The 259501-nt window shown below is 42.0% G+C and overlaps 2 protein-coding genes across 22 annotated transcripts; one reads left to right on the top strand and one right to left on the bottom strand.

The window, feature by feature from the left end:
• The first annotated feature begins 21220 nt into the window (after nt 1-21220).
• On the top strand, nt 21221-218599 carry MAP4 (microtubule associated protein 4). Of its 13 annotated transcripts, none has more exons than XM_058557408.1 (20): nt 21221-21308; nt 94275-94512; nt 116800-116868; nt 154908-155021; nt 161636-161749; nt 164281-164415; nt 164963-166198; nt 166892-167014; nt 186918-188438; nt 197782-197888; nt 198709-198924; nt 201994-202177; nt 202776-202835; nt 202957-203249; nt 204985-205098; nt 207078-207170; nt 212696-212777; nt 214605-214666; nt 216751-216940; nt 217065-218599. In XM_058557408.1, exons 2-20 carry the CDS (start codon nt 94290-94292, stop codon nt 217070-217072), a joined length of 4944 nt encoding a protein of 1647 aa, XP_058413391.1. In that variant the 5' UTR covers nt 21221-21308; nt 94275-94289; the 3' UTR covers nt 217073-218599. The 13 variants fall into 13 exon arrangements, with proteins under 13 accessions (XP_058413391.1, XP_058413386.1, XP_058413382.1 ...); XM_058557403.1 differs by having other exon boundaries at nt 214605-214717; nt 217165-218599; XM_058557399.1 differs by having other exon boundaries at nt 214605-214717.
• Nucleotides 218600-220113: 1514 nt separating this feature from the next.
• DHX30 (DExH-box helicase 30) lies at nt 220114-251472 on the bottom strand. 9 transcript variants are annotated; one of them, XM_058557285.1, is made up of 24 exons: nt 251402-251472; nt 249467-249561; nt 248678-248784; nt 247719-247773; nt 242089-242184; nt 240966-240994; nt 234850-234980; nt 233853-233963; nt 228071-228372; nt 227440-227560; nt 226541-226690; nt 224549-224701; nt 223405-224241; nt 223048-223123; nt 222858-222962; nt 222417-222592; nt 221965-222171; nt 221794-221875; nt 221524-221717; nt 221242-221401; nt 220968-221125; nt 220768-220871; nt 220544-220698; nt 220114-220440 (listed from the first exon to the last, which is right to left on the bottom strand). In XM_058557285.1, the coding sequence occupies exons 3-24, from the start codon at nt 248700-248702 to the stop codon at nt 220187-220189; spliced, it is 3681 nt and encodes a 1226-aa protein (XP_058413268.1). In that variant the 5' UTR covers nt 248703-248784; nt 249467-249561; nt 251402-251472; the 3' UTR covers nt 220114-220186. The 9 variants fall into 9 exon arrangements, with proteins under 9 accessions (XP_058413268.1, XP_058413260.1, XP_058413252.1 ...); XM_058557277.1 differs by having other exon boundaries at nt 249467-249647; nt 251402-251459; XM_058557269.1 differs by lacking the exon at nt 251402-251472 and having other exon boundaries at nt 249467-249688.
• Nucleotides 251473-259501: the final 8029 nt, after the last annotated feature.

Below are 259501 nucleotides of genomic sequence, written 5' to 3'. Positions count from 1 at the left end.
GATAACAGCTTTAGTGTCCCCCTCATGTGGCAGTTGGAAGGGCTTGGAAGTGGGGTAGGAAAAACACTTTCCCATACAGCAGCTGGGATGTTGCTGAGATATAAGGAACGGAGTCGAGTTGTTTTAAACATGAAGTCTGCCAAGCCAGGGGAGCCAAATAGCAGCAAAGAATCGGGGCTTTGGGGTAGAAGGTCAGTGTTTGGAGCCTCAGTTTGCTCTGACCGCTGTACACACAGAGAGGAGGCTACTTTTGGACCAGACAATGCCTCATCCACGGGAACATCCCAGGCCTAGTGATGCTCAGGAGGGATGAGAAGCCTCAGGACTTTCAAGAGATCTGGGTCAATCCTGTTTTTATTCTCTTCCCTGTTGGCTGTTTTGAGCAGTTTAATTTAACTGAAAGGCAAAATCCTTTAATCACCAGCTCTAAATCAAGGCATAACATTTGGGGTGATGATGAGGAGGGCGATGACAAGTGGGCGATGAGGCTGCTGGGTAGCAGGGCCTGGGGAGGGGTCTGAGTTTGATCTCAACTGGTCAGCTGTTGGCAGAAGAGGCTGGGCCTTCCACATTGATCCCTCGTCTCACATCTCTGATGGCATTGGCTGCAGACACCCTGAGGAACCGGGAGAAGAGACTTGGTAAATTATGATTTACCTTTAAAAGCAGCATTTGAAGGCACATGTCCTCAGAAGGGCTCGTACGTGAATGTTTATAGCAGCATTATTCTTAATGCCAAAAACTGGAAACGACTCAAGTGTCCATCATTGATGAGTGGATAAACCACCTGTGATGCACCCATACAATGAATACTTTTGTTGTTAGTGCCATGGAGTAGATTCTGACTCCTAGAGATCCTATGAACAGCAGAGTGGAATCCTGACCCGTCTTTTTGTGCCATTCTCTCACCTTCCGGCGCTATATCAGACAGTACTCCACTGCTACTCATTGGGTTTTCATGGCCGATTTTTCAGAATTGGATGGTCGGGTCCTTCTTCCTAGTCTGTCTTAGTCTGGAAGCCGCGCTGAAACCTGCCCACCATGGGTGACCCTGCTGGTATTTGAAATATCGTTGGCATAGCTTTCAGCGCCACAGCAACACGCAGCTGCCACACCAACTGACGAAGGGTTAATGTGGTTTCCTGACCAGGAAATGAAGCGAGGACATGGCAGTGAGAGAGGCAAATCTTAACCAGTAGACCACCAAATGAAATACTATTCAGCAGTAAAAAGGAATGAACTCCTGACACATGCTACAACATGGATGAACCTCAAAAACGTTATGCTGACTGAAAGAAGCCAGGCACAAAAGACCACATATTGTATGAGATCATGTATATGAATTTTCTATAAAAGGCAAAACTTAGAGACAGAAAGCAGACCAGGGGTTGCCTACAGCTTGGAGTGGACATGGGGATTGACCGCAGATGGGCCCGAGGGAACTTTCTGGGGTGATGGGAATGTTCTAAAACTGGATTGTGGAAATGGTTGCACAATTCTGTAAATTTACTAAAACTCATCAAACTGTACACTTAAAATGGGTGAATTTGTTGGTATGTCAATTATACATCAGTAAATACTTGAAGTCCTTTACTTTTGACAAGTCCATCCTGGAGCTCCCTGTGTGCCAGGCTGGGAGTAGAGGGCAGGGTTCCTCTACCTCCTCCTCACAAGAAGATGAGGGCTGTGCACATTTTGTCTAACACAGTAGTTCTCAAAGTGTGGCCTCTGGGCCACCTGCAGCAGCTGCTGGGGGCTTGTTAGAAGTTCAGATCTCAGGACCCGGCTCAGAACCGCTGAGTAAGATGCTCTGGTGGTGAGGCCCAGCAATCAGAGCTTGAACAATCCTCCAGGGGAGTGAGGACCTGCTCTGACAGAAAGGGGAGGGGAGAGCAGGAAGGTCATCTATGTTGAGCACCCACTGTTTGTAGCCACCTGACATGCCCTGAGTCATATCATCCTCACAGCAACAATAGTGTCAATATTATTGGCCCCATTTTGTAGATGAAGAAACTAAGGTTCAGAGAGGCTGAGAGACTTGCCAGTTAGTAAAGGGGCAGAGCTGGGATCAAACACCCAAATTTATGACTTGAATTACACCTGCTCCACTACCCCACCTACCTTGTGAATGTGAGCAACATTCACAGTGCCTGGAAGCCCAAAGAGGGGACAGGAGAATTACAGTAAATACAGCCCCCTCAGGTTCTATCTTGGAACCAAGTGTGGGTATAAAGAAATAAACAGTAAGCATAGCACTCAACATGACCCAGTATTTTCCTCAAGGCTGACGCAGCGGTCTTTGTTTAAGGTTATATTGTTTACTCCAAAGGGATGAGGGGGTGGGGGAATTTAGAGCTAGCTGCTTGGACAGAAGCCCAGGAGGTCCTAGCTCAGTTCCTTGGGAGGCTGGAAAGAGAAGGATTGGGGATACAGAGAGAGCGGAACTCAGGGATCCTGGCCAGAGAGCATGAGAGCCTCTGGGGACCCAGGAGGGTGGGTCTGCGGTTTCCAGATGCACGGATGACATAATGTCTGCCTGGCCTGCAGACATCAGTCCTGCTCAGAGTGGCCTTCCAAGCAGCAGGGCTGTAGGCCTTGCCCTGGCTTTGGCTTGCTGCTCAGAGGGTAGGCTTTGTCCTGGAGCTGCACAGGAAACTGAGGCTGACCCGCTGGGGCCTTCCTGCTTAAACCCAGCACTGCCAGAAGCTTGGCTCAATGCCGTACCCCACGTGGGGTGACTTCCTTTGGTCATTTCAACACTGGTTGCTGCTGTCCGTTTGCCTTACATGGCCCTCCTTTTCCCACCATGATCGCCATTGACTGTCAGGCTTGAGCAAACAGAGAAGCTCTTCAAGCCCAACTATTCAAATGGGCAAAGAGGCAAAGGGAATTACCCCGCGTAAGGATAGGGCAACTACCAGAATCCAGAGCCCCTGGCCATGGAGGTATTTACTAATAATATTCCCCATCGTTCGTGTAGAGTTTCATCATTTACAAAGTGCTTTCATGTGTTATCTCCCTTGACCCTCTCACTGACCCTGTGAGAAGGAGGGCCTGTGACTGCTTGATTTATACATGAGCAACTTGGGGTTTACAGAGTTTAACAAACTTACTCAAGGTCACCTGCTAATAACTGACAAAGCCAGCGCTCATGGCCAGATGCTTTGGCCCCAAATTACTTGTTCAGTGCTTCATTTGTGATGATACGAGCAACATCCCCAGTGCCCAGAGCCCGGCAAGGAGCCAGAGGAATCACATTAAGCACAGCCCCCTCAGGTTCTATCTTGGAACAAAATGTGGGTATTTTTCTTGCCCATTGGCTGACCAGGGTCCTATCCAATGACTTTCCAGTCTAAATTGGACAAGTCCCCAGCTTGAGCAAGTGACCTGGGCAAGAGCTGCTTCTGACTGCTGAGAATGGGACTGGTGACTATGTGACCTGCCTCCCAGGTCCACGGGCAGCCTGGAAACAGCCCTCTCCTTCTGCCCATTATGTTCCTCCCCATCAGTCTTTTCTGCTTTTTTGCATGTTATAGATGACAAAACCGACAACCAGTCGTGGTCAACCTACTCTCCCCTCCAACAGAGCTGCAACATGGTAACGATGTTGGTGATGATGCTTGATTCCACTTACTAATAGCATACTGGGTTCTGGTACCTTTCATACATCATTTAGAGGCCTCACGACTCATAATGAAGGACCCAAGACTAGAGCCCAGATACAAGATGACTTTGGAGTGCATAACATTATACTTCTCCCCCATGTTTTTAAGGAAGGATACTGAGCACACTCATGGGTCTCAGGTCTGGGACAGGCAGGTACAGAACCTGGCTGCTTCATGGTGCCTTGTGGGATCTCAGCCAAGTTCTCTTGGGCAGGTGCTTCCTTTCACACATAAACCATTAACCATGCTTCTGGGTAGTGTTTTTCTCACCTGGGTGCCCCAGAGAGCCAAACCGGGCTGCCGTGTCTCTCTCTGCAGGCTGGGTCCTGGATATGAGTGCCGATTGCCTGGGATTCCCCACTGATATCAGTGCTTATCTCTGGTTGGATTCTGGGGTGATGTGTGCCAGGAGAAATGCCTGGAGGTAGCTTTCACCCAACCAGCTTGAGCAGAGAGAGGAGTGGCCTGTCGTGATGCAGGAGTCAGATTACGTTCCTACCTATGGCCTCAGACTCCCTGAATTCATCTCCTCTGACTTACCTGCCCCTTATGATGGACTTTCCAGGCCAAGAAAGTGTGCTTAGGGGCCAGCCTGGTGGCGTAGTGGTTAAGTTTGCACGCTCCGCTTTGGCGGCCCGGGGTTAGCAGGTTCGGATCCCGGGCGAGGAGAGTACCTATGCACCACTCATCAAGCCATGCTGTGGCAGCATCCCACCTACAAAATAGAGGAAGACTGGCACAGATGTTAGCTCAGGACGAATCTTCCTCAAGCAAAAACAGGAAGATTGGCAATGGATGTCAGCTCAGGGCCAATCTTCCTCACAAAAAAAATTAAAAAAAAAAAGAAAAGAATCTTTAAAAAAAAAAAAGAAAGTGTGCTGACCAAAGGCCATATCCCTTCTTTGTCTAGAGAACACACACCTACTCTTGCCCAAGGGAGAGATGGAATCAGGGCCCAAGCCCTCAAGGAAGGAGAACCACAGGTCATAGCATCAAGAAGACGGGAGTGAGCCTTTTATTGGGAGAGTCTGAGACACTGATAGAAGCAGAAGAATTCAGAATGTCAATGCTGAAACTGTCAAGAAAATCTCAAGTTTTGCTCAAGGCAAGGAAGCTCATAAAACATTCATTCTTTATCTAAAGTGTTAAATACAATAGAATATTATTCAGTCTTAAAAAAGAATGCAATTCTGACACATGCCACAACATGGATGAACCTTGAAGACATTATGCTAAGTGAAATAAGCCAGTCACAAAAGGACAAATACTATATGATTCTACCTATATAAGACACCTAGAGTAGTCAAATTCATAGAGATAGAAAGTAGAACAATGGTTACCAGGGGCTTGGGGGCAGGGAGAATAGGGAGTTGGTGTTCAATGGGTATAGGGTTTCAATATGGGATGATGAAAAAGTTCTGGAGATGGATGGTGGTGCTGGTTGCACAAGAATGTGAATGTACTTAATGCAACTGAATTTTACATTAAAAATAATTAAATAATAAAATTTATGTTATATATGTTTTACCACGACTTAAAAAACGTGTTAAGAGAATTTAATGCTTGAATCCAAACTACCACTGAGGAACCTCAGGAAGATAAACTATCACTTCATCAGGTAAGTTTGGCAAGTAAAATGCTGCTCTGTACTTGTTTGAAATCCTAATTCCCACTGAGACCTCTCACTGTGATATTGTGATTTATAATAAATATATATTTGGTCTTCGTCTCATTCCTGACACAGAGCTCCTAAAACCCTTGGAATTTCCTAAGTGATAAGAGTGATAAATGTGTCTTGACATTCATAACAAAACCCCAGTCAACCACACCTGAGTTTGTTAATGAAGTGACTTTTGGACCCCCACCTAAGGTTGGGAGCTAGTTGCCAGGGAAACCAATCACGTGATTAGAGGGTTGGAACTTTCAGTCCCACCCCCTGACCTCTGGGGAGGGGGAAGGGGCTGGAGGTTGAGTCAATGGACAGTGGCCAATGACTTAATCAATCATGACTGTGTAATGAAGCCTCCATAAAAACCCAAAAGGATGGGGTTCAAAGAGCTTCTGTGTTGGTGAACATGTGGAGATGCTGGGAGAGTGGTACAATCAAAGAGGGCATGGGGCTGGCCCCGTGGCTTAGCGGTTAAGTGTGCGCACTCTGCTGCTGGCAGCCCGGGTTCGGATCCCGGGCGCACACCGACGCACCACTTCTCCAGCCATGCTGAGGCTGCGTCCCACATAGAGCAACTAGAAGGATGTGAAACTATGTTGTACAACTATCTACTGGGGCTTGGGGGAAAAATAAATAAATAAATAAAATTATTAAACAAACAAAAAAAAGAGGGCATGGAAGCTCTGAGCCCCTCCCCACATACACTGCCCTATTCATCTCTTCTATCTGGCTTTCCTGAGTTACATACTTTTGTAATAAACTAGTAATCTAAGAAGTAAAATGTTTCTCAGAGTTCTGTGAGCTGCTCTAGCAAATTAATTGAACCCAAGGAGGGGATCATTGGAACCTTTGATCTACAGCTGTCAGAAGCACAGCATAGCTGGACTTGTGATTGGCGTCTGAAGAGGGTGGGGGCAGTCTTGTAGGGCTGAGCCCTTAATCTGTGGGATCTGCCACTATCTCCAGGTAGATAGTGCAGATAGTGGCAGATTTTTAGGTTAGTTCTAGTTTTTGCCTGTTATGAATAAAGATGCTCTGAACATTTTTGTGCAAGTCTGTTTTTGGACACACGCATCTATTTCTCTTAAGTGTATGCCTAGGAGAAGAGTTGCTGGATCATAGAGGTGTTGCATGATTAATATTAGAATCTAATAGAGTTTAGTTCATATATCTTTCCTGCTCTTTCTCTCAGTGGCATGCACTCTCCTCTCTCCCTCTAGCCTCCACTGCATTTCATTTGTTTTTCTCTGTTGGCATTTAGCTTGTCTTTGTTATATTATGGTCAAGTCATTCACATGTTCATTTGCATAATGTACATTTCTTGAATGCTAACTATGCCCATGGCACTTTGTACACTAGTTTTGTGTGGAATACAGATATGAATAAGACATCCACTCCAGGGTAACTTCAAGCAGCTAATAAGGGAGGTTATAAACATAAATAATCACAATACAAGGAAGAAGATGTTAAATGGCCAAACTGAGGTTGAGATAAAGCATTATAGGGGTTCAGAGATGAGAAAGATCAGAATCAGAAAAGGCTTCATGGAGGAGATAACATTTGGGTTCATTGTTGAAGGAGAAAGGTCCATTCAAAAATGTTCAGAATGTAGTTATAAGGGGTGGGCTAGGGTGAGCTTTCTGGATGGAGGGCACAAGGTGGGCCAAAGTAGCATCTGTAAATGTTAGAATGTGTGACCCCTTAAATTCATGAAGACAGAGGCCATGCTGGTCTAGCCGGCTCACTGCCATGTCCCCAGTGTCTGGCCCGTGCTGGCACACAGAAGGTACTCAGTAATAATGTGCTGCTTTCAGCAGTGAGTGGTTCAGTTTGGCTGGAGCATAGGGAGCTTGGAGAGAGGCAGTGGGGGGAAGGATAATGTCTTAGTTATCCACTGCTGTGCAACAAATTACCTCAAAACTTAGTGGCTTAATTCAACAAGAAACATTTATTATCTCTGTTTCTGCGGATCAGCAATTTGAGAATGGCTTGGCTGTCGAGTTCTGGCTTGGAGCCTCAAGCATTGCAACCATGTGTTGGCCGGGCCTGCAGTCATCTGAAGGTTTGAGTAAGGCTGGGGGATCCCCTTCCACAGTGGCTCACTCACACACCTGGCAAACGGGTGCCGGCTTTGGTGGGGAGACCTCACTTCCTCCCCACAAGGGCTCCTCCACAGGGCTGCTTAAGTGTCCTAATGACATGGTGACTGACTTCCCCCAGAGTGAGAGATCCGAGAGAAAGGCACCAGGAGGAAGCTATAACCTTTTTACTGCTTGGCCTCCGAAATCATAGCATCGCTTCTGCCACATGCTATGCATTAGAAGCAAGTCACTAATTCTGGCCCACATGCGAGGGGAGGAGAATTAGGCTCCACCTTTAAAAGAGAAAAGTGTCAATGAGTTTTTGGACATATTTTAAATCATCACACATAACGAGGGTGGAAAGGTTTGTCTGCTCAGAACTCATGGGCTCTCAAGGCCAAGTGGAACTCCAAGGGACTCAGTCTCCCTTGGGGATCCAGCAGTGTTGCTGCAGCGTTATCTATCCAGGGGACTGTGAGTCCCAGCAGTACACAATGCAGTATAAATGAACAACCAAATGAAGACACAGTGCTGCATGCTGCAGAGGAATCAGAACTGGTTCAGACCAGGGAAAGAGGCACTCACCATCAGGTGAAGCATCTTACCTGAGGACATAAACCTCTTTCCCCCAGGAGAGCGAGGGAAGGCCTACAGTGGCATCTGAGCTGCATTCTTCCAAAACGTTTATTGAGCCCACAAGTGTGGTATATCCACAGAAGCTTAAATGTGCATGGTCTGCCTGCTCAGAGAGCATCAGAAGCATTGGAGCCAAGGCCTGGAGGGACCCTCCCTGACCACAGCAGCAGACACTGTCTCTGCCCCACACTTGGGAGACCTTTTTTGTTTTATTTTATGTTTTTGTGTGTGTGTGTGAGGAGATCAGCCCTGTGCTAACATCTGCCAATCCTCCTCATTTTTTGCTGAGGAAGACTGGCCCTAGGCTAACATCCGTGTCCATCTTCCTCCACTTTATATGGGACGCCGCCACAGCATGGACTGCCAAGCAGTGCGTCGGTGCGTGCCCAGGATCCGAAGCAGCGATCCCCGGGCCACTCCAGCGGAGCCCGCGCGCACTTAACCATTTGCACCACCAGGCCGGCCCCTGGGAGACCTTTTGATGCCACTCACTGCTGGCACACGGCTTTTCAGATGGCTACGGATTTTCCCATGAGAAAACTCTGAGCTCCTCAGGGCGGTTTAAGTGCCCTGGAGATCGTGTGTTTAAACTTCTTTTGCTCCTTTCCCCCCTTCGAAGGTCCCTCATCGTTGTTAGAGTCTTCTCTCCCTCTCTGCTCCTACTTCTCTGAACATGCTTGCCCCGCCTGTGCCTCGCCATTTCTCAGCTTCCTGACTCCGTGTCTTTGAGAGACCCTGGAAGGCCCACCGCTGCCTGTCTCTCTCTCCCCGCAACAATTGACCCCCAGGTAAAGTTTCAGGATTTGCTCAGTGAATGGATGAGTCTGCAGAATTCCTACTGTCTCTCAGGAAGCCGCAAATGCCACCTCTGGGCCTTTTCCTTCTGCTGCCCCAAACTGATGAGCAACACCCCCTGGTGTCCCCCACCCCCACCCCCCATCTTCTATGTGTGTACCAGGACCCCTGGGCAGGCTCCTCAGGGCCTGTGTGGAGTCTAGCCATGGGGATTATATATAATCTTAAAAATCAGTGCTGGGTGTATAGAACACCGTGTAACTGTTCCTTTTGATACCTTGGCTGTGAATTTCTTGGATCTGGCTGCGTGACCTTGGGCAAGTTGTGTAGCCTCTCCAAGCCTTCAGTTCCTTATCTGTCAAAGGGGGAACAGATACGACCTTCACTGTGAGAATTAAAGACGACAATGTGTGTAAAACTTTGAGCTCTTCCTAGAACTCAGTAAGAGTTGGGAAAATGGGGCATTTCTGTCCTTTCCTCCTTGCAGGGCTGGTGTGAGGACTGGAAACAAATGTCGTGGGTGCTGGACAAAGAAAGACTGTCTATTCTGGTTTCCTTTTCAGGTAATTCACTACACGTCATCTGTGAACTTTGGGAAATGGAGGGAAGGTGTGGAGGAGAGAAGCTGGGTACCTGTGGTGTGGCAGGCCCCAGTCTGTGCCTTTACACATCACTTTCTTGTTCTTTACCACAACCCAGGGAGGTGGGATTTGTTACCCTTTTCTCACATTCAGCCCTTGAGGCTCAGAGACTCCTGACCTGCCAGCGGGGCTGTTTCAAGCCTCAGCCCAGGTCAGCCAGGAGCTGGAGCTGGACACTGCAGTGACATCCTTGATTGGGGAGGAAAGAGGTAAGACAGTGGGGGTGTGATCAGAAAGACACCTGCAAGTCAAGGGGAAAATGAACATTTGAGAGAGACAAATGGTCCTAGAGGTCCTAGAACCTGGAGGCTGGTTACAAGAAGATCAGAGTAGAGAAGTCTTCAAACTGGAAGGAAGCAGAGAGGACAATCGGGTCAACACAACCAATTTACAGATGAGGAATCTGGGGCACAGAGGGAAAGTGGCAGAAGCAGGACTGGAAACCAGGTTTCCCAACTCCCAGTGTGTTCACTCTGGAGGGCCCTGAGAGTGAGTTGCATCTTTTGGGCTGTGGCTGAGGGCCAGAGGGGAGGTCAACAGACAGCCTAGAGCTTCAAAGGGAACAGGAAGTCTTTAAGAAGATCCAAGTTCCCAGAGAGCTGGGAATTAGGACAAACTGAATTATCTTCCTGATTCACTTAAAAATTTCTCGCCTCCAGGAAGGTCATGTCTTGACCATTTTTCTGTCACAAAAATTGCCCTCATCGTCAGCTTGCTAATGAAAGCAATAGAAAACTTTGACCACCAGCCCTGCTGGCTCCGCACTGCTGGCTCTCTCCGCCAGCTCCTACTCTGGCTGTCAGATGACAAAGCCTTACACACACACGCACGCACGCACGCACGCACACGCACCCACATGTCCTACTCAGTGGCTCCCCATTGTTTACTGAGTCAAAACCAGATGCCTTTGTCTGTCTTTCAAGGTCATCCCCGCCTGGGCACAGTTAGCTCATCGGCCTCCTCTCCTGCCAATCTGCCCACAAAGTCTCTCTGCTCCCCTGCAGCTTCCCCAAAGGGCCTTGCATTTTCATGCCACTCTGTTTTTTCTACAGATGGCTTTTCCCCCTTTCCTCCTCTGCCTTTAAAATCTTATCTTTCAGACCCATTTCCTAGGACTGCTCCTCTATGAGACTCTCCTTCACCTCTACCACCATCTCTTCCCACAGAAGAGAAACTTGGTTATTTCTCTACCACACCATTTATCAAAGTCTGACTTGAACTATACAGCATTGTCCCCCCACCCCCCAACATTTTATTATGAAACATTTCAAATGTAAAGCAAAGTTGAAAGAATTTTACAGTTAACACCCATTTCTCTAGCATCTTATTTCTACTGTTAACACTTTATCTTACTTGTTTTATCACATATCCATCCATCTTTCCATGCTACTGTCCATCTACTAATCCATATTCTTTTTGATACATTTCAAAATAAAATCTAGACATCAGTTCACTTCTCCCTAAATACTTCTAGATGTATACTGTTAATCAGAGTTCAATCTTTTTTACAGTTTTTTTTCTATTTTGATGTGAAATTTATATACAATGAAATACACAAATCTTAAGTGTACATTTGCTGAATTTGGACAAGCGCATACACCTGTACAATCCAACCTCTATCGACATATAGAACATTGTCATCACCCAGAAAGTTCCCTCCTGCTCTTCCCTAGCAACTTTTCCCCGCCTTTATCCCAGGCAACCACTCTTCTGACGGTTTTTCCTTTTTTGCCTGTTTTAGAATTTCATGTAAATGAAAACATATAGTATGTACTCTTTGTAAGGCTTTTTCCACTCTCATGTTTTTGAGATTCAGACATTTTATATAAAATCAGTAGTCTGTTCCTCCTTATTGCTGCATAGTATTCCATTGTATGGATGTACTATAATTTTTGTTCATCCATTCATCTATTGATGGATGTCTGAGCTGTTTCCAGTTTGGGACTATTAAGAATATAGTTGCGGGCCGGGCCCGTGGCTTAGTGGTTAAGTGCGTGCGCTCTGATGCAGGCGGCCCAGGTTCGGATCCCGGGTGGGCACAGACGCACTGCTTCTCCGGCCATGCTGAGGCCGCGTCCCACATACAGCAACTAGAAGAATGTGCAACTATGACATACAACTATCTACTGGGGCTTTGGGAGAAAAATAAATAAATAAATAAATAAAATAATATAGTTGCTGTGAACATTCTTGAACAAATCTTTGTGTGGATGTATATTTTAATTTTCTTGGGTAAATACCTAGGAGTGGAATTAAGTTTGTCTTTTTCTTCCTCTAGATTGTGAGGTTTTTTTTTGTGGTGAGGAAGATTAGCCCTGAGCTAACATATGTTGCCAATCCTCCTCTTTTTGCTGAGGAAGATTGGCCCTGAGCTAACATCCTTGCCCATCTTCCTCTACTTTATATGTGCGATGCCTGCCACAGCATGGCTTGATAAGCAGTGCATAGGTCTGTGCCCAGGATCCGAACCTGTGAACCCCAGGCCGTTGAAGCCAAGCGCGCGAACTTAACCACTACGCCACCAGGCTGGCCCCTGGATTGTGAGCTTTAAGGGCTGATTAATTTAGTCTCTAGTTCCAAGCACAGTGTCTTGGTATATTGTAGGTTCTCAGTAGACAGTTGTTAAAATGAAATATAATTCAAGCACAACATAATTTTTCCAAATTCTATATATGGGAAATGTATTTCCCATATTCTATATTCTCATTTAGTACACTATGGGCCCAGTAAGACATGAGCCTTGTTTCCTTTAATCTTCCCAATGAGCCTGTAAGGTAAGAATTATCCCATATTACAAGTTAGGAAACAGAGGCCAAGAGAAGCTAGTGAGCTGTTGGAGGTCACAAAGCAGGTGAGGGTGAGAGATAGAATTTAAACTGACACTGTTTGTGGGAAGCCCCTGCATATTTCTCCATCCTGCTTTGCTTCTCTGAGGGTTTCAGTTCCTTTGCCTGGGATGCTCGGAGTGACTGTCTCAGTTCACCCTTTGTATGCTCTCACGGACTAGGCAAGGTGGTTATCTCCTTTCCCTCTATTGCCATTAGACATGAATGATTAATTTTCTAGTGGAATTCCAGATTTCACTTACCTTGATAGAAATCAAAACTGCACCCACCCAGAAGGGAGGGATATAGTTTACAGCAAAATGCTGAGTGTCAACAGGTAAATGTGGAGGGGGAGGTGGGATGGGAAATCCACCACTGTGCAACCATCACAGTGAAGATTGGTTAAGGCAAGAATCATCAATGGATACTAAATCTAGGGAATAATTTTGATGAGGAGCAGGATATAAGCATGTCTCAAAGTATCTCTCCATAGATTGCTTATTAGTTGCAAGGGAAAAAACAGTAACAATACACTGGAGAAATCAGAAGACACCTTGACTGGATGATCAAAATTCACATCACCAGTGAGGGGCAGATGGATACTGTGTGCCTCCTGATATGATGCCCTGAGAAGGACACGCCATCACTTATGCAGCATTCCAGATTGGGATGCATAACCTGAATCTAACCATGAGAAAACATCAGACACCTCAAGTGAGATACATTCTAATAAAAAAAAAGAGGAGCTAGGGGCCAGCCCAGTGGTGCAAGCGGTTAAGTGCACGCACTCTGCTTCGGTGGCCTGGGGTTCACAGGTTCAGATCCCGGGCACGCACCAACGCACTGCTTGGTAGGCCATGCTGTGGCAGCGTCCCATATAAAGTAGAGGAAGATGGGCATGGATGTTAGCTCAGGGCCACTCTTCCTCAAGGAATAAAAGAGGAGGATTGGCATCGGATGTTAGCTCAGGGCTAGTCCTCCTCACAAGAAAAAAAAAGGAGAGCTATATTCTTCAAAAATGTTAATGTCATAAAACACACACACATACACACAGGCAACGGCTGTGAAAATGTTCCACATTAAGCGAAACTAAAGAGACATGACAGCTGAATGTGATATTTGATCCTGGACTGGATCCTGTTCTGGAGGAGAGAAAAATACTCTAAGGGACATTACTGGGTCAATTGACAAAATTGGAATACGGATGGTAGATTAGATAAAGCTCCTGAGTCAATTTAAATTATGGAGGTTGATATCTGTATTGTGGTTATAAGAAATATCTTTATTATTAGGACTACACACTGAAGTATTTAGGGGTAAAAAGTCATAATGTATGTGATCTACACTCAAGTGGCTCCAAAAATATTATTTGCGTGTGGTGTGTGTGTGTTTGCAAACATAATCAAGCAAATAGGCAAAATGTTAAAAAGAGGTGAATCTTGGTAAAGAGTATATGAGAGTGCTATGTACTATTTTTATCCTTGCAAATTTTCAATAAGTTTATAATTATTTCCAAACAAAAAGTTTAGAAAATGCTCCCCTGCGAAGTCCCTTGAATCCTAATTCAGTCAGTGTGGGCTGTTCCCATAGGAATTCCATGAACACGTGCAGCTTTCGTCCTAAATGTAAGTTAGGTTGCTCCAATCTGCCAAATGTTTGATTCCAAGATAAGTGAAGAAGTGCCAAGGAGCTAAGGCACGCATCTTTTAAAAGAATCCCTTTGTCTTTGTCTCCTTTCAAAACATCTTTCCTAGAGCAGGCTCTCACTAGAGGCTTGCTGAATCAGCCAGAGTTGCTTTCTGGCTTCTGAGTGACTGATGGTGAGCTCTCAATAGAAGGTCTGAAGTCTGAGTCCTGCCTCCCCCTCTCCTGCTGATCTGCTGCATGATGTTGGCCTCCTTATCTGTGGGGTGATGGGTTCAGACCAGAGCAGAGGTTGCAAATTGGCAACCCAAGAGCCACTGGTCCACAGATGTGTTTGGCCTACACAGTATTTTTTAAAACGTTTAATTAGTTGCCAACACTCAACAACTAGGATACTGCACATAAAAATTTGGCTCCATCTTCTCTGACCACACGGGGCCCACATTTCCAGCAACTGGAAGCAATCGGCTGGAGTTGGGGCTTGTGCCCTCCTGCTCCTCACAGTCCCCACCCCACTCTTTTATATTTTGCTTGGCCTTTGGACTGGAAAATCTCAAAGGGCCTTCCAGTTCACATCTTCTCTGACCATGTCTCATGTCTTTAGGGACTTCAGACGCTGAACAAGAGGTTGGATGGAGTGAAGAGTGAGGTGAAGAAGCAATAACAGAACCAAGATGAGAGTTGTCTCAAGTACATTGGCCTACAAAGGGCCAGATTCTGGTTCAAGATGTTGACATACCCAGTGGAGCTCCTGGTGGAACGTGATGCTTGGAGTCAGAGTTGGGAAGAAACTAGGAGGTTTTATTGGGACTGAGGGTTCAGAACGGAGGATGGAAGAATAAATCGGGGAAAGCCAGATGTCTACTGAGCCTGCCAAGTGCCTGGAACTGAGGGCATTACTGTGAGCAGTCTTGGGGTCACAGCTGAGAGCAGTTATGACTTGTAGCCAGAAGTGGATCCTGGAGAGAAAAGAGAAAGAGAAAAAAACAAAAAGTCAACGTGTAGTAGAAAGAGGACTGAGCAAGGAAGCAAAGGATGTGGTTTCTAGTTTCAGATCTACCACTTACTAATTGTGTGATCTTGGGCATATCACTCCACATCCATGAATCTGTTTCCTCAACTTCAAAATAGGGATGATGATAATACTAGCCCTGCCTTCTCAGTTATAAAAACTCTAACCCACAGTAGCAGAGAGAAAGCACTTAGCAACCAGGGAAGCACTAATCCAAAGTGAGATGAAACTCAGAAGGTGTAATTTAGTCTTAGAATGCCTGGCCTTGAAGGGCCCTTTGAGGGTCTGCAACCCTCTCATTTCACAATGATGGATTTGAGGCCCCAAGAGCAGAAATTACATATGAGACAAGTTTAGGGCAGAGGTAGGCCCAGTGCTCCCTTAGTTTTAGAGTAGAACCCCCTTTGTGCTCCCTCTAGAGGTAGGTAAGTGAAACTTACCAAACCAAGAGAGAATAAGGACCTAGCTAGGGGGACTTCGTGTTCAGGGAATGCCCCAAAGGTGTGTGTTTCATTACATCCACTCGAAACGGACAGGCCCTTGTATCTAGTCCTGAGGTCACAGGAACAAGGAAACCCTTAGTGAACCTTGAAAGAAGCAGTCTTTTTTTTTTTTATTTATTTTTTTCGCCCCAAAGCCCCAGTAGATAGTTGTATGTCATAGCTGCACATCCTTCTAGTTGCTGTATGTGGGACACAGCCTCAGCATGGCCAGAGAAGCGGTGCGTTGGTGTGCGCCCAGGATCCAAATCCGGGCCGCCAGCAGTGGAGTGTGCGCACTTAACCGCTAAGCCATGGGGCCGGCCCTGAAAAAAGCAGTCTTATTTCAGGGGAAAGGAAGTCCCACATTGCACACTACACAGCATGTACAGTGAGTGAAATCACAGAAAGCGAGTGGTGAGGAGACCATCTTGTTCTACTTCCCCTGATAGACATGAGGAACCTGAGGCCCGGAGATGGGAAATGGCTTGCCCAAGGCCACACAGCTTGTTCCTGAGAGGGCTAGGACTGTATTGGGGTTTCTCAACTTGTAGTCCAGGGCTTTTACTCCATGTACCAATTGGGAGTGCATTTTGCAGCACTATGACAGAGACTAATGGTGGCTTACTTCAATTGAGATCTATAGACTAATGATGGCTTTAAGAGACAGGGGTTATTTTTCTCACTTTACAGGAAGTCCAGAGGTGGGCAGTCAAAGATTAGTGTAGTTGCTGAAGGATGTTAAGGTCCTAGTCTCCTCCTATTTTCCTACTCCTTACCCTCAGCCCATGGCTTTTGTTCTTATTGTCTTAAGATAACTACTTCACCTCTAGGCATGGTGTCCATATTCCAGGCAGGTGAAAGAAGTGCAGCTGAGTCTGCCTCTTTCTGCTGAGGAAGATTGGTGCTGGGCTAACATCCGTGCCCATCTTCCTCTACTTTATATGTGGAACACCTGCCACAGCATGGCTTGACAAGTGGTGCATATGTCCACGCCTGGGATCCGAACCTGCAAACCCTGGGCCACCAAGATGGAGCACGTGAACTTAACCACTATGCCACCGGGCCTACCCCACTATAAAGATGAAAGAAGGGGTGGGTGCAACCAGCACCCACCTGAGAGTCAGAAAATGGGTACAAGTTTGGATTCTGTCACTTTTTTGGGCCTTCAACATCTCTCAATTACTTCATCTGAAAAACTTTGGGCTAATGACCCCAAAAGACCCTTCTGGCTCTTAAATTCTATGACCTTATCCTATTCAAATTGGAATCCATGTAATTATATTTTCCTCTCTCCATGGAATTCTAATATAAACATTGTAAATTATGATAAAAATTGGTATTTAAATTGTGTATTTTTCTGAAAAGCGTTGTTACCAAGAAATTTCAGCTAGAGATTCCTACCTTGAGAGCATCAAGATATCTCCCTATATTGTCTTCTAAAAGTTGTAAAGTTTTATAACGTTTTTCTGAAGAAGACTTACAACACTATTGTTAGGTTTATTTCTAGGTACCATATGGATTTTATTGTTTCACTGTAGTGAAGGAGTTTTTTTTTTCTATTACATTTTGTAATTGATGATTACTGCTATATAAGAAAGCTATTCCTTTATGTATGTTAACTTTGTATCCAGTAACTTTGCTGAATTCTCCTATTAATTCTAGTAATTTGTAGATCTTCTCAAATTTTCTATACAGAAAATTATAGTACCTACAAATTAGGATAGGCAGACGTAATAGCCTGAGGAAGGTCCTGAGAGAGGAAAGCTCAGGAAACAAAGAAGGCAGACTATGCTGGGCATAGTGAGAAATAAGGCAGATGATGAGGCGAGACAGAGAGAGAGCATCATCGCACAGGGTCTTGAAAGAAAGCTAATTTCCGGATTTTAATGCAATAGAAAGCCACTGAAGTAGTTTAGGTTAAAACTGGAGGGATGACTCTTTGGTAAGTTGTTGGGCTCTGCCCATGTTTGTGTCCTGGGCAACATTTTGATCAAAATTGGGATGAATAAATATAAAGCATGCTTTTCATGGATAATAAATATAGTGGATAACCCTAAAATGTCTTCTTATGAACTTGTAGAACCTCAAGAATATATCCTTAGACATGGGACTGCATGTTTGATAAGATCCTGTCCAACTCTGAGAGGCTAGGGATCTATGTTTTTCATCCTGGGCACCCTGGAACTGGAAAGAAGATTCTTTCCAATTGGAGGCGGGGGAAGAGAATGAACCTCTACTTTGAGAAACAATCTATTAGGGCAGATCCTCGTTTACACAAATAATTACCACATATGTGGTGAGTGCTGTAATAGAAGGGCATATAAGGGGTGCAGGAAGGTGTGTATGAACTGGAGGGGGTGGTGCAGAAGATTGTGAAGCTTGGATTGAAGCAGGGGCAGAGGGAGGGCTTGGAGTAGTTGTGGAAAGAGAAAAGGGACTGAACCAGAATAGCATCAGTGTTGATGATGTTTCTGAGGCAGAAGGAGCATCTGGTAGGCCTGAGCGGCGAGAAGGAAGGGAATAATTGAGAATGACTCCTGGGTGTCTAGCTTGGGATACACATAATATGGTGACTCTATTACCTTAAAGGAGGAATGAAGGATTCCAACACTTTTGAATCTTCCCAGCCATTGACTTCTAAGGAATTCAAAGACAATTCTATTCATGAAGCCTGGGACAGGCCTTGGGGTTGGATACTCCAGGCAGCAGGAAGAAGAATCAAAGTAACTTTTTAAGCCTGTATGTGTTTTCCTACAACAGTAAGTTCATGCTTAGACAAAATCTGTGGGTTTTGGTGTGAAGTAATGCCAATTGCACCAGGACAGGAAACCTATTTTATTCATCTTTGTACAAGTGCCCATCACTGTGTGGACCTTCCTGATGTGCAGGTACTCAATCAATGTCTGTTGGATGAATGAATTCAGGCTTGCAATGGTAGTTCCCCTCCTTTGGAATCTGGGTAAGTATGAGAGGAGGAAAGCTTTGGGTTTGGGCTGAAGACACCTGGCTTATTAACTGGTGTGTGACCTAGATTAGTAATTTCAGTTCTCTGCGTTTGGCCTAAAGTCCTTCCCAGGCTCCAATTCACAGTTCTATGCCTTTGCCACTTATTCTTTTACTCTTAATCCTTTCATATTTGTCTAGACTCTTAACACTCCTTTATAGTCATTATGATATTAATAGTAAACTTGGGGCCGGCCCCGTGGCTTAGTGGTTAAGTGAGCGCGCTCCACTGCTGGCGACCCGGGTTCGGATCCCGGGCTCACACCGACGCGCTGCTTCTCCGGCCATGCTGAGGCCGCATTCCACATACAGCAACTAGAAGGATGTGCAGCTATGACACACAACTATCTACTGGGGCTTTGGGGGGAAAAATAAATAAATAAAATCTTAAAAAAAAAAAATAGTAAACTTGATAAGTGCTTGCGAAGTGCTAGGCACCAATCTAAGCACTTTACATATATTAACACATCTGATCCACATAACAACCCTAAATGAGGTAGGTACCATTATTTTACATTTTACAGTTGAGGAAACAGAGGAATAGAGAGATTAAATATCTTCCACAAGTTCACATAACTTCTAAGTAGCAGTGCTCAGATTTGCACAGGGAGTCTGGGTCCAGAGTCCAAGTTTAACTACCTCAGTATGCTACCTCTAGGTCATTCTAATAGTGACCACGAGAGAAGCTGATGGTGTATTATCTTTTTTTTGGTGAGGAAGATCAGCCCTGAGCTAACATCCATGCCAATCCTCCTCTTTTTGCTGAGGAAGACCGGCCCTGAGCTAACATCTATTGCCAATCCTCCTCTTTCCCCCCCCTTTTTTTTTTTGCCTCCCCAAAGCCCCAGTAGATAGCTGTATGTCATAGTTGCACATCTTTCTAGTTCCTTATGTGGGACGCCGCCTCAGCATGGCCGGACAAGCAGTGCGGTCCGTGCGCTCCGGGGACCCGAACCTAGGCTGCCAGTAGCGGAGCATGCACTTAACTGCTAAGCCACGGGGGCCGGCCCCTCTTTTTTTTTTTTTTAATTGATGTCTTAATAGTTTATAACGTTGTGAAATTTTGGTTGTACATTTTTGTCAGTCACCATATACATGTCTCCCTTCACTCCTTGTGCACACTCCCGATCCCCTTTGCCCCTGGTAACCACAATACAGTTCTCTCTGACTGTGTGTTGGTTTATATTCCACATATGAGTGAAATCATGCAGAGTTTGTCTTTCTCTTTCTGGCTTATTTCACTTAACATAATACCCTCCAGGTCCATCCATGTTGTTGCAAATGGGACATGTATTATCTCATTTTTATAAATAAGGCAACTGAAGGTTAACTTCCCTAAGGTTACATAACTAGAAAGTAGCAGAGCTGGACTTCAAACCCCGGCTTTCAACCAAGTCCACCGTTCTTCTGGTAACCAGTCTGCTCTAGTGATTTGAGTGTACCAGTCTGCTCTAGAGGTTTGAGTGTACGCCCCAAATGCCTGGCTGCCTGAGTTAAGGCCCCACTCTGCCAGTTAACTGGCTTGCCAACATTAGGTAAGTTACTAAACTTCTCATTTGTTTCCTCATTTGTAAAATCAGAATGAGAACATTAATACCAACCATATAGGATTGTTGTGATGATTAAACGAGTTATTAGGTGTCACATACTTATAAGAATGCCTGGATCATAGTAAGCAATAAATACGTGTTATCACTTATAGTTTTGAACCAGCGCTATCCGGCAGAAATATGTGAACCAAATAGTAATTTTAAGTTTTCTACTGGACACATTATTATTATTTTTTTAATTTTATTTATTTATTTTCCCCCCAAAGCCCCAGTAGATAGTTGTATGTCATAGTTGCACATTCTTCTAGTTGCTATATGTGGGACGCGGCCTCAGCATGGCCAGAGAAGCAGTGCCTCGGTGCGCACCCTGGATCAGAACCCCAGCCGCCAGCATCCGAGCGCACGCACTTAACCGCTAAGCCACGGGGCCGGCCCTGGACACATTTTAAAAAGTAAACAGAAACATGAAATTATTTCAAATATATTTTATCTAACCAAATATATCCAAAACTGTAATCAATTATCCAACTTGTAATCAATATAAAAATTACGAATGAGCTATTTTATATATTTTTTTGTATTAAGTCTCGGAAATCCGGTGTGTATTCCACACTGACAGCACATCTCAACTTGGACCAGCCACGCCACTTGCGGCTGGTGGCCACGCACCCCTGGAGAGACCCCCGGCCGCGGCCTCGTGCCCCCACGGTACGTTCCAGCGACCAGCTGGCCCGCGCCCTAGTCCCGCCCCGCGCCCTGCCCAGGTTACATCACAGAGCCTACAGGCCCGCGGGGGGGGAAACCCGACCCCGGCCGCGTGTGCCCGGACGACCGCATCCTCCCTACTCCAAGCACCCAAGTTCTAAAAAGAAGGGACGACCATCACACAGCAGCGGGGCGGTCAGTCTGCCCGCCAGCCGCTTCGGCTAACGCCAGCGGGAGGCGAGATTCCGGAACCCCCATGCGTACTTCGCCCCCAACGGCCCTCCGCTCGCGCCTCTATCACCGCGAGGTCGAGGCGGTGGGGCCAGCGCCCATTGGTCCGCTGCAGCCCTCCGCCCGCCCCCTCGCCGCGCTTATTGGCAGGAGCAGCGGCGCCCGCGGGATAGGCGGCGGCGGCGCCCCTCCCTCGCGCCGGCCCTCAAGAGGGCGACGAGGAAGCGGCCACCTCCCTGCGCCCCGCCCCTCGGGCTTGCTTGGCTGGCTCCCGGCCCCTCCCGACTTCTCCCGGCTCCTCCCGGCTCCTCCCGGCCCTCTCCCGGCTCCCTCCGGCTCCGGCTCCGGCGCGGCGGCGGCGGCGGGTAGGTGCAGCCGCGGGCGGGGCCCAGTTGGAGGGGCGGCCTCACTTCTATCCCGGGGCTGCCCGAGCCTCGCCTCGCGCCCGCTCGGGACCCCACAGGGGCCGCCTGAGGCGGGGAAGGGCGGTGGCTGTCGGCCTGCGGGACGCGGGGTTGGCCGGGCGGGGGGCCTGCGGGCGTGGTCTTGCGAGTCTTCCAGGCGCGATCGGGGGGCCTGCGGGGCGGGGCAGGCCGAGACGTCTGGCTCTGGGGGTCGAGCGTGGTGGCGAGTGCCATGCGTTGGGCTCGGGATCGGGCTGAGCCCGGGGAGCGAGGGTCGGCTGCAGTCTGGGGCCCTGGGTGGGGCTCGGAGAAGTAGGAGAACTCAGAGGCCGTTCCATGAGGCTTTTGGGGGGTCAGTTGAGGTGGGGCTGAGGCGAGCCTTAGAGAGGGTGCCCCCTTGGGTTGTGGGAGTGGCTGGAGAACCGCGCCCCAGCCCGGGCTCTGTGCGTGCGTCGGCCGTGGCGCTGTTTGGGGACTAAACATGTGTCTGGCTGCGAGAGTGCGAAGGGGTTTCAGTATGGGTGGGGATAGGACGATAGGGAGAGGAACCAGGAGGGGCAGTTGGAAACCTTACTGAGAACAGAGATTGTGGTTTAGTACATGGACCAGGTTCTTCACTGTTGTGTTGCGTGAGCTCTTTAGTGAAATTGCCTCTTGGGGGAATGTTGGGGGTTTTGCTTCCATCCAGGAACGTGTAAATTAAATTCATTTGCTGCTTTTGGAAGGTGGCAGTGATTACGCTTAGGTTTGTGTTTTAGGATCCAGACCCAGAGTGAAAGGTACTTCTCGGGGAGGTTAGTGTTATCCAGCTTTCTCCTGGAAAGCCCCTTTTCTCCTTTCTCTCCTCTGGTCCAGTTACAGTATTGCTCCCCAGGGCCTCTCCATTCCCGTTCCCGGGCTGCTTAGCGTTGCAGTGTTCTTGCTCTGTGTTTGCCTCCCTCCCATTTCCCTGCTGCTGCGCTTTTGGCAACTGCCTCTGCTCTTTCCCAGGGATGGTTGTGGCATTGCATCAGGGGATATTTGTGCTTGTAATTTGCTCACTCAGCCCAGGAAGAGGGAGAATCGTATGCTGCAGAGATGCGAGGGGGGTGCCGTCAGCTAGGCTGGGTAGGCAGAGAAATGGGTGTGGTGAGGGAATACAGCTGCTCTAGGCCTATAGGGTAACACTGCCCAGTCATCAGCTCAAAGGGATTCAAAGAGCAGCAGCAGCTATTTTTATAAATCAGTCCTGAATCCAAGCTGAGCACATGGATTTAGAGTGAACAGTTGTCATGCTCTAACCATTACAGGCTGGGTGTTTGGTAGACAACATTAGAGTTGCTAAGCAAGAGACTCCATCCATCTGTACAGTGCAGGGGATACTTTACTTGCAGCTTTTTAACTTTTCTCAGCTTTGTAGAATGGGACGGCTCTCTTCAGGGGGTCTCTTTTATATTGATGTGGTTTGATTGTCCTTAGTACTTCTTTTCAGATGAAATGTTTTTACCTCAGTTATACTGTTGCTTTCGAATTTTGCTTAAAAATAATAAAGCTATCACTTTCTGAGTACTTGCCATCTTCTAGGCACTAGTTGTAGGTATTTATTTACGAATGAGGAAATTAAGACTGACAGGAATAAGAGGTCACGCAGTTAAGTGGCATCCACACCAAGGTCTCTCTGACACCCACACAGTAGTTCAGAAACTCAAAATTTTTGGTTCACACAAGTGTGATTCAAGTGCTTGAGAATTTATTCATGCGAAGTAAACTCACCAGAGACTGATAGACCAAATACCAGTTTATTTACATCGAAAGTATTAAGTGCCATGTACACAATAGGAATTAATTATCCACTGGCAGGGACTCCTCCTTTGTTTCTGGGCAGCCATATCAGTAATAAGAATGCAGTTGATTAAAGAATTGGAACTAAGGGCACTGGATGTTCTTAGGGGATGTTTTAATCAAGTTACAGAAGCCTGGTGAGTCTCCCTTCTTTCCCTATTTTACAAACACACATACTAATGTTTGACAGTGCTGAGGAGATTCTTAAACATTTTCCCATTCTGTCTCAGTTGTTTTTTTAAGTCATCTCTTCATATATTTGTCATCCCAGCATATATTTACCTGTGTTAAAATCCCCAAATCTACAAATAAGTTTACATTACATATAAAAAGTCATTTTCCGGGGCCGGCCCTGTGGCCTAGTGGTTAACTTCAGTGTGCTCCACTTCGGCAGCCCGGGTTTGCTTCCCTGGCAGAGACCACTTGTCAGCGGCCCCGCTGTGGTGGCAACCCACATACAAAATAGAAGAAGATTGGCACAGACGTTAGCTCAGGGCGAATCTTCTTCAACCAAAAAAAAAGAGGAAGAAGATTGACAACAGATGTTAGCTCAGGACGAATCTTCCTCAGGAAAAAAAAAAAGTCATTTTCCATTGTTTGCTGAAAGTGAAGGAATCACCTGGATTTTCTTATGTTTAGGTGGCTTAGTTTTATTTTTTTAATTTTTTTGAGGTTATGAAAACTTTTATTAATTACATAACATGGCTTTCAGGGGAGAGTAGGAGAGGTTTCTCAGGCTTGTTCAAAATGGCTTGAGAGCAGGGAAGGATACCGGCTTGTGGTTTTTTTTGTGGTTATAGGGCGGGGGTGGGAGTGAGTGTTCCATCTTGTGAAGGGGCTTGTGTGGTTTGAACCCCTCACCTACATCAAGATAGGTGGCTTAGCTTTAGTCAGAGAGATGGTTCTTCTTGATCTCAGTGTCTTGTTCTTTTTCCTCATCTTGTTTCTGAATTTGGTGATCCATCCTTTGGCTCTAAACTTTTGCTGTTGACATTTCAAATTTTTGGCATCGCTTTTCTTCTTCTTCTTCTTCTTTTTTGTGAGGAAGATTAGCCCTGAGCAAACATCCATGCCAATCCTCCTCTTTTTGCTGAGGAAGACCGGCCCTGAGCTAACATCTATTGCCAATCCTCCTCCTTTTTTTCCCTTTTTCTCCCCAAAGCCCCAGTAGATAGTTGTATGTGGTAGTTGCACATTCTGCTAGTTGCTGTATGTGGGACGCCCCCTCAGCATGGCCGGACAAGCGGTGTGTCCATGCGCGCCTGGGATCTGAACCCCAGGCAGCCAGCAGCGGAGCGCCCGCACTCAACCACTAAGCCACTGGGCCGGCCCCTTTCTTTTTTTTTTTTTAATATTAAGCATGGGTAGGCTTTATTTTTCTTTAAAAAGCAAGAAAATCTGAGAGGAACATTATGACCCAATGGAAGTCATCTTGGTGGTTATTTGATTTGGTCAGTTTGAAAAGGAAACCGAGTAAATATTACTGATTTCACTTTGTCCTTCTAAGTGGCACTTTCAGAACCAGGTTACTGTGAGGGCCAGCCCCGTGGCTTAGCGGTTAAGTGCGTGGGCTCCGCTGCTGGCACCCGGGTCCGGATCCCGGGCGTGCACCGACGCACTACTTCTCCGGCCATGCTGAGGCCGCGTCCCACATACAGCAACTAGAAGGATGTGCAGCTATGACATACAACTATCTACTGGGGCTTTGGGGGAAAAAAAAAAAAAAGGAGGAGGATTGGCAATAGATGTTGGCTCAGAGCCGGTCTTCCTCGGCAAAAAGAAGAGGATTAGCATGGATGTTAGCTCAGGGCTGATCTTCCTCACCAAAAAAAAAAAAAAAAAACCCAGGTTACTGTGGACCTATTGCTGGGAGTGAGTGGGTTGAGGACAAGTAGGCTCAAGAAAGGGGTTGAAGGAAACTGATATACATGAGGGATCATACTTATTGCCTTCTTAGAGCTTTCTAGGCTAACCTCTCAATGCAGACCTTATGGGAACTATTTTCTATGTCATTAAAATTTTAAGCTTGAAAGTCAACCCAGTTTACTTTTGTGATTCTTTTTTTTTTTTTATATTTATTTATTTATTTATTTTCCCCCCAAAGCCCCAGTAGATAGTTGTATGTCATAGTTGCACATCCTTCTAGTTGCTGTATGTGGGACTCGGCCTCAGCATGGCCAGAGAAGCGGTGCATCAGTGCGTGCCCTGGATCCGAACCGGGCTGCCAGCAGCGGAGCGCGTGCACTTAACCGCTAAACCATGGGCCCGCCCTGTGATTCTTGATAGGTTGAAAAAGTTAATCTTCTCACCACCATAAAACCCATCTTATTAGTTTGCATATATTTAAATATCTTTTAAAATTTATTTATAACTTTTCCTCATTTTCTTTCTGACTTTACAAACAAAATGAAATTTAAAAAAATCTTTTATTTTGAAATAATTTTAGATTTACAGAAGAGTTGTAAAGATAGTACAGAATTTCCATATACCCTTCATCTAGCTTTCCTCATTTTAACATGTAACCATGATACATTTATCAAAATTAAGAAATCAATATTAGTTTAATATTATTAACTAAATTACAGACTTTCCTCTGATTTCTCTAGTTTTTCCACACTGATACCCTTTTTTATTACAGGATGCAATCCAGGATTGACAACACATTGCCTTTAGATGTCGTGTTTCCTTAGTTTTCTCCAGTCTGTGACAGTTTCCTGGTCTCTCCTTGCCTTTTTCTCCTTGACACCTTTGAAGAGTAGTGGTCAGTTATTTGTAGAATGTTCCTGACTTTTGGTTTTCTGATGTTTTTCTCATTAGCCTGAGGTTATGCATTTTAGGGAAGAATACCATAGGGATGGTATGCCCTTCCCGTCACCTATCTCTTATCATGGGATACCTGATATCAACATGACTTATTACTGATGTTGACTTTGATAACTTCCTTAAGATAGTGTCTGCCTGGTTTCACTAAAGTGACAATTTTTCCTTTTCTTACTTTGTTTGTTAGAAGCTAGAAGTGAGTCACCAAGTCAAGCCCACACTCCAGGGGAATGGAATTAAGCTCCGCCTCCTGAAGGAACGAGTATCAGAGAATTTGTGAGCATATGTTAAAAATCACCCACGGTAATTAATAAGTATTTTGGGGGAGATTCTGTGAGGCCCTACAAAGATCTCATTTTTCCTTAAAGTTTCATCCACTAATTTTAGCATTCATTAGGGAAACTTGCCTGCAGCAGCAATTATTATTGTGTTATTCTAGTGGTGATTTTCTGTTTCCTTCATTCCTTCTACATTTATTATTTGGATTCTTCTGTAGGGAAGATTTGTACCTTTGCCCCTATTTATTTATTCAGTCATTTATATCAGTATGGATTCATGAATATTTATATTTTTCTTTGGGTTGTAATATAATACTATATTTTATTGCTCAAATTCTTCCAACTTTGGCCATTTGGCACCTATGTTCTTTTGACATGTGTGTTCCCCTGCTACCTTTTCCGGAGCACTTTTTAAAAATTCTGGCGCTGCAAGATGCTCCAATCTCATCTTGTATTTTCCCTATTCCAGCCCTGGAATCAGCCGTTTCTCCAAGGAGCCCTTGTTTCTTTTATTGGAGAAAAATATTTAGAAACAAAGATCTGGTTTCTAAATGAACCAGGCATACTTATTGCTACTGACTAATCCCTTCTTCTAGGCCGTCTTAGGGGACAGAGCTGGGGAATACATGTATGTATACTGACCCAGGTATCACACATATCTGTGTTTATTTCTGTATCTAGCTGTATATAAATATAAACATGAGTTTGTACTGGTCTCTCTGACTCTTAATCTAGCACCACAAAGTTCATTCTAGCATTCCCCTCCTTGCTTATTTGTAACTTCTGTCTCTGATAGTGAGAAACTTAGCTCTTGTTATTTATAATAGATTTACCTAATTGTTCAACCTTCGTATATGTGTAAAGGTAGGAAAAATGCAATTTTAAATTATTACATAAAGAAATTTTCCAAAGCATTTTGCAGTTGTTAAATTATACTCCTGTAATATTGGTATTTTAAATTACTATTTTTCAGCTCAGTTGGAGAGGTGAAGTCATGTGCCCCTGGCCAAACAGGGAGTGACTGTAGCTGGAATTGATGACCTGTTCTCACTCCCAGTGCTATGCTTGATCCTAAGCAGAGCAATCTCTTCATATCAAGTATTTTGACTAACTAACAAGTCAACCTTTATCCCTTCTTGGTGGGATTGCTCCTTTTAGTTAAAGAGGTTCCTGGTTTTTAGATTTTTTTTTTTTAACGTTTGGCAGTGTTGAGAGCAAAAATAATTCTTTTTCTGGACTTTTTCCTACTTGTAGAATCATAGAATTGGAAGAGATCTGAGAGATGACCTAGTGCAGTTTTTCACACAATGTGATTCCTCCAGCGCTCTGTGCAAGTATTCCCCAAGATAGGAACTTCACAGCTGGTGACTATCGATTCCTGGTTTGCAAATTTGTCATTTTAGAAGGATTTCCCTGATAATGATCTCAAACCTGCCTCCCTGCAGTGTTTATTCACTGGTTCTAATTTTGCTGTCTACAATTATTCCCTGTAGCTTCAGTCTCCACCTTACAAGCTATTCAATAACAGTTATTTTGTCCTGCTTAAGTTTTTTCTTTTCCAGACTAAACAGTTTTTTTCTCCCAGCCATTTCTCATGAAATGTGCTTTCTGAACCTTTTACTATGTTGGGCATCATCCTGTGGACCTGCTGCAGTTTGTCAGTTTGTCAGATATGGTCTGATCCAGATAACTGTATTAGGCCTTGGAAGTGAAATGATAAAGGAATTCAAAATGATCTCTGCCCTTGGGGAGCTTACCACTAAGTTCCCATCAATGCTGCTTTAGAATAAATCAGATTCTTTTTTCTTTCAGTATCCACTTTTCAGCATTAGTTCATACTTGTCTGGTAGTAAGCTCACCTCTAGGTCTTTTTCTCTAGAACTGCTGTTAACCCAAGTCTTGGTCCTTGGTTGGTTGCTTTTCTGAACCTATGTATTGGACTTTTTTTACACTCCTGCTTTCTTTCTGTAACTCCTAATTTCTGTCCATTGTTTCAAAGGGGACTTTTTTGTGTGTGTGTGAGGAAGATCAGCCTTGAGCTAACATCCATGGCAATCCTCCTCTTTTTGCTGAGGAAGACTGGCCCTGAGCTAACATCTGTGCCCATCTTCCTCCACTTTATATGGGACGCCACCACAGCATGGCCTGACAAGCGGTGCGTCGGTGCACGCCCTGGATCTGAACCCAGGCTGCCAGCAGCGGAGCGGGCACGCTTAACCGCTACGCCACGGGGCCGGCCCCCAAGGGGGACTTTTTGAATCCTGATTCTATTACACTGTGTGCCTTTGTTGTCCTTCCTTTGTCTATAACTTTAATATATTCTTTCTGTATTTTTACTTGAGTTGATTAAGAAGATATTCACCTATAGAGTGCCAAGATCAGATCCTAGTAGTGTGTGATTAGAGAAAAAGCTTCATGCTTTGTTTTCTCTTTCTGACTTTTATTACTTACGTATTTCCAAAAGAGATGTTGGTTCTGATTTTCTGCTGTAGTTTGCATGCAAAATTGTAATTAAAATACTTGACATCTTTCAACTCTGAAGGCACAGCTAGTTCTTTCTAATGGTAACTATTGATTATTGATTGAAGTTGGGTTATATGATTCTTTTTTATTATGACAAATTATAGGTTCTGCCTTATAAATGATTCATAGATAAAATAGTTATAGCTTCTATCTCATTAATTCGCCCCTGACTCCCCACTCCCACCCCCATGTTGAGACTACTGTGGAAAAATTTTAAGAGAAGATGTATTTTCTAAAGAAGGAAAAATGGAAGAATTTAGGGGAGACTGGGGATAGGTGGTGAGTGGGAGTGGAGGATAGACACCCTTAAAAAAAGGGTTGCTTCCTATAGTGACTCTTCTCTGAGCTCTGTTTTTGTTAAACTATCTGAAATTCTCAGTCAGGTATTCATTTGGGTTAACCCATTTTCTCTTTTAGGAATAGAAATACACTGGGAGGATTCAAGAGAGCTCTCAGTCATTTTCTTGTAGGTGGAATATATTTTTATTAAAATAATTTGTATTGGAAAGTAAGTGTTCCTTTAGGTGACAGATAAGTGATTTCTGGTTTAGGGAGGACTGGGGAGGGGGCAGGGGATAAGGCAGACTTACAGACTTATTTTCCTTAGTATCAGCTCAGGTGTCACCTTTAGAAAGCCTTTCTGACGACTTTCTACCCTAGTCTGTGTTAAGTACTCTTCTTGGGTGTTTTCACCAATATATATCTTTGGGTATATGTCTTTCCATATTTAAAGAAAAATTAAGATATAATTCACATACCATAAAATGCACCATTTTAAAGCATATAAGTCATTGTGGTTTTTGGTATATTCACAGTGTTGTATAGCCATCATCACTCTCTAATGCCAGAACATTTTCATCATCCACAAAAGAAATCCCAAACCCATTATCAGTCACTTTCCATTCCCTAGCCCCTGGCAACCAGTAATCAACTTTCTGTCTATGGATTTGTCTTTTCTGGACATACCATATAAATGGAATCATACAATTTATAGCGTTTTATATCTGGCTTTTTTCACTTAGCATAATGTTTTCAAGGTTCATCCATGTTGTAGTATGTATCAGTACTTTATTCCTTTTTATGGCTGAATAATATTCCATTGTATGGGTATACCACATTTTATTTATTCTTTCATCAGTGGGTTCTTTCTACTTTTTAACTGTTATGAATAATGCTGCTATGAACATTGGTGTACAAGTTTTTGTGTGAACATAAGTTTTTATTTCTCTTGGGTATATACCTAGGAGTGGAATTACTCATTCATATGGTAACTCTATGTTTAACCTTTTGAGGAACTGCCAGACTGTTTCCCAAAGTGACCATACCATTTTATGTTCCATTAGCAGTATATGAGAGTTCCAGTTTTTCCACATCCTCATAAACATTTGTTATTATATTTTTTGATTCCATCCTAGTGAGTGTGAAGTGATATCTCATTGTGATTGTGATTTTGATTTCCCTGATGACTAATGTGCTTATTGGCCATTTGTATATCTTCTTTGGAGGAATGTATATTCAGATTCTTTGCCCATATTTAATTAGGTTTTTATTATTGAATTATAAGAGTTCTTTATATATTCTAGATAAAAATCCCTTATCAGATATATGATTTGCAAATATTTTCTCCATTCTGTGAATCGTTTTGTCTTTTCACTTTCTCTGGAGTTTCCTTTGAGGCACAAAAGTTTCTAGTTTTTTTTTTTTTCAATTTTTACTTATTTATTTATTTATTTTCCCCCAAAGCCCCAGTAGATAGTTGTATGTCATAGCTGCACATCCTTCCAATTGCTGTATGTGGGACTCGGCCTCAGCATGGCCGGAGAAGCGGTGCGCCGGCGCGGGCCCGGGATCCGAACCCGGGCCGCCAACAGCGGAGCGCTTGCACTTAACCGCTAAGCCACGGGCCGGCCCAAGACTTTTCTTTTTCCATTGAGTTGTCTTGGCACTCGTGTTGAAAATCTATTGATCTTAGATGTATGGGTTTATTTCTGGACTCTCAATTCTATTCCGTTGACCTTCATGTCTCTCCTTATGCTAGTACCACACTGTCTTGATTATTGTGGCTTTGAGTATGTTTTGAAATTGGGAAGTGTGAGTCCTCCAACTTTATTCTTCTTTGCAAGATTGTTTTGACTATTCTGGATCCCATGCATTTCCATGTGAATTTTAGGATCAGCTTGTCAGTTTCTGTAAAAAGGCAGTTGGAATTTTGGTAAGGACTGCATTGAATTTGTAGATCAATTTGGAGAGTATTGCCATCTTAACAATGTTAAGTATTCCAGTCCATGAACATGGAATGTCTTTCAGTTTATTTATGTCTTCTTTTAAAGATTTTATTTTATTTATTTTTTCCCCCCAAAGCCCCAGTAGATAGTTGTATGTCACAGCTGCACATCCTTCTAGTTGCTGTATGTGGGACGCGGCCTCAGCATGGCCGGAGAAACAGTGCGTCGGTGCACGCCCGGGATCCGAACCCGGGCCGCCAGCAGCGGAGCGCGCGCACTTAACCTCCAAGCCACGGGCCCGGCCCCTATTTATGTCTTCTTTAGTTTCTTTCAACAATGTTTGGTAGCTTTCAATGTACAAGTCTTGCACTTCTTTGGTTAAATTTTATTCCTAAGCATTTTATACTTTTTGATGCTATTTTAAATAGAATTGTTTTCTTAATATCATTTTTGGATTGTTGATTACTAGTGCATAGAAATGCAACTGATTTTTTATATTGATCTGGTGTTCTGCAACCTTGCTAAACTTGTTTATTAGCTCTAATAGCTTGGCATATGTGTGGATTCTTTCAGATGTCCCCATTGTTTTTAAATTATGTATGCCTTTCCATTGGACTGAGATCCTCTTGAAGTCAGAGATTGTGTCTTGTATTTCATTTCTCTTTCCCTACTGCCAAATGTATATTCAATTAATGCTGGGGTAAAGATGCCATTGTACTGGAGTTTAGTGTAGCATAATGCTATAGAAAATGGAGCAGAAGGGAAGTGGAGTATTGTAAGACTATTTTTACCTATTGTAAAATGTTTCCTGAGGTCCAGGAAAGTTAATTCTTCTCACTTCTATCTCTCCTTCTCTATACCTCTTGCCCTTAGTTATTCTTTGTTTCTGAAACTCAGAATACTTTGGATCATAAACTTCGTGTGTTCGAATAGGAACCTTAATTAGATTTTATGTATTCTTTAGGGAAATGTGTTCTGTCCTCATTCACAAAATAGTTCTTTTATGAACCTAGGAGTACTTATGGTAATACGATTGGCTATGTTGGTTGTTAATTCTGTGTTCACATTTTCTTCTTTGATAAACTCAAGCTCACTTTTTTTTCTCTCTCTTTTTTACTAAATCACAGAGAGACAGGGGAAACAAAACATTTGCTGTCAAAGGGCAGGATCTGACCTGTTCTTTTGTTCTTATTCTGTCTATGTTTCATTACCAGACACAAAGAATTGCTTTTAAAAAGCATCCTATTCTTTAAAAAGAGGAAGAGTAGAGAATTCACAGTCCCCCTTTTTTTTTGTGAGGAGGACCAGCCCTGAGCTAACATCCAATGCCAATCCTCCTCTTTTTTGCTGAGGAAGACTGGCCCTGGGCTAACGTCCGTGTGCATCTTCCTCTAGTTTATATGGGACCCCGCCACAGCATGGCTTAACAAGCGGTGCGTCGGTGTGCACCCGGGATCCGAACCGGCGAACCCCAGGCCGCCACCGCAGCAGAGTGCGCGCACTTAACAGCTTGCGCCACTGGGCTGGCTCCCCACAGTTCCCTTTTAATCAGATAATATTAAAATGATTTCTTGAAGAATGAATTCTCAGCGTAATAGGTTGGCCATTCCAAAAGTGGTGGTGAATATGTGTAAATTTGGGGGTCTCTGAAAATTTCTGTTTGTTAGAAAAAAATTCAATACCATCAACACCAAGGTAACTGTAGTGGCTAGGCCAAATTAAGAACTTCTGGAAGTAGCCAAAGACTGCATGGTTCTGTGGTTGAGTAAGTCAAGAGTAATTGTGCCTTCTCTAATCCATTTTTCAGCACTAGTAGAGAAATATAGGGGTATGAGGTGTACCTGTATTATTCAGTCTATCCTATTAAGCTCTAAAATGTGATTTGATAGTGTCCATATATTACTTTGCCTGGTCATAGGGAAACTTTTTAGGTCATTACTTGAAATCTATATTTCCCAAACTTCTCTCAGTTGCATTGTCCTATCATTGTGAGTTTGATTTCATAATAGTCATTTTTGTATCCCTCATTCTTTTTTTTGTGTGTGAGGAAGATCAGCCCAGAGCTAACATCTGCCAATCCTCCTCTTTTTGCTGAGGAAGACTGGCCCTGGGCTAGCATCCGTGCCCATCTTCCTCCACTTTATATAGGACGTCGCCACAGCATGGCTTGACAAGCGGTGCGTCGGTGTGCACCCAGGATCTGAACCCTGGGCCGCCGCATCGGAGCTCGCACACTTAACCGCTACGCCACCTGGCCGGCCCCTCATTCTTTTTTTTTTTAAGTATTGCAATACATTTATTATTATTATTATTTTTAATTTTTTGTTTATTGCAGTAACATTGGTTTATAACATTGTATAAATTTCAAGTGTACATCATTATACTTCTATTTCTGCATAGATTACATCTCATTCTTTTTTTTAAGAAACTTTTTATTACGAAAAATTTCAAATGCATCACAGAGCTTGAGATTAGTATAATGAAATGAACCCCAAGTATCCAACATTTTCTTTAGTAATTACCAATCCATGGCCAATTTTGATTCATCTGTATCCACACCTACTCCCCTACCCTTTTTTACTGGATTATTTAGAAGCAGATCCAAGACATCAGCTCATATGTAAATATTTTAGAATGTATCTTAAAAGATAGTACTTATCTTTTAAATAGAATCACAGTATCACCAGAGAACCTCAAAATTTGACAAAAATATCCAATTAGTATTCAGATTTTCCTTACTATCGTAAATGTTGTTTGCAGCTGGTCAGTTCGAACAGGATTCAAACAAGGTCTTCATTTGGTGGATATGTCTCTTGTCTCCTTTAGCAAGATCTCCTTTCCTCTTTTTTTCGTTGCAGTTTGTATATATATATATTTTGTGTGTGTGTGTGTGGGAGATCAGCCCTAAGCTGACGTCCATGCCAATCCTCCTCTTTTTGCTGAGGAAGACTGGCTCTGAGCTAACATCTATTGCCAGTCCTCCTCCTTTTTTTCCCCCTTTTTCTCCCCAAAGCTGCAGTAGATAGTTATATGTTATAGTTGCACATCCTGCTAGTTGCTGTATGTGGGGCGCCGCCTCAGCATGGCTCGGCAGGTGGTGGGTTGGTGTGCGCCCGGGATCCAAACCCGGGCCACCAGTAGCGGAGCGCGCGCACTTAACTGCTAAGCCATGGGGCCGGCCCCTTGCAGTTTGTATGTTGAAAAAACTGGGTCATTTGTCCTATTGACTTTTCATATGTCCTTTTCATATGCTGAATTTTGCAGCTTGCATCTTGGTGATGGTATTAAACATGTTCTCAGTCCCCCGTGTATTTCTTGTAAACTTTTAGTTAGAGCTAAAGATTTGTTTTTTTTGGAAGGATGCCTGCCTCATTCTTGATTTCCATTCTAAAAAATCATTAAATGTCCTGGAGTTCATAAGAGAATGTTCATTTAAGCTTGTGAGTAATGAGATGTGCAACTGTTTTATAGTATTGCTGTCAAACCTATTAATAGCATTTTGGGTCTGAAGGAGACTGGGCTCTACCAGTTGTTATTCAGACTTTTGTTGGCAATGTAAACACAAAGAGCATTGCTGAACCCTCTTTTTCAGCAATTTGTGGTACTTAGATTGGGGCATAGGGCAAACAGATGAACCAGTCCAGCTCATCAGAGAATGCTGATCTGTTCAGTAGCGATCTCTAGACATACTGAAGGTCTGTAAAAAGTGATAGTGAACATGAGATTAGAAATCCTTCATATGTCTTTTTTTTTTTTTTAATTTTATTTATTTATTTTTTCCCCCAAAGCCCCAGTGGATAGTTGTATGTCACAGCTGCACATCCCTCTAGCTGCTGCACGTGGGACAAGGCCTCAGCATGGCCGGAGAAGCAGTGCGTCGGTGCACACCCAGGATCCGAACCCGGGCCGCCAGCAGCAGAGCGCACGCACTCAACCGCCAAGCCACGGGGCCGGCCCTGTCTTTTTCTAAATAATCTTTTTTTTAAAAAAAATACTTGTTCGTTGAGGAAAATGGGATATTTGGAAAATATAGAAAAGTATTGAGACAAAAATAATCATTTGAAAACTTATCTCCCAGAGATAAGCACTTTAACAATTGAGCACATCCCCTTATAATCTTTTTCTTCTATGTGTATACATTTTTTTTTAAGATTTTATTTTATTTTTTTATTATTATTATTATTATTTTTTTGTGAGGAAGATCAGCCCCGAGCCAACATCCATGCCAATCCTCCTCTTTTTGCTGAGGAAGACTGGCCCCTCAGCCAACATCTATTGCCAATCCTCCTTTTTTTTTTACCCCCCAAAGCCCAAGTAGATAGCTGCATGTCACAGTTGCACATCTTTCCAGCCACTGCACGTGGGACGCCGCCCCAGCAAGGCTGGAGAAGCAGCACCTCAGGGCGCGCCCGGGATCCGAACCCGGGCCGCCAGCAGTGGAGCGCGAGCACCCAACCGCCAAGCCACGGGGCTGGCCCTATTTTCTCCCATTCTGTAAGTTGTCTTTTTTTTTTTTTTTTTTGAGGAAGATCAGCCCTGAGCTAACATCTGCCAATCCTCCTCTTTTTGCTGAGGAAGACTGGCCATGGGCTAACATCCATGCCCATCTTCCTCCATGCCCATCTTCCTCCACTTTATGTGGGATGCCGCCACAGCGTGGTTTGCCTACCAGTGCGTCGGTGTGCACCCGGGATCCGAACCGGCAAACCCCGGGCCGCCGCAGCAGAGCTCATGCACTTAACCGCTTGTGCCACCGGGCCAGCCCCTTAGTTGGAATCACACAGTTCTTAGCCTTTTCAAATTGGCTTCTTTCACTTAGCAATATGCATTTAACATTTCTCCACATCTTTTCATGGCTTGATAGCTCATTTTTAATTTAATTTATTATGGTAAGAACACTTAACATTATATCTACCCTCAGGGCCAGCCTGGTGGTGCAATGGTTAAGTTCACGCGTTCTGCTTCAACGGCCCAGGGTTCACTGGTTCAGATCCTGGGCACGGACCTTCTCACTGCTCATCAAGCCATGCTGTGGTGGCATCCCACGTAGAAGAACTAGAAAGACCTACAACTAGGATATACAACTATGTACTGGGGGCCTTGGCGGAAAAAAATAAAAAAAGAGGAAGATTGGCAACAGATGTTAGCTAGGGCCAATCTTCCTACAAAAAACATTATATCTACCCTCTTAATAAATTTTTAAGGGTACAATGTAGTATTGTTAACTATAGGCACAGTGTTGTATAGCAGATCTCTGATAGCTCATTTCTTTTTATTGCTGAATAATATTCCACTGTATGGATGTACCACAATTTATTTATTTATTCACCTATTGAAGAATATCTTGGTTTCTTTCAAGTTTTGACAAGTATGAATAAAGTTGCTATAAACATTCATGTGCAGGTTTTTGCAAGGATGTAAGTTTTCAGCTCATTTGAGTAAATACCAAAGAGCATGGTTGCTGGATTAGATGGTAAGAGTATGTTTAATTTTGTAAGAAACTGCCAAACTTCTTCCAGATGGTTGTACCGTTTAGTATTCCCACTAGCAGTGAATGAGAGTTTCTGTTGCTCCATATCCTTTTCAGCATTTGCTGTTGTCAGTGTTTTGGATTTTGGCCATTTCAGTAGGTGTGTAATAGAATCTTGTTTTCATTTTCAGTTCTCTGATGACATATGATGTTGAGCATCTTTTCATACTCTTACTTGGCATTATATATTTTCTTTGGTGAGGTGTCTGTTCAGATTTTGCCCATTTTTAAAAATTGAGTTTTGTTTTTTTTTTTTTTTGTAAGGCAGATCAGCCCTGAGCTAACATCCATGCTAATCCTCCTCTTTTTGCTAAGGGAGACCCGCTCTGAGCTAACATCTATTGCCAATCCTCCTCCTTTTTTTTCCTCAAAGCCCCAGTAGATAGTTGTATGTCATAGTTGCACATCCTTGTAGTTGCTGTATGTGGGATGCGGCCTCAGCATGGCCGGAGAAGCGGTGTGTCGGTGCGGGCGGATCCGAACCCAGACCGCCAGTAGCGGAGCGCGCGCACTTGACTGCTAAGCCACGGGGCCGGCCCCTAGTTGTTCATTTTCTTATTGTTGAGTTTTAAGAGTTCTTTGTATATTTTGGATACCAGTCCTTTATCAGATATGTGTTTTGCAAATATTTTCTCTTTGTAGTTTGTCTTTTCATTTTCATAACAGTGTATTTTGCAAATCAGAAATTTTAATTTTAATAAAATCCAACTTACAAATTTTTCTTTTGTGTATCATGCTTTCGGTGTTCTTCCTAAGAAGTCATCACCAAACCCAAGGTCACCTACCTTTTTTCCTGTGTTATCTTTTAGGAGTTTTATAGTTTTGCATTTTACATTTAGGTATATGGTCCATTTTTCTTATGATCCATTTTTTTTAATATTCCATAGTTTTGATGAATTCTCTGGAACTTTGTTCTGTAGCAGTTCATGTCCACATATTATTCATGAGCATAAATGATAAGACTTTTTAATAGGCAAGAACGATCAGCATAATGAGTTGCCTTTTGTTATATAATGGTCCAAAGGAAATGGATCAGTAATTTATAAGTGACTGAGTTTGTGCTAGTTGAGATGTGATGCAGATACCTTTTGGTGATTGAACTATTTATTGTTTGCTGCAGAGATCTGCTTCAGACTGACAGTTCTTGAGCCTACGTTTATAAAAGCTATGTGGTGAGAATTTTCAAGGCCAGAGGTTTGAGAGAGGTGTTCAATAGTAGTTTAATTCTGAAATAATTAAGACTTAATACGTCCATAGGCTTTATGGACCATAAAGGATCCAAGTAAGCATAGCTTGCCATTATTCTAATGTTGGTATCCTGGATGGTTTTTATTATTATCAACTTAGTTCATATAGTTTTCACTGTTAACTCTACTTTTACTTGGCATTATTCAATCATGAAGTCTATTTATTGGCTATTAACTCCACTTTCACTTTCATCTAATCATGAAGGCTGCTTCAAGTAATACAGCACCCAGATTTTCATTTCAGGTGGCCATGCAGGGGAACTTAAGTCAGAAAAGACAGTTGTTTTATTTATTTTTTATTTTCTATTATTTTTCTTGTGAGGAAGATCAGCCCTGAGCTAACATCTGAAGCCAATCGTCCTCTTTTTTTTTTTTTTTTTTGCTGAGGAAGATTGGCCCATCTTACTTCACTCTACATGGGACGCCTCCACAGCATGGCTTGACAAGTGGTGCATCGGTGCACACCTGGGATCTGAACCTGCAAACCCTGGGCCACCGCAGCAGAGGGCGCACACTCAACCGCTTGCGCCACTGGGCTGGCCCCGACAGTTGTTTTATTGGTTTTAAACAAAGTGATGATACGGGTCTCTGTATTCATTTTTTTTTCTTGAAGGACAGTTTTGTCAGGTAAAAAGAACTGTGTTCATAGATGTTGGAGATGCTCACCGATTGTGACAGTTAATCTTAAAGACATTACATTCAAGACACATCCCATTCAGCCAGATCCAGTTAAAATCAGACATACTGATAAAACTTAGGCAAATAGAATAAGATTTTTGGCCTAAAAAGCATTTGGAAGTGGGTGGGAATACATAGTATTTATGTGTGCTTCTTGGTTTCTAGAGAATCTCTGCTATTTGCTAATTTTCAAATTATGTACATAGTACTTTTAAACCTGCAGACTTTCCCTTTCTTTCTTTCTTTTTTTAACAAGCCAGCAAAAAAGTGGCTAAAGTGATGAGGTAATATCTTTCTAGCTCATTGTAATCTAAGAATGAGTCACTGTTCTCTTTGTGAAAAAATTCCAGGATACTTTATTTTCTTGAAGGCAACTTTTTTGCACTTGAGTTATGAGGTGTTGTTGCTTTGTTTAAAGCCAAAGAAATGGAACTGTTAGGTTTTTAAGCAGCTTATATTTTTGAAGTGCTGATTATATTATTCAATCTAATTCAATAAATGTTTGTTGAGTGTCTAATATATTCTAGGTTTTCGCTTAGGTGTTAAGGATATAAAGATAAGTAACTCATAGTCCTGCCTTAAGAAGTCCAAATATTTAGTATATTTGTGAGTTTTTTATATAATTTTAAAATTCTGTTATTTTGATTAAAATTTTAATTTTGAGGTAATTATAGATTCACATGCAGTTGTAAGAAAACAGTACAGAGAGATCCCTTTACCTAGTTTCCCCCGTTGTAATGTTTTGCAAAACAATATTACAACCAGGGTATTGACATTGAAACAGTTAACAGTAAATGGTACAGCCACTCTGGAAAACAGTTTGGCAGTTTGCCTAAGAGTGCAATTACTGGGTCATATGTAGTTGCATGTTTAGTTGTTAAAGAAATGCCATTTATATTGATATAATATGGTGGAAGACCAGGCTTGTTCTGCAACTGATCTTCACTAGCACTGGAGTTACCTTGTTTTACTAGTCTGCAGGGATAAAAGTCCTGGCATGCCTTGCCTCCTTAGCCTCCTCTGACTCCACCCTGGAGGGGGTGTTGTGTGCCTCATTCTAGCCTGGAGAAGGTGGAAGTTGGCTCCCTACTCCACCTTTGCTGTATGGGTGGTAGTGGGCATAGTGTTTTTTGTGATGTTTGGCTGGAGGAGGGTGGTTATTGTCTAAAAGTTTTGTGTCTTGCTAGGCTGCCCCTTTCCTGGTCCTTTGGCTAAAGAGAGAACGCTTTTGTTGAGGTTTTTCTTGTCTGCACTCTTAGGTTTCTCGGTTGCCAGCCTCATCAATTCCAATTCTGAGATATATAAGGCAAAAAGAAAACCCAGGGAACTCATCACTGTATTATTCCTTGGTTCCTGAGGTCCCTAGCCATTCTACCTTCTTTTTTCCACCTTTCAGAGTCTTATGTTTGTTTTATATATAATGTCCAGGGTTTTTAGTTGTACTTTGTGGGAGGAATAGGGAAAAATAGATCTTCTCCATTTTTTTCCAGAAACAGAAGAGTTTTTACATAGTTGTTTTTAAAATAACATTTATTTTTTTCTATTTATAAGAGTATATATTTAATTTAGAAAATATAAAAAATATAAAAGAGAATAACAACACTTTGATATATATTCTTCTAGCTATTTTCTGTGAATATGTATAAATATTTTTCTTGCTAAAATAAGAACTGTTTATACTATATAAAAACTTTCCACTTAACTATATTATAAGCATCATTACTTGTCAATCAGTACTTATGTATAATACCATTTTTTGTAGTATCAATTAAGTTGTAATGTGTATGTTCAGGAGATCATCGGTGTGTGTTACTTCCCTAGGTTAAGTGCCTGAGAGAGAGTTCCTGTACAAATAAAGGATGTACTGTTTCACATGAATCTCAGTGTTTAGACATCTCTTTTTTACTAAAGAGAATCTGAAGTAAACCAGATTTACCTATTAGTTTCAGAAACTCTAGGTGTTTGGGTAGGTATTTATATTTTAAAGTTTAAAAATAAAAGTATCCACATGTCTTTACACATGCTATTTTGATTAAAATTCTTGTTCATATTTTCCGTAATATTGTAAGAGGGGTCATTATACTTTTCAGAAGAAAATCAGAGATAATAATGGCTTTCTTGTTTGTTCTTGGAGGAAATAGGAGATACTAGCAGTGTTTGTTTCAGTGAACCCTAGCATTAGTTTTTTGCTGGATTGCAAAACATAAGCCAGAATGACTTACATCTTTTTCCATAGTACAACTTTTTCTAATTGCTGTGCAGTAAACTTCCAGATGTTCAGATTTATTGGAAAGTTTAGATATCATAGATTGGGATTTTTAATATTAGCTATCCAGAGTCATGTAGCATGCCTAATTAAAAATTATTACTCTATTTTATTTTTTTCCACTTTGTATAATCTTTTTCTTAGTATGATGTGAATAGCTACAATGTAAGTCAAATCAAAACCAGTAATTATAAAATCACTTTACAAATGAGCATAGATATAGAAGTATATAATATTTGAAGTTGTTTTAGTTTCTATTTCTTAATTTTATTTATTTATTTATTTTTTCCCCCAAAGCCCCAGTAGATAGTTGTATGTCATAGCTGCACATCCTTCTAGTTGCCATATGTGGGACGCTGCCTCAGCATGGCCGGAGAAGTGGTGCATTGGTGTGCACCCGGGATCCGAACCCTGGGCCGCCAGCAGCGGAACGCGTGTACTTAACTGCTAAGCCACGGGCCGGCCCTAGTTTCTATTTCTTGAAACATGAAGGTGCATATATCATAATTTGTTTAGGGAACTGTCCTTTCAACTTAACATGGAGTCATTAATTATACATGAAATTGAATTATGTTATTGATCATATTTAAAAACTTAATAATTACATTTACTTTTTCCTTTGCAAAAGTGAAAGATAATGCTAATGAAAAAAAATTTTAATTTAGAAAGAAGGAAAAAAATTACCAAATTACTAGTTTTCATATTCTATTACAAGCAGTTAACCATTGAGAAGTGCTCAGCAGGCTCTAGTTCCTCTTTGCCAGTCTCTGCAGCTTGTGGTTTGGGATGTTCATCACTATCTGGCAGTGGACCCCAAATGTTCCCGATCATCTTTATTGGGATCACCTGGAGGGTCTTTTGAAATAGTCTGGGCTTTCTACCTTTGATTCTTATTTCATTAGATTTGAGGTGGAGTCCAGAATCTGAATTTTTTTTTTAACAGCTTTGTTGAGATATAATTCACCTACCATACAATTCACCCATTTAAAGTATACGTTTCAGTAGTTTTTAGTATTTTCAGAGTCGTGCATCCATCAACACAGTCAATTTTAGAACATTTTCATTTGACTTCCGAAAAACCCTGTCCCCCTTAGCCACCACTCCCTCAATCCCCCGACTCCCTCCACCCCCCTCCCCAACCCTAGGCAACCACTAATCTACTTTCTGCTTTCTATCTCTATAGATTTGCCTATTTTGGACATTTCGTATAAATGGAATCATACAATATGTAGTCTTTTATGACTGGCTTTTTTCATAGAGCATAGTGTTTTCAGGGTTCATCAATGTTGTCGCATGTTAACAGTACTTCATTCGTTTTTATGAACACAATATTGTATGGATATACCACATTTTGTTTATCCATTCATGTTACATTTGGGTTGTTTTCACTTTTTGGCTGTTTTGAATAATGCTTCTATGAACATTTAAGTATGTTTTTGTGCAAACGTTTGTTTTCATTTTTCTTGGGTATATACTTAGGGGTGGAATTGCTGGGTCATGTGGTAACTCTGTGTGTAACCTTTTCAGGAACTGGCATATTATTTTCCAAAAGTGGCCACATCGGGGCCGGCCCAGTGGCGCAGGTGGTTAAGTGCACGCGCTCCGCTGCAGCGGCCCGGGGTTCCCCGGTTCGGATCCCAGGTGTGCACCAACGCACCGCTTGGCAAGCCATGCTGTGGCGGTGTCCCATATAAAGTGGAGGAAGATGGGCACGTATGTTAGCCCAGGGCCAGTCTTCCTCAGCAAAAAAAAGAGGAGGATTTGCAGATGTTAGCACAGGGCTGATCTTCCTCACACACACACACACACACACACACAAAAACAAAAGTGGACATATCATTTTTCAGTCCCTTTAGCGCAGTATGTGAGGGTTCTCTACATTCTTGCCAACACTTGTTATCTGCCTTTTGATTATATCTGTCCTAGTGGGTATGAAGTGGCAGAATCTGAAATAAAAGTTTTTTTTTTCTGAAATGATTTTGATGGTCTATGTTTCTCAGTGAGGGTGGAGGTGGAGATGTGCCTTTGCCCCCTAGGGGACATTTGGCAATGTCTGGAGACATGTTTCATTCTCACAACTGGGAGGGTGCTATTGACATCTAGTTGGGTAGACGCCAGGGTTGCTACTAAATATCTTACAGAGGATAACACCTCGCTGTAAAGATTTATCTGGTCCAATATGTCGGTAGTACAGGGGTTGAGAAACTCTGGTCTGGAAGAGAATTAGACTAAATGATTTCAAGATCAAATTTTTAGCCTTCATGTTGGCACTTGGCAGTAGGATATTATCTTACATGCTAGATTTATAATTTGTATCAAATCTTTGAATTCATTGAGGCTGCACAGATGAATAGAAAAGGAAACCTAAGAGACTCCATCTAGTTTAGTATAGTATAGTATAGTATAATATAGTGTAACATAACATAACCATAACCATAAAATTTGCTCACTGAGACCAGTGAATCTCAGCCTAGAGCCTGATTTGGTATGTGTTTGTTGAATGAACAGGGTACGTGGTGGTTGTTTGAACTAAAGTGATTCTTAGCTGTTCTAATAGATGTGCCTTTATTTTTTTATAGTTCCTAAATAAAAGAGCAGATAGCTCATTAAGTGATAAAAAACTTCACATACCTTAAATTCATAATTTTGTACTTTCAGTTAAGTTTTGTACTTTCTGTACTTATATTTAAATTTTCAATGTTTTGTTTCTTGTGTGCACACTAAGACTTTTTCCTGTATGGTCGTACTTTTAATTATATTACATTGCTTTTAAAATTTGTTGTTTTTTACCCACTGTGTTCTATCCTGGATCAAACTGATAGAAAGATGCAGAATAACTTGGATTCTTGAGATGGATAAAGCATAAATTAAACCTGTTACTGAGCGAATCCAAATGTATTCTGGGATAATTTCTCGACTTTTCCCACCTATACTGATATAACCCATACTAATTCCATGATCACAAGAAGGTAAGAGTACTGATCTGACATTGTCAACCCTATTTATTCACCTCTTGTTCCTGTATAAGAGCAGTTCCGCAGCCAACTGTCTCCATCTCTTCTAAGACTGTGTTACAAATGACAACTTCTGTGCTATCCATCTTATGTTCCTTTTCTTTCCCCAATTGCCCAGTTCCCTATTTTTAAGTATCCCAGTGGGAGTGACTTGAAAATTTCTTATGCTTAAATTGAATCTATTTTATTTAAAAAATGTAATCTGTATATACTTGAACTTGCATAAAAGGAATTCATATTTAGGAAGTGATTATTATATCCCAAAAATAATTTTATTTTTTTTCTGGTGACTTGTCGTCATTTTGTACAGCAAATACAATAGACTGTAATATAGAATCATATTTTTATTTATTTATTTATTTATTTAAAAAAATTTTTTTTTAAAGATTTTATTTATTTATTTATTTTCCCCCCAAAGCCCCAGTAGATAGTTGTATGTCATAGCTGCACATCCCTCTAGTTGCTGTATGTGGGACGCGGCCCCAGCATGGCCGGAGAAGCCGTGCGTCGGTGCACGCTCGGGATCCGAACCCCGGGCCGCCAGCAGAGGAGCGTGCGCACTTAACTGCTAAGCCACGGGGCCGGCCCTATAGAATCATATTCTTCAGACTTATTGAAGTGTATATATTTTACCCCCAAGTTCCTCACGTGGCTATGATTTTGAGTGCTTGCTTTGTACTACTTCTGCCTCTGTACTTTATTCTGTGGGAAAAAAATCTTTTTCTTTTCTAATTTTTTTTCCTAACTACTGTGGCTTAGGAAACCAGATATTAGAATTGAGTTTAATGTAAGCCAGTTTCGAGGTTTTGATTCATGCAAAGGTTTTAGGATATACTTTTGCCTGATCTGAGGCAGGCTTGAACTGGGTGTTTCATATACTGTTTCATTTGGTCCTTATAATAATCTTTCTCTGTAGACATTTTTCTTATCTATAAAGTTGGGGATGACAGAGGTCAGAGAAGATAAGGACCCAGGGTCGCACAGTCAGTAAAAAGATGGATTTAAATCTAGATCTGACCATGAAGTGTGTGTTCTTTGCACAGTGCCATGCAGTCTTGCTTGGTAATTCCTTTCAGGCTTTTACTTGGTTCTTAAATACTAGAAGTTGCCAATATATATGATGCTACTTGAACTAGATGTGGTTAGAAGCATCCAAAGCAAGTGTATGAGATTGTAATACAAGGAAGGTGGTGGCTTGGTCTATTATCTTGTGGCTTTCAAGTGTTGGTATAATGGGAGAATATCAGTACATCATGATCAGGTTACAGCTTCAGAAGCAGCTGTACAACGTATTTTAGTTTCAGAGTTAATATTGTCTGCCTTTTTCTTTGTTCTTGTCTTTTTCTTTCCTCCTTCATTCTCTCTCTCTCTTTTTTTTTTTTTTGATGAGGGAGATTAGTCATGAGCTAACATCCATTGCCAATCTTCCTCTGTTTTGCTGAGGAGGGTTGGCCCTGAGCTAACATCTGTGCCCATCTTCCTCTGTTTTGCTGAGGAGGGTTGGCCCTGAGCTAACATCTGTGCCCATCTTCCTCTGTTTTGTATATGGCATGCCGCCACAGCATGGCTTGATGAGTGGTGCGTAGGTCCATGCCCGGGATCTGAACCTGTGAACCCTGGGCTGCCGATGCCAAAGCGCGTGAACTTAACCACTACACCACCAGTGTGGCCCCCTCCTTCATTCTTTTTTTCTAACTTCTGTTGTTTCCTTCCTCTCTCTTTTTGTTTTTAAGAGATAGGGAAACCAGAGATGTTTTGTTGAAGAACCAGCATTTTTTCAAATACGTGATATGTTATGTAGCTGATGATTAGCCTTCACTAGGAGTTTTCTTTTGTTAACAAGTTCAAGAGAAACCACCATTCCAAATGAAATTTTATTTTGAAAGTGAATGCAGGGGCCTGCCAGGTGGCATAGTGGTTAAGTTCATGGGTTAAGTTCGCCCATTCTGCTTTGGCGACCTGGGGTTCTCTGGTCCGGCCCCTGGGTGCAGACGTACTCATTGCTCATCAAGCCATGCTGAGGCAGCGTCCCACCTAGAAGAGCTGCAACTCTACAACTATAATGCACAACTATGTACTGGGCTCTGGGGAGAAAAAAGAGGAAGATTGGCAACAGATATTAGCGCAGGGCCAGTCTTCCTCAAAAGAAAAGAAAGTGAATGCAGTAAAAATTGGCACTGAGAAAGTAACAAAATGAACAAACATTGAAACGCCAGCCTATTTCCAAGGGATCAGGGTTAAGTGTTGTGTATTGCCATTGTGTCTGCTTGTGATAAATTCAGTTTCCTTTTTAAATATTAGCTTAATTCCTCCTTCTTGGACTGTTATTTATGTTTTCTCAGTTTGTAAAATTTATTTGATCTTTTAAAATAGTAGCTGTCTTCTGACTCATGAGGGCCAGGCCACCTCATCACTTGAATTCTTGCCTCACCCTACTGTCTTTGACACCCTGCTCTGGGCCACCCTGGCTTCCTCCCTACCCTGAAACAAGGACTCTAACTGTACTTTTCCCTACCTAATGGCTTTAGGCTGAATTGTTTGGCAAGGGGAAGAGGGTCAGATTTGATTTTTAGGAGGATAATTCTGGTGACCATATGGTGAGTTGATTGAGAGACTGTGTCAGAGAGCTCTGTTAAGAGACTGGTGCAGGGCCGGCCCCATGGCTTAGTGGTTAAGTGCGTGTGCTCCGCTACTGGCGGCCCAGGTTCGGATCCTGGGCGCGCACCAGTGCACCTCTTGTCTGGCCATGCTGAGGCAGCATCCCACATACAGCAACTAGAAGGATGTGCGACTATGACATACAACTATCTACTGGGGCTTTGGGGAGAAAAAGGGAAAAAAAGGAGGAGGATTGGCAATAGATGTTAGCTCAGGGCTGGTCTTCCTCAGCAAAAAGAGGAGGATTGGCATGGATGTTAGCTCAGGGCTGATCTTCTTCCCAAAAAAAAAAAAAAAATGTCTGGTGCAGAGTCCAGATGAGAGAGAGGGTTTGAACCAAGACACATGGGGATTGATAAGGAAAATCAAGCACTCTACAGTTCATGATGGTGATATGATTAATTATAGAGGTTATCATTTATTGAACATTTACTATGTGCTAGAAATAATAAGTACTGTCTATGGATTTTTCTTTTTATAATTTTATTTATTTATTTTTTTCTCCCAAAGCCCCAGTAGATAGTTGTATGTCATAGCTGCACATTCTTCTAGTTGCCATGTGGAACGTGGCCTCAGCATGGCCGGAGAAGCGGTGCGTCGGTGCGCGCTTGGGATCCGAACCCAGGCTGCCAGCAGCAGAGCGCGCACACTTAACTGCTAAGCCACCGGGCCGGCCCCTGTCTATGGATTTAACTCTCGTAACAACTCTGTAATGGCAGGTCTTAACATTTTTATTTTACAGATGAGGAAACTGAGTCATGGAGAGATTACATAACTTGCCCAAGTTTACCTAGCTTGACAGAGGAAAAGCCAGGATGGAAGTCAGGCAGTCTGATTCTAGAACCTGCGCTCTTGACCATTATGCTAGTTTGGTAGTTTATTTTTCTAATCATTAGAGCTGCTCCATAATGAAAGAGCTGCCCTCTAAAGTAATGTGCATTACTTGATGGTCACCAATTTTCTACATCAAGGATCCACATATACTCTCTTTAGTTAGATTAGATTACCCTGAAGGAGCTTTCTTTCTTTCTTTTAATAATTTTATTTATTTATTTATTTTTCCCCCAAAGCCCCAGTAGATAGTTGTATGTCATAGCTGCACATCCTTCTAGCTGCTCTATGTGGGACGCAGCCTCAGCATGGCTGGAGAAGCGGTGGGTCGGTGCGTGTCCGGGATCCAAACCTGGGCCGCCAGCAGCAGAGCGCACGCACTTAACCTCTAAGCCACGGGGCCAGCCCTGAAGGAGCTTTCTAAAAGTGCCAAGATTCTGTGATTTGATATACAAGGGGTCCTTGCTTTGCGTGGTTCTGATGTGGGCACAGATTTCACTTGCCATGATTTGGTTAAATGATACCTGTCTCCTGATAACACATTCCAAATTGTAAACAGTATATTAACTGTAATTGCATGAACTACAAAATTCGTTGCTAGCTCTTCTATCTACGGATTACTACGTAATAACAGGTGTGCATCAATATCAGTGTTCTCTCATCTCACTTCTTTTGAAGCCCATTTGGTGACTGGTCACTGCACATCTGTTGTTCACGTCATGCACAGACAGCAAAGCATGCAGGTGTGTTGCTTCTTTGTTTCCCAGCGATAAATCTATGTGACATTTTACAAGAATGGATAATTGAAAGAGGGAACTGGGCAACAAAGATGAAAATGCAGCAAAGAACAAAAAAGTGATAAAACTGGAAGTGAAATTCAAAGCAAATGTAAATGGCCTTCTAGAAGAAATAGCTCACTGTGGTAATGTTGTCACTACCGCCATTCAGAAGACTGGATATGCAGGCAGAGGAGCTTAGTGAAGGTGAGCTTATCTATATAAATGAGGAGAATGGTTTGGTGAAGAAGATGAAGACTTCCCAGAGGAAGTGATACTGGTAAGAAATATCACATTAAAAGAACTCTTTTTTTTTTTTTTTTTAAAGATTTTATTTATTTATCCCCCCCCAAAGCCCCAGTAGATAGCTGTATGTCATAGCTGCACATCCTTCTAGTTGCTGTATGTGGGACGCGGCCCCAGCATGGCTGGAGAAGCGGCGCGTAGGCACATGCCGGGGATCCGAACCCGGGCCGCCAGCAGCGGAGCGCATGCACTCAACCGCTAAGCCACGGGGCCGGCCCTAAAAGAACTCTTAAAGATACTTTGTGACATTGAAACAACAAAGGATAATATGCTGGAAACTGATTCAGACTTAGAAAGGAGTATGATGGTTTGCCAAGGCATAGAAAAGATGCCCATTCCATATCATAAGTTAGGCTGGCACTGTTCAAACTACTCTTGATAAGTTTTTTCAAAGAAATTATATGCTACAATTTTCAATGTTTTTAATATTCTCCAGTGTACAAAATAAATATTAGTTTTGCCATTTTTTCATTTTCTTGTACAGTTATAACTAACAGAATTTTTAATGTTTCAACAAAAATTTTTAAAGATCACAGAACAATTGTAATTTTCACCATTGATTATTATGATCATTTTGCATGGTTTCAGCCTGCGTTGTTACTTTTCCAGTCTCGCACTAATGAGCAAAACAAAGACTGCCTAAACTTCACTGTTGAAAGTTCAATTTTTCTATTGAGCTTCTAGTGGCACCCTCTGGCATTTTCTTATAGAAGTTTATATATGCATCTAACAACAAAGCATGTTTCTTTCAGTAAGCTTTACTTTTTTAAAAAAAATTGTAGTTACTGAAAAAGAAAACGTATCTGTCTTCTGATATTAACGAGAAAAGAAATATCCTTGAAGTTGGTATTAAGGTTAATCTCATAGGAAGGAAGATGTTAGTTTCATGTATATGGTGCTCTGTCCCTCTGTCTCTTTTTCTTTTTTTGGTAACCGTTTTATTCAGATATTATTCACATACCATACAATTCAACCATTTAAAGTGTAGACTTCAGTGGTTTTATTCACAGATATGTGTAACCATTACCATGGTCAATTTTAGAACATTTTCATCACTCTCGAAACTCCATACTCTTTAACCATCTCCCTGTGCTTCCCCACCCCCAACCCTTGGCAAACTAATCTTTCTATCTCTAAGATTTGCCTATTCTGGACGTTTCATATAAGTGGAATGATACAGTATGTGGTCTTTCATGATTGGCTTCTTTCACTTAGCATAATATTTTCAAGATTCATACATCTTTTTGGCTTGTGTTAGTACTTCATTCCTTTTCGTGGACACATAATATTCTATTGTATGGATATACCACATTTTGTTTATTCATTCACCTGTTGATGGACATTTGGGTTGTTTCCCCTTTTTAGCTATCACGAACAATGCTGCTATGAACACTTGTGTTCAAGTTTATGTGCGGACATATGTTCCCATTTCTCTTGGGTTTATACGTGGAATGGAATTACTGGGTCATATGTTTAACCTATTGAGGAATTGCTAGACTGTTTTCCAAAGTGGCCACATCATTTTACGTTCCCATAAGCAGTATATGAGGGTTCCAGTTTTTCCACATCCTTGCAAACACTTGTTATTATCTGTCATTTTGATTATAGTCATTCTGGTAGGTATGAAGTGGTATCTCATTGTGGTTTTGACTTTCATTTTCCTGATGATAATGTGCTTATTGGCTATTTGTGTATCATCTTGGGAGAAATGCCTGTTCAGATCATTTGCCCATTTAAAAATTAGGTTATTTTGTCTTTTTATTACTGAGTGGTAGGAGTTTTTTGTATATTTTAGGTACAAGTCCCTTATCAGATATGTGATTTGTAAATATTTTGTCCCATTCTGTGTGTTGTCTTTTCACTTTTTTGATGGTGTCCTTTAAAGCAGAATTTTCAATTTTCATGAAGTCCAGTGTGTCTACTTTTTCTTTTGTTGCTTGCACTTTTGTTGCCATATTAAAAAAACTATTGCCAAATCCAAGGTCACGAAGATTTATCCCTATGTTTTCCTCTAAGAGTTTTATAGTTTTAGCGGTTACATTAAGTCTTTCTTCCATTTTGAGTTAATTTTTGTATGTGGTGTGAGTAGGGTGTCCAACTTCCCTATTTTGCACGTAGATATCTAGTTGTCCCAGCACCATTTGTTGAAAGGACTGTTCTTTCTCTATTGAATAGTATTGGCACCTGTCTTGATAATTAGTTGACTGTAAATGTGAAGATTTATTTTTGAACTTTCTATTCTGTTCTATTGTTCTTTATATCTATGCTTATACTAGTATCGCATTGTCTTAATTGCTATGGCTTTGTGGTATGTTTTGAAATCAGGAAATGTGAGTCCTCCAACTACATTCTTCTTATTTTAAGATTGTTTTGGCTATTCTGGGTCCTTTGAATTTCCATGTGAATTTTAGAACTAGCTTGTCAGTGTCTTCAAAGAGGCCAAGTGGGATTTTGATAGGGATTGCATTGAATCTGTAGATGAGTTTGGGAAGTATTGCCATCTTAACAATGTTAAGTCTTCCCGTCCTTGAACTTGGGATGTCTTTCCATTTGTTTAGATCTTTAATTTTTTCACCAATATTTTGTATTTTTCAGAGTGTAAGTTTTACACTTCTTTCGTTAAATTTATTTATTTATTTTTTTAAAGATTTTATTTATTTATTTTTTACCCCTAAAGTCCCAGTCGATAGTTGTATGTCATAGCTGCACATCCTTCTAGTTGCTCTATGTGGGACGAGGCCTCAGCATGGCTGGAGAAGCAGTGCGTCTGTACGTGCCCAGGATCCGAACCCAGGCCGCCAGCAGCGGAGCGCGCGCACTTAACCGCTAAGCCACGGGGCCAGCCCTCGTTAAATTTATTTCTAAGTATTTTTTTTGATACTGTGGTAAGTGGAATTGTATTCTTAATTTCATTTTTGGATTGTTCATTGCAAGTGTTGAGTGCTTTTTTAATATTGACTGTTGAATTTAGAACTTGGCAGGAATCAAGCGTCTTCTTACTGGCTTGTAATTACAAGAAGAGGAGGCTTATATTGTAGGGTGCTCTTATGAAAGCTTTATTTCAGTGTTGGCTTTCAAGCAGTTTGTGGTCGGACTTGGAGCTATTAGCGATTGCCTCTGAGCTATAGGCCACTTGTAGTTAGGAGTTCCAAACTGATGACTACATATGCCACTTGTATGGTCAGTATGACTAGTTTTCAAAAGCCCTTTCAGTTATAAAGCAAATGACTTGGCAACAAAAATGCGTTTCATTCATATCATTCTTTTGTTTTCTTGGTGCGAAGAGCTGTAGTTAAGAGGAACAGTTAGGGGCAGGCTCCATGGCTTAGCAGTTGGGTGCGCCCGCTCCTCTACTGGCGGCCCGTGTTTGGATCCCAGGCGCACACCGATGCACCGCTTCTCCAGCCATGTTGAGGCCGCGTCCCACATACAGCAACTAGAAGGATGTGCAACTATGACATACAACTATCTCCTGGGGCTTTGGGGAAAAAAGAAAGGAGGAGGATTGACAATAGATGTTAGCTCAGAGCCGGTCTTCCTCAGCAAAAAGAGGAGGATTAGCACGGATGTTAGCTCAGGGCTGATCTTCCTCACAAAAAAAAAAAAAAAGAGCAACAGTGAGATTTTAGTGGTTTACCACATTGCGTTAGAGGAAGTCTATAGGATTGTTGAGCCAAACAGCTTTCAGATTAAAAACCAATCTGTTATCAAGGCAGGAACCTCTTGCAGGTGCTTTCGTTAACCTGTAGTTTAGTTTAAGAAGAGTTGAAGCTATGACTGTTGAGATTAAATCTTAAATTATGTAGGCATGTTTCTGATAAGTGTAGTTTTATCATCTATATCAGAACCATTTGGGGTACTTTGAAATGCAGATTCCTGGGCCTCTACTCAGACTTACCAAATCAGATTCTGGGCCTAGGACTCTGTAATCTGTTTTAAACCATCTTCCCAGGAGGTGTCCACATTAGAGTTGGAAAACTGCTTTTAATTGTGTATGTCCTTCTCTTAGGAGATTGATTTTACCGGAATTGGAATTTTTCAGTTGTGAATCACCGGCAGCCCTTAAAATAAAAATACATTTTACATAGTAAGGATTAGTATTGATTTATGAAACTTCTGTTTCATTTGTATGTGTATGGATGTGTGTAAGTGTATGTGTGTGAATATGGGTCATTGTCTAAAATGAATTTTTTCCCCATGAGTTGTGATCCAAAGAGAAAAATTGAAGACCTCAGAATTAGAAAAATGTGAAATGTATTTTACTTAACATTATTTTGTATCTACTATGTTCCTGGAACTGGTATAGCAGCATTCAAAGATCACTGAAAATCCTTGCTCTTGAGCTCACAGTTTATAAAGAGTAATAGGCGCATTAATAATAAAGCTTGTCAGTGGTATACTAGAAGCACATACCGTATACAGTGCTCTGGAAGTTGTGGAGGCTTTTATAAAGATGGAGATAGTTGAGGTAGGTCTTGAAAAGATGGAAAAGAAAAATGACATTTCAGTTACTAAGCATCAGAGAATTATTTTAGAATTGAAGAGGAAGAATTGATATCATTATTTCTGATTCAGTGTACTGATGTACTTACCCACTGTTACTCATGTTACTACACTAATTCTGATGTAGCTCCTCAGTGCGTGGGGATCACTCCAGTGCACGAGGATATTAAGGGAGGTTCTATAGCTCTTGTAACAGCTTTTCCTCTCCTCGGAGGCACTCTTTCTTTTCTTTCCTCAGAACTTTGTTTACTGGAGTGTGCTTGTTTCTTTTTCAGATTTTATTTCATGTTAGTGCTTGTGTTACTGTCCTCACTGAATGTTTTCGGGCCTAGTAGGAAGTCCAAGGCAGGGTGGGGAGGTTTAGTTGAGATCTGGGAAAAGCTTTATGCGTTTCAGAGGGGCAAACTCTATCTACTTTTGTCTTCAGAATACTTTTCAGTCTCTAGGCCAGTAATCTAACTTTAGTCTTTATCTCTCAGTAGGCCTTATAACCATCTTTTTGTTTTATCTTACTGGAGGACAACATTCACCTTTAGAATGTCAGACAGCTGGTCCACAAACTAGAAGAGGTTATATTAGCTTTTGTTCCTTATGTTGTCTGCTGTAGATTCCTTTGTTATATCAGCCACCTTCAGTCATTTGATTCTCACATGCATACTGATAACAAATTCAGGAAGATTCACTCTAAGTAGTGCTCTTGATCTATTTTGTGTTTCCTAGTGTTTTAGAGCAGAGATGATTACTGACCACCTAAGCAGAAGGAATTGCCTGGGCAAGGGTCTGGAGTTGCACACCCTATGTCAAAGCACTGGGCCATAGCTCCATACGTGATAGTATGCCTGCTTGGAGCCAAGCAGAGAGAAGGTACATCCATGTGCTTTAAGTACCCAGATATATAGTAAATGAATAACAATTTTTTTAAGAATTAAAAAAATAGGAGGAGTAAAGTTAATAGGCGATGAATGCTAATGCATGGCACTTTTATTTTTTTAGTACACATTGAAAGAGACTACATCTGGGGGTCAGGTCAGTAGTGGTGTTGGTGAGGGGAGCTAATTGGTTACCAGCCTTCAGGATCTAGGTTACAATTTTTAACTTAGGATACTGACTTTTCAAATGAGACTGACTTTCAGTGATGAGAGTGCCATTTTTCCCTGTTGCTTTCCTGCCCCCCGCCCCTGCCCCATCTTGGCTTATTCTAAATGGGAAGGATGCTGAATGAGCAAGGATTTACAACAAGAGAATATAGTTTGGGGCTATTTCACCTAAGCTCTAGGAGAGCCAGACAAAATTTCTCTTTCCTCCAGCAGAGAACACTCTTTAAGTGACTGGATTGTTTATGCTCCCCAGATCCTAGGAAAATTTTGCTTTTCTAATCACCCCCTCTCCCCTACATCTTTTTTTATGCTAACCGTTTCCATCTGGAACATCTAGCGTCATAGGGCAAGAGAAGTCCTTATATTTACCTGTATACTAGCCTGCTCATTTTCCCATTCCTACTACCCTCTCCCTCTCTGTGTTGGAGATATCTTTTTATCTGTTTTGGGGGCTGGGGTTTGGGGTAGGGCTTGCAGTGGAAGTGGTGGGAGAGAATGTTTATATTGCCTCTGATTTTTCAGTGTATTGAATGATCTTTTAGCTCTGCCTAGAGCTTACTATAAAAATTGCTGTGAGAGGCAGTATTGTATAGTAATTAAGAGTTGGATTCCACCACTTTACTAGCTGAGTAACCTCAGGCAGGTTATTTAACCTCTAAGTGTCTTAGTGTCCTCATTTTAAATGCAGATGATAATATACCTATACACTAGAATTGTTCAATGTATTAATTGAATTAATATATCTAAAGTGATTAGAATAGTATCTGGAATATAAGCACTTAATAAATGTTGAGGTGGTGCTGGAGAAGAATCCTTATTTTTTCATACAAATCCGACCCAAGGTAAGTTCAATATTTGGACTAGAATATGAAGTTTGCTTTTTAGTTGTCACAATAATGATTTTTTTCCTGGCATTAAAACATTCTGGAAGTCTTTCTTTTTGTTCATTTGTAGGCAGGCACCAAAGAAAGGGGAAAATTCAGTAGAATAAGTAATTTTTTAAAGTGGTCAGTGTGTAAGCTTTTTTCCCCCTATGATTTCTTCTTTTTTCCTTTTTCTTGCCCAAACAGTAAAAATAGATCTGGTTTCCTAGGTTATCACGGCTTGTAACAAAAAGCTTTTTGATAAAATTGGCTGTTGGCTCAGTGGGATGAGATCATTCCTTCCTAAGTAGTTTGCAATGTCCGAAGTATTTGTTGGAACAGAAGCCTGCTGGGTAGGCTAACCACACAATAAGCCTGACTTTGTGGTTATGTTCAGGGCAGGAATGTGGGTTTTCTGTGTGATAGAATACTACAGATACGTAGAAGAAGGTGAAAGGTACTTGGCACGACACCTATGCATTGCGGCTGGACACGTGTAGAAAGAGATTAGAATGATAAAGGGGTTCAGGACACATTTAAGGTTGAAAGCTAGTCTTAGGCCTTGAAATGTGATGAATTAATGGAAAATAGAGTAGCCTTTCTACATTTGGATTAGTGCATCTCTAATTAAAAATATTAAAGACATTTTGAAAGTAGAGAGAGGTGGATGCCTCGGAATTTTACACTTTAAAATGTTTAATTCTATGTTATGTAAATTTCACCTCCATAAAAAAAGAAAAAAATTATTAAGGACAACTAGGAGGAAAACTAATATACCTACTTTTCTGTTTGTACCAAATTAAATTGTACACTTAGGAGCTTTAACCAAGGCTTCAGCTTTCACATCATGGCTATTGATTAGTAACGTAATGCAAGAATTGATAGTTAAATAGAGGACAAAAATCTATGTCAGGCGGACATGCCATTTAAAAAAGGATAGCTGTTTGGTGCTATTTCTGATAGGTAGATGTGGCTGAACTTATCTTGTTGACCCCTGAGAAAACAAAAGTATTCTAACCTAGCATAGGAAATGGTGAGATTTGTAATACCCCTTATCTTACCCTAGCTTCCTGCTTTGGAATATAGGACTGAGAGGAAATCCTAATTCTAGTTGAGACTCAAGGATGACCTTGAACAAGTATCTTTGTTAATTCCCTTGGCCCTTTTCTTCCTTATAGAATAAGGAGATTGGATTCAAATGCCTTTTTTATTTTTTTATTTTTATTTATTTATTTTATTTTATTTATTTATTTTTTTTCCCCAAAAGCCCCAGTAGATAGTTGTATGTCATAGCTACACATCCTTCTAGTTGCTGTACATGGGACGCGGCCTCAGCATGGCCTGAGAAGCGGTGCGTCGGTGCGCGCCCGGGATCCGAACCTGGGCTGCCAGCAGCGGAGCGCGCGCACTTAACCACTAAGCCACGGGGCCGGCCCTCAAATGCCTTTTTTAAAGTTTTGTGATTCAGTTGGAAATATTAGACACAGGTTGCTAAGTTATTTTGTTTCTCTGAATGTGAGTAAGTCCTTGTTAGAGTTGGTCACTGTTGTCTGTGAGTCAACAAAGTTAAGTTGGTTTTTTAGAGTACCGGTGGTAGAACTTCAGATTTGAAGCTTTAATGGGTTTTAGTGATTAGAGACTTGGAAGTTACTTATATACAGACTTTCCTCCTTACTTATCTCTCCAGGGCTTTGTAGATTGTGTGCGAGTGCAGTTTTAGGTCATGAATCAGATTTAAGTCGAAAGTGAATACTGGTTGTTACTGGAATGTTAAAGGGGGGTGTATTATATACTATCCTTTTCTTTAGATCTGTTTCTGAATACTTGTCCTGGGGAAAATAGGGGATGTATTTGGACAATTTATATTTTTCTGTACTTCAGAAATTTCTGTAAAATAAGCCCCAGGTTCATGATTTTTGATGCTTAAATGATGTTAAATACTGAACTGGCACTAGCAATTCAGTTGCTTGATTACAGCCAGAGAGCAAACTCTCTGACCGTTTTAGAAGTACACATTCTGAGCATATTCAGAAATAAAGACAATTTTTAATTATTGCATCAATTTTGTAACGTAAATATGTCCATCTAAATATTTTTTAAATTAATTTTTAAAATTTTAGAAAATAGATTTGGATTTACAGAAAAGTTGTGAGGATGGTACAGAGAGTTCCCATATACCCCACACTCAGTTTCCCCTATTATTAACATCTTTAGTTATATACCATTAGTATGGTTTATTTGTTAAAATTAATGAACCAATTTTGATACATTATTTTTAACTAAAGTTCATCATACTTTATTGAAATTTCCTTAGTTTTTACCTAACAACCTTTTTCTATTCTAGGGTCTCATCCAGGATACCACAGTACGTTTAGTTGTCATGCTTAGGCTTCTCTTGGCTGTGACGGTTTCTCAGACTTGATTTTTGATGACCTTGACTGTTTTGAGGAGTAGTGGTCTGATATTTTGTAAAATGTCCTTCAACTGGGATTTGTCTAATCTTTTTCTTATGATTAGACTGGGGTTATGGTTTTTTGAGAGGAAGATTACAGAGGTAAAATGCCATTCTCATCACATTATATCAAGAGTACATATTGTTAACATGACTTATCACTGTTAATGTTAATCTTGATTACCTGGCTTTGGTAGTGTTTATCGAGTTTCTCTTTTTCCTTCCTTTCCATATTCTGCTCTTTGGAAGGAGGTCACTATGTGCTGCCCACACTTAAGGAATCAGGGTTTATGTTCCACCTCCTAGAAGGTGGAATATCTATATTAATTCTTTGGAATTCTTCTTCATGGTAGATTTATTTGTTCTCCCTCACTAATTTATTTATTTAGTCAATTATACATATATGTATGGATTCATGAATATTTTATATTTTTGGTTACAATCCAGTACTACTGTATTTTGTTGCTCAAGTTATTCCAGCTTTGGTCATTAGAAGCTCTTTTATGGGCCGGCCCCGTGGCTTAGCGGTTAAGTGCACGCGCTCTGCTGCTGGCAGCCTGGGTTCGGATTCCGGGCGTGCACCGACGCACCGCTTCTCCGGCCATGCTGAGGCCGCGTCCCACATACAGCAACTAGAAGGATGTGCAGCTATGACATACAACTATCTGCTGGGGTTTTGAGGGGGGAAAATAAATAAATAAATAAAAAAAGAAGCTCTTTTAGTTGCCTCCTGTGTTCCTTTGACATACTTCTGTTAATTAATTAAATTTTTTTTTTTTAAGCATTTCCTAACTTTCTGACATTAGAAGATGCTCTGTGCTCCACTTGTATATTTTCTGCCCCAGTCCTAGAATTAGTCATTTCTCCAAGGAGCCTTGGTTCTTTTATCAAAGAATGGTATTAGAAATCAAGACCTGGGCGCTAGGGGTGCTCATTGCCTACTGGAATGTCCCCTAAAGATTTTTTTTTTTTTAAGATTTTATTTATTTATTTATTTTCCCCCCAAAGCCCCAGTAGATAGTTGTATGTCATAGCTGCACATCCTTCTAGTTGCTGTATGTGGGACACGGCCTCAGCGTGGCCGGAGAGGCGGTGGGTCAGTGCGCGCCGGGATCTGAACCCCGGGCCGCCAGCAGCAGAGCGCGCGCACTTAACCACTAAGCCACGGGGCCGGCCCCTCCCTTAAAGATTTTAATTAAACTTTATCTGTGTTTGAAAGGAATGGGAGTGCCATATTTAAGGGAAAAAATTTAGGCTTGTTCCTAGTTTAGACTTCTCTCTCCCATTCTTTTCTCTTTTCTTTCTACCTCCTTTTATTACAGTGTAGAACTAAATCCTAAAATATCATATAAAATGCCATTACACTAGTGGTCTGTAGCTATAATACATAGGATTTTAAATCATTGAGATTACTACCTTAGAAAATATGAGTATGCATTCTTGCTCTTTCCTTAAAGCAAGGGTGTCAGGACGGAGCTTTTCCTGTCATTAACCAAAACTCTTGAAAAAGGAGTTAGTGGTTATTGCTTCCTAGGAAAGTAAGGCCTTTTGGATGCATGAATCATGTTCTGATTATGCTCCAAAGGAATTACCACTGGTTTCGTAGTATGTATTTTTTTTTTCTCTTTCTCTCCCATCTTTCCTGTCTAGTGACTTTGTGATTTAGTTAAACCCAGCCACTAAAACACAGCCAAAATTGTACTACCATTGGGAATTGTTTAGAGTTGATGGTGATTTCAATAGCTCTAGTGCAGGAGTCTCTTAAACTCCTACAGTATCTTGGCAGTTCAAGTGAATGAGTAAAGCTGGTTTGGAATAAGATTATGCTGCATACGCTGTGTGAGTGGGTGTCTACAGAAGGCAGTTACTTGTCAGCTTAAGTGTGTTATTGCTGAGTGAGAATGCATGCAAGTTGTCTGATCTTTTTTGTGAGGAAGACTGGCCCTGAGCTAACATCTTTTGCTGGTCTTCCTCTTTTTGCTTGAGGAAGATTGTCACTGAGCTAACATCTGTGCCAGTCTTCTTCTATTTTTTGTATGTGGGACGCCACGACAGCATGGCTTGATGATGTGTTGGTCTGCATCTGGGATCCGAACCCATGAACCCTGGGCCACCGAAGTGGAGCACGTGAACTTAACCACTACACCACTGGGCCAGTCCCTGATCTTCCTATTTTTTGAAAGAAGCTGTGAGTCTGTATTTTCATGCAAGAGTTCCTAATTTTTGAGATGTTGGCATTGTTTTTCCAAAACACTGTGTAGGCCACTGCACCCATGGCCCTGTTTGACCCAAGATGACCCCTAAACTAGTGCTTCTCTTGTATGTTCAGCAAGTACTCACCCTGGGGAGGGAACTGGGCTGGGTGGGAGTTGGAAGACCTTGGTTCTGATTGTAGCTTTGCCACTAATTAGGTGGATGCCTTTGGGCAAAGGGAAAATCTTTGAATTTTACTTTACTGAGTTGTAATGTATGGGAGTAAACTGGATAATTTAAGGTTCCCCCCAACTATTTATTATTTTATATTATTATACATAAATTTCACTTGAGCTGTAAAACAGTGATCATTTATGACTCAAGGACATAAGAAAGTTTTAACAGTCTAAGTACTTTAGTAATAGAAGAGATCATTATGTTTTCTCCAAATGTAGCTTCTTGTAGGCTACAGAGGACTTGTGCCTGCTTTCCTGGACTCTTGGCACACTTGCTGCCTTCAATTAGTATCTGGCATGTGTGTGCTATAATTGGTGATGCATTTTTATGTTTTGTTTCTTCAAGTAGATGGTCAGTTGATTCTAATGTGATGAAAGCTGTAATGATAGGTGTATTGATAGGTGAGGTCTTTTAGAGGTATGCATGATGGGTAGAAACAGTAAAGGTGAGGGGCCGGCCTGGTGGTGCAAGTGGTTGGGTGCACGCACTCCGCTGTGGCGGCCCGGGGTTTGCTGGTTCGGATCCCGGGTGCGTACCGATGCACCGCCTGGCAAGCCATGCTGTGGTGGTGTCCCATATAAAGTGGAGGAAGACGGGCATGGATGTTAGCCCAGGGCCAGTCTTCCCCAGCAAAAAAAGAGGAGGATTGGCAGATGTTAGCTCAGGGCTGATCTTCCTCACAAAAAAAAAAAAAAAAAAGGAAACAGTAAAGGTGACAATGGATAATATTTTCTTAGTTATGGAGAACATTATTTTTATAGTCTGATTTGTCGCGTTGTTTTTAGTTTAAGCTAATCAATTGGTAGCAGTTGTGTATGGGAATAATGATGTATTTGGTGTTCATTGCTTAAAATCAGCTGCATAAGATTGCAGGATGACTTATACTAATTATTCTAACAGCAAAACTGAAATCTGGAAAACTACGTTCTGGAACTTAGTCTACAGAGATAAGAAAAGACTCTTACTTCCTCTTTTGACTTTAGACTGCTTTTTATCAAGAAGATGGTTTTATAGGAAGATTAAGATTCTTGTAGAAAAATCTTCAAGACAAGGGAAATAAATTTTTTTGTATACTCTAGGAATACAAGTTAATGATAGTCACTTGACATACTTAGATCAGCTGTAGCATTTTTGTAAAAATATGTTCATTTGGTCCGTGGTGCTGTTTTTGAAATAAAGTGTCTTGATATAAAATGCTTTGGTAAGAAACATACCTCTGTCCTGAGGGCCAGTCTAAATTCCTGTTTTATATGGATTACCCAAGTTTTTAGAGAAACCTTTGTATTTGATTGGGATGTAATAGGAGCATTTATGGTCTTTCATGGAAATGGCTAACTATTTACAAGTAATTTAATCCTCTGTGAGCTTGACAAAGCAAACTTAATCCTAAATCTTTAATTAAGTAGAAGTCTAAACTGATGGAATAATAAAGAAGTAGGACTTATGTTTACACAGTAACTGCAGCAATTTTTGCCAAAATATTTTGCCAAATAGTCACTAATTCCGATCCAGTATATTAGCTGAAATTGTGTAGTTTCTTTGTAAATAACACATAGCTATAAGTACTCAGAGGAGGAGGATATGTAAAAAGCTTTTTCTCTTCAGATGTACAGGCTTTGCTCTTTAGCTCTACTGACAGTAGTTTGGGAGCCCCTAAGTCATCATACTAGTTTTTCTTCTAAAAAAGTGTGTTTATGTATATACACACCTAAAAAAAATTAGTACTGTTTTTAACACAGTGCAAGGCAGTGAGTATTAGATCAGGCCATACAAAAATGCCGGTTTTATAGTCAAAAATGATCAAATATCAACAATTTTATATGTTCCACCTAATAAATATTCAATACATTTTGTTGACCTGAACAGAGTCAAATCATAGTCAAAATGGTAGGCTTAAAAAGGACTTTGTGAAAAACTCTTTTCTTTTTACAAATAAAGTGAGGTGACTTGCCCAAGATTTCATATCGAGTTTATGGCAGAGATAAAGAGAGGCCATATGATCTGCCAATGATGAATTATTTTAAATACGATTTGAATTATTGTTAAAAGCTTGGGTTTTATTTCTTTTCCTGTAGAAATAAAGGCAAAATCAGAAGCTATGTATTTGATCACGAGCCTAATGCCCGTGATACTCTTCATAGAAATGATCACAGATAGCATTTTCACATGATATACTTAAAGTAATATTTTTAAAATACTTCTTAGAAAATAAGGATAATAGAGTAACAAATTATATAAAGTTTTATGTAATTAATTAGTCTGTTGCAGCATACAAAGTTTTTAATATTTTCAGCCATATTTTACTGATACAAGTCAGAATGTGAGAGCCAGTATCAATCATAGTATTGGGATAGATGCCTCAGAGATTTTCATGAGCATTTTTGTAGAAATTTAAGGCCCATTGTGTTTATATGAGAAACTATATTGCTGCCTTCTTGTGGTCTTGTAACAAATGTTGAGATAATAATTTTAATTCTAAATTTAGCGTGGAAATCTTTTACTGGGTAAAAGTCACTGAATAGATAGTCAGGAGACCTGGTTCCTCTACCAACTAGTATAATTTTTAGAAGTCTCTTTGTTCATCAGTTACTTTATTTGTAAGATGAGAATGTTAGATATGTAAGATCCCTGTATTAGTTAGGGTAGTTAATGCTATCTGCTTTAATATATCTAGCATTTCAATGACTGAGTACAATAAATGTTTATTTCTTGCTCACACCATAGTCTGGGTGTTTGGCCTACGGCCTTCATGTGATGCTTGAAGAATTCCAGCTCCTTCCACCTGGTATCTTGAAGTCTTCCACTGGATCCTTTGTATTCATTTAGTTGACAGCAAAGAGCACCAGCAAGGAGGATCTCATAAAATGTTTTGTGATGAAACATATTACTTCAGTTTGCATTCCACTGAATAGAACCCAATCACATGGTCTCAATTTGTAACTGCAAGGGAGGTAGGAAATGTTGTCTTTCTGAGTATGCAGGAAGAAGAAACAGGATTGAGTAAGTCTCTGCCACACTCCCATTCACTTTGTACATTCTTTGATTCTGTGGTCACCACCAAAATCTTTCCTGTTGCATGTTACTTTTTGTACCTTTGATTACTCAGAATTTATTTTCAAATTTCTTGGAAGAAGTTTAGTTTGGAAGTCTTTGTAATTTTGGTGTGTAAGTTCTTTGGTGCTTGCTATATTAGGAGAATTTTTTCCCCCCGCAGGACAGTTATATCATGTTATTTTATTTTTTATTTTTTGTGAGGAAGATTAGCCCTGAGCTAACATCCATTGCCAATCCTCCTCTTTTTGCTGAGAAAGACCGGCCCTGGGCTAACGTGCATGCCCATCTTCCTCTACTTTATATGGCACACCGCCACAGCATGGCTTGACAAGTGGTGTGTCTGTCCGTGCCTGGGATCCGAACCTGCGAACCCCTGGGCAGCCCAAGTGGAGAGCATGAACTTAACTGCTACGCAACTGAGCTGGCCGCTATATCATGTTAATTTTATATGTATTTTCATTTGTGGTTTAAACTTCTCTTTTATCTCATTATGCCTTGCTTATTTTTGAAGGATTAAAAATGCATCTACAGAAAAAATCTCCCAGTGCTTGTACAAGAGATACAGTAGAATATTGAACACAGCCAACATCACAGCCACCAAGTCATTGTCCACTCATGTTCAGTCTATCAGCCCACCAGCAGAAGAGAGAACAGACAGACCTTATACTGTCTTAAAGGTCAGCACATGCAGACTTGCAGACCAACAGAGAAGCACATTCCAGTGAGGAGGCAAAGTTCTCTTTGCCTTCTGCCCACTTAAGATTAAACTTGGAGAGTCAGCAAAAGCCTTTCAGTTGATTTCAGCTGCTGTTTTGGAGTTATCCCTATACCTCCCCTGCCTTCCCCCTCTTCCTCTTTTTTTTTTCTGTAATACATTATATATACCCTTTTGTACCCAAATACACAGCATACTTCTCGTGGATCCATCCTGTTAGTAAATCAGATGAGAATGTTCTAAGTGTTGAACACATTCTTTTCTTAAAATATATAATGAGCTCAAAATAATGCCATAGTTCAGTTTGCATTGTATTTGAATCAGTACTTTCTTATGTAGTGCTCCCTCCAGTATACTCTTCCCTGCCTTTTTTTTTTTTTTTTTCTTGTTGGCAGAAAAATATTGTTGGCCATCTGCACCACATGTCTAAGGTCATTCAGCTTTTTAAAATTACATTATTTGTTGAAAGGTTACTTTCAGACAGAGTTGTTTCTAGATCTTTACCATCATAGGGGGGATTTCTTTTCATTTCTCTTGTAGGGTAGTTGTACTATTACTTGGATACTGTGGCTTTCCTAGGATACCATGTTCATTTGTCATTTTCTTGGAGTCTGTGCTGAAAGTTCATTTTTAGAAAGGGTATCTGGAAAATAAACTTTTTGGATTTCTTGTGTGTTTACCGCTTTGGTCCTCACTTGATAGATGGGTTGGGTATAAAACTCTAGGTTCAAAATAGTTTCTCTCAGTTTTAAAGGCATTCCTCCATTGCTTTCTAGCATCCAGTGTTACTTTTAGAAATCAGAAGCCAATTTGTTTCTCATGCCTTGGTAGATACTTTTTTTTTTTTCTTAATTTATTTTTTCCCCCAAAGCCCCAGTAGATAGTTGTATGTCATAGCTGCACATCCTTCTAGTTGCTGTATGTGGGACGCGGCCTCAGCATGGCCGGAGAAGCAGTGCGTTGGTGTGTGCCCGGGATCGAACCTGGGCCGCCAGCAATGGAGCGTGGGCACTTAACCGCTAAGCCACGGGGCCGGCCCAGGTAGATACTGTTTGGGAAATTTTCTTTTTGTTTTTTTCTTTTCCCCCTCCCATACCTGTCTCCCCACTCCCTCCATCATCACTTCCTCCCCTATTCCTCCCTTCTTTTTGCTGTGATTTGTTATATGTACCTTTTTGTATGTAAAATATATATGCAAAATTTAAAGACAATAAAAAGATAAATAGCCATGGGTCTACTACCCAGCTTACGATATAAGACTTTCCTAAGCCCCTTGTTTATCCCTTCTCTATTGAAGTTCTTTCTTCCTCACAGAGAGTATCACTATCTTACATTTTGTGCCTTTCCTTGCGTTTAAGTTTAAATACAAATGTATGACTCCTTTAACACTGTTATTGAAATTCATCCATTATAATGTGTATATCTGTAGTTAATTCATTTTCAGTGCTGTATTGATTTCATTATATTAATATAAAATTTAACCCACTTTCTGTTGATGTGCATTTGTGTTGCTTCCAAATTCTTGTTATTATGAATAATGCTGCTCTGACATTCTTGTACATGGATGCAAGAGTTTATCTAAGATATATATGTAGAAATGGAAAGCCTAGGTCTAAGGATATGTACAAATTCTACCTTATAAATAATGACATACTGTTGTCTAAAATGATTGTACCAATTTATAGCAGTGTATGAGCGGTCCAGTTGCTGCTCACTTGATATTTTCTTTTTCATTTTAGCAGTTCTGGTGGGTATTTATTGGATGTCAATGTAGTTTTTTTTTTTTTTCTCTTTCCAGTTTTGCCTCATCTTTTTTTTTTTTTGATTGATGTCTTAGTAGTTTATAAAATTGTGAAATTTTGGTTGTACATTTTTGTTTGTCGATCACCATATATGTGTCTCCCTTCATCCCTTGTGCCCACCCCCTACCCCCATTGCCCCTGGTAACCACAATACAGTTTTCTTTGTCCATGTGTTGGTTTATATTCCACATATGAGTGAGATCATATGGTGTTTGTCTTTCTCTTTTTGGCTTATTTCACTTAACATAATACCTTCCAGGTCCATCCATGTTGTTGCAAATGGGACGATTTTGTCTTTTTTTATGGCTGAGTAGTATTCCATTGTGTATATATACCACATCTTCTTGATCCAATCATCAGTTGAGGGACACTTGGGTTGCTTCCACTTCTTGGCTGTAGTGAATAATGCTGCAGTGAACATAAGGGTACATAAGCCTCTTTGGATTGTTGATTTCAGGTTCGTTGGATAGATTCCCAGTAGTGGGATAGCTGGATCATAGGGTTTTTTTTTTTTTTTTTGTGTGTGGAAGACCAGCCCTGAGCTAACATGTATTGCCAATCCTCCTCCCTTTTTTCCCCCCTTTCTCCCCAAAGCCCCAGGAGATAGTTGTATGTCATAGTTGCACATCCTTCTAGTTGCTGTATGTGGGACACCGCCTCAGCATGGCTGGACAAGCAGTGAGCCGGTGCGCGCCCGGGATCTGAACCCGGGCCACCAGTAGTGGAGTGCACACACTTAACTGCTAAGCCACAGGGCCAGCCCCAAAGTGTTTCTATTTTTAATTTTTTCAGGAATCTCCGTACTGTTTTCCGTAGAGGCTGCACCAGTTTGCATTCCCACCAGCTGTGTATGAGGGTTCCTGTTTCTCCACATCCTCTCCAACATTTGTTGTTTTTTGTCTTGGTGATTATAGCCATTCTAACGGATGTGAGGTGATATCTTAGTGTTGTTTTGATTTGCATTTCCCTGATGATTAGTGATGTTGAACATCTTTTCATGTGCCTGTTGGCCATCTGTATATCTTCTTTGGAGAAGTGTCTGTTTGTTTCCTCTGCCCATTTTTTGATCGGTTTGTTTGTTTTTTTGTTGTTCAGTTGTGTGAGTTCTGTATATATTATGGAGATTAACCCCTTGTCAGATATATGTTTTGCAAATATTTTCTCCCAGCTGGTGGGTTGTCTGTTTGTCTTGATTCTGGTTTCGTTTGTCTTGTAGAAGCTCTTTAATCTGACAAAGTCCCACTTGCTTATTTTTTCTTTAGTTTCCCTAGTCTCAGTAGGTGTGGCATCCGAAAAGATTCCTTTATGACCAATGTCAAATAGTGTGTTGCCTGTGTTTTCTTCTATGAGTTTTATAGTTTCAGGTCTCACCTTCAGGTCTTTGATCCATTTTGAGTTAATTTTTGTGAATGGCGATAGCAGATGGTCCACTTTCGTTGTTTTGCATGTGGCTGTCCAGTTTTGCCAACACCATTTATTGAAGAGACTTTCCTTTCTCCATTGTATGTTCTTAGCTCCTTTGTTGAAAATTAGCTGCCCGTATATGTGTGGTTTTATTTCTGGGCTTTGAATTCTGTTCCATTGATCTGTGTGTCTGTTTTTGTACCAGTACCGTGCTGTTTTGATTACTGTTGCTTTGTAGTATGTTTTGAAGTCAGGGATTGTGATGCCTCCTGCTTTGTTCTTTTTTCTTAGGATTGCTTTAGCTATTTGGGGTCTTTTGTTGCCCCATATGAATTTTAGTATTCGTTTTTCTATTTCCATGAAGAATGTCATTGGGATTCTGATTGGGATTGCATTGAATCTGTAGATTGCTTTAGGTAATAGACATTTTAACTGTGTTTCAGTGTGGTTTTAAATTACCTTTCCCTGGGCCGGCCCCGTGGCTTAGCGGTTACGTGAGCGTGCTCCGCTGCTGGCGGCCTGGGTTCGGAACCCCGGGCGCACACTGACACATGGTTTTCCCGGCCATGCTGAGGCCACGTCCCACATACAGCAACTAGAAGGATGTGCAACTATGACATACAACTATCTACTGGGGCTTTGGGGAAAGAAAAGGAGGAAGATTGGCAATAGATGTTAGCTCAGGGCCAGTCTTCCTCGGCAAAAAGAGGAGGATTAGCATAGATGTTAGCTCAGGGCTGATCTTCCTCACAAAAAAAAAAAATTACCTTTCCCTGATGATTAATAAAAGTAAGCACTTTGTCATATGTTTATTGGCTATTTGGATAGTCTCTTATGAGAAGTGGCTATTCTCTTTTTTTATTTGTAGGAGTTCTTTATATGTCCTATATAGGAGTTCTTTGTTTTTATATTGAAGATATCTTCTTCAACCCTATGGTTTATCTTTTACTCTCTTAATGGTATGTTTGGATGGACACAAATTCTTACCTTTAATGTAGTCTCATTTATCATTTTTAGCCCTTTATGGTTAGTGATCCATGTGACCTGTTTAAGAAATCTTTGCTTACCCCATGATCATGAAAATATTTTTCATATTCTAGAAGCTTTATTATTGTTGTATCTTTCACATTTAGGTCTTCCATCTACCTGGAATTGATTTTTGTGTATAGTGTGAGGTAGAACTCAAGATACATTTTTCCCTATAATTGAATATTTTGTTGACCCAGGGCCATTTATTGAAAAGATAATTCTTCCCCTACTGCTGCAGTGTCACATTTTTCATAAATTAAGTGTCCATATGTAGTGGTTCTTTTTTGAAGCTGTTCTCTTGTGTTGGCCTCTTTCTTGGTGGTCGTGCTGGTACCACAATGTCTTCATTACTATATTTCTATATATTAGGTTGAAACATATGAAATTGTTTTTGGCAATTTTTTGTATTTGTAGATCATCAGTTTCTGGCAATTTCATGTGGTTAATCTAGTAGTGAGTTTTGATATCCAGTAGCTTAAGTTCCTCTAATTTGTTCTCTAAGATTGTCTTGGCTATTCTTGGCTCTTTGCATTTTCATATAAAATTTAGAATCAGCTTTTCAGTTGAATTTAGAAAGAAGAAACCTACTAGGATTTGCTTGGAGATGTTCGATCTGTAGATCTTTTTGGGAATAATTGACATCTTTAAAATATTGAGTCTTCCAGTACATGGTAAATGATCGTGATACAATGCTGCCATTTATTTAAGTCTTTAATTTTTCTCTCTCTCTCTTTTTTTTTTTTTTTTTTTGTGAGGAAGCTTGGTTGTGAGCTAACATCCATTGCTTGATGAGTGATGTGTAGGTCCACACCCGGGATCCAAACTTGTGAACCCTGGGTTGCCACAGTGGAGCTGGTGAACTTAACCACTATGCCACTGGGCTGGCGCCTAATGTTTCTCAAATTTTTTTGGTTTGTTTTCTATATAGTGGTCATGGACACCTTTCCTTAAAATTATTCCTAGGTGTTTTTAAAAATACGATTGTAGGTGATCTTAAAAAAATTTATATTTTTCAATTGTTTTTACTAGTGTGTGGAAATACAATTGAATTTTAAAAAGTTACCTGGAGTTCGACAACCTTGCTAAATTCATTTAATTCTAAAAGTTTATTTGGGGCTGGCCCCATGGCTTGGTGGTTAAGTGCTTGCGCTCTGCTGCTGGCGGCCCGGGTTCGGATCCCGGGCGCACACCGATGCACCACTTCTCCGGCCATGCTGAGGCCGCATCCCACATACAGCAACTAGAAGAATGTGCAGCTATGACATACAACTAACTACTGTGGCTTTGGGGGTAAAAAATAAAATAAATAAAATCTTTAAAAGTTTATTTGATTTTTTTCTCTATATAGCTATGTTTCCTGCAAATAATGGCAGTGTTATTTTTTTTCCTCTAAAATCCTTATGCTCTTAATTTTTTTTTCTTGGCTCATTGCACAATATTGGTTAGAAATGGCAATAGCAGACAATCTCATTTCTACGTGATCTTAAGAGAATGACAATAGCAGAAAGTCTCATTTCTACCTGATTTTAAGTTTGTGGTAGGGTTTTTTTTGTAGATACTCTTTGTCAGATAAAGGATGCTCCTATCCTGATTTGCTGAGAATCTTTTTTCCAGAGGCTTTTTTGATTCGATTGAGAGAAGAGCTTTTAGTTTTTTTACTTAATCTGTTGATGTGGTGAATTATATTAATAGATTCTGCTAATGTTTAATTAGCCAATTTAGTTCAAAATGTATCTTATATATTACTGGACTTTGTGTGCTAATATTTATCTTAGGATTTTTTCATCTATGTCAGGGTTTAGCAAATCGTGGCTCACAGTCAAATTCAACTTGCTGCCTATTTTTGTATAATCTATGACCTAGGAGTGGTTTCCACATTTAAAAATAATTGACAGAAAATCAAAAGAAAAATATTTCATGACAGGTGAACACATGAAATTCCAATTTCAGCATCCTTAAATACAGACACATTGCTTAATGTATCATCTGTGGAAATTTTCACACTATAATGGCAGTGTTCAGTACAGGCAGTTCTTGCTGTGCACAGTTGTTTGAGACTGTAAAAATGACCATGCTGGGTGAAGCTGCAAAGGAAAGTTAATAATCTTTAGGAAAAATTACGATTGTTCTGTGACCTTTAAAAACGTTAAAAGCTCTCTTGTCTGTTATAAATATATGGGGAAATGAAAAAAATAGGAAAATTATTATTTGGTATAGTACAAGGTAATTTTTATTTATTTATTTATTTATTTATTTATTTATTTATTTATTTAGTGAGGAAGATCAGCCCTGTGCTAACATCTGCCAATCCTCCTCTTTTTGCTGAGGAAGACTGGCCCTGGGCTAACATCCGTGCCATTTTCTTCCACTTCACATGGGACACTGCCACAGCATGGCTTGACAAGTGGTGCGTTGGTGCGCACCCGGGATCCGAACTGGCGAACCCCGGGCCGCCATAGCGGAGCCTGCGCATTTAACCGCTTGTGCCACCAGGCCGGCCCCAGTACACTGCAATTTAAAACATTAGAAACATTGAGAATTAAAATGTTTTATTCATTTGTAAAAATTTTATCAAGAGTAGTTTGAACAGTGCCAGCCTTCCTCTTTTCATCATATAACTTATGATATGGAATGGGCATCTTTTCTATGCCTTAGCAATTGTCATACTTCTTTGTAAGTTCAGATCAGTTTCCAACATTTTATCCTTTCTGCTTTCGTTTCTTTCTTTTCTTTTAAAGTGAAATTTCTTGCCAGCGTCACTTCCTCTGGGACATCTTCATCTTTCCACCAAACCATTTTCCTTTTTTACGTAGATAAACTCACTTCACTAAGTTCCGTTGGCTGCATATCCAGTCTTTTGAATGGTGGTATTGTCAGTATTCCCACTGTGAGCTATTTTTTCTGTAACTCCATTTACATTTGATTTGAAGTTCACTGCCAGTGTTATTACTTTTTGGTTCTTTGTTGGACTTTCATCTTTGTTGGCCAGTTCGCTCTTTCAATTATCCATTTTTTTAAAATGTCGCATGAGTTTATCAATGAGATGAGGAGGCAACGCAACTGTTTGTGCATGAACTGAATAACAGATGCACAGTGATCAGTCCCCACAGGCTTTGAAAGAAGTGACGTCATAGGTCACTGATCTCAGTGCACACCTGCTATTTACATAGCGATTTGTGGACTGAAGAGTTAACAGCAAATTTTGTACTTCATGCAATTACTCACAGTTAGTATACCGTGGTAACTGAAACTTGAACTGTGTTGTTGGGGGACTGGTGTTGTTTAACTAAACCGTGGTCACTGAAATTCGTGCACATTAGAACCTTGCAAAGCAAGGATTGTCTATATTTGTGACAGAGATTATATGGGCCATAAAGTTTAAATAGTTTACTGACTGGCTCTTTACAGAAAATGTTTGCTGATTCCTGATCTAAGTTTATGAGTTTATTTTTACATATAATTTCCATTATTGTATTCATCTTGTCTAGTATCAGGGGTATTTTATCAGTAATTGTATAATCAATAGCAAATACCTAAAGCACATGCAGTATTTCAGCCACTATTTTAAACATTTTATATATTAACAGATCCAGAAGTAGATAATACTCTTACCTCCAATTTACATATGAGGAAACTAAAGCAAAAAGCTTAAGAAACTTGCCCAAGGTCACATAGATACTAAGTAGTAGAACTCAAATTTGAACCTCTGACAGTCTGAAGTGAATCTGGGCCTCTAACTACGTACTACATTATGCTTATATTAGCCTCATAAAATGAGTTGAGGAGAATTCTTTTTCTGTTTTCTAGAGTTTGTGTTAAATAGAGTTGTTGCCCCTTGAATATTTGGTAGAACTCCTGTAAAACCCTTGGGTATGTATGTATGTGTGTGTGTTTGGAAGATTTTAAAATATTGTTTCAATTTCTTTAATTGATTTAGGACTATTTAGGTTTTCTATCTATTATATTTTGGATCAGTTTTTGTAACATATGTTCTTTTAGGAATTGGTCTTTTTCATCTGGTTTTCAAATTTGTTGGCGTTGTTGTTTATAATCTCTTTTTCCCCTCTGCTGCGTTATAGCATTGTTCTCTTTTTGTCTTCCTAAAATTGTTCATTTGTGCCTTCTCTTCTCTTTTGGTCAGTCTTGTCAGAGGTTTGTTAACTTTATTGGTCCTCAAAGAGGAGTTTTGCTTTGTTAATCTCTTTTTTTGTTTCTTTGTGCTTCATATTTGTTCATGATTTTCCTTTGGTTTTCTTCAAATTTATTTTTATGTAACTCTTAAGATGGATGCTTAACTAATTAATTTCATCCTTTCTTTTCTAATATAAGCACTTAATGCTGGAGACTTTTCTTAAGTTCTCTCTTTAGGCATATTCCACAAGCCCTGGTATATAATATTTTTAACATTCAATTCTAAGTGTTTTTTCATTTCTATTATGGTTTTAACTCATAGGTTATTTGTAGTGTGTTTTAAAATTTCCTAATACATTTAAAAAAATTCAGGTTTTTATTTCTAACTTATTTATGATATGTTTCATAAATGTGGATGTTACAATAGTGATTTTAAAAATTTGAGACTTGCTTTATGTCCTAGTATACACTTATTTTAAAAATAAATGTTCTGTGTGTGCTGGAGGAGACAGTATCTTCTCTAGTGTTTCTGTATTTCATTAGCTGAAACTTGCATATTGAGTTGTTCAAAGCTTGTATATACTTACTAATTTTTGTCTACATGATGTGTCGATTACTGAGAGAGGTGTATTAGTGATATCCCTCTGAAGGGGAGGAAGACTATCCTCTACCCACTCTGAGTCCTTTCTGGCTGGTCTACAAATTAAATGGACATGAGACCGAATAGCAGGAGAAAATCAAACAAAGCTTTATAACATGTACATGGGAGAGACCTAGGCAAACTGAGTATCTCAACAAATGGCAGAGGTTTTCACCTTAAATAGCATATTCAGGTAAAGACAAAGGAGGATTTTGGGGGTTGGGGGAGCCAGCTATGGGAGATTACCAGAAAGCACAGTAAACAAGAGTATGCAGATTTAAGTCCTTGCTTTCAGCACTGCTAAGAGTTTCTAGAGATAACGTCATACCCCCATCTTCCTGGTACAGAGAGGGAGATACCTTTACAAATGGAGATTTCTCTTACAAATGTAAATGTCTCTTACAAAAGATAGCTTCTGCTTTTACTTGGAATGGGCTTAGCAAGGACCCTCGCAGTCTGTTTATACCCAGAGTAGTGGAGGGGGCGAGGTCAAAGTTTCTTTCAGAGAAAATAATCAAGGTAAAGAGACATATTTTGAGGTGGCCAATTCTGATCTCCCATAGTCCCGCCTTTGAAACTAAGAAGTTTCACAGTCTTTCACAGTCCTTTTGAAACTTAAAGAAGTTTCACAGTTCAGAAGCTGAGTTGGTAGATTATTCTATCTCATTGAACACATTTCTTAGTCCTGATAGTAGATCAGTGCAGTTAGGTTCATTTTAGAAGACAATGATGCAGGTGGGCTCCCAAAGTTAGCCCTACATTGTGGAAGCAAGCAGTCTGGTATTTAATAAGAAACATTTCTATGGAAACAAAAGAAAAACAAGGTTAATGGTTAGAGCAAATTATAAACCAGTTTCTGAGCTCAGAGGATAGCCAGTCAGGAAGATTTCTAGATGTCAGTGTCAAAGCATCTTTTGCAGCTTAAAATGTCTCTGATGATGTCATCAGTTAATCTCTCTTAAGTTTATATCAAGTCCTCCAGCTTCAGTTTGCAGGGCTTCAGGAAAAAGGGCAGGTTCAGTTCTCAGTGATTCCAAAGGAAAATGACAGAAAAAAAACCCAAAAACATTAGTTTGGAGATTTGTAGCCAGATATTTCAGGAGACTAGAAGAATTCAGGATCCAGTCCAGTCAACAGATATAAAACAAAAACCTGAAAGACAATTAACAAAACTAGGATCTAATATCCACAAATGTGTACTATAGTTTTTCTCTCTAAAATCATCCTTATTCTTTGTAAAAGCCAAATTAAGACTAACTGGCTTGCAAATTAAGTCTAGTTTCAATAAATTTGGCCCAATTATTTACATAAGTACAGCAAGAATAGCATTTGGTCATACAGGCTCTTTTACATCTGCTTTGCTGGAACTTTTTATAAGGAATCTCAGATTGAACTTCAGAGGCCTCTCGAGGCCAGGAAAGCCAAGCCAAGGATTTTGTCATTAGACTTTGCCTGTAATACCTTTATTTTGTATTTTTTATTTATTTATTTTTTTTGTGAGGAAGATCAGCCCTGAGTTAACATCCATGCTAATCCTCCTCTTTTTGTTGAGGAAGACCGGCTCTGAGCTAACATCTATTGCCAATCCTCCTCTTCTTTTTTTCTGCAAAGCCCCAGAAGATAGTTGTATGTCATAGTTGCACATCCTTGTAGTTGCTGTATGTGGGACGTGGCCTCAGCATGGCTGGAGAAGCGGTGCTTCGGTGCACGCCCGGGATCCGAACCTGGGCCACTGGTAGCGGAGCGCGAGCACTTAACCACTAAGCCACGAGGCCGGCCCACCTGTAATACCTTCAGATTTGGGTGAGTTCCTCTCTTCTCCAGGTCTCCCAAAATATTGAAGTTCCTTGCACCTGCCAGATAATGACATTCCTTACTTATCCAGTAAGTGTTTTTTGGAATGCTGTACATAAGGTACCAGGCCAATATTTTCACGTGACTTTATTCCATAAAGTCCAATCTTTATCTCTCAAAACCTGTCTTGTCATGTCTGAGTTTATATGTTTTTCTCAAATATAATATTCCAGTCAAAGCTTTGGTAATATAACCAGTGTTTCCAATTGTGTCCTGTTACAAGGATAACAGTTTTTATTGAACTTACGCAAATAACTATATTACCATGAAAACAATACTCACTCACTAAGAGTTGCCAAATCCTGGAGGGATCGGGTAAGGAGAAAAAGATAAATGTTTCAATTCTGCTTACAAAAGTATAATTTACCAAATTGCTATAAGTCATAGTTAGCTTAAGAGAAAAGAGAAAAAGTTTTCCTTAAATCTGAAAACAAAATATTAAAAACTCAGCAATTACAAACAAAAGTCATAAAAATTATAATCATCCTCATCAGTTCATTCAGTCCAATGTTATTGACTCTTGATCTTAATCTTGTTAGCAGTTTTATGAAGTCAGTTTCTCCATTAGAGTTCTGTAAGAACCCAGTTCAGTTTTATGATCTGAAAGTTGGTCAGAAACCTATATTTTAGAGTAATTGCCAAAGTCCTTTCCATGAATTTTTCTGAAGATGAAACGTATTTTGGAAAAGCATCAGAGCAAAGAAATAACTGTCTGTAAACAACAGAAGACTTAGAAATGACAATTGACAAAGAAGCTTGGTTATTTTTCTGACACACAACACTTTAAGATAATAACTAGAATTATGACTGATAACCAGGACAGATCAGAATTCTAGGAATGTTAAATAATTTTTTAAAACATTTATATCAATAACATTTACCCACACAATATCATAGGTCCCTATGAAACAATGTTTAGTTATCCATTTAACCACGGTGACAGCTAAAGATTTTCAGGCAATTGCATAAAATTGAATAGCTGTACGAAAAACCTTAGCACCTGTGATTTAAAGACCTGATAAAACAATATAGGAAATTTATTTTGATAAAACACGAAATTCCTACCCTTCTGGTAAACTACTCAAAGAGAAGACCTTTTTTTTTTTTTTAAATTAATTAATTAATTTATTTTTTCCCCCAAAGCCCCAGTAGGTAGTTGTATGTTATAGCTGCACATCCTTCTAGTTGCTGTATGTGGGACGCGGCCTCAGCATGGCCGATGAAGCAGTGCGTCGGTGCCGCCCGGGATCCGAACCCCGGGCCGCCAGCAGCGGAGTGCCCGCACTTAGCCGCTAAGCCACAGGGCCAGCCAAAGAAGACCTTTTATAATCTCATTACCAAGAGCACACTAAAAGTTCAAGAAAATTATTCTTTTAGAGAGAGAAAAAAACCCAAATTCTAATTTTGTGCCAGCTTACTTTTGACATTAAAACTTATTTACTTAATTGGATTGATTTTAATCTTAGCCAACTTGACCACGTACAATTTTGAGGTGGCCAGTTCTGATCTCCCACACCCCTGTGAAGGAGGCCTCATCTATTTCTCATTACTTTCAATGTTATGTGTTTTTAAATAGTTGTGTTGTTAGGTACATCCAAGTTTAATATTTAATATTGGTAAATCTTAATGAATTAAACTTTGTGTCATTTTATTTTTACTAATGGTTTTTTGCTTAGAGTCTATTTTGCTTGATATTTATATACCTGCACCAATCTGGTATGCCTTTTTGTTATACAGTTGAACCTTCTGTAGTAAATGCTTCTGCTGCCCTGTGTAGATTCCCTTTACCAGCGACTACTCCCCACCACCCCGCTGCTGTGAGTGTTAGCTGCCAAGGGCTGCAGCAGATAGAAGCCACCTGCCCCAGAGATGCATGGGAAGTTATGCCCTTCCCCTTCACATAGTCCTTAGGCCTGATGAGGGTTACAAAAACCTGGCCCCCTTACCTCATGGTGGGACTGACTTTGTGGTGCAGTTGTGCTTCTATAGCTTCCCAGAGGGGAGTCGGAGGCTAGACTTCAGCTGAAGCCAGAGTTCTGTTTCTCCTCCCTCCTTTACAGGTTTCTCCTGAGGGCTCTCCGTCAGTAAATCACTTACATAAGATTCCCTGTCTCAGGGGCCCCTGCAGAGGCATAGTGGTTAAGTTCACATGCTCCACTTCAGTGGCCCAGGTTCACAGGTTTGGATCCTGGGTGCAGACCTACACATCGCTCATCAAGCCATGCTGTGGTGGCATCCCACATAGAAAATAGAGGAAGATTGGCACAGATGTTAGCTCAGGGCCAGTCTTCATCAAGCAAAAAGAGGAAAGTTGGCAGCAGGTGGTAGCTCAGGGCCAATCTTCCTCACCAAAAGAAAAACAAATAAATAAGAGACCATCTTAAAAAAAAAAAAAGAATCTCTGTCTCAGGCTCTACTTCTAGTAAACTGGATCTAAAACACCTACCCTCCCTGCAAGGGAGAACTTGATCTCTTTCTAGTGCTGAGTTTTACAAATCTTATTTTATATTTCATTTTAGTGAACTTAATCTTTAATGTATTAGGTAGATTGTTGATTAATTTAGTAGCTCTCAATTCTGTGTGCCCTTCAGAATCAACTCTTAAAACGTGAAATTGCTCAACTTTGTCCCTGAACAATTCTGATCCAGTGGCTTTTCACTTTTGACTCAGATCTTTACCTCTATTTCAGGTAAAATGTTAAAAGTTATGTTAATAACAACTTGAAAGATTCCTTTGACTTTTCACTTTGTTCAGTTTTCACTTAATAGTATTATTTTTACTTGTAGGCTTTTTTCCCCCTCTATTTGAAAGCACCTGTAAGGTACTTTTATGTTAAAGGTCACTAAGGTCATTCTGCAAAATGCCTGCTAAGTACTCCCATCGAGTTTATGCCTTCCTCTTTCCTCTCAGAAGAGCTGAGCTACTGTACTCCAAGGCTGATTCTGTGCTTAGGACCAACAGTGGAAGAGCCAGGAGAGTCCTTCCAGGAGGGCAAACGTCAACCCCAGCAAGAGAAGGCTGGTGTCATGATGTAGAATAGAGCACACCCAGCAGGATGAGTATGCATTTAATGAGAGCCCACCAGGTATCACTTTATTATACTAGATGCCCAGGATAAAATGTGAAAAAGATGCTGTCCTTGCCATCTAGGAACTCAGAGTACGAGGGGGACTCTGGAAGGGACACACATTGTAAATAAATAACTATAGAATTATCAACACAAATCCCATCTACTCTTAGTTCTACCTTCCATTTTCCTTCACTTTCACTGATATCTTATACAATAAAATATGGCATACTGTGGCTCTGAACTTCAGAGAGAAACTTCACTTTGCTCGATGGAGAGATTTTTCTTAAAATGGTTCTCAAAAGCTAAGAGCTGATCAAGTGTGAATATTCTTCCTTTATCCAATTTCCCCAGCACTAAGTAATCTTAAAATTACATAATATATTTATTTTATTCTTTGACAGAGACATGTGAGCTGATACTAGAGAGATTTAGCATTTTAATAATTATAAAAGTTTTAATATTTATACATCATGATAACATGATGGTGGTAGCTGATCTCTTGAACAAAAAACTGTTTGTTTTTGCCACATTACATCATGTTGTTGTGCTTTTCTAAAAGCAGAGAGCTATTTTTATTGCTCTGCCTAATAATGATAAGATGACCAGCGTGGAAAGCTGGCTTATATGGTTACTCCCTTTTGGCTTGCTTTCTGTGATTGCTCTGGCACAAGCTATGTTTGGAAGGTAGAAGAAATGAGGTGAATATTCTTAATTAGCAATGACCCTTCAACCTTGAATCTGTTTATTTTTTCTCCAGTTCTGAAGAGTTTTTGTAGTTTTGGCACCTCTGATTAATTTCAGATTAGACACGGTTTTTATTAATTTCTCTCATATCATTTTAGAACTGTTTAGCTAGCCCCATTGTTTTGTTGGTTTTTGTTGTTTTGGCCCATCTTCTGTGTAAAGTAATCCACTAAGAGGAGATATACGCATCTCTTAAACGTGGTCCTTCCCCTTTGTTTACAGGAGCTGCTGATATATACAACAGTACGGATCAGACTGTACTGTCACAATAGAAGTACAGATGATGTGTTAGTTCTGAATGGCACTGGGAGAACAGATTCTAAAAAGGAATCATAGAAAAGGTGACATATTTGATGTGGATCTTGATTTCAAGACTGACGAATGAGAAGGGAGTGAAGAGAATTTGAAATGTGGAGAGCAATATGAGCATGGGTATACAGTGATGATAATGTCAGTGGTATGCTTGTAAAATGGCAGCTGGTCCCATGTGACTAAAATATAGGAGACCCTACATGGAAAACTGCTGATGGTTGTGGTGGGTGATAGGACTGGGTCTTCGAGGTTTGTGTGGCCTTGATATCACACTGAGGAGTTTGGATTTTTTTTTAAAAAAAAGGGCATTGGAGTCCTTTTAAATCAGCTGGGATGTTTTGCTGTTCAGGACTCTTTCCAACTGCTTTCATCCTTTAAGAAGAAAAAGTAGGGCAAAACAATCGATTTTGAAGTATAGTGATGTCGTTATGTCAGATAATAGTGGAAACTATAAAATTCCAAGGTTTTGCCAATTTTGTCACACCCTTGTTTTTGTTTATGGTGTTCCATGGCTCTCCTCTTAGCCTAATCCTTAGTCTTAGCTTCATTTATAAGTGACTTGTTTTCTCTGGTTCTTTTTTTGTCATCTGTTAAAGAGGAAATTAGATCCTAGATTATTTGAACTGGTGTTTTTAAAAAATCCCTTAGAGATCTTAAGTGGTTAGAAATAATTTTTGGGTAGGTGTAAGCAAGCAGACTCTGAATGTTTTTTTTTTTTTTTTTTTTTTCTAATTTTTTGTTTATTGCAGTAACATTGGTTTATAACATTGTAAAAGTTTCAGGTGTACATCATTGTACTTCTATTTCTGCATAGATTACATCATGTTCACCACCAAAATACTAATTACAACCCATCACCACACACATGTACCGTTTTTTCTTATCTTAATTAGACTGTGGAAGAATAAGTGGGATGAATGGTAAAGTTTTAAAAAAAACTTTGTCTTTTTCAAAATGGGGCATTAATTATTAGTGAGAATTACCATAAGATTCGCTTTTTTTAAAAAATTGAGGTAAAACTGAAGATTTGCTCTTCAGAATGGTTATAGCAGGAATGTAAGTGCTGTGTCATTGTCGTCTCTTGTTTTGGCCCGCATAACCAGACTTCAGCACATCATGCTGTCTGTATCACATGGCTAACAGTGGGAGGTATCTAGTGTAGATTATTCTTCTTAGAGAAATAGATTTAAATTCACTTGGACATAAATGTGGCAGGCAGGTGCCTGTTTAGAGATCCAAAATGCATTCAATCAGAACTGAACACAAGCTGCCTGGATAGTTCCTGTAAGTAAGCTAGGCTTTCAGCCTTGTGCTGCAAGGTTTTATGTATGTGAATATGTGTGTGCATGTGTATGCAGTGTTTTTATATTTAGAGGGCTCCCTAAAACAGCAGTGGGAAAAGGAACTCGTTGTTTTTGGGATTAAATGGAAGTAAAATCTATCAGTGTGCTTTTTCATATCAGAATGTCACTGGGAGATGGCCTCAGCTATTCTAGTAATCAAGGACTCTCTCCTGTTTCTAATCCTGTGATGAACAAGACAAATGGTGGTTATGAACAGAACCCTGCCAAGCCTGGAAATTCCATCAGTTCGTAATAGTACAGCTGTTGTCCTTCAAGTGTGTAGGAGGCACCTGGGGGTGGAAAATTAATATATTCTACAGGGGATTTGGAGTTTATTGCTCAGGATAGTCAAGATGTTGCTGAGTTGTCTGTTGCCATTTGCCAGTCTGGTTCTGGGGAGGAGCAGGAGAAATTCAGGTTTGCCTCAGGGATCATATGTGCCTGTGAGCTGTGTAATATGGTAGCTGATTCCTCTAGAGGTCCTCAATAAAGATTTGGTTTTACTTTGAATGAAGTACCATTTTGACTGAAAGTATAAATCAAGGTGTTCTAGTTAAATTAAAAACAGAACACAGCCACCAGACAAATAAGGTTCAGCTTCACATGTAATAGGCCTCTGAAAGAAGTACATTAAAACAAATCTGAGGAATAAAGAACCAGTTTAGTAACTGAAAGCTTGCTTAGGCAAACAAAAAATCTCATATTGAATATGAAATCTTTATGATGCAGGCTGTACTTCTAACCATGTCAGGTTATAGATGGTCTCTGGGACTGGCTGGGATGCTGGGTTTCTTCCAAGCCTGAGGAAAAGGGCACTGCATTTTGGCCACACCACTCTAACTAGTGTCCTGGGATAGCAGCTTAGTGTCGGCTTCAGAATTCTCTGTCATTTAAATCAGTCATGCAAAAAAAGTATAGAAGAAAATATTAGCCTTAGCCTACATATCTTTACAGTTCTGTGTCTTGTCTATTACTCATCCCTCCACACCCACCCACCCACCCACCCACCCAGAAAAAACCAGGACAAAATATCAATCATGGAGAAAATTTAAGTGAGCATTATTAGCAGTCTCTTACCTTTAAAAATTCTTATTTTTTGTTTGTTTGTTGTGTGGTTTTTGTGTGTCTGTGTGAGGAAGATCAGCCCTGAGCTAACATCCATGCCAATCCTCCTCTTTTTTTGCTGAGGAAGACTGGCCCAGAGCTAACATCCCTGCTGATCTTCCTCCACTTATGTGAGACGCCACCACAGCACGGCCTGACAAGCCTTGTGTCGGTGTGCGCCCAGGATCCGAACCTGGGCCGCCCGCAGCGGAGTGCGCGCACTTAACTACTCCGCCATGGGGCCAGACCCTTTAAGAATTGTTATTAAACATTCACTTATTAAATTGGTTATTTGGAACTCAGAGTGCATTTCCCTTAGTTAAACAATGTTATAAATGATAATTTTGTTTCTTAACTAGTCCAGGTTACTAAGAAGCAAATTTCTTCCTTTCTTCTAAAACTGACAGGAGGCAGTATTTTGAAAGATGTGTCAAGCTTGCCTTTGACATTGTGTGTGCATACCTCCCTTTCTTTTACCTCCTAGGGCCTTTGGGCCCACATACCCTCTCTCTGCTTTGATACCTTATCCAGATCTGCTTTGTTCCCTGCAATGTTCCATGTTGCTAAATTATTTTTCTCCCTTTCACACTAAAACCAAAAACTCAGTCACTTTAAATGGAACTTATCCCTGGGCTTAGGAGGAAAGCTACTGGGTAAGAACTAAATTCACATTAAGGTGAAATGGTGGTCCTTGTAGGGTTGTATGTCCGCCTACAACCTTTTAAATTGTCAAATAGGATTATATATATATGTATATATTTTTTTTTGAATGAAATGAAATAATGAAAATGAATAAATGAAAATATTACAGCGGTTATGAACAGTGTCTTATGTGTTGGTGGGAATTAGGCTTCTGTTCTTCCTTTTCGTGAGTTTTCTTTCTCCACTTTAGCTCCAAAGTAGCACCTGTGGTGAGGGGATTGGGGAGTAGAGGGAGGGCAGAGGCAACAACAGGGCATTTGCAAACTAGATTGTGAATTTCTCATCAGACAAAATGAGCACAGATCCCAAGTGAGTGACTATAGATAAAACTGACCTAAAATTTTCAATAAGACTTCTGGGAGCTTAAAAAGTTGCCCATATATCTGTGTATTTAAATTAGATATGAACACTATTTAATCTGTATAGACCTAGAAAATATTTTTAGTTTGGTAATTCCAGATCTAAAGTAAACCATACAGCAGAGAAGATGCCTGTGACCTCATCGTATATTTTTATTTACTTTTTGTGAGCACATAGCTATTAATAGTAAGAGTGTAGTCAAGAGACTGAACTTCTGTTCTATGCTTCATCATCATGTCATGTCATTTTCTCTTGCCTAGATTTACTTATTTTCAAAACCCTTCTCACCAGATAGTTTCACTTCAGCCATGTAGTCTCAATGAAAGATCAGATGTCCAAAGTACTGTGCTTGAAAACTGTGTGTTCTCTTGGTGCCTGGTTAAATAATATGGGGCTTATTTTTTGGCAGAGTGGTGTCAAGTCTCCTTTGATGTTAGCCAGCACTGGGTGGAGTTTCTTAAACTCCAGTCACATTTGCTGAAGCCAGGGCACTGTGCACTGGTGAGTTTGTTTTTAGTCTCTCCCTTTGCCAAAAAGCTTTTGCCTTTTAATAAATATGAACCCAGTTATAACTGAGAGTACTTGATATACGAAATGATAGTCACACACTCACAGAGGATCTATATGAAGTTTGTTTATTTCTAACTTAAGTGATGAAACTGAGTTATAAGTACGTAGCTTATAGAGTAATCAACCTCAGGAATCATTTAACATACCATTCTCATTTTGCAGATTAGAGAACTCGGCCCTAGAAGGTGACTCACTCAAAGCCACAGTAAGATCAGATTAAACTAGTACTTCAGCGAAGTGTAGAAACTTCTGTACCCAGCTTTCTTTTCTTGGCTCCTATTAACGAATTCATTTAAAGTTAACTTTATTATCTATATGAATAGAAGAGGAGTAATATAAATAGTCAACAAGAGAGAAATTTTTTTTTGTGTGTGTGAGGAAGATCAGCCCTGTGCTAACATCTGCCAATCCTCCTCTTTTTATGCTGAGGAAGACTGGCCCTGGGCTAACATCTGTGCCCATCTTCCTCTACTTTATATGGGATGCCGCCATGGCATGGCTTGCCAAGCGGTGCGTCAGTGCACTCCCAGGATCCAAACCGGCGAACCCCCGGCTGCAGCAGTGAAGCGTGCACACTCAACCGCTTGTGCCACTGGGCTGGCCCAAGAGAGAATTTTTTAAAAGTGGATGCTTCTCTTTGTATATTTTGGAGATTAACCCCTTATCAGATGTATGGTTTGCAAATATCTTCTCCCAATTGTTAGGTTGTCTTTTCGTTTTGTTGATGGTTTCCTTTGCTGTGCAGAAGGTTTTTAGTATGGAATACTACTCAGCCATAAGAAAGGATGAAATCCAGCCATTTGTGACAACATGGATGGACATTGAGGGTATTATGCAAAGTGAAATAAGTCAGAGGGAGAAGGTCAAATACCGTATGATTTCCTTCATTAAGTAGTAGGTAATAACAACAATAAACAAACACACAGAGACAGAGATTGGATTGGTGGTTACCAGAGGGGAAGGAGGGAGGCTGGAGGGCGAAAGGGATAATTCGGCACGTGTGTGTGGTGATGGGTTGTAATTAGGATTTGGGTGGTGAACATGATGTAATCTGTGCAGAAATAGAAGTATAATGATGTACACCTGAAATTTATACAATGTTATAAACCAATGTTACTGCAATAAACAAAAAATTAAAAAAAAAAAAGTAGATGCTTCTTGGGGCCGGCCAGGTGGTGTAGCGGTTAAGTGCGAGCACTCTGCTGCTGGCAGCCCGGGTTCAGATCCTGGGCACACAGCAAGGCACCGCTTGTCAAGCCATGCGGTGTCCCATATAAAGTGGAGGAAAATGGGCACAGATGTTAGCCTGGGGCCAGTCTTCCTCAGCAAAAAGAGGAGGATTGGCATGGATGTTAGCTCAGGGCTGATCTTCCTCACACACACACAAAAAAAGTAGATACTTCTCATTCACAAGGGGACATTTTTGGATCATCTTGAATATCCAGATTTGAGAATAACACTGTGTCTATCCTTTTGTCCATAAAATAACATATCTATTTTAAGGCATAACTGAATAGTAAGTGACCTTAAATGATTCTGTAAGTGTGGGATGAAATTCATTCATGAATTTATTAAAATCAATTTTGGAAGACTTGCAGAACTAGTTTAACAAATCTGTAGAACACTTAAGGAATATATTATACTTGTATGTGTTTTAGAATAGAATAACTATAAAATTGAATAATCTTCTCTTTAATCTATTGAAAACTGGGGCTTTTTGGCAAAAAGCCAGTACTTTCACTTCTAACACAACACTAACATTCCCTTTACAGGGTCATTTTCCATAAGTAGATTTTGTGTGTGTGTGTGTGTCTGTAAATCATACTTCTATTTATATGTGATGACAAGAAAAAAATAGCTAAACTATTGAGATGCAGATGCTGGGTGGTTGGTTGGCTAGATGAGCCAACCAGAGCCAAGTGACCTTTCCACTTTCTAATTGTCTAATTTTCTGTCAATTTTACCTTCTTAGGCTGAATTTAAGCTGCTGTTCATATTCCATGAACCACATGTCATCCCAGGAAGTGGTTTTTGAGGTTGGGGTGGGATGGAGATTACAGTGGATAAAAAACTGCTCCTTGAGAATCTGCACTCAGATAAATGAGGTTTAAAATGTATTGCTGGTTTTGTCTGCATTTTCACCTGTGTCCTAAATTAGGAAAAGTTTGAGCAGATTGTGTGAAATGTCATAATTGTATATTTCTGGTAAAAATAAATCTATTGGGCTCTTATTGTATGTTGTTAAGGATCCTTCAGATGTCCTTTCAAGTTCTCTTTGACCATGAAACTGTTTAATCCTAGATATCCTTTATTGTTTTTGGTTCAAAACAGCTTTCAAAGGCTAACTGGTAATAGTAGTTATCATAGAAAAGAGAAAAGCAATTAATTTTTATGGAACCATTTGACATTAGAATTTGTCAGGCTTTAAAAAGTTCTTTAATGAGTCATTTGTCAGCATTTTCCCTGGCAAGATCTAGAGTGACAATAATACTTTATATGTGAAGTAGTCTGGGTGGTGCAAAAAATAGGACTTCCCGCCTATATTCGTGTGTTATTAATGAGTTATAGGTGTGCCACTCAGTACTGATGACTATGATAGGAACATTTAAACAACCGTTCAAATATTCATAACAGTTGAAATTATATTTGAATTCCTATTTGTATGGTTCCTTCAGGAAAGCCCCCTGACTTCTGAATTCAATAGAGGTTATTTTGGTGTGTGAGATGGCATTTGCTGCTGTATAACAGTTCTGTCATGCTACAGGATTTCTACCCCAACCCCGAATCAAGTTTACCCCCATTTGGCAGCAGAGTTGCTGGCTTTTGTCTTCAGCCCAACACTGGTAAAACTATAATTCTTGCTGACTAAGCTGAGCTTGGGGTGGGATGGGGACTGGAGCAGCTCTAGACAAGAGGACCACAGACTGTCACTCTTACCCAAAACTCAAGCAAATTTCAAGAATTAAAAGCTTCTCAATTTGTTTTCTGCAATTCATTGATTTCCAGTGCCTTGAAATGGCTGATCTTGACAATTTTGTCCAATTTTATACTTATTTTTTGTGGAGAGGATTTATCAACTTCTTCATGAGACTGTAACTGAAATCCCTCCGTGTGTGGTGTTTTGTTTTGTTTTTTTTTTTACTTAATTTGCTCTTTTCATTATTTTTCTTCTAATAGACTGAGTAAATTAGATTTAACTTTGTTATAGTTATTAGATATTGCTAAATAGAATTAATTTTAATTTTTTTCATTATTGTTTTTTATTTACGTATTTATTTTTGGCCTTAATGTTAACAGCCAAAGTGTGATTTTTTTTTCACCCCCCTGGGGTATGGCTGGGGCATCAGCATTTTTTTTTTTTAATTGATGTTTTAATAGTTTATAACATTGTGAAATTTTGGGTTGTACCTTTTTGTTTGTCCATCACCATATACATGTCTCCCTTCACTCCTAGTGCCCACCTCCTACCCCCATTGCCCCTGGTAACCACAGTACAGTTTTCTCTGTCCATGTGTTGGTTTATATTCCACATATGAGTGAGATCATACAGTGTTTGCCTTTCTCTTTCTGGCTTATTTCGCTTAACATAATACCCTCCAGGCCCATCCATGTTGTTGCAAATGGGACGATTTTGTCTTTTTTTATGGCTGAGTAGTATTCCATTGTATGTATATACCACACGTTCTTGATCCAATCATCAGTCGAGGGACACTTAGGTTGCTTCCACTTCTTGGTGATAGTGACCAATGCTGCAATGAACATAGGGGTACATAAGCCTCTTTAGATGGTTGATTTCAGGATCGTTGGATAGATTCCCAGTAATGGGATAGCTGGATCATAGGGTATTTCTATTTTTAATTCTTTGAGGAATCTCCATACCATTTTCCATCGAGGCTGCACCAGTTTGCATTCCCACCAGCTGTGTATGAGGGTTCCTGTTTCTCCACATCGTCTCCAACATTTGTTGTTTTTTGTCTTGGTGATTATAGCCATTTTAACGGACATGAGGTGATATCTTAGTGTTGTTTTGATTTGCATTTCCCTGATGATTAGTGATGTTGAACATCTTTTCATGTGCCTATTGGCCATCTGTATATCTTCTTTGGAGAAGTGTCTGTTCGTTTCCTCTGCCCATTTTTTGATCGGGTTGTTTGTTTTTTTGTTGTTCAGTTGTGTGAGTTCTTTATATATTATGGAGGTCAACCCCTTGTCAGATATATGTTTTGCAAATATTTTCTCCCAGCTGGTGGGTTGTCTGTCTTGATTCTGGTTCTGTTTGTCTTGTAGAAGCTCTTTAATCTGATAAAGTCCCACTTGCTTATTTTTTCTTTAGTTTCCCTAGTCTCAGTAGGTGTGGCATCGGAAAAGATTCCTTTATGACCAATGTCAAATAGTGTGTTGCCTATGTTTTCTTCTATGAGTTTTATAGTTTCAGGTCTCACCTTCAGGTCTTTGATCCATTTTGAGTTAATTTTTGTGAATGGCGATAGCAGATGGTCCACTTTCATTCTTTTGCATGTGGCTGTCCAGTTTTGCCAACACCATTTATTGAAGAGACTTTCCTTTCTCCATTGTATGTTCTTAGCTCCTTTGTTGAAAATTAGCTGCCCGTATATGTGTGGTTTTATTTCTGGGCTTTGAATTCTGTTCCATTGATCTGTGTGTCTGTTTTTGTACCAGTACCGTGCTGTTTTGATTACTGTTGCTTTGTAGTATGTTTTGAAGTCAGGGATTGTGATGTCTCCAGCTTTGTTCTTTTTTCTTAGGATTGCTTTAGCTATTTGGGGTCTTTTGTTGCCCCATATGAATTTTAGTATTCTTTTTTCTATTTCTGTGAAGAATGTCATTGGGATTCTGATTGGGATTGCATTGAATCTGTAGATTGCTTTAGGTAATATAGACATTTTAACTATGTTTATTCTTCCAATCCACGTGCATGGGATGTCTTTCCATTTCTTTATGTCATCATCGATTTCTTTCAATAATGTCTTGTAGTTTTCATTGTACAGGTCTTTCACCTCCTTGGTAAGATTTATTCCTGGATATTTTATTCTTTTTGATGCAATTGTAAATGGTATTATAGCCAAAGTGTGATTTTTGGTAGAATTTTATAAGACTTATTTGTTTTGGGAAATTAAAAAAGTTTATTTCCAAAAAAACACCTATAATTTAATCTATTTATTAAAAGGTATTGTAAGCTTTACAGACTCAGAAAATCGACCTTTCAAAACAAATTTTGTTTGTACATGAATACATAAATAATGTTTATATTGAGTTTTTAATAAAACTTAATTGAATTAAATGAATCAATATTTTATGGCTTCCTGTTTTTCTTACTGCATGCTTACATCCATGTAATTTGTAGTAAATTCCTAAGAATGTAGATAATCTAAGTTTCTCTTTTGAAAGATTGATTTTACAAAGCTGTGAAAACCTACGGTGCATTTAATTGTTACAGTTTTGCATTTTCCCACCATAATAGACTATTTGCACAAGACAAACTCGAATACTAAGAAAAAAAGTTTGTTGTAATGATTACTGAGACAGGAGGTTGAAGTCTCCATGTATATTTGTGGATTTGTTTTTTCTCTCCTTTTATTTCTATCATTTTTTATTGCATATGTTTTAAAGCTCTGTTGTCACGTGCATTATATATTTAGATTGTTATATCTTCTTGATCTTCTTGATGAACTGACCTCTTTATCATTATGTAATATCCCTCTTTATTCCTGGTAATATTGTTTGTTCTGAAGTCTAATTTCTCTTATATTAATATAGCCACCTCAGCTTCCTTTTGATTAGTGTTTGCTTGGCGTGTCTTTCTCTGTCCTTTCATTTTCAACCCCCTTTTTCTTTTATCTTAACGCTTTTTCAGTGTACAGTTCATTGGCATTAAGTACATTCATATTGTTGTGCAACCATCACCACCATCCATCTTCAGAACCCTTTTCATGTTGCAGAGCTGAAACTCTGTACCTATTAAACAATAACCCCTATTACCTTCTCTCCCCAACCCCTGTGAACCACCATTCTACTTGCTGTCTCTATGATTTTGACTTCTCTTAGTATCTCATATGAGTGGAATCATACAGTATTTGTCTTTTTGTTATTGGCTTATTTCACTTAGCATAATGTCCTCAAGGTTCATCCATGCTGTAGCATGTGTCACAATTTTCTTCCTTTTTAAGGCTGAATAATATTCCATTGTATGTATATACCATATTTTATTTTCCCTTCATCTGTCCATGGACACTTGGATTGCTTCTGCACTTTAGCTGTTGTGAATAATGGTGCTCTAAACATGGATATACAAATATCTCTTTGAGACCCTGCTTTCGGTCTGTATATACCTGGAAGTAGAATTACTGGATCATATGGTAGTTCTATTTTTAATTTTTGAGGAACTGCCATGCTATTTTCCATAGCAGCTGTATCATTTTCCCTTCCTACTAGCAGTACACAAGGGTTCCAATTTCTCCACATCCTCACCATTTCTTTTTTATATTTAATAAAACTTGGTTTCTTATAAACATTGTATAGGTGGGTTTTGCTTTTTTGTGTTTTTTAATCCAATCTGAACATCTCTATCTTTTTTATTTATTTATTTTTTATTTATTTATTTATTTATTTATTTATTTTTATTGATGTTTTAATGGTTTCTAACATTGTGAAATTTTGGGTTGTACATTTTTGTTTGTCCATCACCACATATATGACTCCCTTCACCCCTTGTGCCCACCCCCCACCCCCCACCCCCCACCCCCCACCCCCACTGCCCAGGTAACCACAGTCCAGTTTTCTCTGTCCATGTGTTGGTTTATATTCCACATACGAGTGAGATCATACAGTGTTTGTCTTTCTCTTTCTGGCTTATTTCACTTAACATAATACGCTCCAGCCCCATCCATGTTGTTGCAAATGGGACGATTTTGTCTTTTTTTATGGCTGAGTAATAGTCCATTGTATATATATACCACATTTTCTTAATCCAGTCGTCAGTCGAGGGACACTTAGGTTGCTTCCACTTCTTGGCTATGGTGAATAATGCTGCAATGAACATAGGGGTGCATAAGCCTCTTTGGATTGTTGATTTCAGGTTCGTTGGATAGATTCCCGGTAGTGGGATGGCTGGATCATAGGGCATCTCTATTTTTAATTCTTTGAGGAATCTCCATACCGTTTTCCATAGAGGCTGCACCAATTTGCATTCCCACCAGCTGTGTATGAGGGTTCCTGTTTCTCCACATCCTCTCCAACATTTGTTGTTTTTTGTCTTGGTGATTATAGCCATTCTAACGGGCGTGAGGTGGTATCTTAGTGTTGTTTTGATTTGCATTTCCCTGATGATTAGTGATGTTGAGCATCTTTTCATGTGCCTATTGGCCATCTGTATATCTTCCTTGGAGAAGTGTCTCTTCATTTCCTCTGCCCATTTTTTGATCGGGTTGTTTGTTTTTTTGTTGTTCAGTTGTGTGAGTTCTTTATATATTATGGAGATCAACCCCTTGTCAGTGAACATCTCTATCTTTTAACTGGTGTATTTAGACTATTTATTTTTAATATGATTATTGATATGGTTGGATTTAAATCTGTCATCTTGCTGGTTGCTTTCTATTTGCTCTGTATGTTCTTTATACTGTTTTTCTGTCTGCTTTTGGATTAATTGAATATATTTTATGATTCTATTTTATCTCAAATATTAGCTTATTATTTATATCTCTTTTTAAAATATGTAAATTTTTAATGAGAGAGTATGAGGAGGATTTTCTTGTATTTGAATTCATATGCCCTCATAATCTTGAACTTTATTAGCCTAAATGTCTTACTGATATGGCAAAATTATCAAATAAAAAACAGTGACAAATAGGGCCGGCCTGGTGGCCTAGCAGTTGGGTGCCCGTGCTCCGCTGTGGTGGCCCAGGGTTCGCAGGTTCAGATCCCAGGTGTGCACCGATGCACCACTTGTCAAGCCATGCTGTGGTGGTGTCCCGTATGAGGTAAAGGAAGATGGGCACAGATGTTAGCCGAGGGCCAGTCTTCCTCAGCAAAAAGAGGAGGATTGACATCAGATGTTAGCTCAGGGCTAATCTTCCTCACACACACACACACAAAAAAAAACAAAAAACAGTGACAAACCATGCCTGAACCTCACTGCAAGTGACCCAACTGAAATAACAAGAGATTCTTCCTTTTCTGAGTCTCTGCAATTTCAAAATACGAAGCAAAATTCTTATATTGGTTACGTCAGTATGGGATCAAGTTCAAGAAACTATTAACAAGATCATACTATTTATACCTAAAACCAAAATGCTTCACATAATTACAGAATTACTTATTATTTAGCTTGCTTGGAAATTGCACCTCATTTGAGACTAATATTGAAGCAAAGAAAATAGAGAAGGTACCACCCTGAATAATGCTATTAAGTATACACGTTTAACAACCTGTCATATGATAGACAACTTTAGTTAATAAAACTTTTGATTACAAATTACCAAATCTGTTCACTTTAGTAACTGTGTTTAGTTTCTAAACAAAATACTGAGGATAAAATATTTCAAGTGATAAATGAATAATTCAAAACAAGATATTACAGACATATTGCTTAAGTTTGTGTATGGATGGACATGTGGTGGCTATTATGACAAGAAGGTATAAAAACTTGAGCATCAGAGTTCATGCTCAAAACCCCGAGATTTAAGTACTATAATCCTTTGTTTTATTCACACAGAAGCTCTCATGTAAAAGTTGGACCATAGATATGTACTCCACATTAAATAATGCTATCAAAATGGTAAATCCAATCAAATCAAAGCCACTCTAGTCCATTTGCTTTCAACTTTACATGTGACACAGTGGGATCAGAATACCATTCTGCTGTTTGAAGTGCATTGGCTGTCCAGGGCAAAATTTTAATAGTTTATTAATTTAAAAAGAGACTTCAAAGTTTGTATAGGAATGATTCTGTATATGTTTATTGAAAGATAGTTAATGACTTTAAAAAATGGCCTTACTTGACATTTTTAAGACATAAAATGAACTTAAATTACTGGGACTGCAATGACAAAGTTTATGGCTTCCAAGCAGAAATTCAGTTTTGAAAAAGTGAAGTTCTAAATGAATCACTAGTGATATTTAGCCCTTCTTACTTCTTTAGGAGTCAGATTTTATTAAAATTAGTAGTGTAATATCTGTGTATGCTTGAATCAAACTTCATTATTTTGAAATACTAGATATTAAGAAGGATATGATTTGGAACTCATTAGCATAATCATGGGAAATTTAAACATCACCTGTGTTTTAAGAAAAGGAATCAGAGAAAAAGCTCCTTCTACCACTCTTTTGTATGATGGGACAATCTAGAATTTGAAAAGATCATCGTTTAAAAATCTTGAACAGGAATTGCGGTAGCCATTTCAAATAGGAAACCTGATATAAAAAAGTTAAGCAGAACAAGCCATGATGGCCTAGTGGTTAAAGTTTGGCGCACTCTGCTTCGGCGGCCAGGGTTTGGTTCCCAGGTGCAGAACCACACCACTCATCTGTCAGTAACTATGCTGTGGCAGCGGCTCACACAGAAGAACTTACAACTATACACAACTATGTACTGGGGCTTTAGGAGGGAAAAAAGGAAGAAAAAGGAGTAACAACAGATGTTAGCTTAGGGCATATCTTTCCCTGCAAAAAAAAAAAAAAAGTTAAGCACATGGAAGCAGGCTCAAATTTATCATTAAAATTTTTGAAAAGATTTTATTTGCAACTCCATACAAATTCAGTACTTAATGTCTCTCCAAATCTTGGTATTTTATTTTAACTTATAATTATATAATATAAAGAATATGTAGTGTAGTGAATGTTTTCACCAAGCCTGTATAGATATCAACAAACCCTTCCAGCATTCCCTGTGCTGGACAAATGTTATCTTTTTCTTTCTGGGCACTTGCCTAGAAGAAGTAGGTCTTGCTTCTGGGGTTATCCCCTCTGTACTTTTGTGTAGTAGAACTGAGTTTATAATCTATGCTAGTCTGGTTTATTATCTCAACTTGGTTTAAGCCTCTATGCTACTACTCTCATACTTTCTACAACATTGAAACATACAGCAAAGCCTTTTAGGTGTTGGACTTGGGAGTTGAGGATGGGATGGCTTCTGATTTTTCAAGGTTCTAGAAGTGTTTGCCTTGTGCATGTTTTGTAATTCTGGCGGCTTCACAGCTTGGTCCTGTGGGGGAAACTAAAAAGAAATAATGATTGAAAAGGGTCGATGACTTTCATGTTTGTAGCACAGGATAGTATAAGTGGGAGGAGGAGAGTGTGTGGGGACAGAGATGAAGATAGAATGACTGTATTCCTTGCTGTGTATTTCTTTTTCCTTAGTACATTTGTTGGTGAGAGGTGGACAGTGGAGGAGTTTGAAAGGAGAGCCTGAGCATTAAGTGGCCGTAGTTAATTTTGGCTTTTTAAAATTTGGGTTGAGGAAAGACTGTGTGTATTAGCTGAGATTCTTTGGTTGCAAGCAACAGAAATAGATTGACTAAATTAAACTAATTAAAGATTTATTGGAGGTCGTTCACTTAGATTTGAGGAGGAAGACAACCAGGGCAACTGAACAGTTGCCACTTGTGGGCCTTTCTTCCAGGATGTAGTCATGAAATGATTCTTTTCTGATCATTCTCTTCCTGTTTCTGATTGATCAAACTCTGGTCACGTGCCTAACCCTATGGGGGTGGACATTGGTGTGTACGGGGGAAGATAAGGAAGAATAAATTTCTGAACAGGCAGAAGCAGTAATCCTTACACTGTGCAACTAAGGATTGCTATTTGATTTACAATTACCCGGTCAAGAATATGGCTCATTTGTCCATTTGAGTCTTTTGGAGTCTCTATTAAATTGGGTGCTTTGAAAGTAGAGATAGTACCCTGCACACTTTTTTCTGTCCTACTGTGTTGTGTTTGTACCGGGAGCTCAATTTATTGCAGGCCCTTTGGCTCTTTTTACTACATTATTTCTGTATTTTCTTAGCTATTCATCTATAGTTTTGCCTGTAGTAGATTATACTTCTTAACTAGGTTATATTTAAAAATTGAGAGTCTGGTGTTCTTTAAAGATGGTAATATGCATGACCATAGAGAGGGGCCACTTCCCCTAGCTAAATCAGGGAACTTGTCTGTATTCTTTCGTGCCAGTAGGGCAGAGGGTTGTACTTTGGTTGATGGAGCTATCCACAAGTGATTCCTGAAGAAGCAGTACTTATCCCAACAAGATAAGGCCCATACTCACAGTCTTTGGTCAAGAAAGGTGACTTCATTTGCCTGATAGTGACGCAACCTTTATTATGGGAATATAATCTAATCTGATCTCTTTTTGTATATTCTTTTATAAATTACTCTGGGATATGATTTGGAAATGAAGATATATGAATGGTTGAAAGGGTTGTAAGACTTGAAATCAAAAAACTTGATTTGAGTCTTACTGGCTGTAAGCTTGGATAAATTGACTATTTTTTTACACTACCTTTTTCCTATTAATGAAAAGGACAAAATGGCACTTAATCTGTTTACCTCCCAGAGATGTGAGAAAAAAAGTATTTACCTTGAGTAAGACTGTCTGTTTTATTAAGCTTTCATTTTCTAATCTGTAAAATGAAGGAGCCTCTTCTAGCTCTAAAATTTTAGATTTTGATTCTTTTTTTGTTTAAAACAACTGACAAGAGTTTCTAGGAATGTTTTTCCCTTTGCAGTGCTCATCATGTGAAACTTTTTTTTCCTCTTAACCAGGTAGTTGCAGTAGTGCAGAATGGCTGACCTCAGTCTTGCAGACGCATTAACAGACCAACCTCCAGAAATTGAGGAAGAGATAAAACGAGATTTTATTGCCACCCTGGAGGCAGAGGCCTTTGATGATGTTGTGGGAGAAACTGTTGGAAAAACAGAGTATATTCCTCTCCTGGATGTTGATGAGCAGACCGGGAATTCAGAGTCAAAGAAGAAACCGTGCTCAGATACTAGCCAGGTTGAAGGTAAGTGATTAAGCCAAACTGGATATATATGTTTGGAAAGTAGATTAAGAATTATGCTTTGGGTCATAATCCTGGAAACCTTGAGGAAATGGAACTGTTTTTTAGTATAAGCTAGTAATTTTCTCTTTATCTATTATTTCTTTATTAGAAACCAAGGAGGTAAGTTAATTACCCTTTAGTTAAGTGTGTGTTCATGAAGCTGTATTTTACTTTTAACCCTAAGATTTCTTCTGTAATGTCCCAACTACTGTATAATCTGCCTCTTACTTTCCTAAATTAAACTGTCTGCCGTGTCTTTTCTCTGAAGGTAGCTTTGTGAAGTTAGATACGTAAATTCTTTGTTTTAGGTCAAGACTTAATTTAGAATGGAATCAGATGCCACTTGTTGTCTTTGGGAGTAACCCCAGGTCAGGATTAAAACATGGATTAAACCCTTTAAAAGAGGTTTGCTGCTTTTATATATTGCTAGATCAGATTTGCTAATATTTTTGGTTGAGGATTTTTGCAAGTATGTTCATGTGGGATATTGGTCTGTAGTTTTCTTGTAATGCCTTTTTCTGGTTTTAGAATTGAGGTCATGCTGACATCATAAAATGATTTGGGAAGTGTTCCCTCCTATTCTGTTTTCTAGAGTAGTTTGTGTAGAATTGATGTTTCTTCTTCTTTAATGTTTGATAGAATTTGTCAGTGAAGCCATCTGGGCTTGGAGTTTTCTTTGTCAGGTTTTTAACTAGGAATTCAGTTTCTTTAAGAACTATTCAGAACTTTAAGAACTATTCAGGTTATTTCTTCTCAAGTGAGCTTTGTATCACTTGAGTTTGTATCTTTCAAGGAATTGGTCCATTTCCTCTAATTGTCAGATTAATGGAGATAAAACTGTAATATTACCTTATTCTTTTAATATCTGTAGGATCTGTTGTCATGTCCCCTGTTTCATTCATTATACTGGTAACTTGTGTTCTCTCTTTTTTCTTGATTAGTCTGGATAGAGGTTTATCAATTATTGATCTTCTTAAAGATCCAGCTTTTGGCTTCATAATTTTTTTTCTATTGTTTTTCAATTTCTGCTCATATGTTTAATATTTCCTTCCTTCTGCTTGCTTTGAGTTGATTTGCTCTTTTTCTCGGTTCTTAAGATGGCAGCTTAGATCATTTATTTGATACATTTTTTCTTTTCTAAAATAAGCATTTTTTAAAAATAGAGATATAATGGACTTACTATATTAGTTTTAAATATACAATGGTCCGATATTTGTGTATATTGCAAAAGGATCACAATAAGTCTAGTTAACATCCATCACCACACATAGTTACAAATTTTTTTCCTTTTGATGAGAACTTTTTTTTTTTTTTTTTTTGTGAGGAGATCAGCCCTGTGCTAACATCCGCCAATCCTCCTCTTTTTTTGCTGAGGAAGACGGCCCTGGGCTAACATCTGTGCCCATCTTCCTCCACTTTATATGGGACGCCGCCACAGCATGGCTTGCCAAGCAGTGCGTCGGTGCGCGCCCGGGATCCGAACCAGTGAACCCCGGGCCGCCGCAGCGGAGCGCGCGCACTTAACCGCTTGCGCCACTGGGCCAGCCCCTGATGAGAACTTTTTTAATATGATTTTCCTATTTTTATTTTTATTTATTTATTTATTTATTTTTATTTTTGTGAGGAAGATCAGCCCTGAGCTAACACCGTGCTAATCCTCCTCTTTTTGCTGAGGAAGACCGACTCTGAGCTAACATCTATTGCCAATCCTCCTCCTTTTTTTTCCCCCAAAGCCCCAGTAGATAGTTGTATGTCATAGTTGCACATCCTTCTAGTTGCTGTATGTGGGACACGGCCTCAGGGTGACTGGAGAAGCGGTGCGTCGGTGCGCGCTCGGGATCCGAACCCGGGTCGCCAGTAGCAGAGCATGCGCGCTTAACTGCTAAGCCACGGGGCCGGCCCTGATGAGAACTTTTAAGGTCTACTCTCTTAGCAACTTTCAAATACACAATACAGTATTATTAACTGTATTCACCATGCTGTACATTACACCCCAGGACTTATTTATTTTATAACTGGATGTTTGTATCTTTCGATCACCTTCACTTATTTCCCCCATGCCTACCTCCTGCCTCTTGCAACCACCTAAAATAAGGTTTTAAAGTTATAAATTTCCCTCTAATCATGGTTTTAGATCTGTCCCATAGATTTTGATATATGTTTTTTATTTTCATTCAATTCAAAATATTTTCTACTTTCCCTTGTGAATTCCCCTTTGACCCATGGGTTATTTAGAAGTATATTAATTTCTCAATATTTGGAGATTTTCCAGATATCTTTCTGTAATTGATTTTTAGTTTAATTCTGTTGTGGTCAGAAGACATCCTTTGAAATTGTGGTTCATTTCAATTTGTCAGAGTTTGTTTTATGGTCCAGAATATGGCCTGTTTTCTATGAGCACTTCAAATAATTTGTATGATGCTGTTTTTGTTGTAGAGTCTCCCCTTATTAACGTCAGTTAAGTCTGGTTGGTTGATAGTGTTGTGTAAGTTTTCTGTAACCTTACTGACTTGATGTCTACTTGTTCTATTGATTTCTGAGAAAGAGTTGTTGAAGTCTCCATGTAATTTTGTGGATTTGTTTCTTTCTCCCTTCAGTTGTATCAGCTTTTGTTTCATATATTTTGAAGATCTGTTGTCATTTCCTTATACATTTAGATAGTTATTTTTTCTTGATGAATTGACCCTCTTATCATATGTGATGTCCCTCCATATTCCTGGTAATATTGTTTGTTCTGAAGTCTAATTTGTCTTATATTAATATGGCTACCCCAGCTACCTTTTGATTAGTGTTTGCATGGTATATCTGTCCCCATCCTTTTACTTTCAATGCATTTTTTTTTTAATATTTAATAAAAGTGGGTTTCTTATGGACAGAATATAGGTGGGTCTTCCTTTTTTATCCAATCTGAAGATCTCTGTCTTTTAATTGGTGTGTTCAGACTATTTACATTTAATGTGATTATTGATATGGTTAGATTTAAACCTGTCATTTTGCTAGTTGCTTTCTATTTCTTTGTTCTTTGTTCTTTCTTGAATAATCTGTTCTTTATTTTTCTTTTTCTGTCTGCTTGTGGATTAATTGAATTTTTTTTACGATCTTAGCATTGCTTCCATAAAACATCTAAATAGCCAAATACCTGGAAATAAAACTGATATCAAACTACTCCTAAAATGCCTGTCACCTTGGGAAACACTTTGCAGAATACTTGTTTAGAACGTATGTGCTACTTGATTTTTTTTCTTCAAAGACATTATCTTCATAATTGTTCATTATCAGCTCTATTTGGCTCTGTTTTCTAGGCTAGGGAGACAAAAGACAGAAGCTTTCCCTTAGATATAAGTAACAAAGCAATAATACTTATGTGACTGTTGTTCATTCCAAACATTGTCGTAGACATTTGAATAAACATCTACCACATTGTTGACACTTAGAGACAAATAGTTGGCAAATTTGTGGACAAGTCACTTAATTTTTCTGTACTTGGTGTGCTTACATTGTTCTACTTATAAGATTGAGAGAGTACTTTCTCCCCAACATTCCAGGAGGTTTTTGAAGCTAAGAACTTATGTCTATGGAATGTTCTAACCTAAGACTGTGGTTCTCAAAATGTGGTCCTTGGACCAGCAGTATCAGTATCACTGGGGAGCTTGTTCAAAATGCAATTCTTAGACCCACATGGAATCAGAAACTCTGGGGATGGAGCTCAGCAATCTGTATTTTAACAAGCCCTTGAAGGTGACTTGGATGCATGTCCAAGACTGAGAAATATTGATCCAGGAGAAAGGGCCTAAGTAACTCTTGGAAAGGATGATAGCTAGAGACTGCCGAATTTCTCCTTGTTAAGCTGACTACGGCCTTCTATTGTGGAACATCACGGCCAACTTAATTGACCACCAGAGGGCAATGTTGGGACAGGCCTGACTTGTGCATAAGAAGGTGCCCTTGCATTGAGACCAGACTGAATCCTCCCCGTTTTCCCAAAGCAGTCTCAATAGGGCATTCTTGCTCACAGCACACATGCCCTCTTAGCTACTTCCCTTCTCTGCCAAATTGATTTGCCAGCACTCTGAAATCTCTCATGGGAGAAAAGATTAAAAAAAACAAAGTAAATTTGAATATACTTATGTCTCAGAACATGTGATTAGTTTTTAAAAACTTGTGTTGTTTTTAATGCTATATGTGTTTAGCTGAGAAAGTTTTCATTTCATGAAATGAGTCTCTCTGGGGAAATCAGTCATCAAAAGGCGGTATAGCATCTTTTGAATTAGGACTTATCTGGTAATGTGCAGTGTTCCAATGATTAGAGTCCAACAAGTCTTATCTGCAGAGAAGTATACAAAACTTTTTCCTACTCTAAAACCTAATTGTTCTTATCTTGTAATGTTGTTTTTATTCTTCTCTCCTGGGCTTAGATTTTCAGATTGTTAGGTGTTATGTGTATGATAGAATCTCAGTCTTTGTTGTCTTGCTTTTATTTTATTTTATTCTAGTAAGTTGCTTATTTCTTAGTCTCCCAATTATTATTTAGTCTGGTAATGTCATTTAAGCTAGATTTTTGTGTAAGGCAAAAGTAAATTCGTTTCAGTGTTCTTATAAGTTTACTTTATAGTTTAGTGATCAATCTATAATTATCTATAGTTGGTTTATAGACTAATCAATCTATAGTTGATCAATCATTTACAGTTAATAACAATAAGAATAATAATAGTTAAATTACTTAACACTGTACAATTGACACAGTACTGCCTCCAATATTATTGCATTTAGTCCTCATGATAACCATGGGAGGTAGGTATTATCCCATTTTCTAGGTGAGGCTATTAAGGCTTAGAAAGCACAAGGGAGTTGTGTTTGATCACTTAGTTAATAATGACAAAACCACAGCCTGAACTCAGATCTTCTGATATTAAACCCCATGTTCTTTCTGTGAAACCATACCATCTTCATGAATACATACTTTCTGTTTGATTTAATATCTCATAGATACTGTTTTTCAAAACTAAACATTCACTTATTAAATTCAAAAGGCAGAATTATTAGACATATACATATTATGTTCAGGAAATGTGAATGAGAGTCTTCTTTCATTTGCATGAAGAACGGGAACTTGAGGACTCTGCTACTAATTCATATGAATTTGTAAAGTCTTCACTTTCCTAGACAACTATTTCACATCTTCTCTCTGTTCAAACCTCTAGCACTTGCTCTCCTATTCATATTCTTGGTTGATGACCTTTAGAACAGAGAATCAGTAAACTCAATCAGAAGAGAACATATCCATAGCTCGCCACCACATGTCCTCCTAACCTGCCTTCATCTATGCCCTTTACTCTGCTATTATTCTTTTTTGTTGTCAGTATGTATATTTTTACTTCTTTTTTTTTTTATTGATGTTTTAATGGTTTCTAACATTGTGAAATTTTGGGTTGTACATTTTTGTTTGTCCATCACCATATATATGACTCCCTTCACCCCTTGTGCCCACCCCCCACCCCCACTGCCCCTGGTAACCACAGTCCAGTTTTCTCTGTCCATGTGTTGGTTTATATTCCACATATGAGTGAGATCATACAGTGTTTGTCTTTCTCTTTCTGGCTTATTTCACTTAACATAATACTCTCTAGGCCCATCCATGTTGTTGCAAATGGGACGATTTTGTCTTTTTTTATGGCTGAGTAATAGTCCATTGTATATATATACCACATTTTCTTAATCCAGTCGTCAGTCGAGGGACACTTAGGTTGCTTCCACTTCTTGGCTATGGTGAATAATGCTGCAATGAACATAGGGGTGCATAAGCCTCTTTGGATTGTTGATTTCAGGTTCGTTGGATAGATTCCCGGTAGTGGGATGGCTGGATCATAGGGCATCTCTATTTTTAATTCTTTGAGGAATCTCCATACCGTTTTCCATAGAGGCTGCACCAATTTGCATTCCCACCAGCTGTGTATGAGGGTTCCTGTTTCTCCACATCCTCTCCAACATTTGTTGTTTTTTGTCTTGGTGATTATAGCCATTCTAACGGGCGTGAGGTGGTATCTTAGTGTTGTTTTGATTTGCATTTCCCTGATGATTAGTGATGTTGAGCATCTTTTCATGTGCCTATTGGCCATCTGTATATCTTCCTTGGAGAAGTGTCTCTTCATTTCCTCTGCCCATTTTTTGATCGGGTTGTTTGTTTTTTTGTTGTTCAGTTGTGTGAGTTCTTTATATATTATGGAGATCAACCCCTTGTCAGATATATGTTTTGCAAATATTCTCTCCCAGCTGGTTGGTTGTCTGTTCATCTTGATTCTGGTTTCATTTGTCTCATAAAAGCTCTTTAATCTGATAAAGTCCCACTTGTTTATTTTTTCTTTAGTTTCCCTAGTCTGGGTAGGCATGTCATCCGAAGATTCCTTTAAAACCAATGTCAAATGGTGTGTTGCTTATATTTTCTTATTTGAGTTTTATAGTTTCAGGTCTCACCTTCAGGTCTTTGATCCATTTTGAGTTAATTTTTGTGAATGGCGATAGCACATGGTCCACTTTCATTCTTTTGCATGTGGCTGTCCAGTTTTCCCAACACCATTTATTGAAGAGACTTTCCTTTCTCCATTGCATGTTCTTAGCTCCTTTGTTGAAAATTAGCTGCCCGTATATGTGTGGTTTTATTTCTGGTCTTTGAATTCTGTTCCATTGATCTGTGTGTCTGTTTTTGTACCAGTACCATGCTGTTTTGATTACTATTGCTTTGTAGTATGTTTTGAAGTCAGGGATTGTAATGCCTCCTGCTTTGTTCTTTTTTCTTAGGATTGCTTTAGCTATTCGGGGTCTTTTGTTGCCCCATATAAATTTTAGTATTCTTTTTTCTATTTCTGTGAAGAATGTCATTGGGATTCTGATTGGGATTGCATTGAATCTGTAGATTGCTTTAGGTAATATAGACATTTTAACTATGTTTATTCTTCCAATCCACGTGCATGGGATATCTTTCCGTTTCTTTATGTCATCATCGGTTTCTTTCAATAATGTCTTGTAGTTCTCATTGTATAGGTCCTTCACCTCCTTGATAAGATTTATTCCTAGGTATTTTATTCTTTTTGATGCAATTGTAAATGGTATTATCTTTTTGAGCTCTCTTTCTGTTAGTTCATTATTAGCATATAGAAATGCAACTGATTTTTGTAGATTGATTTTGTACCCTGCAACTTTGCTGTAGTTGTTGATTGTTTCTAATAGTTTTCCAACAGAATCTTTAGGGTTTTCTATATATACAATCATGTCATCTGCAAATAGTGAGAGTTTCACTTCTTCGTTACCTATTTGGATTCCTTTTATTCCTTTTTCTTGCCTAATTGCTCTGGCCAAAACCTCCAGTACTATGTTGAACAGGAGTGGTGAGAGTGGGCAGCCCTGCCTCGTTCCTGTTCTCAGAGGAATGGCTTTCAGTCTTTCCCCATTCAGTATGATGTTGGCTGTGGGTTTGTCATATGTGGCCTTTATTATGTTGAGGTACTTTCCTTCTATTCCCATTTTATTGAGAGTTTTTATCATAAATGGATGTTGTATCTTGTCAAATGCCTTCTCTGCGTCTATTGAGATGATCATGTGGTTTTTATTCTTTGTTTTGTTGATGTGATGTATCACATTGATTGATTTGCGGAGCTTGAACCATCCCTGCGTCCCTGGTATAAATCCCACTTGATCATGTTGTATGATCTTTTTAATGTATTGTTGTATTCGGTTTGCCAATATTTTGTTGAGGATTTTTGCATCAATGTTCATCAGCGATATTGGCCTGTAATTTTCTTTCTTTGTATTGTCTTTGTCTGGTTTTGGTATCAGGGTGATGTTGGCCTCATAGAATGATTTAGGAAGTGTTCCATCTTCCTCTATTTTTTGGAATAGTTTGAGAAGGATGGGTATTAAATCTTCTTTGAATGTTTGGTAAAACTCACTGGAGAAGCCATCTGGTCCTGGACTTTTATTTTTTGGGAGGTTTTTGATTACTATTTCAATCTCTTTACTTGTTATTGGTCTATTCAGATTCTCCATTTCTTCTTGGTTCAATTTTGGGAGGTTGTATGAGTCTAAGAATTTATCCATTTCTTCTAGATTGTCCAATTTGTTGGCATATAATTTCTCATAGTATTCTCTTATAATCCTCTGTATTTCTGTGGTATCCATTGTAATTTCTCCTCTTTCATTTCTAATTTTATTTACTTGAGCCTTTTCTCTTTTTTTCTTAGTAAGCCTGGCTAAGGGTTTGTTGATTTTGTTTATCTTCTCGAAGAACCAACTCTTTGTTTCATTAATCCTTTCTACTGTTTTTTTGGTCTCAATTTCATTTATTTCTGCTCTGATTTTTATTATTTCTCTCCTTCTGCTGGCTTTGGGCTTTGTTTGTTCTTCTTTTTCTAGTTCTGTTAGGTGTAATTTAAGGTTGCCTATTTGGGCTTTTTCTTGTTTGTTAAGGTGGGCTTGTATCGCTATGAGTTTCCCTCTCAGGACCGCTTTTGCTGCATCCCATATGGTTTGATATGGCATATTATCATTTTCATTTGTTTCCAGATAGTTTTTGATTTCTCCTTTTAATTTCATCAGTGATCCATTGGTTGTTCAGTAGCATGTTGTTTAATCTCCACATTTTTGTCACTTTCCCAGTATTTTTTTCATGGTTCATTTCCAGTTTCATAGCCTTATGGTCTGAAAAGATGCTTGTTATGATTTCAATCTTCTTAAATTTATTGAGGCTTGCTTTGTTTCCCAACATATGGTCTATCCTAGAGAATGTTCCATGCGCACTTGAGAAGAATGCGTAGTCAGCTGTTTTTGGATGGAGTGCTCTGTATATGTCTACTAGGTCCATCTCGTCCAGTTTTTCATTTAAGTCTACTATTTCTTTATTGACTTTTTGTCTGGATGATCTATCCATTATTGTAAGTGGGGTGTTAAGATCCCCTACTATTATTGTGTTGTTGTTGATGTCTCCTTTTAGGTTTGTTAATAGTTGCTTTATGTACATTGGTGGGATATGTACATCCTTTGTTGGGTGCATATATATTTATAAGTGATATGTCTTCTTGATGGAGTGTCCCTTTTATCATTATATATTTCCCTTCTTTGTCTTTCTTAACCTGTTTTATCTTGAAGTCTACTTTGTCTGATATGAGTATGGCAACACCTGCTTTCTTTTGTTTGCCATTAGCTTGGAGTATTGTCTTCCATCCTTTCACTCTGAGCCTGTGCTTGTCTTTAGTGCTAAGATGTGTTTCCTGAAGGCAGCATATTGTTGGGTCTTGCTTTTTAATCCATCCTGCCACTCTGTATCTTTTTATTGGAGAGTTCAATCCATTTACATTTAGGGTAATTATTGATATATGAGGGCTTAATGTTGCTGTTTTGTCACTTATTTTCTGGTTCTTTTGCATTTCCTTTGTTTCTTGTCCCATTTGTTTTGGGCTGCCAATTCAGTTTGATTGTTTTGTCTTATGACTCTTCTAGTTTTCTCTTTGTTTATCATATGTGGTTTTGTTTTGATTATTTGTTTAGTGGTTACCTTGAGGTTTGGGCAAAAAATCTTGTGTATGAGATAGTCCATTATCTGATGGCCTCCTATTTCCTTATACTAAGTCAATTCAATCACTGTCCTCTTCCCCTTCTAAGTTGTTCTTGTTATACCTTATTCTATCTTGTGTTGTGGCTCTGTGTTTACAGTCATGAGGTTAAATTTATTTTTGGTGAGTTTCTTCCTTTGATCTTTGAATTTAGTAATTAAGTGGTTGCTAACCTATTCTGGTAAAGATCTACTATTTTTCTGAGTTTGTCTACCTGCTTTTCTCCTTGCTCCAAGCTTTTTGTTCCCTTTCTCTTCTTTTTTTCAGGCCTGAGGGCCTTCTTGAGTATTTCTTGTAGTGGGAGTCTCGTGGCCATGAACTCCCTTAGCTTTTTTTTATCTGGGAGAGTTACTATTTCTCCTTCATATTTGAAGGATATTTTTGCTGGATAGAGTATTCTTGACTGAAAGTTTTTGTCTTTCAGTATTTTGAATATATCATTCCAGTCTCTCCTGTAGAAACTGTAAAGTTTCTGTTGAGAAATCAGCTGAGAGCCTGATGGGAGTTCTTTTGTACGTTATTTTTTGTTTTTGTCTAGCTGCCCTTAATATTGTTTCTTTGTCATTGACCCTGGCTAGCCTTACCACTAGGTGTCGTGGTGAAGGCCTTTGTCTGTTAATATATATAGATGTCTTGTTGGCTTCGCTTACTGGTATTTCCTGCTCCTTCCCCAGATTTGGGAAATTCTCAGCTATTATTTCCTTGAATAGGCTCTCTGTTCCTCTTTCTCTCTCTTCTCCCTCAGGAATACCTATTATTCTTATGTTACATTTTCTAATAGAGTCCGATATTTCTCGGAGTCTTTCTTCATTTCTTTTTAGTCTTAGTTCTCTCTCCTCTTCCATCTGGAGTATATCTGTATTCCTATCCTCTAAAGTGCTAATTCTTTCCTCCGTATTGTCAGCTCTGTTCTTTAAAGATTCCAGATTCTCCTTTATCTCTTCCATTGTGTTCTTCATCTCCATCAGCACTGGTTGGTTTTTCTTTATGATTTCAATCTCTTTCGTGAAGAAACTCCTAATCTCATTGAATTGTTTGTCTGTGTTGTCTCGTATTTCGTTGAGTGTTTTTATGGTAGCTATTTTGAAATCTCTGTCATTTAGATTATGGATTTCTGTGTGTTCGGGGTTGATTTCTGGGTGCTTGTCATTTTGTTTCTGGTCTGGTGATTTCATATATTTTGCATTGTGGTTCTTGTGTTGGTTTTGTTTTTCCTCATCCTGGAAATCTCTGGTTGCAGTTTCCACCTGCCGCCACTGTCTGGTGGTAAAGGGCTGTGTAGTCTAAACCCCCTGCGCTCTGCCCCGGTTTTTCTGCTGTGATCCACAGTTTTTTCAGTCCCCCCCCCCCCCCCCCCCCCCGCTGCGATCCACGGGTCCGGTTGTTTGATCCGGTTGTTTGATCAGGTCTGTCGCGGATCGCTAGGTCTGGTCTGGTCGGTTGAGCTGCAGGGTCCGGTTTGGGGGAGGGGGGAGCTCTCTCTTTTGCCCTCTGGGTCCCTGACGTGGGAGGCTTCTCAGGCTTCTCGTTTGCCCCTCTTTATCCGCTCTCTGGGGTGCTCAGATGTTGATGGTAGCCCTGGGGCTCTTCTGAGTCCTCTGTGCGGGAGTTCCCCACTGGCTGAGAGAGTCCAAAGAGCTACGGTTTCCCCGCCGAGGGCCGCCCCTCCCCCCTCTCTGGGAGCCGCGCGCAGACCCGGATCGCTGATCTCATGGGGAGGGAGAGGAGTTCTCCTTACCTCTCCCCACTTCCTCCGGGGCCTAGCACGTTCCGCTCTCAGATGTGCGGCAGTGTGGATCTTTCCGCTCTGGCTTTTCACTGTCTGGGATTCCGTTGTTGGTCTGTGACTGTTCCTTTTGTTGTATCTTGTCGGGGGAGGAGTTCACGGGAAACCTCACTCGGCCATGATGCTGACGTCACCCTGAGACTCTCTATTTTTACTTCTTTATTTAGACCTACAATAAAGTACACATATTTAAAATGTACATCTTGTTAAGTTATGACATATGTATATACTGTAAAAGCATCACCACAATGTAGATAATGAAAATTCCATCATGCCCCCATAAACATTTATTTATTTTTTTGTGAGGAAGATCAGCCCTGTGCTAACATCTGCCAATCCTCCTCTTTTTTTTCTTGCTGAGGAAGACTGGCCCTGGGCTAACATCCGTGTCCGTCTTCTTCCACTTTATATGGGACGCCGCCACAGCATGGCTTGCCAAGCGGTGCGTTGGTGTGTGCCCAGGATCCGAACCGGCAAACCGTGGGCCGCCACAGTGGAGCATGCACAGTTAACCGCTTGCACCACCGGGCCGGCCCCCATAAACATTTATTAAAGGCAGAAACAGTTGAAGTAATTAATTGATAAATGAAATAGATGTCCATATTAAGAGTCATTTTCCTCAAGATCTTGCTCTTTATGTATTGTATGTTTCCTATCCCTGCTAGCCAGAACAAAATAAACAGTCCTATAAAATTTTCAGATGACCTGCTTTTCTCCAGGGTTTGCTAACATTTAAAAAGTAAACATAACGTTAAATGAACTACTTCTGTTAAAGGAAAAATAAAGTTTTATTTTAAAATGTATCTTTTTTCTTTTAATTTTGTAGAAGTCATATTGGCTTATAACATTGTGTAATTTCAGGTGTACATTATTGTATATCAGTTTCTGTATAGACTGCGTCGTGTTTACCATCAGTAGTCTAGTTTTTATCTGACACTGTACGTATGTGCCCCTTTACGCCGTTCGCCCTCCCCCCTACTCTGCCCTTATTCTCCGCCCTCCCCCCTACTCTGCCCTTATTCTCGTTGTTATAGGTGAACTGCTCATGCTCTTTCCCAAGGACACTACTATAGTAACTGTCTCTTCTGTCTCTTGCATCATCAGTTCCTCTCTTTCAGCTGGGTTGTTCATCAGCATCAAACATACCACCATTTTTTCCTTCACTTAAAAAACAATCCTGTCTGAACCCCATGTCCATCTCATCTGCTTCTTTTTATTCTGCTCCTTCTTTGAAAAAGATGTAGCTACTACCTTTCTCCAATTTCTTTCCTCTCATTCTCTCTTTTTTTGTGAGGAAGATCAGCCCTGAGCTAACATCCATGCCAATCCTCCTCTTTTTGCCGAGGAAGGCTAATATCTGTGCCCATCTTCCTCCACTTTATATGGGACGCCACCACAGCATGGCCTGACAAGCAGTGCATTGGTGCGTGCCAGGGATCTGAACCCAGGCCGCTAGCAGCGGAGCGCATGCGCTTAACCGCTACGCCACGGGGCTGGCCCCCCCCTCTCTTATTCTCTCTTGAACTTACTCGTATCTGACTTTAAGCCATGCCATGCCACCCAAACTGCTCCTTTTAAGGTACAAAACCTTTTCATTGCCAAGGATGAATCCAGGATGACTCTAAGGGTTTTCACCTGAGCAACTGAATTGACGTGAAGCAACTGAAGGAATTGCCATCATCTGAGATTGGGAGGACTATAAAAGTAGATTTTGAGGAGAAGATAAGAAATTCAGCTTGGGGTATGTTGAGTGTGAGTTATCTGTTAGTGGAGAAGATATTTAAGTGGAGAAGAGCAGTAGGCAGCTAAATGAAAGAGTCTGGAGTTCAAAGGAGAGTTCTGGGCAGTAGATACAAATTTGGAGCTTGATGATATTTAAAGCTTTGACTAAAAGTGGTGTTCTGCAATTCTTTAAGATTGGGTTTAGGTGCAACCTTCCAAGAACATTCTCTGACTTCCATCCCCTCTCCCTTCTGCTCCCTCACCCCAAGCCTTTATCATCTTCCCCTGGGTAAGTGCCTTTCTTCCCTGCACTTTCCTTTCTCATAGCACTTGTAAGGTCATAATGAAGCTATTTGTTATCTCACACCTACACTCCTCTAGAGTAGGAGTAGTATTTTGTTTATTTTTATATTCCATGCAGAATGACACGTTTAGCAAAAGCAGAGAGGTATAGAATAGTTCAAAGCGTACCAATAGCCTCAAGTTGCTGTAAGTTGAATAAGCAGTAAGAAACCAAAGATTAAAGTGACAAGTGAGACAAGTGACAGGAGAACCATGGAGAAGCACATTGAGTGAGATCATGCAGTCTCACAGTCTATGGGGAACTATGAGGGGACTGAGAAACGTGGTCAGATCTACATTAGAGAGAGATCACTGCTCTTAGCACATGGCAGACATACAATCATTTGCTTGTTAAACTGAATTGAAATAGTTTTGTTTGTTGTTAAATTGAACTGAACTCATTTTGTTCAGGCTTAGGTTATGTTAATGTGCAGACTATCAAGCAATTATGTCTACAAACCAAAGTGGTAGGTATTTATTTAGGTAGGGATAAATATCTAATCCTTAACCCTCTTAATAGTCTTATTGAGTATATTTCGGGAAGTTTATATCTATGCATAAAAAAATTCACATGACATTTTTGCAAAAATTGTTGTTTTCTGACTTTGATTTGAAAATACACTGTTTTTTTTTTTTTTAAGATTTTATTTATTTATTTTCCCCCCAAAGCCCCAGTAGATATTTGTATGTCATAGCTGCACATCCTTCCAGTTGCTGCATGTGGGACACGGCCTCAGCATGGCCGGAGAAGCGGTGCGTCGGTGCGCGCCCAGGATCCGAACCCGGGCTGCCAGCAGCGGAGCATGCATACTTAACCGCTAAGTCATGGGGCCGGCCCTGAAAATATATTCTTAACTAAGTTCCTTTTTGGAAAAGAAAAGAAAAATAGTGCTAACAGTGGTAGTTCATAATAATGATACCGTAGTATAAAAGAAAAGCAGAGCTCTCTCTTAAGAAGAGGTTAATTTGTTAGGTTCTTTCTGTAGCTGAGAAATTCTGAGAGCTGCGTGGGGCAAAGATAGAGAAATAAACAACATTCTACCCGTGAACCATCCTCCTAACCCAGCTATCCTCTGTGTCTTTTTTTTTTTCCCCCAAATCCTTTTCCCTCAGATGGAGAAGTTCCGTTGTTCTTAGGCACAGACTCCAAGTAAGTTGGGAGGAACGTTTGTTTCTTACAGTCAAATTGCTTACTCTGGAAATGGTGCAGACATCTTTATGTTTAAGATCTCTCAATGAAACTACAGCAGTATTCCTCTCTCTCTCGTGTAGGTTGCATCTCTGATAGTGAAAACAAGGAAATAGCATATGACTTGTGGTATCCTGGTGTTGATCTTGTTTGAAATCTTCTGTTAATAGCTTTATCCCTCTGATTATAAAAATAAAACTTCACTGTTTGTGAAGAAAATTAGAAAATTAAAGTGTTTTGAAAGTATAACCTCTGATACTTTGTTTTGTTCTTAGAAATTTAAGGTTAACTTAGAAGTTCCTTCATTTGCACTCTCCCTCCTTATGTCCCATCTGCCACCTCTCCACACACACTGGCAGTCACATTTATTCTAGTGATTCATTCATTCTTTAAGAAAATATTTATTGAGAACACTGTGTCATAAGGATAAAAAAATGAACCCAAAACTTGAGACCTCAAGGAGTTTACAGTTCACTAGGGAAGATAGTTAAATGCCAAAAGAAAAGAGCAAATAAAGAGTTGTGAGATTTGAGAGGAGTGAGATAATTATCTGATTTCAAGAGTAGATGGAGAACAAGAATCTTGTCTTTGGAAAGAAGGGATGGAGAGCCAAAGCACAGGTATAGAGATGAGGAGAGTTTCAATGCAGATGCTTTAGGTTTATGTATGTGGTAGTAGAGAGTGGAGGAAGTCTCTTCTGATTTCACGTTCTTTGGGTAAATACCCAGTAGTGGGTTAGCTGGATTGTATGGTATTTCTATTTTTAATTTTTTGAGAGATCTCCATAGTATTTTCCATAGTGGCTGCACCAGTTTGCATTCCCACCAGCAGTGTACGAGGGTTCCCTTTCCTCCACATCGTCTCCAACATTTGTTATTTTTGTCTTGTTAATTATAGCCATTCTGACAGATAAGGTGATATTTCATTGTAGTTTTGATTTGCATTTCTCTAATAATTAGTGATGTTGAACATCTTTTCATGTGCCTATTGGCCATCTGTATATCTTCTTTGGAAAAATGTCTGTTCATATCCTCTGCCCATTTTTTGATTGGGTTGTTTTTTTGTTGTTGAGTTGTATGAGTTCTTTATATATTTTGGAAATTAACCCCTTGTCAGATATAAGATTTGCAAATATTTTCTCAGTATTAAGAAATCTTGGTGGGGGCTGGCCCCGTGGCTTAGCGGTTAAGTGCGCGGCGCTCCGCTGCTGGCGGCCTGGGTTCGGATCCCGGGCACGCACCGACGCACCGCTTCTCTGGCCATGCTGAGGTCGCGTCCCACATACAGCAACTAGAAGGATGTGCAACTATGACATACAACTATCTACTGGGGCTTTGGTGGGGGGGAAGGAGGAGGATTGGCAATAGATGTTAGCTCAGAGCCGGTCTTCCTCAGCAAAAAAAAAAAAAAAAAGAAAGAAATATTGGTGGGTTGTCTTTTTGTTTTGTTCATGGTTTTCTTTGCCTTGCAGAAGCTTTTTAGTCTGATGTACTCTCTTTTGTTTATTTTTTCTTTTGTTTCCCTTGCCTGAGTAGACATGGTATTTGAAAAGATGCTGCTAAGACCGATGTCAAAGAGTGTACTGCCGATATTTTCTTCTAGGAGTTTTATCGTTTGAGGTCTTACATTCAAGTCTTTAATCCATTTTGAGTTAATTTTGGTGTATGGTGTAAGATAATGGTCAACTCTCATTCTTTTGCATATGGCTGTCCAGTTTTCCCAGCACCATTTATTGAAGAGATTTTCCTTTCTCCATTGTATGTTCTTGGCTCCTTCGTTGAAGATTAGCTGTCCATAGATGTGTGGTTTTATTTCTAGGCTTTAAATTCTGTTTCATTGGTCTGTGTGTCTGTTTTTGTACCAGTACCATACTGTTTTGATTACTATAGCTTTGTAGTATATTTTGAAGTCAGAGATTGTGATGCCTCCAACTTTTTTTTTTTTCTGTGAGGAAGACTGGCCCTGAGCTAACATCTCTTGCCAATCCTCTTCTTTTTTGCTGAGGAAGATTGGCCCCGAGCTAACATCTGTTCCCATCTTCCTCCATTTTGTAAATGGGATGCCGCCACAGCATGGTTTGATTAGCTGTGCATCCAGGATTTGAACCTGTGAACCCCGGGCCACCAAAGCAGAGTGTGAGAACTTAATCACTACGCCACCGGGCCGCCCCTCCAACTTTGTTCTTTTTTCTCAGGATTGCTTTGGCTGGTTGGGGTCTTTTATTGTTCCAAATAAATTTTAGGATTCTTTGTTCTATTTCTGTGAAGAATGTCATTGGGATTCTGATTGGGATTGCATTGAATCTGTAGATTTGTTTAGGTGATATGGATGTTTTAACTGTTTGTTTTTCCGATCCATGAGCGTAGAATGTCTTTCCATTTCTTTATGTATTCTTTGATTTCTTTTAATAACGTCTTATAGTTTTCAGTGTATAGATCTTTCACTTCCTTGGTTAAATTTATTCCTAGATATTTTATTCTTTTTGTGTGATTGTAAATGGGATTGTATTCTTTTTTTTTTTTTTTTAATTTATTTTTCCCCCAAAGCCCCAGTAGATAGTTGTATGTCATAGTTACACATCCTTCTAGCTGCTGTGTGGGACACGGCCTCAGCATGGCCTGAGAAGCGGTGCATTGGTGCGCACCTGGAATCCGAACCCAGGATCCGAACCTGGGATCCGAACCCCGGCCGCCAGCATCGGAGTGCGCGCACTTAACCGCTAAGCCACGGGGCCGGCCTGGGATTGTGTTCTTGACTTCTCTTTCTACTAGTTCATTATTAGTGTGTTGAAATGCAACTGATTTTTGTAAGTTGATTTTGTACCCTGCAACTTTGCTGTAGTTGTTGATTATTTCTAATAGTTTTCTGGTGGATTCTTTAGGGTTTTCTATACAGAGAATCATGTCATCAGCAGAGTGAGAGTTTCGCTTCTTCCTTTCCAATTTGGATGCCTTTTATTTCTTTTTCTTGCCTTATTGCTCTGGCCAAAACCTCCAGTACTATGTTGAATAGGAGCAACAAGAGTGGGCACCCTTGTCTTGTTCTTGTTCTTGAAGAGATGGCTTTCAATTTTTCACTGTTAAGTGTGGTGTTGGCTGTGGGTTTGTCATCTATGGGCTTTATTATGTTGAGGTACTTTCCTTCTACACCCATTTTATTGAGAGTTTTTATCATAAGTAGATGTTGTATCTTGTCACATGCTTTCTCTGCATCTATTGAGATGATCATGTGATTTTTATTCCTCATTTTGTTAATGTAGTATATCACATTGATTGATTTGCAGATGTTGAGGGTCTGTTATTTTTCTTGATTAGATCATGAATTTGTGACTAACTGTTTTGCTAGATTGAAACAGGATTTAGCAATTTTTACTCCTGTTATATTTATAGACATAATAGCCAAAAAACCTTATTCACATAGCTAAGTATGTGAAATAGAAACTTTATTATGGCAGTGCCGTCAATTCTTTGATTTATATGCTAAGAATTCCATAATTCAATACTACTGAAAATTATTTTCAGTGTCCTATCCGGTGACAACTTCGTTATGACCTCTTTTAAATTTTGATGAAAGTAAAGAATTGGAAATTATCTAACCTGGGAAAGGATTTGCTACTCAGTCGTTAGATAATTCACTTTGTTTAGGGGCTTGCTTTTGTTTCATGGATGTGTGATATTTTCTTTTATCTTTCTGAGGGAAATGATGCGTTTCTTTTTTAAAAGTCTCCTATTTGCTATATCAACATTGTTACCCTGGGTGATACTTACTCTCTTCAAATGTGGTTCCTTTATTTTTTGGTAGTAATTTTCCTTAGTTATTTGGCGATACTGTCTATTTGAGATTCCCTATGATGCATGACAGTTTCTACCACCTGCCTCTGGCAGGAATGCAACAGTGCTGCCAGGTGGAGTGTGGGGCTCCCCACTCCTCTGGGTATCACTGATCACCCAGTGAGTTGGCTTCCTCTTGTGCCAGAGCATTCATTCTCTGCTCCCATCTGGGAGTTGGCACAAAGCTGACTGTTGTGAGGGAAGGAAAGCGTGGGAGAAGTGGGTACTGGCCTCGCAGATTTTAGTGGAGTCCCATCATCTCTGCTGTCTCTAAGCTTACAGTACCTTGGAGTCCTGCTTTCCTCTGCCTTCTTTGGGCTGTGATTTCTCCTTCAGTGTGGTCATATTTGCTTTCACTTTCTTGGATATTTTTTGTAATTTCTGGTCCACTGAGGGTACCCTTCTTGATTTTTAGATCTTTCATTACTGTATTCTTTTAAGCAATCTTTTCTGCTGTTTTTAAGTGCTTGTGATAGTATGTTGAGGCTGACCTTTGTGCTTCAGTTGGCTACCTTTATCCACTCTTTAAATTCTTTAATGTGCTCTTATAAAACAAGACTTTATGTCTGTGAAAGTCTTCCTTTTTACCCCCATCTGTGGTTCCCCACACTCCATTCCTTAGCAGTTACCAGTGGTGTTTGGTATGTATTCTTTCATGTTTTTTCTGATTATTTGTGTGTTGTTTTTTATCATGCTGTTATGCCATATTTGCTTTTATTTTTTCTTAACATTTCTTGGCATCTTCCCGTATCGATATGTGAAGAGCTACCTCGTTTCTTTTAATAGTTGTGTGTTATTTCACAGTTTAGTGAATCTATTGGTGGGCATTTGTTACTTTTTAAAATGCCATAATAAACATCCTATTTACATTCATTTTCATTTGCTTTTTTATGTCTTTTGGTGAACTCCATACCTAAAATGAATTGTTGAATTAAGCAGGTATTTCGAAATTTGATAGACTGCCAAATTATCTCATAAAAAATTGTTCCAATTTATATTCCCCCAAAGGTGTATGAGATTACCTATTTTCCTACACTTGTGCCAACACTGGCTGTTATCAAATTTTAAAAAGATTTTATCACTCTCATGGCCAAAAGATGGGATCATTTTTTATAATTTGCATTTTATTTTTCTTGTAATCTGCGTTTTAAAATGAGGCAGGTTTTTTAAAATATGCATTCTTTCTTGAGCTAGGAAGAATAAATTTTATGAACTTAAATGTGAGGGTAAAAGGGAATTTATTTATATCAAATATATTCTATCCTATTTGCATAAATATGAGATAGAACGTATTTGGCATCTCTCTGGATAAGTAAAATACAATATGTTAAGCCCTGGCATGGCATGGTGTGTGGTACATAGTGGGTATTTAATAAAAGTCTATTATCTTTCGTTCCTTTATTTCCCTCTTCTTTTTCCAGTTAATTGATATTCTCTTTTTAGTCTGCCTTGTTCTTTTAGGTTGTTCTCTTCAGCTGTTCCTCTTTTATCTGAGATAACAGAATGAATGATCTTTTTTTTGTGTGTGTGAGGAAGATCAGCCCTGAGCTAACATCCACGCTAATCCTCCTCTTTTTGCTGAGGAAGACCGGCCCTGAGCTAACATCTATTGCCAATCCTCCTCCTTTTTTTTCCCCAAAGCCCCAGTAGATAGTTGTATGTCATAGTTGCACATCCTTGTAGTTGCTGTATGTGGGACGCGGCCTCAGCATGGCCGGAGAAGCAGTGCGTTGGTTCGCGCCCGGGATCCGAACCCAGGCCGCCAGTAGCGAAGCTCGCGCACTTAACTGCTAAGCCACAGGGCCGGCCCTGAAAGATCTTTTCAATGAGTTATGTGAAAGATTTCTGCCTTGGATTATTGGGAGCCAGGACATGGACTGTGTAATCTCTTGTCTTCCAAATTAAAATCTTACATTTTATATTTTAGTGGCATACATTCTAGAGTTTCACTGGTCTTATGAAAAATATCTCTGTGAGATTCTTGAGAGTGATTTCGTAGGAAACTCTTGGGTTGGCAGGCTGACTGCAGAGCTAGGCAGGTTGCTGAAATATTAGCTGTAGTCTGAGCCTTTCAGAAAAGGTTGTACATCCTCAAATTGATCTATATAGTCAACGCAGTTGCAGTCAGGATTCTGTCAGGATTTTTGTATAAATCAACAGCTGATTCTAAAATTTATATGGAAAAGCAGAGGAAGTAGAATAACCAGAACAATTATGGAAAAGATCCAATTTGGAGGACTCACATGACCTCATTTCAAGACTTTATACAACTTCAGTAATGTAGACAGTGTGGTATTAGCAAAATGGGTAGACTTATAGATCAGTGGAACAGAAGACAGTCCTGAAATAGATCCATGCATAGTGTGGTCAGTTGATTTTCAACAAAAGTGCAAAGATAATTCAATGGAATGAGGATAGTCTTTTCAACAAATGATACAGGAACAATTAAATGTCCATATGCAAAAATATGAACCTAGATCCATATTTTACATCATATATAAAATTTAACTCCAAATATATCATAGGCCTCAAGGTGAAACCTAAATTTGAAAACTATAAAACTTCTAGAGCAAAACATAGGAGAAAATCCTGTGACTGTGGGTTAGGCAAAGATTTCTTGGATACTTCACTGAAAGCATGAAAGAAAAAAATGATAAATTAGACTTCATCAAAATTTAAAACTTTTGCTTTTCAAAATACCCAGTTGAGAAAACAAAAATATGAATTATAGACTGAGAGAAAATATTTGCAAAACTCATCTGATAAAGGTTGGTATTCAGAATGTAGAAAGAATTCTCAAAACTCAATAATGAGAAAACAAACAGCCCAATTAAAAAATAGTCAAAAAATTTGACCATTCAGTTCACCAAAGGAAGAAAAGGAATGACAAATAAATACATGAAAAGATGCTCAATATCTGTAGTTATCAGGGAATGAGACACAACTACATCCTATTAGAATAGCTTAAAAAGAAAAAAAGTCATCTGTTTCCAGAAGTGCTGCTGGTGACCATGTAATCCTCATGTACAGGAGCAGTGATGGTGCCCTGGACTTTTTATGTGGAGGTTGTTTTATTGATTGATTGATTGATTGATTGATTGTGAGGGAGATCAGCCCTGAGGTAACATCCGTGCTAATCCTCCTTTTTTTTTTATGCTGAGGAAGACTGGCTCTGAGCTAACAGCTATTGCCAATCCTCCTCCTTTTTTTTGTTTTTTTCTTCCCCAAAGCCCCAGTAGATAGTTGTATGTCATAGTTGCACATCCTTCTAGTTGCTGTATGTGGCCTCAACATGGCCGGAGAAGCAGTGCGTCAGTGCACGCCCGGGATCCGAACCCAGGCCACCAGTAGCGGAGCGCATACACTTAACCGCTAAGCCACCGGGCCGGCCCAGTGGAGGTTGTTTTACATGGCCCTGTGTCCTCAGAGCATTTGATTTGAATCAGGGACTAAACTTGTGGTGCTTCACGATGGTTTTATTGAATATAATGGTGATCTTTGACAATTTACAGAACAGAAAAGACTTGAGCTTGCTGTTAGGAAGGGATCTCCTATAGTGGTGGACAAAGCTTGGACACCACAGAAATTAGTGCCTCATTTCTGTTCTGTGTTTCTGGGTTTCCTTTTATTGGATCTTTAAATTTTTGACAGATTTTTATCTGTTGTAAGCTAATGCTATGAAGAGTGACAAAAATTCTACTAGTTAGACAGTAGTTGGATCTGTTTTTCATTTTTCTATGTGTCGCAATGGGTAATTATTCTTTGTGGTTGTTGCAGGTGCTCCATCTTCTAAACCAACAGTGCTAGCCAATGGTGATCATGGAATAGAAGGGAATGATACTATAGGTAAGTGGTTCCCAGGATTCCCCAAAGTGTGGGTGAAACAGTCACAGTGAACACCTTGATAAGCTCCTTTGAAGAGGATTGTTAGTGGAAGCATATGGATTATTTCTAAGGATATTGTTGTTCTTGTTGGATGTACTGTTTAATCCCAGGGCATCTGCCACATAACATCTCCAACAGTGGAAAGATATACTTTGAACATTTTTGTAGTTGTACCACACAAGAGCTGGATCAATTTCAAAAGTACGCTTATAGATGCAGAATAATCATCATCAAAATATGTTATATTGGAGGCCTTTGTTCTTTAAGCAGGTCTTTTCTCTGAATGCACACTGTACTTAGTTTATTTTCCATGGCTCAATGTTAGGAAACTTGTGAGCTGCAAGTTAAAAGTTCTTCCCTTTCTCTTTTGCCCTCAGTCTGTTTTTCCTTTGTTTTTTCCTTAACTGTTACTTTTGAAATCTGTCTCTAACTTTGACTCCTAGCCCATTACTAGGGCTTTGATATTCTATCAGCTAGCACTGAGTTCCTGTCGGTTCCCACCTTATAACTAGCACCAACCCTCTGTCCCCAGTGAATTTGTAGTGAGCAAAATTCTCAAAGCAGTAGCAGAGTCCAAAGGGATGTACTTAGTAAATCTTTTCTTAAGTAACTGATATGAGAGTCATATTGAATTTTTATAAATAACTGCACATAATTTGCAGTTGTTGTCAGGCTGACACTGTTGACCCATGAATAGACTTCTAGTGATCAAGCACATTGTTCTCTGCAGCAGAGTGTGCTCTTAACTGGGGCATAACTCTTAATTCATGTTACTGCAGTGGAAAGAGGCACTAGACATGTATGGTGTCTCTGTTTCTCTTCTTGTGTGCATACCTCAGCCTTGAGAAGTGTTTCCTTGAGCCAGCATAAGATTTCTCAGTTTCTAAGGCTTCCAAAAAGCCTTCTGTTAGCAATAGCAATTATTCCAGGGTTTATTCTTCATTCTGTGACCTTTAGAAATGCTGTATATATCTTCGTACCTCAGATTTATTGATGACTAGGTTCTATTTGTTATGAATGTTAGTTTTACCCAGTAACATTAACACCTTTATTAGCAACTCATAGAGTAGGAACTCTTTACTTTAAAAGCGAGAAACAGCCAGAAGTGCCATCTTATCTTCCAGTTTTGTGAACTGAAATTTTTGTATTTTTTTGATGATCTTAATCGTACGTGGTATTGACTGTTTCTGTGCCTGCTTTGAAAGCAAAGTCGCCTGTGTAATTTGGTTTTAAGAAAACATTTACAGAAGTATCCCTGTTATTAAAGGAGAAGAAGCTTGAACATGAACTCTTAAAAAATGAGTAAATTCAACTCCAGGAGGCAGTGCGAGGGGAAGGAAAGGCTTGGAGGGGATTGATTTGATTAGCCAGTTGAAAGAGTGGATGCCTGCTTTTTTGTCCGGGAAGGAAACAACTATCAAAACTAGAGTAGGTTTGTTCTCCAGCAGGATGCCAAGTACGACCAGAAGAGACTCAAACTTTATGTAGCAATTGCTTCCCGCTGCCAAATGTTAATAGTGCAGAAAAAAAGAACAGGAAAAAGGTGCAGCCTGGCTCTTGCTGTTTCAAGACTCCTAGTTCCCTGGTGGCAAAAAAGAACCCAGCTGTTTATGTACTGCCCAGTGACATCACGAGAGCAGGTCTTCCTGCTCTTGGACACCTCTTTACTCTTGGGTAGAATATAGTTTGTGCACTTAGGAAGATGTTTGTGCTCTGAATTTGATCTCTTGACTATAATAAAGCAGATGATTTACTGAAAATATGCATGTTTACTTGGGAGTGGGAAGTAGTAGGGAGGGAGCAAAGAGTGCATGTTTTTGGAGCATGTTATGACTTCTTTCTAATTTGGCTATCCCTAACTGGAGCATGTAGCTCAGTGCCATTTTGAAAATTCTTATTTGTTTCCTTCAGAATGTTATCTATAGTCCTAAGAGCAGACCAGCTCCACTGATAACATATAAAGGTTTATGAGCATCTTGCTATGTTGAACTTGTGCTAATTACTAATGACCTGTGCTTTTCCGCCCTTTCCTCCCCCTTCCTACTTCTTCCTCCCTTTCTATTTTTCTCCTCCTAGAAGCCTAGCGTGTCTCTCAACACTGGGGCTGCGGCAACACCAGACCAGTGATCTTTCCTAAGCACCGTTACACTTCTAAAACCTTCAGCATTTTGCAGAGCTTTGCTTTTCCTTCCTGGACACGATATAGAAGAAGCTGAGGGTAGTTCTTCGGGGCCTATTTCTGCTGATGTCTGAGCAAACCACCTGCTTCCTTTGTGCTCTGCAGGGCTTGATGGAACCTCCTTTCCCTTTGTGAGCACAAAGGACAAGATGAATTCTTTTTAATTTCAGTATTTTATGAAGATCATCTAATGTCTTTTATTTCTTGTTCTCTTTTGAAACTCATTTTATCGTTTAATTCAATCTCACATTTTCCTTTCCTTTAAACATTTTTAGTTGGCTTTTTTCATTTGGTTTTCAGATTTTCAACATGAATCAGGATATTGTAACACCAAACGAGAATGTGTGCTTTCATGAAGGGATTGAGACCACCAGAACTTCAGGGAACCTCCTTTTTCCTCTCCATCCTCTCTCCCTCTGTGAGCTTGCTTTTAGGGAAGTGTAATTTTTCAGGCTACCTATGTTTCTCTCCACCTTACTAAAATCTGAATAATGATAGCTATTTTAATTTAAAATTTGCTAATTTAGGGTAGCTCTGATTAAACTTTGAAAAGTATTTCCTCAAATTAAATCATTCTTTGTTATTTGCAAGTTGGGCTGAAATTGTTTCTATTATGGAATTATGATCTATTTGTCTAAGCTTCGATTCTCCTGAAAATTTGTTTTTGTGTATGGAATTTTATAGCCAAAGTCAGTTTCTTGACATGATCATGAATTATCAAATTAGAATTGAGAAGTTAAAGAAAATAGAATCCTGTATTGTTAGAATACCTGAAATGTTGATACAGATAGAAAATAACTTTCTGTAACAACATGAGAATGAAAGTAGATTGCAGCACATTGAAGAACCACAACAACTTATCAGGTTTCTAATGAAATGATTATCTGATTGGACTCCAGCTCTGTTCAGGATTAATATCTAGTATCCCTTTGATCTCTAGAGATGCCTTTATGCAGCATGCCGGTGAGATTGGTGGATCACGCATGAAGACCTGTGTGTCATGTCCTTTACCATGAACATTCTCATTTACACCCACACATTTTTAGGATTGTCTCAATAGAACTTTCTTAGTCTCCTTCCTCATTTTTCCAAACTAATAGCTAAAAAATCTAGAACCATTTGGGATAAGTACCATGGAACTTTTCAAATGATAAGCTTTAATCAGGTTTTCAGAAATAGAATATAAAACATGGACCATGTTTTGAAGTCTTAGAGGAGTTCTGGTTTAAGATCTGAAATATGAAATATTCTTTTTAATTTTCTATCCTCTTACTGATTATGCAGGTTTTTATAATCGCGAACCTGCTGATTGTTTCAGATTAAAATAAATAATTGGCACCATGTTCTGAGGAAGATTTCGAGGTGTACATTGTTTTAGATCTTCTGATACAAAACTGCTTTTGAGATGGAAAAATCAGAATATTATGAAAGTTTAAACTGAGTCCCTGCAATGACTTCTGGAATTTAGAAGGCATCATTCCCTCTTCTAGTCACAAGGATCTGGTCACAAGGGAGTGTTTCTCTGCCAAGAATTCCTTCTATGGGTTCTGGAGAGAAGACACTGCAAGGAGGCGCATTTTAGAGGGAAGAGCTTATGCTCACCTTGTAAGCAGTTGATAAAATACAAAAATCCTACCATAGGACAGCACACCATCAAATGAAAAACAGAGCTCTTTCCCTTTGGTGTGCAGTTGTTTAATGTGTTTTTTGGTTTTCCGTGGGATTTTTTTTTTCTTTTTTTTTTGTTTGCCAGGGAATTTTTCAAAACTGGTAGTGCTGACTTTTAAAAATCATGTTTGACATTTTTCTATCACTTCTAACCAGTCTCTGCAGCTTGTCTAAGTGACAGGTGGGTGGAGAAGCCTGGGTGCGATTCTACTATGGCAGAGGTCAGAGGCACACACTCACCTTCGTTATTGACATTGATTTATTCCACTTTTATTTCCATTTTGTTATGTTTTTGTTTGAAATTTGTTTTTTGCAAATACACTTTCTTTTTGAATTTATGGAATTGAAATTTTCTACTATCAGCCGGCTGAAATTTGGTATATATTGTTAGTGCTCTCTGTTTCACTTGGATGTTTCATTTTGAAAAAAATAAATTTAATGTTTCACGTATAGCTTCATAGAAAGTAGGCACTCCTATAATGAAATGCTGTATTGCCATGATGGTCACACCCGAGTGGCCCAGTATCTCACTGGTAAGGTGACCAGACTGGTCAAGGTTGCTCTGTTGAAATGTTATATTTCTTATATGTAATCTCTCTCTTTCTCTCTTTTTTTTTTTTTCTTTTTTGGCCCAATGTTGAAGAATAACTTTGTTTTTAAATAATATTTTTATAACTTGGTTCATGCACCTAAGTTTATATTTTTTGTGACTTTAGACTTCAACAGTTTGTATATTGGGACATTTTAATGTGATCATTGTGCTAAATAAATTACTCTAATAAACATCTTACATTAACACCTTACGGACTGGATTTTGGTTGGGGTCTTAATTATTGAAGTATAACGTGACTAGGACATGAGTTTGGTAAATAAAGACTCTTGAGGCATGAGTTCTCAGTCTAACAAAGCTTCTAATCCCACCCGTAGTAATTCCATAATTGTATGGGCTTTTTACTTTTTGCTAGGCACTTTCACTTAACATTGTCATTTTTGATTCTCAGAGCAACTCCCTTTTATCTAGAATCTGTAAGACTTAAGAAGCCCAAATAACTATTGATATTTTATAGCATCTGTTGAGTAAGATAGTTGGCAGAGTGGCAATATGCAGTTATTCCAAAAGACAGTTTCATGGCATATGAATTGTTGTTAGATACCTTCTAATACTACATGTATGTTTAGTTTAGTCCAATTAAAATTCACATTCACAGTCATCCTAAAATGCCTTCTGAATTATCAAATAAAACCATTACATTCAAGAACATTTTAATTTTGTAACTTTATTATTTGATAATCTAGTATGCTATATCTGAGAAGAATTCAGTGGAATGCCCAGTTCCCTGGCCATTCTGGGGTAGTGTTTCTTTACAGTAGATAGACTTGCAAATGCAATATATTGACTGAATTAAGACATTGAAAACATTCTGTGCCTAAGGTAATTTGCATGGCATAAAGAACTTTTTTTAGCTTGGTACACATTTCTTTTATTAAGAGAGGTCAATTTAATGTTCTTAGATTTCCCTTTATTAAGAGAGCTTAATAATCTATTCTTAGGTTTAAAGCACAAGAACTTAAATACGAAAAATAATAATTCGCAGTCCCTACTAACTTTCTTATAAGTACCCTAGGATTAAAGCTTTTGGTCATGGGGACAATTCTTGGATCTTATTAGTGTATTCATTTTGATGAAAGTGAGGTGACACCTGGCTATACTTGAATTCTTCCCCCTTGTTGACCTGATAATATGGTAGAGCTGGGAGGCTAGAGAGCGTTCTGGGCAAAGACACAGGACTGGTGGGGCAGGCACAGAGTGTTAGTTTCATTTCTCAGTCATGTGTAAAAGTGGATTGTCTTTGATTTTATATTGATGCTGTTTCCATTACAGGGAAGCCTTAACAAGACTTAACCACAAATTATTTGTGGAATAAACCTCTCTGCTACCGTAGAGGCAAATTACTGTTATTTACACTGTTTGGGGCTGAATGCAGTACGCTGAGTGCTCCACGATTGGCAGTGTTACTGGTGGTTTCCATTGTGAACAGAGTAGGTGGCTTATTATTGTGATAACTATTCTGAATGTGATGTGATATCAATCCCTCAGGTCGTACCAGCAGTCAAACAGTAAAACTGTTTTGTTAGAATGTCATGACACAGGAGATATCCTTGGGTGTTTCATCACTGACTCTTGTATCATCAGAGAGAATGCAAAGGATTTAGCATTAGAAAAATTCTAAGGCACCAAAAATGTGAAATCTTAACAGAAAAACAAATGTGTAATGTTAGAGTTTCTGAGCAGCTATTACAACCAACCCATAAGTTGGCATTATAACTCATAAATGAAGTCCAAGCATAAAGCTGCACACTGTGTTCCTAGATGTAGACATGGCAAGACGTCCTTTCCCCCGCCTCCTCCCCAAATGTTGGAAACAAAGCTTTAGTTTTTTTCTTTCATTTTCCAGCTATGACTTACCTTTTGGAGACACGTCAGTAAATACCAGCCCCTAATGTTTCTTAAAGTTTTTTTCGGTTCATGGTTTTCTGATAAAAATGTAGAACTTCTTAGAAAAATCCACATATACCCGTTAACACAACATGTTACATTTACTTTTAGGGTGTTTAGGACTCCCTTGAAACCAGCTCATGGGCTGAGCTTAAGAACCTTTAAGCAAAGCATTTAATTATACTGTGAGCCATTTGATTTCAATTTCTACTGGAGTTTCGTATTGAATAAGACAAAAATTGCTTCTTCCTGATCTTTGAGTGAGTCCATAATTCTGATATACTTTATTAACCATAACTTTGTTTATGTGATTTGCTTCTCTTTGTGGAATGAAACTCCACACTATACCAAAAGGCGTATGTATATACAGAATATTTTCTTTTTTCTTTTATTTGTAATTCCATAAGTAATATATGAATACATTCTCCTTTCTAAGAAAAAATAAAGCATTATAGATACAGCACACTCTATCAGAGACCAGAGGATTTTTACTCACGGAACTACCAATATTCACACACAGCTACTGTAAATTGATCCTGTATTTTTACCTGAATCTAGACTTGAACCGATTTTTCTATCTGATACATCTCATTAATAATAAGGATGGGGGCCGGCCAGGTGGCGCAAGTGGTTAAGTGCGTGCGCTCCGCTGCGGCGGCCCGGGGTTTGCAGGTTCAGATCCCGGGCACGCACTGATGCACCGCTTGTCAGGCCATGCTGTGGCGGCGTCCCATATAAAGTAGAGGAAGATGGGCATGGATGTTAGCTCAGGGCCAATCTTCCTCAGCAAAGAAGAGGAGGATTGGCAGATGTTAGCTAAGGCCCGATCTTCCTCACACACACACAAAAATAATAATAATAATAAGGATGACTATCATTTGCATAACACATTAGAGTTGTAAAGCTCTTTTGAATGTATAATACTATACCCATTTTTTATTTGAAGAAGTTAGGTTAATAATAGAGCTCAAAATTGAACCTAGACTGATAAGAAGCCCTATGCTCTTTCTATCACAATATGTCATATCACAGTAGGTCTTCTTAAGTGCTAAGTATCAGAAAGATGGTTAGAAGGAATAGACCTTTAAAAACTTGTTTTAAGGCCTTTCTTAGGCATTACTTTCTGAGAGAAAATGCAGGCTGAGGCAAGGGCTTTGCATGCAGGTAGTTTATTTTGAGAAATGATCCCGGGAAACAAGAATGGGAGACTGGAAAAAGTGAAATTGGAAAGAGGAAAAGCCAATACGATGAAGTATTATTAACTTAGTCACTTCTGTGGACAAAGGGGGCTTAATCCTGTTGAGATCTTTTGAAGAACTCTGTATAATGTGTCTCAGAATCTTTCACCTGAGTAATAGAACTGGGTAGCATTTATTCATCATTTGCCATCTCTCATTGATTAACTCTGCAGATGTCTTGTCTCTGGTATCAGAGATGGTGTGGGGCAGAAAGCTCTGGTTTGGTTGAAATAAAGTGCTTCAAATCACACCTGCATGCAGCTGTTTGATGCAGCTATAGCTGGAGTAAAAGATGGACTTTAGAGGAGGATTGGGCACAAGAGGTGTCCAATTAACCAAGAGGTTAATTCAAGAAAAGATTTATGCCTTGTTATAAGGAATGAGACGCTTGAATTCTATACAGGGAAATTTAAAGGAACTCCATCTATCATGGAACTAATTCCCAAGCCTAATTGTTAGAAACTGTAGAACTAACCACAAAAATTAGTTTTGGAATTGTCCAGCCTAATATTTTTTTCTTGAATCAGTTTCAGTAGTTTCTATGTTTCTAAGAGTTTGTCCATTTCATCTAGGTTACATAATTTGTTGATGTGCTGTTTTGCTTAGTATTCCCTTAAAAACCTTTTTATTTCTGTAAGATTGGTGTTGATGTCTCCTCTTTCATTCCTGAATTTAGTATTTTGATCCCTCTCTCTTCTTCTTGATCAGTCTAGCTAAAGGTTTGTCAATATTATTGATCTTTCCAAGCAATCAACTTTTGGTTTTGTTGAGTTTTCTCTATTTTTCTCTGCTCTATTTCATTTATTTCCACTATAATCTATTATTTCCTTCCTTCTCCTTGCTTTGAATTTATTTTGTTCTTTTTTTCTAGTTTTTTAAGGTGGTAGGTTATGTTACTGATTTGTGGTTTTTTTCCCTCTTTTAACGTAGGTTTTTACAGCTATACATTTCCCTCTAAGCACCACTTTAGCTGCATCTCATAAGTTTTGGTGTGTTGTGTTTTCATTTTCATTCATCTCAAAGTATTTTCTAATTTCCTTTGTGATTTCTTTGAGCTATTGGTAATTTAGGATGTTGTTAATTTCCACATATTTGTGAAGTTCTCAAACTAATTTATGTTGTCATTTCCTAATTTCATTCCATTGTGGTTGGAGAATATACTTTGTATGATTTCATTCTTTTTAAATATATTCAGGCTTGTTTTATGGCCTAACATATGGTCTGTCCTGGAGAATGTTCCATGTGTACTTGAGAAGAATGTATATTCTACTGTTGTTGGGTGGAGTATTCTAAAAAACGTCTGTTAGGTTGAGTTGCTTTATATTGTTGTTCAGGTTTTCTATTCCTTGTTGATATTCTGTCTAGTTGTTCTATCTGTTATTGAAAGTAGGGTATTGAAGTCTTCAGCAATCATTGTTGAGTTGTCTATTTCTCAGTTTGGTTAGTTTTTGCTTCATATATTTTAGGGCTCTCATCCTAATGTTTTAAAGAAGAAATTTGAATAATATAACTAACTTTTACATGCTTTTAACATTGTTCAAAGATTAATTCCTGGTGAGAAATTCTGGGGTGTGGATTAGAGGATGTACACAAATGGTTACTACAAATATGAGTTTCCAGGAGCTTCCAAAACAACAATGAAACATCAGTCACTGGTAGGAAGATTTAAAGTGCTTTTTCAAAAGATGATTTTTTTTCCCCTCAAAATCCCAACCATCTTTTTGTGTAGAAATAGAAAAATCAGTCCTAAAATTTATATGGAATCTCAAAGGACCCCAAATAGCCGAAACAATCTAATATACTATAGTAATCGAAAAAGTGTGATCCTGGCATAAAGATAGACATATAGACCAAGGAATAAAATAGAGAGCCCAGAAATAAACCTTTGCATAATTGATTTTAGACAGGGGTGCCAAGACTATTCAATGGGGAAAAGATAGTCTTTTCAACAAACAGTGTTAGGAAAACTGGATATCCACATGCAAAAGAATTAAATTGGACCCTTACTCTGCACCATATACAAAAATTAACTCAAAATGTATCAAAGACCTAAACGTAAGAGCTAAAACTATAAAACTCTTGGAAGAAAACAGAGGGCAAAAGCTTCATGACATTGGATTTGGCAGTGATTTCTTGGACATGACACTAAAAGGACAGGCAACAAAAGTAAAAATAGCTAAATTGAACTTCATAAAAAGAAAAAGCTTTTGTACATCAAAGGACACTATCAATAGAGCAAAAAGGCACTCCATGGAATGGGAGAAAATATTTGCTAAACATGTATCTGATAAGGGATTAATATCCAGAATATATAAACCATTCCTACAACTCAACGACATAAAAACAAACAACTCCATTAAAAGTGGGCAAGGGACTTAAATAGACATTTATCCAAAGAAGATATACAAATAGCCAATAAGCACATGAAGAGATGCTTAACATCAAAACCACAATGAGATACCACTTCACACCCATTAGGATGGCTATTATAAAAAACAAACAAACAGAAAATAACAAATGTTGGTGAGGATGTAGAGGAATTGAAACCCTTCTGCACTATTGCTGGGAATATAAAATGGTATAACTGCTGTGGGAAACAGTATGGCAGTTCCACAAAAAATTAAAAATGGAATTACTGTATGGTCCAATAATCCCACTTCTGGGTATATACCACAAAGAACTGAAAGCAGGGACTTGAACATATTTGTACACCCTTGTTCACAGCAGCATTATTTACAATAGCAAAAAGGTGGAAGCAACCCATGTGCCCATAGACAGGTGGATGGATAAACAAAATGTGGTATTTACATAGAGTGGAGTGTTATTCAGCCTTAAAAAGGAAGAAAATTCTAACACATGGTCCAACATGTATGAACCCTGAAGATATAATAATAAGTGAAATAAGCCAGTCACAAAAGGTCAAATACTGATCCCACTTAAATGAGGGTACCATATATAAGTAGTCAAATTCTTAGAGACAGAAAGTAGTATGGTGGTTGCCAGGAGTTGAGAGGAGGGGGGAATGGGGAGTTATTTTTCAGTGGGTACAGAGTTTCAGTTTTGCAAGATGAAAAGAAGTTCTGGAGATGGATGGCGGTGATGTTTGCATAACAGTGTGAATGTACTTAATGCCACTGAACGATACACTTAAAAATGGTAAAAATAAATAAATAAAGCTAGCTCATTTAAAAAAAGATGATTTTCAAATTAACCACCTTGTACACTACAAACCCCTTCAGAATTAAAGTAATGCTTTATGTATTGGCTGTCTTGTGGCTTTGTTCTAGTTTGTTCAGTTGCAGAGAGAAATAGGCAAATATGTAAACATTACTTAAATGCTAAACAGAGTTATAAGGAAAATTTGTAAGAACAGATGTAATATTGGTTAAATTCCATGAGAAGGTTGGATGAGAAGTAAGGAAATTTGAAATTAGAGCTTGAAATCTCCATTTGGATGTAGAGTTGAAGTGTCCTAAACTGAACTCCTGATCTCCCCAACCAAATCAAAACAAGACAAACAAAAAACAAAACCTGCTTCTCTGTCTCATTAAATGGAAATGGAATGTCCTTGTATTTGCTCAGGCTAGATGTTTGGCTTCCCCTCTCCTTTCTTTCTCTCATACCCCACATCTAATTTGTCAGAAAAATAGATCTGAAACCTAACTACTTCTCACCACTGCCACTGATTTCTCCCTGATGGGAGCCATCATCTCTCACCTTGGCTACTGTAATAACTTCCCAGATTAGTCTCCCTTCTTCCATTTTTTCCTCCCTACAGTGTATTCCCAAAAGCATCCAGAGTAGTCCTGTACATAGATCATGTTATTCTTTTGCTGAAAACCCTCCAGTGGTTTCCCATCTCAAAGTGAAAGCCAAAGTCATTACCAGACACCACAAGGCCATATGATACCCCTGTCATCTCTCTGACCACATCTTCTCCTAGTTCTCCCCTTTACTAACTTTGCTTCACTGGTATTCTTACTGCTGTTCCGGAACAAGCCATGTGGGCCCCTGCCTTGGGCTCTGAGCGCTAGCTGTTTTTTCTGGAATGCTCTTCCCTCAGATATACCGACAGTTGACTCTACCTTCTCAGTGAGGCCTTCTCTGTCTTATCTAAAATTGCACCCCTTCCATTTTTCTCTGCTACATTTCTGCTTTAATTTTCTCCATGGTACTTGTCACTTTATAATTTGTACAGTTTAATTATTTATCTTGTTTATTGTCTGACTTTTCCCTCTAGAAAATAAGTATCATGAGAGGGACAGGGTTTTTGTTTTGTTTGCTGCTGTGGCCTAGCACCTAGAGCAGTGAAATATAGTAGGTGCTCAGTAGCTAGTGAAGGAATAATCTTGTTGAATGTGTAAGTAAAAAAAAAAAAAAAAAAACACAAAAACTCTGAAGGAAGGAAATGTGGTTCTGAGAAAGGAGTCTGTCCTAAATTGGCAATGATACTTGTGCTAGGATGGAAGAGTTGAAAGGAAGTGAAGTAGGTGACGGACAGGGTGGAAGCTGGGAGGATGTGCTGTTGGAGCACTGACTGAAGCAGCGCGAGAAGCTCTGTAGGAGAAGTGGCAGATTCCCTCTGGCAGTGGAAGGGTATTTCTGCCATTGCATATTTCCTGCTCATTCTGAAGCATATCAGGACTTTTGCCCATAGATTCCTTGCTATGTTTTTGTAACATGTAAGAATGTAGCAGGCAGTTTTTAATTTCTCCTCTCTTCTCTTTCATGGCAAAACCTGAGTATGCCATTTAGCCCATTTGTTCTGGTGTTACTCCCATATCCCCGACAACGTTTACAATGATTTTCCATCTCCCTCTTTACCTAACATATTTTCATGGCTAAAACATTGTCATTGAGTTTGGAAAAAAAATTTTTTTTTCAATAATAAAGGCTTATGCTATGATCTTTCTATGCTATTGAAAAAATTACAAATTTCTATCTAGACTGTAACTGCTGTTGTGTTTAATGTTGAAAAGAGCAGTGGGCCACCTTGCTATTTTGTGTATAAACAGAATGATTATCTGACGTAAATTTTTGTATATTGTGAAGGTGCATAAGCAGTTGGATTATGCTTCCTTCCTTTCTCTTCATCAGCATTTTTTTCTGAGTAGGTGGTCATTCTGTTTGTTTCAGGCCTCACATGGGAAAAGAAAGTTAAGAGCAAGGCCAAATATAATTGCAGTAATTTTTGCCAGCTATTGGTATGTGGCTTTCTGAAAATAAGTCACCCTTAGTGATTAGTTTAAATTTGAGAAAGCTGTGGAAAGAGCAGGTCTAGCTCTACCACCTGCTAGTTTTGGTCTCTTAGGCAAGTTATTGCCCTCTTTGAATCAAAGGCTCCTCATCTATAAAAGGAGAGCTAGAAATAAAAGAATTGTTAAGGGACAGAAAAGTATTTTCTGTCCCCATATTCTGTCCCTTAACAGAAAGTATTACAGAAAGCTTTGTAACCTGGTTGAAGGGGTTGATAAATGTAAAATGATATTAGGATGATGATTAATGTCCACGTAGGAAGTCCTTACAGGTTCAACCCAGTAAATGCTTTTGCCAATAAATCATTGTTTGGCAAACAGCCCTTTTTCCTATTTAAATGATTGTATAACAGTATTTTAATTGGGTGTAATTAGAGCATGTCTGGTGCCCATTGTGTCTTTGGAGATGCTCTATTTCTAGAAGACAAAACTGAAGGTGAAGCTTTAAAAGAACTCCAGGCAGACTGAGGAAGAGCTTTTGTTTTGTTTCTTGTGAGAAAATTAGGTTAGGACTTTGTCATTGTAAAAACCTGGCACAGTTGGTTCTCCGATAGGTTTTTAGCGGTTTAAAATGAGATAAGAAGATGCAAAGCTGTGTAATTAAGTATTAGTGTAGACTCCTTAAAGGTCTTCATTGAAGAGTTTTGCTTTCTGGTTAATAAAAGTTAATATTTCTGGCCTTCAGTTTTCCTGTGTAAAATAAAACAGGTATTCTGCTGTTGCAGCTGCTGCTGCTATTTTTGGTACTGAGCAGCAAAGACAATGGTGTATTCTCTCATGCACATGATAGCCTTTTAATTAGAGATTAACATGTGCCTGCTGATTTATTTTCTTTGGTTTAAACATCTCAGCGTTTTTTCCATTTTTTTCCTACTGTGTAGATTTAAGCCATCTCACAGATTTTAATTCTTGGTATCTGTATCAGTCACGGTCTAGTCAGGAGACAGAAACCACACAGTAATTTGAACAGGGAATTAACTACTGAGGGGTAAAGAGAACTTGAAAGGATATAGGACTGGCAGACTTAGGGAGCAGTTACTACCCCTGGGACTCAGCAGAGTACACAAGGAAAGAAAAATTTGGAAGAATACCCTTTTCCCTCAAAGGTAGTTTCTTATCTTGGATGTCTTCACTGGATGGTGAAGATGTTTGCTGAGGTGATGTAGGCCAAGGTTGGCAAACAGGAGGCTGTACATGGAGGTGCTGCTGAATCACCAAGAAGCCAGTGAGGGGCACTGGCAGAACTTGCCCGGGAAGATGCTTGTGGGAGGGCCCACTAAACATTTTGGGGTGAGTACCATTGGGTGTTCTGCACACCAGCAGTGCACCATGGGAGAAAGAAAATGGAAAAGTACAGGCTTCCTCCAGCACCCTTTACTAAGCTTAATATCATGCCGACTGACAAAGGAGAAACGTTTACAGGGTCCAGCTACATTATCACAAGCAAGGCAATGAAGGGGATATTCAGAGCTGAGAGACAATAAATTGGTAACTGGCACAGTCTACCCCTTTGGCTACTTAGCTTCCATATATACTTTCTACATACATTTGAGCTTTCATATATCAACAGAACAACTCTTATGTTTCCATCTAACAAGATACAGCTCTCTTGTATGATGAGGAAGCTCTCATCCTTTCCCCTGAAAGAGGAGACACTTAGTTCCTGTAGTCAGTGTATCCATTGCTAGATATATTAATCACTCCTCAAATCACAGTTCCATTGAATATTTTGTTAGCAAGAGACTGATTGTAAAGTTAACCTTTGACAACGTATATATGGGAAGAAGAAAGAGAAGAAGAAAATGGTTAAAATATACAAATAAACACTAAATAGAACAAAGAGAAAATATGCAAAGCTATCACAGTTCTCTTTTCTGTAATTAGTCAAGAGACCATAATTGATATCTATGACTTCTTTCTTCAACTACCTATTTCATATTTGCCTTGCCCTCAGCCAGAACCTCAGCTGGTTGAAGTTCTTTACCTGGTGAAATGACCCAAACTTTCATTTCCTCAGTTGTCTGGCCTTTTTGTGGTAGTTCTAGTTTTCCATTAACCTTTATTACTAGCATGGAAGTATTAAGAGGTACCTCAGAGAATCGCCTGGGTTCCAGACGTAGTTCTTCTTGCTCTCGTGTGTAGCAGCAACCCAATGTTCCCTTGATACGCGGGATCAATCATTAGGGTAGAGAAACCCCCTCTTCTGCCTTTTGGTTCACTGGAATAAGAAGTCCCAAATGGTCAGGTGGCAGTCTCATTTTCTAATTCAGTTGAACCATTGTCGTATATGCTGGTGGATGTATTCCTTCCTTGGGGACTAAGACCTCTAAACTAGCAGAACTCAAAGTTGTTAGGAGTGGAAGCAAAAATTCTGTGAGTGGGTTATTGGATATATTAGTGATTCGCCTTGATTCCCAGACCCACATATTCTGCCTGTGGGGGAAACAGCACCCTATAAGGGTCTCTGATTCAAAGTATTACTCCATTCTTTTAGAATGTTGTCTTCCAACTGAGAATGTAACTTGTCTTTTTTTTTTTTTTTTAAAGATTTCATTTATTTATTTTTTCCCCCAAAGCCCCAGCAGATAGTTGTATGTCATAGTTGCACATCCTTCTAGTTGCTGTATGTGGGACGCGGCTTCAGCATGGCCGGAGAAGCGGTGCGTCAGTGCGCGCCTGGGATCCGAACCCAGGCCGCCAGTAGCGCAGCGCACACACTTAACCGCTAAGCCACGGGGCCGGCCCGTAACTTGAGTCTTCAGTAAGTGATTCCATCTTTTAATTAGGCCAGCCATTCTAGGTGGTGGGGTGTAATAATACCAGTTAATTCTGTAGACATGAGCCCATTTTTTCACTTTGCTGTGAAATGACTTTCTTGATTAGAAGCAGTGTGGTGTGGAATATCATGATGGTAGATCAGGCATTTTCTAAGTCCATGGGTGGTAGTGCTGGCAGAAGCATTATAGGCAGAGAAGGCAAATCTATGTGCAGAATACATACCTATTTCTGTGAGGACAAATCTCTGCCCCTGTCCCCTGCCCACTTCTCCACAAGGGAAGACGTTCAATGTAATCAACTTGCTGCCCGGTAGGTAGCTTGTCTCCCTGGGAGTGGTGCCATGTTGGAGGGCGCGGTGTTGGTCTATGCCATTGACATATTAGACACTTGGCAGTAGCTTTAGCCAGGTCTGCCTTGTTTAGGGGAAGCCTGTGTTATTGAACCCATGGTCAGCTTCCATCTCTGCCACCATGGCCACTTTTTCACAGGTCCACTGAGAAAGCAGTCTGGTGGCTAGGGAAAGAGGCTGACTGATATCCATAGACATGTCATTTTGTTGATCTGATTTTTAAGAGCTTCCTCTACAGTGACTGCCCTTTAATGTGTGTTCACATGGGACACAAATATCTTAGTCTGTACCCGTTGTGAGAGTTTATCCACATATATTTCCCCTAGATTTCCTTGTCACTATTTCCTTCCAGGTCCCTAGCCAACCAGCAAAATCCTTAATAATTGTTCATAATCAGAGTATATCTGTGCTCTGACCATCTCACTCCAGGCAGGGGGGAACAACCAAATGTACTGCTCGAAGTTCCACCCACTGGAAGGATTTTCCTTCACCACTGGCCTTCAAGGTTACTTTAAGTGGGGCTGTAGTCCTGCGTCTATACCAGCTAAACTGTGCAGACCCGTGTATAACCCAGACTTGGGTTTTTTCTTCCTCATTCAACTGGTCATATGGAACTCTCTGGAGGCCGTTGGCATGGGTTGAGGGAGAGGAGTCAGTGCAGCAGGAGTCAGTGTTGAAGGAGTCTGAGCCACCTGCTCATATAACTTACCCATATCTTTGGACCTGCTTGAATTTGGTTTCTTAATGTCATTTTCACTTGATGATAGATTGGTGCTGTGCATGCCCAACTTGATAGCTAGATGGGTTGGACAACATCCAGTTCATGATGAGAAGCTCAGTCCATATGATCACATAATGCCCCATGTTTAGGCATTTAGTCTCTACCAATGCCCAATAGCAAGTCTGAAACTGTTTCTCAAAAGGTGAATAGTTGTCTGCAGAAGAAAGTATAGATTTTCTCCAAAATTCTAGAAGGTTAGGCTGTGATTCTCTTGTTCTTGCTTGCTAGAGGCTCCGTTCAGCATCCCTATTTGCCATGGACACTGCAGGTATCATTGGATCTCCTGGATCATAAGGCCCAAATGGCAAAGCAGCTTGAACTGCAGTCTAAACTTGCTGCAGAGCCTTCTGTTGCTCTGGTCCCCACTCTAAACTATTAGCGTTATAGGTGACTTTGTAGGTGGATTAAAGAAGTACACTCAAATGTGGTATATGTTGCCTACAAAATCTAAAAGGCCTACTAAACATTGTACCTCTTTTTTCGTTGTTAGTGTTGTGAGTTGTAGCAACTTATCATTCATGTTGAAAGGGAAATCTTGACATGCTTGGGCTGTTGGTGCCAAACAATTGATATGAAGGGCCCTTGAATTTTTGTGGTTTATCTCCTATCCTCTAGTTTGCATATATCTTACTAAGGCATCTATATTTGCTGCTTCCTATTCATTAGACGCAGTTAGCATAATGTCAATATAGTGGGCTAGTGTGATATTTTTTTGGAATGTCATGATGTTCAATGTCTCTGGGCTATATTATGGTAGAATTGTTGTAGCCCTGAGGCAAGAGTCATAGGCATGTGAAAGGCAGGTAAAAGCAAAAGCCTCTGGTGGTCCTTGCAAACTGGCATGGAAAAAAAGACATTAGCCAGGCCAGTATCAGTTTACCAAGTGCTGGGACCATGTTGATTTGCTCCAGTAAAGATACTACATCTGGGGCATCACCTACCAGATGGAATAATCTCCTGATTAAGTTTAAGATAGTTCGCAACCATTCTCCAAGATTCATCCAATTTCTGCAAGGCCAAACTGATGAGTTAAATGTGGATGTGATAGATATCACCACCTTTGTTTCTTTCAGGTCTTTGATAGTGGCATTAATCTCTTTAATTCTCCTTGGGGTATTGCTTCTGGTTTACTATCTTGGTAGGGAGAGGAAGTTCTAGGGGATTCCCACTTAGCCCTTCCTTCCTATTATAATGACCCTTGTCAATTGGGTCAGCCAATTGGTAATGTGGGGGGAGAAAATAGCCAATGTGGGAGTTCTGCCAATTGCCAAGTATGTCTGTGCCCAGTTATTCATCCAGGAACTAAAGAAATAACCGCAAAATGGGTCCATGGAACAACCAGGTCCACTGTGAATTGGGCTTGAGCTAAACACTCCATCTATTATCTGACTACCATAGGCCCTCGCTTTGACTGGTAAGTCACAGTGGCATTTTGGGTCTTCAGGAATCCCAGAGGTCTGGGTATTTTCTTTTCTCTAATCCAGTCATTCTAGTAAATGGCCTTTGAGGAAGCTTGGAGGAGGATTCAAAGTATGTGCTTGTGGAAACAATGCAGGATCCTTCTTCAAGGGGTTCTGGGTTTGTGAATTGACTTAGGTCTGGAAACTGGAAACTGGATGAGACGTCTTCAGGAATGGTTTTTACGACCAGAAATAGAGTTTTTTCCTTTTATATAGATTACTCCATGTTTTAGTAGGCTGCCCTTGGAACACTGTGATCAATTAACTACCACTAAAGATCCTGGTAGGCCAAGGCATTCTGATTACTGATACAACCCTGCTGCCTTTTATGGTAGATACCCGCCTTGTCTTTGGCGAGTAAGTGCTGCCACTTGGCCCCTCTATTCCAGGATCCCATCATCCCTATTGAAATCAGGGAACCCACTTCAGTGATGACATCCCCTGTGGTCATACCTGGAGGTTGTGACAGAGACTGTATGGCTTGCAAAGCATAAAATATTTATGTCTAGCCCTTTACAGATAAAGCTTACTAACCCAGGTGTAGGGAGACAGGTACATAGTACAAAGAAGAGCAACCAGAGAGTTTTTCAAGGATGCAGGTGCTCCCCTCACTAATGTATTTCTCACTGCCGTAGTTAAAGGAGTGTCTTCTGGGCATTCTTGTGCAACTTAGGTCACACATGAAAAATCTGTTCCGACAATTCTGTCTCCCTAAGCCTTTATTTATTTATTTTTTAAATAATTTTTTTGTTTATTTTTTTTCCCCCAAAGCCCCAATAGATAGTTGTATGTCATAGCTGCACATCCTTCTAGTTGCTGTATGTGGGACGCGGCCTCACCATGGCCAGAGAAGCGGTGCGTCGATGCACTCCCGGGATCCGAACCCGGGCCGCCAGCAGCGGAGCGCGCGCACTTAACCGCTAAGGCATGGGGCCAGCCCCCTAAGCCTTTATTTTTATTTTATTTTTTTTTTTGTGAGGAAGATCAGCCCTGAGCTAACATCCGTGCTAATCCTCCTCTTTTTGCTGAGGAAGACCGGCTCTGAGCTAACATCTATTGCCAATCCTCCTCCCTTTTTTCCCCCCCAAAGCCCCAGTAGATAGTTGTATGTCATAGTTGCACATCCTTGTAGTTGCTGTATGTGGGACGCGGCCTCAGCGTGGCCGGAGAAGCGGTGCGTCGGTGCGCACCCAGGATCTGAACCCAGGCCGCCAGTAGCAGAGTGCACGCACTGAACCGCTAAGCCACCGGGCCGGCCCCTCCCTAAGCCTTTAGATTCCCTCCTTTACATCTTGCCAGGGAAGCTTTGGCATCTCGACCTCATTAAACGTAGGTCACTGTTGAGTCCAAGTTTCAGTCAAACAACTGAGTGAGCTATTAGAGCCACTTCCAGCTGCATAAGCTAACACATTAAATTTGGTATCTCTAGTAAGTGAACCTGTATCAATAAATTAGGCCCAATATAGAATTATGTTCTACCCTCCTTGGTTGAATATCCTTAGAAACTACTACACGCGTTCTCCATGTTTCTGCCAACATAACATTACCAGGTTCTTGGAATTTTTTTGGTGTGCAAGCTATTTCCTTCACGATTATAGTGTGTGCCTGTCCCCCTAGACTTGGATTGGCAAACATTTATCTGTTAAGGACCAGGTGTAAATATTTTAGGCTTTGCAGGCCATACAATCTCTGTCACAAATACTCAATTCTGCCGTTGAAGCACAAAAGCAGCCACAGACAATACATAAACAAATGAGCATGACTGTGTCCCAATAAAACTTATTTCTGGACACTGAAATGTGACTTTCACATAATTTTCATGTGCACAAAATTTTCTTCTTTTTATTGTTTTAAGCCATTTAAAAATGTAAAACCCTATGGACTTTGGATGATAATGATGTATCCGTATAGATTCATCGATTGTAACAGATGTACCACACTGCTGGGGGATGTTGATGATGAGGGAGGCCATGGGGAGGGGGCAGAGGGTTTATGGGAAATCTCTGTACCTGTTCAGTTTTGCTGTGAATCTAAAACTACTCTAAGAAATAAAGCTCTATTTTTAAAAAATATAAAAATCATTCTTAGGTTGTGAGCTGTACAGAAACAGGTGTCAGGGCAGATTTGGTCCAAGGACTGTAGCATACCAATCCCTGCCCTAGAGCATTCTGAGATTTGACCCTAGTTATGGGTCTAGGGACAACAGAGGGTAGTTGTGGTAGGCCATGAGGAAAATGAGCATCCCCTTTCAAGGCATCTGTCCCAGGTGAAATTTCTCAGGATTTTCAATCAGAAAGGCTAGCATCCTCAGACACCAAAGGGCAAGCTCCTTCACTGGTAAGTGAGGCTCAGCGTGACTTGCAGATTCAAGATTGCCAGTTGCATCTGGATGTAACCAGATGTCTCCATTCCAGGTATCATTATTCCATTCTTTCCCAGTCAGTGTCCTGGCTTCACATGAGAAATTTGATGAGACTGAGTGCAACAGACTTTGTAATGAAATTTTTTGTTTAACAATATTAGCCCTGTGGCTACAGGAAAGAAGAGATTCTTTGGGGCTGTGATGTAAACTCTCTGTTCTCAGACTAACTCTCAGAGCTTGAGAGACTTGTTTGTCATTTTCTTTCTGTAAGCACTCAGTGTACAATCTAACTATACTACAGTTATCGTAGTCATCATTACTGCCCTAACATTCAAGTACAACAGCTACTTGGGCTCTCAAAGTACTTGATTCACTTTGCACTTCAACACAGTCGCAGATGATAACTCTATTAATTGTGTTGCCACCGCATGCCATGGGTTACTAGCATCCTATTTCCCATTGACAAGGTGCTTATTAGCATTGTACTTAACCCCAAAGACCTGACCAAACCAAACTCCACATCCCATGTTTGTTAGTCTATCTTCTGGGATCACCCTACTTTTGGTAACAATGCTGTGTCAGGGTCCAGTCAGGAAACAAAAACAGTAATTTGAACAAGTTAATATAAAGAATTACTACTAATAAGAGATTAGCTACTAAGGGGTAAAGAGAACTCTCAAGAATATAGGAAGAGCAGATATAGGGAACAGTTACTACTTCTATACCTGAGGCAGAGTATACAAGAAAGGGACAAATTTGGAAGAGAGCCCACCCACGGTTGACACTCACACCTCTTTGAAGAAGGTAAAGCTGTAGTCCACTGGAGTGTGGAGAAGTTCCTGAGATGCTGCAGGCTGAGGCTGGCATGTAGGAGTACCACTTGCTGGGATACCAACAAAATTTCTCCAGGAAGCTGCCCTGGGCAGTGCTGATGAAACTCACTAGGAAGCTGGCTGAGGTGACAGCAGAACTCACATAAAGCCACCTGTGTGGTGCCAGTGAAACTTGTAGAGGTGAGCACCATTGGGTGTCCCACACATCAACAGAGCACCACAGGAGCAAGAAGAGAAGAAAACACACTGGAGCCGAGCACATTTTATTCACCGCTTTATCTCTGGAACCTGGCACATAAGTATAGGTACTTTTAAATGATTGTTGAATGAGTGAGTGAGTGCAGCTCAAGATAGCATTAAATTGTTGGTTAAATCTTTGTTATGTTTGATTCGTTCAACTTAATTAAAGAAAAACTGCAGTTTGACCTGATCAATCCAATGAAATGGATAAATGTGAAATTCTGAATGGTTGAGTTAAAAGATACCTTACTTTATTTGGTTTAAAGAAAATTGAGGGGCGGCCCCGTGGCTTGGTGGTTAAGTGCGCACGCTCCGCTGCTGGCGGCCCGGGTTCGGATCCCGGGCGCGCACCAAAGCACCGCCTCTCCGGCCATGCTGAGGCCGTGTCCCACATACAGCAACTAGAAGGCTGTGCAACTATGACATACAACTATCTACTGGGGCTTTGGGGGAAAAAAATAAAAAATAAAAATAAAAAAAATAAAATTGATCACTGGCTAGGGCACCAGTGGACCCCTCTTCTGAAGACTTGGTATAACACACCCTTCTAAAGAATGGGCCGCAGTTATGACCAGTGGATGCAAAAGATATAACACTTGTGTCATTATTACATTTTTTCAGAACAGAGAGAATGCTAATGCATCAAGTACCTGCAGTGATATCCTTTTTTTTTTTTTGTGAGGAAGATCGGCCCTGAGCTAACATCTGCCAATCATCCTCTTTTTTGCTGAAAGACTGGCCTTGGGGTAACATCCATGCCCATCTTCCTCCGCTTTATATGGGACGCCGCCACAGCATGGCCTGACAAGCGGTGCGTCGGTGCACGCCTGGGATCCGAACTGGCAAACCCCGGGCCACCGCAGCGGGAGCGGGCACACTTAACCGCTTGTGCCACCAGGCTGGCCCCGTGATATCCTTTTATTAGGCTAATGCCTAATAAAACCAAAGAAGCAAAAGTTTGTCAAATCTGTGATGCTGGCAGATTATTTGGTCTTGCCTCCCTCGTTGTATGATAACAGGATGTGAGGCAGAGTAGGAGAGAAACGTACCTAAGGTTGTGTGTTCAGTGAGAGGTCCGAGGATTGAAACCTAAACCTCTACCTGGCTGAATGCTTCTCTTTGATGCCTTGGGGTAGAAGATCTTGCCACAGGTCCAACTCTGTGCCAGGAGGAGGAAAGGAATACAAAAGGAATGGGAAACCAAAGCCTTCTAAGGACCCACTCTGCTGACAAACTTCTTAATGGAGTGTTAAGAAACCCTTCAGAATCTGAGGAAACCAGAAACAGGAAGAGAATAAAATATTTGGACATTAATTTCTCCTGATTTGTGTGTGTGTTTAGTGTTCCAAATAATATTCTATGATGAGAATATTAAATATCCATGAACAAATTTGCCCTACTTGGGAAAGTGGTTTTTCATCTTCTGTTTAGATCTGGAATCTCAATTATCCATAGTTGTTTGGAATAAATTGGCAGAATGAGTAGAAGTCATTGAAATATGGGCTGCAGACATGAATTCAGTTTAATGTTTGCATGTGATTTCTACCACAGTTGAATTTTGATTATGGCTACTTGTAAATCATTTTTTCTGGCTTTAAGTCAAAATCTTGTTAAAATCTGTGATTTAAATACTTGCGTATATATAACCTGTTTAACAGAACGTGAAGATAGGAATGAGATTCATTATGAGTTATTGACTTTTTTTTTTTTCCCTGAGGAAGATTTCCCCTGAGCTAACATCTGCTGCCAATCTTCCTCTTTTTGCTTGAGGAAGATGCACTGTGAGCCAAGATCTGTGCCAGTCTTCCTCCATTTTTTGTATGTGGGTTGCCGTCACAGCACGGCTGCCAATGAGTGGTCTAGGTCCGTGCCCAGGAACTGAACCCAGGCCACCAAAGTAGAGCACGCTGAACTTAACCACTAGGCCACGGGGCTGGCCCTGAGTTATTCACATGGAGGGAATTGTCTGAAGAAAGAGCGTCCTTTTTATATCCTTGTAATTAGGGTAGCCATATATCATGTCATAGGTACATGACAGTCGTGGTTTATTATGTCTGTTGTCCTAACCTAATTATTAATAGTTGCTCCTTTTACTCTCAAGTGTCTTTGCCTACTCTGACCAGGCAGATTTAAGTCTTTGAATGAGCTGATTTAATTTAATGTAAATTTCTGTTGTTTAATAGCCCTGAACATTTAGAAAAAGTAAAATTTTACACTGATTATAATATTTTAATATTCAGCAAAAATATAATTTGAATAAAATTAAATGGAACAAAGGTGTTGGAAAAAGTGGAATCTTGGGGGCCAGCCCTGTGGCCTGGTGGTTAAGTTCGGTGTGCTCCGCTTTGGCGGCCCAGGTTCGGTTTCCGGGCATGGACCTACACCACTCGTCGGCAGCCATGCTGTGGCGGCGACCCACAGACAAAATAGAGGAAGATTGGCACGGATGTTAGCTCAGGGTGAATCTTCCTCAAGCAAAAAGAGGAAGATTGGCAACAGATGTTAGCTCAAGGCAAGTCTTCCTCAGCAGAAAAAAAAAAAGTAGAATCTTAATTTGTGGGTTGTATCTTTAAGAAAAATCCACCAGAGTATAAGTATTTTTATCTCCAGATGAATTTTTTCCCTCCAAATTGCAATCATTTTTTCATTCAACAGCCATTTGTTGGGCACCATCTAGGTGTCAGGCACAGTATATGGTGCTGGGTATACTGAATAGAAAGGCATAGTCCTTGTTCTCAAGTGGCTAACCAAGGAATGGATGAGCCAAATCTTGTATTCACAGGTTGCCATGAGAACACTGAGGAAAGAAATCTCTGTGTTTAAGAAGAATTGTACATGCAAATATTTCCTAGAGGGGTGACCCTGAAAGGATGAGTAAGCCTTGAGCAGGCAGACAGTGTGGAAGGAGCTAAGTAAAGTATTCTAGATGGATAGAACAGCTTATGTAATAGAATAGAGGAATGAGGGTAGGACTGTTCCTTACCTATGATTAGCTGGGAAGTGGGATGCATGAGCTGGACTGGATGATTAATGATGTTGAATCATTATTTAAGACTAGCTTGTACAGAATCTTGTGGGATATAAATTTGCCCTGTAATCCCTAGGTTAGAGGGAAACATTGAAGAGTTTTAAACCAGGGAATAATATGAACATGTTTTATGTTAAGAAGAGGAGAGTCAGACTAGAGGCAGAGACTCTTTAGTAGGTTATTTGATTTTTCCATGGGCAGTCTTATTTCATCTATCCCCCACTCACTCCCTCAACTGAACGCTAGATGTTTTCTTGAAGCAAATCCCAGACATCATATCATTCTATCTTTATATCAGTCTGTATCTCTAAAAAACGATTCCTTTTTAAAACATAATTATATAGTACCATTCACCAATACACACACACACTAATTTATAATATCAAATGTCTAGTCAGTGTTCAATTCACCAGTATTTTCCCCAGTTATCTCATTTGTTTGTTTTTATTAACTGGTTTGTTCAAATTAAAGTCTAAATTTCTTTTAATCCATCGATTCTTCTATAGGGAATTTTTTTCTTTAATACAGTTTGGATTTTGTTTGTGTTTTAAGGATGCTAGGGATTTGATTGTGCCTATGACCAGAGGAGAAGTGAGGAGAGAGGGATAAAGAAGCAAGTCTAGGAGGTTGGAGGACTGGATACCAAGGGAGATAGTAAAGGGCATACTTGCATAAGTGCTGTCCTCGGAAAGGAGAATGACGTGTATTTCTCATATTCTTTGGGTTAGCATTCTTTTTCAAATTAAAAAAAAAAAAAGAAGAGTGGAGGATTATATCTCCCTCATAAATAGGAAGGAAAGAAGTAATGAGGGGGCCAGCCCTGTGGCTTAGCAGTTAAGTGCGCGCGCTCCGCTACTGGCGGCCCGGGTTTGGATCCCGGGCGCGCACCGACGCACCGCTTCTCCGGCCATGCTGAGGCCGCATCCCACATAGAGCAACTAGAAGGATGTGCAACTATGACATACAACTTATCTGCTGGGGCTTTGGGGAAACAAAAGGAGGAGGATTGGCAATAGATATTAGCTCAGAGTCAGTCTTCCTCAGCAAAAAGAGGAGGATTGGCATGGATGTTAGCTCAGGGCTGATCTTCCTCACAAAAAAAGTCAATTTTGTTTTATCTTTGTCATAATAATCTAAGACATTCTCACATGTGTTACTTACAGTGTCAACAGCAATTGAAAATATATTCACAGGTTGCCCCCTGTCTTTTCTGTGAAGCCCTCCTGCCAGCATTAATTTTCTTACTTCTCTTTCCATATAATTTAAACATCTTCTTATACAGTTTAGCCCTTAATGAGATAGTGTATTATGTATTTCCTCATTTCTCAGATGGCTGAATTTCTGTCACAGAAACATAGTGAAGCCTGAACTTTGCCGTGGATTTCTTGACTCTGGAAGGGAAGGGGAGGTGTTGGAGGAAGGAGCTAGAAGAGTGATAGTAATGTATGAGCCTACAGTGTAGTATATGGGGATGTGGACAATAGACTTTTAGAACTGGAGGGGAGCTTAGAGACCAGACACTACTACAGTCTTTTCATGATATAGGTAAGAAGATTGGGGTTCAAAGGAATTAAATGAGTTAACTAAAGTCTCTCCAAAGACATGGGACCAGTACATGAGTCTTCTGCCCCAATCTGTGTTCTTTTTCTTCTTCTTTATCTTTTCACTTCACTCTCCAGATAAATAGCAGAATTCTTTAGAGGGAGAATGTCTCTAAATACTCTTAAGTCATCAGTTCTCAAATTTTTGGGTATCAAGACATGTTCATGCTTAAAAATTAGGAAACTTTTGAGGGTGATGAAAATGTTTTCTCTCATGGTGATGGCATACATACGTTGAAATTTATCAGATTGTACACTTTAAATATATGCAGCTTATGTATGTTAATTTTACCTCAATAAAGCTGTTTACAAATATTGTTAAGGACTCCAAAGAACTTTTGTTTATATGGATTACATCTATCAATATTTATCAAATTAGATATTAAAACTGAGAGATTTTTAAAAATATTATTTTAAAATAACAATAAATTCGTATGTTAACATTAATGTTTTTAATAAGAAGTATAGTTTCAAAAAAAGTTTAGTAAGAAAGCTGGTGTTTTACATTTTTCTAAATCTCTTTAATGTCTCATTTAATAGAAGATAGCTGGATTTTCGTATCTGCCTCTGCATTCAATCTGTCACAGTATGTTGTTTGAATTGGAATGTATGAAGAAAATCCATTTCACATATATTTATAAGTTGAGGAGGAGTCTTTTGATAGTTTTTTTCAGGTAATTGTGGATATTCTTCTTTGATTTGACATCAAAACATGACAAGTGGTAATTTCTTAAAGGTTATTTGCAATGTAGAATCTGAAACCCTATCAGTGAACTTTTTGTATTCTATTGTATTAAAATCCATTGTTCTCTTTTGCGCTTGGAATGGATCTTATCTGATAGAATTATTCTGGCTTTGATATATAACTATATAGATATTACTACATGATTGGTTGGTACTTTTCATATTTAGCCATTTGCCTTTTCTGTTAAATGCTTCTAATTTCATAGAAATAGAAACTGGCCCCTATCTTTTCCTATTCTACTTTTATAGGAGAACCAAGGTATTTAGGGTCGTTTCCATTGCATTATATAAATTGCTTCTTGTTTTGAATTTTGTTTTTCATTCTTTTACTGAAATAGATGCTCTGAGTAGATCGCAATTATACTAAAAAAAAAAAACCCCACATTTATTCTGAAGGCTGTTGTCTTTGCAGGGGAGTTTGCCTGCTTTTGCTGTGGAGTTTTAAGAAGGAAATCTGGGTCAGTAGCGTTGAATGAAGATGTGGGAGTGAGCCTCTCTGTCAAACTTGCTCATTAATAATCCTGTTGGCCAGAGGCTGGCTGTTCTGAATATTGCCCCTGAGAGAGCTGCTCTAGGCTGTGCTGCAGCACCACTGTGGAGGGCAGATAACCAGCACTCTCTGCATCTTAACACTAGAGATGCATGTTCCTTCTCCAGAATGTGTGAGGAAAATGTACCCGCTTCTCTGATTAAAAACTGCTTTTTTACCAAAGAGTAAGAAATATACGCAGAACCACTGAGCCTTGTAAAGTTTATTTTAGAAATGATAGGCTATTGCTTCAATTCTTCTGGGGTTCCTTATGCTTTTCATAGTAAATGTAAATCACTCTCCAAGAAGTTTGGCGTATAGTGTGAATTTATTAACTTAAGTCATCCAGTCCAAAATAATGACCTTGGGGTGATTTTGATAGCAACTTATTTATTTTTTTGTTTTTTTATTTTTTGTTTTTTGTGAGGAAGGATAGCCCTGAGCTAACATCCGTTGCCAGTCTTCCTCTTTTTGCTGAGGAAGATTGGCCCTGAGCTAACATCCGTGCCCATCTTCCTCTGCTTTATATGGGACGCCACCACAGCATGGCTTGACAAGCGGTGCATTGGTGCGCGCCCGGGATCCGAACCTGTAAACCCCGGGCCACCGAAGCAGAGCACACACGCTTAACCGCTGAGCCACCAGGCTGGCCCCACAATCTTTCCTTTTTAAAGAAACATATTGATGAATTGGAGAAACAAGATTAATACGTGTTAAATAATGAATTTTTTAATGATGAACCTAGACTACTTAAAGATTTAAAAAAATTTTTAAAGACTAATAAGAAAAAATGTGGTTAAGGACTAAATTGTTTCCTAGGAACAATGAATGTTGAAAGAGCTAAGAAGAGGAAAATGAGCATTAAGTCATGAGAGAGGCTCTGTGGAAGCTCTGACCCGTATCATGGCTTTGGGTTGTAGGTCCAGAAGGGGGCCTTTCAGACAGAGATTGATCGCATGAGCAAAAGCACAGGAGCAGAAGCAGCACAGGCCTCAGCAGGGCCCATGAGGCAACTAGCCTGCCCAGAGAGTGGCTTTCCTGTTGGAGTAGTTGGAAATAAGCCTGTTATAGGTTCATTTCATTGGATGAGGAAGAGTATTGGATTAGCATCCAACATTTGCTTTATTACTCTGTGGGAAACATTTATTGTGTTGAAGCCCTAAACAGATTGACTTTATTAGCTTTGAAATAGTAGATGGTAGGTTCACCTTCTCTAAACAGGAAATACTTCAACGATTGAAATCCTAGCACTTTTCTGTGGAATATAAAATTATTGATAGAATGTTTTTATTATTGTAATTCTAGAATTGAACAAGTATCCTTACTGAGACCCAGAGAGATAAAAAGGCTGTCCCAAATTTACATGGTTAGCCATCAGCAGAGCAGGGTCAAGAACTCAAATATCTCTGCTGGTATTCAACTCTATGTCTGCTTGCTTGCTTGTTTGCTCTGTATCCTGTTGTTTAAACATCACTACAGATTTGTTCAAATATTTAGTAATAATTAAGAGGGGGAAAAGGAAAACTATTCTTGAAGGTAGCCAAAGACCAGGTTTTGAGACTGTTGCATACAGTACTGTTGAGCCAGTTACAGATTGATTCCTAGCTTCAACCTCAGAGCATCAGAAAAATTTGTTTTCTCCTGTCATTTTCTGGTTTATTTCTCTTTAATAATCCAGAGTGGGGCTGTACTATTAGATTTGTGTTTTTGTGATTTGAGAACTGAGGTAAAAGAACTTAGTAAGATGTTTTATATAAATTAATCCTATAAAACATCTTACTGTTCTTTTATATTTTTAATTTTAAGAACTGCTTATCCAAGTTTTTATGGGGCTGGCCCAGTGGCATAGTGGTTAAGTTTGCACACTCTGCTTCGGCGGCCCGGGGTTTGTGGGTTCGGATCCCAGGCGTGGACCTATACACTGCTCATCAAGCCATGCTGTGGCGGCATCCCACATACAAAATAGAGGAAGATTGGCACGGATGTTAGCTCAGGGCCAATCTTCCTCACAAAATGAAATCAAATAAGATAAAATATTTAAAAGCAAAAGGACTGTTTATCCAAGTTTTTACCACCTTTTCTTCTTCCCTCCTCCCTATGCCACTTGTGAAACTTCCCAAGGACACTGTGGTTTGTTCTTTGATCCATTATAATTTTTCTGGCTTTAGCAAATGACCAAATACTTCCATTTATCAAATAACTGCTGAGTACTTATGTGTAAATTATATTTTACCATGTTTTTGAGAGATATAAAGATGAATGGATAAATCAAAAGTCTCAAAATTTAATTTTAGAATTAAAATATGTTTAAAAATTATATAGCACAACCCTATTATTATTTTTTTACTCTAGATGAATAGTCTGTGGCTCTAAAAGTCTTGAGATCACACCCACAGTTCAGTGGCAGAGCCAGGATTGGAACCCACATCTCCTGATTTGGAGTCCAGTTTTCTTTCTTTAGTATCATATTTCTTTCTGGTTTAGATTCCTCTTCTGTGAAGAAACCTTCAGACAGATCTAGGCAAAATATATATTTCTTACTATTTAGATATTTCCTCAGTTTACCTACCATTATTACTAGGAACTGTACATTTATATCTTTGTTGGCTGCCTACAGCTAGATTTTTTTTTAAACATGTAAAGCTTTTAGAATAATATTTTGCTCATAAGTTTCTCTCTTTTCTCTTGCTTTCTCTCCCCGCCCCTGCTTTTTTTTTGGTGAGGAAGATTGGCTCTGAGCTAACATCTGTGCCCATATTCCTCTCTTTTATGTGGGATGCTGCCACAGCATGGCTTAATGAGCGGTGAGTTGGTCCACGCCCAGGATTCAAACTTGGGAACCCTGGGCCGCCGAAGCTGAGCGTGTGAACTTAACCACTATACCACTGGGCTGGCCCTCTCCTCCCCTTTTTTTTCTCTTTCTCTGCTTCTCTTTGTCTTATGCCACCTTTATCCCTCTCTCTCACTCTTCTCTCTGTCCTCCCCTGCCCCCTCTTTCATGTCATTCTCAGGCAAATTCATTCAGGGTGGAAAAGAGGGCGGCTGGTAGTATATCCTTATGGCTCAAGATCCAAAATGTCTATCAAATTTCTCCAAAGGACCTTGGGCCTTCTTGAATCACAAGTGTTCTCCTTTGGTCAGGAGAGCAAAGCACTACGATCAGCAGCCACACCAGGACCGTCTGGAAGGGAATAGAGTGGTTCTGCTTTAGAAGGGATGCAGGCAGACAAATCTTGTGGTCCACTCTCTTTGGCCTTTGACACTCTAGCTATTCTCTATCTGCCTTCTGTGAAGAACTACTGTCCTCCATAAGTTTGTTCCAGCCAAATTGGTGTGCTCCTTATTTTCCCATTCTTGCCTATGCCTTAACTCGTATTTTGCTCTGCTGAATATCTTCCCCGCCTTGTCTCTTTCTCAGTCTCCCAACTGCATTTAATTATATCCTCCTAACTATCCTTCCCGGTCTAATTAAATTCTAATCTACTACAGGAAGTATTCCAGATCATCCCACAGCCGTAAGATGTAACCTTTCTTTCAACTCCGGTAGCACTTAGTGCTTGCTATTGTAGACTATCCTACATAACCCATAGTAGTTGTAGGATTAGCAATAACTAAGTATATTTGTCATAATTTTCTAAGTACTTGCACATATCTTGCCTCAACCTTATAAAGTAAGTAAGGCAGATATTAGATGTGAAAACTGAGGCTTGCAGAGATTTGCATCTTTGGGAATATCTTAAACCTTCCACTAGACTAGTACTTGCTGCTTTGTTTTCATAGTGCCCAAGCACAGTGTATTGGTGATGAGAGTGATCAGAGCTCCACAAGAGCAAGACCTTTCACCATTTGGTTTGCTGCTGTATCACTAATGCCTGGAACAGTGACTGGCACATAGTAGGTGCTTAAATAGATAAATGAATGATCTGAACAAATGTGGTATGGTTTAAACTTCAGGGGTTTGGACTAGGTGATCTCTAGGTGCCTTCCACCCTAAAGTTCTAAGGTTGCCACTGGAAGAAAAACAGATAACGCAGGAGCCAAAGATATGAAATAGAAGGGGTCACAGATTTGGTTTTTTGTTAGTAGTATGCAAATTATGATGAGCACTAATATTGCTTATAAGAAAGCTACCTATCATAATTTAGAGTAAAATAAGGTAACTCTTTTTGGTGCTTCTTGTTTTTCTATTTTCTTGAACTCCCTGTAAGTAACCCAGATCATGTACACCAGCAGTATACTGCAGATAGGAAAAGAGACCAAAAAGTATTCAAAGGGTGAAGTTTGCCTGGAGAAAATTGGGGTGAAGAACTTCAATCCCTATTTTTTTCTTATTTCGTATTTCTTGGTGCTGTTATTTCAGAGCTCCTAATCACCAGTGGATTAGTTATTGCTATCTTGTCTCTCTCCTGAGTATTTTACTTAGTGCCTGAGTCTGTTGTTTCAGTCAGCCTTGAGACTTCTTCTCCAGCACTGTCTAAAAGCAAGTATGTGGCCTTTATAAAATTGGCCCTATATGTCTGCTGAAATAGTGGTGAATACATATAAGGTATTACAGAAAATTAAACCACACAATTAACCCAGTTCGACTACAGTCAGCTCTGGAGAACTTCATTGTGTTGAAATGCCATTTAAAGTTGACTCTCTTAAAGCTAGAGGAGGGACAGAATACTGGGGCTAGATCAGAGTGAGGGGTTGTGCTTTGAGGAGTTGGAGGGGATATACTTAAAACCTCTGGAGGAGCTTACACCACGTGGCAGGATGTTTCAGTTCCTTCTGGTAGTGTACTCTGTATCTGCACTGTATTGCTAAGTTTTTCTCTTCTCCCTGGCCCCAGGTTGTACCATAACAGGAGGTCTATTTATTTTTGTACTTTTGTCATTTATTGAGACTTGACCTAGGGAACAGCTATGTGTGGAACATCTCTATATTCATTGTAGATTGTTATTGATGAAAGACGATTATGATGATCAGTTTCCATCTTAAAAAGACACTTGTGACAAATATTGCCTAAAATTTGGAAAAAGTCTCTCTCTTCTGAAGAATTGAGGTGCTTCCTTCTCTTATAACTTATAGATGAGGAGTTTCTTAGTTGTGTACAGGTCAGTGCCCATAACCTCCAGAGAGAAACAACTCCTGCTAGTGGCTCAGGTTGACACAGAGGACTCGGGAGGCTTTGTCATTCACAAAGTTAACTCTCCCTTCAGCAGATAAGTTTCTTAGGGATTAGGTGTTTTGCTTATGTAAGAACAGTTTTAGTTATAAAATGGTAATTCAAATATCTTAATTAAAAATGTAGTATATTATCCCCCCTTCCATTCTTGCTTGCACACATGGAAAATAACTTAAAATCCGCAGATTTATTATGCTTAAGTAAAAATGTTTATAGAAAAAAAAATCCTCAGATATCTAATATCCTTTCAGGAGATGTTGCTGAAGGAACATTTCAGGGAATGCAAATCTAGGATAAATAATTGTGTTTCATTCCTCTTCCCTCCTGTTTCCCCAAACCACTTGATGTCGGTGAAATCAGATTTAAATGATTCTATGAAACATGAAAATAAAGGGCAACGTTGAAGGGGAAAATTTGCACCTATAGGCAGCCTGATGCATTGGTTAGTAATAAAAGAGGGATACTCCTGCCATGTACCCTCGCAGTTTGCCTTGAGATTAGTGGTAGGTGTATTAGCTGTGGATCTTTTTATAAGTACCCTGTGGGGCCGGCCCCATGGCTTAGTGGTTAAGTGCACGTGCTCTGATGCTGGCGGCCCGGGTTCGGATCCCGGGCGTGCACCGACGCACCGCTTCTCCGGCCATGCTGAGGCCGCGTCCCACATACAGCAGCTAGAAGGATGTGCAACTGTGACATGCAGCTATCTACTGGGGGTTTGGGGGGAAAAATAAATAAATAAAATTATAAAAAATAATAATAATAAGTACCCTGTGGCTGAGCCTTCTCCTTCTCCCAGGTACATCTTCTTTAAGTCCTAGTCTCTTTTCCAGAAGAAAGGCAGTAGGGAAACGTCAAACATTAGTCCTGTAGCTATTCAGCCTTTCAAAACTTCTTTCCTCACTTACTTCCACACCCTTCTTGACAAAAGTTCATAGCCCCTAACGAGGAAGTATATACTGAAGGCAACTTGGGAGTGCTAGACTTTTTTTGTGTGTGTATGAGGAAGATTAGCCCTGAGCTAATATCTGCTGCCAGTCCTCTTTTTGCTGAGGAAGATTGGCCCTGGGCTAACATCCGTGCCCATCTTCCTCTAGTTTATATGTGGGACGCCTGCCACAGCATGGCTTGATAAGTGGTGCATAGGTCGACACCTGGGATCTGAACCCACCAACCCTGGCCCCCAGTGCATAGTCCTTTATGTCGTGCTTCTCTCACTTAGCATAATGCTTTTAAGGTTCATCTGTGTTGTGGTGTTTATCAGTAGTTCATTTCCATTTAGAGCTGAATGATATTCCACTATATGTAAGTACCATATTTTGTTTATCCATTCACCAGTTGATGAACACTGGGTTGTTTCCAATTTTTAGCTATTTGAATAATGTGGCTGTGAACATTCATATATTAGTCTTTGTATAGATAGGCATTTTCATTTCTCTCAGGTAGATACCTAGGAATGAAATTGCTGGGTCATGTAGTAAGTCTGTGTTTAACATTTTAAGAAACTGTCAAGGTCTAGAAATAAACTCTTATATTTTTCAATAGGGGTGCCAAGATAAATCACTGGGGGAAGAATACTCTTTTCAACAAATGGTGCTGGGAAAACTGGATATCTATATGCAAAAGAATGAAGTTGGCACCCCCACTTACCACCGTATAAAAAATTAACTCAAAATGAATCATAGACCTAAATGTAAGAGGTAAAAATATAAAACTCTAGAAGAAAACATAGGCATAAATCTTTGTGACTTTGGAGTAGTCAGTGGTTTCTTAGATATGACACCAAACGTACAAGTGACAAAAGGAAAGTAGATAAACTGGACTTCATCAAAAATAAAAACTTTTGTGTTCCAAGGACATCATCAACAAAGTGAATCTTCCATCTCAATAATTTTTAAAAAGCTTATTTAAAAAGTGGGTAAATTATTTGAATAGACATTTCTTTAAAAAATACATACAAATGACCAATTAGCACATGAAAAGATGCATAATATTATTAGTCATTAGGGAAATGCAAATCAAAACCACAATGAGATACCACTTCACACCCACATCTAGAATGGCTAAAATAAAAAAGACAGATAATAATAGGTGTTGGTAAAGATGTAGAGAAATTGAAGCCCTCATGTATTGCTGCTGGGATTATAAAATGGTGGAGCCACTTTGAAAAACAGTGGCAGTTCCTCAGCATGTTCAACATAGAGTTGCTGTATGACCCAGCAATTCTACTGCTGTGCATATACCCAATAGGATTGAAAATATATATCCACACAAAAACCTATACTTGAATGTTCACGGTAGCATTATTTACAATAACCAAAAATAGAAACAACCAAATGTCAACAGATGAATGGATAAACAAAGTGTGGTATATTCATATAATGGAATATTATTTGGCCATAAAAAGGAATGAAGTTCTGATACATGCTACAACACGGATAAATCTTGGAAGCATTGTGCTAAATGAAAGAAGCCAGTCACAGTGATTGCTAGGGGCTAGGAGGAAGTGGGAAAAGGAAATGGGTATAGGATTTTTTTTTTTTTTTTTGAGTAATGAAAATGTTCTGAAGTTAGACAGTGGTGATGGTTGTATAACTGTGAATATACTAAAAACCACTGGCTTCTACACATTAAAAGGGTGAATTTATACCTCAAGTAAGCTGTTATTAAAAAAAGAAAAGGAAATCATCAAACTATTTTCCAAGGTAGCTGTACCATTTTACATTTCCTCTAGGATGAAAGAGGTTTCAGTTTCTCCACATCCTCACAAACACCTGGTATTGTAAGTCTTTTTGATTATTGCCATTTTAGTGGTTATGTAGTGGCATCTTGTAGAGATTTTAATTTGCATTTCCCTAATGACTAATGATGATGAGCTTCTTTTCATGTGCATATCACCCATTTGTATATTTTCTTTGGTGAAAATGTCTATTGAAATCTTTTGCCCATTTTAAAATAGAGTTATCTTATAATTGTGGTGTAAGAGATTTCCTTTTTACAAGTCTCAACTTTTTATTATTAGATTCAACGAAGAATAACATTTTAATAAATATAATCAGAACAAACAGAAGGTAGGGACGCAGAAAATAAAAACTGTACACACTGCTCATTGCAAGTATAAACAAACCTAAACAAAAAGTTAGAATGAAATAGCTGTTTCCCCATGTTAAATGCCTAAACACAGTTTTGAACGAACACTATATGTACCAATATTTGTTTTGTACCAAATATTTCATACAAATATGTACCAATATTTAAGTTCTGTGTAAATATTGTTTCTAAGGTGATAAATGAACTTGTTTCTCTCGTTAAAACTTATCTAATATAGATTGTAATTTTAATTGTGTTGTAAGAGACTTCAATCTCTTCTGCATACAGATCCTTTATTAGATTTATGATTTGCAAATATTTTCTCCCTGTCTGTGGCTTCTCTTTTCATTTCTTTTTTTTGTTTTTGTTTTTGTGAGGAAGATCAGCCCTGAGCTAACATCCATGCCAATCCTCCTCTCTTTGCTGAGGAGGACCGGCCCTGAGCTAATATCTATTGCCAATTCTCCTCCTTTTTTTTTTGACCCTTTTTCTCCCCAAAGCCCTAGTAGATAGCTGTATGTCGTAGTTGCACATCCTGCTAGCTGTATGTGGGACCCCGTCTCAGCATGGCCGGACAGACGGTGCGTCGGTGCGCGCCTGGATCCGAACCCTGGGCCGCCAGTAGCGGAGCGCGTGCGCTTAACCTCTAAGCCACGGGACCAGCCCCCCCTTTTCATTTTCTTAATGGTATCTTTGAAAAGCAAAAGTTTTAAATTTTGATACTGTCTGGCTTATGAATTTTCTTCTTTTGTGGATTGTGCTTTTGGTGACATGTCTAAGAAATCTTTGCGTGATCCTCCAAGGTCACAGAGGTTTTTCTCCTACAAGTGTCTTTTCAGTTTTAGCTCTTTACATTTAGGTCTTTAATCTATTTGGAGTTAGATTTTGCATATGGTGTGAGGTAAGTGTCCAGTCGTTTCTGTAACATTTGTTGAAAAAAAGTATCCTTTCTCCATTGAATTACATTGGCACCTTTCTTATAAACCAATTGACCACAACAGTGTTGGTTTCTTTCTGAACTCTGTTCTGTTCCATCTGTCTTATGTGTTCTGTACCACACTGATTTGTTTACTGTATATTTGTGGTAACTTTTGAAATTAGGTAATGTTAAGTCCTCCAATTTGCTTTTGTTCAAAATTGTTTGGGCTATTCTATGTTTTTTCCATTTCCATATAAATTATGGAATGAGCTTGTTGGTATCTTCAAAACATCTGCTGGGATTTTTTTGTGTGTGTGTGAGGAGATCAGCACTGAGCTAACATCTGCCAATCCTCCTCTTTTTTCTGAGGAAGACTGGCCCTGGGCTAACATCCATGCCCATCTTCCTCCATTTTATATGGGACACTGCCACAGCATGGCTTGACAAGCGGTGCGTCGGTGCGTGCCGGGGATCCGAACCCGAGATCTGAACCGGTGAACCCCCGGGGCCGCCGCAGCAGAGCACGCACGCTTAACTGCTTGCGCCACCTGTCCGGCCCCTCTGCTGGGATTTTTAATTGTCAGTTTAAGAATTTATTGGTCAGTTTGAGAATTGCCATCTTAACAATATTGAGTCTTCCATTCATGAATGTGGTATATCTCTCCATTTAATTAGATCTGGCTTTTTAAAAAATTATTTTTATTTATTTTTTGGTGAGGAAGATCGGCCCTGAGCTAACGTTCGTTTACCAGTCTTCCTCTTTTTGCTGAGGAGGATTAGCTCTGAGCTAACATCTGTGCCTATCTTCCTCTATTTTGTATATGGGATGCCGCCACAGCATGGCTTGACAAACAGTGCGTAAGTCTGCACCCGGGATCCGAATGCACAAACCCTGGGCCACCAAAGCGGAGCTGGTGAACTTAACCACTACGCCACCAGGCCGACCCCTGGCTCTTTTCTTAAACTCCAGTGACTTGAAATGATTGCTTTTGACAATTTTGTCCAATTTTATACTTGTTCTTTTGTGGTTAAAAATCACTAACCTTTTTACCCGTCCATAATGAGAAGTCCTTCTGCACTGTTTTTAACCTTATAGCAACCTTATGCTTCCAATCTTTGATTATTTCCTTCTGTCTTAAAATTAAAAAAAAAAATTTCTTCAAAGGTACTGGCTAGGTATGATTGTGTTTTATTGTACTAGCTGTAGTACTTGTAGAAACTCAACTTTAGTGGAGGAGAAAAGTGATACCTTGTAACTTTTGTTTCATGTTTCTATTTGAAGGATCTCCAACTGAATTCCTTGAAGAGAAAATGGCCTACCAGGGGTATCAGAACTGGCCAGAAAATACAAACTTTTGCTTCGAACCCGAGCAAGTGGTGAATCCTATCCAGACTGGTAAGTGCAGGCTTAGCTGTGACTGCTGAATGTGAATTATGACATAAACATGAAAAAGCCACAACCACCACTCAGATAAAACATTTTAGCCTAAATATAGCTTGTAAAGCACAACCAAGGTATAAGTGTTTCCCGTGAACATTTAGTTGACCCTTTCTCCTCTCGATTTATTCTTTCTGAGGCACATGCCTGTCTAGTTTTCTCCCCTTCAAAACTTGTTTTGAGTAAATTAACTGAAATTCATATTCATTGAAGACTAAATGATCTGTAGTAACTTAGCATTTTAATTCTTCCAAAAGGAATTATTACAGTAATAATAGCACCATTTGTTGAGTGCCTGTTTTGTGCCAGGCACAGTGCTAGAGGCTTTATATACGTATTGTCTGTTTTTCTTATATAACTCTGCCAAATATATATTATCCTTATTTGACAGAAGAGAAAACGGACTCATACCCAGTTTCTACAAAATTCAAACTAATCTATAGAGACAAAAAGCATTTCTGTAGTTGACTAGAGCTGAAAGTGGTGGGAGGAATGGATTGCAGAAGGGCCACAAAGCAGTAATATTGATACCTCCATGTCAAAGTTAACTAGGTTGAGAGTTCAAGTTATTTATTTCCACTTATATGTGGCTTCTTTGTTTGCTCTCTAACTTACAAGGTGCTCATAGCTGCTTCCAAATGATCTAGTACTTGATGGTATGTACCATTTTCCAATTATTTGCTATCCTAGATATGGTAATTTTTAAAGACAACTTTATTGAGAGATAATTCACATAGCATACAATTCATCCCTTTAAAGTGTACAGTTCTTAGGCCGGCCCCGTGGCTTAGCGGTTGGGTGCACGCGCTCCGCTGCTGGCGGCCCGGGTTCAGATCCCGGGCGCACACCGACACACCGCTTCTCCGGCCATGCTGAGGCTGCGTCCCACATACAGCAACTAGAAGGATGTGCAGCTATGACGTACAACTATCTACTGGGGCTTTGGGGGGGAAAATAAATAAATAAATAAATAAATAAATAAAAATAAAAATAAAAAAATAGTACAGTTCAGTGGATTTTATTATTTTCACGTATATGTACAGCCATCAACAGCCATCATCCATTTTATTTTATTTATTTTTTTTTTTTAAAGATTTTATTTATTTATTTTTCCCCCAAAGCCCCAGTAGATAGTTGTACGTCATAGTTGCACAGCCTTCTAGTTGTTGTATGTGGGACGCAGCCTCAGCATGGCCGGAGACGCGGTGCGTTGGTGCGTGCCCGGGATCGGAACCCGGACCGCCAGCAGCGGAGCGCGCGCACTTAACTGCTTAAGCCACGGGGCCGGCCCCTACCATCATCCATTTTAGAACATTTTTATCACGCCAAAAAGAAACCCTGTTCAGGGGCCGACCCAGTGGTGCAAGCGGTTAAGTGCGCATGCTCTGCTGCCGCGGCCTATGGTTCTCCAGTTCGGATCCTGGGCACGCACCAACGCACCGCTTGTTAAGCCATGCTGTGGCAGCGTCCCATATAAAGTAGAGGAAGATGGGCACGGATGTTAGCCCAGGGCCAGTCTTCCTCAGCAAAAAAGAGGAGGATTGGCTTCAGATGTTAGCTCAGTCTTCCTCACTGAAAAAAAAAAAAAGAAGAAAAGAAACCCTGTTTTCTTTAGATATCACCCCCTTTCTCCTTATCCACTCCAGCCCTAAGCAACCACTAATCTACTTTCTGTCTCTATAAATTTACCTATTCTGGACATTTCATATAATTGGAGTCATATAAAATGTGGTCTTTTGTGACTGGCTTTTTTCATTTAGCACAACGTTTTCAAGGTTCATACATTTTATGGCATGGATCAGTATTTCGTTCTTTTATATGGATACATAATATTCCATTGTTTGGATATACCATATTTGTTTTTATCTATTCATCAGTTGCTGGACATTTGCATTGTTTCCATTTTTTTACTATTGTGAATAATGCTGTTTTAAACATTCATGTGCAAGTTTTTATATAGACATGTATTTTCATTTCTCTTGGGTATATACCTGGATTGGAATTGCTGATCATATGGTAACTCTGTGTTTAATCATTTGAGGAATTGCCAAGCTGTTTTCCAAAGCAACTGCACCATTTTATCTGTATCTCCCACTTTTTATATATATATATATATATATATATATATATATATATTTACATATATATTTCCCATTTTATATATATATCTTATTTCTTTCAAATAAGGTAATGTATGAGGTTTGCAATTCCTCCATATCGTTGACAACACTTGCCTTTTTAAAAAATTATAGCTAACCTAGAAGATGTGAAATGGTATCTTGTTGTGATTTTGATTTGCGTATTCCTAGTGACTGATGATGTTGGTTATCTTTTTATCTTTTTCTGTGCTTATTGCCCATTTGTATATCTTCCTTGGAGAAATGTGTATTCAGATCCTTTGCCCATTTTTAAATTGGTTTGTCTTTTTGTTGTGCTGTAAGAATTCTTTATGTATTCTGCATACCAGACCCTTACCAGATTTATGATTTGCAAATATTTTTTCCCATATTGTAGGTTGTCTTCTAATTTTTTTGATAGTGTCTTTTAATACACAAAAGTTTTTAATTTTGATGAAGTACGGTTTATCTAGTTTTTCCTTTGTTCCTCGTGCTTTGGTGTCACATCTAAGAATCCATTGCGAAATCTGAGGTCATGAAGATTTATCCTTATGTCTTCTTCTAAAAATTTTATAATTTTAGCTCTTGTTTTGAGGTCTTTGATCCACTGTGAGTTAATTTTTGTATATCGTGAGAGGTAGGGGTCCAAATTCATACTTTCGCATGTGGATATCCAGTTGTCCCAGCTCCATTTTTTTGAAGACTGTTCTTTCCCCGTTGAATGGTCTTGGCTCCCTTGTTGAAAATCTGTTGACCATAGACATATGGTTTTGTTTCCCAACTCTTAGTCTCTGCCATTGATCTATATGTCTGTCCTTATGCTAGTACTATACTGTCATGATTACTGTTGCTTTGTGGTAACTTTTGCAGTTAGGAAGTATGAGTCTTCCTACTTTATTCTTTTTTATGATTATTTTGGCTGTTCTGGGTCCTTTGCAATTCCATATGAATTTTAGAATCAGCTCGTCAATTTCTAAGGTAATCAGCTGGGATTCTGATAGGAATTGCGTTGAATCTGTAGATGAATTTGGAGAGTTTTGCCATCTCAACAATATTATCTTCCAATCCATAAACAAGGAGTGTTTTTCCATTTATTTATATATTATTTCTGTCAACAATATTTTTGTAGTTTTCAGAGTATAAATTTTATACTCCCTTTTGTAAAATTTATTTCTAATATTCTTTTGATGCTATGAGTGGAATTGTTTTCTTAATTTCATTTTCAGATTGTTCATTGCAAGGGTATAGACATACAATTGATTTTTGTATGTTGATCTTGTATCTTCTAGTAGTTTTTTTAGTGGACTCCTTAGGATTTTCTATCTATAAGATCATGTCATCTACAAACTTAGTTTTACTTCTTCCTTTCCCATCTGGATGCCTTTTATTTCTTTTTCTTGCCTAATTGTCCTGGCTAGAATATGGAATTGATGAGAGCAGACATCCCAGACATCCTTGTTTTGTTCTTGGTCTTAGGGGGAATGCATCCAGTCTTTCACCTTTAAGTATCATGTTAGCTGTGAGTGTTTTATAGATGACATTTATCAGATTAAGGAAAATGCCTTCTATTCCTAATTTGTTGCGTATTTGATTTATCATGAAAGGGTGTTGGATTTTATCAGGTGGTTTTTCTGTATCTATTGAGATGATCATGTGGTTTTATTTTTTATTCTATTGATATGTACATATTACATTAATTGATTTCTGGATATTAAACCAACCTTGCATTCCTGGGATGCATCCCATTTGGTCATGGTATATAATTCATTTTATATGCTTGTACATATATAAACGTATTCATTGAGGATTTTTGCATCCATATTCAGAGGAGATATTGGTTTGTAGTTTTCTTTTCTTGGGATGTCTTTGTCTAGTTTTGATATCACGGTAATGCTGGTCTCATAGAATGAGTTGGAAAGTGTTGTCCCTTTTTTGATTTTTTTGGAAGAGTTTATGAAGAATTGGTTTTAATTCTTCTTTAAATGTTTGGTAGAATTCTTTTTTTTTTTGTGAGGAAGATCAGCCCTAAGCTAACATCCATGCCAATCCTCCTCTTTTTGCTGAGGAAGACTGGCCCTGGGCTAACATCCATGCCCATCTTTCTCTACTTTATATGGGACGCCGCCACAGCATGGCCTGACGAGCGGTGCATCGGTGCACGCCTGGGATCCGAACCCGGGTCGCCAGCAGCAGAGTGCGCGCGCTTAGCTGCTACACCACAGGGCCGGCCCCAGTAGAATTCTTAAGTAAAGCTGTCTTGGCCAGGGCTTTTCTTTGTGAGTAGTTTTTAATTACTAAATCAAGTCAGGAATTTACTGTCAAAGAAATTATCAATTTTGAGGTTGGAGAAAACCCAGAAGAATATAATGTCCTGCAAGTCAAGTGTGGTAGCCAGCTTCTAAGATGGCTCCAATGATCCCCACCTCCTAGTATTCACACCCTTGTGTTGTCACCTCCCACATTATACCAGGCTTGGTCTGTGTGACCAATAGAATAGATGGCAGAAATAATGGTATGTCATTTCTAAGATGAGGTTACAAAAGACATTGTGGCTTCCATCTTGATTGCTCTGGGTTTACCCATCCTGGGGTAGCAAGCTGCTATGCAGAGGTGCACATGAAGGAGGAACAGAGATCTCCAGTCAGCAGCCATGTGAGTAAGCCATTGCATAGGCAGGTTCTTCAGCCCCAGTCAGGTCTTCAGATGATCACAGCCCTGGCCAGTGCCTTCACTGCAACCTTGTGAGACACCCTAATCAGTGGACGTGTGGAACAAATAGATTCTGGGGGACATTTTGAAGGTCAGGTCATCTGGATTTGCTGATGAATTGGATGTGGTGTATGAAAGAGAGAAGTCAAGAGTTGACTCCAGGGTTTTTGACCGAACAGATAGAATGCCAATAGAGATGAGAAAAGTGTATGAGGAGTGATTTGGGAAACTTGTTACATTTTGGCTTTATTTTACACGTTAAGAGTTGGCAATTTGATATAAAAGTCAAGAAGTAAGTGGAGGGGTTTAAATGATTGGAGATACAAATTTGAGTTTCATTAATTTATAGATGGAATTTTAAACTGTGAGATTGGATGAGATCACTAAGGGAGGGAATGTAGATAGAGAAAAGGTCTTCCTCTCTCTCCCTCTAAGGTCTTAGTTCTTTAGTTCTCCGCTTAAATGTTTATCAAATGAAGATCTTCCTTGACTTGAACTAAAATGTATCCTTCTGCTAAATGTTCTCAACTCTGACCTTATACATCTTTGGGTTTTTAGAGCACACAGGGTCTGCCATATCGTAGGTACCCAATAAAAAAGTAATGAATAAATGACAGAACTGTGTCAAAATCATTGATTTTGACATGTGATTTAGCACTCTCATCCTAATGTGCAAACCGTACAACAGTTATTCTCGTTGGGGGTTTAAGCATCCTGTTTTCCTTCAGTGCAAGGGTGGAGCAAGCCGCAGCTACCCCAAACCAAGTGAGAATGGAGAAAATGAATGTTTATAATCTCTCTCATATTCCAGCTCTCCTGCTGTTCTGAAGAAGCAGCATTGGGGCCTCCTCCATCCCCAACAGTGTTTCAGTCTGCATTCCACCTGTTCACATTCCCCAACGCCATGGTCTCTCCTAATCCTGAAATCCCTTACTGGAATGAACATTTTCTCAATGCTTGGGCTTTTATGCAGCTACCTCTGACAACTGAAGTGCCTAAAGGGAATGAGTCATTAGCATTCACTAAGGAACTAGTTAGAAATTCTTAGGGCCCAGTAATCTTTTTTTTTTTTATAAGCCTTCAGGGTAATTCAGATGTGTGCTAAATTTTGAGAAGGCGTCCCTAGAGAGCCGACTTCTTGCTAGGCCTGACTAGCTGTGCTCTTTTTCTGTGTAAGAAGGCACAGAGTTCACCTGATGTTTTGAGTGCCTTTACTCATGCCAATCCTGAGTGTAGAGTTTATTTCACCTTTCAAGATGCCAGCTGTTTACCTTGTCACATTCAGACAAGTATTGAAATGCAGTTTTCTTCATGATGTCCACCTGAGGTGAAAATGTCTTTTTTACTTGTTCTGGCTATCTTTGTTTTTTTAAAATAACCTAAAGTGTATATCTATGTATGTAAATATATATTGAAAATTTAATTATACCTGTACTTTCACCTCTTAGTATATTAGAGTTAAGCATTAGTTGTGCTTTTAGTTTTATGTATTTGTTGGCTGTCTAATTTAGATAATCAAATCTTAGAGAATATGAGATTACACATTTTTAACTCATAACAAATGGGTTAGTGAATATTTATTGATTCCTTACCGTGTTCAGTCAGTTACATATTATCTCAACTTATTAAACTTGCTATTGACAACACACATGTAATTAATCAATATTTATCAAAGGATAATAGGGAGTGCTAATCTTGCTAGTTGTATTCACTGGGAGTGTGTTTTAAATTCCTTCTTTATTCCAGATCCCTTTAAGATGCACCATGATGATGCCCTGGAAGATTTGCTCTTTCTCCCCAGTGGAACAACCAGTTCTTCAGCATTTGTAGAACAAAATAATCCCCTGAAAGACAGTTATGGTATGACTTCAACTGGATTTATTTCCTAACTCCAAACAATTAATATGGCCTTTCACTCATCACCTTTGAAGTTAACCACTAGGCAAGATCATGTTTAGGGGCTCTGGCTGTGACAAGGCTGTTTTTAGATTAGTCACAAGAGAGAATTCACAGTTCGGCTGTTCAGGGTCTACTTGCCTCCTCTCATGGAATTTTGAATCTTATATCCTAGGGCCAGATTGTGTCTCCACATTTTACTAGCCCATGGCCTTGGGCAAGTTATGTCCTCCTTAAATTTTGGTTTCCTTATCTATAAAATGGGGCCAACACTAGTCCCTACCTTAAAGATGTGGTGATGATTAAATAAAATTATGTAAAAGCACATAGTGTCTGGTACTTAGTAAACATTAAACAGATCTTAGTTATGAATTAATAGTATCCTCATTCATGGTTTTGTATAACTTTTAACATGAATGTGGCCACAGTACTGTAGGGGAGGCAAAACTTTCCTTCTACCCATCTTAGGTTTTCAGCTGGGACTCTTTAACAAAAAGACAGATTAACAAGAGAAAAACACCCAGCTTATTAACACATGCACTGTATATCCTATGGGAGAAATGTAACTCAAAGTGGTAGCTTAGAATTTCGGTTTATATAGCATCTTCAACAAAGAACAGTAAATTTGTAGAGAAATAACAGGACCAAGGAAAGCAATTTTAGGGTTCCAAGAGTGACTTACTGTGGGAAGGTAAATATATGAGAGAGAACTAATGGAGTAAGGTTTGCTTGCAGATTCCTCTGGTGCCCTCTCTGGGCTGATAAGAGTCTGTCTCTAGTAAAAGGAGAATTTATATCCTGGCTTTAGGCAGAAAGTGGGGAGTTTTTTCTGGGTTTGCTGCTGCTTAATTGCCTATACCTCAACATAATTTTTATATCAGAGGCATATTTTGGGGTGACATACTCTGGTTTCCTTTGGTACCTGTCATCAATAAGTCCTACTTCAAACAATGCTTATAATTTTGTATTTGTAAAGATCTTAGCTAGTAATATGTTTCATTTATGCTTTTCTTTGGACTGAAGATCTCTTGGGAGAAGGATGTTAAATGAGTTGACTTGGAGTTATCTGTCTAGTCTCCTGATATTTTTGTGTGTGCGTGTGAGGAAGATTAGCCCTGAGCTAACATCTGCCAATCCTCCTCTTTTTGCTGAGGAAGACTGGCCCTGGGCTAACATCCATGCCCATCTTCTTCCACTTTATATGGGATACCGCCACAGCATGGCTTGCTAACCGGTGTGTCGGTGCGTGCCCAGGATCTGAACCCGCAGACCCCAGGCCGCTGCAGCGGAGCGCATGCACTTAACCGCTTGCGCCACCGGCCAGCCCCTCTCCTGATATTTTGATTTTGGCTTTGACTCCTGCTTTTTCAGCTGACTAGCTGATGAGTTATTTGGTTGTACTGACTTCTTTCTTTACAGCGTCTTTCTTCTCTTCCTTTATGCTGCCTCTGCTTTTCCCCAGTGTAAACCCCTATCAGTTCATACCTGGGCTACCCTAGTCGTCTCCTAACAGACTTCCTGCTCCCTTTTTAAATTCATTCTGAGTATATCTGTTGTGTTGATCACCATGAGTTCCTGTTCTGTATTCATCTCATTTTCATCATTAAGACCTTAAGACACCCTATTTTTTTCTCTTCAAGTCTAAATTCCTCTGGCTTTCCAGATCCTTCTTCCATTGTTTGTTCTAATCCTGTTTTCCCTCTCTGGTGTGCAAGATCTATTTGAATCAGACTAATCTCATAGTCCTGGAAACATTCTTGTCCTGTTGGCATCTTCATACTTTTCTTTGCTCAGTGTTCTCCACCCTTAAAATTGACCTCTCTCTCCTCTCTTCCTGCTCTTGCTTCTCCTCTGAAGCCTTCTGTGACTATTCTGGTCCTCATGGTTGTTTTTAAACTCTTATAGCACTTTAGTCCATACTCTACAATTTGCATTATTTGATATATATCTATCTTGCCTCTCTAGCTAAATTGTAATAGTTTTGATGGTAAGGACCATGTGATATTAAGTCCCCTATTGTGTCTGTCAGAGGACAGCAAGATAATAATCCTTTTATGTTTGTCTAGTTCTTAATAATTTGCAAACTGGTTTCACAAAATCAACTTCTAGTATTGGAAAGGGAGGTGTTAATCTCATTTTACAGATAAGGAAATGAAGACTCACAATTCCTTACTATACATTATGTTATACTGGTTGTGATGTTGGAGCTAGAGCTCAATCTTGGTATTTTGAATCTTTGTAATACACTGTAGAAGGTAGCCAATCAGTGTTGATTAATGTCCCTGCAGGGATAAAGTGATACTATACGGCCTGTTAACAATTAGCCAAAACCTGAGGAATGTCAGCAGTTTTTACTTTAAAACTTTCTTGCTTCATTTTTCATTGATCCTTAGGTCTATGTAAAACTGGTTTTAAATATCAAATGCATTTTTTTCCCCAGTGTTGACTGAGTTTCAAAAATGTGTTTGTTTGATGTGTTTGTGTTTCAATATTAGGTCTGTTTCCCTGCGACACATTTGTTCCTGCAACTGTTGTGCCTCAGGCATGGTCTGTGGAAGCCGCAAACTCTCCACACTCAGAATCTTTCATTTCCCCAGAGGCCATTACACAACCTCTGCAGCCCACAGCAGGTAAATTATTAGAACTCCTCTGTGTCAGTTAATGGTTGCTGTACCAATAATCAATATAAATCATCAGACTTCTTTTTTAGCAGCATACAGCTAAAAATTTCAGAACTATCACAAATGCTTTTAAACCTGAATTATTGATTTCACAGCTAGAGGAATTAAGTTATAATTGAAATACAACGCTTGGAGTTATTGGGCAAAGAAAATCCCTTTTTAATTCAGATTTAGAACTCTGAGTTTTTTTCTTGATGTCCCACAGGTTCCCTTTCTGACATTAATTGTGTACCTGTGTTGTTTTTTTTAACCTGATTTTTTTTTCTCTTCTTTGCCTTTCCTCCTCCACTATTTATTCTCCCGATATCCTATTCTTCTAAGTATTGAGACCATCAAAGAGTAGGCACAAATGCATCAACTGGACAGTTTCTGAGTTATGTTAAGGTTGTTATAGTCACAGAAACCAGATACTCCTATCCTCTAAGAAAGTAAGTTTTGAATAAAGAGCTACAAGCAGACAATGATGGGTCCTAAATTTCCAACTTCTTTCCCTTAGAGCCTGCCAGGGAGGTAGCAATGGCATCAGCAGAAGAGAGGGAACCAACAAAAGCGTCAGAAATAATGATGGGACTGAAGGCTGCTGACATGACATCATCTAGAGAAAAAGAGATGACCTTGGCCAAGGACGTGGCACCAGCCGCAGAAACAGAGGTGGCATTGGCCAAAGACATGGAACCATCTACCAAATCAGATGTGTCACTAGCCAAGGACACAGAATCATCAGTTGAATCAGATACGGCCCTAGTCAAGGACATGGTACTACCCATAGAAACAGTGGAGGCTCCAGTTAAGGATGTCCTGTTGCCCACAGAAACAGATGTGTCTTTGGCCAAGGACATGGTACTGCCCACAGAAACAGAGGTAGCCCCAGCCAAAGATGTAATAGTATTCAAAGAAACAGAGAGGGCACCAACTATAAAAATGGATTTGGCCCCAGCTGAGGGCATAGTACTACCCACAGAGAGAGAGATGGCCCCAAGCAAGGGTATAGTATCACTCTCAGAAAGAGAAGTGGCACTGGCTAAGGATGTTGTATCATCCACAGAAAAATCCTCAGCTGAGGAGGTGGCCCTGTCCTCAGAAACAAAGGTGGCTGTGACTGGGGACATGACACTGCCTCCAGAAACCAAGGTGGTCTTGACCAAGGATGTGGCACTGCCCCCAGAAACAGAGGTGGCCCCAGTCAAGGACATGGCTCCACCTCCAGAAACAGACATGTTCCCGGTCAAGGACATGGCTCCACCCCTAGAAACAGAGATGGCTCTGGGCGTGGATATGGCTCCACCCCAAGAAACAGAGGTGGCTCTTGTCAAGGACATGGCTTCACCCCCAGAAACAGAAATGGCCCTGGGCAAGGATGTGGCTCTGTCCCCAGAAACAGAGATGGCCCTGGGCAAGGATGTGGCTCTGCCCCCAGTAACAGAGATGGTCCTGGGCAAGGATGTGGTTCTGCCCCCAGAAACAGAAGTAGCCCGGATCAAGGATATGCCTCTGCCTCCAGAACCAGAGGTAGCCCTGGCTAAAGATGTTGCTCTGCCCCTTGGAACAGAGGTGACCCTGGCCAACAATGTGACTCCAGCCGAGGAAGTTGCACCACCATCCGAGGTGGCAACAATTCCAGTTAAGGACATGGGAATTGCGCACACACAGGAAGAAATAAGTGAGGATTCCCAGTTAGAATCTCTCCAGGATGAGGGGCAGTCAGCTGCACCTGCTTCTGTGATTTCACCAGGTATGGGCTTACACTTACTCTTGGTATTTCTGTCTACCAGAGTGTAGTCTCCAGAAGGGTAAGGGACAAAGTCATACCAGGTAAAATAAAGACAGTCAACTAAACTTTGCAAGTCTATACACATTCCTATTCTCCTGGACAACTCTTTCTCATCTTCACTCTCTTCCAACATCTCTTTCCTTGTTCTCTGCTGGTCTTCCTGTTTTTCTTATAGATAATTGAAGCAATAAAAGAGAACATTCACAAACTTCCTTTACCTCATCTACCTAACTACTTGCATCTGTATCCATAGACTCTGCCTTCCCTCCTGTTACCATCACTGAACTGTCCCTGCTCCTAGTTAAGGTCAACCTCTCCATTTTATACTAGATCCTGTCTCCTCTTGCCTACTTAAGTACATTGCCCCCTAGCCGTTCTCTTCTTTCTTGCCTCTCACTATTTTTTTCCCCTTTCCATTAGATCATCCCCACCAACATATGAACATTTGTTATTTTTCCCATCTTAAAAACAAAACAAAAACCTCCCAACTCAGCCTTCCCTTCACCTTCCAAATACCACTCCAGTTCTCTTCTGCCCTCATAGGAGCATTTCTCATTCCTCAAAAACTATTCCTGTTTCCAGTTTCTGAAAGGTGGAGAAATAGCTGAAATAGTGCTTCTCTGAAACCTGTGTGTTTTTTACTATTATCTTTAGAACCAGTCACAGCCATGGGCCAAAAGTACAGCTTGTCAACAGATGAGGATTCTGTATTAGAGAAACTAGACCAAAAGAAACCAGTCAGTAGTCAGCCTTCTGAACTGTCTTCAGAGACCTCAGGTAAGTTAGGAAAACAAAGTGGACTCTTTGAAACAACTTAAACTGAGAGCAATGGGGTGGTGGTGGTAGACGTGGTCCCTGGTTGTATAGTGTTAATCAGCAGTATTGTTTATGAAGTCAGTTCTCTTTCTTAGACAGATTTTGTCTTATTTAGGGAGAAAGTCAGCTTGTTACATATTGAAAAATTATCAATACGTCAACCTAGGACACCTAAATTTTAATCCAGTTCAGCTGTTCACTGTGCTGTCCTGTGTGATCTTAGGCAGGTTATTTAACTTTCCTGTATCTCAGTTACTCAGCTATAGAGGAGTAAATTGGTCAAATGTTCTGTAAACACTTGTTAGTTACAGTGTGTTCTATGGCCCAACAGCATCTTCGTTGCCTGGGAGCTTGTTAAAAATGCAGAATCTTGGGCTCCACCTCAGACCTTCAGAATCATAGTATGCATTTTAACAAGTTTCCCAGATAATTTTTATATACATTAGACTTGGAGAGGCACTGCTCTAAGATACTTTCTAACTTACAGTTCGATTATTCAGTGAACTTTAAGATCACATATTTTTGACAGTAAGCCAGAAGCATGTGCATTTGATTATCAACTTAGTGATTCTCTGCTTACTTTTCTCTGACTGTGATTAGAATGTGAACTTAAGGGTGAGGACCATGACTTATTTCACTTAGAATCTCTAGTGCTTTGCACACTAACACCAAGTAGGAGCTAAATAATCATTTAGGGGGCTGGCACAGGGGCATAGCAGTTAAGTGTGCACGCTCCACTTTGACAGCCTGGGGTTCGCAGGTTTGGATCCCAGGCACAGACCTACACACCATTCATCAAGCCATGCTGTGGTGGTGTCCAACATACAAAAAGAGGAAGATGGGCACAAATGTTAGCTCAGGGCTAATCTTCCTCAGCAAAAAGAGGATTGGCAATGGATGTTAGCGTAGGGCTAATCTTTCTCACAAAAAAAAGGAACTTGATTTTTTTTAAATGTTATTTTAGTGACTCAACATATAGATAAAGATTTATCAAGTCCTTATTGTGTACAAAATACACCATGCCAAGGCACATAGATATTTAAGTCCAGGTCCTTGCCCTTGTGTTATTGTATTATAACCTGGATGGTGAGAGAATTTCCCAGGTAAGAACTCTGAAACCAAAGATTTATATAATGAATAAAACAGTATAAGAGATGGCACCAAATAGCTGCTGATTAATTGCCAAATTAAATGTGATAGATGTCGTAGAGTGCTAAAGCCTAACAAGTTTTTGAGAGAAGCAGTAATTGACCTGAGGTGTTAAAGGGTAGGGTTTGCAGGACATATGAGGGGTAAAGACAAGAACAAAAAAGTACTATGTGGGGCCAGCCTGGTGGCATAGCGGTTAAGTTTGCGTGCTCTGCTTTGGTGGCCCGGGGTTCACAGGTGTGAATCCCGGGCGTGGACCTACATACTGCTTATCAAGCCATGCTGTGGCGGCATCCCATGTAAAGTAGAGGAAGATGGGCACGGATGTTACCCCAGGGCCAGTCTTCCTCAGCAAAAAAGAGGAGAATTGGCAATGGATGTTAGCTCAGGGCTAATCTTCCTCAAAAAAAAAGAAAAAAGAAGAGAAAATACTGTGTAAGTATTTAATATACTTTGAAGCTATTTCATTGGGTCAGACTTGACAAGAGCTGTTCTAGACCTGCTCTTAATGGGACTCTTTCCAGGATCTTGGATCCATATTGCATTGACTTGGAGGCGGAGGTTGGACCAGTTGACTTCCTGAAACTTTTCCAAGGATGCTCGTCCTAGTTGTTTTAATTCATTACCCTACTTGGCATTATGTATATTTCTCTGTCTTTTGGGAAGTACATGTACGAACAGAACATTGAAATCTAAGACATTTGTCTTTCAAAGTAGGAGGCTCTGGTTCTGGAATGATGAGAATTTTTCTCTGTTGAAAACACTAATTCAGTATCTTTTTTCTTTTTCTTTTCTTTTCTCTCTCTCTCTCTCTTTTTTTAAAGTAACAGAAGTCTGGCCTTCTGGTCTGTTTCTCAAAATTGATCTGATTAGTTTGACAAGTAATTAGAATAATATTGGTGACAGACTCTTTGAATTGTAAATTCTGTCCAAAATCATGTATATTTCATTCAGTTAATTAATAAATGTCTCCAAAAAGAGACAAGAGTTTACCATCTTGTTGCATAATTGGGAATTATGTACCTATTAAAAATAATGACAAATATAAATATCAGATGAGATTTATAGACAGTAAGTGCTTATTATAGAGGTTAGAAGATCTCATTTGAATTTCTTTTCTCCAGTTTCAAATATTTTGTAAATATGTTTGAAAAAAAATGTTACCTGAGATGATGATCTTTGTTAAATATTTGTTAATCCCAGTTAAGGGTGAGAAATGTTTCGGAAAAAACTTATCCAAACGCATTAGTATGTGGTTAGTGAAAACAGAATACTTAAATGAGTCACTGAAGGGACTTATTTAAAAGAAATAATAACAAGGAGTTTTTTGTTTGGAATTTTAGCCAACTTCATGTATTGCAGGTACCCTTCCCACACAAGCCAAACAAGTGTGCAGACCCAGTGACCACAGGTCCGCCCGGCACAGGCCTGCCAGGGTCCCTCCTGAGCTGCTGGGAGGCTCTTCTCCACGGAAGACTCTTGATCCCAGGCTGGGCCTCTGCTCTTTGTCTGAGTCAGGTTGGGTCTCTGGTTCATCTTCCTGTAGTGAGCCTGGGAACCAAAGGAAAACTATTCATGTTGACCTCCTTGAACCCCTGAAGGATCTTGGCAGGGAGGCCTGGGATATAGAAAGCACACCAATGATAATGAAGAAAAAAAAGAAGAAATCAAAGCAAAAGAGATACTCTCAACCTCGGGCTGGGGGACCTTGGAATGATAACAATGCAGATGAGCCTAAAGGTCATCCCTTTGCAGCTGACCCACAAAAATCAGGTATTCTCCCCAACCAGTCTACCGCTCTGGGCATGGAATATGGACTGCTTTCCAGAGAAAACTTGAAAAAGGAATCTCAAATCAACTTCAGAGCAGCCAAACCGGTAGCTGAAAACTTTGTCTCAGAAAATCTTAGTATTCCTTTGGGTCCTTTGGAAGAACCCCCCCAAACTGCAGTAAATTCTCAGCCCAAGCTGAGAGTGGAGGGAGAGGTCAAAGGTAACAAGTCAGTACCACAGAGCCAAGACCAGAAAGCGCTGCAGCAAGATGAATGCAAACCACAGCCTACACACCACCTGAAGACTTCTGTAAATAAAAGCCAGACAGTAAGCTCTCTCAATCTGAAAGGACCCCTGACAGAAGTTTCTGCACACAAAGTAGAAATTCCTTTGGAGATCAGACCCAAAGAGGGTTGCTCTCCTGTCTTAGACCAAGAGGCTACAGGTGGAGTTTCAAAACCCACAGCAGCAAAAGAACTGCTTAATTTGATACCCACTTTGACAGCAAGTAATCCATTAGAAAGTAGTCTAAAAGAAGGGATTGATGACAGTAAAATGACTAAACTGCAGAATGACAAGCAGAAAGAGTTTTCTGAAGGAGCTGAAGATGTGAAAGAGCTAAAAAAAGAAGCTTTTCCCAAGGAAAGACAAGATATCAGTGTCTTTGCTTCTGAGCAGCTGCAGGACAAGGTGTTAGCTCAGGTTCCTGGGCCAGGGAATGAACCATTTAAGAGAATGGCAGGTGATAGCAAAAGCAGGAAGGGAAGAGGAAGTTCTGGAAAAGTGAGAACGAATTCTGGGAAGGTAAGAGCAAGGTCTGAGTTGCCATTTCTTCTGGACAGCCAGAAGGACTACAGAGCCGTTCTTGTGCCAAGTGAGACAGCCCCTAAAACCGAAAGAATGACTACTGGGGATAAGAGTGAAGAGCAACCAGGGACCGTGGCTGATGTCACTGAGGCAGTGGTCATGGGGGAGCCTAAGGAGACAACTGATTCTAGGGTGGCAGGCACCTTGCAGACATTGATTCCTTTGGGAAATGGGTCAGGCATGACTCACACTTCTGGTGCTAGGACAGAAAGAGGAGCCATAGCCATAGATATGGGTGTCAGTAACCAGAGCAAGGAAGGTAAGTGTCCTTGGATGGATCGTGAGGCAGCTCCCTGGATTTCTGAAAAGCCTAAAAAAAGCAGTGAAGGCAAAAACAAAAAGCTTAAGGAGAGCAAGGAAGAAATCCTCAATCCACCTTTTATAGGGAAGGATGGAGATGCTGGTAGTACTCCCCATCAAAACAAGGAATTAGGACTTGCTTTCCCCTTAAATCATGATCCTTTGTTCTCACATACATCAGATACACCCACAGTGGAAGTAGTTGACCGAAAAGGTAAAAGTAATAAGGTTAATTGTTTAGAGCTTGGGGCTCTTGGCAGGAACAAAACACACACAGTCAAGGATTCTTCTGTTATTGAACCAGCTACCAAGGTGACAGATGTGAGCTGCCAAGACCAAATCCAGGGGTCAGGATTTGTTCGTTCAGTACTGTCTGAGGTGAATAAGACAGATGCAGCCAAAGGACACACTGCAGTGGCTGACAAACCAAATAAAAGGAGTAATGATGAAAAAAGTAAAAAGGTTAAAAATAGTTTTCCCGAGAAGCACATTCTGGAGAGTAAGATAGATGCAACAAAAGTACATGTTCCCGTGGAAACCACAGGGGACCACAGAATTGAAGGAATGGGCTATATGGACGAAAATAGAAATATTACGTTTACCTGCCCCAGAACACCACCAGGATTGATGAATAAGTCAACTCCTCTAGAGGCTCAGGAATCAGCAGCCTGTGAAAAACTGCCCATTCCTATTCCTCAAGTAGTAAAGGAAGATGATTCCTTTCCAGACACCTTAGTCAAAAGTGGGCAAGAGACAGCTCCAGCCCAGATTTCCAAATTATTAGTGGTAGATAATTGCAGCAAAGGTGGAGTCCCAGATCAAGAAGGACTCAATGCTCCTTCTGCTGTTATGCCCTCTACAAGCACAGGAGGAATTACTGTAACTTTTATAGCAGCCATAGAAACAGTTAACAGTCATGGAGATAACTGTCTTAAGAATATAGATGAGCTTGCTGATCCCATGAAAAATGAAGCAGGGTTAGATAAATGGCATGTGATAGGAGAATCTGAGTCAGTGCCTGGTGGTGCATCTAAGCATTTAATAGAGAAAATCACAGAGCTAGCAGAGGGGCACCTTCGTTCTGGAGTGCCAATAGATGACCAGAGCCTCTGTCTACCAGGTGAGGTCAGAGTCCTAGAAGCGTGTACAGATAGGAGTAATTTTCCAACATATCCAGTAAACAAAAAGAAAGAGCCTGAGGCAGGTTCTACTCCAATTCAAAGTCCTGAATCACTGGGAGACAAAGCACAACAGCCCAGTTTCTGTGAGGACCAAAATGTTGAAGATAGAGATTCTAAGGGCCCAGATAGTTTAAATAAGGAGGTAGATATGACTCTTTTGCCTCCAAAAAGTGAAAAGGATAAATTAGAAGAGATTAGTCTGACTTCTAAAATCACAGAATTGGAATATGCTTCCTTGGCAACACCAGAACTCCAGTCAGATTTCTTAGATGGCAAAGTTGAAGCCACTCCTTCGAGGGTAGTAGATAAGTTAGTAGTGACTCCTTCTAAGGGTCTTCAACTCCTAGAACCCAAAGATAGGATCTTAGAGGCACCTGAGAAAATGTCAGAAAAATCTGAACCAAAGGCGCTGGGAGAAGGGAAGAAGGAAGATAAAAGCAGAGTGGCAGAACCGATGAAAGGCTACATGAGACCTACCAAGTCCCGAGGACTTACTCCACTTCTCCCAAAGTCTACAATCCAGGAACGAGAGAGATCCAAGCAACTGAAGTCCAGCGGTATGAACCTGCCATGGGGAAATGTGTGTGCTTGTGGCTTTTGAGTCAGCATCAAAAAGGCAAAGAGCTTGTGCTTTGGTTCCATCTAGACTCTAATCATCCTTGTTAATCATTGGTTTGTTGGCATGAAAACTTATAACTGCTACTTATGTGTTTTCTGCAGCCAAGGCATGCCTTGTGTCCAGCTTGAGGAGGCTGGTGACTTGGTTGCATGCCTTTTTACCTAGCACTGAACCTTGAATTTCATGGGAAATTGAATTTCAAACAATGAATTGTTTAGCAGAAGGCCTGTCTCCATCCACTATTCTTAATTTTTTTAAAAAGTGTGCCTCTTATGTGTAAAGTTTACAGCCAAATTTTAATCATTATTTTGTATAAAGATTCACAGAAGGAAGGAAACATTTCATGTCTAGCTGTGTGCATGGGTTTTTTTTTTTGGTCAGTATATATGCCTAGCTTGTGCTGGTGGGCCTAAATACCCAAATTGCTTTTGGATTAAATAGAAATGGTCTGCCCTTTATGAGGAAATGGTAGCCTCTGACCAGTATTGGTAGGCACAGACTTTGTGTTTCTAGTAGTGGGAAATGATCTCTCAGTGGTGCAGCCACATCTTTGACCAGTCTGTTGCTTACAGCCGTTGGCCCACAGTTGAACGTGTGTTAGGGTTTTGGGCATAGTCTATGTCCGTGAAACATAGTCTGTGTCCATGGGCAAGGCTATTAAACTTGCCCAGGTAGGATTCCTAATAATTTTACCCTGTTTGGCTCTAATCAGTCGAGTAATTGGAATTGATTCCTTTAAGATTTAGAAAGGTTACCTTTTTTTTTTTCCTGGAAAGTATACATCTATTCATGAGCCCTGAGTGTAACCTTAAAAAAATGTTTCCTGGCCTTTGAGGTTTTTCACAGCCTGCAAATGATGCTGTTTCTTAATCACTGTTTCCCGGCTTGCATGATGCAGCTACTAACTCCAGAAATAAAAAAAACACCAGTTGACCTTGGTAACCTGTTAGGCGTTTGGAGAGGCTTCATTGTGGGGTGGTGTTCTGCATGATGTGGACTTGTTGTTTTGGATAAAGCTTGTGCTATGCATGAATTTGTACCCTGTAAGGAATACGTGCTGTGTGCGTAGAGAATGCTAAAAGTTGTTATTTGCATAAGATATTGTCATCTTTTCTGTTTTTATCTTCCTTTTATTAGCTACCCTATTGCCAAGGCAGAAAATGAAGTCATATGTAGAGGGCTTTCCAGCTTTAGTTAAGATTTGTGGTGTTCTATGCAGTTCTGTAGTTTTAGTTTCTATACCGGTTCTTTAGTTTCAGCAGTGATACAAAGGGTAACGTAAATTTTCTGAAATCTAGCCATCTCTTTTTGCTCAGTATTTCTGAAGAAATGTAAAAAGAGGATTTATTCTGATTCTTGAAGAAACAAGGGAGATACTACAGAACTTTTGGGGCCCTGCCTTGGCCAGGCCATGCTCAGAGACTGTGGGTTAGGAGTAGCCTTATAGAGTGGCTGAGGGGAGGGTGATGGATTTTGGACAAAATTTATTGTTTCTTCTCTAAGTTCTATCACATCTTTTCCCCCAAGGACAATCTATACTTTACTAGTTGAAAAAAAAAACTTTTTGGGCCGGCCCCGTGGTATAGTGGTTAAGTTCGGCATGCTCTGCTTTGGCAGCCCAGGTTCGTGGGTTCAGATCCCGGGCATGGACCTACACCACTTGTCAGCCATGCTGTGGCGGTGACCCGCGTACAAAATAGAGAAAGATTGGCACAGATGTTAGCTCAGGGCTAATCTTCCCCAAGCAAAAAGAGGAAGATTGGCATCAGATGTTAGCTCAGAGTGAATCTTCCTCACCATAAAAAAAACAACAAAAAAAACTTTTTTACTAATTTTTGAATAGATTAATACATTCACATGGTACAAAGGAGTATGCAGTAAAATGTAACTCTGCCTTCCTCCGTTAACCTGCATCCAAGTTTCCCTCTCCAGTGGTAACCATTGTTAACAGTGTCTTACACATCCTTCCCAACAATTTAAAGAAGTAATGACGTATATATGTCCTGATTTTATATAAATGAGACATATACATACTGATGTGTATCTTGCTTTGTAAACTTAACAATTATTTTAGAGATCTTTACAAATCAGTACAAAGAAAGGAGCCTCAGTCTTTTTAGTGGTGGTATAATATTTCATTGTAAGGATATACCCTAATGTATTTTACCACTTATTTATTGATGGACATTTGTTTAGGTGTTTTCCAATTTTTCTCTATTAGAAACAAGGTGCATAGGATGTATAGAATGTCATACTTGTACAAGTACATCTATATAATAAAAAGGGGCTCTGGAATAGAATCTCTGGTTTGAAGAACTTGTATTTGTAATTTTGATAGGTGTTGCCAAATTGTTCCCCATAGGGCCACAGAGATGTACCATAGCTATACTCCCACCCTCAGCATAGACCAGTACCTGTTCTGCTGAATTTGCCCACAGGTGTGATTTTTCTTTTTTATTATGTGTGCTGATCTAATAGGTGAAAAATTATTTCTTGGCATAAATTTATTTTGTGTTTTACTTATTTAATGACTTCCTTGTGTGTTGTCAAGTTTATAAAAGCCATCGCTACTCTGAGTTTATAAAAATATTTCTTCTAATTTTTAATTTTTCACATTTTGAATCTTCAATCAATCTAGAATTTGCTTATTTGTTTCTGTGTGTACGTGTGTGTGTGTTTTGTTTACGAGATGTGAGGTAGGATTACTTAGTCATCCCACTATCATTTGTGTAATCTGTCTCCTGCTAAAGTGCCACCTTTGTCATGCTCTGAATTCCTGTATGTATTTGATCTATTTCTGGAATTTTTTTTCTGATCCATTGGTCTTTCCATTCAGGCTTCAGTAACACAGTGTGGCTTAATAATATATTTTAATATCTAATAGGTCTAGCCCCACCTGTCACCCTGTTATACTTTTTCAGAGTTTTCCTGACTATTCTTGCTTGTTTATTATTACATATAACTTGAGAATTGGCTTGTGTAGTTTTGGGGGGAAAAATCCAGTCAGTCTTTTTCTCGAAATCACATTAAGTGTATAGATTATTCTAGAGAGAGTTGATGTCTTCTATGTTGAGTTCTTCTCTCCAACAACATAATAATATACCATGTTCAATACTATCACGTGTTCAAGTTTATGTGTCCTAGTCCCTTGCTGGTATTTTGATGTTTTCTTCTTGCAGATCTTGTATGTTTCTAGTAAGGCTTATTCCAAGATGTCCAGGAAGCGGGTGAAGGTGCAGATGCAGAGCTTCAGGCAAGCCTGGGGCTCTGGGGCAGGGGACTGAGTGGAATGGGGGGTATCTGGATTTGTGATAGGGAACTAGGCAGGATGGCCCCTTATGCCCAACCACTGTTGGTTCACGTGGGCTCTGATGTGTCATCCAGACTGGTTCTAGACCTGCCCTTATTAAATTTTATCTTTGTTCCTCACTTCAAATCATTCATGTTAACTGCCCTGCCTGCAGATTGCCAGTGATGCTCACATATCTTGTCCTCATTTGCCCTGTGGTCAGATGTTGTTACCCATGGTTTTCAGTGTTTGGACAATACAGGTCCTATTAGTGGTGTTAATAAAAATAATAGCAACTACCACCTATTGAGTGAATATTATGTGCCTAGTTATCTATAGATAGATAGGTAGGTAGATAATCATGCACATACACAATATAGAACTATGAAGGATTCTCTCCATCTTACAGGTGAGAAAATGGAGGTTCTCCTCATTAAGATCACACAGGCAGTGAAGTGGCAGAAGTAGAATTTGAACCCAAGTCTTTCTGACTCTAAGGCCCATGCTTTCCTCATTATTGCCTTGGAGGAACCTTCCAGAAGTTTTAGGTTCTTAAAAAGATGAAAGTTGGCAGTTAGTAATTATATTTTTCTATTTTAATATCTAAGCACTAATTAAACACTTTTCTGGGTGGAGAAATAGAGACACAGCATGAGGACATAAATTGTGAATCAAAGGCTAAAATGGGATCAGAATCGAGGTCTTTTAACTCTGTCTAGCATTTTATTCTGCAGGCAGAGATTGTGTTTGATTTATTCGTGTGTTATTCCTAAGACCCAGCATAGAGCTTTACATACATATGATGCCTAATGACATTATATTTTGCTAGTCTTATCCTCTTTGGAAGTAGAGAAAGTGAGTATACTGCTAAAGTCTCTTGCAGCTTAATGTTTCCTCTCCTGTTATTTTTTCATACCACTCTCAAGTTTGGGGAAACTTTAGCAGAGTTTCTTCACATATTATGTATTATTCTAGGCAGGGAAGCTACTTTAGGAAATCTAAGCTCAACTTGTTAGAAAAGGACTTCTTGTGGGACTGTGTTTTCTGTGAATAGAAGAGCAAGTTTGCGGGGCCAGCCCTGTGGCGTAGCGGTTAAGTGTGCGCACTCCACTGCTGGCGGCCCGGGTTCGGATCCCAGGTGTGCCGATGCACTGCTTGTCAGGCCATGCTGTGGCAGTGTCCCACATAAAGTAGAGGAAGATGGGCACGGTGTTAGCCCAGGGCCAGTCTTCCTCAGCAAAAAGAGGAGGATTGGCATGGATTTTAGCTCAGGGCTGATCTTCCTCTCCAAAAAAGGAAAAAAAAAAAAAGAGCAAGTTTGAAAGCGTGATCCTCATTGGACTCTAGTCTATGTTATTGCTTCACATTGATGGCTTGTGAATGATAGTGCACTTGGCATGTTGTTCTGTGAGTGGGACAGTTATCACAGATTCCTGTAGATAGACCCTTCCCTTGGCCGTGGTGAGAGCCTGGTCTCCTTTTTATCTGGCTTCATTTCTTTTTCTTTAGTTTGCTTGAGCCCATCAACTGTCTTCCAACAGCTGGGAATGTCAGTTTATAGTGGGAAATTCTCTTGGTGTGAAATTTGAAGTAATTTATAAACCCAAAATCCTAATGGTGTCAAGGCCCTTGTACATAAATAAAATATGCTCAGCAAATGAAAAAACCATTTGTAGTCTTAGAACTTGCTACGATTTTACAGTGGGAGAAGTACCCTTTTGGTAGTGTCTTTTCTTAACGGTAGTGCTATTTGTGAAGTTCCTTTCCTTATTGCTTTCTTCCTACTTACCTTCTCATTCTCTGGCTTTCTTTCTTCTTTGTTGTTCTTGCTAGTGCCGGCGAGTCGATTCTGTCTCCTAGCAACCCTGTGTACAGCAGAACTGAACCCTGCCTGGTCTTTTTGCACCATCCTCTCACCTTCCAGCGCTGTATCATACAGTGCTCCGCTGCTATTCGTATGGTTTTCATGGCCAATTTTTTCGGAAGTGGGTGGCCAGGTCCTTCTTCCTAGTCTGTCTTAGTTGGAAACTCTGCTGAAATCTGTCCACCATGGGTGACCCTGCTGGTATTTAAAACACTGGTGGCACAGCTTTCAGCATCACAGCAATGCACAGCCACCACAGTATGACAACAGATAGATGGGTGGTGTGTTTCCCTGACCAGGAATTGAACCCAGGCAGCGGCAGTGAGAGTGCTGAGTCTTAACCACTAGACCATCCAGGCTGGCTTTTTTTTCTTCTTCTTGCTAGCTGTATATTAATGAAATTTATTGGGAAATTCTATATGTCACACAAGTAAAAATAGCTACCATTTATTGAAACTTACTATATGCTCAGTACTATTTTAAACTCTTTTAACCCTCAAACAGTCCTGTGCTACTGCTCATCTTATTTGAGCCAGAGCATCTAAATATTCTTTGAAATGAGTCCAGCAAATGTTGGTTATTCTACTTTAAAAGGAAGTTCTTCCCCTCACACTCCCTCAGTGGTCGCTTTTACCCTCTGACTGACAGTAGCATTGGAGGATTCGGAATACAAGTGATAAATGACTTAGCTTCTGATTTGTGGTGTTGCAGATATATTTATTGTTTTAAAATATGAAGTGGACAGTAAAGAGGACTTCCATTCTTATTTTTACCTATGACATTGAAGCAGATCATCTCAGGTGTGAGCAGATTGAAACTGTTTGTTTTTAAAATGTTTAGCAATGATGGTAATTTAGACAAAGTTTAGACAAAGATCTAATTGTCATATAAACATTTCCTGTTGCTCTGCAAGTAGTGGACATTCAACATGATCTGGACTTTTTAATATTTACTTCATTCATTCAACAGACACCAGGTAACATTATTCCCACATTCTAAGGGTAGATTAATAAGACACATTCTCTACTCAAGGATTCTAGAATAGGGAGATACACAGATAATTTTACTCCAGTGAGAAAAGTTCTGTAATAGAAATGTGAGCTATGTGCTATGGGAATACAGAGCAGAAAGTAACTAAGTCCTCTTAGGAGAGCAAGAGAAAGTTTCATGAAGGAGGTAACATTTGAGTGGGTCTGAAACTACGGCTAAGAGTTTGTAGAGCAAAATAAGGTGAAGCATTCTCGGGGATAGACTGCATAAAGGCACAGTGAAGTTACAAGTGCATGGAATATTTGTGGAGTAGCCAACAGTTTGGTGTAATTGGTGTATAAGTCAGGTTTGGAAAGCAGGGAGATCTGTGAAATATTTTGAGATGAGATTGGGGAAAAGAAGGTAAGCTCCTACAGGGAGTCCAGTGTGCCTCCATAAGCAGAAGATCTTAGACCTTCTGCTGGAGATGATTGTCAGGAGAAGGTTGTGTTTTTACTTAGTTTATTTGGATGATTCTCTTTTCTTTTTCAGGGAGGCCACGGGAGGGTCAATACTATGCTTAAAAGAACAAAGCCCTGGAAATTCCAAGTTGTGCTTCTTGGGGCACTTTTGATCTATAAGCATTTTAATGCTTCAGGGTGTCAAATGACAAAAATAATACAATTTTAGTAACTAGTTTGATGTCCTTTATTCAAGGAAAAACAATCCGTGGGTTGGGGGAGTCCAGTGCCTCTCAAGCAGTGGCGCACTCTTCCTGAGGGATTTTGGGCAAGAGCAAGTTTTATAGAGCATTAGAAGAGGCAGCGTGGAAGCAGGGCATGATTGGCTAGGAGGGCAGGGATTTCCTTATAAGGCTAGCAGGTTCTGTTTTCTATGGTAAGGTAACTTAGCTAAAGCTGAGTTGGAGGATTGTGATTGGTGTGTGTTAGGTTTCATTGACAGGTGTTTCCCGTAAGTGCAGGCTGACTTAGGTTTAGGTTTGTGATGTGGGCTGTCCCACTGGGGCAGCCTCCACATTTTGTGGGTCCCAGTATACAAATTATCTTATCAAGGGTCACACAAATCCGATTGCTAGCTTCAATTTTTTCATCTGTATGTTTGCTTCCCGACTTTTGAAAGTTGATGAGGGAGAAACATAATTTTCTTGAGTTAAACATGTACTAAGAAATGTTTCTAAAATTTAGTAGAATGTGGTTTTGAAATGTTTTTGCATATATGCGTGTGTATATAAAGACAAACATCATTGGTAAGAAACTAGACGGCAACTTCATAACCTTTAGCTTTTATTAGTAGAAAGTGTGATCATTCGTTGCAATCGGTAGAATTATTGACTCTCATTCTAATGATAATTTATTAGAAATTGTTTCCTGGTGGGCCAGCCCCGTGGCTTAGCGGTTAAGTGCGCACGCTCCGCTGCTCCCGGCCCGGGTTCGGATCCCAGGCGCGCACCGACGCGCCGCTTCTCTGGCCATGCTGAGGCCGTGTCCCACATACAGCAACTAGAAGGATGTGCAGCTGTGACATACAACTATCTACTGGGGCTTTGGGGGAAGAAAAATAAAATTAAAAAAAAAAAGAAATTGTTTCCTAGAGATAATAACAGGGAACATTTGGTCAATCTGGAAAGTAGCTTTGTTGCCTTGGTAACTGATAAGAAAGAATGCAGTGAAACCAGTTGTAGAGCATCTGAGAACCAAGGCCTTGAACAGGTTGAGTACTAGCTCAAGGCACAAGGCAAAAACAAACATCTGCCAGTATGTCTGCTGAGATCAGAGACCTGCAGGCTGTGCCAGCACCCTTGGAGGCTTGGCATGTCGTTACGTGGTCTGATTAAAAAGCCTTAGAAACCACCTTCTGACCAGACACATGGGAATCCATGCCCTTTGCTCTGACTCAAGACAGAATGGAACTTAAAAATCTTTAGCCCAAAGGACCTACCAAATCGTGCCTCTCTGGGATAAATTTGATAATGAGAAGTGAAGGATCAGGTCAAATGATACAGAATCAGTGTAGAAAAAATCCATCCATCCTTCCACTGAGCAGAAGCTTTTTGAGAGCTCCTACTTAATGTGTGTCAAACACTGTGCTGGGCACCAGCATGGCAGAGATGGACAGGTCATATTCCTGCCTTCTAGAAGCTCCCAGGACAGGCACATGAATAAAAGATTATGAATCCTTAGGATTTACGAATCCTAAGAAGAGTTAGAGCAAGTATAGTGTTGTAAAAACATGAAGTCATCATCTTGGGGAGGGGGTCTAGGAGACATCACTAAGGAGGTGACATTTAAGTGAGTTCTGAATGAATACGAGTAGAACCTAGGGGCAAGGAAGTCCAGTGCAGCTGAGTCTAGAATTTAAGTCTTCTGGTTCTTAAGTACATTTCTTTGTACGTGGGGATTCTCAACCTTTTAAGGATTTGTGTAAGTTCCTTATCTACCAACTTGATAAAATATCGTTGTGGCTAGGGAAGCTTGAGTTCTTTGCTGCAGCTGTCTCCCGGGTGAATGTGCATTTCTGAGTGAGATTATGTCTGTAATTCTGAGTTAGACTAGAGTACTGACAGAGCCATCCTCAGATTTTACTAATTATTCTGTACTAGCTTTTCCCCATTGTTTGCCATCCAGGTAGCATTCACTTCATTTGGAGAGGAACAAACCCATTAATTCTTATTCCATGTGATCTCTTCCTTGGTATGTGTGGTATGTGTTGCAAAGCAATAGTGTAATCAAACTGTAAGCCATTCTGTCCCTTCCCCTCCGTAAAAGCCTCTGGATCTCCACTTTTTCTTAGTGAAGCAGGAGGACCTGCCTGCCTACTCAAAAGTAACATGAAGAGAGAAAAGCTAATAGTGCTGAGGCATTGTAAAAAGATACTAACATAGGGCTGGCCCTGTGGCTTAGTGGTTAAGTGTGTGCGCTCCACTACTGGCAGGCAGGGTTTGGATCCCGGGCGTGCACCGATGCACCGCTTCTCCGGCCATGCTGAGGCCACGTCCCACATACAGCAACTAGAAGGATGTGCAGCTATGACATACAACTACCTACTGGGGCTTTGGGGAAAAAGAGGAGGATTGGCAATAGATGTTAGCTCAGAGCCGGTCTTCCTCAGCAAAAAATGAGGATTAGCATGGATGTTAGCTCAGGGCTGATCTTCCTCTCTCACACACACACACACACACACACACACACACACACAAAAAGATACTAACGTAAATCTAAGTTCTTGGGGCCGGCTCAGTGGCACAAGCAGTTAAGTGCGTGCGCTCCGCTGCAGCGGCCCAGGGTTCGCCAGTTCGGATCCCGGGTGCACACCGATACACCGCTTGTCAAGCCATGCTGTGGCTGTGTCCCATATAAAGTGGAGGAAGATGGGTATGGATGTTAGCCCAGGGCCAGTCTTCCTCGGCAAAAAAAGAGGAGGATTGGCAGATGTTAGCTCAGGGCTGATCTTCCTCACAAAAAAAAAAAAATCTAAGTTCTCTGTAGAATGGACAATAGTAACAGAAGATTGCTCAAGAAGAAATCACTCACACCGTTCTCATTCTTTGCATGATTAAAGCAAAAGAAGGCCATGATTAAGCTATAAGGTAGACACTAAAACTAAATGCGTTGCTTCTTTTTCTCCTTTATTTCAAACTTGCTTTTGCCCCCCAAACATACATACACATATACACACATGCATACGCACTGTTCATTAATTTGGGAGTTTTGGATTGATCACAAAAAGGTAAATTACAATTGCAAATTAAAACTTGAAGTACTTTTTTTAACTGAGCAAAAAAAGAAACATTAAAAAGAAGAGGCATCAGTGACAAAGGTTAATTTTTGCTCAGTGGTGTGGGAAAACTGGCATTCAGAGACCAGGCATCTTCTATCTGGCTTTTCCATTAACTCACTAGTTGATCTTGGACAAACCATTTCATATTTTCCCTTTGGATCCCATTTACTCTTCTGTAAAATGAGAGGATTAAGTTAGAGGAGCTCTAGCGTTCTGATTCTGTACCATAGTGGCACATACTTCAGAGTCCTTGCAGTACTGTTTTTATGGAATGACCCTTGTCCTAAAAGAGATTGGGAGGATGGGATATCATTTTCTTTAGGCAATTCCTCCGATTTTGAGAGCTAGCTTTTCTTTTTTCTCTTGTCCGTTAATTAGTTATTGAAATTAGGGTTTTTATGGTGTTTCTTGTAGTTGGTAGTTTGTTTTGTTTTTGCCTACCTTTTTTATCAGAGAGATCCCACGTAGTAATTCTCCAGTCCTGGGACTTATGCTTCATCATTTCACATCAAATTCTCTATTGGGAGTGGTAAAACCTACTTCATACATGAATACATTTTCTTAGTTTTTTTTTAAGCTAGCGTTAGTGGGTACATTCTGTGTGTTAGCTACCTTATTAAATGCTTTTTATGTATATTACTTCACACCTACAAGAGGGATGGATTCTGTGGGTGTCCCCATATTACGGCTTATGTTCTCCTGTTGTACTCAGACCCCTGGGTGACACCAAGCTTATGTGCGTGCCTGAGCATCTAGCTGACATGCTCTCTGGGACACTCACCTCTAATCTGGGTTTCCTATCTAGGCTTGTACTTCATGGCCGCTAACCGCTCACCCAGATTGCCTCTTCCAACTCTCCGACTCTTGAGCCTTGTAACTCCTGCTTGGTGCAGTAGCCAGGTGCCGACCTCATCATTATCTTTCTTCAGACTGGCCGCATTTCTGATCCATCATATGAACTATGGTCAAGAATCTGTGCTCCTTTTTGACTGGCCAGCTTTGTTCTCCTGGTTCCTGCTCCAGGTCTTTTGGCTGACTCCCATTTTACAGTTTGCTATTTATGGATAGAATTGTTGAGGCAGGATATGTGGGATTTGAAGGTAACAGGGACATGCAATTCTAGTTATTGCCTTAGCGTTTTTTTGGTGCTGGTGGGGAGGGTCTGGGTAGGCTGGCTAGAACTAAAAATCCTTTGACTCTAAAGAAGTATCTATGCTTGTTCTTCACCTAGGCTCTTCTCTCCCCCTTCAGAATATGGCAGCCAACTCAGACTGCTGCTTTCTTCAGACATGCTGCTCATCCTCAGTCATGCCTCTGACAACAGGCAGCACCCTTACATGGGGAGGGCTGGGGTGTACTGAACATACTGGCCACTGGAGTCCCAAGTTAAAAGCACACTTTGAGTTGGACATAGCTGCAGACCCGTGATTCCTTGAATGTGTGTTTCAACCTTTTATTGAGATATAAGAGTGTTAAACTGTGAAACTGGAAGGCACCTTAAAGATTTCCCTCATTTTACAGATGAAGAAACTGAAGCTAAGAGCAGTTAAATGATTGCTCAGAATTGTAACTATTAAGTGGCAGAGATTTTATAGAGAGATTTTACAACCTGGTCTTCTGATTCCAAGCCAAATTATTTTTTCCCCACAAACCAAAGATAGAAGATGTCAGTAAATTCAGGTGTGTGTGTGTGTGTGTGTGTGTGTGTGTGTGTGTGTGTGTGTGTTGGGGGGGTGACTAGTTTGTGTGTATGGTGGGGTTGTTGAGGCATATCTAATTTCTAAGGTATTTTCTAACATTTTGCCTCTGGCTTGTTGGGAATGCATTGTAACAACACCCTCCTCACCAGACTTCCATAACTTTTACATATATTGTACATACTTAATTATATTATTCAGTTATAATATATGTATTAAAAAAATGTAAGAAAGCCAGAATTCACCGTATTTCATCACCAAGCCTTTCTGTACCCAAGACTCCTCTTTTTTTCCCCCTTACTAATTAGAATCTTGACCCTCTTGGCACTCCCTTCATTTCATTATACATCCTCACTTGCTTTTCCTTAGTGAGAGCTTTGCCGTAGAGTAAGGTGACCCTGATTCCTTGCCAATGAACCTTTATTGTGCTTTGACATGTATTGCTACTAAACTACTTAAGATCAAGAGGAAGGAGGGGCTCAGTTTATGTTCAGGACAGAGGTTAAACAGAAATTCACATTTTTTTCAACATTGCAACACTGCCACTCCTGACATGAACATATCCTCATGTTACCTATTAAAGTTAAAGAAAACGCATGTACGGTTGGTTCCTGCACTCTAGTTGGGGATTTGAGTAAATTATATGACTGGTGTGAATAGTAGAAAAGGTGAGTGCTTGAGGACAGAGGCTCCAGTTAAGGAACCTTTCCTGGGCTGGGCCTTGGTAATCGAACCACATTTTATAGACCAAAGGTAGAACAGTCTTTTTTTTTTTTTTTTTATGAGGAAGATTAGCCCTGCGCTAACATCCATGCCAATCCTACTCTTTTTGCTGAGGAAGACTGGCCCTGAGCTAACTAACATCTATTGCCAATCCTCCTCCTTTTTTTCTCTTTTTCTCCCCAAGGCCCCAGTAGATAGTTGTATGTCATAGTTGCACATCCTTCTAGTTGCTGTATGTGGCACGCTGCCTCAGCATGGCCGGACAAGCGGTGCATCGGTGCGTGCCCGGGATCCGAACCCCGGCCCCCAGTAGTGGAGCGGGTGCACTTAACTGCTAAGCCACGGGGCCGGACCCAGAACAATCTTAACTTGCCCTTTTTTTCTAAAAGCGTTATTTAAAAACCGTAACCAAATCATAGCAGTTGATGGCAAATGGTTTTAAAAAAATCCAACTTGACTACGTCTCATCTTGGAAAAAGACATCTGATGTAGTCTTGATAGGATATGTCACAGTATCCTATGTTAGTACATGATAGTGACTTACCGGCGAGGCTGCAAAAATTAGCTTTGTTTAAGGTCGAATATGGCCTATCTTTTCAGTGTAACTTTTTTTTTTTCAAGAATTTTCTGTTGTGGATCCCTCAGTCCTGAGTGTACAGTTTTAAGCTCAAAGTCCGGCACAGGAAAGGACCATGCTGATTAAGTAGGGGCAGTAGGCTCTGGTGGGTGGATAAAACCTCAAATCACAGATTGACCGAGTCCATAAGTTCCAGAGGTCAGAGGGAGGTAAACTGCCCCATGTGTTCACATGGCAACTAAGTGATCAGTAGGCTGGAAAGAGCAGGGCTGGTACAGGAGGGAGAGACCCAGCTTGTCCAAGGAAACAAAGGAGAGCAGGGGCAGGAGTAAAAGTGCAAGGGATGTGTTGTCACACAAGTGTCTTCTACCTGGGCTACATGTCCCCAAAGCCCTGATTACTGAAATCTTTAAATGAACCCTTTATTAAACCGTTCCACAATGTGGAGCTACAGATGAAGCTCTCACTCCACTCAAGTCAGTTTTCAAGTGAATTTGATAAGTTGCTATGACGGCAAACCTACTCTTCCTCAGAGAAATGAATGCCTCCAATTTTGGTATTATATTAGGGTCTTTTTTTTTTTAAGTGAAACTTTGAGCAATTTTCTGGAATCATTGTTCTTTAAGGGTTATGGGTGAGGATTGGCAAATGAGTCTTGCTTATTTTTACAACAGTTTTTTGAGTGGGTGAATGTGGAAATGTGGGCATAGTGTCAGATAAGTGAATGTGTGGGTATACATGTATCTATATCAGTGAAAGCCAGAATAATTACTATCCCTAGTACCCAGATTGGCACCATGCTGTGTTTTAAATTGCAGATCTAAACAGAGTGCTAGTTAACGGGAAATTACATTTTCAGTTTAACAGTGGTATTTGATTATACAGAAAGTAGCAGGTTCCTTCCTTTCTCTTTCTCTTTCATTCATTCTTTCTTTCACACTAGTAAATAAATTAAGCTCCCAACTGCGTGAGGAGAGAGGAACATTGGGGGAAAGATGGGTTTTGTCATGAATGCTGGAGACTTGGTGTGATGTCACTGCCAGCTCTGTGTGATCGTAGGTGGTGTTAGAGCTCCAGGAGCGAGAGGGGAGAGAGCAGTGGGAGAGACGATGTCGCTCTCAGACAAGCAGCCAGCCTCTCGCACTGCTGCTTACGGGCAGCTCTGTAAGGGCAAGCCTGCAGAGTGCCGAATGGACTCCCCAAAAGAAATCAGTCAAGCTGGATTTGAGTGGCAGAGAACAGAGGGCAAACTGAATGAAATCGGACTGAATGTCAGCATGGACGGGCAGCTGAAAGAGGGGCTTGTGAAGAATACTAGCTTCCTGGAGCAGAATAAGCACTGCTTCTTTGAGGGGAAGCCAGACAAAGAGCTCAGCATTGAAGTGCAGGACAAGGACTATCAAGAAACCTCTGGTCACCTTGAGAGCAAGTATGTGATTTCTAACACCTGCTATTCCTTGGAGAGGAACTTGGTGCACCAGAAGACAGCTGAGTTCCATCTGGGACCCAGAGAGGGGCCAGACAAAAACAAAGCCACTACAGTTCAGGGGATGGTGGCAGGGAAGAATGGGCCAGAGACCAAGAGGCGGCCAGATCTGGATTTCCCTGGGGCTGCTGACCTCCCTACCCAGTTTGTGAAAGAGCAGGAAACCAGTGTTTGGAACCCTAACTTTCATCCAGTGGCTCAAGGCCCTCAGGGCTCAAGGGAAGCAACTCCAGGAAAGGAGAATGGCATCACCCCTGCCTGCCAGGTGATTGGGGTGGTGAATGATAACTCTGGGCAGCTTGAATATGAGTTCTCACTACCGGTGGCTGTAGCCCACCCAGCCCCCACTATTGAGCATTCACCAACTGCCATTCCACCAGTCACTATGGTGGAGTTCGCCCAGGAATATTTGAATGCCAGCTGTCATATCAGAGACCATGATAAGGAGTTGGAGAAATTGAGTTCTACTGAGGAGGGGGCTTTGCTCGACCAAGCCCCCCAGCAGAAAAAGGCAATGCGCCGGGCCCTGTCTGAATGTTCTCACCTCTCAGTTCCTCCAGTTGTCAACCTTGCAGATAAGTATCCTGAACTCCCTACCCAAGAAGAGATTTCTTCTGGCCTGCTGCCTCTCACCAGTAGCCCAGTGCCGAGTCCCATGCCCAGGAAACTGGGGGCTCCTGCCATAAGGCGCTGCATGACAGTGGCTGAGGAACAGACAGCTTGCTTCGTATTGAACCCTGGGGAACTGCCCATCCTGTCTACTGAAGAGGTACCTCCTTTTGTCTGCGAGGAACCAGTGGCCAAGAAGAGAGAAGCATTGACCCACTTCAGCAATAGTAGCAGCAGCTCTGGGAAGAAGGAGCTGGGCACTGCTGGGTTATATCTCCATGGTAAGCTGGAGCAGATTCCTGAAGTAAGCAGCAAGGAAAAAGGACGAGAAGATACTAGTGAAACAAGAACAGATTTGTGCTCCCAAGTCTGCCACAGAGGTGAGAAACAGCCAGGACAGACTGCTCTGGCAGGGAAGAAAGAAATTGAGGTCACTGCAACTCAGAGCACTCCATCGTTCCTGTGTAAAGAGACCCCACGTGATGGTATGTTTCTAAATTTTGCCTCCATGGGGAACAAGCAGACAGCAAGGAAGGAACCAAAGTGACAGATTACCGGCAGGAGCGTTAGGCGGCTCATTTCTGCTGGAGTCTGTGACTGCCTGGGGAAAGCTTAATTCCCTTGCATTGGAAGGTTGCTGGGAGTGAGGCAAGAAAGTGAACAAAGTGAATCTAGCTGGGTCACCCTGAATGTTTGCTGGCATGGCAGATAGTGTGGACTGAGGATGTGGCTGATTGAGTTGGGGGTAGGATGGGGACAGAGGGTGGTGGCATAAGAAATAGAGTCCCTTACGTGACCTCGTGTCACCCTGCCCACCCTATCCCCCATCCTCCCACCCGTCAGCTCCCTGTTGGTTTGAGCCAGATGATTCCTGAGCCCTAAATCATCCAATCACAACTGATTGATTTCCCTGCTTGAAAATCTGTCACTATGTAGATTCACAATGGGTTTATCAGCAGTAACCTCCTCTCATTAAGTTGCAGTCTGGGTGCAAGCTCTGTTTTCCATTTGAGAACGTTTTACTTTTGTTCAAGCTGAAAAAGAGCCTTTTAAAGCTGACTATTTAATATTCTTTTCCTGTTCTTCATGTTTGACCGAATCTCGTTTCTAGTTTTCTCTTTCTGTGTGCATGTTGGGAGGATTTGTGGGAAGAAGGGGAAGAAAGGGAAAGAGGAGAGAGAAGGAGAGACTTGTATTTAATAAACAGCTAAATGTTGCGGTCTTTGAGGCTGCCTTCTATGTTTCTTCCTGGCCTTTTCTTCTCTTCCCCATCCCCCATCACCCCTGGGATCTTATTGATGGTGGTCTACAAAAGCTTGTTTTCCTGAGTCCAGGTTGAGCACAAAGGGCCGTGATTCACAAGCTAGTTAATGGAGATTTAAAACATGTGTTTTATTTGTAAAAAAAAAAAAAAAAGCCTCTTTTCCTAGGAATTAGTTATTCCTCTCAGTACATTTTTATGAAATTTTTTACTCATTCTTTCTCTTAAAATTAGAAGTGAGTATTTTGTAAGGGAAGGGTAAGTGGAAAGGATCCTTGAAGACCGACAGGTTTTTTTTTTTAATGGAGATGGACCAAGAAGCTTCATGTTTCCTCTATGATTTCTTATGACTCCAAGATGACAAGAACTCAGGTATTCTATGCTGTTGCCTACTTCTAACTGTGGCAGAACTGTAAGCTCCTCATGGATAGAATTGTGCCATCTTTTTACTGATCTGGAGGTGCCCAGTTCAATGCCATCTGTCTTCTAGGTGTTAATGAGTGAAGATTTTTGTTTGTTGAAGAAAAAGTTTATCCTGGTTCACCCTAACAAGTTCATGCTGGTAGAATAAAATTTCAAATGACTGGCAAACCTCACTCACCTGTTCACCTAATACATGTTTGAATGCTGACTCTGCTAAATGCTATGTAGATAAAACTATATAACGATTCATTTATTCCGTATGCCTACCATATGCCAGTCACTGTTTAGGCACTGGATGTTATCCTTATCCTCTAGCAACTTATGATCTAGTTGGGGTGGGGAGGGGGTAACAGGGTTGTGAATCATGGAAACTTTTTGGAGAGCGCGGCGTTGGAAGCCTAGGATGCCTAACAATGCTGAGGGAAAGACTTCAGGCAAAGGGACTCATATGAAAAAAAATATGAAGCTTAGACAGCTCTCACATTAGGTAAAAGAATACTGGCGAGTATTTATGGGACACTCTCTTAAGCATCATTTAATTTCAAAGAATGGAAATACAGAGGAACTCAAATTTAAAGAAAGGTATTTATTGACAGGGAATCCAGTTGCAGGAAGTGTAGTCAGGCTGCAGCCATCGTATGTCTCAGGACCTTTGCTCTTCTTTAAACCTGTGCTCCATTCTCTTCCCTTCTGGAAACTTTTTTCTCTGCCGTTTCTTACTTCTTTCTTTGTGACTCTGGTCTGCACAGGACAGTGGATTGCCATCTGTACATATGTGGCAAGAAATAATGGGAGAACAAATCTAGAAAGTTGTTTGGAACCCAAGCTTCAAATACCCCCTAAGGTGTTTAAACCTGACTCCTGTGTTCAAAAAATTGTGGTGACTTCCTATGACAATAAATGAAGTGGCCCAGAGTCAACTTTGGGAAGACTCACCTGTTCTCAGTAGAGAAGATGAATTAGAAGACAAAAGATGGAAGGCAAAACATCCCATGATGACAGTTTGAGTCATGTAGTAGTAGCAGGTGAAATATTGAGGACATGGTAAGGGAAATATAACAGAGGTGAAATCAACTGGACTTGAAAACTCGAGGTGAAAGGTGCAAGAGAGAAAGGAATCAAAGGTGATGCTGTGATTTTGAGCCTGAGTTTCACGTGTAGTAGTACAAATAACGGAAGATCCAACAGAAGGGAGCAGTTTTGTGGAGCAGTTACAGAGTTCTGTTTCGAACGTTCTTTTGCAAAACTGTGGGGACATTTGGGTGGTGGTCATTAGCAATGGTTGGTATACCCCTGAGGCAAAGGAGGAGGATCTTGGTGAGAAGCACCGTCTGGGAGGGAGACAGAAGTTTCTGTTTATGCATAGGTCAGGTGTTTTTCATTGGGTCACGTTTACTTGTACAGGTTGAAATGTTGCATGCTTTTATCATAGGCAGTAAGACTTCATGAAGTGTTCATGTTGTTTACTGAAAAATCCTGTGCTTATTGATAAACGTTCATAGTGGTCTGGGGCCATTGGCAACAAGTCACACGTTGGATAAGATATTCTTTCAGCTTGCTATAGAACAGACATTACTACCCTTGCGTGGTAGGGTTTTTTTCTTTCTTCATATTTTTTTTTTTTTAATAATTTTGTTTATTTATTTTTTCCCTCTAAGCCCCAGTAGATAGTTGTATGTCATAGGTGCACATCCTTCTAGTTGCTGTATGTGGGACACGGCCTCAGCATGGCCAGAGAAGCGGTGCGTGGGTGCGCGCCCGGGATCCGAACCCAGGCCGCCAGCAGCGGAGCGCGCCCACTTAACCGCTAAGCCACGGGCCGGCCCATCTTTCTTCATATTTTTAAAACTAAAAAAATTCAACTTTTGACTAAAAATATATATGGTTTCAAGCATCAAAAAGTACAAAATGCATTCAAAGTTTCCTAGCAAGACAAGATGATGTTGATTCACTTTTTCCTGCTTCTCTCCTGTAAGTACAGCTAAATACTCCGGAAAGAATTCAACAATCATAAAAAGAATCTGAAAGGTGGAAAGGAGAGGGCGAACTGTGTAGGGATGTCAGGACTTGAGGAAGGACAGTGTAGTGAGTTCCTTGGGTTTTCTCTTGAATCTCCCATATATCCCGATCTGGGCACTGGAGAGTACCTGCAACCTGGAATCACCAACAAGCATAGACCAAAAAAAAAGAAAGGAAAAAAAAAGAAAGAAAAGCCTGCTCTCTCTTGCCAGAAGACCAGGAAAGGGAAAGCCCAGTAAAGACCTAGTGGTGAGCCCTATTTTCCTACCCATGTTCAGCAGCAGCGGTACAGGGCGCCAATTCTCCTGCTGGTACAGTGTCAGCAGAGCTCATGAGAGCCCACCTGTTGCCACCTCCACACATCGCAGCAGCTGTAGGCCTGATCCATCCACACTGGCAACACTGCAGTATGAGCCACCCACACTGGCAGGGAAACCCATCCCCTGTCCCCCACCAGGTGATAGCACCAGCAACACCTAATAGGCCTGGTGTCTTCCAGTCTTCTACCCAGTAGCAGAAGAGGACTTAGGTAGATTTCCTCCTATACCCTTCTCTCCAGTAGCAGAAGGCCAGGTAGGTGCTTGCTATTCCCAGCAATACCAGCAGAGATTGAATAGGAAGTCTGCCAGCACCAGGCAGCCAGAAAACAGGCTAGGGGAAACTCTGCATTCCATGGGTCCAGCATCACTCAGCCCCCACCCAGTGAAACCACCTGGCCCAGGGAAGTGCCTTCAGCCCTTGCAGGCAGTACCAGCAGGGACTGAGTGACAGTCCCGTGGAGCCAGGAGAACATAGCAGGCCACAATTGCAGTACAAGGGCTCTGGAAACTAAATTGTCATTGAAACTACAGCCAGAATCTTCACACTAAATTTAAACAGTGATTATGGGGCCGGCCCTGTGGCTTAGCAGTTAAGTGCGCACGCTCCGCTACTGGCGGCCCGGGTTCGGATCCCAGGCGCGCACCGAGGCACCGCTTCTCCGGCCATGCTGAGGCCGAGTCCCACATACAGCAACTAGGATGTGCAACTATGACATACAACTATCTACTGGGGCTTTGGGGAAAAAAAAAGGAGGAGGATTGGCAATAGATGTTAGCTCAGGGCTGGTCTTCCTCAGCAAAAAGAGGAGGATTAGCACGGATATTAGCTCAGGGCTGATCTTCCTCAAAAAAAAAAAATAAACACTGATTATGTACTAGTCTACAAAATTAGGATTTTAAGGTAGCCATCATAAAATTGCTTGAACAAGAAATTATGAATTCTCTTGAAACAAATGAAAAACTAGAAAATCTCAGCAAAGAAGAAGTTATTAAAAAAAATACCAACTGGAAATTATAGATAGGAAAAATACAAGAATCAAAATAAAAAATATGTCTGATGGACTCAATAGTAGATTGGAGATGTCAAAGAATACAATCAGTGAACTTGGGAACAAAACAATAGAATTTATTCAGTCTGAACAACAGAGAGAAAATAGACTGAAAAAAAAAATTACAGTTCCTCAGAGACTTCTGGGTCGATAACAAAAGATCTAAAATTTGTATCGTTAGAATCCCAGAAGATGAGAAAGAATGTAAGCCTGAAAAACTATTTGAAGAAATAATGACTGAAAACTTCCCAAATTTATCAAAAGACATAAACCTACAGATTCGTGAAACTGAACGAACCTCAAATAGGAAAACCCAAAAAAAATCTATGCTAAGATATATCATAACTAAACTTTTGTAAACTAAGGACAAAGAAAAAATCTTAAAGACAACCAAAGAGAAATTATGCATTATCTATTGGGGAACAGCAATTCAAATAACAGTATGATTCTTATCAGAAGCCATGAGGGCAGAAGGAAGTGGCACAACATTTTTTAAGTGCTAAAAGAAAAGAACAGTCAACTGCAAACTCTTATATCTGGTAAATATTCCTTCAGAAATAAAGGGAAAATAATGACATTCTTAGATAGATTTATGGCACTGACTGCTTACATTAGAAAAGAGAAAAGGCCTCAAATCAGTAATCTAAGTTGCTACATCAAGAAACTAGAAAAAGAAGAACAAGATTAATCCAAAGCAAGCAGAAATCAGTGGAATTATGAACAAGAAAACAACAAAGAAAATGTGTTAAACCAAAAACTGGTTCTTAAAAAAAACAATACAATTGATAACGAAACTGACAAAGATAAAAAGAGAGAAGACACAAACCACCAATAGCAGGAACAGGGGATATCACTGGGGCAGGATAGTAAGGTAGGGGCCGGCCTGGTGGTGCAAGTGGTTAAGTATGCACGCTCTGCTGTGGTGGCTCGGGGTTCGCTGGTTCAGATCCCGGGCGTGCACCAACGCACCACTTGGCAAACAATGCTGTGGTGGCGTCCTATATAAAGTGGAGGAAGATGGGCACGGATGTTAGCCCAGGGCCAGTCTTCCTCAGCAAAGAGAGGAGGATTGGCAGATGTTAGCTCAGGGTCAATCTTCCTCAAAAAAAAAAAAAAAAGAAAAAAGATAATAAGGTAATACTAGGAGCACCTTTACACTCAAAATTCAACAACTTAGAAGAAATGGACGAATTTCTTAAAAACCACAAATTACCAAAACTCTGCCAAGGTGAAATAGATAACCTGAATAACCATTAATGAAATTGAATTTTTAATTAGGAAGCTTCTGATGGTTTCACTGGAGAATTTACCATACGTTTAAAGAATAATTAACACCAGATTTTTACATTCTCTTCCAGAAAAGATAAGAGGAGGGAACACTTCCTTACTCATTTTAGAAGGTCGGTATTATTCTGATACCAAAACCAGACAAAGATAGTTCAAAACAAACAAACTATAGACCAATATCTCTCATGAACTTAGAGGCAAAGATTCTTAACAGATTATTAACAAATCACATCCAACAATATATGAAAATAATTTATACATGACAGCCAAGTGGAATTTATTGCACATATGCAAGGCTGGTTCAGTAATCAAAAATCAGTGTAATCCATATCAATAGTCTAAAGAAGAAAAATCATAAACACAGAAAATGCATTCAACAAAATCCAACACCCATTCATGATAAAACTCTCCTCAAAGAATAAAGGGAGAACTTCCTCAACTAAATAATGAGCATCTCCAAAAAGTCCTACAGCTAACATCATAGTTAATAGTGAAAGACTGAATGCTTTCACCTTAAATCGAGAACAAGGCAAGAATGCCTGCTGTCAACTGTTCTTATTTAACATAGTACTGGAAGTTCTAGTTAACAAAATAAAGCAAGAAAAGGAAATGAAAGGCCTATAGATTAGAAGGAAGAAATAAATCTGGTTGTATTTGTAGGTGACATGATTGTCTATGTAGAAGATTCCAAGGAATCTACCCAAATAAATCCTAGAACTAATAAGTGAGTTCACTAAGGTCACAGGATACACTATCAACATATAAGAATCAATTGCATTTCCAGATACTAACAGTCAAACTATTTTACTCAAAGTCCTGTAAATAAATGTCCATATCCGCTTTATTCATAATAGTGAACAACTGGAAACAACCAAAATGTCATACAGTAGGTGAAAGATTAAACTGTGGTATGGCCATACCATGGAATACTTCTCAGCAATTAATAGGAACTAACAGCTGGTACATGCAGCAACACGATGCATCTCAAAAGCATTATGCTGGGTGAAAGAAGCCAGACACGAAAGTTAACATACTGTATAATTCCATTTATATAATATTCTTGAAAGAATATTATAGAGATGGAGAGCAAATTAGTTGCCAGAGATTTAGGGGGTTGGGGTGGCTATAAAAGGGTAACATGAGGGAGCCCTGTAGTGATGGAACAATTTTGTGCTGTGATTGTTAGTAGTGGTTACATAAAGCTACACATGATAAAATTGCACAGAACTGCGTATTTCCACACATGCACACATGAGTGCATGTCAAACTGGAAATATCTGAACAGACTCTGGGTTGTACCAATATTGGTTTTCTGGTTTCAATGGTGTACTATAGTTATGCAGGATATCAACACCCGGGGAGGCTGGGTGAAAGGTTCATGGGACGTCTCTGTACATTTGTTTACAATTTCCCATGAACCTATAATTGTTTCAAAACAAAAAGTTTTAAAATAAAGTCTCCTATCCTCTCCAGTTTTGTGCCCCATTTTCCCCTATCAAAATTGTTACCATTATTTTCTTTCATCATGATCCATCTGAAGACTTTTTAAAAATGCATGTACAAGTGTATTTTCAATAGAAATGTATTTTCATCCATCCCTTTTCTAGACATATGGTTTCATGTTCTATGTACTGTTCTGCCCCTTCCTTTTTTTGTCCGCTTAATAGAGATTGTTCCCTATCAGTCATGCTTTATTTTTTCAGATTCAGCAATTACATTGATATTTCTGCCATGATGCTTTAACCGTTTTCCTATTATCAGACTTCTGGGAAGTTTGAATCTTTTGCTTTTAGAAACAATGCTCTGGGCCGGCCCCGTGGCTTAGTGGTTAAGTGTGCGCGCTCCGCTACTGGCGGCCCCAGTTCGGATCCCAGGCACGCACCGTCGCACTGCTTCTCTGGCCATGCTGAGGCCGTGACCCACAGGCAGCAGCTGGAAGGATGTGCAACTATGACATACAACTATCTACTGGGGCTTTGGGGGAAAAAATAAAAAAAGAAACAATGCTCTGGTGAAAGACCTTACATGTTTGCTATTTTGCAGGTGTGTGAATGTCTCTAAGATAAATTTCTAGAAATTGGATTTCTGGATTAGAATTTATCTACACTTGTAATTTTCAGAGACACTGCTAGACTACCCTGCATGCATTGTACTATTGCACATACTTACCCGCAGTGTATATCCTCATGTTGTCCCCAACAGTTATTTTCATATTTTAGGACTTATGACAATATGTTAGGTTAAAAATGGCATTTCAGTGTGGTTTTAATTTTCATTTCTCTGAAAGATTGGACATCTTTTCACTTTGTGTGTGTGTGTGTGAGGAAGATCAGCCCTGAGCTAACATCCGTGCCCATCTTCCTCCACTTTATGTGGGACGCCACCACAGCATGGCTCGACAAGCGGTGCATCGGTGTGCACCCAGGATCTGAACCTGCGAACCCAGGGCTGCCAAAGTGGAGCGTGTGCACTTAACCGCTGCGCCACTGGGCCAGCCCCTATCTTTTCATATTTTCAAAAGTGATTTGTATTTCTTTTTCTGTAAACTGTGTTCATATTCTTTTGGCCATTTTTCTAGTGGGTTGTTGGCCTTTATAGGAGTTATTGATTTGTAGGAGTAATTTATATAACAAGCTCTTTGTCTTTGATGTGAGGTTCAGTATTTTTTTCTTGTTTATCACTTGCCTCTTGACTTCTCTCATCGTTTTTTTGGCCACGTTGAAATTTTTTGTTTTTCTTTAGTCAGACTTATCTTTGGTGGCTTCTGGATTTTGTGCTAGTTAGAAAGGTCTTCCCCACGCTCAGGTTATAAACTTCATGGTATTTTAATGCTTTCAGGTGTAGCCCTGTTGAAATCTGGAGTAACCTCCCCACAGTGATGCTGCCAGGCATAGCCTTAGGCAGTAGACTTTATTTCTGGCCCTGGGTCTGATTTCATGGGTGTCCTCAGCCTTGTTGGGAAATCTGGGTCACTGCTAAAACTAGATCAAGTTAATCTCACATCCTCCATAAAGTGGTGCTTTACAGGGAAAGGAAGTAAGGGGAGGACACTGGATGATCTTCTGGCTCTTATCCCATCTCCCAGCAACCTTTATTCTAAGAGATAAACTCTCGTAAAAGAGGTTTTTGTCCCCTCTGTGCTCCAGGAGTGAGTTGTTGGGTGACAGAACCCCTTTGCTGGTTTCCAGGGAAGGGAAACCAAACTTGAAGGGCCATTTCCTTCCATTGATCAATTGTGCAAATCCCACTTAGGTTACTTCTCCACAGGAACAGGCTGCCTGAATCTCTGGAATCTAAAACTGTCCTCCATCACAATAAGGATGACTTGGGAGTCTTGTCCACATTTCAGCAGCACAGCCCTGTGGATTTTTTTCAGAATGAAGTGCTAGTTAATAGTCTGTCTCTGGTAAGACTTGTGTTTTCAAAATGGGTATGAAAAACTTGCTTAGCATAACTTTCCACCCCTTAGGAATAGCCAAGCCAGAAGAAGGACGGTCTACTGTGAGTGTGACCGGAAATGACATCACCACCCCTCCAAACAAGGAGCTCCCGCCAAGCCCAGAGAAGAAGACAAAGGTAGGTGCCAGAATGGTGGGCTATAGTGGGTATAAAACATCGCTATATTGTTTTAAACAGTAGCTTCTGCTATTATTGCTTGAATCATGAATGAAATTTCTTTTTACTGAGCTATTATGAGTCATTCCTCAAGTTTGAACATGCTTAGAAAATATTTTATATTCCTATTTTACCATAGTGGCCTAACTCAAACCTTAAAATCTATGCTTTTGACTTTATTATCTTAAATATCTGTAGAAATGTTCTGTAGAGGTCGTTGCTGCTTCACTTAACAACCACAATAAAGGGAATTACAGAACTATTCAGAAATAGATTCTGAAATCTGCATTCATGAAAAGAGAACACAGATTTTTAAGGTGGATCATAGCTTCAGGCACTTACTGGTATTTATTGAAAAGTACAAATGCCACACTTTAGTGTGGTCTTAAAGTAGGATGCTGATGTTGCGTCATTAAGGTACAGATAATAGTAGCTTAATCACCTGCTGGCGACTTTCTTCATAGAATTACTGCCACCACCAAAAGTTGGTTGTTTAAAGCTATCCCTGAATTTAAATCTTCAGGTGCCAAACTGCTGGAATTTGTGATACTGTCATTAAGAAATGATTCCCAGTGTTCTTTATCTCCATCCTGGTGTCTTTCCACTCTTTACAAAGCTCAGAAGAAAGGAATGCTAATTTTCAGTTGCATATATCCTCATTGCTTATAATTTTACTTTGAATTGTGCAATTTATACTTTTTTTTCTTCATTTGTTTTTATTCTTGTCTGTGTGTTTGATGTTGGCCTTTAAAAAAAAACAAACAACAAATCAACTTAAAAGCCTTTGGCCACCACTCAGCCTGCAAAGACTTCAACATCGAAAGCCAAAACACAGCCCACTTCTCTCCCTAAGCAGCCAGCTCCCACCACTTTTGGTGGGTTGAATAAAAAACCCATGAGCCTTGCTTCAGGCTTAGTGGCAGCTGCCCCACCCAAACGCCCTGCTGCTGCCACTGCCAGGCCTTCCATCTTACCTTCAAAAGACGTGAAGCCCAAGGTAAGTCATCATCTAAGCACTGTGTCAGGGAAAAGTTTTCCCCTCTGAGTGTCAGATAGGCCCTTGTTTCTACCAGACAATGGAATCAGGCTGGTGGAATTGAGGAAAGGAAAGGGAAAAGTCGGAAGGGCAACTTGGAAATCAGTTTGGGGGCCCATGATGCAGCCATAACATTTGAAGGCCTTTTATGCTTTGTACCTTTCCCTGCCCTGGTTGGAGACAATATGGCATCTACTTAGGTTCCTCCCCTTTTCTCCCAACTCCTCCTTCCTCTTCACCTGTTTAAACGCTTGTTAACCAGTTTCCCCTACTCCACGTACTAATCAGGTACTCATTTCTGATATAATTCCCACGTCAAATTCTCAGTCAAATTCAGTTCTTTGTCTTTCTCTTTAATCATCCTGCAGAAGTGAAGTTTACCCATTACTTTTGTGCTAAGTTCTTCTAGCTTATCTCAGCATGTTCCAGCATCATGTGGTAACTTACTTTGCTTTTGGCATTAGGCCACCTCTTGCTGGGCTCCTGAAGTTTTTCAGTTTTCCAGGTCACCCACACATTATTGCCTAGAAATTGGTCAATTTGGAGCAGCATTAGCTTCACAGGATTGTTCTAGGAGCGAGCGGGTGGAGTCTGTGGCTGCCTTCCTTAACGTCTTGTTTTATTTAAGAAGGGCCGTTAGGTCAGCCTGATGTTATTCTTTAAATTCATGATGGGAAATAGGTTCCTGTGTTAGAGTGTCAGTGTTTTAATCTAATCTTTTAAAGAAAAATGGTAGAACCTAGGAATTATAGTCTAGGTTGAAACCCTGGCCAAGAAACTGAGAAATCCTGTCATAGACTAGGAATGATAAAATCGCATAAAGGTTTCTGATCCTCATTTACCCAGTTGACTACTTTTCTTGATTGCTGGATGACAATTTATGTGATAAGAGGCCAGAGGGAAGATGACTGGAGCCATGGCACAGCTCCTACCTGACACTAATTCAGCAGCAAATCCTGGGGGAGACAGAAGAGGGTGTAGGGAGGAGAGAGTTGTCTAATGAAATTTCACTCGATGATGATAATAAAAATGATGTGTACTGTCTGGTTTCTTTATGTACATTAACTCCTTTTATTCTCTCTGTCCACAATCTATGACATAGATATTAATATCCTCATTTTTAGCTCAGTTAAATAACCTTCATAAGGTCCAGTGCTAGTAAATGGCAGAGCCAATATTTGAACTTGGGTCTAACTCCAGTGCTGATTCTCAGGGCTTCTATCAACACTGTTCTTTCATGGCTTTTCGCCATGCAACTTTTAGACAGCATTTCAAGATACAGCTAACTTGAAGAGATGATCTGTGTTACAGTTATTACTGTTGTTTATCTTTTAGGTAAGAAACAGATGGAAACATTTTGAGAGATTGATGAAAACTAAAGTCTAATGAAATTTATTTTTATCCTTATTTTGGTATAAAGATTTATAGAAACAAAACAACAGGAAAAAAATCTACTTATTCAGAAAAATAAGTAGATCTTTGATTCTGGCAGAAGAGAAAATATAAATTGAGAAACAGCAGGGTAACTCCAATTATGAAAGCAGGCTGGTTCTGCATCTTGCTGAGGCCAAGAGCCTGACATATGAGGAATGTCATATCCTTGAGAGATTTCTATTCCAAGTAACTTTTTTCTAACTTATTTTTTCATTATTACTCTTAACTAGCAAAATAATAAGACCCCAGTAGATTATTCTGAATCATAGTCATAGTATCAAAAATTTGAAGGAGACTCCAGAGGGTATCTGATTTAGTCCTCAAGTTTTAGAGCAAACAGAATTCCTCTGCACAAAATCCTACGACATGTTCTGGACAGAGCTGCTAGTTGAACTAGTTCCTCTGATTCCAACCTTAGGGTTCTTCCTACCATACTTAGGGACTTCGTTTGTAGAAATGGTCATTACCGTGCATTTACAGGGTTAGATTTTATTTAACTGGATGCCAGCCCTTAATTTCTGAGCACCTCCTCAGCTGATTTTCCATTTAGGCAGTATCTTGCTTATCTGCACCAACATACTGCCCTCCGTGTGGCTATTTCTTTTTGACTAAAAGAGCTGCCTTCACTGTGACTGTGGTTCGGTGTGTGCTGTCTTGAGTAACATGGTATGTTTGCTTATCAAAATAGTGTTCATCCCCTATTCCTGTAGAAACCAGGCTGCATTGATTCCTTCCCTTCCTCACTAGTGACGACATGCCCAGCCTCCGTGGAAGGGGAACTAGAGTGACCCAGAGGCTGTGCATCTACAGTTGAGAGACTTCTCCCTTTTGTTTTCAGCCATAGCTGTGACATCAGTGCTTCTCCTTACTTCTGTTGGTCAGGCCTGCACCCTCTGCCTGTCCCTTTTCATTGTCTGTGTTCTCTCAGAGACTTCTCATTCTCTAGTCCCTAACATGGCATATTAGCAAAGCTGGTCCTTAGAGATCCTCTGTTCCAACCTCTTTTATCCAGATGAGGAAATAAAGCCCAGAGAGGCTCAGTGATTTGCCTAAGAACACATTGTGAGTTGGGGGCTGAACTGGATCTGGAGCTAAGGCTTCTGACCTGATTCAGCTAGTGTTCTCTCCATCTACAGCCCTATCCTGTTCAGCATTCGCTTGGTGCATCTTAGCCAAAAGAATAACTGAATTTGAACATCTTAATTTTTAATTTTTTGTTTTGTTTGTGTATATTTGATCTTTGATCAAGTATTTAATACATTAAATACCTCAGTGTTTAATCCAGTAGATCCTGAGGCAAACATAGTTTGTGGTGTGTTATACTTTTCAGGGCTGTTTATTCTCACTGGTTCAGTTTGGATTGAGGTAGTTTGATTCCCCGTTTCCTGACCCCAGATCACACAGCACTCTACATGGCCAGTTTCTCATGTTGTCTGGAGGACTTTGATCTTTGAGCCATATATATTTCCCTGTCAGTAGCTGCCGAACACACAGAACCCTTGTTTTCTGGTGTAGGCTTATATAGAACCATCCTTTGGCATGACTTCCTGGGGCTATTGTTGACCCACAGCTCTATTCCCACTTTCCTGTTACCAGCCTGTTGCAGACGCAAAGATTCCTGAGAAGCGGGCCTCACCATCCAAGCTGGCCTCTGCCCCAGCCTCCAGGCCTGGCTCCAAGAGCACCCAGACTATTCCAAAAGCCACAGTAGCTGCCACTGTTGCCTCACCTGGGTCAAACAGTAGGAGTCCCCCCACACCCCTGCCCAAGAAGCCTGCTGGTGAGTATTGTCACCCTTCCTTCCCAGGGGAACCAGTGGGGAGAAGAGTGGGGCCTTGGCTTTGCCCCAGATGTAGCTCCAGCCAGCGTCACAGAGAGCTGTGCAGACCTGCTTGTGCAGCAGTCCTTAATGGGGTATCTTGAAAAGCAGCAGCCTTGATCTGTCTCTCTGTGAGGTTAGGAAGTATGTATAATCAGGAAAATCTTGATTGGAGGGGACTCATGACTTCCCAGGTAGAATTTACTCTCCCTTTCTTAGTAACTCCACAGCACCCAGCACATTGTGGTCACGGGCTTACGTGATAAGAAATAGACCATTCAATTCCATAGGCATGTATTGATAACTCACTGCTAAGGTCACGTGGAAGGCATCGTCAAGATGTAGAAAAGAATCAGATGCAGTGCCTGGCCTTATATGTTCCACAGGGCATGGTCTTTACATGGCTGGCTGACTACTCTATTCCCAGAGACTAGCACGGCCTCTGGCTCAAAACGGACATTCAGTAATTGTTGAATGAATGAATGAATCTCAGTATTGGATGAGCCATTCAGTAGGTCAGTTTGTTAAACGTTATGTTAAAAAGTGTATGTTTGTGCAGCCATCAAGACTGAGGGAAAACCTGCAGACATCAAGAAGATGGCTACAAAGTCTGCACCAGGTAATACCCCGTCCTCCACTTTGAAGAACCCTAATTTAAACCCCTACCTCTTCTGTGGCTTTAAGGCTCCCTTTTGCTCTCTCCTCCTGAACCTTGTTATCTCTCACTCCTACCTTTGCAGCTGACTTGAGTCGCTCAAAGAGCACCTCCACCAGTTCCGTGAAGAAAAGCACCATTGTCCCTGGGGCAGCACCCCCAGCAGGAGTGGCTCCCAGTCGAGTCAAGCTCACACCTGCACCATCCCGGCCCTCCGGGACTCCTTCCTTGGACAAGAAGCCTACGTCAGCCAAGCCCAGCTCCTCTGCCCCCAGGCTGAGCCGCCTGGCTACCAATGCTTCTGCCCCTGATCTGAAGAATGTGCGCTCCAAGGTTGGCTCCACGGAAAACATCAAGCATCAGCCTGGAGGAGGCCGGGTGGGTCCAGGGAGCTTGGGTTCCTTGGCATGCTGGCCCCTGCTTCTTCCCTTGCCACATCCAACCACTGTTCTCCAGGCATGTCCCCACGTCAACCCAAGGGGCCCACCGAAGCAGAAGGGCAGTCAGGGCATTGGATTCAGTGTCAGGGAATTCCATCCTGGGCTCCACGTCCCAGCAGCAGGCAAGGGTGGGCTGAGCTCTGGGCTTTCTCTTCCCATCTCAATCAGAGGGACTTGTGTTCTGTGTTGTGGAGTTTATATATACAGTGTTGTTCGGAGACAAAAGGGTTCTTCTGCTTTACAAAACAAACAAGGGAACCTCTGAGACTGCGAAGGTGAGAGACACTGAACCTGAACCTGGTTTTACACGTTTCTTAACCCTGCACTGTAAGTGTCAGGATAAGCAGAAGGCAGAATGCCTTTTCCTTCTCCAAGCTATGACTTGGGTGGAGATTCGTCTGAAAGAGGACCAGGGTGTCCTCTTGTGGCCCGGATAACTTGCTGTGGTGAGCCGCAAGCAAGTTTGTTTAGCAAGTCCAGCTTTTCTAAACAAAAGGACAGACATAGAGTGTAGTGATAGAGAAAGACATGGCAGGCCACAGTGTTTCCCTTTAAGGATTTTCTGGTTGCATCTATCCTGGAATTATTTGTTAACTGTTAGCAACTATGGGGACTTCGTATGTGAAAAAGGCGATGGCAGAAGTCCAAGTTCAAGTCCCTAGAGCAGTAACCTTCTTTCTTTTTTTATTTTATTTTATTTATTTATTTTCTCCCCAAAGCTCCAGCAGATAGTTGTATGTCATAGTTGCACATCCTTCTAGTTGCTGTATGTGGGATGCGGCCTCAGCATGGCCGGAGAAGCGGTGCGTCGGTGTGCGCCCGGGATCCGAACCCGGGCCGCCAGTAGCGGAGTGTGCGCACTTAAGCGCTAAGCCACCGGGCCGGCCCTGGAGCAGTAACCTTCTCATTTCTAGCACTTAGTATAGTCATTCTCTAGCACTTAAACCACCACCACCACCACCTGCGACTCAGGATAAGGTACTTAAATTGCTTCAATCCAGAGCTGTTAAAAAATTAAAGAGAGTCCAAAATGAGGCAGAATCCTGGTACTGTTGGAAAACACTGATGGCAAACTGGGATTAGTCTGGGATAAGGGCCTAAAACTTGCTTTTGCTAAGAGATTTTGGCTCAGGCGTACCCAGCCAGACCTCTGGGGCTGTGGTACTGATGGCCCATTTCCCCCTTTCTGTGCTCTTATGCTTTCAACATGCAAAAGTTGCAGGAGAGTTGAGTAACTCAGTCTGGTGGTTAAATTATTTTCTGTTTCAACATACTGAAGGGTGTGACACTTGCCATCATCAGTAGTGGCTCCCTGTGACCATGGCAGCTTGCTTGGGGCATATCAGAACATTTGAGTGGGAGGGCATTGTAATTTGAAAACTGATAACCCGAACACACACTCGGAAGAGAATCGTGAATTTTGCCCTTCTTCCTACCTTTTTTCCGTGAATGGTGTCTTGTTCTCTTCCTCATGTCTCAAGACTTTGGTCTGCAGCTCCTCCCTCTGGCTTGGTCTACCCTGGGAAATGGGTGTTTTTTCCTAGGAGCAAGGATGACCTGCTTCTGCCTGGTGGCCTGGTCTGGATTCGAGTCCCCTACAGACTTCTTCCTTCTTGGCATTTGGGCTCTTATCCTCTTGGTTTGAAATTTGCCCTCCCTTTATCTCCATCCAGGCCAAAGTAGAGAAAAAGACAGAGGCAGTTGCTACAGCTCGAAAGCCTGAACCTAATGCAGTCACTAAAACAGCCGGCCCAATTGCGAGTGCACAGAAACCGCCTGCTGGGAAAGTGAGTTTTATTTAGACTATTACCTCTTGAAGGTAAAAGATGATAAATTGTTTCTTCCAGCCTGAGTCACTTTCCCTTCTATTGCACTTTTTTCCTGTCCTTAACTAGTTTCTACTTCTCCCCGTGTTCCCTCCTCTGTGTTTGATGACTCAGCCAATACAAAATTTTTTTTAACAACCCTGAAAGTTAACAGAGTTGGGAGCCCAGTAGCCCTTTGGGGAATATTTGTTCAGCTGGATAAAGTGGATCCAAAAACGTTCAGTGACTTCCTTTATACTGACCTTGATCTGAAACCTACCCATTATGTGCAGAAACACACAAAGCACCCAGGTTCTTCCTCAGTAAGACATGGCCTTGGTAACCTTCCTGCACCTGGAACTCTGGAGTCCTGTGCTTTAAGTTGAACTAGAAGGCCCCTCTCATAACACTGCTGGGTATGGAGCTAGCTTTGTTTGTCCCGGTTCCCCAAGTCACCTCTTAACTGAAAGTTAGGGTGCTCATTCCCAATGGAAACCCACTCAGCATAGGGATCACAGCATCACCTGGAGGGCAGAGGTAACTGAAACTCGAGATTCTTGCTCCTTGCCTCCGTACCCTCGAACCAGGCCCCTCCTGCTTGCTGTGGGAACCTTCTTCCCTTAGCTGTGGCAGTTAGGTAGTCTCTCTGACAAGGGCTGCCAGAGAAGCCTAAGCTCTAGCCCTTAGGGACCAGAACAGGAGGTCTTAGCCCAAGGAATTTGTACAGTTGGCAGGGTGAAGAAGGCTGCATCATGGCTTCTGGGTGATTTCTAGAGGTCCTGTGGGTCTCTGGTTCAGACCAGGGTTCATTAGGAGGGGGTTTGCTAACCAGTTATTCATCATCGAAGTTGTAAAGAAGGCAAAAAATGGTGAAGTGTTTGGGTTAAAGTATCTCAGGATGGATTACTCTGTGGAGGACCCTGCAGTTTGGGTGCTCCTCATTTGCAAAAGGCTCTGAAGTAAAGGAAGGAAGGACGTTGGCAACTGTTTCTTCTTGAGAAGGCTCAAAAAGAATTCTTTGTTCCAGCCCTTAGAGCCTGGGCCTTTGTGTGGCTCCATTCCAAGGGGAGCCATTCGTGTACAGCACAGTGTGCTATGCCCCCCCCCCCCCCGGATTGTGCATCATTGCAGTCCTGCATAGAGCCTGTTCTCTTTGCACACGAAACTCATGAGGCACAGGATTGGACATCTGGAGTATTGAAGAAGGTGTTTTACCCTTGAGTTGAAGTTTAGACCTAAACCTCAATTGTACCATGCTTCCTCAAGCCCTGAGACAAATGGGCTACCTGTGGAAGTGTGGAAGCTGCTGAGCCTGCGGCCTATGCTCCCTCTGGTGTCCAAGATTTTGCATAGCAAGTCCAGTGGCCTCTGGTCTATTTGCATTTATAGCTGAGCAGTGTCCCTTCTTCCTGTTAGTATCAGATCTGTCCCCTACGAGCCAGCTGCCCAGTGCTTCTCCAGGCAGCCTTTGCCTCCCAGAGTGGGTCTGACTGTAGCAGTTCCAGGCCCCACGTTTAAGGGAAGTACCATCCTTCAATGAGGACCAATCTGAATGTGCAGGACCCCTGCAGAAAGGAGCCACGGGACACTGTGCCCCAGCTCTTGGGGAGAGAGCAGGCAGGGAGCAGAGCCATGCCTGGGTGGGCATCCAGGACCTGCTGCTGTCTAGGCCTTGTGAACCACAGCCTAGCCCCCAAAGAGCAGTGATGACGACCATGTAGCACTTTTGCAACATGTGCTTCTGTCCTTGTGTTGTTTGTTGATGTTTTCACTCCCTTTCCTGCTCCTTCAAACTCCTTCCCCTGTGCTTTCCCACAGCTGTTCTGCTGAAGGTGGGGGCGGAGTTTTAACAACACTCTTTGTTGGTCACTGTGATCACGTGTGGACTCACTGCCTGCTCTGTGTCGGTTCTAACCAGCCCTCTCCCTTTGTGTTGTTTTTTCTGTTCTCTAACAATCCAGGTCCAGATAGTCTCCAAAAAAGTGAGCTACAGCCATATTCAGTCCAAGTGTGGTTCCAAGGACAATATTAAGCATGTCCCTGGAGGTGGTAATGTAAGTATGAGCTCTGGATGGCTGGCGCCTTGAGGCGTAGCCCACTGTGGGCACACTGGGGAGAGGGCCACCTGCCCATGCTGACAGGACCGTGGCGCACTGGCCTAGGGCTTTCTTCATAAGCAGGCTAGTGAAGTGAGGGGAAACCTTGATGCTTAAATGTGTTTAGACCGAGTGTTTCTGGCGAGCCCCTAAACAACAGCCCAGGGACACGCACTTGGCATCTTTTCACCCTTGTGGATGAGAGGCCTTAGGTTTTCCTCCAGCTGTGTCAGAGACTTGGTCTGAGGGCAGCGGTCAGTAGCAAGCCTGTCATCTGTCTCGAGTCTGCTCCTGGGGACACACACCTGTGTTTGCACTCCCACTTAGTATGGCGGTGGTCCTGACTCTGAGACAGGTGTCTGGATTTCTCTCAAGCCCATCTTCGAATCCTTGTTACTGTAGAATTAATAAACAGGGAATTAATAAACACTTCCTCCTACCCCTCCTCTGCCTTGCCCTTCGTCTTTATTACTCTGCTATCTTCTTTCCCTCTTCTGTTCTTTCTCTTCTTCTCTCCCTGCCTTCTCCCTTTTTCCTTTCTGCTCTCTTTCTTCCACTTTTTCCCTTTTCTAATCCTTTCCTCCTATTCCCTTTTCCTTCCTTTTCTTTTTGTTCCCTTCCCTCTTCCATCCAAACATCTGTTTTATCATGCTATTCTGTGCCGGCCCTAAGATCTGTGTTGGGGACACAAGTGACTCCAGATCGCAGGGAGGTCCTGGCCTAGGGAGAGACAAGGCAAAGTATCATTGTCATTTAGCATGTAAAGAACACCCTCTGTATTTTCCACGTGTTCCTGTGACAGTGCTCAGGCAAGCAGGACTCTGCAGTGTGTGCCAGGGGCGTTACAGAGCTGTCCACATGCAGCCTGTGCCCTTCACTGCTTCTCCACCTGCTTCTCTCCCACCCCCAGAGTGAGAGAGCCAGTCCTGTCTTGGTCTCTCTTGGGTTTATTGGGTTCCTTCTCCTTACTGTCCTGAACTGGACTAAGTCCTGTTCTACTTACCCTTTTCATTTTTGGGCTCTGTACCCCCTGCCCCGTTGGTCATGCCATCCTGCGCAAGGTCTACAAACACACCCCCCCACCCACCAGCAGTTCCACTGTGAGAAGTGCAACCATAGAGCATCCCTTTCTTGCCCCACACAGCTTCCCCTCACTGTACCTCCTTCCCAGTCATCTTCCTACCGGTGGCCCTACCTGGTGCGGGCAGAAACTGTATCCTTTGCACTCAGGTGGAGTGTGTTTGGCCAGCTTGGTAGTTGGCCAGACATTTGTTAACCTGGTGTGGGATCAGCTGAAGTGGGGAAAGCTTTTAAAGGCAGTATCTGGTTAAGGTGATAAAGATCCAGCCTATGAGGGGCCCAGGTAGGCACTGGCCCTAGCATTTCCTTTCAGGCTTTTTGCCTGGATGAAAACAGAAGGTGAACAGGGATTCTGAGGGAATTGGGTTGCTTGTGTGTGTGTGAGAGAGAGACAGAAATGCATTTATATATGTTGTGTGGTGTTGGTAAGAGCTCTGAAAATAGTTGTCAATTATCTGTCACCTACTGTGGTCTTCCTACACTGCCTACACATGACTTCAAACAAGATTTTTTTCGGGGGGAGTGTACTTTTTAAAAACATTTTAATTTTTGGAGGCTTGCTTAAACAGCAGAGCATTAGGAAACCACCCATGAGCAGTGTTTCCAGATGGGAAGATGAGGGTAAACAGCCTGGACTGAGGCACTGTAGTTCCTTCCATCAGCCCCGCCATAAAGCCACTGCAAATAAACAGGCAGTTTAAAAAGAGTGGGCACGCTGTACAGATAGAGCAGCATTACATATCTAAACCCCCGTCTCCTACCCCCCCACACCCCCCCAATATAGAAATTATGGAGTTACTGCTGGGATGAGAGGCTTGGAGCAGGATCTCAGTTAGTGCTCAAAAAACTCCCCCATGTACACATAGACATCCCCCTTGTGGAGAGCCAGGAAGACTTCAGGGAAGGGAGCATAGCAGGTGCTTCCATGGCTTGTCCCAATTTAACATTTTGTGGCAGTTTTAATTCCATTTCACCCTCTCAGGGGATATGTATGTGTGATGGTTCTGAGACCTATTGGCAGTGTCATTTCAATAGCATATATTGATATCTGCAGTAGGCCTTCGAGTCGTCGCAGACCAGTGGGGCAGATTACATAAACACAACTAGAGCGAGGTACAGTGGATGCCAGGGTTGATTGTGTACCAGGAGGCCCACAGAGAGGGGTGTGGCTCCTGCTGGCTGTCAGGCTTCACTGAGGAGGGGACATTTGGGCTAGTCCTCGAAGCATGAGAAACACACGCCATAGGCTGGAGAAGCAGCACATAGCTCCTCAAAGACAGAGCATTGCTTGAAGGCAAGTGGTCAGGGGAGGAAAGAAGAGGGGGATCGTTTGGAAGCAGATTGTGGATCCTCTACATATCAGCCTAAGGAGGCAGAGCTGTGTCTCAGAGGTATTGGGCCTTGTTAAGTGAGTGGGACACAGTTAAGCTTTTAAAATATTTAATTTTAGAAATTTTCAAACATATAAAACAGTAGAAAAAATAGTAAAATGAACTAGATGTAACCTTTACCCAGCTTCATTTACCTTTATAACCAATCTTATCTATATAGGCCCACCCTAATTATTTTGAAGCCAGTCCTAGATATGTCATTCATGTGCAAATATCCCAGTATATAACTTTGAAAGATAACTCTTTAATATATGTGTGTATGTACATAAAGAATCCCGCGAATATGTTAAAACGGGTTTACTTATTTGAATCAGGATACAAGTAAGGTCCATAAATTGTGATTGGTTAATGTGTCTCTTGTCTCTTAAAATCTTAGCTTCTTTTACTGTACAAGTTCCTTGTCCAACTGTTTTTTGATAGTAATGTTTTTCATGAGTAAACCAAGTGGTTTGTCCTAGAATCTGGATTCTGCTGATTACATCTCCATGGTTTTATTTAACATAGTCCTTTGTCTCTCCGTTTTATTTAAATTGATTCAGGTTTGATTTTTTCCCCCACATTTTTGCAAGACTTTCATAGGTAGTGGTGGTGTTTCTGTCAGGAGACACGTCGTGTCTCACTCCTCTGGCCCTCTCTCTCCTTGTGATGCTGGCAGCTGTTGATGCCGTATACCTAGACCCGTGAGTTCAGTAGGGGTGCACTGTGGTGAGACTCAAATTCTACCATTCCTTCTTCATTTACTGGCTGGAATGCATCTATAAAGCAAAACCTCATCAACTATTCTTTAATTGAGGACTAGGCAAGAGGTAAAGAAGTAGAGGCTTCAGGTGCAAAACACTGTCAAGAAATGTGTGGGCTCCACACCTTGGTGGGAGGCCCGGCCTTGGCGAGTGACCTCTGTTAACTCCTCACAGGTGGTCTCAGGGATGGCACAAGATGGGCTTGCCACCATTGCTGCAGAACACATGGTGGCTTGGTTTAAGCAGCTGCGAAATCTTTGGCTGGGAAAAGTACACTTTCCTATATTCCTGTTTAGGGTCAATTGCAGCATTGTTGGGAAGATGAGATGAAGTGGAGGCTGTTGTTTTGATGGTGATAGGTACTCTGTAAATGATTACTGAACACGTGAAACGATTAGTGTCCAGCTGATACTGTGTTCCTTCAAGAGATGATGTGAAGAAGAGATGGAGTGAAGCTGGAGCCAAGGAAGGCTTTGGAGAATGCAGCATTCGAGCTAGGCTTTTGAAGGATAGGGAGAAGACTGCAGTGAGCTTGCTAGACTAGGGAACAGCATGAGCAGAGTTCTAGAAGCAAGAATGAGGATGGCTCAGGGAAGCTGACGATTATGGAATGTGGTGGAGACCATATTTCCTGACCCTGAAGAAAGGAAGACAGGGTCTTAAGAAGGTAGCCATTTAATGGCGTTGTGATGAAACCCCACCAGAAGAGTGTGACACCTGCTGGCAGGGCTCTGTGGGCTGCTGCATGGAGGGGTTGATTGTGGTGGAAAGCCAGGCTCTTCCACAGTATCAGGGAACAGCTAGACCGCTCGCAGGAACCCTGGAATGCCCCATCCAAGAACCCAGCAGGATCTCCTGTCTGTAGGTGTCCTTTCCTAATTTAAAGACATGCCATCAGTGCCTCATACCAAGATGTTTTGCCAGGGCTCCTGCAGGACAGATATTGATGAAAGTCTATTGGCCATATTAAAAGCAGGACCAAGTATAGAGGACACCCAAACCAGTCCCCAACCACAAGGCATATCTGTACCGTGATTCATTTTGGATAAATAATCTTGCAAGGCCGTTCGTCCTTTTGATTACTCACCAAACACAGACAGAATGTCAACTTAGTGAAAGGTCCTGTGGAGCCTGTAGGGAGCAAAGCAAAAACGCAGATCGTGCTCAGTCCCTGCAGATGTAGAGCTTCAGGCTGCTGGAGTGAGGCCTGTGAACACATACAGCTGTGCCAGGCAGGCAGTGCTCCATTGGCTGGTGGAAAGGGGAGAGTGCTACATGGGAGAGTGAGGTGGCACATCATACAAAGGGTTAGTGACCTTAATAATACACAAAGCAACCGAAGGGAAGCATTTTTCACCCATAAATTAGCAAAGTTTTTTTGTTTGTTTTTAATGAGAATATCTAATGCTGGGAGGATATGGCTAGACAGAAACACATAAACTCTGTGGTGGAGGTGTCGATTGTTGTTGCATTTCTGGAAAGCAGTTAGGCGTCATGCTTCAAGAACCTTAAAACAATCTGAACCTTTGACAGAGTAAGTTCTGGGCGTCTTGCTTGAGGTGTCATCAGAGTTGCCAACACTTCTATCCATAAAGATATTCGTTGCTGCCATGGTGATATTAGTGAAAAATCTGAAAAAAGCCTAAATGTTCAATATCAGAAATATAGTTAAGTTTATATTGCATTTTATAGGATACATTTTATAGGATACTTTCTTTGCATTTCCCAACTTTTATGGGAAAATGCTTGTAGCATGAATTAGGCAGAAATAGAGTCATATATAAAAATAGATAGGTGTAGATCTAGATATATGTATGTCTGTGCTGTCAGCCATGAGGGAAAAATGCATTGAAAAGAACTGGAAGGAAATAAGCCAAAATGTTCTTCCAGATTATCTCTGTGCTAGGAGTTGATGGGTAAGATTTGAGGTGGAACAAGAGAGACATTTCAAGACATTTGGTTCCAGAAAGAAGAAAGAAGAGCTGTCTGGTAGAAGCACGGATAGGGTCAGGATGGAAAGGCCTGGACATGTGTGGAAACATTGGTTTGCTCTAGCTGGAAGTGGGGTCGGAAGCTACAAGCAGGGCCAGGATGGGTCAAGGGCCCTTGTAAGCACTTTGGGAGGCGACCCTGACCTTGAGTAGACTGAGAAAGGGACTTACAGAGGGAGAGAAAAAACATGGAGAAGAGGATCATAAAGGGAGCATAGGTTTGGCCCTGACAATACCCCCTCTCTCTGAGGCAGTAATTTTTTGCGTGTTTTTCTCCTCAGGTTCAGATTCAGAATAAGAAGGTGGACATCTCTAAGGTCTCTTCCAAGTGTGGGTCCAAGGCTAACATCAAGCACAAGCCTGGTGAGTGGTGCCTCCCTTGTCCTGGGGCACCTGGGGCGGGGGGTCCTGCCATGGGCTGGCTGGGTTTCATCCCTTATGCCTTTGTCATTCCATAAAGATTCATGGAGCCACCCTCACCCAGGACACAGCAGTGGAAACAATGCAGTCCTCAGTCCCTGTCAGGGAAGGGGCATTGGGGAGCTAATTGCTTAGTTGGAGGAGGAAGAGTTTGTGAAGACTGCCACGTGCACCAACATCATCTTGAGGACCTGTTGGCCTGGGCCTAGAGGGTGGTGTGCTGCGGGCTGAGAACCTGGTGGGGCCTCCCAGTGAGCATTCCTGGGGCTAATGCTGAAGGAGCTCTAGAGAACAGTGGCCGGGACTCACCTGTCAGATTCAAGGACAAAGGATATTTCTGAGCAGTGAAGCATCAACCACAAGCTCTGGCAGGAGACAGTGAGTCCTTCAGTAATGTCACCTCAGCCCGCAGACATGGGTCTTGCAGCTGCAGCGATGCAGGGTTGACTTTCACAGCGCAGTTGGCCTGGTGCCCCCGCAGAGGCCTCTGGGCAGAGCCTGCACTCTTGCCTCAGCATTCACCCTAACAGCCTCATGTGTGTCCCGGTTCCCTGGTCTGGAGCAGATTTGGGAGTAGGGAAGTATCGCTGCAATAGCAGGCCGACTGGTGTCGCAGTCACAAGGGGCCAGTTAAGGTGAAGGCAAAGAAGACTCCTTTGTCTCTCAGCAAAAAGTGTCATCCGTTTCAGAATGTGTTCTATTTAAAAGGATCAAAACAGTTTAGCCCTTAACTAACCTTCATTTTTCCCCTTTTATCTGGAAAATCCACTCTTGTGAGATGCCTGCCTCCCTAGTGAGACCCAGTGACTTGAGGTCCAGTTTCTGCCAGGGGGCTAGAACTCCAGTTTGTAGGACATCTGGAGAATTTGGCAGGAAGCTGGGTGTTGAGGTTTGTGTTGTAAGCTGAGAGGAGATGAAAGAGTGAGAGAAGGGCTCACAGGGAAGCCAAGCGCCTCGTGAGGGGCTGGTGGCCGGGGAAAGCCATTGGGCCCTTGATCCCATGGCCACACTCTTGCCTGTGAGCTCTGAACCTCGCCCTGTGTACAAGCTGCCTTCCCTCCGCACCCCTGCCCAAGGGTGTGATTGCGTGGCTGGCCCGGTCCAAGTCTGCCCTTTCTCAGCTCACAGTCCAGGGCCGCTTCCACCTCCTGCCTTCCTTCTTTTCACTACAGGGTGATTCGGGTAAATGTCTCAGATCACATTTCCATCTTGTCTCGGTTGATTGCTAGCTTGGTGGTGACTTCGGGCAAGTCACTTCTCTTGCAGCGTCAGTTCTAGCAGCTGTAAAACAAGGATCCTGACCCTGATGGACAGGGTGTTCATGAGACTGAAAGGAGGCTGGGGCACATGGCACCTCCAGGCAGTTAGTGGGAGTTGTCACACTGCCAAGAGAACTTCAGGCAGACGTGCATCTTGGCACCTTTAGAGGCTCTCCCTTGAGGCTTGCCCAGGCCTGCCCAAGTCCAATCAGCAGTTGCGTGGGCTGTGAGCTGGGAGGGTGGTAAGGGTGATTTTTCTCTATGGTATTCCCACCTGCCAGCTGGAGAGATTATCAGCCTGACTTTGAGAAGAGTAGCCCTTTTTTGACAAGCATGTTCACTATTCTTCTTTGTCCTCAGAGCCACCAGGAGCAGGTCTTATTTTCCCCATTTCTGTATTGGGCACATAGCCAGTCCTTGGCCAAGCTAGAACTCCTGTTCCAGCCTCCTGGCTTTGCCTGCAGGGATGTTTCTCTGGCACCCTTAGTGACCGGTTCTTTTTTGGTTTTAGGTGGAGGAGATGTCAAGATTGAAAGTCAGAAATTGAACTTCAAGGAGAAGGCCCAGGCGAAGGTGGGATCCCTTGATAACATGGGCCACCTGCCTGCGGGAGGTGCCGTGAAGGTAGTGAGTGGGTCACCGGGGGACACAGCTGGGGACAGGTGGGGTTATGTGGCTGGAGTCTGGGTCCCAGTAGGTGGGTGCCTGTCACCGCCGCTCAGTCTTTCCAGACGTCATGTTTCACCCACACCATTGCTGTTTTCCCATCGTCTATCATCAGTCCTGAGCAGGCAGGTAAATTGAAGAGGCCCCCACCCAGCCACCTCTTGCCTGTCCAGCTGGAGACAGAACCTTCTCTGGAGATCCATGACCTTCCTTTACTTTCTGAGCCCATCTCCGCCATTTTCAGAGGGACCGTGGGCTGAGGCACAGTTTACCACAGGGGGTGGCCTGCACAGTACAGTTCCCCCCAGCTACCTCAAGAAAGAGGGGAGTGTGGGTACACGCTCCATGTCAGGCTCCATTCCAGGCCTGGGAGCAGGATAGCACATTTTCAACTGCCAGTGACAGCAGGCTTGGCGTCCACTTACCTCTGGAGGAACTGCCCGGGGCTACCCCAGCCCGGGGCTCTGGGAGAGCACTTGAGTGGCAAGGCTTCCCATCCTCAGGTCTGGCTGGGCCTCTCCCTTCCCTCCCTCTCTTCTTCCCTCCTCCCTCCTTCCACAGTACTGTGAGACCCTTTGTGTGCCAAGATGCTGTCTGTTCTTTGTTCCATCTTGTTGGCGGGTAGGGGGACTTATGGGGGAAGCATCTTCTGAGCATGAGGATAGCTGCAGCTGCTCAGGGAAAGGTGAGCGAGGGAGAGGGGCAGGAACCGCTGCTGTGGCCCTTCCCTCCGACATCTGATTGCCCAGCACTGGGCCGTCCTGGCCCATCCTTTGTCCTGTCCTCCCGCAGTGCTCTGACTGATCTAAACTCTGACTGGCTTCTGTGAACATTTTGGCATCCTGGCTCTATCACAGACTCTCAGTTTGTGCCCCCACATCTTGTGAGGAACACTCTTGAATCTGTCTCCTGGGGCGCTAACTCTGGTGTAGTTCCTTGTCCAAAGGCCATGTGGCAAGTGTGTGTAGACTAGGGCTCAGCTGGGCCTTTCTGACCCCAAGTCTTGTGTTCTTTTCTTTATTTACATTATCTCCCTTTCTTTATTATTTCTGGAATTATTTTTCTAATACAGAGGCCTGTTTCTTTCACTTTTATGACTGAAAACCATGTGGAATCTTCCCATTCCACCTTTCGGGCACTCCAGGGCACAGGCATTCCAGCTCACCAGTGGCCTCCCACTGGCCTTCCCTCTCTTTTGCTTTCCAGGATGTTCACTGTCCCCCACAGGTCCTTCTCCTCTCTTGAAGCCCTCCAGACCCCCGAAGTCTCCCTCGGTCACACCTCCTTGGACACCTTCTTCCTCCCTCCTTTGTGCCCCCAGGCCCTGGAAGGGTGCCCAGCACAGAAGAGGCCTTAGTGTCTGGGGTGCATGAACAGATAGATGAACAGGCAGGGCTGCCTTGGGAGTTACTGACAAACCTCTCTGAGCACACTCTGTGTGTGAGGTGCTCTGGGATTCACTGAGTCAGAGGTGACAGGCTGTACCCCTCGGGAAGTGACTTCAAGCTTCGGAGCTCCCTAACTGGTCTGTGGCACCCCTCCTTCCCAACCAAGTCCAGACCCACCGTCTTGAGATTGTTCCTCAGGCTTGTTGCTAATGATCTGCTATCATAGCTATTTTTATTTGGTTTCAGTCTTGTTGAGAAGCCTGGCACCTCTCACCTCAGAGAGGCTTCAGGAAGCCTTGCGTTTCACAGAAGAGTCCTCCAGAGTGTGTCACTAGTCAGGCTGCCCTGCTGGGCCTGGGGCTGTGTCCTCCTGCTTCAGAGCCTGTGTTCTTGCTTTGCATCAGGCCGTCCAAGCCAGGAGTCAGTCTCACGAGTGGGGGTAGGGATGGGGAGTGCCTGGTCTGGATTCCAGACAACTGCACCTTAATCCAATGGGGACGGGGTGGCGGGAGTGGGGGCTGAGTGTAAAACCCGCCACCATCACCCCATCCCATTCCCTCCCCGACTGACCCTTGCACTGTCTCCCTCACTGTTTCATTGTAGACTGAGGGCGGTGGCAGCGAGGCCCCTCCGTGTCCGGACCCCCCTGCTGGGGAGGAGCCGGCCATCCCTGAGGCAGCGCCCGAAGCAGGCGCCCCCACTTCAGCCAGTGGCCTCAGTGGCCACACCACCCTGTCAGGGGGTGGTGACCAAAGGGAGGCCCAGACCTTGGACAGCCAGATCCAGGAGACAAGTAAGTGGCTGGGCTTGGTCTAAGGGCCAGCCAGGGTCCCTGCCACTGGCTGCAAATTGAAACTCCTTTGTTTTTTTACTAGAGCATGGCCTAAATTTTAACGAAGCAATCTTTTATTTTCCAGGCATCTAATGATGACATTCTGGTCTCGTCTTCCATCCCCTTTGTTCCCCTTTTTGTCTCCCTCGTTACCCTCTCCCTTCCCTCCTCCCGTGTCACTGCAGATTGAGACCTACAGGCTGACGTTCCGGGCAAACGCCAGGGCCCGCACTGACCACGGGGCCGACATTGTCTCCCGCCCCCCCCACTTCCCTGGTGGCCCCGGTTCAGGCACCCGGGCCCTTGGCTCCTTCTCCCAGGCTGCCCTCTAGACCCATGACCGCCTCGATGCTGGGTAGCCCTCTAGGCCCCTTTCCCCCTCCTGCTCCACTTCCCCAGGGCAGCAGCAGTCCCGCCCCCCACACCTCCTTCCACTCCTGGCCCGGGCCCAGCTCCTTGCTTTGCTCCTGTCCCATCATCGCGCCACTGCTCCATGGAGAAGATGGGAGGGGAATGGGGTGAGGGAGGCTAACTTGAGATCTTGTGGGAGCTGGGAGTGGGGGGAACCTGATTTCAATCTCTTGTTTGGGTTTTTTGGACCAAACCCAAGAGAAACTGACATACCCTTCCTCCTCACTGAGTCCACCTGGAGGGAAGAGTGGAAGTGGATATCCAAGTGATGGCTGGGTACTGACTGCGTCCCCCGGAGCCCGCTAAGCCACTGCCTCTCCCTTTGACCCCACAATGGTGCCCACCACACAGCCAGGCACCTCTTGCTGCCCTGCCCCAAGTTAGCTAGGGGCCAGTGCTACCTGTCCCCCCTGCTTCCTATACCTGCCCAGCTGCTGTCACACTTGTCTTTTTCTTGTTTTATCTTTTTTTTTTAATAACCTAAAAACTGGTGGAGTAGTTTTGCAGGTTGAAGCCATGTCTAAATGAAAGTCCTCAGTAGGTGTAAAAGGAAACAGGGAGGGGAGATCCTTAAGCCTCCAGCCAGGCTTGGAGGTCAGGCATTGGGGGCTGCCTTGGCCTGGGCAGCTCAGGCCCCAGAGATGGTGTGGGCAGGGCAGGTGAGGTGAGGGGGCTGTGGCCTGGTGAGCATCTAGGGCACACTAGGGGCTGGTCAGAGTGTGGACTGTTTGGTCTGGCATTTTGTGTGTATGCTGCTTTTCTTTTCTAACCAAGAGGCTGGTTTTGGCATCTCTGTCTCATTTCCTGGGATCTGGTGGCAGATCAAGGTCAGGGCTGGAGAAACAGGGAAGGGCTGTGGAGGTCAAAATCCTCCAGGCCTGCAGGCCTAAGACACTCAAGCTCTCAGTTACTGGGGAGCCTGAGATGTCCAGAGTTCGTGTGGATAGTGGGGAATCAGGTCTGGAAATTTAAAATAAAGGCATGAGACAGGCTTCCCTGATAGCCTGACTGGAAAGGAGACAGGAAGGGAAGAGACGGAAGAGAGGTGAGGCGAGGCCAGCCTGCAGAGGGGTGTCCCAGTTAGGCCCAGTGTTCGGATGGCTGCAATGATGAGAAATCCCGGGAATTGTATTGACATGAAGATTTTTATTGCACTTGTATTTTTTGTATTAAAGTTTGCATGGTTTCTAATAAAGGATTAAAACATTACAGTTTGTAGTGGAATGGCCTGGGAGTCTCCAAGGGCTTCTCCTCTGAAAGAGCATTTTCTGCAGTGCAGACTTGCCCCTGAGGAGGCTGCCACAGACTTAGCCCCTTGCCAAACCCCCCTCCATTCCTGGTGTCCCTTGGAGCTGAGGTTGGGGCTCTTGACATAGGTTCAGATTTGATCTCCATGTAGAAGAGGGGCATCTCGGCAGGGCAGCTTCTCCCCATTTCTGAGGTAGCATTTTCCTTGGGGAGGTTTCATACCATATCCCCAGCTCCCCAAGCACATACCAAGAAATTGCAGGGATCTTGTGGAGAAGGTGCTCCCAGAGCCAGAGACTCTACAGAATGCTTGACTATGCCAGAAATAATATGTGTTATTCAGGCATTCAGCAAGAGGAAGGGGCGAGATCAAGCCAGGAGAAGGAAGTGGAGGTGGGGGGGACAACATGAGGAGACACCGTAGGGGTGACAGGGCAGGGCCTAAGCGTACCTGGGCCCTCCCTGTCTTGATCCCAGGGCCACAGTGATGCTGAGATTGACAAACAGGCCTTGGGTCTTTTCACTCCTTTGGCCAAGGAAAGGGGTGGGAGAGGTGACCCAAGTGGCGAGCTCTCTAGGTGGGCTGGATGGTCAGTGTTCTGAGAGGTGGTCTGGTCATAGCTCCCTTGAAGGGTCTCACAAGCCAGAGAAGCTGAGAGGGCTGCCCTGACAGGTGGGGACCAGTGGCCCGTGTGCCGTGTACCTCTACAGCCATTCAGGGGTAGGATGTTTCTGTACTTCCTGATTTGCTTATGGCTCAGCCATTACACGTATCAGTCTGTGATTCTGTTGTAACGATTTCAAAAATAAAGCTTGTGATGTCCCACCATGCAGGCCCTGTCTTCTATATGGCCTGGTTTGTCTCTACCTCCAGCATCCATGACCCTGCCCACCAATCAAAGGACTGGTATGCACTGTACAGTCTTGACCTCAGCTGTGAATTGTGGATATGACCAAGGGAAAGTCCCAGCTTGTAGCAGGGCTGCCACACAACCCAGGTCCCTTGAGGGTTAAGGTCCAGGTGGGCCTTGGCTGCCTATGGAACTTCTCCCCCATTGTGCCTGGGGCTAGGAGGGGGCAGCCAGACAACTGAAAGAGAATACACACTGTGGACCACTGCCCCAGGAAGGGAGACATGGGGAAGAGGGTGCTCAACACTTACTGTCCGAACCTGCAAGGACAATGACAGATCTGATAGCCTACCCACGGCATAGGCACCAACAGGAGCAGCTGTGACAAAGACTGGGCTGGCCCAAGCAGTCAAGCCAGTTGACAGCACTAGCGGTTCAAGCTCTTGGGGAGGGAGAGTTCTAAGCTCCTTCCTCCCTCAAGACTGGCCCACAGCCCCTTTCCCAAGCAATAAGCGTCAGCCCCTCCCTCCTCCACCTTCACTCTTCTTCTTGGTTTGAAGAACCATGGCCCACGGCCCGGGGTGCTGAGGCCCTGAAAGAGGAGCCTCCATCGGTTAGCAATGCTCACAAGGGATAAATAGAACTTTATTTTAAATAAACATTTGCACTCTATACACAACCCCAGCAGACACGGGGCTCAGTCATCAGCTGTCTTGCGCAAGTCAAAGCTGCCACAGGGCCCACGCAGCAGCTCAGCCAGCAGGGCAAGCAGCTGCCCATGCTCCTGCTGCACAACAGGCGGCAGTGCAGCCAACTCGCTGCGCAGGCTCCGCTCCACCATGCGGCCCAAGGCCCGGCGCAGCTCCCTCAGCAGCCGCACGGTGCGTGAGTCACCCTCCAGCCTCAACAGGTCACTGTCACTCAGTGAGATGGTGGCCCGGCGCCCATCATCTAGGGGAGGGGAAGAGATGGTGGGGACCCCAGGTGAGGCCAGGCCCCTGAGGAGAGAGACCAGCCTGGGGAGCAGTGGGGTGGGAGGTCTCCAGGTACCTACCACGGATGTGGACGTCCCCGTCAGTAAGTAGCAGCACAGCTAGTGGGTGCACCTGGGAGGAGTCCCGGACGAAGACACTGCCATTGGACTTGACAGCCATGAAATACGTCAGCCATCGGCTCCGTAGCCGTGTGGCCTCCCTAGGGAATAGAAGACTGGGTGAAGCCATCCTCTGGACCATCCCAGCTACCCTGCTCCACCCTGACAGCCCCCCCTCCCCCCACCTGTTAATGGTTGACTTGTGCAGCAAGATGTTGCCTGATTTGGTCCTGTATGTGACGCTATTGGGCTTGAACTTGCCCTGCCGGGTCACCTTGCCCTGCCTCACCTGCAGGGATGAAGAAAAAGATGAGTGGGCTGAGCAAGGAGCGGGGGATGGGAAAGGAGGCTGGGGCCCAGCCATCACCCCTGCCCGAGGCAGCACCTGGATGAGGTTGGGGTAGAGACCTGCCATCAGCACCCCCTTCACTAGCTCCTCCTCTTCACTGTACTCGTTGCACTGGGCAGAGGCCAGGGTGCAGTCCGAGGGCTTCCCCACCAGGAAAGCCTCATAAATGTTCTCTGAGAACTGCTTGACGAGTCCTGGGAAGGCAAAGTCACAAAGGCTGGGGAATGACAGAAGCTCATTATGCACCGGTCCAGTGCTTGTGGGAGAGGGCTGAAGGGCTTTGAGAGAGCAGGAGTGGGACCCTGCTGACCATGGATGAAGCGCAGGCTGGGTGCATAGAGCAGGTTTTCCTCTAGGTAGTTCTCCCGGGAGCTGCGGTCCTGCCAGCGCAGCACCTCCTCCCAGCCGGCCACAGCCCGCACGAAGGCCAGGTGGTCACTGCCGCTGTCATGGCTCAACAGCGCCTTCACCTAGGAGGAGAAGGAGGGTACTGGAGTCACAGGGCAAGGGCTAGAGGAGGCCACATCAGCACAGGAGGCGGAGGAGGGCTGGAAGGGAGAGCCAAAGGGCCAGGGAAAGGGACTGGTCTGACCTTGTCCACCTCCGCCCGGTTCTGCAGGCTGCTGCTGAAGGGGTCCCGGGTGAGGCAGGAAACGACCACTAGCAGCGGATGCAGGCAACGGAAGATGGCAGCCAGCACTATGGCCTTGGCCAGCCGGGGGTCGGTGGAGATGTGGGCCAGGCGCTGCCCCAGGGTGGTCAGGTACTCCCGCTGGTCCAGAACCCCTGCAACAACTCAGCTGTCAGTCCTGCCCTTCAGAGCCTCTCTGCAGCCCAACCAGCCTGGCCCTGCCCCTCTCACCAATCTCCTGGAGCAAGATCACAGCCTCGTCCACTGCCTTAATGTTTGGACTGTCCACAGCCTTGGAGAGGAACTCTACTGCCTACAGCAAAAACAAGCCACGGCCCATGAGCCTGTGTCCTGCCTGCCTGTTCCCAAAGCCAGCCCTTCCCCACCCCGCCCCTGCCGCACCGTCTTCTCGGGCATGTGGATCTTGGCTTGCAACACCAGGTTCTCAAGGGGCGTGCGCAGGATCTCTGGCACTTGGAAAGGGACCATTTTCTCCAGCCGGCTCCGTGGGAATAGGTGGTAGGCAAAGCCTGACTGGCAGCGGCCCGCCCGGCCCCGGCGCTGGATCACATTGGCTCGTGACACCCAGACAGTCTCCAAGCAGGACACCTGGGGGAGGGGGGAGGTGAGCAGCAACACAGACGCCACAGGCCTTCCTCAGTGCTCCCCCACACATGGCCTTCACCTCATTTAACCCGTCAACAGCCCCCCCCACAACAGGGACACTGAGACCCCACAAGTGTGGCCTTCTCCAGACACACACAGCAGGTCCAAGGCAGATCTGGGTGGGGGGCCACCTCGGAACTTGGAGTTCTTCCCCTGGGGGCTGGCTGGGCCCAGGAGATGGGTGCCACCTTGGTCTTCAGGTCATAGCGTTCCTCCTTGTGCAGACCGCTGTCCACCACATGCACAATGTCATTGACTGTGATGGAGGTCTCAGCGATATTGGTGGCCAAGACAATCTTGCGCACCCCAACTGGAGGCTGCTGGAATATGGCCTTCTGGTCCATCATGGGGATGTTGGAGTGCACTGGTGGGCAGCAAGAACACACTGGTTATGGGCACTACTCCTGCCAAAATCTCCCCATAATAAGGGCAGGGCAAAGATTTTGACCCCATTTTGATGAAAATGAGGCCCAAATCAATAATATGCCCAGTAAAGGTTGCAAAGCCAGCAAAAAGTAGTGCAGCCTGGTCAGAAACCCAGGCCCCTTCAGTCCCAGTTGGGTTAGTCTCCTGGACAGAGGACAAGACTGGTGTCTGGGGGGCCACCACCCTTGCACACATGCTCTCACCTGGCAGGATGAGGTACTTGCTCTCGTGCATGCCCAGGGCCTCCTGGAGGCGTTGCTGCACTCCTTTGATCTCCTGCCAGCCAGGCAGGAAGCAGAGGATCCCACCTGTAAAAGGCCCTGCAGGCATGAGCTGGTTGCTCCTGGCAGATGGAAGTCAGGGTGGGCACAGGGCAGAGGGGAAAGCACCCACCTGGCTCCCCATGGGCATCAATGTGCAGAACCAGATCAGTCACGAGGTCCAAATCAAGTGCGCATTCATCCTCAGACTGGGGTGGGGGGAAGAGAGGCCACAGTCACAGCCCCGGGGCAAAGGGTCGTGCACAGGACATGGCCAACAAGACTCAGTGAGGCCGAAGTACTCAACACGTCCAACCCTCATCACACCCTTGTCAAGCCAACCTGATCATTCCCATTTCTATCAAGGAAACTGAGGCTTGAGGAAGCTAACTTGCCCTAGGCCACCAAGCCAGAAGGACAGGGAGGAGGGGAATCCACGGAGAAAAGGCCCAGGAGCCCTGGGCAGGACTGGACGGGCGCGTCACCTCACCTCGTGGTGCCGGTGCCGGTGTGGATACTGGTGCTTGCCTAGCTTGGCCAGGATGTCCTCCAGGTAGTGTTCCTTGACAGGATACATGAAGCCGGGCACCTTGATGACAGGGCAGCCACCAAAGTAGCGGGAGAAGCGCTCATTATCGCCTGTGGCACTCATGAGCACCAGCCGCAGGGCCGGGTTGAGCCGCTGCAGGCCCTTGAGCAGAATCAGCAGGAAGTCTGTGTTCACGTCCCGCTCGTGTACCTCGTCCACGATGACGTGGCTCACGCCCTCCAGGCTGGGGTTGCTCTGCAGCTTCCGCAGCAAGATGCCCACAGTGCAGAAGAGCAGGGCCCCGCCTCGGGCTGGGGGCTTGCTTTCCAACCGCACCTGGAAGCCCACGTTCCGGCGCAGGGAGGGGCCCAGTTCGTGGCTGACCCGCTGTGCCACAGACACAGCCGAGATGCGGCGTGGCTGGGTGATGATCACATTGCAGCGGGCACCGCGGCCCTCGGTGACATAGCGCTCCAGCAGCAGCTGAGGGATCCGTGTGGTCTTCCCACAGCCTGTGTCCCCAGAGATGACCACCACCGGATGCTGCTCAATGGCATTGAGGATGGTGTCCCGATGTGGGTCCACAGGGAGCTGGGGGGCCTCCTGCCAGACTGGCCCTCGCCGCCGCCACAGCTCCAACAGGCTCTGGCTCAGACGCACCTCCTCTGCTTCTGACAGGGGCAGGTAGGGCTTGCCTGTGATAGGGTCACTCAGGGGCCCTGAGTCCTTGCCCAAGGGCAAGATGTCATCACTCTGCAGCCGGAGCTCTGGGGAGATCCATGAACTGTCCACGGGGTACTGAAGGACAGGAGAGGCAAGCAAAATGGTGAAAGAGAAATAACCTTCTTATCATTCACTCACAAGCAGCCCCTCCACACGATTCACTTGGGCCAGATGTTGTGGGCCAACCCACTGGGCAGACCTCAGTCCATGACTGCCCTGGGACCTTTGTGGGCAAGAGTGGGCTGCTCAGGGCAAGGGTGCTCCCAGGCTCCATCCTCAATGGGGAAAATTGGGAGTTACGACTGCCTGTTGTAGTTGGAGGCTTTCAGTCTGGAGAAGATGGAAGCAGGTGGGGGGTGGGGATGTGGGGGGATTCTCTTACATGGTTCAGAAAGGTCTCTATCTTGCGGAGGATGGGCTCGGGCACCTGGATGGTACATGGCCGGCGCTGGGTCTCACCCAGCTCACGCAAGGAGGCCAGGTTATACATGGCGTGGGTAAGCGGCTCGTTGTTCCTGTCCACCAGGCCCAGGCTCTGCAGAGAGGACACGTACAGCTCAGTCTATGCTCCTACTTCCCCAGAACTGGCCCAGACAGGCTCAGGAGCTCCAGAGAGAAGTCGTGCAGAGCAACCTCTTTTCTAAGAGATTTTGGGTTTTGACTGACATGGTGCAGGAAGGAGAAATTAGGAACAAGGAAAATGTAAATCTCCACCAAAAAAAAAAAAATTAAGTAGTTAAAATTAATTAAAGAAAAGCAAGACCTGACATATTGAAGTAGAACAGCTCCACACCTGCCCCGGAGGGGGTGGGTGGTGCACCTGAGAAACCTCTCCCTGAGCAGCTGGAGCCCCCACAACAGCCTAATCTACCTCCACAAATTCCCAACATGGACTTCTAAGACAAGTGGGCCAGGCCTGTAACAACCCCATAACATAACTCACAGGCTCCCTCTGCCTTGGCTGCCTCACCAAAGCCCACCCCCACCACCCATTCCATCTGTGACCCCATCACACAAATGTACATAAAATTTCCTCTAAGAATCTAGTTCTGCAACTTGATAAAATAAGCCACTGGAAGGGAAACACTGTATCTTATTTCCCTACATGCCCAAAGCCACCTCACCAGAGATAAAAACAAGGCATTTCAAAACAAGGCATTCCAACACCTCGGCAAGTGTGTAAAACCAGTAATTTTTCCCTACAGCCTTGTGTTCCCATCACCTGTGATGTCTGGATCCTGCTCTTCCTCCAAACCCAAATCAAACACTCCCTCCTTCAAGAAGTCTATCCCCACAGGGCCCAACCTCCCCTTCTTCTGGCCTCCTGGCTGACCTCGTTAGTCCTTGGACCACAGCGGGTGCCAACACAGCCACCTTGCTGCAGGAGAGGCTTCTACCCTTTCCCAGGACTGTGAGAATTTACCCGCAGCCTCTCTGACAAGTGGCCAGCCAGCTGCTCTCTGAACACTGCTGCTGGACCAACCGGAAGCTTGCTCTTTCCTGAGACAGGCCTCTGCCATGCTGAGGGGCTTCTGATCATCAGTGCTTGTGTCTATCAAGCTAAAATTCAGACTTCCTCAAAGTTCGCTCAATTAGCCCTAGTTCTGCCCTCTTGAGCCCCAGGTAACACATCCATTCCCTCTTCTATCTCGCCATTTACCTGTCCCCGTCCCTGGTCTAGTCTCCAGGCTCTCATCACCTCTCACCATCAGCTGTATCTAAAACGTGGTTCCCAGAGCCAAACATGCACCAAAGGGATACCTGACCACTCAGAGTAAAGCAGGGCCTATCTCATATCGTTCTGCAAACTAAGCCTCTACAGATGTGGGTTCAGATTACTAACTTCTCAGGGAGTCAAGGCACAATGCTAACTCCCACCACCGGCATCAGCTGACCTCCCCAGCCTCTGTGAGGGAACTGCCAGCTGTAAGCCACATTGCCTTCGCCCTGGGGTTAACTGCTTCATCGATCTTCATCCCAGATGAACGTCATATTATTAGTTTTGGCCACAAAGCCCAAGTTATCAGGATCTTTCTAGACATCAAGTCTGCCACTCAACACGGGCACAATTCCTCCAGCTTTATGCCATTCAGTGATGAACATGTCTCCTCCCAGCTTCACCCAGGTTCTGGCAACAGTGCTGAAAAGGCTGAACTCACAGGCAAAGCACCTCCAGACGGACTGTGAGGAAGTCCTGGAAACAGCAGCCACAAGCCTGACAAACAAGGCTTGGACACCAGTTACTTTTGAGCCCAGGCCAGAGGCCTGGTATGGTGGATTTCATTTCCTGGAAAAGCAGACCAATTTGCCAAAGGTAGCAGCGAGCTCCAAGACTGGATCTCATGCAGCAAACCAGGGACCTTCCTGGACTCACCTTCAGTTTCTTGCAGGCCAAGGCTGCTGCCTTATTCTCAGCCTCTGCTTTACGGCGCCCTTTGGCAACAAAGGTCATGGGACAGGGCCAGAGCAGGGTGAGGGTGGACAGCTTGGTCTTGGTACCCACAGTATGGAACTGCATGAGGTTCTACAAGGAAGGCAAGAGATATGGTTATAAAAAGGCTGGGAGTGAAAACATCTGCAGCATTTTTAGAGCACCAAGGAACCCAGAGATGGAATTATCCCCCATCTCAGCAGGTGCCAAACATCAGCCACACAAGAAGCACCACTGTACAGGCAGAAGCAAGCTCCTATGGGGCCGCAGCTCCCCAGTCCTCGGCTTGCTTCTCCTGCTCTACTGTGATTTCACAGCAGAAGATGGTGTGGGCAATGCCACTACCTGCCCTTCTAGCCCGCTGTCCTCTCAGCACCTTCAGGGCAATCAGGTGTGGTAGCAGCTGTGGACTGAAGTTGTCAGCATGAGCTAAAAAACAGGCACATCCTTGGGGGAGCAAAAAGGTTTGCACCTGGAGAGAAGCTCTGCTTAACCAAAGCCCCCCAGCCTGGCAGCAAAGATGAAGTCACACCTCAGCAAGACAGCTGCCCACATGCCGACCCCGCTCCGTTCCTGCCCACCACCCTTCAACAGATACGGGTCTTCCGCTCCTACAGTCCCCAGCCTGCTCCCTGTCCTTCTGTGTTTTGATTTCCACTTTGTCCCTGCTGCTTCACCCTCCAAGGATCCTGAGTTCTCCTAGCTGCCCTAGGTGTGGGCTGGGGGAACAAGTATCCTCAGCCCCTCCACACACCTGTAGTTTCCCTCCTACCTAGTCTCAGGGAAAACCAGACACAACCAAGCCAGCTCCCACCCACACTCTTCTAGGAGACCCAACTCACCTTAGCTGTGGAGGACGATGTCGCTATCTGAATCACCTTGGCCAGAAGGTTCTTGGGAAGTGGAAACTGGGTCAGAGCCCTAATAGCACTGTCGTCATCTGTCATTTCAAAGGAACCCCCCCTGGGAGGACCAAAAGCTTAGGTGAAAAAGCTCTATCTTTTCCTGGGCCAATTCACTTCAGGCTCTGAGACCCAGGGGCTAGGACACTGCATTGTTGCAGCAGGCAGCCAGGAGGCATGAAAGAGACAGCAGGCTGGGCATCTTGGCTTGGTCTGTGATCCTCTCACAGACATACAGTATGGCTAATGCTCCCTCAGTTCCCCCAAACAGACAAGAGAGCAGGGGGCAGGGGCAGGGGGCAGGCAAAGTAGTTGCTGGGCCTCTGAGGGACCTGAGTGTGAGCTGGAGGGAGGGTCCATGCCGTTGTTTTGTGAAAGCCCAGCTACACAGTGCAAGACCGCAGCTGGCTCTCCCCAAGAATGGGCAGATATACCAGTGAATAATGGGACATGCAGGCTGAGACGTGGGGAAGGGGCCCTCCCATCTCAGAGAAGGCTCCCAGGGAACATCCCCCCATCCCCATGTCAAGGTGCGGCCAGCTTCTCCTTCATCCTCTGCCTCCAGCTGTACCTCGAGTCCCTGAGTGGGGTGTGGGAGTCCTGCTGGGTCATGGACAGGAAGTCAGTGACATCAATGGTCCCCTCTTCTAGCTCTTCTTCCTCATCCTCTTCTTCCTCCCGGCCCAAGGAGCGGGATAGGCCCCCAGGTACCCCTGGCCGGATGCTCTCAGGATTCAGCTGCCGCCAAGAAGTAGGTGGCATGGTGGATTCTGGGCGCCACCAGCTATCAGCCGGAGAGCCAAAGCGATCGGCTAGCACGCGGTATTTGGCTGCATCAAACAGCTCGTTCCGGGGGCCCAGCAGACCCCAGCCCTGGGGGGGAAAGGGGCATTGTGAGGGTCCATACCATCCTCTCATCTCAGTCTGCCTGGAACCTGCCCAGTTACACCATAAGTCCCTCATGTGCAGGAGCCATGCTTTTTCACCTGTCTACCACCTCAGCCCCTAGTCCAGGACTGGGCTTAGAGACAGCACTTCACATGCCTAGCTTTGACAGATGAAAATGACAAGGTAAATTCTTACATCTATTAGACAAAAGACAAAACAAAAAAAAAACACCCCACAGGGCAAAGGGGAAGAAGATACATTTACAAAGTCATCTAGGAAGCTTCAGTGAATATAGCAATTAGAAAATATGTAGCCTATACCATAAAACAGATATACCTTCTGACAGAAGAATCTCATGCTGGGAACATGCTCTAGAAATAACTTCAAAAGTTTTTAAAGCCATTTATACAAAAATATTATTTTAAAATGTATTATAACTTCATTCTTTTCTAGAGAAAATATGAAAACATATGCTGAGTCTCTAGCACGTACAAAGCAACATGCTGACCACCCGGAGTATCATCTTTAGAGACGAGACCTGGTCTCTGCCCTAAAGAAGCTTAGAATCTAAGAGGCAGAACAGAAATGCAGATGACCAGGGTCTAAGGGGCAAAAAAGTAAGTGAAAAGCTAGAAGAACAAGGAGCAGAGTATGAATAAAGCACAGACTAGTAGAATCCAAGTTGAGAGTGGTAAAGGCGACACAGGCAAGACGTGGACACGATAAGCGGATTTCTGACATTATGAACATGTGACAGTGGACAACAGGTGCCAGTCAGGCACCTCTCTAGTGAGGCTTGAGCCCCACCTGACTAGTGACAAGCAGAGGAGTGACCACACTCTTCCTTCTTATAACTCTCTTCTCAGGTTTCTGAAATAACCAACTGTAATTAAAAATGTAATTTAACAAAATTCTATTCACAATAGCAACAAAAATCATAACCCACCTAAAATGACCTTAAGAAAGGTACACATTTGTAATTTTTTTAATACAAAACTTGGCAGAAGGACATAAATTCAGGGAGAAATATGTTCCTGGATGATACAACTTCCATGTGTGAGAAGACAAAAGCACCCTAAATTAATCCATGAATTAACATAATTCTAAAGTCTGGACAGGCTTCTTGGGCATTTGACAAATTGATTCTAAAGTTCATGTGGAAGAACAGATGCATGAGAACAGTAGGATTCTGCAACAGAAGAGAGGGGAGGAAGGCACACCACACAGACATCCACACACACAAAGCCATAGCCACTCGGGGCGGGGCAGTACGGGTGCCTGCTCCAAGGCTCAGCTTCCGTGCCTCTGCGTCAATGCCTCACTGTTTATAAGGATGCATGTGATGATACAGAAAACGAATACAGCACCCTTCCCCTGTCCCAGCAGGACAACATAGCTTTCCTTCCTGCCTTACACTCACTCACCCCACCGGCTCACTGCTGTTCCTGATGAATACCCCTGAATGCCCCTCCCGCTTGCTACTACTGTTCCCTCCATAAAAACCCTACCCCAACCGGCTTCCCTTCCAGAGCTCCCCCTGCTGGCTCATGCTTCTCCACCATCCACTCTTCCTCTCTCCTCCTCCATCTGCCCACTGTCTTTTCAATCTCTTTAACACCCCCTGAAGTAACCTCCTCCACTGCTGCTACTGGCATTCTTGACTATCCAGTGTGCTCATCTCCGATCTTGCCCAATCCCACTGCTGTTGGTGACTATTCCTAAAGGCAAACTTGGCTGTGTCATTCTATCAATTACTACCAGTTAGTAGACCCAGCATCCACAGGATCAAATCAAAATTCCTACCTGTGACATCTACGGCCTTGGTCTTCTGGCCCCTGCCTACCTGTCCCTACCATCGCCAAGCACTCAGAGCCACGCTCACATTCCTCGCAATTGCTCACACACCCTGGTTCCATGTCTCTGTGCCCTGTGCCTGGAGTGCCCTGCTCCATTCCTGGTCCCTGGCAAACTATTTTTTGTGTGTGTTTGTGAGGAAGACCAGCCCTGAGCTAACATCCGATGCCAATCCTCCCCTTTTTTGCTGAGGAAGACTGGCCCTGGGCTAACATCCGTGCCCATCTTTCTCCACTTTATATGGGATGCTGCCACAGCATGGCTTAACAAGCGGTGCATTGGTGTGCGCCCAGGATCCGAACCCGCGAACCCCGGGCCACCGCAGGGGAGCGCGTGCACTTAACCGATTGCGCCACCGGGCCGGCACCCCTGGCAAACTTATACTCATAGTATACTCAAAAATAAGCTTGCTCTATTCAGGCGGCTGAGGCACTTTCTTTCTCATGTGGGCGCCTTCCCCTGGGCTGTGGCTGCTCTAAGAGTACTCTCAGTTACCTTTGTGTTGCCAGCACCTCGCACCAAGCATGAGGGCAATGCTTAATAAACACAGCTGGTTTAGGAGGAAAAGGGAAGCTGAAAAACTGTGTGTACAAATATTGGGGAATGAAAAGGCTATGAGCTCCAGAATATGTAAACAACTCCTATAAATCAACAACAACAAAAAGATCTGATTAAACAATGGGCAAAGAATTTGAAAAGACATTTCTCCAAAGAAGATATATGGTCAATAAGCACATGAAAAAATGCTAAACATCACTAGTCATTTGGAAAATGCAAATCAAAACTACAATGAGATACTACCTCACACCCATGAGGATAGCTACTATCAAAAAAAAAAAAAACAACCAGAAAATAACAAGTGTTGGTGAGGATGTGGAGAAACTGGAACCCTTGTGCACTGCTGGTGGGAACGTAAAATGGTACAGCCACTACGGAAAACAATATGGCAGTTCCTCAAAAACTTAAGAAGAGAATTACCATATAATCCAGCAATTCCACTTCTGGGAATTGAAAGAAGAGTCTCGAAGATATATCTGTACAGCCACGTTCATAGCAGCATTATTCACAACAGCCAAAAGGTGGAAGCAATCCAAGTGTCCATCGATGGACGAATGGATATGCAAAATGTGGTATATACAGACAATGGAATATTATTCAGCCTTTAAAAGGAGGTAAATTCTGACACATGCTACAACATGGATAAACTTTGATGACATTATGCTAAGTGAAATAACCCAGTCACAAAAAGACAAATACTATATGATTCCACTTATAATAAGTACTCAGAGTAGTCAAAATCATAGAGACAGAAAGTAGAATGGTGGTTGCCAGGGGAAGGGAGGAAAATTGCGGAGTTGTGTACAGAGTTTTAGTTTTGCAAGATGAAAAAGTTCTGGAGATTGGGTGCACAACAATGTGACTCTGCTTAATACTACTGAACTATACATTTAAAAATGGTTAAAATGGTAAATTTTATATTTTGTTTATTTTATCACAATTAAACAAACACACAAACAAAAAAATGCTATGAGCATAGATAAGAAACAGACCAAGGGCTGGGGAGGAACATGATCCTGACTCACTGCACACAGGCTGGGTTTAAAGTGCCTTCAAACACCCAGGTAGGGGCCGGCCCAGTGGCACAGCGGTTAAGTGTGCACGCTCCGCTTTGGCGGCCTGGGACTCACAGGTTTGGATCCCGGGCGTGCACCGACACACCGTTCATCAAGCCATGCTGTGGCGGCATCCCATATAAAGTAGAAGATGATGGACATGGATGTTAGCCCAGAGCCAGTCTTCCTCAGCAAAAAAGAGGAGGAATGGCATCGGATGTTAGCTCAGGGCTGATCTTCCTCACAAAAAAGAAAAAAAAAATCCCGGTAGAGGAGAATTTCTCACCCTCGGTACTACTGATATTTGGGGCCAGGTAATTCTTTGTTGGGGGGGTGCTGTCTTATGCATTGTAGGATGTTTAGAAGCATCCTCAGCCTCATGCCAGCAGCATACTTCCAGGTGTGGCCACCAAAAATGTCTCTAGACATTGCCAAATATTCCCTGGGGGGCAAACTCTCCACACCACCTCCCACATTGAGAACCCTTGAAGTAGAGCTACTCTATGGGAGATGGAGATTTCTGAGACAATAAACACAGAAAGCATGGTTGAACTTCTAAGAGAGATTTCCCCAGAGAGAAGGGGTAGAGAAAAAAGAGATGTTTTCAGAGGGTGGGAGAGGAAGAGAAGGCTGGAGTGACCCAAAGAGAAGGAGAAGCAGCAGTGATCCAGGGGCTGAGGAAGAGATGCCTGGCAATGCCAAAGCCACAGAATATTTGAGCAGAGTGAGGCCCAAGAAGAGGCTGACAAGCCTGGCAAAGCGTTGCTCCATCCAGTCAACAATCACCAGGGGACCACTGCTACATGTCAGGCACTGAGTGATGTGAAGGTAACCAGTGACCGAGACAACAGCCATGATGCTGGAGTAGAGAAAATGCAAACCACAAGCAGAGAGAACTGTGTGCAGTGGAAGCGGGGCTGAGGGAAGGGATCAGAACACTGAAGTATTTTTGAAGCCTACAGAGAAGAATCAGAGGGCCGGCCCCGTGGCTTAGCGGTTAAGCGCGCGTGCTCCGCTACTGGCGGCCCAGGTTCGGATCCCAGATGCACACTGACGCACCGCTTCTCCAGCCATGCTGAGGCCGTGTCCCACATACAGGAACTAGAAGGATGTGCAACTATGACATACAACCGTCTACTGGGGCTTTGGGGGAAAAAAATAAAATAAAATAAAGTTTAAAAAAAAAAAAAAAGAAAAGAATCAGAAGAGGAAGGGATCTAAAAATTAAATAAGAGAGTGGGAGAGGGGATGGAGAAGAGACACAGAAAAGGGACAGAGAAAAGAGAAGGGTGGTGTGGGGGCCCAGGATAGGAAGAAGGACTTTCCTCCTCAGATGCAGGAAGGAGACAGGGACAGTGAAGGCCTGGAGACCACGAGTGGGAGAGAAGCTGAACAAATATACTTCCTACAGCTTTGTCCTTGTCAGAGCAGAGATGACGACATAGGAACCTGAGGAAAATTCAAGGTTGACACAGCCACGAAGGGAGTCAATTAGGGATGGATAGAAAGCTCAATAAGCAACACTGAAGGTCTAGTAAATGCTGGGTAAACAAAAACCTGAAAGAAACCCATGTCTAACCACTGGGAAGTGAGAGAAATGACTATCAGGCTTCTATCACAAGTAAAAGAGGACCATGTGGCTACAGGGAAAAACTCACATGAAATAATGTGAAAAGAAAAACAAAAATCAAAATGGAAGTACATCCATGGTGCTATACAGAGAGAGCATTTTTCCTACAGGGGTTCTTCTCTGAGGTTTCTGAAACCAAGGAAAGCAGATAACTACAGTGGGGAAACAAACCCTATTCCCTCACTGGCTAAAAAACAAGAAAGGAACCATGAGGTGGGAAGGGCTCAAGACAGGTGGGGGTTGAACACCCTGTCAATCTCTACCTAGATGCACCTGGCACCAGAAAGACCATCAGTGCAAGAGGCAAGAGTTTCCCAGGAGGGAGGTCTGCACAGCCTTTGCTATACAGAAGGGGAGGGGAGGGTCACCTTGAACAGCTGGCAGGCCGCAGCTGCAGCCTGCCGCTCAGCGTCGATCTTCTTGCTGCCATAGCCTTCTACCTCCACGCTCTTGGGCCACTTTATGTGGAGGGTCACTTTCTGGGGAGGAGAAGAGAGAATCAGGACCCTGGCCTCTCCAGACTGCAAAGTTGTTGCAAATCACATGGAAAATCAACAGCAAAGCTGTGGAGCTGACTGCAAGACAGAACCCCAACTCCATCATTAACTCCTTGTAAGGCTCTAACTCTCCCATCTTTTTTTTCTTTTTGGTGAAGAAGATCAGCCCTGAGCTAACATCCCTTGCCAATCCTCCTCTTTTTGCTGAGGAAGATTGGCCCTGGGCTAACAACTGTGCCCATCTTCCTCCACTTTATATGTGGGATGCCTGCCACAGCATGGTCTGATAAGCAGTGTATAGGTCTGCACCCGGGATCCAAACCTGCGAATCCTAGGCCACCGAAGTGGAGCGCGCAAACTTAATCACTACACCACCAGGCCAGCCCCCTAACTCAGCCATCTTTAAGCCATCTGTCCCACCTCAAGTTGTTTTGCTTCTTAGAAAAGTGCCATGTTCTAGCCAGACGGAAAGGTGGAACCCATCCTGAACATTAAAAATCTTCCTTCAGAATGGTTTGCCTACAAGCTTCTGTGAGTCCCAGGACCTACAAGATTCTAGCTACAGGAATTCTCATCATCAACTCTAACCCTCCACAGTCCCAGTTAGTCAACAGGGGACCAAAACCAGGGATCAGTGCAGAGGCCTGTCTTACACAAGATGAGAACTCCTCACTTCACCTGCCCTGTGTTCCCTTTCCCTAAACCAGGCTCTTCAAACCTAGCTTTGCTCTGAGAGTCTCTGCTGACCATTTTCAGTTCAGAAAACCCACTCTAGGGCCTCTTTGACAAAGAAATCCAAGCGAGAAAAGGGCAGCCAGTGTCCTTCCTGAGAGTCAAACAAACAAGTGTCCCTGCCACCAGCAGTTACCTTTTTCTTCGGTCCATTTGTGTGTACGTAGACCAGTTTGTCTTTTGCATGTGAGATGCCAAGGGCCCTTCCAATCACACTGTTGAGAAGGTTTTTGGGCTGTGGAAACTCTTTTAATAGGTCCCTAGAAGCTAAGAAAATAAGAAGAAAAGCATTATAATTGTTCCCTTTCTTTTAAAAACTCCATGCGGTGTGTATCTGGGCAACCCTGCGCCGGATATGGAGGATGTTGGCTCATGACCCCAAACAACCCAGGAGCATCTTAGAAAAGGAGAGAGGAATGGCTTCAGGGTTTACAGGGGACAGTGGGGTAGACCCACTTGCATGACCATCTCCTGAAGGAGAAGGGCCAATGACCTATATATCACAGAAGAGAACTAGGCAGCATCCTCCTCCCCACCCAAGCTCCTAATTTAATACATCAGCTACAGAAGCATAGATAGCAACAAATCCCCCTAGACTGATGTCTGAAAAAAGGCACTATAAAAAACCAAAACAAAACAAATATCCACCACACACACAAACTGGAGATCAAGACAATGCAAGTCCCCTCTAAAATAAAAGATACACAAAAAGGAGGGGATTGGCCCCAGAGTTTGAATATACCAGGCTCCAGCTCTCAACTGTATCTCAGCACCCCGCAAAAGGCCTCCCTAGAGCCAGGTTATGTGTAGGAACACTGAGTTGAGACCTCTACAGCTGAGACACAGGCATGAGCTAGTCCTCCCCCGAGCTCGCTGGAGTCAAGAGGAGGCAGGATGCATCAGGCACTGTGAGAGGTGTCTCACCTTTTTTCACGTGTACTTTGGATCAATCCTAGAGCACAAATGGGTGAGATGTCCACCTAGAGGCAGCTTGTGCCAGACACAGGGCTTAGCCAGACCATGAAGAAGCCTACTGGGAGCAGCTAAAAACAGAAGGAAGGGCCTCAAAGCACCAGAGTGGCCCTTCAATAGATGTGGGGTCAGAGACCAGAAGAAGAGATGGGAAGCCTTTTCATTCTCCACCCACAATCTCTGGCATTATATTCAACTTTAAACTAGCTCCAAAAAGGAACTTTGTAGGGGTACATATATGCACATGTGCAGCTGCATGCATCAATCATAAATCACCTGGGAAGTTTTTTCACAGCACCGGACACCCTCTTCCCCCCAGGGCACTTGAGAATGGTGCTGATGTTGGGGAAGGCTCTGTATTTTGAAAAAGCTCCTCTAGGAATTCTGATGTAACCGTGCTGCCTGGGTTGAGACTGTTTACTTGGGGGCAGACTCTGTGTCAACTGGCCTGGAGGGACGATTCTGCCTGCCTCTCTCTCCCTCTGAATGATAACGTATAATGCAACTAAGAACAAAGTAGTCAAGAAACAGTATCTAAGTACACTCAAAGGGGTTTTATCCCACAGAGCGACCCAACTTTCAGTAGCCCACTAGACCCACAGGTATAAGAACAGATGCGCACTAGTACACCTCTGACTCTATAGGGCAGGCAGAGGCCAGTTCTCTCCATCTTTGATGGGCAGGGATGCTTTCCCCAGTTTCATTCCCCACACCCTTCAGGAGGCACGGCGCTGGGGTCCACTAAAGCAATCCTTCTGTCTGTATTTGAGATCCTCAAACCCCAGGAGGTATTTTGGGCTCTTTCCCACACGGGTGAGGATGTGCTTACCCTTGATGCTCCAACCCTTGACCACCCATCCTGGCAGGCGCTCCCCCACTCTCTAAGTCCCGCACCTCTCGCCTATTCTTGCCAAGCGCAGGCGCTCCGGTCCCAGAACCTCCACGCTCGGGGACCATTTGGGCTGTGCCACACTGTTTTACAACATCAGGGCTGCGGCCCGGCAGCGGATGACGGTCTCAGCCACTATTGGGGAGAACGTGCCGGCCCGCGCCCCTAGCTCCGCCATCCCCCCGAGTCAAGGGCGTCGCGGCCCGGCCGCCCCAGGCACTGCCCTCACCGTTCACCATGCTTCCGTCGCCTTCCCCAGGCCCACCGGGGGCCACCCCTGCCTCAGTCTCGGCGGCCTCCTTGGTGCGGTCTGGGCGGGCGCAGCTTAATGAGAGGCCGCGCGAGCGTCCCTGTCGCCCGGTGGTGCGGGGACCCGGCGGCCGCAGGAACGGAGAGACGCCGGCGGCCAGCGCCATGAGCCTCCTGGCGGCCGCCATCGCGCTCCCGCCGGGCTCCGCGGCTCCGGAGCCGGCAGGGACAGGGCAGAAGGGCGGAGCCGGCGGCCCGAGCGCCGCGCGCCCCCTGCCGGACGGGCGGACCCGGGGGGGGGCCTACCCGAGCCGGCCCGGGCTGCCTGGCTGCAGCCTCGCACAGACCAGGGCCTCCAGCAACCCCAGGCTCTAGTCAACCGGTGGGCAGGCCGGGCCCCGGGATGGAACCCTGCTGAAATCACTCCTCCAATAAAACTAAACCCACAGACTCATCTTCATCTGAGGCAGGAAGAGGGAATGGATTTTTTGGGAAATAGTGCAGGCCTTAGCTCAATGACCATTCAAGGACCCTCTAGGTCCTAGAGATTGCTGGTAAACACCTCTCACATGCCCTGGCAAATTGGCATGCACTCCAGACAGCAGAGTTGTAAGATCATTGCTATACTGGGGCACCCCCATCTCATTTAATGGCTTACAAAGTAAACCTAGTGAGAATCTGAAGCCAGGACAGGGAAGATTTCTTGAACATAAACAGACCAAATTTAATCCCCAGGACTCGAGTCAAATGTGAAAAATACCCGACTTGGACACTGTGCCCCAAGAGCTCAGCTGGACCAGTAGTTAGAGTCTGAAGCTGCTGCTCCTTACTTGTTTGAAAGCCAGATGAGATTCTGTTTCCAAACTACTATACCTAGGTTCTAGCCAGGCCCATTGCTCTTCTGCCTGTTATGGCACTGAGAAGCAGGGCTTTGGGTCAGCTGGGAATCAGGATGAATCTGCATGTTGAGGCAGTGACAGTGACAACAAGGGGTCTCAAGGTCTCAGTCCTTTGAAAGGAGGCCTTGGTGAGAAGCTGGCAGTGCAGTTGAGGGTAAGCTGGGAGGGTTTTATAATTTGGGGAGGGTTTGTTTTATAATTCTAGATCTGACTCCAATGATCACCTGGAGAGCTTGTGAAAACACTGCTGGGAGCCACCCCTAGAGTTTCTTATTTATTAGGTCTGGAGTGGGGCCCAAGAACCGGCATTTTTAACAAGTTCCCGGGTGATAGTGAGGTTGCTGGTCTGGGACCACACCCTGAGAACTGCGGCCCATAGCAATAACACAGGATTTGAGTCCTAATACTTGGGTTTATTCCCAGCTCTACTACTTGCCAGCTGTGAACCTTGAGCAATTTCATCAATTGGGAAAATTAAGACAAACCTGCTCCTCTCATTTGGTATGGCTGTGGTTAGGATAAAATGGGAATGTTTAGAAGGCAGCTTTGCAGGGTGCTCTATTAGAGAAGCCCCTGTCCTCTGAAGTCTGAACAACGGGAGACAGGTCCCTTAGAGACAGACCCAGGGCAGGACTGGGCAGCTTCAACTCCTGCTCCTCCATTTTCTCCTCAGTGGCTTTTTACCAGGAAAGAGACAAAAGGGAAGCTGTCCTTGGCAGCAGTCAACTGACCTTACAAGGGGATACCACCATCTACATCAAACACACCTACTCAGATCGTCCATATTGGTATGGCAAGACCCTTGGGGCAGAACATGATTCTCCAAGGGCTTTGAATCTGTCCAAGTGGCACTTTAATTTGCCAAAAGCTGAGGCATACACCCAGCTTCAGGAGTAGTTTTCAAGGACTGTTAGCAGCCTAAATTCCTTTAAAAGAATTCAGAAGCTTATCAAGCCTGGTGGTGGCAGCAGTGGCTGGGGCCAACTTTTGAAAATTGTGGTGTCTGAAAGCTGAAGGAGACAAGAGCCTAGACAGAAAGACCCTCTCTGGAAAGCAGGGCCTGTGCCTGTCGTGGTGCTTCAGGAAGCCCTCAGTATAGCACTCTGCTCTGACAGCTACTTAGTCAAGCTAAGGTTGAAATGCTATAATTTCACGGATGTGCTTCCAAAAAGGATAGAGTGGAGGGATATACACAAAGTAAGATTAGCCATGAGTCGTTAACTGTTCAAGCTGGGTGACAGGTATATGCGGGTTCATTGGACAATTTTCTCTATTTTAGAAAACACATTTCGAACAGCTGTTTGAAATTTTATGTAAAAAAAAAGCATTAGGTGATGCCAACCAAGTAGTTGGTCCTCAGGGAGCGCCTTGTTCCCTTTTCCTATTTCGCTCCTTGTTCCCTTTTCCTATTTCATTTACTTCATCTGGGCTCTAACAGCTGGTGTCACCTTGAGCGAATATTTCACCTCCACAAACCTCATTGCCTCTTATAAAATGAGGGCAATTCTTATACCAGCTCCTGGAAGCCTTCTGGTTCTGTGATCTTCCCACCGGTCTAGAGCAGGGGTTGCCAAACTATAGCCTGCAGACCAAATCCGCCCACTGACTATTTTTATAAGTAAAATTTTATTGGAACATAGCCACGCTCATTTGTTTATGTATTACCTATTACTGCTTTCACACTATAATGGCAGAGTTAAGTAGCTGCAAGAGAAACCACACGGCCCACAAAGCCAAGAATATTTACTCTCTGACTCTTAAAATTTGCTGACTCCTGCTTTAGAGGACCTTGAAGGAAGTTAGAGGGGCTCAGGCATGCTCCCCTTCCTTTCCACCAGCATTAAGCCTTCTCCTCCACTCTCCATCCTTTGGGGAGAGAAAGTTGATTCCTTTGCCTGTGAAAAAGGAGGGAAATTCTGAAAAAGGAAAGGGTTTACTGGCTCAGAGATCTCTCCATTCATTTCTGGATCAAGCATGACATCCGGTACTAGATGACACCTCGCAGCATGGAATTCAAGTGTAAAGGATCTGCTGAATACATCAGAGGATGTTTTAGGATTCTAAACTTTGAAGGCCCCGGGAAAAGGCAATAGAAGGAAGCCCAAGATAGTGCAGACTTTGGGTAGACCAGAGAACTGCTGGAGGGAAAGTGAGAGGGACCACAGACACCTAAAGAAACCAGGGGTCTCAGCCAACTTGCTCTGTCAACTTACTCAACCATAGTTAGATATTTTATGGATGATCAAAATGGCAAGAAACGGTCTACTTGGTTGCAATGAGAAAGGTAAGGGGAGCCAGAGGGGCTAAATGGCCGCCCTGCCCACCCTACCCGTCCTCATGGCCTTCCTGTCCACACATGTGAAGTCAAAAGGTCCCCTGAGGTAAATCACCACATCAAGAAGAGGGGACACATCCGTACGAGGGAATGGACAGGAAAGACCAGTCCTCTGGCCCCCAGGATCCTGCCAGAAGGAGTGTTATCCCATGTTGCCTTCCAGTGCTCTACATCTCAGATCTGGAGTGGTGGTGAAGATTCCCAGGGGAGGCTTAGAGGTGAGTTTCTTAATTTATTCACCCTTTTCCTTGCAAGGAGGCCTTGGTAAGAGGTTGGCAGTAGAGTTGGGGGTAGATTGGGAAACGAGGTGATAGTTTTTTCCAATCCCAAATCTAACTCTGATGGGCACTATAACCTATTCAAGTGGCCACCATTTTCTGAGCCATTTTCCTATTTGAACACCAGAGAAACTGTTTTTGCCACACACTTCCTTCTTAAGGGCAGAGGCACCAGCAAAGCCTCTAGGGAATCAGAAAGCATGGCAGAAAGGTCCAACAATCATGTGTGGACTAAGAGATCTGTTGTTTCTGTGATAAAGAAATGGAGGTAAGAACACTTTCTAGCTAAAAAAAAAGAGAGAGAGAGGGAAAGGGAGGGGGAGAGAGGGAGGGAAGGAGTGAGGTGAAGAGAGAGAGAGAGAGAGAAGGCAAAGATGCATAAACCCATGGATGCCTTCTGGAGGTGCAGCTGTGAGGCGACAATCAGGCTCAGGGGGTCTATGCTCCTGGGGAAGACAGCACGGGGCCTCTTGGGCCACCCCACAGGGAGCAGCTGCCCCTCCCAAGTGCAGCGGCCTTCTCCTCTGCATGTGCTCAAGGAGGCACTGCCTAGCCGTGCTGCCTGGTTAATCCCAACTAACGATCTTCAAGCTTAGCCAAAGCACATCTGACACTCTCAGAGCCACTCACCTGCCATGTTGGAAATGTTAACGTTCAGCCTTTTCGAGTTACAGGGCATTTTAAGAAAGAAAAAAAAAAAAGGGCAATCAACTCTTGTTTTGGCAATGGTGGGGGGGGGTGGCATTTCTTTAACACCTAAGTCAAATGGTCAGAGGGGCTGAAAGTACTTATTTCTATGCTGCTGTCCGTAATCAGGGCCACTGCAGCAGGAGGGCAGTGTATGTGGAAAGTGCACGGAAATACGGCAGCAGCATGTGCTGCAAAAACCGAAGTGCTCTGTGCTCCCCGCACCCTTCCTGAGCTCTTGACCTTCAAAGCACTTTACAGACAGAGCCTAAAGTGGACATGCTGTCTCCACATGAGGCAAAGACTCCATCACCTAAAATATTGTTCTTCTGAGAGGCAACTGGGGGAGGGGTGTGAACAAGCAGCCAATGGGGCAGAGGGCAGCTGTCAGGATAAGGAAGAGGCCACTGGGAGCAGACCTGGAAAAGATCTAAGTCTGAGGGAAGAGAGGAGACACTCAGGGCAGAGATGCTTCCCTAGGTCCTATTACTGGCCCCATCCCTAGGTACCAGTGGGATCTGAGGTGAGCTGTCACCTATCTGGGTGCTCTAACATTTCCCCAATCAAAAGGAGAGCCTATCTTGCCAAATGGACTGAGAGGCACATTTTAGTGTCCGTAAAGTGCTTTGAGGTGCTGGGGGGAGATAGGGAAGTGATTTGCCAAACATCTCCAATGCCTCCAAGATGGAGGGCACTGGGCTGAGTCAGGGCTCTCTGTTCTGACTCTACTACAAGTGCCCTGCACTTTCTCAGCCACCTGGGCCAGGGACTGCCTAAAAGATCCTGCAGCTTCTCCACGCTAGTGTGACAACACCCAGACTGAGGCTTGGCTTTATTCCTGGTCACAAAAGGAGACCATAGGGTCTAAGCCATGTGACCAAGGATCATGAAATAACCCAGACCTTTCCCAATGATGTCTCCCTGAGAGCTCCAACAACTTTGCTAACCCCACTCCTCCTCACTTGCTTTCCAAAGGCCACGGCCCTGGCACCTGGGCTCCCGCTGCCACCCACCTCCCCACAGACCCTGGACCAAGCTGGTGCTGGAGGCAAGGCTCCTCCCTTACCTCGAGAGATGGTCCCTCCAGGGGCAGGGTTGACACACATGGGTGGAAGGCGGGGTGGGGGAAGTTTGCACTGACGCTGCCTGTGCTGGGTCCGATCTAGGGAAAGAAAGAGGGCATCACGGTGACATGTTTTCACCCCTCACAGTTACAGACTCCTGGAATGACTCACCCCAGAGCATCCGTGAAGAGCTCTGAGCAGCAGGGCTGATGGACAGTATCTGGCGCCAGACACAGATTCTGAGAAACAGTGCCAATAATGCCACACAGAAAGAAGGTAATTGTCTTATATAGATGTGATAAATGATAGCCTTGTAGAGGCTGTCTCAAAAAAGCCTCGAACTCTCCTTGTTCCCTTAGTCACCCTTAAACTGTGAGTTTAAGACCCATCCCATGTACTTCTCTAGAGTTGTGAGAATGAGACAGGACAACAGTTGAAAACTGAAAAGCCATGATACCATGTAAACCCTGTTTATACCACTTACCTGTTTTCTGCTTATGGTAGCTATCTCTGTCTCTGCTATGGGTTCCCAAGATGGCCACTTCAGCCACCACATCTCAAATTATTCTTTCCCTCTAAGAACTGGACAAGAGAGGGACTAATTAACTGTTGGAGTCCTCCCTGAGAACCAAGACCAGATCCACAATTCCAGCCTTCTCCCTCTTTCTAAAATTTAACGATTTGCCATTCCAAATATTTTCACTTGTTTGGAGACTAAATACTACTTATCAGTGACCTATAAAATACATTTTTAAGAAATTCCAAAACTTTGATATATGTGAACTAAAATTAAGACACTCACTGAGTCTTCCATGAAAGGTGGAAATGTATGGGTAAGGGAGGTTTAAAATCTTTAAAATCACCTAAATGGTGAAAAAATGTCAGAAACTCACTGTCTGGAGGAAAAGGTGCATAAGCTCTTCACTCTCTCTGCCCCACTGGTTTTGGTATAACAAATAGGGCAGGAGAGGAGCAGGGAGAGACAACCACACACACTACACACTTGAGAAACAGCCTGCTCTGCTACAGTGATGCCCATTTCTATAATGCAAATTAGCTCATATAGAATTGGTAAACAGGGGAATGATATTAGTAAAACATAAGAACTCTTGGTTCAAATGTAATTTTTCTAAGGCAAGGAAACTGAAAAAGCAAGAATAGAATCATAATTTTCAGCAGGAAAAAGAGAAACTCTCTCAGCTATAATTTTGTGTGTGTGTGTGTGAGGAAGATCAGCCCTGAGCTAACATCCATGCTAATCCTCCTCTTTTTCTGCTGAGGAAGACAGGCTCTGAGCTACCATCTATTGCCAATCCTCCTCCTTTTTTTCCCCCAAAACCCCAGTAGATAGTTGTATGTCATAGTTGCACATGCTTCTAGTTGCTGCACGTGGGACGCGGCCTCAGCATGGCCGGAGAAGCGGTGCGTCAGTGCGTGCCTGGCATCCGAACCCGGGCGCCAGTAGCGGAGCACGCGCACTTAAGCCACTAAGCCACGGGGCCGGCCCCATCAGCTATATTTTTAAAAAATTAAAATTGAGTGCCTATAGAGAATCAAGGTGGTGGATACATGAGTGTCTACTATATAATTCCTTCAACATTTCAGTATTTTTGAAAATTTTCATAAAATGTTGGGGGGAGTAGAGCAAGTCCTCCTCCCCTACACCCAGCTGCACACACTCCTGAATGGCAGTCCCAGTGGCTCAGAGCTCCACTTCCACCTGCGCTGCCTCAGCAACTGCCAGCTCTGTTCTCATCAGAACACTCATTGTCCATTGATGAGAACACTCAGTGTACAGCATCACACCGAGCTGCCTGCCTCAGTGGCGCAAAGCACCTTCCCAGGCACCAATGACAGTTTTTGTCCTACTCTGGTCATAAAGTTGCAGTTGTATTGCCTCAACTCTACTTTTCCCGTAAGCCCTCTTATAATATTATAGGTGTGTCATTTTGCAGAAAACATATATAGTGTTACAGCAGAAATGCGTGTAGGGTCTTCTGGAACAAACCGCCTAGGATCAAGATTTATCTTGGAACTAATTCCAGCTCTGCCTTGAAGCTAAGGTTAGAAATGACCAGCTCAACCTCTCTGTTCTTTTTTTGTGTGTGTGAGGGAAATCAGCCTTGAGCTAATATCCATGTCAATCCTCCTCTTTTTTGCTGAGGAAGACTGGCCATGGGCTAACATCTGTGCCCATCTTCCTCCACTTTACATGGGATGCTGCCGCAGCATGACCTGACAAGCAGTGCATCAGTGCATGCCCGGGATCCGAACCCGGGCCGCCAGCAGCAGAGTGCGCACACTTAACTGCTACGCCACGGGGCCGGCCCCGCAACCTCTCTGTTCTTGTTTGAGGACGGTCCTCATTCATATCCAGGGATGCTGGATTGAAGAAAAAGAATAAATGATTTGATGATTATTCATTACTTCATTAAGCATTTCAGTAACTGGGGGAAAATTGTTACAATCCCACAACACATCACTGAGCCCTCTTCTGACCATGGAGCTGGAGGAAAACTGCACATTCTTGCTGTTGATCTAGTGTCTTTCAAAGTTTTGTACTCACTGTAAAGGACTCAGCTTGTGACCTGACTGTGATGGCATTACAGCTGAGAGACAAGAAACTTGTGTTAAGATGCTGGCAAAGGCAATAACAGGTCACTTACCAGGCACACAAGCATTCTAGTTGGGAGGTGTTGGCAGCTCTGTTGAATTACATAATAAGAAAGATGGTAGCCACAATACCCAGTGGGCCACCATCCACAATGCTGCAGGAAACTGCTGTGGCCATTACCTTCAGAACCATCAAATGGCCCATCCCATTGAGATCATAAGCCCCTGAGTACCAGAAAGCATCTCTGAAACATAGCTATTTCCACTCTAGTATCTCATACACAGCAGGTGCTCAATCATGCAGCCACACAGCACACTGCATGCTGAGGCCAGGCGGTCACTCTCCAGCAAAACATCGGCTACAGGGCTGCACCCCAAATAGATCAACCTACTCACATTTATCAAGAGCCTGCCAATCAAAGACTAAGGGCTGGGGACAGACTCCAGCCAAGTACCTTCCCTACATCATCTCTCATCTTCACTATACCCCTGAGGACAGGGGCTGGGAAACAGAATCAAGTAAGTTGACACCTTGTTAGTGTTAGTGGGGACCAGATTCGAACCTTAGCCAGTCTGACTCAAGCTTTGCACCATGTTACATTTCCTCTCAAGTCTCATGACACCCTAGGGAGCTCATAATCTCATCATGAGGAACAAAGAAACATATAAAAACTCCTTAAGAGGGGCTGGCCCAGTGGCATAGTGGTTAAGCTCGCGCACTCTGCTTTGGCAGCCCAGGGTTCACGGGTTTGGATCCCGGGTGCAGACCTATGCACCTGTCATCAAGCAACACTGTGGCGGCATCCCACGTACAAAATAGAGGAAGATGGGTACAGATGTTAGCTCAGGGCCAATCTTCCTCAGCAAGGGAAGCCTGGCAACAGATTTCTGCTGAGGAAGATTGGCCCTAAGCTAACATCTGTTTCCAATCTTCCTCACCAAAAAAAAAAAAAAAAAACTCCATAAGAGATAAAGAAGAGTCCTATACAACAATAAAAGTGTTGCAAGGCCACACATGACCAATTGCCAAACTCATGATGCAAACCACAAGTGATAGCAGCATTTGGAAGACAGGAGAGGGCATTCAGCCTTATAGTCAGGAAACCATGAAAAGATATGTTTGCCTGAAGGAAATTATTCAAAGCAGTGATTCTTTCTGATTAATGGTTTTCTCTGAGACCTTCAAGCATAAAATGGTTGTTGGTAAAAATACAACCTTTACCTATGTGGAAAGCAAGGCTCAAAATCAGACTATGTCTGATTATTATGTCCTAAAGCTACTTAATACCGTGGATTGTGAATTCATTAGGTGTCAGGCCCTGTACTAAGCTCTTTACATGTATTAACTCATCTGATCCTTGGAAAAACCTTATGAAGCAGGTACTACGATCTGGCCCACTTAAACTGTGAGGGAACGGAGGCACAGAAAGGCTCAGTCACCCACTCAAGCCTCCTTGGCCAGCAAGGTGCAGAAGTCCGATGTGAACCGGGCATCTGGGTGCGGAGCTTTTGCTCAATGAGGCTATGCTGCCTCCCACTAAACTGAGTGCTAACGATGTCACCCCTAATGGAAAGCATCTCGAACAAATCAATCTCCAGCCTAGAAAGCAAATTTATAAAGGAATTTTACCCCAAAACTCTCTTACTTGGTACCATCTCCCTATCATGTCACAGTTAAATAACACAGGTAAAAAGGAGGATCGTGATTTTATTGGTCTCTCCATCTCTTTACAAAATCAGTGCTGTTAATTCAACGACACTCCTATCATAAGAGAACCTATTTTCATCCAACTTTTACAAGTGGGTGGACACAAAGCCCACTGATTAGTAGGTAAACACAAAGCAATTAACTGACCTTAACTTGCAGCTCAAAATGTGCTGTCCACACTAATCTCAAGTTCAATGTTTCCCTTTTCAGACACAGTTAACCAACAAAATCAAGGTGATAAAGATTAATTTTTTCATGCAATATGAAAACAGATGGAGTGGCTGAAGACAAACAAGGAGGCAGGAAGAGGCTGCTCTGAGCTGCTGTACATCTAGCCCTCCTTCTGGTCCCATTCAATGGATTACACAGGGCATCACTTGGCCAAGGTTTTCCAAGCCTCTAGGAACGTAAGTTGGAGAGGAGACACAATTGGGAGGATCTTTTTACTCAGCAGTTATGGAAGGCCTGTTATGGTTCTTATTTATTTGTAAAATATGCTCAGACAGGAGCCTCACTGTCAGCATCGATACAGGTGACAGGCCTTTTACTCTTTATTCCCTTAAGGGAGGAAAGCCATGCTCCTGTCTAAAACATACAAAAGCCCTCTGGGATCTGACCCTTAAAGTCTTCACCAGCTACATCACTTCCTGTAAGCAGCCCCTGAATGCTACCCTATGGCCCTGCCATGGCTCAATTCTGCCATTGCTTATGTAATCCTCTCACCCCATCTGTTGGAGAGCACTAATTTCAAGACTTGCCACAACTTCTATGACCACTAATATAACAATAACTCAATCCACTTCCATCAGGGTTTACTGAGGCCTACCATCTACAAAATGCTGTGCCAGGTACTATGGATGATAAAAGAGCACAACAGGCCCTGGCTGCAGGGAGCTTCTAATCTAGTGATGCAATGACTAATTCAGAATAGACTCAGCCCAAGAAAGTACAGATACAGTGCAGACGAAAATCAGAGAGAGGAAAGATTCCATTTGGTTGATAGACTCAAGAAACGTTCATGGAGGAAACAGTGACAAACATTGGCCTAGAAAAATAGGTAGGATTTCAACCAGCAGTGAATATGTATGAGAGGGCATTTGAGGGGAGGGGTGGCAAATGTATACAAAGACCTGGACAAGGGAAGGCCTAGGTTATGAGGACCATGCAAGGAGGAGGCTGAGAAAGGACTTTTGAAAGTCACTCAAAGAAGGGATCTAAGGACTACACATTGGTGAGGGATTTTCACAGCCTTCACAGCTGCCCATCACAGGGAGGAGGGGCATGAGGTCACAAGTACAGTTATGTTCTTACCTTTTCTGAATGAGTCCAGGCTGAACATTTCTGGCCAGGAGGGAAAGCTGGAATCCTAAGAAGGAGGGCAGAGAGGCAATGGTTAAATATTCCTGGTCTAGGAACCCACAGAGAAGACTTCAATAACACAGGGAGCACTGTCCAGAAGACGAGAAAAATGAAGCTCTTTACTAATGAGCCCCAACTGCTGCTCCCAGTCTTAAGAATGAAAGGGCCATCTCCACTCTAGAGTAATTACATGTCTTTGTTTCTAATTAAGAGCTTTCTTCTTTTCTCTGTCCTAAACTCCCTGAACCCTGCTAAACAGAAGGGCATGCATTGCATCACGCGAGACACACATTTCTACCTCATCACAATACTTGCAGTTTTCCTGGGACTTCTAGGGAATAATGAAATTCCACATGGACTCCTTTTCTTATGTGGTATCAGGAAATGGGACTGATGACTGCCTTACGGACAAACTGGTTTACTGGGCTTTCACAAAACCTAGTCAAGCCCCTAGGAATGGGACCTGACAGACAGTATCAAAGAATAACTCTATAGTGATTCAAAATAAAAAGCTTTTCATAGCGGAGTCTCTATGAAATAACAAATATTAAGTTAAAGTTCAATTATTGGCCAAAAATTTGGTGCATTTTGCTCATTAGTATATTTAACTGCGGAATATACCTAGAGACTTAAAACACGCACACACACACAAATAAGTAATACCTCTGGTTTAAAAATTTTGTTTTAAAAAACACTCAAACTTAGACTTACAGATGTTTTTAATAATGTAGTATTCCTGGGTTGGTGCAGTAACCTTACGTGGCCTTAGTTTAAAAACATCTACATAACGTTCTAGCAAATCAGGATAATGTCCAACATCACTAGGAGTCTAATGGGGCCTACACTCCTGCTCCCGACTGCTATTCCCTCTCATTCTCAAATCGTGGGAATGCGGGGGGTGGAGGGCTGACCTGGGGCCGAATCTTTCAGGTCCATAGCAGGTCTGCCCTGATGGCCTCCTCTCCCCCAGGGATGCCGGAAATTTCAGCCGATAGGATATGGTAGCTCAGAGAGAAAACTTCAATACAATATCAACAATGATACAATTTACTTTAAGAAGTTACATTCTATAGACTCCTTCTATCCAAATTAAAGGAAAAAGGGTATAATTTGAGATTCTAATTTTAAAGAACACCTGAATATTACAAAATCTAAAACATCTGATTATTCTTTAAGAAACAATACTTTCTTGCTAAGAAATTGTAAGTTAATTTGCTTGTAAATTGACTCTTGGTTTTGCTTTTAAAAAGTCCCGATCCTCTCCATGCCAACCAAGGCTCATATAACACTATCTTTTCCTGTATCAGTTTAAAAAAAATATAGTATGAGATTCAAGGTAAGATCTTTCAGAGATATTTTACAGAGCTCTAGAACATTTCCTAGAGATCCAAAAGAAAACTGCCTTCCTTGTAATACAGTATTATGCCGGAAACCTTTATGGTTCAGAGTTTCTCTTACATAATTTAGAGGTAAGTAAAATAATATTATATCAAGATTTCTTGCATAATAAAACACCACTTAACTCCAGGAAGAGTCACTATGGGGTGATTCAAGGACAGAGAGGTTCCACAATAACTAATTAAAAACGATACCCTTCTTCCAAGACAGTCACAAATGGATTTACTACATGCCTTTTGCTTTACAGTGCGGCTGAGCGTGAGATCCACCACCACTTTGTGTGCATGGCTACATCAACTTACCTTACAAGAGCAGTGACAGTCTTAGATTTTGTAGACTTTTGAACTGCAGCTGAATTCTCTTCTTGCTATTCCTCATCACGAGGCTGGGCCTCCTCCTGGGAAGTACAATGCTGGGTCACTAAAATGATGATCCCCGCAGAGAAAGAAAGTCGCTCCGGATCATTGAAATTCATTTACTATTCTAACAACAAGGACAAGTTTTGTTAGTGGCATGAAACACACACACTGGACACACTGGACTCACTTGAGGACCTGCCATGACCCACTCTAGACCCATCAAATTGTGAGCTGCCCTACAGCAGCACCTGTAAGATACCAAGAAAGAGACATCATGGGAAAGAGGGACTTATAGCCCTGAAAGCATCTTCTCCAAGTACTGAGCAAAACCTGCTTCAGTTTTGAGTTCTACTCTCATGACTATAATATGAACCTGAGGTAGATAAAGAAGCTCTTCTAGATTGGGAAAATAACAGCTAAATGTTGAATACCATTTTTGTAGTTTACAAAGTACTTCCATAAAATTTATCTCACTTAATCTATGCAACTACCCAGTAAGGTAGGAATTATCTTTCCCAGAGAAGGAAATTGAGGCAGATTTTCCCAGACGAAGTTATACAACTTGCCCAAGATCCCAAAGCTGCCTCAGGGCAGAATGGAAATCTGCAGTAAGGTACTGGGCTCCAAAGCTTTCCATGCTTATACACTACTTTTCTTATTTCCATGATATCATGCTATTGCCTAGGTTCATTCTTTGAAAGGACATTTTATACTGACATTTTCAAAGGGTGAAAGGAGCAAGAAGGGTCCAACTGATAAACTTGGGACTACAGCTACATAAATTAAAACACTTGGAGAGTAAATGTCTTTTGGAGGTAAAGGGACAAACTACACAGGTAGAAAATGCGGCAAAGTGTATATTTACTGCACTTAAAACAGCTACACCAATAAAGAGCACTATCATAAATCCCAAATACTATATCAAGAAGAGTTCTCCCTCCTGGAAACTCCAAGATTTAAGTGTAAATTATAAGATGTAGTCAAGACCCACAATGACAGTGGGATTACTGCCTTCAAAGAAACTGCAAGGGAAACCATCAAGCAATGTCTCATTTCGCTCTGGCCAGTAAGTTGCAACCAAAGACAGTCTGCAACTGGCCATCTGCAGTCCACTTGCTACAGTGTATGGCAAGCCCCTTTGGATTGGGGCTGCAAAGTGAGACAAGATCTGCCTCGCAAAATCACAATTAAAGTGATCAATGTTGCTACACGAGGACTAGCTAGACAGCATGCTGACGCCATACTCCCGGCTTGGGGATTCTGAGGACTCCCTGGGACTCCAGTTCACTGCAAACAAAGGACCTAACATGCATTAGGTCTTCCCCTGCGAAATGGGACAAGCCACCACCAGCAAACAAAGAACACCTCACCCCTTGGCCTCCCCCAGTCACAAGGTCGGTGCGAAAGGGGGCAAACCAGGGGGCCAGAATGCACCAGGCCTCCCCTTGGACAAACGGTCCAGACGGCACGGGGGGCAAACAAAGGTCCCAGGGCATTCCGGGGGCTTCCTCCAGGCCCTGCTTCGGTAAACAGAGCATCCCCTGAAGCGGAGGCGTCGTTGCGCCAATGAAGCGGCCTCTCCCGCGGACCCGCGGAGCCCCTGCCTACCAGGCCCGCCCCAGCGGACCAGGCTGGCCCCCGCCCCCGCCCTGGCTCCATGGCAACGGCAGGCCGAGGCCTGGCTGCCCACGGCTCGGCCCGGCCGGCTTCCCGGGCAGGCCTAGGATGCCCGGCCTGATCCTCGGGCCCGCCCGCTTCTCCGCCCCACTCTCCGCCAAGCCTGCGGTCGGACCCGGACCCCTCCTCGCGCCGACCACCCCCGGCCGCGGTAAGCTCCTCGAGGGAGCACGAAAGGGGAGAATAAAAAGCCCAATTCACCTGTTGTTACAGATGTGAAACAAGCCTCGGTGCACCGCGCATGAGCCGCGGCCCCCCCCCCCAACCACGGCCGGACTACAACTCCCACCAGCGGCGGCGCGGCCCCTTCCGGGTCCCGTGGCGGAAGTTCCCCCGTCCGCCCCGGCGCTCCCCGCGCCACGCCCCCGGGTCCACCTCCTGTGTCGACCCCGCGTCTCAGCCGGTCTCCAGCGCGTCCCCTGCCTAGGGCTCGCAGTGGCCGCCCTGGGCTCATGCCGCCGAGCGGCCAACCCGCGGCGAGACCCCGGCGCCGGGCCCAATGGGGGGCGGCTGCGGTGGGCGCAGGCGGGACTTCCGGCAGAGTCGCGAAGCGGGTGGGCGCGCGGGCGGCTATGGGGTCGCAGAGGGAGCGAGGCGGGTGGGGTGGGCTGGGCCGGGGCTGCACACGCCGCCCCTCTCGCAGCGCCTTAGCATCCGGCATTGTGAGAGCGGGAGGGCTTTCGTGTCTTCTGCGCGCCCCCCTGTGCCTCCGGGCGCGAGTGAGGACACAGGCGGGTCAGGGCTGAGCCCGGAACTAGCTCCAGCTCGGGCTCCGGGCTCCCACCCGCCTTCCCCGCCACAGCTCGTTGCCACGCCTCTTCTCTTCTCCATCTGCCGTCGATCTTCCGTTTCTTTAGGGAGGTGAGAATGTCTGCCTCACGAGAATGTTAGGATGAAATCAACGTGATGGTGCCTTGTAAACTGTACAACGCTAGAGACAGGACAAGGTGGCACTTGCTGGTCGCGGGGAGATCGCAGGTCAGAGTGCTGCTGGGTGGGTCTGGAGGTTCCGCTCCGTGGCCTCAGAAGAGAGAAAGGGCGTTGTCCCTGTTACCTCCTGTGGTCCTCTAGATGAGACTCCCCTGTGAGTTCATTGGGATCCAGCTTCAAAAGGAGAGAACTCAATATGGGTAGCTCTGAAGGTGACTTGGGATTTTACGGCTGGAAAGACCTAGAATGTGCTTTTAAGATGTGGTCATTCAGGATATATGAAGAATTAGTGCAATATCTCGTCATTTTTGTCCAAACAAATTCAAGTATTTTCTTTCTGCGTTGGACAGAAGGGTGGTGGAGGTGGGCGTGGAACATCATTCATTCATTCAAATAATTACCTATTCTTAAAAGGGCGTGGTGCTTTGGTGGGGAATGGTCCTTGCACAGATTTGTGAGTGAGCTATATAGCTGTTGCTAAGCAGCTGTGAAGAATACAAAGACCCTGCCCTTAGGGCCTCCTAGAGAAGATGAAAACCTTGTGTGAAACAAAGAGAAAGTGATAAATGCTGCAGAGAAAGTGTTGGAGGGGGGGCGGGTTCAGAGAAAGGGGTAGTTACTCCTGAATGGCAACATCAAAGAACCATGGGAGCAAGGACATCCAGGTGGAACAAGGGGCAGATCCTAAGAATATACAGTAGTTAGGTATGGCCAGAGGGCTGAATATGTATATGGGCTTTAGAGGAGATAGAGCAGGAAAAGTAGGGTTGGGAATGCTACACTAAGGGATTTTGACATTATTTGTAAGCAATTATTTTTTGTAAGACATTATTTTTACAGTTCTAAGTAGGAGAGTAAAATTACTGTATTTTAGGAAGGTTATTCTGGAAGTGTGAGGGAAGAATTGGCTGGAAAAATAGAAGCTAGGATACTACTTTGATGAGAGGGATTGAGCTATGCCCAGCGCTGAAAAGGGAAAGAGAGAAAAGAATAAGAAGGTGATTGTAGAGCGCCAGGCTGATCCCTGGCCACAGGTGTGTGGAGAGAGGACTGAGATTTTGTTCCAGGGTGACTGGAAGGATTCTGCACTGTTCATACTAAAGGGACACAGGACTTGGAGATGATGGATTCAGCTTCATACAGATTATGTTTGAAATGCAGTTGTGAATGCTAAGTGATAAAGACATGGTCCCTGCTGCAAAGAAAATTCTAATCTGGTAGAGAGGATGAGAAACGCATACAAATAAGTCGTAAAACCTAGAGGAAGCACTGCAGAAGAGGCACAAGTGAAGCATTCTAAATACTTTTCCTTGTTGCACATTTTATGTTTTTAGTTTTCTCTCTGAAGATCTTTTCCTTATTCTTTTTTCCAGTTTTATTGAGAAATAATTGGTATACATCACTGTATAATTTTTCTTATTCTTGAGCCTTGAACTGTTCTTAATGAATGGTTGTGTCTTGTGAGGGTGATAAAAATGATCCATTTTGTATTAAGGTGAGTGCCAGGTAGTGTCTATCTTTTTCCCTCCCTCCCATATATCTCACCTCTTGTTTCCTGGTTGCTTATCACTGCCTTATTTTCCTGTGTCCAGTCCCTAGACTTCATTCTTTGCTAACATCTCTGTCTAGAAACTTCTTCAAACACTTTCCTACTCATTCTCCAGGGACCTACTTTCAGCTTCTATACCAGTTTATTCTTCCCTGTGTGGTAGCACTTAAAGTATCTTCTTTGATCTGTCTCCCCCAACTGGAACGCCAGCCTCTTAGAGTTATATTTATGTCCCTAATGCCATGTAAGTGCTCCAGGGGGTGCTTGGATACTGGCTTCCCTCCATCAGATTCTTGTCCTGTGGACTCATGCCAGTTAGGTTATTTTTCTTCAATTTCTTAGGGTTGAAGCGTTGGTGAGACTGATTTTATTTTACATATTGTAGTAGAACTCATAACCAAGGCCATCAAGCCACAAAAAATATGATGGAAGAAGAACATTTTCTGTCATGGGATCTACAGGCATGAGAAGTGGGATCGAGGACCCCTCTCTTACACTTCCAAGCTACTGTCTCTGTGTGCCTGGAGGAGATTCTGACTCCCACTATTGCGAGCCCCACAGTATTTCTTGGCTTCCGGTAAACATGCCCACACTTTCTGTAAATAGTCTCATTAGTAAACTCAATTCACTTGCCTAGTTTGAGTGTGTCACTTTTTTCCCCTTATGTTTACTATCCCAGACTAAGGAAATTTTGTGGATACTTCAAAGTAGATTTTCAAAAAAAGTTAAATACTCCCTTTCTGTGCTTTCTTGAAGTCAAAGTGGACCACTTGGCAAGAGATACTGTACAGTAAGAGGGTTCTTAAATCAGAACATAGGTGGGCCGGCCCCGTGGCTTAGCGGTTCAGTGCGGGCGCTCTGCTGCTGGTGGCCTGGGTTCGGATCCCGGGCGTGCACCGACGCACCGCTTGGGCATGCTGAGGCTGCATCCCACATACAGCAACTAGAAGGATGTGCAGCTGTGACATACAACTATCTACTGGGGCTTTGGGGAAAAAAAGGGAGGAGGATTGGCAATAGATGTTAGCTCAGAGCCTGTCTTCCTCAGCAAAAAAGAGGAGGATTGGCATGGATGTTAGCTCAGGGCTGATCTTCCTCACAAAAAAAAAAAAAAATCAGAAAATAGTTGAGGGACCGGCCCGTAGCTTAGCGGTTAAGTGCGCGTGCTCCACTGCTGGCGGCCCGGGTTCAGATCCCGGGCACGAACTGATGCACCGCTTCTCCAGCCATGCTGAGGCTGTGTCCCACATATAGCAACTAGAAGGATGTGCAACTATGACATACAACTATCTACTGGGGCTTTGGGGAAAAAAAACGAGGAGAGTTGGCAATAGATGTTAGCTCAGGGCCAGTCTTCCTCGGCAAAAAGAGGAGGATTAGCATGGATGTTAGCTCAGGGCTGATCTTCCTCACAAAAAAAAAAAAAAAGAACATAGTTGAACCAGATGACTTTTAAGGCCATTTCAGTTCTGAAATTTCATTACTCTAGACAGAATTCCATTTAGAGTCAAATGGTGCTTTTTTGGATCTCTGTATAAATATGGAAAATTCCTTCAACTCTTTGGTTTTAATTTAGATGGGGAATTAATTTCCTTAATATGCAAAGAGTGTATAGATTAATTTTTTTTAATCTATAGTCCTATAGAAAAATGAGTACTGGGTATGAAGAGGCAGCTAGCGAAAGATATATGGCCATTAAGTTTAAGAAAACATAAGGAAGTTCAACCTTGCTTTTTTTTTTTTTTAACATGCTATCTTCTATTGTGGCAAAATACACATAACATGAAATTCACTATTTTAACAATTTTGAAGTATACAATCCAGTGGCATTTGGTACATGTACATGTTGTACAACCATCACTACTATCTAGTTCCAGAACATTTTCATCACCCCAAAAGGAAACCCCATATGTATCCATTAAGCAGTCACTCCTCATCCTCTTTCCTCCCCTCCCTCCAGCAACAGCCCCTGACAACCACTAATCTGCTTTCCATTTCTATGGATTTTCCTACTCCAGAGAGTTCATATAAGTGAAATCATACAGCATGTGGCCTTTTATATCTGGCCTTTTTCACTTAGCAGCATAAGGTTTTCAAGATTTATCCTTGTAGCATATATCAGTACTTCATTTCTTTTTATGGCTGAATAATACTCCGTTTTATGGATAGACCACATTTGGTTTATCCATTCATATGTTGATTTCCATTTGGGTTGTTTCCACCTTTTAGCTATTGGGAATATTGCTGCTCTGAACATTGGTGTACAAGTTTTTGTGTGAGCACTTGTTTTCAATTCTTTTGTGTACATACCTAGGAGTATATTTTTGAAAGGCAATTAAAACTATGAAACACACTTAGGATTCTTTCCTCGAGTAGTGGTAAGACTTGTTTTCTGCCTCCATCTGGGTCTCTGCTCAGATGTCATCTCAGAAACAGCTTCCCAGACTGCCTTGTGTATTTATTTGTGTATCCTTACTTATCACCCCGTTCCCACCAGAATAAAGATCCTTGAGAGCAGGGACTTAATCCTTTGTTCATCACTTAATCCTTTGTTATCCTAAGCACCTTGCACACTTCCTGGCACTGTTCAGAGGTGGGTACTGAATAAATATTGAATGAGTGGACACTTTCACTTGGGAGACTGGCTCCAGTTTAGGGAAACAAGCACTCATTCGCTGTTGGGGGGGACTGTATGTAAATTGGCAGTACTTTTTTAGAGGGTGGTTTGGCAGTATCAGATTTAAGATGTGCATGCCCTTTGACTCATTTCAGTTCTAGGAGTTTATCTAACCATAACCCATATGTGTGAGTAAATGCATTGCAGCATTATTTGTAATGTTTAAAAAAAACCTACATATCTGTTATTAGGGAACTAATTGAATTGAATAGAATACATCTGGGGCTGGCCCGGTGGTGCAAGCGGTTAAGTGCGTGTGCTCCGCTGCGGCGGCCCGGGGTTCGCCAGTTCGGGATCCCGGGCGCACACCCACACACCGCTTGTTAAGCCCTGCTGTGGCGGTGTCCCATAGGAAGATGGGCACGGATGTTAGCCCAGGGCCAAGCTTCCTCAGCAAAAAAGAGGAGGATTGGCATTGGATGTTAGCTCAGGGCTGGTGCTCCTCACAAAAAAAAAAAAAAATAGAATACATCTGTATTAGTCTGCTTGGACTATCATAACAAAATACCACACACTGGATGGCTTTTAAACAACAGAAATTTATTTTCTCATGGTTCTGGAGGCTAGAAATCCAAGATCGAGATGCGATCAGAGTTGGTTTCTGTTGAGGTCTCTATTCCTGGCTTGCAGATGGTCTCTGTTGAAGGTGTCTCTCCCTTTTTTAAGGACACCAGTCCTGTCAGATTAAGGCCTCGCCCTTGTGACCTCGCTTAACCTTAATTACCTCTCTAAAGGCCCCATCTCCAAATACAGTCACATTGGGGTCTAAGGCTTCAACATATGAATTTGGAGGGGACACAATTCAGTCCCTAGCAACATCAATTAAATGAAGTAGTATGCAGCAATTAAAAGATCTAGTGTGCAGACATGGAAAACTATCCAGGAAATGTTGAGTAAAGAAAGCAAGTTCTGGGGCCGGCGTGGTGGCGCAAGTGGTTAAGTGCTCGCACTCTGCTGCAGCCGCCCGGGGTTCGCTGGTTCGGATCCCGGGTGCGCACGGATGCACTGCTTGGCAAGCCATGCTGTGGCGGTGTCCCATATAAAGTAGAGGAAGATGGGCACGGATGTTAGCCCAGGGCCAGTCTTCTTCAGCAAAAAAAAAAAAAAAAAAAGAGGATTGGCAGATGTTAGCACAGGGCTGATCTCCTCACAAAAAAAAAAAAAAAAGCAAGTTCTATTCCCAGTATATTTATGATTCCAATTGCATTTTTTAAAAAGACGTTGTGTTTATACATATGCTTATGTAAGCATAGAACATTGCTGAAAGAATGCATCAGAACTGTTAGCTGTGCAGCTAGGTCAGAGTCTCTTAATTTTCACTTTACACTCTTCTACATTGTTGGATTTTGGGGGGGCCAAAAGTATGTATTCCTTTTTTGATAATAAAGGAATTAAAATGAAGCATTTGGAATATGTAGGGCTCCTGAGAAGGAGATTTGATTATAATGGTAGCCATTAACACACCTATGCTAGCTAGCTCAGCATACATTTTCAAATATATGAAACTCAGATGTACATTTCTTGTTTTCAATTGAGAAAAAATTTTTTTTAATGATTGACATAACAGGGGCCGGCCCTGTGGCGTAGTGGTTAAGTGCGCACACTCTGCTGCTGGCAGCCTGGGTTTGGATCCCTGGCACGCAAGGAGGCACCGCTTGTCAGGCCATGCTGTGGCGGCGACCCACATAAAGTGGAGGAAGATGGGCACGGATGTTAGCTCAGGGCCAGTCTTCCTCAGCAAAAAGAGGAGGATTGGCATGGATGTTAGCTCAAGGCTGATCTTCCTCACACACACAAAAAAAGAAAATTGACATAACATTATATTAGTTTCAGGTGTACAATATAACAACATAAAATTTGTATATATTGCAAAATATTCACCGCAATAAGTCTAGGTAACATCCATCACCACACATAGTTACAAATTTTTTTCTTGTGAGGAGAACTTTTAAGATCTACTCTTTTTTTTTTTTTTAGGAAGATTGGCCCTGAGCTAACATCTGTTGCCAATCTTCCACTTTTTGCTTGAGGAAGATTGTCCCTGAGCTAACATCTGTGCCAGTCTTCCTCTATATTGTATGTGGGATGCCGCCACAGGATGTCTTGATGAGCGGTGTGTAGGTCCATGCCTGGAATCCAAACCCGCGATCCCCAGACCTCTGAAGCGGAGCGCACGAACTTAAACACCATGCCACCAGGCCAACCCCAAAGATCTACTCTCTTAGCAACTTTCAAATATACAGTATGGTATTGTTAACCTTAGTCACCATGATGTATGTTACATCCCACAGGACTTATTTATTTTTTAACTGGAAGTTTGTACCTTTTGATCACCTTCACCCATTTTGCCCACCCTCCACCCCCCACCTCTGCCGCCAATCTGTCTCTGTATCTATGAATTCAGTTTTGGTTTTTTTTTTTAGATTCCACATGTAAGTGAGATTGTATGGTATTTGTCTTCCTTTGTCTGACTTATTTCACTTAGCATAATGCCTTCAAGGTCCATCCCTTGTCGCAAATGGCAAGATTTCCTTCTTTTTTATGACCCAATAATATTCCACTGTATATATGTAATACATTTTCTTTATCCATTTATCCATCAATGTATACTGAGGTTGCTTTCATGTCTTGGTTATTGTAAATAATGCTGCATACATTTCTTTTTAAAATTTATTTTCTTATTATAAATAATTTCAAACATACACAAAGTAAAGAGATAGTATATGTTAGCAGAGGCAATCTGCCATGGACCCTGTGCATCCCTGCAAGTTCTCAAGACCCTGACTGCTCTTCACCTGGGCTATTTCTCAGGGTTGTGTTTTCAGCAAGCAACCTTGAGGGATGAAGTATTGTCTCCCCCAGGACAAAGGGCAGACTTAGCTTCCACTCACTATAAAAACTGAATCTCCCAAGCCGTGTTCCTGTCTGGTAATGAAGCCCACTATGTGAACAGATAATCATGATAAACCCTTTGTATCACACCCAGGGAACTCAGGGAGTATGGGGAACTGTTGCAAACGAATGTGAAGCTCTGGCTACTGCTTTTGCTGTGATTGAACTCCTTTGTGTCTGACCCAGGAGTCTTGGGTCTTCTGCCAGCATCTATGAAATAGTAACAGGGTAGCTACCAGTTGAGCTTTTAAGT

Source organism: Diceros bicornis, chromosome 2, assembly GCF_020826845.1.
Source record: "Diceros bicornis minor isolate mBicDic1 chromosome 2, mDicBic1.mat.cur, whole genome shotgun sequence".
Classification (NCBI taxonomy): Eukaryota; Metazoa; Chordata; class Mammalia; order Perissodactyla; family Rhinocerotidae; genus Diceros; species Diceros bicornis.
This window is presented reverse-complemented; position numbering and strand designations above follow the sequence as displayed.

Coding starts and splice junctions, on each gene's coding strand:
- MAP4 (XM_058557399.1), top strand. CDS start 94,290: ATGGCTGACCTCAGTCTTGCAGACGCATTAACAGACCAACCTCCAGAA. Junction 198,925..201,993: donor CAAAAGACGTGAAGCCCAAG/GTAAGTCATCAT, acceptor TCCTGTTACCAG/CCTGTTGCAGACGCAAAGAT. Junction 203,250..204,984: donor ATCAGCCTGGAGGAGGCCGG/GTGGGTCCAGGG, acceptor ATCTCCATCCAG/GCCAAAGTAGAGAAAAAGAC.
- DHX30 (XM_058557285.1), bottom strand. CDS start 248,702: ATGGACCTGAAAGATTCGGCCCCAG. Junction 242,185..247,718: donor CCTGGACTCATTCAGAAAAG/GTAAGAACATAA, acceptor TTCTTTCCCTAG/ATCGGACCCAGCACAGGCAG. Junction 224,242..224,548: donor TAGAGACCTTTCTGAACCAT/GTAAGAGAATCC, acceptor CCTGTCCTTCAG/TACCCCGTGGACAGTTCATG.